The 207,369-nt window shown below is 40.7% G+C and overlaps 3 protein-coding genes and 1 long non-coding RNA gene across 18 annotated transcripts; all 4 read right to left on the bottom strand.

Moving 5' to 3' along the window:
- Positions 1-2,162: 2,162 nt before the first annotated feature.
- On the bottom strand, positions 2,163-7,262 carry LOC109143954. 2 transcript variants are annotated; one of them, XR_002044413.3, is made up of 3 exons: positions 7,248-7,262; positions 6,470-6,602; positions 2,163-3,964 (listed from the first exon to the last, which is right to left on the bottom strand). It is a non-coding gene; the product is annotated as an uncharacterized LOC109143954 (long non-coding RNA). The 2 variants fall into 2 exon arrangements; XR_005601512.1 differs by lacking the exon at positions 7,248-7,262 and having other exon boundaries at positions 6,470-6,617.
- Positions 7,263-8,741: 1,479 nt separating this feature from the next.
- On the bottom strand, positions 8,742-29,175 carry LOC104686115 (coagulation factor X). Its single transcript, XM_039555695.1, has 15 exons — positions 28,925-29,175; positions 26,559-26,719; positions 25,127-25,151; positions 22,810-22,923; positions 22,101-22,241; positions 21,239-21,489; positions 20,367-20,484; positions 19,038-19,575; positions 16,811-16,832; positions 15,940-16,072; positions 14,327-14,440; positions 13,619-13,759; positions 11,747-11,997; positions 10,874-10,991; positions 8,742-10,082 (listed from the first exon to the last, which is right to left on the bottom strand). Exons 1-15 carry the CDS (start codon positions 28,992-28,994, stop codon positions 9,541-9,543), a joined length of 2,739 nt encoding a protein of 912 aa, XP_039411629.1. The 5' UTR covers positions 28,995-29,175; the 3' UTR covers positions 8,742-9,540.
- A 1,964-nt stretch (positions 29,176-31,139) lies between these two features.
- On the bottom strand, positions 31,140-39,873 carry LOC104686114 (coagulation factor VII). The gene is made up of 8 exons (XM_010394317.4): positions 39,723-39,873; positions 37,375-37,535; positions 36,785-36,809; positions 36,580-36,693; positions 35,526-35,666; positions 32,664-32,770; positions 32,038-32,158; positions 31,140-31,847 (listed from the first exon to the last, which is right to left on the bottom strand). Exons 1-8 carry the CDS (start codon positions 39,790-39,792, stop codon positions 31,309-31,311), a joined length of 1,278 nt encoding a protein of 425 aa, XP_010392619.1. The 5' UTR covers positions 39,793-39,873; the 3' UTR covers positions 31,140-31,308.
- A 7,346-nt stretch (positions 39,874-47,219) lies between these two features.
- MCF2L (MCF.2 cell line derived transforming sequence like) lies at positions 47,220-203,996 on the bottom strand. 14 transcript variants are annotated; one of them, XM_039549736.1, is made up of 34 exons: positions 203,890-203,996; positions 193,258-193,456; positions 114,102-114,185; positions 104,959-105,073; positions 85,223-85,313; positions 75,027-75,146; positions 74,103-74,219; positions 73,445-73,594; positions 72,639-72,763; positions 70,808-70,922; positions 69,730-69,849; positions 68,721-68,912; positions 68,335-68,526; positions 67,518-67,677; positions 67,304-67,374; positions 66,192-66,268; positions 65,070-65,136; positions 63,766-63,881; positions 62,728-62,797; positions 61,440-61,532; positions 61,199-61,291; positions 59,655-59,780; positions 58,727-58,948; positions 58,124-58,216; positions 57,570-57,648; positions 57,358-57,430; positions 56,042-56,157; positions 55,299-55,385; positions 54,372-54,431; positions 53,948-54,022; positions 50,548-50,675; positions 49,830-49,942; positions 49,597-49,700; positions 47,220-49,475 (listed from the first exon to the last, which is right to left on the bottom strand). In XM_039549736.1, exons 2-34 carry the CDS (start codon positions 193,433-193,435, stop codon positions 49,381-49,383), a joined length of 3,717 nt encoding a protein of 1,238 aa, XP_039405670.1. In that variant the 5' UTR covers positions 193,436-193,456; positions 203,890-203,996; the 3' UTR covers positions 47,220-49,380. The 14 variants fall into 14 exon arrangements, 13 of the variants coding, with proteins under 13 accessions (XP_039405670.1, XP_019138436.1, XP_019138439.1 ...); XM_019282891.3 differs by lacking the exon at positions 203,890-203,996 and adding an exon at positions 194,279-194,386; XM_019282894.3 differs by lacking the exons at positions 54,372-54,431; positions 203,890-203,996 and adding an exon at positions 194,279-194,386.
- Positions 203,997-207,369: the final 3,373 nt, after the last annotated feature.

Here is a 207,369-nt window from a genome sequence, read left to right on the forward strand (position 1 = left end):
CCAGTCACTTCTTTTGCAACAGATGCAGCAGGAAGGAAGTCCTAACCTGATCTGAAGCACTGGTGCAAAGACTGCACCTGACATCTTCCACCCACAGTCCAGACATATGTAACTGGGAGGTGGAACTGGCTCCTGCCATAAACCTGACTTCCAAGCCATGGGAGACATGGATTCTGTGGACTTGTGCAACTGTCACACTGCTGGACTGCTTTTGGAGATTGACTTCTGCATTTATGACAGGAAAAAAAACTCCATCCATATTGAAATAGGATGGCAAAAAAGCTTATTCAAGTTTCAAAGTACATCCTCCAGGATGACTTGAGTTAAAACTCTATTCTGTCTGTGCAGACCCAAAGAGCGTTTGGGCAGAGCACTGATGATATGTGCCTGGGTATATGTTTTGAGTGAGGATTGCAATTCTCTGTGCAATGAAGCAGCTATGGTAAGTGTCCCTGCAGACAGAATTTGTTCTTATCTAGTACTGAGCATCTGAGGATGTCGATGATGGTGTTTCATGCCTGGCAGTGCAAACTAGGAGGTGAAGGAGGAGAAGCTCAGATGACTGATTCCTCTGAATGCTTGTTGATCTAAAGACAGCAATCAAAGCCCATCAGAGGTGTCTGTGCCCTCTGTAACTGGTTATGAATAAACCGGGAGTGCTGCAGAACTGCGGCAAGCGGTCATGGAGAGCTGGGTGGGAGGAGAGATGGATGGCAATGAGGGAATGAGTCAGCAAGTGCAAGTCCTGTGTTATGGCCTCCCTATAGTCCCTGGGACACATCCAAGCATGGCCCACAGCTCCATATATCAGGTTTGCCCTCCCTATAGTTTAGAGGTGAACTATAATTAGAGGCTTCAACAGAGGTCCTATGGGAATTCACACAGGGGTATATCCTTTGAAGCAGTGATGTCAGGAAGGGATATATGCAGCCATCAGGGGTTGAACTTCTATCCATGGCTTGAACACCATGACATACAATGCACTGTCACTCCTGAATTGAGTTCATTTAGCAGTCTGAAGTTCAGGGTGTTTCAGAGGACAATGGCAGAGAAATAATACAAATGGGACAGACAGAGTGGGTTTTCTGAGTTTTTTATAGGGAAACCAGACAGTAACCATCGCAGAACAAAGTTAACTGCTCTATTCCTTTCAAACTGATCAACAAATTCAATTATAAAAATCATCCCAAACTGGTGACTTTCACAGTTGAAAACTGGATATGGTGAAGTATTACAGGTGGTGATGGGGTCCGAGGCTGTGACCCAGGAAGAGATGACCAGTCCGGGGAGATGGTCCCAAAAGGAATCGCCTTCCTGAGGCCCGGTGTCTTCCTCTCAGCTGCTGGCAGAGGAGCCCTTGCAGAGACTGTCAGCTCTTTAGTGATATCAGCTCGTGATTCCAGCTCAGCTCTGCAGGGCAGCCTACAGGCCAAGCCAGACCAGAGAGAGAGATGAGAAGGCTCGTGTGGCTGGTTCCGCACGAAGGGAGCTTTATTGTGGGTCCCCTCCAGCGAAGGGGAGAGCTGGGGACGAGCTCTCTCTGAGCCACAGGGACCCATTGATCTTGCTTTTATAGGTATACAGGGGATCAGCAAGGGGACCAATGGATTACAGAGGGTCTGGGATAGACCAATGGGTTACAGAACGATCTGCATAGTGTCTCCCAAAGGATTGTGGGTCTACCTTTCCTCGCCATGACCCAAAGTAGTTGCCTTTCCAGGGAGTCCAGCTGAGAGATTGCTCAATCTCCTTATCTCAGCAGACATCCCTCCAGGGCAGTGGCTGGGCACACCCCACAGTGAAGCTAGGGAATGAGAAAAAATTGCACATTTTATGTCACAATCCAATTTCTAACATCTTCTTCCTGTCTTCCAAAACATGTACTGATGCACTTTTTGAAGTACAAGACAGAGTACTTTTTCTGTAGAGGCTCAAATATCTCAATATCTGCTTCACAATTTTTACATACCACTGAACTGGCTGCAAAACAAATAATTTTTTTCTCTGGATTGAAATAAGGCAGAGGATGTCAGGTTCAGCTGGTAAGAGAGTTAAGCTTTTATTAGTCTTGAAGTATTAGTTCCCCTTCTAGAGTTAAAATATTTTCAGTTGTGAATTATTTAAATAATACTTCATATAAATAATAACATATAACAATATTGTAGTTTTTAGGGTATGCAATGCATTCACTTTATTATAGCCAAAATCATTCTATCAATAACACTGGTGAAGAAGGTATCTCAGAAAGAAAGCAAGAAGATATCAGAAGAGCAGTGATTTTGGAGACGATAACCAAGCCTTTCCAATTCAATGAACTTCATCTAACAGCTCATTTCACTCAGTGACATGCACAGTTAATTAGACTCTTGTGGATACATGACTGTGGGGAATCACAAAAGGTGGAAAGGATTTTAGGTGTGAGAAATAGAAGCAGACCTCAGGAAATAAAGTAAGGGATTTAGAATTCAGCTTTGCCTGGGAAAATTAGAAGAAGATACAGTTATAAGCAGCAAGGACATTAAAAGACAATGGTTAGTTCTTAGGCTTGGCCTAGATGGATGCTGAGGTTGCAAAAAGTATATTTTGTTAGAGAGGTAAGTTTAAGCTTAATAATGGGATGTTGTATGTTATTATATAAGGCATAACAAGTGACTGTTGTGTACAATGGAGGTACATGCGCTATTATAGATAGGTTAAGACAGATGTCTGTTACTTTTAGAAGCACACTATTGGCCAAAAAGGCTTTTAAGAATGCTTTGCAGCCAGGAAATCAGGGGATGTCTCTGTGACAGCGTGAGCTCTGTACCAACTTTGTCTCAACTCTGTATGTGAGACTGATAAAAGCTCCTGGAACACTTGTCCGGGCCCCCCGTCCCGTTTGCCGGAGATCGCCGGCACATGAGTGGTTTTCACATTTTCTAGGTTTTTTCCTGTATACATGCTTATAGATCTAGAAAATCAGGTAGCCTTTTCAGAGGCTTTTAAAGCGCTGTCCAACTCTGATACTGTCTTGCTTTGATATTATTCTAGTCCAGCTTGTTTCTGTAAAGAATGTACTGCCACAGAAACATTGAAGTAGTTACAACTTTCATGGCAATGGTCAATTTGAATGAAGGCAAAGTGTAACTTGTTATTAATGTATTTAGGTTGCCACGTGTTAACTGCAGAAAACCTGCAGTTGTTAGAAGAAAAGAGAAAGGCAGATTGTATTTCTTTCAAATTGAACAGGTGATATTTGACGAGAAACAAGTGAGTTATAACTCAGTCATATTATGTTACTACCACTGAGATGATGATGAATCCTTGTGAACTGTGTACTGTAAAGGGAGAAGTTTCTCGGATTTCCACTTATTTGGATCTGTAGGTGTTCAGCATGTCCCAAAGACCTTGAAAATAGACACCAGCTTTTATCAATCAAAAATCTAACCTGTTACTTTCTAATAAAATCCTCCATAGCATGAAAGGCCTGTTTCAGTCTTTGGGAGAAGAGGAACCTGAGCCCTGTTGTAATCACCAGTTTCTGATATGGCTTTACCCCTGCTGGGACATGGGTTTTATAGTCCCCTGAGAGAACACACTCAATTGCACAGAATACTTTCTTGAGCTATTTTTGCTGCCACACATCCCTCACAGCTGCATAATTTGATGTTACTTAGAGTTACGTCCTTTAGCTAAGGTCTTACTAAATTTATTATCAACAGCTTAAGTAAGCCATGTGAGAGGCCTGCACAATTAACATTATTCTTTATGCTACAGTGGCACTGCAACACATCAGCATTTCCCAAACGTGGTACAGACGTGATGTGTCCCATAGAATGAACTATAAATGTGGCTTTGTACCTACAGAAACACAGGTTTTGTCATTGCCCAGGGCATAGCCAGCAGCACAAGAATATAAGACTCCAGCTTCAGTTTTGCAGATGTGCTCACAGTTCCCAAGTTGACCTTGCATCACCTGGTATGACTACAAAGGAGACAAAGGCAGGTTACAGATCCATGGTGACTTCATAAAAGTATAAGCAGCTTGTAAAAGCTGGCTCGCAAACATCAGTCAAACACCCCACTACTTCAGGAAATACAGTACAATTCCTGCAAGAGGCCTTAATAATAACAACAGATGTATTATTATTTTAAAAATGGTAAGGTGTCAACATTAGGTAGACCACTATTATTCTACATCTAATGCTGTGTTTCCCAGCTGTAACTAACAGCCCTTAGAGGGCAGTTCAAGGAGCAATCTGTACTTGCCACAGCAGCCGTCGTACTAAGGCAAAGATGAATGTGGGTGTGGGTAAGAGGCAAATATTAGCAACAACTAAAGCATCAATAATAAATGAGGTATTGGACTCTTAGTAGATCCTTGCAATATTCCTTTGTCATCTGTATATGGCTCATGCTACCTCAGCTCAGTCCTGGTATTGCAAGCACAGAGTGAGAGAGCACTTCCTGGCTCCAACGGTACAAGAGCAAGTAAACTGGTCCTAACAGATGTTGTCTAACCTGTTCCTACAGATTCATAATGAGATTCCACTGCTCGCCCACACTCCTTAATTAGCCTTACAATGTCTAAAAAGTGTTTCCTAACATCTAATCTCAGTTGCCCTTATAGTGATGGGATCCCATTACTTCTTGCCCTAGCTGTTCATCCTCATGAAAATGAAGAAGTCTGGCTTTTATTATACATTTTACAAATTTCTGTGGTTCTGTGTTGTGGGACCAAAGGTGAAATTTTGGTTCTGTGTTTACATAATTGCCTTCTATCTATGCTGGACCACTGTTTCTGTTTCCCAAGACTGCCTCAATGCTCATCTCCACTTATGGTAGTCCTTCCAGTCTGAAACGAGGTAAAGAAGCAGTGAGTAAACACTCTCTTCTGTCTTGCATGTTACTGTGGAAAACACCAGTGTCAGAGGCCTTCAGGCTTGCCTGTATGGAGCTTTGCACTCCGTATGATCTTTCAACCAAGTGGCACCGTTTCTTGACCAGATTTGCACCAAACTTACAAATGTTTCTCTTTCTGTTGCGATAAGTGTCAGATAAAATGATGTTAGAAGCCTCCCTTAAAGAAGAGACCTGAGGTTTACTCCATCTTTTGCAGCCACCCAGCCTGTTATCCTGTCTTTGGAGAAAATTGATGTGATTTTTCTCTTGGAGAAATTTGATGTGATTTTTTCCTGACTAGTGGAATTCGGCAGTTTCTTTCTTCCTTCTTGAGTGCAAGTTATTTGGTACCTTAAGGAAGAAAGACTTCCTTCTCCATCGGGCACAGACTAACATTCTTCGGCTTTCTTCCTTTATTCATATACTTAGATCAGCTCTTGATTTTCACATCATGTTTATCTTATTATATTTACTCCTCGACTTTTCTGGTTTTATGTCAGGATGTTTACAATTCTTTTATACAAAGCTAGGCACTTTTATACTTCCTTTTGGAGGTCAGGTCACTGAAGATCTCAGAGTTTTAATCAATTGTCCTGTCCTTTCCTGATCTTGGGACAGTTTTGATATATGCCTTAAACACTTTGGGGTTTTGAGGGGATTTTAAAAAGAGACTCTCTTTTAAAAATATATTAATTATATTCTCTTGTTCTTTTTCTTTACTTCATTAATGAGCTCTGTCATTTTAACAGTTACCTTTATGGAAGTCACCTTCCATCTTTGTTTTGTCAGCAACTTCTAGTCTATATGTATTAACAGTAAATGCACATGAGTGCACTCAAAATTGCTTTCTACATGTTTATATGAGAAGATTTTCCCTGAAACAATCTGAAGACTGTCAGGGCACCCTGTATCCCACTAAGTACCTCTCCCATCTCATCTTTGGGATGTCAAAATCTACCTCTAACTCATAGCTCTTATAATGGAGATGACTCAGGTGTTTGTTCAGTTGTCTCCAACCAGAGACAACAGCAAAAATAAAACATAAGGCATGCAACATATCTGCAATATGATTGATAAACTTGGTCTGTAGAGAAGATCTCAGGGTCCAACCTGAAAGAGAGGTGGGATGATTTATCAAGTGGAGATGTGAAAATTTTGTGGAGATTTACAAAAATACAGTGGGTAATGGGGTAGGGTTCTTGTTCCCCTCTGCACAGTTAAATATGGTGGGTATCATTTTGTCCCTCAGCAGCTTACAAATGGAAAGTAAGGATTATTTAGTGATCACATTTCTTGAGAATATGAAAAATAGCCCATTACTTGTGCTGTGCTTTTGAAAACACTACATGTTGACATACTGACCCCATAATTTACACTGACATAATTGTCAGTCCAAAATGGTATTCCCCATGTGCCTGAGCCCTGGATCTCATTCCACTGCAGCTGGCAAAAAGAACCAAGGTGGGTGAGACAGCAAAGCTACTGGCTGTTCACTCATGCCCCCTGCCTTGCAAAGCAAAAATATTGACAACTACCTGTGTGGTTTAGGCAAAGCAGCACAAAGCCAAGTTAAAGCAAACGTCTCTACCTGTCTGCATCATCTGAAGGAAAAGGAGGACAACGGGAAGAAGCCACATTGTCCCGCGATGACCTGCCATGCCCATCCTCCGAGCTCTCTGCGCATCACCCACCGCTTTCTCGGCAGGGCTCTGGGGCAGCTGCTAAATGAGAAACACCACGGTGCAAAGGTCATTCACTCATGAGAAAACAAAACCTCTAGGAGCAAAGTCTGTACTCAACGTCACCATGGCACAGTGTTAAGACACAAAAAAAAAGTGAGTGTGCTGCAGCAGTGCCACCCTGATAGCTTTGTGCTGGCAGAGCACCTCTAGGAGGCTTTCCTCTGGAAATTTTGACAAAGCATCCCTAAGGCAGCTGGACTATTTGGGCAGCAAGGAGCTAGAGTAAGTGATGTGGCTCTTGCCCTTGTCCCAGGGAAGGCAAAACAACCAGAAACAGAGCTTTGTGCCTCCTGCAAGCTGGGCCAAAGCAGGAAGGCACCCAAGAAGAGAGGAGCAGATCAGGGCACAAAGTTTGCAGGCCTTGGCAAGCACATTGCACAGATGTTACCCACCAGCTCCATCACAAGCACCCGGACAGAGCACACTTCCCCAGATTCATCAATTTCCATCTTATTATGAATGTTGGGGGGTGGTGGGTTTTATGTGCTGTTTTCTCTTGGTCAAACCACTCCAAGGGAACAGCTCTTGACAGGGCACTGTGCTCTGGGAATCAGCCTATGGAAGACAATCCTGCAGGGTGAGTCACCTGTGCCAGGGAGCAGTACACAGGAAGCTTGTTCTTACCATGCTAGTGCAGGTCACAAAGCCATGATCCTAACAGTGACACTTTGCTTGCGTTGCTCACCTGGAAACACAGAAAACAGGGGCTGCAGAGACCTCCAGGGGCACCCAGTCCAGCCTACTGAGACAACAGGGGGTCAAGTTGACCTCTATTATAGTTTGGCATGTTTGCCAAGGCTCCAGGGAAGGAGCTATCTGGGAAGCTGCTTCCCGTTGGACACTGAGCCTGCTGCAGTGTGTTTTTTCTCCCATACTGTAGGATACCCCAACAAAAGGCAGCTTGCCCACATTTGCTCCTTAGGGCAGCCCCCATCGTGCTGCACACCTGACAGCTACTTACATCTCCCACTCTGGAAGACACCTGGCATCAGAGACTTCACTGCCCTCCTGGGAAAATCTACTGCAGGGCTTCTCTAGTCACAGGGCTTACTTACCATCCTTCTTTTCTTCCCTGAAGTCTCAGAACTGGCTTTTCCTTGAAGGCAGAAGAAGCATGAGCACTAGAGGGTAGCTTAGAACCTCTCTGCCTGCCGGCCTTGGTACAGGCATGGAGTACACGTCAGCTTTTGCCTAAGCCAGCTGTGGCTACTCGTCAGGAAGAATTCTGGTATCTTAAAATCCACCAGTGTACTCAGCAGCTGTGTGCTGTACCCCTTTCCTGGATTTTGCAATCTGTTCAAATTTTGCTATGTGAAATTACTCCCAAATCATTTGTCTACATTAAAAAAAAGTGTGCTTGAATTCCACCTTTTCTTGCAGGCCCTAGGGTTGGTTATGACCTTTGACAGGAGGCCCAGAGGCAAGCAGAGGTTTCACTCATGTCCTCTCAGCATGGCAGAGATGCTGGCACACAAAAAGCAATGGCCATCAAGTGATGCCTTTGGCTGCCTCAGCACCATTGCAGCCCAGTCTGTGTTTTGCTTCAGTCCTTAAGCTCCACTGAAGTAGAAGAAAGCCCTCAGCAAGAGTATGTAAACGGGATTTGGGTAGGACCCAGACCTCAGGTTTTCCATTGAAGAGGGATCTTTCACCCTGATTGAGCACAAGGCAGAATACGAGAGGGACAAAGGATTTGAACAGGAATCCAGGGCACAGAAGAACTCAGGGAACAAACATTGCTGAATAAACACTGAAGCAAGCCCACTGAGGAGTTATAGAGGTCAAGACCATCACGCTGGGGTAACTGACCTGCCCACTCACCTTCCTGCCCACAGTTAGTGCTGACTGCAGCAATACTTGCTGTTTGCAGAGTTGTATTTTGAGTTTGTCAGCCTGCTTTGCTCACAGCACCTGCTACATGAAATGAACCAGTACCAGCTCAAACCCTGAGAAAGAAGTAGCAGGTATCTAATGAAGTTCCTCAGAGAAGAGGGGAGCATTAGAGATTGCAGGAGCCTTGGAAAACCCACCAGGATGGTTTGTTATGGGGAGAGCACACAATGGATAGAGGCTGATGGGGCTGGGCTTGTTAGGACAAAAAACCCAAAAAACAAGAACAAAAAAGGAAGAATGTTTTATTTCAAATGCTGGTATACATCAGTATCACACCTAACAGAAACACCTAGAACAATACCTGTGCAAGGAGCTTTCCAAATGTCAGCCATACAAAATCCAGAACAAGATACAGAAAACGGCGACCATACACATATATTTTTTCTGATGAGCAGAGTGTTCAAATTAAACTGAAGTGAAGCACAATCCTTATAAAGCAAAACCCCTTTATAATGAGCTGATTGTGATCTGAGCAGGCCATTTTGTGGCACATGTGGTTATTTAGCATCACACTTTGAAAAATTAGTTGTGTCTCAGCTTTTGCCACGCAAGATCCCCGCTCCCTTATTCTTCTGAACACATCTGAAGGTAGAAGCTAAACAACTCCAGCAAGGACGAACTCCCTGCTGAGCCAGGTGGCTGCAGTATGAGGATTAACTGAGTCCTGTCCTTCCTGCTTTCATCACAACTAGTGAATGTTCATAACATGTTTAGGAGCCTCTGGCAGGAGCACTCGTGTCAACAGACAGGCACCAAAATGGCCATTGAAAAATAATTAAAAGAAGCCAAAGACCCCGCTGAGCAGCCATTTGGTTTGGGGGAATTCCCTCATTCAACCAGCTCCAAACACCACCACAGTCCACAGAGATGTGCTTTAAAGCCAGCAATAACACAAATGGAAGCAGCACCATAACTTCACGGAATCGGATCTCAAAATGGGCTTAGCAGATGCGGGACAAAAAAAGGTTCCATTTCCCATCCTGCACCTTGGCAGCTAACACAAGGATCAAGGGACACACCACCTCTACATATTCATGACCGTTTTTACCCAACGCAAGAACCGGGACAGCTTGGTATAGACACCATATTTGCCTTTCCTTGCACATCCTTCGCCCCAGCTAACAATCCCAGTAACAAAATAAGTATCCTTATACCTGGTCACATGGGGGCCACCACTGTCTCCTTGGCAAGCATCTTTTTGCTCTGTGTCATAACCAGCACAGAACATGTTCTCAGTTATCACAAAGTTAGTGGATTGCTTGCAGGTGCTCCTATTAACATAGGGGACTTCAAGCACCTTCAGTTTTTTTGGGAGTTGTCCGCCATCAAATTCACGCCCAAAGCCGCTAACTCTCCCAGATCTTTGGGTCATCAGAACTTCATTAGCAAAGTCTGCTTTGGGGAGACACGCTGCCACGACGTACTCCGAAAACATGACAGGTTCCTTCAGCTTTAATAAGGCGATGTCATTATCATAAGTCTCAGCAACAAATTTAGAGTGAACAAATATTTTGTCCACAGTATGCATTGTTTCAGACTGTTCTTTCTTCTCTCTGTCCACTTCACCTGTACAAGAGTATTAAAAGGGTCAATAATGTGCAGAAAGTGTAAGAATTTAAGAACAACCTTGACAGAGGCAAAGAGTAGCATATTCATTCTGAGCACTTGGCCCAAGGCCTCAGACCACACATAGAAACTGTAAACAGGTATGGCAATATTTCTTAGTGGCAACTGGATTGGCTTTGGTCCTGAGATTTGGCCTATGGAGATTTTTGTACCAGTTCACATAAAAGCACAAGCTGATTCAGCTAGACTAATGCAACTTTGTGTGGAAGCACTTGCAGGAGCTTGAGCCTGGCTTAGAGAAGAGCCCGTGGTCTGGGTCAAGACTACAACAGTGACAAGATAAGGCTGGGTTGATCCTGTGTCCTGGCTCAAAAGTGAAGCAATGATAAATCTGAGTTTGTTCTTTTGTGCTCTATTCAATGGGCCATAGCTTTCCTGAGTGTTCCTGCAGGAACAAATGTGGATGCTTCAGAAGCACCAGGATTGATAAGCTTCCTGCAGAAGCACTGCTCTGCTGAACACATTGATAGCCAACATTTCTAGAACATTTGACCTTAATCACTTCCACCTAGCTGGCAGAGAAGAACAACAGGCACCACTATCACCTTCCACATCAGCTGCCCCTGTTCTTACAAAGCAGGATGCTCACAATAACAAGACAATCTAAAAAGCAGCAAAAAGGTAACAAACCTTAATGAATCACGAGTGCATCTCATGGGAGGTTTAGAGCACAGAAGGTTAGGCACAACAGATACTCCCACCTCACAGGAGTAAATTAAATAATCGCTTACCAACAACAACTTTGATTTCTTTGGATTGGTTTATGCAATGAGCTGCAGTAAGTACAAAATTTTCATTCAGAATAGTTCCACCACAAAACTCTTCTCCTTCCTCGTTTAACAGAACAGCCTGTGAAGCAAAAAGGGTAAGGGCAGAAGGAAGAAGTGCAGTTGAATGGCGATCAGCTACACACAGGTAACTGATTTCTCTGTGCACCACAGAGATGCTTCTTACTGCAACATGTACGTGGCCCTCCAGGTCTCCCCTAATATTGCATTCACAGGTGCAGGGGCCACAGATTGACGCCTACTGCTACAGAGTCTCAACTGTCTTCTTGTGAAGTTAACATTTGGCTTCCATGTTACCTCACTCCCAATGCTGAGTAATGTCCCTTAGGGCCCTGACTGACTGAGCAGGCGGAGTGCAGACTCTGGATCACCTCACGCCTTGGACTTACCTCCCCAAAGAATGTCCCAAATACAGGAATTCATTTTGGCTGGTCCAAACTCAAGAGTAAAACTGAGGCTGAGGGTGTTATTTGTCAAGCAAAATGCCTGCTTTATCTGCTTTATCACCCCGCTCTCGGGGGTGCTGCCTGAGTGGACGGTCTCAGACAGAACCAAAATGTAACCTGCAAAAATGGCCTGGGAGGCCAGCATGACCCCAAAATCCTCTCTGGTCTAAAATGGCACAAAGTCTTTTGTTTTGATACTGTGAGGCTGCAGTTTGCAGAACCGCACATCCAATTGCCCAGGGTCACACAGTTCAGCTACGCCTCGCTGCCACTGGCACGTGACATGGCCAACCAGCTGGAAGGAGCCACTGCTCCCCTTCCCTCAGAGACACGCTCTGACCACATGCAGGGCAAAACTCCCACCATTTACCTGCCACGGGCATTGGCCAGGAAGACACTCATCCCCACCTACTATCCTGGTATCGACATTTGGATTCCTGCTGTTTGTTCTGTTGTCAGGCTGAGGGGTTGGGCTTTCTGTGGTAATTACAAAGTCCTCCTCTGTGCTTGTTTCATTTGTGGGGAGGCCTTCTTGATCACTCGTTCCATTGCTATAGTCAGCGGGTAAAAGAACAGACCTTTTTTTCCTTGTCACAAAAACTTTTCCACAGGGGTATTTTACTGTAAAGAGAAGAACATTAAAATTGGAGATGGAGGGAACACCAGCACAAGAAGAAACTTCTTGGAAATACCATCTCACAACATATAGTGCAGCTTCCTTGTTTTCCAAACAATAGCAAAGTCTTGGCACATGCAACAAAGGAAAAAGATTATATGGTTTGAAAAATGAATGCTATTTTCTCATCATGAAACTTCTCCTTCACCTTCCATCTCATGACAATGTTATGAAAGTACTTAATACATCATCTTCAATTATTTACATTGATATATTCATGTAGTTCCTCTTAATAAAATGTTCTTAATTTGGAAACTGAGTGAAGTGCTTTATTTTAGGAATAGTATGGCTAATGACAGCAATTTACTATTAGCTATAAAGGATATAAAACCTGACATGATGTCTAAATGGTTGACTTACTCCTCCCCTGTGGTATTTTGAAATAAAACAAAACTGTCCATATGTACATAGCGCTAATCATAATTACCCAATCTCTTCAGTTACTAGTTGATAAGCTTAACTGCAATCTAAAGTATGATTATTTTGCGAGCTGCTCTTTTGTATGGCCTGTAAGTGTTTATGTAAAGGAGATCGTACTGTGATCACTTTTCTCAGTGTGTCCTCACCTTGAGTGCCATGTACAGGTTTTGGTGTCTAAATATATGAAAGATATAAAGCTCTTAGAGAGTGTCCAAAGGAGGGCAACAAAGATGGTGAAGGGCCTTGAGGGGAAGCTGTGTGAGGAGCGGCTGAGGTCACTTGGTCTGTTCAGCCTGGAGAAGAGGAGACTGAGAGGAGACCCCATTGCAGTTACAACTTCCTCCTGAGGGGAAGAGGAGGGACAGGCACTGATCTCTTCTCTGTGGTGACCAGGGAAAGGACACAGAATCACAGAATCCTTTTGGCTGAAAAAGACCTCCAAGATCATTGAGTCCAACATTTGACAGATCATTACCTTGTTACTCAGACTATAGCTCCAAGTGCCATATCCAGTTGTTTCTTGAAAATCTCCAGGGATGGTGACCCCACCACTTCCCTGGGCAGTCCATTCCATTTCTGGACAGCCCTTTCCATGAAGAAACCTGAGAAAATGGCAGGATGTTGTGTCAGGGGAGGTTTAGGTTGGATATTAGAAAAAGATTCTTCACCCGGAGGGTGGTTGTGCAGTTGAACAGGTTCCTCATGGAAATGGTCAAGGCCCCAAACCTGACAGACTTCAAGAAGTGTTTGGACAACACTTTCAGGCACATGGAGCTATTCTTGGGGCAGTCTAGTAAAAGACCAGGAGCTGGACTTTGATGATCATTGAGGATCCTTTTCAAAGCAGGGTATTTTGTGAGTCTAAGAATTTTTGATTCTCTTGATAACAGCGTAATTTACTCTGAGAGGCCTCACTGAGAGGCACCTTGCAAAGGGTCCAAATCACCTAGATTTTGATCCAATCCAGCACAGCACCTCACAGATGGAAGGCTTTGGAAATACAAATCACTTGGCCTCACTGCTGAGTCTGTGTCATGTAGGATACTGGTGGTTCAAAAGACATTCTTCAGCTGTGAATCGAGACATCCCTCAACACTGAAAGAAGCCTCACCACCATTGCTATTGGTTTATCTCATGGCTTCTTACCTTTTGAGACACAGTGTTTGCCATCCTCTGCTAGAACATACCCATCTGCACAGGAACACAATACATCCTTCGGCCCATCTCTTTTGACAGTGCAGAACTGCTCACAGTCTCCGTTGTTTATTCTGCAGAACTTTGGTATGACTATAAAAGAGATGGTGGGAGAAAAGGTGTACATAAACACTGACTTCACAGAAGGTCGGGGAGTTCCCCAAAACAAAACACACTCTTTAAAAGGGATCTTTATCTCCATCTGCCAAGCACCTGAAGCACCTTTCAGGAATAATGTGAGCGCTGAACATCAGCTTGTGCCTTACAAAGCAGCCACCTCCAGCACACAGAAAGTACTTGCCGAGTCCAAGTGGGCTCAGTGGCCATGGCATGGTGAGCTTAGAAAAGCAGAGACAAATTGTCAGGGGAAGAATGAACAAACCACTAACAGAGAACACAATCGTGTAAATCCTCACACGATTCTCCCTCCTGCCCTAAAAAACTCAACTCCTCATCACCCACCTTGGTCCTGGGACTGAACTTCAGTTCCACACTCCCACTCTTACTTCTGGGCTAATGATACCCCCTCCAGTGGCAATGTCATGGTGGTAGCTCTATGCCACACAAGCGAGACTCAGGAAGGATCTCCATGCAAAACATGCTTCCTTGTAAAGCTCCCTGGGAAGTTCACCGCCACAGTTCTCTAAAGCAGAAACTTACCAAATTCACAATTCTTGCCTTGATAACCATCCAAGCATGAGCAGGTGTAGGAACCAATTCCATCTTTACAGTGGCCACCATAGTGACAAGGATTTGAGCTGCACTGGTTCCCATCTACAAAAACAAACCAAAACCCAAATTGTTGTAGGTGTGCAAGCATTTTCAGTGAACACGGAAGGGCTGTTAGTTTTCTTAAGCCATCTTTCATCCTTCCTTTTAAAAGATAGGTCCTGTGAGCTGCCACATTCCAGATGGAACAAACAGTATAAATGCAATCATTCCTAACCTGCAAAGATTCATCTACATATCCTCAGTTTTGCAATCTCTTTTTGGTGGCCACTCTATGACGGTGTGTACACAAACATTTTTTTTGTGGGAAGGTAAAGTTATACATAGTGGTCAGAGTCTACATAATTTACAGTGAATTCTGTAAAACCAGACAGGACATTTCTACATTGCAACTACTGGCTAAAAACCATCAACTTTTGTTTCATTAAAGGTCATCTCAGGCCTTGTGCATGTCTTTTGTCTGCAGAGCTGTTCATTTAATGACACACATACCAGTATATTAAACAGAAGATAATAAAGCCCCCAAACTTTACAAAACCCTGCCAAATTCACACAAGGGGGCAAAACTTCTGTTTTGGACTGTTTAGAGCACCAAAATTTCTCCACTGTATCCACTGAGGTACGAGCTTGAGCTTCAAGTTATTACCTCTCACCTCACACTGCCCACATCTGTGCTGGCATCTCAAGTTCTGCAGCCTTTCTTCCTTTCCCGGCCACAGCTGGTTGACCTGACTCCAGGGCCCCAGCCACACATATCTCATAAACTCAGTTACATGGAGAACAGGGAGGTAACTCTGCATTTGGAGACACATTTCATGCAGCAGCCTTCCTCCCACCCCATCTCATTCCTTTTCTGATGCTCACTGACTGACATGGTCTTTCCCATTTCGTGCTCTCCTGCAAAAAAGGCGTTCCCCCCTCTCACTTGTTCTCTGGGATGCACTGTTTCATAAAAAGTAGGATATCCAGCAAAGTGACCCTTGTTTAATAATTCATTGCTATAGACAAGACAAATTTTAAATTTCTATATTTTACCACCTGTTCTACCTCTGTTTGGAGTAGGGTCAGAATAGCTGGGACAATTTATTTTATCAAGTACAGCTGTAATGTTTGTGTGGGAATTAAGAAAATCAGAGCGAATAATGGGTAGGGTTCTTGTTCCCCTCTGCACAGTTAAATATGGTGGGTATCATTTTGTCCCTCAGCAGCTTACAAATGGAAAGTAAGGATTATTTAGTGATCACATTTCTTGAGAATATGAAAAATAGCCCATTACTTGTGCTGTGCTTTTGAAAACACTACATGTTGACATACTGACCCCATAATTTACACTGACATAATTGTCAGTCCAAAATGGTATTCCCCATGTGCCTGAGCCCTGGATCTCATTCCACTGCAGCTGGCAAAAAGAACCAAGGTGGGTGAGACAGCAAAGCTACTGGCTGTTCACTCATGCCCCCTGCCTTGCAAAGCAAAAATATTGACAACTACCTGTGTGGTTTAGGCAAAGCAGCACAAAGCCAAGTTAAAGCAAACGTCTCTACCTGTCTGCATCATCTGAAGGAAAAGGAGGACAACGGGAAGAAGCCACATTGTCCCGCGATGACCTGCCATGCCCATCCTCCGAGCTCTCTGCGCATCACCCACCGCTTTCTCGGCAGGGCTCTGGGGCAGCTGCTAAATGAGAAACACCACGGTGCAAAGGTCATTCACTCATGAGAAAACAAAACCTCTAGGAGCAAAGTCTGTACTCAACGTCACCATGGCACAGTGTTAAGACACAAAAAAAAAGTGAGTGTGCTGCAGCAGTGCCACCCTGATAGCTTTGTGCTGGCAGAGCACCTCTAGGAGGCTTTCCTCTGGAAATTTTGACAAAGCATCCCTAAGGCAGCTGGACTATTTGGGCAGCAAGGAGCTAGAGTAAGTGATGTGGCTCTTGCCCTTGTCCCAGGGAAGGCAAAACAACCAGAAACAGAGCTTTGTGCCTCCTGCAAGCTGGGCCAAAGCAGGAAGGCACCCAAGAAGAGAGGAGCAGATCAGGGCACAAAGTTTGCAGGCCTTGGCAAGCACATTGCACAGATGTTACCCACCAGCTCCATCACAAGCACCCGGACAGAGCACACTTCCCCAGATTCATCAATTTCCATCTTATTATGAATGTTGGGGGGTGGTGGGTTTTATGTGCTGTTTTCTCTTGGCCAAACCACTCCAAGGGAACAGCTCTTGACAGGGCACTGTGCTCTGGGAATCAGCCTATGGAAGACAATCCTGCAGGGTGAGTCACCTGTGCCAGGGAGCAGTACACAGGAAGCTTGTTCTTACCATGCTAGTGCAGGTCACAAAGCCATGATCCTAACAGTGACACTTTGCTTGCGTTGCTCACCTGGAAACACAGAAAACAGGGGCTGCAGAGACCTCCAGGGGCACCCAGTCCAGCCTACTGAGACAACAGGGGGTCAAGTTGACCTCTATTATAGTTTGGCATGTTTGCCAAGGCTCCAGGGAAGGAGCTATCTGGGAAGCTGCTTCCCGTTGGACACTGAGCCTGCTGCAGTGTGTTTTTTCTCCCATACTGTAGGATACCCCAACAAAAGGCAGCTTGCCCACATTTGCTCCTTAGGGCAGCCCCCATCGTGCTGCACACCTGACAGCTACTTACATCTCCCACTCTGGAAGACACCTGGCATCAGAGACTTCACTGCCCTCCTGGGAAAATCTACTGCAGGGCTTCTCTAGTCACAGGGCTTACTTACCATCCTTCTTTTCTTCCCTGAAGTCTCAGAACTGGCTTTTCCTTGAAGGCAGAAGAAGCATGAGCACTAGAGGGTAGCTTAGAACCTCTCTGCCTGCCGGCCTTGGTACAGGCATGGAGTACACGTCAGCTTTTGCCTAAGCCAGCTGTGGCTGCTCGTCAGGAAGAATTCTGGTATCTTAAAATCCACCAGTGTACTCAGCAGCTGTGTGCTGTACCCCTTTCCTGGATTTTGCAATCTGTTCAAATTTTGCTATGTGAAATTACTCCCAAATCCTTTGTCTACATTAAAAAAAAGTGTGCTTGAATTCCACCTTTTCTTGCAGGCCCTAGGGTTGGTTATGACCTTTGACAGGAGGCCCAGAGGCAAGCAGAGGTTTCACTCATGTCCTCTCAGCATGGCAGAGATGCTGGCACACAAAAAGCAATGGCCATCAAGTGATGCCTTTGGCTGCCTCAGCACCATTGCAGCCCAGTCTGTGTTTTGCTTCAGTCCTTAAGCTCCACTGAAGTAGAAGAAAGCCCTCAGCAAGAGTATGTAAACGGGATTTGGGTAGGACCCAGACCTCAGGTTTTCCGTTGAAGAGGGATCTTTCACCCTGATTGAGCACAAGGCAGAATACGAGAGGGACAAAGGATTTGAACAGGAATCCAGGGCACAGAAGAACTCAGGGAACAAACATTGCTGAATAAACACTGAAGCAAGCCCACTGAGGAGTTATAGAGGTCAAGACCATCACGCTGGGGTAACTGACCTGCCCACTCACCTTCCTGCCCACAGTTAGTGCTGACTGCAGCAATACTTGCTGTTTGCAAAGTTGTATTTTGAGTTTGTCAGCCTGCTTTGCTCACAGCACCTGCTACATGAAATGAACCAGTACCAGCTCAAACCCTGAGAAAGAAGTAGCAGGTATCTAATGAAGTTCCTCAGAGAAGAGGGGAGCATTAGAGATTGCAGGAGCCTTGGAAAACCCACCAGGATGGTTTGTTATGGGGAGAGCACACAATGGATAGAGGCTGATGGGGCTGGGCTTGTTAGGACAAAAAACCCAAAAAACAAGGACAAAAAACCCAAAAAACAAGAACAAAAAAGGAAGAATGTTTTATTTCAAATGCTGGTATACATCAGTATCACACCTAACAGAAACACCTAGAACAATACCTGTGCAAGGAGCTTTCCAAATGTCAGCCATACAAAATCCAGAACAAGATACAGAAAACGGCGACCATACACATATATTTTTTCTGATGAGCAGAGTGTTCAAATTAAACTGAAGTGAAGCACAATCCTTATAAAGCAAAACCCCTTTATAATGAGCTGATTGTGATCTGAGCAGGCCATTTTGTGGCACATGTGGTTATTTAGCATCACACTTTGAAAAATTAGTTGTGTCTCAGCTTTTGCCACGCAAGATCCCCCGCTCCCTTATTCTTCTGAACACATCTGAAGGTAGAAGCTAAACAACTCCAGCAAGGACGAACTCCCTGCTGAGCCAGGTGGCTGCAGTATGAGGATTAACTGAGTCCTGTCCTTCCTGCTTTCATCACAACTAGTGAATGTTCATAACATGTTTAGGAGCCTCTGGCAGGAGCACTCGTGTCAACAGACAGGCACCAAAATGGCCATTGAAAAATAATTAAAAGAAGCCAAAGACCCCGCTGAGCAGCCATTTGGTTTGGGGGAATTCCCTCATTCAACCAGCTCCAAACACCACCACAGTCCACAGAGATGTGCTTTAAAGCCAGCAATAACACAAATGGAAGCAGCACCATAACTTCACGGAATCGGATCTCAAAATGGGCTTAGCAGATGCGGGACAAAAAAAGGTTCCATTTCCCATCCTGCACCTTGGCAGCTAACACAAGGATCAAGGGACACACCACCTCTACATATTCATGACCGTTTTTACCCAACGCAAGAACCGGGACAGCTTGGTATAGACACCATATTTGCCTTTCCTTGCACATCCTTCGCCCCAGCTAACAATCCCAGTAACAAAATAAGTATCCTTATACCTGGTCACATGGGGGCCACCACTGTCTCCTTGGCAAGCATCTTTTTGCTCTGTGTCATAACCAGCACAGAACATGTTCTCAGATATCACAAAGTTAGTGGATTGCTTGCAAGTGTTCCTATTAACATAGGGGACTTCAAGCACCTTCAGTTTTTTGGATTTTCGTCCGCCTTCAAATTCACGCCCAAAGCCGCTAACTCTCCCAGATCTTTGGGTCATCAGAACTTCATTAGCAAAGTCTGCTTTGGGGAGACACGCTGCCACGACGTACTCCGAAAACATGACAGGTTCCTTCAGCTTTAATAAGGCGATGTCATTATCATAAGTCTCAGCAACAAATTTAGAGTGAACAAATATTTTGTCCACAGTATGCATTGTTTCAGACTGTTCTTTCTTCTCTCTGTCCACTTCACCTGTACAAGAGTATTAAAAGGGTCAATAATGTGCAGAAAGTGTAAGAATTTAAGAACAACCTTGACAGAGGCAAAGAGTAGCATATTCATTCTGAGCACTTGGCCCAAGGCCTCAGACCACACATAGAAACTGTAAACAGGTATGGCAATATTTCTTAGTGGCAACTGGATTGGCTTTGGTCCTGAGATTTGGCCTATGGAGATTTTTGTACCAGTTCACATAAAAGCACAAGCTGATTCAGCTAGACTAATGCAACTTTGTGTGGAAGCACTTGCAGGAGCTTGAGCCTGGCTTAGAGAAGAGCCCGTGGTCTGGGTCAAGACTACAACAGTGACAAGATAAGGCTGGGTTGATCCTGTGTCCTGGCTCAAAAGTGAAGCAATGATAAATCTGAGTTTGTTCTTTTGTGCTCTATTCAATGGGCCATAGCTTTCCTGAGTGTTCCTGCAGGAACAAATGTGGATGCTTCAGAAGCACCAGGATTGATAAGCTTCCTGCAGAAGCACTGCTCTGCTGAACACATTGATAGCCAACATTTCTAGAACATTTGACCTTAATCACTTCCACCTAGCTGGCAGAGAAGAACAACAGGCACCACTATCACCTTCCACATCAGCTGCCCCTGTTCTTACAAAGCAGGATGCTCACAATAACAAGACAATCTAAAAAGCAGCAAAAAGGTAACAAACCTTAATGAATCACGAGTGCATCTCATGGGAGGTTTAGAGCACAGAAGGTTAGGCACAACAGATACTCCCACCTCACAGGAGTAAATTAAATAATCGCTTACCAACAACAACTTTGATTTCTTTGGATTGGTTTATGCAATGAGCTGCAGTAAGTATAAAATTTTCATTCAGAATAGTTCCACCACAAAACTCTTCTCCTTCCTCGTTTAACAGAACAGCCTGTGAAGCAAAAAGGGTAAGGGCAGAAGGAAGAAGTGCAGTTGAATGGCGATCAGCTACACACAGGTAACTGATTTCTCTGTGCACCACAGAGATGCTTCTTACTGCAACATGTACGTGGCCCTCCAGGTCTCCCCTAATATTGCATTCACAGGTGCAGGGGCCACAGATTGACGCCTACTGCTACAGAGTCTCAACTGTCTTCTTGTGAAGTTAACATTTGGCTTCCATGTTACCTCACTCCCAATGCTGAGTAATGTCCCTTAGGGCCCTGACTGACTGAGCAGGCGGAGTGCAGACTCTGGATCACCTCACGCCTTGGACTTACCTCCCCAAAGAATGTCCCAAATACAGGAATTCATTTTGGCTGGTCCAAACTCAAGAGTAAAACTGAGGCTGAGGGTGTATTTGTCAAGCAGAACGCCTGCTTTATCTGCTTTATCACCCCGCTCTCGGGGGTGCTGCCTGAGTGGACGGTCTCAGACAGAACCAAAATGTAACCTGCAAAAATGGCCTGGGAGGCCAGCATGACCCCAAAATCCTCTCTGGTCTAAAATGGCACAAAGTCTTTTGTTTTGACACTGTGAGGCTGCAGTTTGCAGAACCGCACATCCAATTGCCCAGGGTCACACAGTTCAGCTACGCCTCGCTGCCACTGGCACGTGACATGGCCAACCAGCTGGAAGGAGCCACTGCTCCCCTTCCCTCAGAGACACGCTCTGACCACATGCAGGGCAAAACTCCCACCATTTACCTGCCATGGGCATTGGCCAGGAAGACACTCATCCCCACCTACTATCCTGGTATCGACATTTGGATTCCTGCTGTTTGTTCTGTTGTCAGGCTGAGGGGTTGGGCTTTCTGTGGTAATTACAAAGTCCTCCTCTGTGCTTGTTTCATTTGTGGGGAGGCGTTCTTGATCACTCGTTCCATTGCTATAGTCAGCGGGTAAAAGAACAGACCTTTTTTTCCTTGTCACAAAAACTTTTCCACAAGGGTATTTTACTGTAAAGAAAAAAATGCTAAAATTGAAGATGGAGAGAAACACCACCATAAGTGAAAACTACTTGGAAACATCAAGGAAAAAGAGTGAAGTAACATGGCTCAAATGAGGAATTTGTTATTTTTATAAAGGATGTAAAGAACAACATCACGAGGCTATGTTTGACATCTCTGATCAGTTTTCTTGTAACTGGGCAAAAATGTGCAGGTGTAAGTAGCACTACATTTAACTATCTAATGTTGTCAGTTTCTATAATAAGAAAAATTTTGAAAAGAAATGTTCTGCAGGCTGCTATTTTATATGCATGTATGTATTTAAGAAAATGAGTTATTACTGCAATTAATTTTCTCTTGACAACAGCAGATTTACTCTGGTAATTTGCTTAGAGGCACCTTGCAAAGGGTCCAAATCACCTAGATTTTGATCCAATCCAGCACAGCACCTCACAAATGGAAGGCTTTGGAAATACAAATCACTTGTCCTCATTGCTGAGTCTGTGTCATGTAGGATACTGGTGGTTCAAAAGACATTCTTCAGCTGTGAATCGAGACATCCCTCAACACTGAAAGAAGCCTCACCACCATTGCTATTGGTTTATCTCGTGGCTTCTTACCTTTTGAGACACAGTGTTTGCCATCCTCTGCTAGAACATACCCATCTGCACAGGAACACAATACATCCTTCGGCCCATCTCTTTTGACAGTGCAGAACTGCTCACAGTCTCCGTTGTTTATTCTGCAGAACTTTGGTATGACTATAAAAGAGATGGTGGGAGAAAAGGTGTACATAAACACTGACTTCACAGAAGGTCGGGGAGTTCCCCAAAACAAAACACACTCTTTAAAAGGGATCTTTATCTCCATCTGCCAAGCACCTGAAGCACCTTTCAGGAATAATGTGAGCGCTGAACATCAGCTTGTGCCTTACAAAGCAGCCACCTCCAGCACACAGAAAGTACTTGCCGAGTCCAAGTGGGCTCAGTGGCCATGGCATGGTGAGCTTAGAAAAGCAGAGACAAATTGTCAGGGGAAGAATGAACAAACCACTAACAGAGAACACAATCGTGTAAATCCTCACACGATTCCTCCCTCCTGCCCTAAAAAACTCAACTCCTCATCACCCACCTTGGTCCTGGGACTGAACTTCAGTTCCACACTCCCACTCTTACTTCTGGGCTAATGATACCCCCTCCAGTGGCAATGTCATGGTGGTAGCTCTATGCCACACAAGCGAGACTCAGGAAGGATCTCCATGCAAAACATGCTTCCTTGTAAAGCTCCCTGGGAAGTTCACCGCCACAGTTCTCTAAAGCAGAAACTTACCAAATTCACAATTCTTGCCTTGATAACCATCCAAGCATGAGCAGGTGTAGGAACCAATTCCATCTTTACAGTGGCCACCATAGTGACAAGGATTTGAGCTGCACTGGTTCCCATCTACAAAAACAAACCAAAACCCAAATTGTTGTAGGTGTGCAAGCATTTTCAGTGAACACGGAAGGGCTGTTAGTTTTCTTAAGCCATCTTTCATCCTTCCTTTTAAAAGATAGGTCCTGTGAGCTGCCACATTCCAGATGGAACAAACAGTATAAATGCAATCATTCCTAACCTGCAAAGATTCATCTACATATCCTCAGTTTTGCAATCTCTTTTTGGTGGCCACTCTACGACGGTGTGTACACAAGCCTTTTTTTGTGGGAAGGTAAAGAGATTAGCTTAGTTGGTTAGAGCATGGTGCTAATATGGACAGGGTTGTGGATTTGATCCCTGTATGGGCCATTCATTTAAGGGTTGGACTCAATGATCTTCGTGGGTCCCTCCAAATCAGAATATTCTGTGATACTGTAATTGTGGTCAGCACATATATACAGTGAAGCCTGCAAGAGAAGAGGACATTTCTACATTGCAATTACTGCCTAAAGATATTGAACTTCTGGCCTCTTGCATTTCCTTATACTTTCTGCACTGTTTCATACAAAATGCAGGATATCCAGAAAAGTGATGCTCGATAATTTTCTGCTTTAGATAACATTATCTTATCCTCCTATTTCACCACCTGTTCTGCCCCTCTTCGGAGCCCCTGAAACAGCAATGCCCATAGTGGAAACAACATGCAAGAAACTACTCAACCTAAGGATACAGCATGCTCCCTCTGTGGTATTTCTGGACTGTGATCTCATCTGCTGCAGCTTTGTCTGCCACAGGGAACAATTACCAGGCTTTGTGTCCTGCACCCTTACATTAAGATTCCTTTTCTACCTGCATGTGGCCAAAACCAATAGCTCTCCAAATGCTCCAGCCATGGAGGCTCTGGAAACTGATGTCCCTTCCAGAGGGAAGGCAAGACCAACATTAACCAAAAAAAAGACAGACTCAAGGCCTCATCATAACTTCTGGTTTCTTCCTCCTCTGCAGTGCCATAGCATTCTATTCTGTAGTGATCTTACCTAAGCAGCATCCTAGTGTTAGAAAACACACTTATTTAGTCTTACCCTACACTGTAGCTGCAGCTGTGGTAATGAGTTTTATATCAATATTGCACAAATTGCATAATCCCCTACAAAAAAGGAAGCAAGAGCAAATTGTTCTAGTAACTTGGCTGAACGTAGCTGTGGTTTTCAATACTTCTGAACACCCATTAAGCATTTGAGGGCTGTGGTTTAAAAGGTATGAAAACTGACATTTTTGCTAAGAGCACTGGCACTGATATTCTGCTGCTTGTATTCTCATGAGAAAATGGTTTGAAATATTCCAATCCTGTTTACTGTAACACTGACACAGGGTTTGCTTGAAATTTCAGTCTGTAGGTTGCAGAGTTCATCCCCTGCTTAGAGGATTGTGAAAGTCTGTGTCTTCTTCATGGCAACTGTCTTGGTTTTTCTGCAGATTCCAAAACACAAAGCTGAGCTGTCTTTGGTCAACATTTTTGAGGTACTCCTCCTAGGGTGCAAACTGGACATATACTTTCTGGGGAACATGTTATCAAACACTAATACATTAAAAATCTGTTCCCACACAGTACTTACAAATACTAGAATCCTAAAAAATAAAACTCACATATTTAGATAAAAAAACAGAAAAGACTGTTAGGTAGTATTTGCTGATCTACTGGCATATTTTCCTTGAATACCAAACAGTTCTGTAAAAAACACATCCCACAAAATGCTCTATAACACTCTGGCATGGAAGGTGACAGGAAACCGGCAAGTGACTGTGCAATGCAATTTAACTTTGTGTTGGTTATAGCATTTAAGAGACATCCTTATCTGTGACTCTTTGCATCTTGAAAACACCCATCTGGGGATGCCCCTCTGAAAGAAAACTATCTGGCAGTCCCACACAGAGTTTCTGCTTCTCACTGTCCTTTGCATGCAAAGGACCACTGTTCTTTTTTTGAGAGGACAAAGGTCAGCCCAGCAACTGGAGACAGCTGAACCTTACCTTCAAATGAAGCGATTGGGTTCAAGTAACAGCAGGCAGTAAATCAGATTCCTTTTTCAGAGGAAACACAATGTGAGGGTGTCCCAGAGGGAAAAGAGAGGAAGCAAGGGAGCAGGAAGGGGTTACTTAAGACGTGCATCCTTTCAAACCTTGCAATAAAGAAGCTTAATCTTCTAAACAAACACAGATTGTTTCTTACCTACATAGATGTTCCAGAATTCCTCCTACAGGTAAGTGTGGGAAATGGGTAATAAAAGGAAATAGAGTTAGATAAAAATTACTGGAATCCTCAGAAAAATATTAGACTTTTCATACACAGGATATTTGCAGCTAACAATTATTAAAAGAAATATTTACAATATAGGTACATACAGTGCCTTGCAGCCCACCACTACCATTTAATAACTTAAAATCATATGATCCATATGGTGCCCAGCTTTACAGAAACAAGGCTCATGCATTTTTCAGAAATACCTGAACCTCCTTAGAGATTTCCCAGTGTGACTCACTCAGCATAAGCCACTTGATTTCTTGCATAACTATCTTTCCACCAGTTTTGACTGAATTCACTTATATTCCCATAATGTCAAATTCTCAGCCTCGATCTCCACCCCATACTCCCATCAATCAGGACCTCACAGATCCTGACATTTAAAATATTTTGTCTGATTTGTGTTCTCCTTTCTGTCTGCACTGAGGACTGCAGGATGCTGTATGTCCAAGACAGTGCTTTCCAGTGACATCTGGCCACCAGGCAGAACAGGCTGTGCCGGTTCTGTTATAGGTAAGTCAACATTCATGATCTGAAGTACACTGGCGATGCACCCGCGACTCCCCACCCAGGACACCTCAGGGCCACTCCAAGAATATTCTGGCCATCGAGTAATGCTAAAGAGAAGTGAATCTGGCCTTAGCTCCAGTTTCAGAGCAGTTCTAAACAGCCGCATAGCTACAGTCTATGTTTGCAATATCACCTTTTCTACTGACTCCAGGCCACACAGCTGCCCCATCTCTTTAACTTTCCCTTGAGCTTGGGAACAAATCACATTTCTGTCTAAAGTTAAGCAAGCCATTGGGGTAGGGCAGGTGACACAAGAGTCACACAAACTTCATTCCAATCAACATTGAGGCATTTAAGAACTGTTCACAGTACACATTCTCTCAATTCACATAAAGAGTGCTACAAAATTACAAGCAAAGCTGCTTGAAGTAAGTTCAGTTAAATTCCACCATGAAGTCCCATGTCAGCATTTGCCTTCTTAGACTTCCCATGGACTGCCTTGACCACAATCATGGCACTCAGCTATGTCACACAGATAGGCTGAACGTATTTCCAACACTGGGAGCAATAAAGCCATTGAAGGTCAAACAACTCTCAATGGCAATTAAACAGATCAGAACAGGTAAAAGAATGGAGGCTTTAACACGGGCTGGCCTTGCAAGAGCTAAATTAAGTCTGTTATGGGATGATAAATGCCTTAGCAATTCCACCCACAGTCAGTCACTATTTGTTCTTCATGTTAAGTGATTTGGAACAACTTGTGAGTTTTGATGACTAGCTCAAAGGACTTGAATAGTAATTTTAAAACAGGAAATATATAGACCTATGTTTAATATTAGTTCATCCTTACAGTTTTCTCCTGGTCTTCGAAAGCTTCTCTTGCTTCTTCTTTTGAGCAGCGCTCCTCATTGCACTCTCTTTCAATATTCCCTTTCTTCAATTCCTCGAAGAAAGAGTTAGCACGTTTTGCTCTTTCCAAGAACTTGTCAGCATTTTCTTTCTTGATGAATACTAGATAGCAGAGAAAAATGATACAGGCGGGTAACATTTGGTGGTGCAAAAGAGTCATGACAAATAAGTGAAGTAGAAACAAAGTCAAAACAGACCACAGCATCTGTACACAACATTACCTGTGAGGTTAGTCCTCACACAGGCTGATACATCCCAGGATCTCTCAGAGCAGTCTCTCTCTGAGAATCAGTAGCCTCAGAACAAAATGTAGGCCCCCAAAGTTCTCTCCTACTCTTTTGAATCTTGAAAATAAGAACATGCAGGTTGTCAATGAGGGCTTATATTACTGTTGCTCCTACTCAAGACTCAGTTTTGAATAGAATGACTTTCACTGAATGCTGGGGAGATTACATTCCTTGATTTGTTTTTAAAGCTGACCGCCAGGCAACACCACGTTGTATGTGTCTGCTCCATGGGCTTGTGTTGCAGAAACTAAATGCCACTCAAGAGGCAGCAATGAGTCTTCTAACAGATGGAAAAAGGCCATGTATGAGTTCTATGGCTCTTCACCACTCCAAATCCCACTGCACTGCCCTGGGATCTTCGTACCCTCTTGACAGGACCTCCCAATTGCCTGTAAAAATGTACCTGCCTTCCTGATATATGTGCATGGAGAGCTAAGGCAGCTACCTTATAAGATTTTACAAAGAGCAGAAGTATATGAATATCAGCTTTAGCAAGAAAGTACAGCCTTAAGTCAGTTTGCTGAGTTGTTTTATTTCTGAAAAGCTTGGTGTCACATCAGCCTGAAATCTGCTACCTTCAAGATTCAGGTAGCTGTTGATTTAAACTGGAGGATCAGAGACATTAAACTCATCTCAGGCACTTGCCTGTGTGAACAACAGCATTACTCTCCAGTGACTTGTGAACAACTTACCAGGCAGGAAGAATAAAAACAGCACTGGAGTCAATAAGTTGCCAACTACCCTGTAGAAAGTATATGTTGTAGGAAAGTGTGAAGAGTTTGGAATCTGGCATTTAATCAAATTCTGCCACCTGGAATTTACATTGAAAAAATACTTTCCAATCACAGGCTGGAGTGTGGAAGAGTGTCCTACAGATGAGACTTCAAGGACAATGGCTTATGATCATTGGGAGGCTTGCACATACCTTCTGGAGCATTCTCCATACAGTTTAATTCAATGATAAATAAACTTGCTAATAGTAATTATATACCCTAATATCCTCCAAGTGAGCACAGAGGAGACTTATTCTGCTTTCACTGAAATTGGTGGATCATCCACAGGGAGACAAATTCTATTTGTGTTATTTACATTAAGCAATCCCATGCCTAATTTGAAGCCCCACTTACTTTGAAAAGGCTCAAGGAAAGCTTACAGAAAGTGCTTTTAACTTGCAGCTCAGCAACTCTTAGTTCATTCACCCACTATCTTATTTGCCCTTAAATCCCTCTCTTCAGTGACAGGAAAGTGACAGGACACAGCCGGTGGGGTTATCACCTCCATATTCCTTTGCTTTCATGCCACCCACGTAAGCGGATGTTTTTGAAAACTTGACCTAGACCATTAGTCTTCTGAGGCTGCTCGTTCCTTTTCCCAAGCTCTCTGTCATGCTTCCTTCTTTAGAGACATCAAGGAGCAGCAGGCATTTGTCAGCTGAAGCAGGATTCCAGAAACATGCCAAAGACCTTGTTTTAAACCCCAAGCAGTCTGACTCATTGAAGGAAGAGTTAACAGCTTTGGAAAAGTCGCTTGCTGATGCTGCCTTGGACTTAGGCGTTGACCCTGGTGGCACAGAGGGCAGCGGGACCTGCTCCCCCCTGTGCCCTAGCCCCTCCACGGCCAAATGCATCCAACCAAGGCTTGGCCAGATTTCCCCTGACATACGAGAGCATCTCAGGCTGCGAGGGCAGCTGTCCTCCCGATGCGAACGACAGGCAATCCCATTTCCCTACCCCATCCCCGAGATGCCCGAGCAGCGCCCTGCCCCCGGTGTGCGGGGTCGGCACAGGTGCTGATAAGCCTTCAGCCGTGTGGAAACCGAACCCGCCGGGGAAGACGAGCCGTGGGGTGCCCCGCTCCCTTTCCCCGCCGCCGCGGCTCCTGCGACTCTCCCGGTGCGCGCCCCCGGCCCGCAGCATTGACCCGCCACCGGCGTTCACCCGGCAGCCCCTTGCCTCCCCCCGAAGACTGCCGGGAATGGGGAATCCCCCCTCCCGAAAACATGGGAAAGGAGCCGCCTTACCGCCTCCCTGAGCGCGGAGCTGGGCGGGCAGCGCGGCGCAGAGCAGGAGGAGCAGCAGGCGCCCGGCCATGGCAGCGCGGCGCGCCCGCGGATGCCACTCCCGGCACGGACGGACGGGACGGACGGGACGGACGGGAGCCGAAGTCTTCAACCCCTCGGGCGGGGTGAGACTGAAGCAGCGTTGCTTCACCCTGCCCAGAAATAGCGGAAGCGCCGGGACAGGGTGACAGCCTCGGCGGGATTTCTCAGTCGGGAGGGATGAGGCTTCTCTTCTTTTTGTTCTTTATTTTTTTAAAGCCCAAGGCAGCGTGGGGTTTGTTTTGCTTAGTTTTGAATGGCACCTTTTATTTTGGAGGAAGGGAAGTGAATCGTCCCCTGCACGAGCTGGCGTGGCCCCGGCCCGGCGCTGGGCGAAGCCAGGCTCCCAGCCCACAGCAGCCGCCATCCCTGCTGCTCCCAGCCGTGTCCCACGTCCAGCACCGTAACCCCTGGGCTCCGCGCTTTGGACCAGTGACCTCGGCCGGGCGCTCGCCGGCAGCTGGCCTCAATCTCCCCTTTCTTGCAGGGAGTTCACAGTGCGCTGCGGAGGCCACGACTTCGGTGCTTCCAGAGTCAGCCATCAGGTCTCCTTTATCTTCTCGGCTTGCTTAAGCAAGCTGTTATATGAAAAATATATCTAAAACCCAGATTTGTTTTGAAACGTCGCTTTGTACAGCCATTATTAGTACTGATTTCTTTCAGCGTTTTACCCTTTTTCTACAAGATGATTTGTTCATAAATGTCAGTATTTTCACTGGAATGTTACAGAGGAGAAAGCATCTTGTGAATCATGAAATACACAAACTATTCTACCTTGAGGGGTCGTCAGGGATGGATTTACAGTGCCGAGCACTTAATCTAAGTGCAAATGAGGCTTTATTTGCTGGTCACTACTTAAAGCTTTGTCCTTGACAGTTGACTCTCTTTAGGACTAAGGAGAACCTCTAGTGCGGGTTTGAATACTGTAACGTCTCTTGTTTTTCAGGTCTCTGAAATTTGCTGCCTTTCCCAGTTCATTTCACTACTTCAATGAACAGTATAACTTTCTTCTCCGCCAGTAAAGTGGGTATAGGATGTTCAGTATTGCATGGTATATGTGCCATACAATGACACTGTTTTCCCCTAATAATAGAGTATGATCAATTGTGTTCTATTTGCTGATAAGCTTTTGTGATTGAGTTGATATTCTGCATTATTTGAACAATCTAGAACATAGAATCTGCATGAGATAGTTAAACTGTTTTCCAATCTTCTAGTTCAGTTTTATCTTCCTCACCTTATCAGTGTTTTCATGCTAAGGTTAGAAAGTACATTTTTTAACTGTATATGTTTTCAGAGAGCTTCAGGTTCTATCATTTATGCCTTAAGACTTTACTGAATGGTATTTAGTCAGTGTTTCACAGAGAGTTAGACAATTACCCTGTTCTGGATTTAGATCTCAGGATAGAGAGTACAATTGAGATTATACTGGACAACTGATAAAAAAACCCCATTCCCTTTCATTTGTGCTCTTTGTATTTACAAGCATAATACCAAGGCAAACATAAGATTAAATCAGTGGTATTCTTCACCACTTATAAATATAGGGTTAAATATTGAACTTACTAGCCTTACAGCAATAATGCTTGGTGCAACAAGATTTAAATCAAGTTTTCTTAGCAGACCTGTAAATATGGAATCAACCTTTTCCCAGATTTCTTGTCCTGGAGAGTGTCTGCAGTTCCTCCCCCTCAAATCTCCCTGTTGCCACTGCAACTGCAGGAGAAAGCTGTTTTAACATAAGCTAAAAGAAACACATTTTCAATTTTTTTTTCTGCTATTTCATCATTATATTACAGGATACATAGCATAGGAAGTTATGAAAGCCAGAAGCATAAATGTGTTCAAAGGAGATTGCATACAATTACGGACAACACGTTCATTCATGACTGTTCAGTCTAATGCAACTTCTGGCTCAGGAAGTCTGTACTTCACTGATTACCAGAAGTTGAGAGAGTAGCTGGAGGAAGGCTTATGGTCTGCATGACGTGTTGCTGACAGTCTTTCTCTCAGCATCTAGCTCTGTTCTTTAGCAGAAATGGATGCAGAACAGGAGGAACATTGTGCCTGATTTGTTATGGTCATTCTGTGCCTGCTAGACAAGATATAAAGTTTACAAACAACACTGAGAGGGAAATTATTTTATGTATTCAAGTAGGCCTTAGGCTTACTTCAAATTTTTAATAGTGTTGTGGGTATGACATATATCACATATCTAAGATAATGTAGAAATCCTTCAATAGGAAAATGGTACAGAGGGATTGGGGGGCAATAACACAACCTGGAAATGTTCTGGCTCAACACCATCAGTCCATGTGCTTCTTCAACCAATCAATGTATTTGGATACCCTTGTGTAAACCCCATAGCTGCCTTCAACAGCACAGCCCTTTCCCCAGCTGACAATCCCAGTCAGAAACCAAGTGTTCTTGTACTGTGTAGCATGAGGACCACCGCTGTCTCCTTTGCAGGAGTCCTTAGCCCCAGACAGGTCTCCTGCACAGAACATATTCTCTGTAATATTTAAATTGGTCTCCTTTTCACATTCTTGTGTCTTCACACGTGGCAGATCAACTCTCATCAGAACAGAAGAGGTGGCACCTCCATCTATTAGGCGTCCCCATCCGCTTACTGTGGAGAACTTGATGGTGGACAGTTCATACACAGCAAACCTTTTCTCAGGCAAACATATTGGTACCACATAGTCAGTGAGGTTCACTGGTGTTTCCAGGTTCAGGAGGGCAATATCATTATTGACTTGTCCATTTGTGTATCCTTCATGAATGATCATCCTGGCGACTCCACTTTCTTGCTCGGTTTTCTCATCGACATTTATTTTGTGTTCACCTGGAAAAGTTATTAATTGCAAGTCACGTCAGGTAGCTCCTTGATTCCTGAGAAGTTTGAGGATATAGAGTGTTTCTTGTTTGACACCTCTAAGGACAAGTACCTTGTACTACCAAAGCCTTCAAATCTGGTTTTATCAGGACGAGAATCTGCCACCACCTTGATAAGATGAGGAGGGGAAGATACATACCCAGTCTCACCCGAAGCTGTTTAGGGTGCATATACTCCAAACAGTGAGCTGCAGTGACCACCCACTCTGGGGAAAGCAGGGTACCACCACACTTTTCTCTCTGATCCTGTATTATAAGGGCCTGCCAACATAAAGCAAATTTGTCTCATATCAAATGTGCTTGACATAAATCTCAGTAGAGATGGGTTTCATATTGCTTCTTTCTGTCCCTTTATGCAACTGTGTTTGACAATACCATGCTGACTGCATGGAGAACTTAGCAGGGGAAATCTTCCCATTGACATTTTCTTCATCTTGCAGTATGGACCCTACCTATTATGGCCCAGAGTGTATCCCTGGAAGCTGCAACTAAAATTCTTGCTGGCTGTAAAGGACTAAAGAGTCAGGAGATAGAGACAACTGTGCTACCACTCTACTCCTATGCAACCAGGTACTCCAGAACAAGGCTAAAGTGCCTAAGTGAAATAGGTGGATCTGCTGCCTATGGATGAAGAAGGAATTTGGTTATCAAGACATGGCACTTTTTATGAATTTTTACATGATAGATTTAAAGCCATGAATTTAAGATAGTGATTCCGAAAGGAAATTAAAAAAATAAAAGCAATTAAAGATTTTTGAAAACTCACTTGCCATGGACATTCACCTGGAGGACAGATTAAACCACCTACTATTCTCCCTTTTGCAGTTGAATTTTTTTTTGCCAGCACTGGTATTTTTCCACATGGGTATTTCACTGGAAAAAAAAACCAAACAAAAACAACAAAAACAAACAAACAAACAAAACCAAAAACCCCCGAACCAAAACAACAAAAGGCAGCAAGTGGGACTGTACTGAACTCAATTCACAGCAAAATGCGTAAGGTCTTCAATAAAGCTACATTAGCTGAAAAACTGAGTTCTAGTCTAGGAGCATGGATTCTCAAAAATAATGTAAAGCAGCTCAGCAGGTGAGTAGACTTTTCGTTTGGAAACAGCCAGAAATGCTCTTACAATTAGAGTTCAGGCCCTTACAGCATTATTGGCATGTATTCACCTTCCATAGGTCTTTGCAAACAATTAACTTGCTTAAGATACATGTCAACACAATGAGGTAGGCTGCAGGCTGGAGCGCAGAAGTGACCCTGACAAGCTCTGTAGTCCACACATTTTCATTGTCCCTGCTGACTTTAAGTCAGTTGTATCAAGTGCACAGCATCTATGGCAGAGTGAGACAGAAGCTTAATCATGGGGTGTACATCTTGCAATCGTTTCTTTGGGCAGAGCCAAAGATGTCCTAAGAGCAGACACTGTCTTCTGGTATGCCTCTCCCAGAATACCTTGTTTTCTTGTGTCCAGAACATGCTGGATTCTTCCAGACTGCACGTCTCTGTGTTCTGCCTGAGCCAGCATGTGAAGACTGGCACTAAAGGGAACCAAATCCTGACTGAACTTGCAATAAGCTGTAGTGCAGAGGAAGTCTTGGTGTTTTCAGTACATCCTTCACCCAACCAAGTTTTCCTGTAAAGGGGAAGGTGTACCCTTGGGGGTGCCTGTGTGCCATGTGTCTGTGCTGTAACTGACCACACCATCCCTTCTGTCTGGCAGTCACTCTGTGATAATGCTGGGAGTGCCCTTTTTCTACCTCTTTGGGAGCCAGGGTCCTATAGTCTCTGCTGAGCTGCATGCAACATCTCCATGGATCTGTAAGTACTTCAGCTGACATGAAGACAGCATCAGGGTTTTACAGGTCCACATGAGGTATGGAGAAACGGGACTAGCTTTTTGGTGGTGGCTGGTGGAAGATTAGAACAGACACAACACATAACACCCACAGTTTCTAATGCTGTGTGTAAGCCAACACAAATCTGGATCACTGTGGGAGATGACACAGGGGCAGTGAGGGGACTGTCAGCCTGGCATTTACACAGTTTTCTCTATTTGCAACACATGGTCAGTTCTAAGGCTATTTTGGTTCCCAAGAAGCAAGCAGCAACAAATACATCTTCCTTGCAGGGAAAGATGCACTGAAAAGCCTGTGAGGAATTTTGAATTCTTTGTTCTCAACTTTTAACAAAAGCAGCTTTCCCATCATGTGGTATTGCAGAATCTGTTAATAAGGGATAAGCACATTAGTAGACATTTTTTTCTAATGAAATTTCTGCTGTTGAGAGCTAGGTTGTCATTACCAGCTCTCTGCATGAGTGCTCCATTGAGGTGTGTGTAGGGGGTCATCACCCCTCAGAATTACTTTGCATGCTCCCTGCAGCTCTGTCCATTATGTTGTTATATTCATATCCCCAGGGGTCTCCTTTTCCCTCTAATAAAGTACTTCAAATAAGCGTTTGCAGTAGAGTCAGGTGCCAGCTTATGTATTGGCAAAATTATTAACTTGCACTACCCTAGTCCCAGTTGAAATTTACCTTGCTAGATGAGTGAAAGAAATACCTAGCCACAGTGTCTATAGGGGTACCAAAAGTGTATTATTCCTAGCAATTAGGAAAAGAAGAGGAAGAAGAGGAAGAAGAGAAAGAGAGAGAAAGAGAAAGAGAAAGAAAGAAATACAGAAAAAGAAAGAAAGAAAGAAAGAAAGAGAGAAAGAGAGAAAGAAAGAAAGAAAGAAAGAAAGAAAGAAAGAAAGAAAAAAGAAAAAGAAAAAGGAAAAAGGAAAAGAAAAAGAAAAAGAAAAAAAAGAAAAAGAAAAAGAAAAAGAAAAAGAAAAAGGAAAAGAAAAAAGAAAAAAGAAAAAAGAAAAAAGAAAAAAAGAAAAAGAAAAAAGAAAAAGAAAAAAGAAAAAGAAAAAGAAAAAAAGAAAAAGAAAGAAAAGAAAAAGAAAGAAAAGAAAAAGAAAAGAAAGAAAGAAAATAATGTAACTGTTTTTCTTTGGTTTTAATAGACCTCTTCCTCTCTTGACTCCTGTACTGAAATAAATATAGTAATAAAATCTAGTCACAATTTCAGATTGGAGAGACAACACTAAAACAATTCTGCTCCCAAAATATTTTTCTACTGTGGGTGTAGACTAATACAAAGAAAGGACTTGTGAGCCCCAAAGCCCCTCCACTCACTAGAAACCACTCAACCTGACCCCAAATCCCTGACCACCTGCTGCCCTGCCTTATTTAGATCACCTGGTGAGGAGTTTGTCTCCACTGCTCAGTTCTTTTCTGCTTGACTAGTGGTGAGTGTGCTCCCAAAGGAAGAGATGGGTTCAGCTTCCTCCTAGCTCTGAGCAGGTGGGATGGTCCAATTTCCCACATTCCAGAGGAGTGAACCTCTGGGGCCAGGAAGAAGTCCAGAAGGATCTCTGCTTGGTGGGCATGCTGACAACTGCTCTTCTGGGGTGGCTAACTTGCACCAGAAGCCAAATGTACAATCTGGGACTCTGCCCACGGAGAAGAGGTGAGGAGCTGGTATCTGAGGGTTATGCATTGCACCTCCTGACACGTACACATTGAAAACTTTTCTTCCAGAGCTGGCTTAGACTTGGCATCAGGTTGGTAGTGTCTTACCTTGAGGGATGCAGGACACGCCATCACTCGCTAAAGTGTAATCATCATCACAGAAGCACAGTCGTCTTTTGGAGTCCCTGTCAGTACAGTACTGTGTGCAGCCACCGTTGTCTAAAATGCACTTCAGTTTGTCATCCACAGCTGAAGTCAGAGAAAGAGCATTTAGGTTTCAAGACCTGGATTTTTGTGCTTAACATTGATAACTTGCAGTTGGAATGTTGTCAGGAAAGCAAGGCAGGAAAAAAAGATTTCTGTGATTTATGCAGAGCAACTTCATCAAAAGTGCCTTCCATCAAAAGCTAGGCAGGCCTGGATCTCCAGGGATTAGGGAAGAATAGGCTTTGCTTAAGAAATATATACCTAAAATTAAATCAGTCAGCATTTGTACAGTACCTGAGCTGTCTCAAGAATGGAGATATTGTAATAGTGTGGTAACCATCGTAATATATGACTGATAAATTATAATTCTTTGGTATTTTGCCATTTAGTAGGAGGATGCTCTGGGATGACTGTTGAGACTGCTTTCCTAGACTTGATGAGTGCCTAGCCCTTGTCCAGACTCTGCGTGTTTTGAGGATGTAACACTCAATGTGCAGTGTCCTCTGAAATCAGTGGAAAGATGTGTATTCATAAAACACTGGATCCTTCCCTTTGGGCTTTGTACCATGCATATGCTGTGCAGTTCTCACATACTGCATCGAGCTTCTAAATCAAAGTAACTTCAGCACTTGAGTAAGAAATAATTCCTCCTTTCCTCTCAGATGGTACACAAAAGGCAGTTTTAATTTTTTTTTCCACAAAAAGTACCTTGCTGCCTTGCAGTGCCTGACTGCTATCTGGATAGATGCATCTTGCAACACCAAAAGCAGTATGAACAGTAGCTGTCACAGCTAGAATGATACAGAATCACAGAATCATAGAATATCCCAAGTTGGAAGGGACCAATGAGGATCAGCAAGTCCAAATCCAGAATTCTAATGATTGCTACTCTTTATCTCAATGCCTTGCATTTGAATTAATAATAGCATTTTTATTTTGTTATGTCACAGCTGACCTTTTTCACAGTTTTTGCCCTCGTATTCGACAGGACAGCGGCAAACATAATCCTGAAACTGGTCATCACAAATCCCGCCATTCTGACAGGGGTTGGAGGCACACTGGTTAGGGTCTGCAAAACATTCAGTGTCAGTCCAGCTCACACAAAGAGCTGCAGCAGTGGGAGTGTTCCACAGCTGTTAGAACATCCTGCATGATCGTACCAGAATAGGAGCGCCAGAACTCTTCCTGGAAGAAAAAGATGCGAGATTTAATTAAAGAAAAATCAACTCAAGTCTTACAGCCCTTGTTGCACAGGATGGGTTACCAACAGTCAGAGTGATGCTGCTTCTGCCTTTATAGTCTGTGACAGTTAATATCCATAAAATATTCTATTTTCTGGATTGTACATTATTTTCATATACTAATAGAGAAGGGCCTTGTTTAACACACATGAATGGGTCATCCATAAATAGGCTCTGTATAGTTGAGGTGGGATTGACTGAAAAAGATGTTGCACAATACAATAATTTAAAGTATTGTCAGGGCAGACATTAGTGGGGGTTTGGGGAGATGACTTAGAGACCATCCATTTTGCCACCATCCCCTAGATGGGTACTGCCTGGGATTGCCCATGCAGTGTGCTCTCCTGCAGTTCACTGCTGCTGTGCACCCCTGTAAATATAAAAGAAAAATGCAAACAGCAGGACACAAAGTGCTTTTTTAACTCTGGTGGCTTAAAGTGTCAAAGCACACCCTTGAGTAGGGAGAGTCCTTATGACAATGAGTGCTCACCCAGCCCTGTGTTACTTACTGTCCTTTCAACATCATGGTAAATCTCTCTTGCTTCCTCATGGGAACACTTTTCTTCTATGCATTCTCGCTCTAGTGACCCCAACTTTATCTCTTCAAAGATGCTGTTGGCTCGTCTTTGCCTTTGCAAAACGTTGCTTGCCTCTTCCTGCTTTAGAAAGACTGAAAAACAGCAGCACGTTCAGTTTGTCATACAACTGTGCTTGCCAGACAGAGAGGATGGGGGGGACGATTCCCCCTGACAGCTTTTCTACTTCCCAAGATTTTTCTGAAACACTTTAGAAAAGAAATGGGCAAATGTGAAAGAGTCTCCTTCCTCTGGCCTGCCTCACAGGTAAAGTGACAACACAGGAATTTTGGAGATCCTGGAGCTTAGGAGAAGATGGCGTGTTACAACAGCGGTGTGTGTGTGTGTATGTTGTATGTCAGTGACTCCTAAGGTACTGTTGCATGTCATGTGCATCTTAACATGCGCAGCAGTTTCTTACAGCTGTAGCAGCTGCAAAGCCTGTGTCACTTTATCTAGCACTGGTGTACGTGGCAAAATCTGATTTTTCTGTACTTGATACAGTCAGTCACAGTGACAGGTGGACTACAGTCGTGCCCTCACCGACAGTCACATGTTATTTCACACCCCTCCACTTACTGGACGTGAAGAAGGGATTTATCCCACCACTAGTAGACCACAATTTAAGAACCACTGCTTTAATATATTGTCTTTGGTTTTCTTCTGTGGATGAGGTACATAGGAAGACTAGACAATGCTGATTGTATTTCCTAGTGGAGCCTGTGAAGGCTGCTAGCTCCTGCCATCACCACAGACTACAGCCATGAAAGGGTCTTCTTGTGTGTCTCTACCCATGCTTTGGAAAGACATTGGGTACATAGGTCTGATAGCAGGCATCAGTAGAGCTCATTTCTTAGAACTGCACCAACTTGCAACTGGCAGAAGTGTGCACTGGAAACACTAATGTCATTGTCACCATGCTGACCTGCTCCTCAGCCTCAGGATGTAAGCACATCACACAGCTATGCTCTCGAAGTCCGAGTGCTGGCACGTACTTTTGCTCCATGCACTACACAGAAAGTGTCTTGAAATTATTCTTTTTTCTTTTTTTTTCCCTCCTATATGTCAGTAGGGGAGCTTCTGGAGCTTCATGCCAACAGCTTACATTTCAGCACTTTAACTATTTCACCTCTGCTTGTGGGTAGATTTGGGGATTGAGGCTGATCTCCTGCCTTTCCCCAGGACATTCTCTCTGAAAGAGTGGAAGTTATCTTCTACCTGCTGAAAGGGCCCTGAGAGATGCTGAAGGACAGATTCATGTGTGTCCCCACCAATATACATCCAAACACAGATGCTGAGAGGATTTATTCCAGTCTGAAGTGATGCAAGGTGTCTGCATAAACATTTGTGTCTAATTCAGGATATTTGCATAATCACATGCAGAATAATGGTAATTTCCCCCTGTATTTCAAAGTTACTTAGAGAAATAAAGTATTGTGTGGCATGTACTGAGTTTATCCCTGGGTGCTTCATAAACCTTTGGTCATTATAGGAATGTCAGCTGGGTCTTTCTTGATTTCAGTCAGGCTCTATGCATTTGATATGGCTTTCCTTAAAGGATTTTAATTAACCTTATACTGCAGACACATGGCACATGTATCAGTGCTTGGGCACAGACTCTGACAGAAGAGCAGACCTGAGCACATGGCTGGGGATGAGCACATGGCTGGAGATGTCCAGCCACTCTTATTTTGGCATATCCACTTATTTGTATTGGATCACTTCTGACTTTACTACCTATTTTTTCACCTTTTGTCACTGCAACACAGAAGACCCAGTCAATGGCTAACTGGGAATCTGAGAGCACTGGATCTGCTTTACTAATATGGGAGCTGGTTTTTGGACACATACTGAGCAACTGAAGGGCTACCTCCTCTCTGCCTTCTACTGCTGCTGAAACAGGGTGGATCCTCCCCTCTTTAGTTACTCATCAGCTGAATGACAGGCTATTGATGCTTTGCTTTGAAAAATGTCCCAGTTCTATATGAAATAACAGTAAATCCTAGTTCCTTTCTTCATGTAGACAGCTGGTGGTTTGTCTGCTGTCTGTGCAGCAAGATAATAAATTAATTTAGCAGTCTAGAGGTGCTTTTCCTTAGTTGGCAGAACAAGTGCATGGAGCCATTGCTGAGAATAAATAGAGCTTTAGAATAACACACAGGCACAGCAGAAGACGGGATAAACATGCAACAGTGCTCAAAACTTGAAGTGGAAATCATCTCAGTAACAGGAAAGAGGTCCATTGCCAGTAAAGATAATTACAGCCATATCCTACAACATACCTGCATCCAGAGAATGATGAATCAGTAGCAGAAAGCAGAGAAACAAAGCCACACACTGCCTGGAAATCATGATGAACCCTGTGAGCCAGTGTCTCGGTAGTGTATTGACATTTCAGCAAGGACTGTTTGGCCAAAGGGCTCAGCTTCAAATGCTTGGAGCCAGAGGAGGGGCTGGCGAGTCATGGAAGCAGCAAAAGATCCATGACAGCCCGGCGAGCTGAGCAGAGGGGGGCACATGCAAATCCTGCAGTGTGCCCTTTTCACACAAGCAGGGAGCTTGGTTTTGAAGTGTGCTCTCCTGACCTGTGCAAAGGCTATGCTGATTACACAGGCTACTACCCCCGGCCCTGCATTTTCCATTTAATACACCTTTTCCATGAGAAACACGAACGCTGGGACCCTGAATCCATAGGACAGGCATTAACTTGGCCACATAGCACCACATGCAGGGAGCAGTGTTGTGATACTTATCTTGCATCAAGATACAGCCTTTCAATGCTTTTGAGTGTGATTGTACCACTGGCATCTGTCTATTCCCATTTTTCTATCACCAGTTGAAACTCTGCACTTCTGCCTGAATTTGCTTGGAGACACTAATTAACCAGCAAGAGACACCCTACACTGGTTCTCTCCATCTTTGCTGCCAGACCCATGTGACCTGCACAGGTTGTACCAGCTGGAAGTGGCATGGAGCTGATCCACGTTGTACTTGGACATTAGTAACTACAGGGGCTTGAGGGGACACTCTACAGACAGTGTTTTATCTAGAGCATAAGCAGTCCCCTGATTTAATGGAAATCAATTAATGGCATCAGACTGGAGAGCTGACAACATTCTTGGGGAAATATTTACTTAAGATAGCAGCAAGGTAAAGAGCATGTTTGTCTGTGAGAAGTGAAGCATTGCCTGAAGGCTGGAGTGTTTTCCTGGCTGTTCTCCCTGTCCTGCATGGAAAGGAAGGAGGGCGAGCCCTGCACCTGAATGCTACAGCAAAGGAAATCAACAGCAGGATTTTTACTTTGCTGCCAATGCTCAACATAACTCCTTGCAGAAATTGTGATTGCTTAGGAAAGTCAGGCTCCTGGCTGTTGTTTCCATGCAGTCCTGTTGTCTAGGGGCAGTACACACAGCTGGATATTCTCCTTTGAAATCACTTTCCCAAGAGGCGGTATCCAGGCACTCCTCTGGATCACAGCCTGGCTAATTCCCAGCAGCCCAGTTCCTGGGACAGCTGGGAACAGATGGCATGTCCTGTCCCAGACAGAGGAAGGAGGCCAGTTACTGGCATGTAAAAGAAGATACAGCAGCCCTATGCTGCTTTTTGGGAACCCTCTCCATACCTCACAGCCTGCCAACACAACACTTACTCCTTCTTTACTTGCCTGTCACAGTGCGTTGAAAATAGCAAGTGTGCGTTCAGATTAGCAAGACCAAACCTAAGCTTGAAAATTTCTTTTTAGCTCATCTTCTTGGAAAAGATCTAGCCCCATCTAGCTGCATGAGTCACACAGATCAGAGAATGAAGTTCTGCCTTCTCTGCCTAAGGCCAGCCTGAGTCTGCACCTATGCCCCCCACTCCCTTTGTTTCCTTGCTGGGTGGGCGTCTCCCTGCCAGGGAGGGGGGGGTGGCTGCCACTCCACAGTGGCATTGCAGCAGCTCTGCAACCTCTGCCTTCTTTGTAATGTGCAGATCCTGTAGGAGTCTGATGCAGTATTTTCCTTTTGCCTTCCTTCCTCTGCTGGCATCCCTTAAACTGGAAAGGTTTTGCTTTTATTTCTTGGGAATACAGCCAAACAGTTATTTTTAGAGCCCAGGAAGAAGCCCAAGGGCTGGGAACAAGAGTCAGTTCATATGGGGACCATCCTTCTTCCAAGAAAATTAATGAAATTAGGCTCCATCAGGATAAACCTGAGAAGGGTCACTGAGGATTCAGCACTCCCAGGACCATATTACAGCTCTTTAAGAATTTCATACTGACAGATCTCATCACAAAGGTGTTTCTTACTAACTTCAGCTGGGTTGAAGTAGTTTCCTACTTTGTTGCTTAAAGAGCTGTGTTTTTAAAGAAGAGCTCCCCTTCCTTACAGTCTTAGACCCCAAATGTCCTTGGTTTCAGCTGGTATACAGTTAATTTTCTTCTCAGTAGCTTGTACAGTGCTGTGGTTTGGATTCAGTGTGAGGATAATGATAACACACCTATGTTTCAGCTGTTGCTGAACAGTGCTTCTCCTGTCAGGGTCTTTTCAGTGTCTCATCCTCTGCCAGTGTGGAGCTACACAAAAAGCAGTGAGAGAGCATGGCCAGGACAAGTGACCCAAACTGACGAAAGGGATTTTCCATAAAATAGAATGTCATGCTCAGTACATAAACTGGGGGTACTTGGCTGGGAAGGGAAGATCACTGCTTGGAAATCAGGTGGGCATTGGTCAGTCAGTGGTGAGCAATTGTATTGTGCATCACTTTTTCTCTTGGGTTTTTTCTTTCTCTCTGTGTCTCTGCTTTTTATTCTACTAATACTATCACATTAGTATTATTAATATTATTATATTTTACTTTGCTTCAATTATTACGATGTTCTTATTTCAACCTGTTTTTCCTGATTCTCCTCCTCATCTCCCAGGGAGGTTGGCATTGAGGGAGCAGCTGCCTGGTACTTAGTTGGTGTCTGGGATTAAACCATGACAGTCCCCTTGGTGCTCAATGTAGGGCCTGGAAAGTTGAGATGATGTCTGATCTGACCATAGAGTATTAAGTTTGTTATAAGCCTTCATTGCATTGGTTTAATAGTCACTGGTCACAGTGCTGATTTATTTGCCACCAGAGTGGTTGTGCTTGTTCTCAGGGTTGTGTTTTGCAATACTTGCAGCATTTGTTTGCTGTGTTGGTGCTTGTCGCCTTCGGGGCCTGGGTTGTGTTGTACTTCCTAGTATCGGCTTTTTGATCTGATAGAATCTCTGGCTGCGAAACGAACCCAGTGTGTGTTCTCAGCATCGCTGTCCCCTTTGTATTTGGGGAGCCATCTACTGGGAACTATTAATAATTACACCTAGCCCCAAACCCCATGACAAGCACTGCTACGCGAAGGAAGAGGAAAGGGATTCAATTTCCAGCAACAGGCTCTAAGTTACACCAATTCTGTTAACGAGCATTGGCGCTACTCACACTCCAGCTGATTTCACTCGGGGGGTTGTCCAGCACACCCGAAATTGACTGCCCCAGGGGTGGAAGCACAGCCCCACCATCCACCATGGACAGACCAGCAGGCACCAGAACAGGGTGAAGCTTCAAAACACCTGCAGTATGTTGGTGATATCATCGTGTGGGGTGATACAGCAGAAGTTTTGGATAAAGGGAAGAAAATAGTCTAAATCATTCTGAAAGACGGTTTTGCCATAAAACAAAGTAAAGGTCAAGGGACCTGCACAGGAGATTCAGCTTTAGGGAATACAACAGTGAGATGGGTGTTGCCACATCCCAATGGATGTGATCATAAAATAACAGCAATGTCTCCACCAACTAACAGGATATACAAGGTTTCTTAGGCACTCCAGGTTTCTGGAAAATCCACATTCCAAACTGCAGTCTGATTGTCAGCCCTCTCTATCAAGTGACTGGAAGAATAATTTCAACTGGGGCCCTGAGCAACAAGCCTTTGGACAAGTCAAGCAAATGGTAGTTCTTGATGTAGCCCTTGAGCCAGTTGGAACAGGGCAAGATGTAAAGAATGTGCTTTACACCACGGACAGGGAAGACAGTCCTGCCTGGAGCCTCTGGCAGAAAGTACCGGGGAGACTCAAGATTGATCCATATGCTTTTGGAGCCACATTGACTCCAGAGGATTGAAAGCTACTGTACTGTAACTGATAAAGAGCTCCTGGCAGCTTATGAAGGCATTCAAGTGGCTTTGGAGGTGACTGGTACTGAAGCACATCTCCCCCTGACACCCTGGTTACTGGTGCTGCATTGGATGTTTGAAGGAAAGGTCCCCTCTTCACACCATGCAACTGATGGTTGTGCAGTGATGATGGAATCAGAACTGTTTTCAGCATGCAACAATCAAACACCACGTGCCGTATTTCCTGCCCTGAAAAATTATTATGAAAGATGAGGACCAGGGTCATGGATTGAATGAATACAGTGGACTTCTATAAGGATGGCCTATAGACCAAGAGAATGGTATCTGTGTAGATCTATCAAAAGATGGAAAAGGTGATGGGGTATTTGGAAGTGTGGGACCTGGAATGACACAAGTGGTATGGAATAAGGGTTGGGTACTGTTCTGGTTTCAGCTGGGACAGAATTCATCTTCTTCTTCAATGCAATGCTGGGCTTTTAGGATTCAGTATGAGAATAATGATAACACACTGATGTTTTTGCTGTTGCTCAGTAGTGCTTACCCTAAGTGAGGGACTTATTTTTGAGTTTCATGCTCTGCCAGTAAGCAGCTGCACCAGAAACCATGAGTGAGTATGGCCAGGACAGATGACCCAAACTGGCCAAAGGGATATTCCCTTCTTAGAAGTCAGGCCCAATATATAAACTGGAAGAGTTAAGTGGAAGGGGATGATTGCTGCTCAGGGCTGGGCTGGTCACTGGTCACTGGTGCTGAGCAATTGTATAGTCATCACTTGTCCTTTCTTGGGTTTTTTATCTCTCTCCCTCTTACTACTAGGGGTATAATTAGTTTATTATCATTATTATTATTATATTTTACTTCGTTTCATTTATTAAAGTGTTCTTGCCTCAACCCACAAGTTTTACTTTTCTGTTCCTGATTCTCCTCCCTAGTCCACTGGGTGGTGGGAGTGAGCAGCTGCATGACGGTCATCTCCTGTTTGGGGTTAAACCATGTCACCAGCCAGAGGAGGAAACGGTTTGCTTTTCTTCCCCAGAAGATCCCTATGTGTTACTTTTTTTCCTTCTTGTGTGGTCTTGCTCTAGTTCATGAGATCAGTCCTGTAGTTCTGCTCTATAAATCTCCTTTCCAGTGTGGGCTTCAGCTTTGGCTTATGTTTTCTGAGCAATTCCAAGAAAAATGAACTGCAGTTCAATTGAAAATTAATATATATTAATGCAGACATGTACCCCTAATGCTCATGGGTGCTACTAGAATCAGTCTGGGAACAGCTCTTTAGAAAATACGATTTAAGATATTTTTTGATGTGCCGAAGTTTTTTATTTTAAAAAAATAAGAAAGTTAAAAAATTAAACATGAAAAATGTTAACAATATGGAGTAAAATCTAAAGTAGAAACATGAGCCTGAAGACATGATGTTGTCTCAGAAGGTGTCCTTCTTTATATTTGCTTTGTTTCCTGCTGACATTTTTAAAAGAAGCACTCTTACAACTTTGTTATTTTTAGTTTCATGTTTTAGGTTGAAAAGGAGGTATGTATGGAAGCTATTGGGAACTGGGCAGTTTGATCTGATCCAACAAGTCACTGGTCATTTCAACATGAGTTTTGTCGTCAATACTCAGAACAACTTAAAAAAATAAATCAATATTAATTCCATTTTGAAGAGGCAATCAGAGGTCATTTGAGTAAACTGACAAAGCTGTGTCTAGGTAAGAAAGCTTTAGGAACAATCTGCTTCTTGAATTTGCAATAGCAGCTTGCCATCAATCATTTATCAGACTGACTAAAAGCAAAGACTTTGAGCAAGTTAATAATTTCTCATTTCTGTTAGACTAATCTATAAATAGATGAGTTCTATGCTGATAAGCTTTAAAGCAAATTATTTGAGATTTAGACCTCAAAATAGAACCACTTTCCAGGAGAAAATTATCTGCCTGTTTGACAGAGTTCTGTATCCCCATATAGCAATTATTCTCAAAAAGAGGAAAGAGAAGATGGGAAGACAATTTTTTTGTGTGACAATATCTGAATACAAGTGCTTAACATTGTATTTTTAAATTCTGATGTGGGCTATTTCTTTCTCTCTTCCTTCACTGCTTGAGAAGGATATCTGAAAATAGAGAGAACAAAGGAAGAAAAAGATAATAAAGGCAGTGTGCCCCAAAGTTTGTCTGTTTAATGCCACATATCTCAGTTGGTAATGAGAGATATTAACTCTAGTACAAACCTTTTCTTGACTGTCCTGAGGCCATCACAGCTACAAAAGCACCACTAGCAAATCCATAGTCTTTTAAATGTAGGTGAGGACCTCCCTGCCCTGTCAACGGATGGGGAGTGAATAAAAATTTCTCTCCTTTCAAATGAAAGCCCAGAGAAGGTACTTCAGTATCTAAATATCTTATTTTGGTAATACAATCTCTAAACACAGTTTACACAAAGTCTTATGGAACAACGGAATTTATCTCTTCTATTCCTGCATCCTTAATTAAGGGATTTTATTATTTTTACCTGAATTTACCTGAATACCCCTGAATTTGGGTTGCTTCATTATACCAGGCAGATCTGGTTCTGGCCAAATACATCAAAGGAGGTTTCTAATTCTGGAAACTTGTGTGGACACTCCAAACTTCACAGTGGAGTTCACAGTAACATCTAACATATCACTGAGAAAGGGAATGGGAGTTCCAGTCATTTACAGTTAAGTGATGGTCCAACTTCCTCATTTTTGCTGAATGACAACATCTGTGCAGGATGGAGAAAATGTTTTATATTCCAACTAGCAAACTGCTTCTGTATCTATGAAACACTGTGCCCCAACTTGGAGACAGTGACCTAAGAAACCAATCATTATTAGGTTTTTATATAGAAAACCCTTTACTTTTACTCTTTACTAAGGTACATTTGGGCTGGAATTCTTTCATTCTTTTGCTCTAACAAGTATGATGTGGGTCCTCTCAAAAAGGTTGGACCTCCTTTTGCTCAGAAAAGTAGGACTGCCTATTACAGAGGGAGCTGTCATGATAACAAGATCAAGAGTAAACAAAAAGCAGTCAAGTTTCAGTAACACCGTAACTGGTTCATGTAATGCACATGGCCAACAGCTCAGCCCAAATCACTCCAGTCAGTGTTAAATTCACCTCCTACCATGGCATGATGGTCCTTAAAGCCATCAATCAGTGAATGTACAAGTAAGTTCCTCTTCAGATGCAGCAAGGGTGAACATGGTGTCTGGTTTCTCACCCAGCCGTGGCCAGATGCAGACCTCCAACTTGCTCTGCTAATACCACAGGATCCATGGATACACAGCCTTCTTCGGGAAAACCCAACAGTGATGTGCTTTCTTTCAGAAAAGGGTGAGTGGGAAAAAGGGAATAAATCCAATTACCTGGCAATGGCTTTCATTTTTTATCCTCAGCCTGCAGACAGCCTTTAATTCCCTAGTGCCAGGCAAGTGATTCTAAGTGAGATGTGATCACGAAGGTGAAATGGTGTTTTGCTGAGATGGTCCCAGAATGAGCAGGCTGAGGATTTGAATACACAGATCTGGTTTTCTGTTCCAAATCCTAGAACCTCTCTCTGTTTTAATATGATACCCACAAAAAGGTTTCAAGATTGTGAATAAAATAAACCCCAGAGCATGTCTATATAAAGGCATTCAGCAAGAAGCGCTGAAATTTATTCAAATTAATTACAGTAGAGACCTCTGACTTTGAACTTCTAATTCACAACAGCAGTAAAAAAGGAAATGGTGAAATGGGTTGTATTAAAGTGCAATGATGTGGAAAAAACCATTGAAATAACACAAATGGGGCTGCAGTGAGAAATGAAATGACAGTCTCATCCAAGCAATGACAGCAATATATAAGTAAATTATGTTACAGATAATTTACAAAATAACTTACATAGATGAAGATAAGATGAATCTCATGTTGCTATTCCATTGTTAAATATCAGACTAAATATTCCTGGTCAGCACAGTATTATATGGAATAAGAAAAAAAAGATCAGAGGATTTCTGTTTTGAAAAAGATGCCTGAAGTAAAACCCTGATCAGCATTTATATTGAAGTATTGCAAGAAACCTAAGTATTTATGAATTGTAAAGTGACACATTCAGCAGCATGAAGACTATAAATACATCTTTTACATTGATACATTATATCTACACACATATACATATCTACACGTACATGTATTATACACACAAGCACATACATGCACATATATATGTGCATAAATATGTGTGTGTGCATATACATGCTTTAATTTGTGCTGACCATGGTCAGCTGCATTTTGATTGCGTCTGGGGTAGAGTTGCTTCTGCATCATTCTTAGGAGTGTTTGTCATTTAAGTTTTCTACTCTGCAGCCTCTAAAACATAAAATTCTGGCATAAAGATAGAATTCAGGGCTCAGCCATCAGAGAATCTGATGATTAACACAGTTCCCATTGACATAATCTGCTGTGCTTAGTGCTTCTGAAAAGTTATGCTCTTTATGTCCCCATTATTTTTAAATAATATGGTGCATGAATCAGTTAAACCTGTTTTCATATAAGCAAAAATATTTGAGAGATGGAAAGGAATGAATACAGTATTCTATACCTGCACTTAGTTTTGTACTGTAAGGTGTGCAAAGAACATCTGACAAAGAGAAAACTTGCAACACTGGCTTACATCATACCCTGAAAACGGACAAGTTTAGCATAACCCTTCCTTTAAAAAAATTTAAAATACTTATCTGTAGCATAAATCTGACTCTTCTCTAAGGTTTTTTCCTCCTGTGCTCCCCTTTTGTAGAAAAGTTATGTCATTGGGGTTTCTTCTCTTTCAATTAATCTGGAACACTATGGACTAAAAATGCATTGGATTTCCAGCCCTCATAGGTTTGTTTGAAGGAAGGCTCTTGACCCCCAGTGCAGTTACAATGCCTTCCTCTGGCTGTAGCTGCACATTAATTGTGAGAGCTGAAAGTAACCATGCAATTACTGTTTATTAAAAAATAATTTAGTGAATAAGAACATTTGTGTTTCATTGTCCACCTGAATAAGGAAAAAGATACTACTAAATTGCCAAGGCTGTGTAAACACAGTGATCTTGGTAAAGAATTTGGTTGTGAGGCCAAAATACCTCAGAAAAAGCTATTCCATTGCACAAGTCACTAAAATGTTGGAAAGGATAAAGTAATAGTTTCTTTTGATGTTGTTGTGGTCAGTGAATTGGTCATGTCTGCATCCCTGCCTCTAGGGAGCAGGAGAATATCCTGAAAACCCAAGAGGAAAGGGTGGACCAAACTTCCTTCCTTATTGCCGTAGGAGTCCCATTCGCTGCATTGACCGAGGTATGTCCTTGGAGAAAGGGTTTCTTGGGGAGAAGAAATTGTAAACGTAGATTTATTTTCCTCATACCTATCCTGTACAGTGATTGCTATGCTATTAGTTTACAATGAGCATTTAGCATTGAACACATTTTGTCTGCTCACATTCAGATTCTGGCTGTTACAAAAAGTTCTACAGAAACCTGATTGTGTGTCAAAGAGAAAACGCGCTTTATGCTAGCAGCTCTTCAGAGCAGAAACCTCTACAAAATCCTATTTCAAATCATTTTACTTTTATTTACAACTTCACATTCCATGCACTTTTCATTGGGATCTTCTGGGAGAACCTGTGGAAGTCACCACTAAAAATACTCAGAGCTGGCAACACAGAACTTGTGGTTCTTCAATGAAGTCCAAAGTCCAGAACTCTGCAGCAAATGACAATCTCCAGATTTACCTTCCAGGGAGGTGGGATGAACATTTCACATTAGCCCTTAATGTCAGAGAAGCTGGTGCTACTGACATTGCAGCTATCACTGCAACTTGATGATGTGCTCAAAGTGCTGGAGGCAGTGCCTGATTCTGGGAAAGGGAGGAAAAAAACCCCACAAGAAAATATTATATAGTGGTTGTTTTTCATTACTTTCTTTGATAAAAGGAATCTTCAAAGAGACAATAATCTCAGTTAAAATAAATAGCCTACCAGAGCTGCTTAAAGATTGAGCTGATTTTGAGTTGCCTATGAGCATCAGCAGGTTGCTTGCTGGAATCCAACCTTCTCTACCACTGCTCAGGTTCTTTACAAACCTAAAAAAAATAGATAAAAATATTAGAAGTCAGATTGCTTCATTTGATGCCTTTGAAAGTTTTGCCCTAAACATCTGCCTTCTAAACACAGTTCTGCGTATAAAAATTTCCAAACACAGATCTGCGTACCAAAGTCCATCCTCCCCTTCACGAATCAGTTGAACTAGATCTCCACTTTTCACTGTAAATTCTTCAGAAACTCCTTTGTCATAATCAGTCACAACTGTATATTTACCAGGAGTCTAAATGCACACAGAGGAAAGAAAACAAATTATTTCTGTTGAGTACTTTAAGGTATGTTGCAGCTTTTGTTATGTAATTATAGTACTTTTCCCTTCTTTCTCATGTACCTACATGCTGAAGATGGTGTAAATACTGGGGCAGTAAAATTCTGCTGATTGATTGCATGCAAATTCAATACATTAATTCTCATACCCTGAAAAACATTCAGTGAAATGTTCCCATTACAACAATTAATTCATGTGTCTACAGAAAATAAAACCAGAAGAAAAAGAAAACCTGGCAAACCCATGCCATGGTGTCTGTGTGGAAGTCTATTGGCATGGTAGCTGAACTTCTCATCACTTGATTGCTGTACCATGGCACAAGCAGCCACGACTCACTGGGCTGCAGGTGTGCAAAGCCACAGAAGGACCTCCCCAAGGTACAAAAATGGGGCTGATTTAAGAGAAGGGGTTCTTCTCCATTGCCCTGGGAATTTTGCCCAGCTGAGCATTTCAAGGCAGACATTTCCCCTCCTGCCAGCTGCAAAAGCATTTCTGTATCCTGGCACACACGCTGTACTGGTACCCCTTGCTTAGCTCCATAGGAAAGCATTTCTGGTTACCAGCTTCATCTCGCCTCCCCCTCCTCCTCCTTCTTCCTCCGCATCCGATGAATTCAGCGGTTCTTCAGCACTAGACCAGCCATCATTTTCTTCAGATGCATCAAGAGAATGGGATGGTTTGGCCCAACCTTGGGGAAGGAACAGCCAACAGTTAACTTCGCAGCAGTGAGCCACTGACTGGGAGAAACATTCTCCCCACTGAAAAGCTCGTAAGTGATCAGCATAAACAGGAGGAAAACTGTACACAGGGAGGTTATTACAGTCACTGGGTGAAATTCACTGCTGGCAAAAGTTGGCCTGCTTCCATCTGAGTAAGTGGAGTTGTGGCTATGCATGGAAGTGAATTTAGCCCTTTGGATTTATATGAAGGGAAATGAATGGAGAGAATGCAAATTTCCAACTGAAAGGCAAATACATATAAATATTTGTATAATAAATATATATTATACAAAGATGAACGAGATATAGATACTATTTTTCCTTGGGAGGAAGCAGAAGACAGGAACATACACTTTCTGGGAAGAGGTTGAACACCCAAAGCCACCTAACTGGCTTGCTGGAATAAGGGATAGATGAGCCTTGCCTCCTTCACACTGTTAACAACTGTCAAAAAATTCCACACAAGCTACAAGCACTCTATACTTCACCTGACAAGGTAGCCCATTATTTATGAAGGTTCAGGCTGACACAAGAATACTTAATTACTCTGACTTATCTTGGTGTTACATCACTGCAACAAACAACACAACAATCTCCTGCCTGACTCCTACTGCTTTTTCTCTCTCAGGGTGAAGCATTTAATTTATTCATAAAGCTGAATCATATCCAGAGTGCACAAAATTCTCTTTCAAATAAAATTAAATTAATTTTTATTAGTGGGATGCTTTACACCAAGTTCAGCGGCTACTAATAAATGTGTTGAGCTCATAATGAAAAAAAGTCAAAAGAGACAAGTATTTGTAAGCAAGCTTTCGTTTCAAGCAAAATAGTAACAACAGTGAAACTCAATGAAAAGAATGAAAAGAAGAACAAACTTCCCATTTTATGTAACTATTAGTTAAATTAAGAAAGCACCAGCATTTTTGCTTATCACTGCTCCTGAGGCATTTGTCGCCCAGCTGGTCATGTCAGTGCATTAGGAAAAACCTGAGCAGTGCAGAGTAAAGCCAAAGAAATCATAGAAAGGAATCACACCCAGAGCACACCAACAGAGTGGGGTTTTTACCTTGCCTATGCTGGTGAGTGACCTGCACAAGATTAGAAGTACTGACCCATTTGGCCCTGTCCAGGGTTAAGAATGAACTTCCATCTGTGAAGAAACTGAGTAATAAATTTCTGCTGTATTCCATGAAAATTTCCTTGGAAGCTTACATCTTGTAGTTATCTTGTTGGACACAGCTGAAACCATTTCTGTTATTTCCAAGTTAAGAACAATGCAACAAAAGAAAACTTGGTTTCTCCTAACGCTCTAAGTGCCTGTAACCTCATACTCACTGGCCTGCTCTTCTGGTACATTTTGGGTAACAGCTCTTGTTCTCAGCCTCTTTCTTTTCTTATATTGTGCTGATGCGCTAAGAGCAGACTGGCCTGATCCTGCCATACCAACAATAGTACTCCTCCTCATACAAGCTGGCACTCCACAATTAACAAGTCTATATAAAAGCCCATCTCCTCCTGGGAAGGGAAGTTGTCACCATGGTAGTATTCACATTAGCAAGCTATGGGCACCGAAATTATGCGTGAACATTCAATCTGTGTGTGTGTATTCTGCAGGGTGGGACTAACATCAGAGCTCCCTATAAAGGCAGGAAAGGTAGGAAAAGGGCAGGCAGTCTTGAGAAAAGACAAGGTTATTCAGAAATGAGTTTAGATATAATGATGCCAGGAAAACCAAGAATTCATTAACTGCTTCTCTTCAGAAATAATCAAACAGGTTTCTTCAAAGAGCTATGATCTACCTACAATATGTAATTCTAATTCATATTGCTTGAGCTCACTTCAGCATAAATCACAGCAACACAGCAGTGAAAGGAAATGAATGGGGGCCATGCACCCTGCACTGGGCACTGTGACCATCACCTGCCCCAGTTTCATCCTGAGACGCCTGGGTCAGCTCCCTGCTTATCCCTCTTTGAGTTGGGGAAGGAGAAGAGATAAAGTGTCAGAAAAGAGATTGGAAGATGCAAGACAGAAGGAGAAGTTAATAAATGTTTTAAATTAATTTACTTGGTTTAGCACTTTCATAAAGTAAGGTGCTTCTGGGACAGAACAGCAAATCAGGTAAGCCTGTTACAAGGACACAATAATTTTACTGTAAATAAGCAGTGATCAAGTGATTCTCTTCCTTGGAAAATTCCAGCACCTGAGGAAAAGGCCACAGAACACCCTTTTCTTTCAGACATTTTTGGGCCCTCCGAATTTCCATGGTACCTGGAGATCTCAGAGTTCTGCCTGCTACCTGCAGAAAAATAACCTTGTAACTCTCATATGCACCCTTGTGGAGTTTCTGCACCTGTCTAGCCCAGGATTACATTGCCTGCTGCTCAGCAAGGTGAACAGTGTTGCAGTTTTGCCAGCACAGCAGCTGAGCTTGCACCATTTCCACAGACAAGACAAAGACTTCAGAAACCTGGAGAGGAGGCTGATGGTAGGGTTTGAAACAGCTCACCTTTAGACTAATATTTTCTAAAGGACATAGTGGTGGAAAGAGTCAGAAGAGGGGAATTGCTTTCCTTGTACTCTCTACTACTCTAGTTAATCAGCCTAGGGATTTGCACTCAAACCTTCACCAATAGCCCTGCTGGTTAGAAATGGGTTAACTGAAATGCTTTTCTAAGCTCTGCTTAGCTGTGAGTTGGGAGGATGGGAGGCAAACTGCTGCAAGGGGTTCAGTTAAGTAATCTGGGGTTCACAGGGTGGTAAAAGTTGCCTACTATCACCCAAAGAAAGATGCAACAGGGTTGTGACTGCAGTGATAAATGCAGATCTAAAATGGAAATTCCACATGACAGTGATCTGACTTTTGGAATTTTTTTTCTTTTTTAAAAGATAAATCCTCTCCACAAGGGGTACAGTGACAGAAGGATTCTAACACATGGAAAACCATGGTTGCAGAGCAGCTGGACAATCCTGTAATTCCATTAAACACCCAGTTTCTGGCTATTTCTTCAGCAACAAATCTCTTTCCCACTGTCTTCTAAAAACTAGTTACCCATATGCTGCTTTATTTAAAACCAAGGTAAAACTTCAACCAGTTGTGCTATCAAAAACAGTATATACAGATCCAGTCAACAGTGCTGCACACAACAGCATCACACAGGTATTCCCAGCACTCTGATGTAACATATTACATGAGGGATGTGTGAGTACTTGTGGAGTACAAGATGTGGCATCACTGTACCTCTTAAACCAAAAGGAGTTGGGTCACTCACTACTTCGTGCCGTTTGGCTTTTTTGTCAGGACTGGTAGGAGAAGCTGCAGGAGTATGAATAGGTAAAAAACACAGAAGAGAGATATTGAAGAACTGGAAAAAAGAGAATAGGTGGATTGCATGCTAAATACCTTTGAGTTTACACTGGAAAACAAGTGGATTTCTGTAATCTAATTTTAGCTGTCACTGGTGCATGGCAGCAGAAGGAATTAATTATTTACAAGTAGTTATATGAAGATACATTGACAAATTTATTTTACCATAATAGATGAAAATATATGTAAACTTTTCTAAATTAAGTAGACATCAACTGAATACAATTTACTTCAATTTCAGACAAACATTACCAAATTAAGCAATCATTTTTATGTAAATCTAGTGCTACAGCAATACCTGGTCCTGTAAGAAGGATCATTGGCAATGTCTGGCTTTTAGCAGAAGGAGATGGAGTTTCTGTCAAGGCAAGCATGGGACATTAGTGCTCACCTCATTAGCATTAGATACACAACCCTAGAGTCTCTCCAGAAAGAACTCAAAGGTAATTGGGTTTTAAACAGGCATTCTGGAAAGATGCTTGGGGGAAAAAAATTACCATGCTGTTGAGAAAGTGGCATCATCTTAATGCAATTCAGACTGTTCAAAGACAGCTCTTCAAAGCAAGAAGTGACTGTACCAGTGTGCTTACTTGGCAGGAGGAAGCAAGAAAGGTCTCAAACTCTTATTGCCTGTTTTAGAAAAAATGAGGCAAAGACCATTTCTGGAAGAATAGGGAAATTCTTACTTATTTTTCTACCCAGCAAAACAACAATGTCAGACACATTCTGCTGTAGTTATTTGTGCTTTGAGAGTTTTGTTAGCAAGGATGCCCATAAAAAAATCCTCTATAAATCCTTCACAGAATCACCTTGATTCCTTTTTGCCAAGTAGAAATGCACTTGGGGCAGATCCACTGAAGCTAGAAGCAGGCCAGGTGTCCGGTCAGAAGACAACTTCCTTCCTCTAGTTTTTCTACAGGAATGGGGCACGATAAACTCCGCCCTTGGCCTTGACAGTGAGATTGGAGGCACTGGAAACCGTGCTCCTTCCCTTGCATCTCCACAGCCCCACTTTTCCTAGCTGCATCTCCCCCTCCCACTCTGGAGCTTGTTTCCCTTGAAATCTCCCTGTCAGAGGCACCGACTAAGGAACCTAGCTTGACCTTGGAAGAACAAGCTAGTGTGTACACTGAAAACCTATCACACTACACACACATACACAGTGATGCTTCAGTTACAGCTTTACACAGAAAACGGTCTAGCCTTTTTTTTTTTTTTAAATTACCTTTCTGACTTTTGAGGTTAGTAAAGCCCTGCAGTGTAAAGCACTTTTTTGACAGTACAGAGCATTCTGAGGTAGAGCTAGTGTTGTCTACAAAGGAAGAGAGAGACACAGAAAGAAAAGGGAGAAGGCCATGAAAAGATCAAGACAAAAAGTCATTTGCAGCTGTGCCAGGGACCCTGCATGTTAGGATGAGAAAGGACAATTGAAAATCCAGGTACAACACAAGTGTCCGGTTGTTCTTGCTGTGCATGGGCTTGTACTGCCACTGGTTCAATAAATAATTTCCATGATGGGAAAAAAATTAAAGAGAAAAAACAAAACAAAACAACCTTTCTTTAGACCAGATAATACCAAGAAATTTTTTTTCAGACAAAGAGAACCCCGAGAAGCTGGGCAGCTCTAAGAGAAGACCTACTGCAGACTTTGGCCTTGTAACAAATAGTTCTCACGTGCTTTTGCCTACCATCCATTCAAGATGGCTTTGGGCCTGTCCACACCACACATTGGAATGCAGAAATCAATCCCAAGCTAAGGGCAGATGGGACCAGCACACTGGTGCAACGTGGGCAGCACTTTGTGGGTGGGCTGCCTTAGGGCTGTAAACAACAAAGCCCTGCTTGTTCAGGAGTCCTGCTGCCTCCCCTGCACTACCGTGGCTACTCTGCTGGTGGATCTGCCTGTGCATCTGCAGTGCAGGCATGCTCCTTGCAATTAAAGACCACAGCATGTATGGGCAAACTCACCTTTGCCTTTCTCAGGGTACTTTGGTGCTACTGTAGTGCCACAACCTTCTAGACTTGTGATATCAGCTTTCTTCTCCTCCATTTTTTTGGTATTTCTGGTGTGGTTTCGTGAAGGACTGTTTATTAGAAGAAAATGAAGACAATCAATCCAATCACAGGCTTCTACATAGAGATATATAGGCTGAAAACCATTTATTTGTTAGATTCCCAGACTGTAGCTTCCAGGATTGAAAAAGTCATTGGTGATTGTACATGTAAAGACCTTGAGAACATAGAAGTGAGAAACACCTCTCCTAACTAACTGCAATCCCATGTAGTATGGCAGTGAGAGCTACTGGACAGATGGCTCAGGACAACTTCCACTCACTTGCAGCTAACAGGTTCCTCCTGGATGTACTAGGAAAAAAAGAAGAAAGATAAAGGAATAAACTCTGCCTTTCAGAAGCTCTTAATACAGGAACAAATGAGGGACCTTGCAGTGCATTCCCGTCACAACTCCATCTGAGAATGGCATAGAGAAAGACACTCCGTAAATATGATGTATCTGGGGAATTCTCCCTGAGCAATAAGTAGATGCATAAAAGATTCAGGGCAGAGAGCTACCAGTACATATTTGAGCACACACCATATGGATATGAGCACATGGGCTTATGGATAGACATATACACATATGAAAAACCAGAGAGAGTAGCAGAGAATTGAAGAGAGGTGTCAGGCAAGGGCAGAACAACAGATGGGAACAGAAGAATATATAGGTTGGTATGGTGAAGGATGGAAAGAAAGAAAAACTTCACCCAGAAATTGGGGCACTGGAGGAATTTACACATTACTTAGGCTAAAAATAAAGCAAATAAGAGTAAAAGAACAAGGGACAGAGAAAAGATACTGCTGTGGAAAAGACAGAAGGGAAGGTAACATGACACTGGAAAAGGAAGAAAAAGTTAATCCAGGTAGAGGAAAAGAACAGTGAAGGAAGAAAAAGGCTGCTGCATAAAACTCTCTTATCTGGAGTGTAATGTATACAATCAGCCGTTCAACAAGCAGACACATAACACCACCAGAATTTTGGCTGGTGAAGAAAATTACATTTCTGTGGTATTCTCTATTGATTGGCAAAGCCCACGCCATTGCTGCTCAGTTTAACAGTTCTGGGTATGTTTAAACTCCCAGCTTTACAGCTTTATAGTAGAAAGAGACCTAAACCAAAACCTTAAAACACAAGGATGAGTATTAAGGGGTAGGAGCAATGAAGAGCTGCAAACCAGATGTATGAGCATATTCACAAGACAGCCAGGCTGATGTTACAACATACTTACCTTGCACAAGATGATGCTGGTAGTGGTAGAGGTAAACTCTGTGTTTGTTCTAGTGTCCTGTGCTGACTAGCTTCTGTAATGGAGGAAGGAAAAAGAACTATTAATATTGATTTGTGTCCTACACAGGGAAGATCTACAGGGCAGGATTTGAAGATCAGAGAGAAAACACATTAAAAAAAATTTGGAAAAAAAAAATCTCCGAAGTATTTTACCTCTGCATGCCTGCAGTTGACTTGTCAGCACTTTTCTTATTTCACTCACCCAAGTAGCTTTAACTTCAGGGGTTGGTGCCTATCCAAAAGTAAATACAATCAGCCATCAAGCACAGAATACTTACTACACAAACAGCTGCATGCCAAAGCATAGCCTCAGAGGAATCCTTCAAGAGGGACAGACAAAGCTCCCTCTCCAGTCCTTCCATGAACAGAAACTGGTTGTAGCCACTGGAACAGGCTGAGGCAGAGGTTATGCATGTGCTACAGTCCAACCTCATCTCCCAAGCCATCCACTACTCCAGTGATAGCTGTAGTAATGGTGTATACAATATCCTCTATGGGCATTGTAAGACATGATTATTTTTTTCCCCCAGAAGACTCTTCCATTGAGATATGATTTAGGTTTTCTTTTTCTTCCTACATTTCCTCATCACACTATTAGTGATATAACAGAGGAAAAAAACCTCCAGATCTTCTTAAGGTTAGATTCCTTCTCCTCTTTTTCTCTCCCTTTTTTTTTTTTTTTTTAAATGTAGTGCCATGTTATTTACCTGTATAATGTAAACTTCTTCCCTTGCATTATACCAGATTTCAAATTTTTTTGCATCACCTTTGACATTTTCTGTTATTCCAACTGCAGCCATCTGGAAGCAAAGAGAACAGAAGCTGACCTACTGCATTGCAATTATGTTAAAAACAGAAGCAGGCAGCTATTGGTATTCTTTGGCACCTTATTTCTGAAAAGGAAAACCCTATCTGGCTTCTTGCACAAGGAAAAGAATAGCTAACAATATTTGATCTGCATAAGAGATTTAGTGCTTTGTACCAGCCTGGCTACCTTGGAGGGAAGAAGAGTTTAGGCACATTACATTGAGACTGACATGTAAAATGTCGCTTTTAAAATCCAGACCACCAAATCCTACATGTTTTTTACACTACCTTGCTCTACATTTTCTGTGTGATTAATGCAACTGCCATTCAGCTGGACAGACAGCAACACAAAATAACCTGCAGCACCAGCCAGGTTTGTCTGAAAGGGTGAAGTTCCCACTACAATGCTGCAACACAGGTCTGCAGAGATAAAACTAGAATGATGTATTACTACAGGCTAAGCCCTCAGTACCCTTGACCTTCAGGACTGATCAGTGTCTTACATTTAAGGAGTGTTTGTAGCTGTAAGAAGGTGCTTTCTCATATCCCTCTCCGTTTTCTTCTCGCTTTTTACAGAACAGGACGGCTTTCTCGTGGAGGAAGAGGTGTCGCTGCATTGGCTTGAAGCGTGCCAAATCTTTCACCTTTGTGTGACCCTTTTTATGATCAGTCCAGACACTGAAGGATCCTTGCATTAAAAGCTTGCCCAGCTCATTAAGGTTTCCCTGGAACAAAAAACCAGTGATATTTGTAACTACAGAGATAACATCAGATTAAAATATATACTTTGAACAGGTCTTTACAAGTCTGTTGTTCCCAATAATCTCTCATACCAGTGTTTATGTTGGATTTGGAAATGCAATAAAAATATAGTCAGTGTTGGATTTTTACATATAATTTTCACTGGCTGACACTGTTCCGGCAGGATTTTACAGTTGAGAGTACCTCTAGCAGAGACACAAGAACTTACCACAGAGAGAGGGAACCACAATACACATCTTTGGTTGGTTGTTTTTTTCCCCCAAACTCTGCTCCAAATCTGCTTATGTATTGTTTTGAGTTTTGTTATTTTTTTGGGAACTGAAAGTTTTGGGTGTAATTTTACATATAGATATAAAAACTTAGTAGCCACACCCATTCAGCTGTACTAACCCAGGCTCTTCATGAGAGTTTTCAGTTTCTCACTCACTGTCCAGAAGACCAAAGAAAAAAAACTTAGGTAGACAGAGGAAAATATTAATCATAGCAGGAAAACTTCAAAAGAGTATAAAGAGATCCCTTTTCCATTATTTTCATTACACAATTAAGTTTAAAGGCATGTTTTGTAGAACACTCTTCTCATTATTAGTACACAGTATAGGGAATGCTGTACATATATCTAAAAAACCAAAAGAAAAAAAGTTAAAAGTAAGCAAAAATACTGCTACTCACATCATAGCCAGTAATGGCTATCTGGTGCATAGAATCATTAACTGCTTTAAGAATGCCCAGTATAGAAGTTAGTGCTTCCTGAAGATCTTCAGCACCTTCACAGTTCTTACTGTACTTTAGCATTTCCTGAGTGCAAGGGAATGAGAACACACTTAGCTTTTGAAACAGTAGCAACCAGGAACGTTCAAATTTTAACACTGAATTTTAGGTGGGGGGTTGGAATGAGATGATCTGTAAGGTCCCTTCCAACCCAAACCATTCTGTGACTGTGATTTTAAAGTTAGCAAAGTACAGCTTTATACCATATAATCTAGTTAGTTCAATACTGACTGGAACTCAATAGATCCTAAAGATTTACTTCTCATTTCTCCTGCTCATTAGCCAAATATATTTTGTTCATCTAGAGTTTTTGTAAGCTGTATGTAAGAATTTTACAAGACTAACTTTGCAAACATTTTTCATCACAATTGCAAAAAGACCCCAAAACCAAACCAAACCAAACCAAACCAAACCAACAATCGTCAAACAAAGGGATAGGTTTTTCTTTCATTTGTTACTTTTAGAAGTGAACAAATTTAAAAACATAGTCAAATTTAATTTACTCTTTTAATTATGGCAAGGCCTGGCATGCTAATAACAGATTTAAACTTACTGCATTGAGTATTATCTACACATTTAAAAAATAATCCCTTCTCTAAAGGGATTATTGGTGAAGCAGCATCTTCCAATTTGATATAGAAAAAACACAGTTGCAAGTTCATATGGGATTCCTCTGACTTCACAGTATGAAAATAAGGATTTACTCATAGACTGTAGAAAGTGAAGATATTTTAAGTCAAAAACCTTTATAATTCTCCTCTCTTTACAGAAGCCTAACGTAATTAATTCTTTAAAGGCTGTTAACAGCTCAGTTGTAACTCAAGAGTAAATCTGGTTCAAGGTAAATTTTTAAGCTCCTGTTAAATACAATTATTATAACATGTCTTTGTGATGAATATTTCTTAGTTCAAACATGGCAAAATGTTATATATTAATTTAAATAAATTTATTATAGTACATTGCTCTTACTTTGCTCTTTCAGTATAGCATATTTAAGTGAATCGCAACAGCATCCTTCACACGAACACCATACAGTGCTCTCTGTCAAGTGCATTTCTTTAAGCCCAGCAAGGCACGTTCCTGCAATATGGGTGGGGTGACTATTACTGAAGAGTAACAAGTACTTCAGATATTCTATCTTCTTTGTTTTAAAGTTTTCTTGGACCTTCTGATTTTCCCTCATTAACTTTTCACCTTCTTTTCAGCAGAAATCTAAGGGCAAAAGCAGTTACAAAAGATGTCCCTGCGTAACATTTGGTTATTGTAAGTTTTTTGACTGAAAGAAAAAAGAACTGAGCTGAAAACTGATGGACTGGAATGTGTGTGTTTCTGTTTACACATCTGTTCACTAACTTTTAGGTTTCTTTCCAGCAGGCTGAGAGAAGCAGCATTTAAAAAAACAAATGCACAGAATGTGCTTAGCATTGTAGTTTAGAAATACATACCTTTAGCAATAATTGGTATTTGGTTATTCTTTGAACGGGTTTCAGCAAGTATGAGTCCAAACTGAGCTTGTGGTCGAGTTTTCTTTGACATTCCTGTAATCAGTGTTGGATTTCATCAGGACACTAATCAGTATTTGTGCTATTTGTTCTTGAGAAAATTCAGTAAAAATAAACCAAACAAAAAACCCAGACCCCAACAAAACCAAACCTACCATTATTTTAGGCATTCAAGCAAGCATACCTGGAAGAATACGGAGTCTGAAAACTGCCTCCACAAACTTTCAGATCGAGGTTTATTTTGACAGTATTTTTCATAAATCTGGAAGTCTTCCATCTGGAATTGTGGAGACAAGCAAAAAGTTCATAAATTCCTATGACTTTAATAGACAAAGCTCATAATATTTTTTTTCATTTGCAATAATGCTATGAAAAAAACAACCACCAACAAAAATTGAATCATTGTTTTTTGCTTGGGATGCCTCAAGGAATTGCAAAATCACTGATTTTGTAACGGCAACTAATTTGGGACTTTCAAAATAAAATATTCCTGTTAATTTTTGCTTCAGTTGAATGCTAAACACCTTATGAAGAAGTACATGTTATATTTACAAATATATTTCTACTACAATATGAAAAATATCTCTGACTGCCCAGCCATGAGACCCACTGTGCAGCTTTTAAAAAAGACTTTGTCCTTTTTCTTTATTTTCCTTTCACAAATGTGTTTTTCACTGGGAGTCACACTGAGGTTAACCAAGCAGTTTGCTCTCCCTTATTACTTCAGACATTAAATAGCATTACTTCAGCACTTGTTGAAAGCAAAAAGAAATAAAGAGTGTTGAAAATGTCATAGTAATCACAGATACAAAGGAAAGACCAGGTAGGAAATCAGCAGGCACAGAAGTACCTCCATCCCTCAGTTTTAGGAAACAGCATCTCCATGGATGTAGCCAGTAAACAGAAGGGGGAGGGACGGCTCCTCCCAGGAGCTTTAGAGCATCAACAGGCAGCAACAACAGGAGACTGATTTCCATACACACATTCTTATTTAGCCTTTAGTATACTACAGCTGAGTCTCATTGTTTAGTACATCCCCAATTAAAAAAGTTTAATTTTGTCATAGCTTTCTATTTTCAGAATAAAAATATTTTGGACTTACTCTGTTGAGGTCCTCTTTAAAGAAAACAGAAAAGAACAACAACAACAACAATCCAATAAAGAAATCAAACCAAGTAAACCAACCATTTATAGTGATGAGAAAAAATGCAGTGCATGATTCCTCTTCATGCTTTCCTAACTGCCACTTTAAAAAAGCAGTTTTCTTTTAACGAGGTAGTAGATTTTCCTAATAAAATTAATTGTGCTGCACAGGGGAAAATAACCCTCAAATAACATCTACATTCTCAGCCTATTACATGCTCAGGACAAACAAAGGGGATGTGGTGGCAATTGCTACATGAGAAGCACTCTCATGTGTTGCAGTCCTAAAGAGGTTTGTGAATGAAGTGCCAGCAAAAGGCAACACATACCTGATCCAGAAAGCACCGTCCTACTAGTTCTGGGTATTCCACATAGGTTTCTAGTTCTCTCAAGAATATTCTATGAGGAAGAGAATTTTCTTAGAGCACACATTAAAGAAAGTTGTCATAATGTTCACAGTCTCGCAATGAGTTCTCTCAACTTTTGGAAACAGAGTTGTAATGCTACAAAACATAATTCTTCTAGATCATGCACTTTAAAAGGGTTAGCAAATTAAAACAAATATTCTGACCAATTTCTTTTAGCTTACTGTTGCTGCAACTGAAATCAAATATAGAGTTGGGGAAAGAAGGGGGATTTAATTTCCCTTCCTTATGTATTCAGCAGCAGGATTTGTACAGTTTAAAGTGTTTGGGTTTTGCTTCCAAGTACTACCAACCACCACAAACCAAACAACCCAAAAATCACCTTCCCAAAACTAAAAGGAAACTCACCCAAAAAACAAATTAAAAAAATCAGTGGCAAAACTTTCATTCAGTTTTACCTGAATAAGAAACAACTACTTAATAGGCTTAACTCCTCTTGAAAATGAATTTCTCTTTCCTATGAATTTAAATATTATCATATGAAGAAATACACCTCTAGCAGCAAGGATTCAGACTCCAGAGAGGTCACTCAAAATATATTTTAATATATATAAATACATATGTTTTTTATATATTCATTTTATATATTATTTAAATATAAATGTAAGATGTAAGAGTTTGTGGTTTAGAACCATAATTCACTTTCCATAGCAAAAGTAATAAAAAAAAGAAACCCAAATAAAGCCCACTTTAATTATCTTGTAACCAGATCCAAATATCTTGCTTCAGAAAGACGACCACAATGCAAAATTCTACCTACTGCAAATATGCAGTTTCACACAGCTTTGGTCATCTTTTATAGATATTTTGCTTTTCCTCTTCTGTGCAATACAATGTTGACATGCCAGATAGATAAGTGGAACTCAGTAAGGAGTTAAATTAAAATTCAAAGTAAAGAATCTCATCCAAATGCTGTTCTTAGAAGAAAATGCAAATCTTCACCTGTTGTGAAAGTGATAAATTTCTTCCATATTTCCAAACAAGATATCCTTCTTATTTTGCAGTTCTGGTGAAATTAGATGAGCCATTAAGGGGTTGTCCATCTCTGCAGCATAACCCTACAACACAGGAGAGAGGCACAATGACTATCTCCCTTTACTTGCAGTACTTCTCTCTCTAACAAGGCAGTCTGCCTTCAGGCTGACAGACAAGAAAGAGCTCAGTATTAATCATGAAAGAAGCATACAAATTCTGTTTTTCCATCACCCCACTCAGACACACACAGAGTCTTTAAAAAGACACTTGAGTAATTCCTGCAATTCTAGATAAGTGAGGATGAAACGTTTGCAATAATCTTCACCCAGTAAAGGCTCTGCATTCCCATACTGCTTACAAATTACAGCTCATACTCTTTTTGTTAAGGCTTTACACATCTGAATTTAGAGCCCAAATTCCAGTACACACACAAGCCTTCATGCCTGTCTTAGCCATTATTATGAAGGAATAAGCTGACTGTATTTACTTGTGCAGGTAACAGAAACAATTAAGCTAAAAATTCTGTTTAAGGCACTTCCATTTGAATTGGAATCAAATGGAGTAGCTTTAGATTCCCACATCTTCCACTTGTCATGTAAGCACACATTCTCTCGTCTGTTTATCTGGCACAGATAAGGACACAGGTGGCTTTAGCCCAGCACTGTTCTCCTCTGGTCCTGAGGTCACTAATCTGCATTCTCTCAAAACACTGAAAACACTAAACAAACAAAACACTCCCAACAAATCAACCAGAAAAACTGCAGGTTTTTTATAAGCAGATTATTACAATGCCTGTAATGAAAAAGAAACCTGTTCCCACAGTTGTACCCAACACATGTGGAAGATCACTTAAAGATATGCAAAGAAAGATGTAAGAAACAAATTTTCTCCTCTGACACAGGAGTCTCTTGATGCAGATTCACATTCCTGTGTGACACACGACCTTCCTGGAACTGACCCAAGACTCTGGAAAGAACTTTTGCAGGAATTAATGATCATTACAAATCTCACTATGATTCCACCTAAATACTACGGCATATCTTATTTTCTGCTCAATTTGTGCTTTCTAATACAAAATCCTAGTTGTATGACTATTTCTAGAAAAAAAGTCACATACTGCTGTCTCTGTGAAAATATGATGAGAAAGGAAAAATATAATGATCACACTGCTTGACAGAACAAACAGAGGCTTTACAGTGGTAAGGAAAACATAAGAGCATCCATGAAATGCAAGAGATTCACTAATATCCACAGTGAAATTTAGTCTTTACCTCAAGAACACAGAGAAGTTCTTCCACATATGCTCGTTCAGTCTCAATAAGTTCATTCATTACATGCCTGTGGACAAAGAATGATAATTAAGGAGGGCCTATTTACTTATGCAAAGTAATGAGGCAACATTAATTTTGTCTGTGTTTCTTCTATACGTTAGATAATAAAAGAACAATTTCCAGGTAATGGAAAACATGATGTTCCATGGATATTCCTTTCGGCAGTTCATATATCCTTGCTGAGAGATATGTATTTTTAAAACATTTTGAAATTTTTGAAAATGTGTTTGAACAGGAAAAAGTCAAATCTAGCAGCTTAAGCACTGTAGTAACTGAATTGAAGCAGTGGAGTGTTTTATCATTGTATGTACAAAGCCTGGTTATGCTGTGTTTGCAGCTATTATGGGAGCTGGAGTTGGAGCTGCATAGGATTGTCAAATACAGACTTAAAGCTACACTGGTCATTTTAAATTAGAGGCATTTAGGGAACACTTTAAATATCTCGATGATGCTTTAAGTTTCATTTCCCTAATGATCAAGCATTGAATCATACTTCCCCCCAAACTCCTTCCCTTGTGATTTTGTGTGATGTAACAGAAGGTTATAACAGTAAAAAGACCATTTAAGTAGCCAGCTTAGGGGTAAAAATGCAAGGTCTGCTATATGCATTGCAGGTGGTACTAAGTAATTTCTGTAACGTAAATGATGCTGTTCAGTTTTTATACAAGTGATTTTCTGATAACCTTTATGAAAACAGGAACTAAAAAGAGTCCAATAAAAAGACAAAGTCTCAAAGCATGGAGACCAAAACCTTCAACAGATTTACAGGAGGCTTATTACTCAAAACTGTATCATCTCTGAAATGAAAATACGTAGTTGTCCTGCCACAGCATCACCTCACTGCAGCAAAGGTAGAGTCTGTTACTACTCAAACTCTAAATAATGCTCCAGGCAGCGTAAAATATCTTCCTCTGTGCACAGAGCATAGCCAATGCATTTCAAAAAGCACTGAGGGTTATTTCAAAGAAGTATACTGGTTTTATCAAATCCTTAGCCAAACTCAGGCTTTGCTGGAACCAGATCAGAGAAAACACACACTTTTGCTTATCAAAATATACTTACTGCCGTAACACAGCTAGGTTTTCTTCATCATCCATTGTAGATCCTCCTCTGCTTTGATGGAGTTCAGTCATTTCACTCTAAAGAAGGAAACAAATAAACAATGAAAAAAATAATCATGGCATCACAGATGTGGGAAGAACACTTTAAGATACAGAGCTTTGTGCTCAGCACTTTCCACTGGAAAGACTGTACTCCACTAAAAATGAGGGCAGTTTGCAAGAATGCTGTGAAAAAAATTCAAGTCAGTCTGAAGGTTTTGAAGCACACAACATTGGACGTGGGAAGTTCTCCATCAGAGGCCAGTTTAGAAAAGGTGGTGGTTCAAAGCCCCTTTTCAAGAAGACATCAGAGCACCAGCATAATCTTGTAGGCAACACTGGCCTTAGTCTGTTTTCCAAGCTAAAAGTAAGGTACTGTGCTAACTTTCCGGTTACTTCTTAACCTGATACAGAAATTCACTCTTAAAACATTTACTGAATGGCTAAACCTAACTATGGCTTGCTGAAAAAAGAGAGGGGTTCTGCTTTCAACCCCTCCTTGAACCACCCCTTTTCTCCAAATGTTGTCCATCCTGGTCATGTGGTTCTGCCTTCCTCCTTGCATTGTCTTTTGCTGAACCTTTGCTGAATTGATTCAACTCTCCAAACCGGTGAGGAACTACTTGTTTCTGTTGCTGCTGTTAGGATACTTCCCTTGCTGGATGCAGGGCAGGAATACCATCCCCACTTGGGAATGGCAATCCACTAGGTCAGGTGAAGCTGTCTTGGAGCCATTGACAACTACCTCTCCATGGTCAATGGTTTTAAGAGTAGCCACTTACTACAGGCAAATAAAAAAAATGTTTCCTCTTCATAGACTTAATATGTTGCTGCCCCTAACATTTTTCCTAATATTGGCAGCTATATACTTTACCTTCCCTCATAACCAGCCCAGCAACAAAGCAGCCCCTATTTAAACCACATAACTGTTTCACCAGCGTTACTTCAACTGGTAGAATGCCATCACTTTTTCAGTGGAATGCCTTCTTTCTTATTGAGAGTTCCTGAATATTCTGTTGCACTACGACTTTTTCAAGTAGTGCATGCGTGAAAAATGCAAAGTAAAAAAAATACCTTTCCTTTTCTGTAGTTTACCCTCCGAAGCGCGCTGCTTTCTGAGTTGGACGTATTTTCTCTTTGAAGACCTAAACATGTAAACCACAATCATACAGAAGTTAGAACTGGATCAGATCTGACACAGATACTCATGCAACCACAAATTATGGCTGGAAGTTTCTTTAAGTTTCTCAGCATAGCACAAAAATTAAAGGCTAATACTGATACTTACCTGGAGAGGTACAAGGGGATTTTACAAATGCTTCAGGTCTTGGAGCAACTGGCTGAACAGGACGTGTCTGCTTAGCTGCCAGTTTCTTAAGACTTACTTGCCGCTTTTGAAACATTTCTTCCATACTTTCTTGCTTCTGGAAAACCTTTTGCACATGCTCCTACCATTGCCATGGAAATAAAAACCAACTTAAATTAAAAAAATAATTTAAACAATTGATTATAATTTTTAAATTCCTGTCAGAGACCTAGCAACAAGCTACCTTGACATCTACAGCATATAGATTTAAAATTGCAATTACTTTTATACCACATACAGAAATATTACACTAACTCTTCACTCTTAACAAGGTGTAATTTACTGTGATTTAGTACACTTAAAAATTGGAACATCACTTCAAAAATATTTTGTGTGCTTACTATAGAGAAATCTGAGATTCAAGTTTCAATTAAAAAAATTTTTTTTTGAGTGTCTAAAGGTTCTGTTACGTGAAGAGATCAACCAAGAAGAAAACGAAAATATTAAAAAAAAAAATTGCACATTTCTGCTACATAAAAAAATGATAAATATTCACGCAGGAGAATTTTTTTTTAAAAGCAATTTTACTGTCTGAAAAATTGAAGTAGTTATGAAAAGTCTCTGAAGCCCTTGATGCTTATCCAAAGATATGATGAGACTCAGGCACGGAAATGTGTTGGCTTTCCAGTTCACAGGTATAACTCCTAGTACTGATTATGTAGCTTTATCAATGCCAGTACAAGAGAGCAATTCTAAAATGAACAAATGGACACACAGATACATAAACATCATCTGGTACCTTTAGGTCTTCATTGAGGATGTGTGCATACTCTCTGTAAATTTTATTCAACTCCTTGATTTTATTGCCAGCACCAGTATCTAGGAATTTCTCGATCTCCTGTAATGCTGATTCTGCACCATCCTGAGACTGACACTTATCTACCGGCTGGGAAGCCAGCAGGTAAATTCCTTCATCACACCACTTCATAGACTAGAAACAGAAAAGAACAGGCTCAGAATGCACCAATATCAGCATCATACACTAAGAATCTAAAACACCTCAACCTTGTCATGTATTCAGCTATTTAAAGAGAAAACTTCCACCACACGGAGATAACATTACCTACCATTATGACAATTGTTTGACTGAGGTTTCGGGAAACAACTGTTGCATACTAAATTTACCTTCTCTAGTAAGTCATGCAGTTCCAGAGATTTGTTAAGAAGATTTCTTCTGTGTTCTATCTCAGTGGTGAAGGCATCACAAAGATGATGAAGTTCACTGCATTTTGGAATAATGGAGTCCACAGCATAATGATTGCTTTGAATAAAAGCATCACGCTCTGAGGCTAACATTCTGGCTTTTACTATGGTTTCCTAAAAAACAAGCACTGATTTAAGTACATCTTTCCTTGGATCAAGATCAATGAAAAAATTTTAAAATTGTTTTTACGCAGTGAAATACACATATTGATAAAGAATACATCTTTGGTTAATAGCTGTCCTGCTTAATAAATCAAAGTGATTTCCTGTCGTTCCAGATGCCCAAGAACTTTCATGTACCAGAATACTTCAGAAACAATAGTGAATTTAATCACAGGCCTTCTTGTGAAGGAACCATTGCTGTCTTTCTATGCCTTATTCAGCAGTGTCTATGTGTGTATGTATGCAACTTGGGCTACAGCAACAATCTGAACTCAAATTAAAAAATACCTATCTCACCCTTAAGAGCAATGACCTCAGGTAAAGAGCAACTTGTTTCACTGTGAAGCACAGATCAGAAAAAGGTTCCCTTTCTACACTGTTCAGTGTATGTTTCTGTTTGCCATCTTTATTGTACATTCAATATGCAGCTTTCTTATTTCTACGATTTATTGAAAAATGTGGCTTTAATAGGAATAGAAGTGGCCCCTTGATCAGTAAATGCAAAACTTGGCTATGTAAACACTTCATGGAATTCCTACATGAAGCAATCAACTTTGTGACTGGTCACTCTGCTCTTTATTGAGGAATGTCCAAGAATTACTCTGCTCCAATGGCTAAAGGCTTTATTCCAGGTTCCTTCTGTACATTACCTGGGACACTGATTCTGCTTTGCTGTCAGCTTAAGCTGACGCACTCAACAACCAAATCCCATTCCCCTCTGCATATGCATTGTCATAGTAGCAATTAAGGAGGCTTGCAGAGTTCTTACATATGATTTTTCTTCAAAGTTGGCAAGATCTTTCAAAATATGCTCCACATGTGAACTGCTGTTTCCCACATCTGTGAAAGCAGACAGTCTCTCAGACACAATATCCAAAGCTGCTTTGACCTGAAATGAGACAGAGCTATGTATGAACAAAGAGAGCGCCACCTCCCTGGAGACCAGAGTTAAATAGCTGATAGCCACTATTTGCAGTCAGGTGACTTGCATTATGTGGTTACTGGGGCACAGGGATAAAACACCTCTTTTTGTTAGCCTACCTTTCCCCCCAATTCGAAATGAAAACAAATACAAAGAAAAGGCAGTGAAGTAATCTTGTTTCCTGGTACTGAAAAAGATGCAGGAAAACTAATGCTAAGGAAACATTTATGATCTTGCTTTTACCAGAAGACAATGACACAAAGCAACACTAATGTTAACAGCAAACCATGAGAGAGAGGTCCCCACCCTAGCAATTGGTTTAGAGACAGACAAATGCTTGCAAGAGGGTTTCTGAGTGTTGCTCTTGTGGAGACACAGGAGCTGTGCTCCAATATTGGCTACACCAGGATAAAGGGTCTGTAGGTGCCACCAAGCACATGAGTTAAACAACATGAGATCAGAAACTGGCAGTAAAAATTGTAGTTCAGCCTCCACCCAGCTTCTGACACTGTGGTTGCAACTTCCCACCCACAGTGCTGGAGACAGTTTTCATAAAATTTCAGCCAGAAGGTTTAGTTGAGACTTGGTTCCATAAAAGGACCTATTGGAAAGATGAAAATGTTGCAGCAGCATTTTTTGTTTCTATGGTACAGAACAGGTTTCAAATGAGATTTTGAATGCTTATACACTGCTGAGTGCATGGAAACAAAATATCCTAAGACTGTAGAAGAAAAAGGTGTTATGTCTCCATAGGCAAGAATTCAAACTAGTAAAGATAGCAGTATGTCAAGTAAGGACAGGTACAAGAAAAAGGTTGGAAAAAGCTTTCAAATACACACAAGAGCTGTAAAACAAGAGCAGGAAGTATTTTCTTCTGAATCATTTCTACATTACCAAATATTGACTGCCACCAAGACGTTCTCACCTCTCTGAAATTCTGTTCAAAATTCCGAAGGCGCAGACACTGCTCTAGTTTTTGCTGGTGCTTAATCCAAAACTCATCAAAGGCGGTCTCTGTTTCATGTAATTGAGCCAGTAGCCTTAAAAAATCGAAACAAAACACATTAAAAAAATACTCTAAGAATGATGGGTGCAACCTTCCAGGGACAATGCAATCTTCCACAGTAAACAAAAAGCCTCCCCAAAGCAGTATTTTCCAGAACAAATAAACTGGGTACAGGAAACGTTTTTTGTATTGCACAGTATCATTTCCTACAATAACACTGATGTAAAAAACTAAAACCCAACACAAACATTAAGTTCTGAAAAACGGGCAAATGATTATTTTAAGCACCTTCTCAGCTTTGGCCTGGGGACATGGGATCTGGGGTTAACGTACATAAATAAAATACATAAATGTGTCTCAGTTAAGACTCAGAGGAACCCAAGCATTAGGATATAAGGAAAAATTAAGGTAAAAATTTGTACTGCTGTGACCAGCCAGCTGCCCTTACATTTCATTCTTTGGAGCAAAGCTCACTATAAACCTGAAGGCCATTGTTCCTTCTCTCCCAAGGAGAGTTATTAATTAAATATCACAGGCCAGTGTACAGCTGTACTGTGATAAAAAAAACCTTCTTTGATTATAATGCTGGCAAATGACTTAAACCTTTCACTTCTTAACTTACCTTCTATGATTGCATTTGACAGTATGATATCCCATGGACTTTATACAGTGCACTTTGCTGTGCTTAGGCTACATCCAGGGAAGGCTACACATCAGAATTTTAATGCACTTTTGTCTCCAACAGTATAGAAATGAACTCGGAATTTACAAGTTAAAACCAACTAGAGAAAAGGCAGTGACACACACACATAGAGTTTGTTCCAACTTCCGTCAGATATTGTATCGAATAGGAATGTTATGGATAAATTAGCAACCCCCACCCTGATCGTCCTTGGATAGATGATAGCAACAGTGACCAAAAAAAAGTGACTTCTGCCAAGCTTTGTGGATTGGAAAGGACAGTTATTTGGAAAGAAAAGTCGGCCTGAGTGTAGCAGAAACACAGAATGACAGACAAAAAAAGAATGCAGAATACTGCCTGGGGGAAATGAGCTATGCTTTCATAGCTTTGTGAAAATTTACATCTGTGCTACAGTGATATAATGTCTTCAAACCTGGCAGTAATTTGAGGGAGGCGTGTGTGTGGCAGGCAGGGAGCAAAGGAAAACAACACCTATTACTTATATGCCCAAAGAAAGCATATAGGAAATTGGTGCATAGATACTTCAAGAGTGGTGTACTCCCTAGCAGCCCTTTAAAGGCTTCTAACAACATTGATAAGGTTTAAAAGAAAAAAACCCCTCCCACTTCTCAGAGACCTAATGGAAATGGACAAATCTACTGAAATAAAGGGAGAGTTCACTTCAGTCTTCCCCTCCTGCCTTCTGTACAGCAGCAAAATTCCCTTGGATTGCACTTCAGTTTCTAAACAAAGCACTGATATTCTTTAAATAAGGAAAAGATGCTCAAGTATATAGTCCAAATGTGACAAAAATGAAAAGAACAGTGTTGTGTGAGATCAGAATTCCAACCCCATTTCCCTATAGCCAGGTGACCCCACAGTGGGCATTAGGCAGATACTTTGTTCAGGACAGATCTGACAACAGAGGAGTTGTGAATGAAATGTTTTATAATGTTCACATTGCAGCATTTGCTTATTTGCAAAGCATAAATATGGAATTAGATAACGGAGCTGGGGAGGGGTTGAAAAAGCAGAAAAGCAGCGTGTTTAGTATTTCACACCTCTCACCTTTCTACTGTTGTTTGATTGTCTAGCTGATCTTGATTCAGTTTGTATTCAGGATTCTCAGTAACTGGTTTTGTAATACTTCCAAGGATATCGTCTCCCTGTTCTACTGCTACCCTGATATCCTCCTACAAAACAAAACAAAAACAAAACAAAATCCCCACATGCTGTAGTTGTGTGTTGCTGTTTTTTTAAGCAGAATTCACAAGGCACTGAATTAGAAGAAGGATTTCAATAGCATTCAAGCAAGCACAGTTTGATTAAAAGCAGTGGCTGACAACAGAGAGTAAATGATAAATGTCAGCTTTTTCCATGTTTACCATCTTAAGATCCCAGTGTAACTGAGTTGAATTTTCATGGTAGACAGCCTTCTAGTGTTGCTTTAGGCTACAAATATCTCAAAAATTTTAGATGCACAGTTCTGAAACCGCCAAATAGCTTTCATTTAAGCCTTTTTGAAAGAACATTTGTTCATGCTTCCAAAGGCCATATATTTTAATTTGCATGCAAATACAATCAAATTTCCTGTTGCAAACAAAACTAGAAATTAAACACACCACTACTTACAAAGAAATTACTGTTTCGCATACAATTCATTATGCATCTGTACATACATAAACTGAGTTTCAAGAAAAGTAATTTTTCAATGCAAAAAGGCTTTTTAACATCAAAAAAAATAGAGTTCAATAAGATATTGATGGTTCACATTATTGCTGTCTATTAGCATTGTCCATATTTTCCATTTATATTGGTAGCTATAAATTAAAACAGTTTAACTAGAAGACAGCATCTTCACAGAAATTACATACCTTCATTTTGTCCTTCTTTTCTGTGTGTGTTGCAAGAAGGGAGCTGGTTGATTGCACATCATTTGGTAGTTCTGTTTCAGCCAGCTCAGTCCCAAAGGACTGAAGAATCTGAGCTGTTTGCTTAACCTTTTGGGCGAAACCTTCTATAGCCTTTTGGAATAAAAAGCATTAAAGATGTTTTGTGTTCATCAGACACATATGTACAAACAAGCACGTGCACACAAAATATAACTCTCAAAACAAACCCAAACAGATGAATTATAAGATTAAAAAATGGCCAAAGTATAATTTTGCAAGCAACAGATACCGTCACCATTAATTCCTTAATTGTATATTTTTCTTAGGCTTGTATCAGGTGTATCTTCTTCATATTTTTATAATCTGGAGTTATTTTACAACTTGAGCTTTTTCATTCTTGTAGCAAAACCAATAAACCTCCACACAATAACACACTGTAGCTCCTTTGCTCCAAGTGTTCAGAAAACCACTCCCAAGTTATTACTCATATTATTTCTCTAAGATGACTAAGTACCATTGGGAACATCTTCTCACACTGAGCAAGTCAACTTGCATCACTTGGAATCTGTTTTATAAATGACAGGGTATAAAACAGAAGGGTCCACTAGGCTGAAAAGTTAAAACAAAACCTAAGACTTACAGTGCGACGGGACAGCCATCTGCTATGGCAGTAATCCAGGGTGCCACCAAGATCTTCTGTTAATTGTGTCTTATCAATGTAACCCTGCAGTTCTGATACTGAGCCCAGCATTATGATCTGCGGCAGGACAGAAAAAAGTGAACGTGATCACTGGTGACAAGTCCCTTCTTAAGGATTCTAAGCCCCATCCTTCAGACACTGACAAAGAAGATGCATTTTAATATAAAAGTGAGAGATGGAACTGTTTCCTGTGGGTATAGAAAACAAACTTAACAGTTCTTTCAGTTGAAGACGATGTAAATGTAAATGACTGAATATGAGCATGGGCACCAGGCACATTAAAAAAAAGCTTATGGATTATACAGCATAACACTGCCAGATTTTTTTATCTTGATAAACCATACTTGACTATTTTCTAAAAGCAACATCCATTTCTTGTTCATTTTCCCTTGTTATCCTGGGTCTGCAAGAGAGAACGACAGTGTCTACATGGATTTGTCAAGTTCCCCAAAATAAGTGAAAGATGGGGGGAAATTTTCTTAAAGACCATCTTTCACCCTTGAAATTTACATCTGATAAGCACAACTTTTATATCATCAGCTCATATAGTTTCAAATTTTATTTTAAAATAGAAATGCTGTACACTTGCAAACAAAAGGACAATCTGTGGGTTTACTGGCAATTTAACAACAGGCATCCATTGCGTGTTTGCTCAAATGACAGAAACCATAGCGTTTGTCCATGGGAAATGCATCCACTTCAAAATTCACATACTCTTTCAAGAATAAACCACCACGAATTAGCTAAAATTGCTAGAACTGCCTCTAAGCATGGCTTTTTGTTGGGGTTTCTTTGGTCCTCACTGGCTACCTTAAGTACTTTTACAAATTCCTGGTCGTAAAGTGAAAACAGAGCATTACTTACAGGTACTTTCATTTTAAGCTCATCTTTGTTGAATCTGAAAGCAATGTCTGAGAGAGCTCGATGAAAAAATCCCGTTGGGCGCAGCACGAGGACTAATTGCAGATTTCCTGGGAAAGATGCCTGCAAAGCAAGTTTAGCCTGTTATTTTCTGTGTCTCAGCTCCAGAAAATATTTTTGAACAACGATAAGCCCCTGATAAACCACAAACTAACTGTATCAAAGGCCTCCCATAATGGGGTGACCAATCATATTCTTGCATGGCTAGTACAAGGAGCTTCATTCAAAAGACATTTACTTGTCTTTGGGAACAGGGAATCAATTCTCTTGGAATAAATTTTTTTCAGGGCTGGCTTGTACTGCTCTTCAGCTAAGATTACAACCTACCCAAGGAGGCTAATGAACAAACAGCAGTGGCTTAATACTTTTTTTAACAGCAAGACTTTCATGGTTACTTCATCTTCTCTTTAACAGAAGGTGCCAAGAGAAACCTCCATTATTGTATGAAAACCTAACAACAAATTTCTAATTTGTGCATATACTAACTTGCCAGTTGCCTACACAACTCTTTGCCACAGAGGATGAATTTCTCAGGCAGTAACTTAGAAATAAGCTTTAATTTGGCTGACAAAAATAAAAATCAAGCATAAAAATTCTCAGTTCTGTTTTTCTCATCAACTTCCAACTAGCAATCTCATGGATCTTTCCCAGCCCTACAACAGATAGAGGGAAAACAGAAGAAAGGAGAAACAAACAAAAAAAAGCATTAAATTATCAAAAATCAACCTCTACTGTGGCAGAGATTTGCATATTTGGCATTTAGCCACTGCTGGAAACATTCTCCTCTATTCAGTATTTCCACTGTAGGGAGGCAGTGAAATTCACTAAAGAAATGATCATTATAATGATTAAGTATGCAATTTTCTTCATTATAGTGTTGGAAATTATTTCACTTTTCTAGCAAACTGATTTACTGGAGGGAAGAAAGCAAGCCAACAAAAAAAGCCCCACTGACTGAAGGAGCTGTTATGCTATGCTCTGTTCCAAGCCTAGTGGAACTGTTAGTATCTGGAAGATTGAAGAGTAATTTAATAATAATGTTGAGGTTTCCAAGGGTTCCAGGTACTTAGCATTAGAAATGAAGAACTCTTAAAGTGAAAAGTAGTTTAACACTTTTCTGGAAAACTTCACAGATTCATTGTGGTTTCCCAGATATTCAGTGTACAACCAAGGCTTCAATTTGACTGAGGAACCTTAAAGGTTTGAGATTCTCAATCTACCTCCACTTCAGTGATGTCCAAATTTTCTAGAAAGTACAGTGTTTCAGTCCCAAAGGAGTCTGAGGGCTGGGAACAGAATCCCGGTAATTCTGAGTGGCCTCACTATCTCCTCAGCCTTGCTGTAAAGTTCACTAAAAAAGTACACTGTTCATTAAAACTAGTATAGATTGTGAAGTTACTAACCCTTAGGTATCAGAGGAAAAACTTTTCATAGAAAATTTCTGACTGTATTAAAAAGAAAAAGAAAATATTATACTTTTCTTACTGTTTTTTATGAATTACCATACAAAGCAAACCCACTAATTTATTTAAGAGACATTGCAACAGCAGACAAAAAATTTCTTTAATTAAATCTCCTCGATAAGCCTTTTAGAATGTCAGCCACATTTACTTCTCTGATTCAACAGACATGTCAATTTATTTTGTGCCTGTGTAACAGCACTGTTCAGTCTGACAGCTGTTACTTTTTACCTTTAACTTCCAAAATGTGACGTTTATCCAGTGGCAATGCAAATATTTCAGAATAAAAATGATAAAAGAAATATCTTTTAGACAAGACATTTTGAAAAAAACAAGGTGCCTCCTTGTGAGATATCCACCCCACCACATGTTGTCCTGACATACTGTCTGTGGTCGTGAATATTTGCAACCCACTTAGCCTTACCTGGAGTGCTGGGAAATGCACTGGACAGGGTGCTAGGTAATTTTGAGGCTGCCTTTCCCCACGGAAAGTTGGGTCAGATGGTCTTTCAAGGTCCCTCCCAACCCAACCAGTGATTTTGTGACATTTAGGCTATTTCGGAAGTAAACAGCCATACCCAAACGCAATCTAATAGTAAATTTTTCTGGACTGTGTATTAGCTCTTATGAAATAGAGTTTCATTGCATGATGAAATTAAGTATGGTGTTCAATTCAATGAAAACAGAGAATATGCGTTACAATTATTTTCCATCTCAAGTGTGTCAACCCAAAATGATGCTGTTGAAGTCAATACAGTCTTGTATCACTTGAATTTCCATTCAAGGCCTGACAGAAATTTTCCTTCTCTCTGAATAAAAGCTCAAATTCTAAATTACTTTGACTTTGTCTACAGTATAAACTTGTCTGTGGTGATCTGTTTACTCACTGCTTTTCTTATCCCATATTGTTCCCCCCCCCACTTTCCCCTGCCCCTAGCCCTGGCCCCTCCCTCAGGCTCTCCCTATTGGTTCCTGTACCCCAACTCCGCCCATGTACCGCCCCTGAGCCCCTGATAAAATCCCCCCTGCACCGGGATCACGAGGTCTCTCTGTTTCTGGGGATTGCAGGGATGAGGTGTAACCATTAAAGGTCCTCTGAAACCCTTATGGAGGGACCCTTCTCGCCTCCTTTGATGTCACTGTGTTGTAGAGCTGAGAGCTGCTGGAGCAAGAGTGCGGAGCCGTCCGAAGTGGACTACGAGAGGGCAAAATGGTCACACTGCCCTAAACACTCCACTGAGCTCCCAGGGAAAGCTGCAGCTTGCTAAACTAAACCTAGCACCACAACACTTGTCTCCACTAGTCTGTCTTCATTTGGTTTTGGTTTTTTTCTTCAAAAAAACCTCATGTCTTAAAAAACGATGTCTCCTTCCCTTGTTGTGGCTAGGAGTCAAATCTGCAAATTGATTTTTGTGAAACAAGAATGGGAAGCAGTACTACAGTAAACAATGTTGGACTTGTGCCAGCTATTACAGTTTATCAAAGGTTGTATCTGCACTGCCAAAATACTACGATTTTTCCTAACTTTTTTTGCTAAAGCCCTGGTGACTTGCAGAGACAATACTATGATGTAAGAGATACTCTGTAGATGCCTGTGAACTTCATTGACCAGTCAACTTCACCCTGAACACTGGAACAAAACAAAAATTCTCTGTTCCAGTCCAGCAGCATATTTGTTTGAAGCCATTGTATGCTAACCAGACAACAAACAATGACTTCTCAATAATGCTTTGCTAAATGTTAAACACCAAAAAATATTCATGTTATGTTTAGCAGTGCTATCAAATAAAGTGCCTTCAAGGACTGTTTCACTGAAGTCAATGAACCTTACTGAGACTTGTTGAAGGGTTTGTAAGCTCAAAAACTGTTTTTTTTTTTTTTCTCCAAGTGTCTTTCCTTACTAGATTAATTAATATTAACAGATCCCCCAACATCTTGTCTCAAATATTGAATTTATCAGATTTAATGTCAATGCAAAAGAGACTAGAGGTTATGTTTTTCACATCTCTACAAAAATTAGGAGACCCCAACCCCAGCCCATATATACATTAATCCTTGGTTTGATATTTCATGACAGGCATGGGATTAATCTTCTATCTGTTCATCTCTTTCACTTTCTCATCCAGTCAGGTCAGTGTCAAAGACACAGAAAAAGATGTAGATGTGCACATTGTTATCAGCTTTGAATGAAATCTGACCAAAGCAGCAATTTGCATACAGCACAGCTCCAGAATCAAAGCTTTCCAATACACCGAGATCTTTGTTGCCCTACAAGTACCTTGAACCTAGAACATGGGGAGGAATCTTTTCTGGCTGGAAAAAATAAGGAACAACCTTAAATTCTCCAGAAAACCAGTTTCTCAGGAGCAGGTTGACCTGCCTGCTTTCAGGCCTCTGTTTCTCAGGGATGGGGAGCCTTCCACTGCATGCCCCAGGTTTCTGGAAAGGGGAAAATGTAGAGAGCCTGAACCCAGTTGAGTTCTGGGCAAAATGTAAAATCAAATTATTATAGAATCACAGAACGGATTGGATTGGAAAGGATCTGAAATATCATCTGTTTCCAAACCCCCCACCAGGGGCAGGAACACATTCGACCAGACCAGGTTGCTCAGGTCCTCATCCAACCTTGCCTTGAACACTTCCAGGATTGAGGCATCCACAACTTCTCTGGGCAACCTGTTCCAGTGCCTCGCTACCCTTACAGTAAAGAATTTCTCCCTAAAATGTAATGTAAGTCTCTCCTTGTTCAGTTTAAAACAACTCCCCCTTGTCCTATCACTATCTGACTGTGTAAAGTCACTGTCCCTCTATTTTATAAGCCCCCTTTAAGTACCAAAAGGCTGCGGTGAGGTCTGGCCCAGAGCCTTCTCTTCTGAACAATCTCACTTCTCTCAGCCTGTTCTCACAGGAGAGATGCTCCATACCTCTGATCACCTTCATGGCCTCCTCTGCACCATATATTAGTTGCATATAACCCTAAGTATCGCTGTTCTTCACAGAGTATTACTGACAGAGAGGCTGTGTGTACCACCACTACTGACCCTGAAGTTAAACCAGCTTGCAGAAATATTGTAACCACGTGAGCTGTCAAAGAGCTGACACTTGACTCAGCTTAGTAGTTCTGTCTTAAAATATTTGGAACAACACTAATTTTCATTTTATGAACAGCTTCAAAATACCCACGTTACCGAACTCTGTGGCAGTGTCTTCCGTTCTGCACTTACTAGTATGCCATAAGCCACAGAGCACTTCTTTCTAAAATACTTCTGTATATAAAGGAGCTAGTAAATACTTGCTTACCTATTTTTCTTCGAGACTGTTTATTTGCAGCTAGAATGAAGAAGTGCCTTACACAGAATTTTTGTCACGAAAGAGTCTTGAATTAAATCAATTCCTAAAAAGAGCAGCTTGAAATCTAGTTTTAAAAACATAGAGCTGTTTTGCATTAGAGCTGTGTTTAATGCTTGTGACATTATGATTCTGCTCTCTGAGCTTAAGTGACTCACTTCTCTATTTTTACATATTAAAAAAATCTGTAATATAAAGGAAAATGGCTAACTACACAAGGATAACTGCAAAAGTGCCTGCATATGTAGTAGTCTCAAAACATCCAAAGAAATCAGACAAAACCATACTGATCTCAAAATAAACTTACTCATCTATCATTTACTGTACTCATTCATAAAAACAGCCACAAAATTAATACAAATACTGTTCCAGCTTCATCATACTGCTAAGTTCTTGTCTTGAACCCAAGCAAAATGAGAATCATGACCAGGGCTGAAAGAAGAGCAGTATTTTCAAACTTAAGCCATACAAAGTGTTAAGTGTCATAGTTTTCAGGACATGATGCAAAGAACTAACTAGAAACTGGGCTGATGGGAAATACCTATTCCATATAAATATGAAATAGTGCCTTTCATGGGGTACCACTTATGAAACGTATCTTTTCTACACCAAGAACTCACTAAGAAATTTAACATCTCTACAAACAAGGCCAAGGAACTCAAAGTTGGATTATTGCAATTCAGTGTTTCTCACCTTGGATGCCAAACCAATAACATTCCAGATGGCACAAAAATGGGACTGCCTGACTCCTGCAAGGTTTAGGCTGGTATTACACAATCAAAGAATCAATTAGGTTGGAAAAGACCTCCAAGATCATTGAGTCCAACATAAGCACTCTGGTGTCTCCATCGGCTTCTGGTTTCTTCCTGCCAGCCAGCAGTCTTGGCCCTAACCTTCAAAGTAATTAATGGGCTCTGGACAATGCAGTCCGAAACAGAAGGCATGAAATCTGCATGCAATGCATCTTTAGTTAGCGGTGGCAAATCACAAAGCAAACTTCTTCTCTAGGAGGCTGAATAAAACCCATCTCTTGTCTCATTTAGAAAGGGCTGCAAAGTTTTGTAACTGGATAAAAATTCCTCACTACCACCCCCAAGCAACCTCCATCCCAACTGCTGACTCAAGAGCAGTGGCTCACAGTTAAGTTATTCCCTATGCACCAAGGAAGTTTATTTCCTCTGGACCTTCAATATGAGGTTGATGGATGGCTATGGTGAAACGTTTAATGATGTTGAGTGCAGTTTTTTGTTTGTCTAAAAGAGTGAGTTCACACTACAACCTTTCCCTCAAGATGGAGGAAGACAATGATGACAGGACAAGAGACTAATACAATGGAATGACATAGACTTCATTTTTTTTAAGAAAATATACTGGAACTATGAAGAGAGCAGTGTGAAATCGCAGAACACACTGATCAGTAAAAAGCCTTGCCCCTACAACTGTGGGTTGAATATTGCTTGATTGGGTATAACATTAGGAGAGAAAAGAAAAAAAAAGAGGGAAAAAAAGAGAGTAATTTTTGACTACATGGAAAGGACAAGAGAATCAATTTTTCTGGCATTTGTCATTCACCCAACTTCAGCTGGGACAATACAGAGCTGCTTTACCATGACTGCTCCTCCTTGCACACTTATCCATGAGACTACCCAACTGCCCAGCCCCAGGAACTAAAAGGTTCAGCAAAGTCTTGTATGTCTCTGTATACTCTGAATACTGTGTTTAACTGAAAACAGGACATTCTAATACAAATTTAGAAGAATCACTGCAGCTGACAGGGCAAAAAGTTGAAAAAATTTTGTATTCTCAAACAACAAGGTAATACGAGTGAAGAATTTGCAACTACTAACTTCAGTATTTTTCTTGTAAGAACTTTCAAATTCCACTATCTCTCTAACAACATGGCAATTTGCTATCAAGACTTCACACTTAACATGAAACTTGGCTCTTGGAGTCTCTACCAGAACTTCACCTCTCAGCCTGACTATCCCAGTAGGCCAGATTCTTCCTAGGCTAATAACTTCACTTCAGCTAAATCAGGTGAAAAATAAAAAGAATAATGTTGCTTGCAGCATCTCTTAAGCCAAAGAGTCTGCAAGTCTTGTGCTGGCTAAGGACAACCTCCTGGGCCAACCACCTGTCCATTGCAACTTCATCAAGTAGAATAAAGCAATAGCAAAGTCTGTGTGCCTGGGCATGTTCTTGCCACAATCTCTGTCGCATCCCAGGAAAAGTAGGGCCATCTTTCAGCCCAGGCCTCTGGCTTTGCTCTTAGTCCCACTGCACTGCATGTGCTGCAGCAGCAGTCTTCTAGGCCAGGCACTGCAGCCACTGACCTTCCACTATGTCTGCAAAAATAGGTTAACCTCATCTCCAGAGTCTTGACTACAGCAACCTTTAAGTATCAGCATGAAATACAGATTCAGCTCATCATTGCTCACTTTCTGCCCCAGGAAAAGAAAAGTATCCCCAACAAAGAAGGAAAAATGAAACTTAGAAATTTTTCGTAATATAGAAATATTTTCCACAATAATTTCAGCCTGAAACAAAAATTTTTTTGTTAGTTTTGTTTCAAAACATACTTCCAACATCCACTAGTACCAACCAAACATTGTGCGTGAAAAGTCTTGAAAATAACAAGAAATAATAACAAAAAATACATGCTAGTATGAATTTCTGTTTAACAGCTGCTCAGTGCTTACAAATACACTTCCTGCAGTTGCCAGGGTATTAGTGATGGGCACAGCACCCTATGATGGCATTTCTGATTTCACAAGTCAAGAGGGTCAACTCCCTCAGGACGATTAGAGAAAAATCAGGAAAGATGGCAGAAAGGACACTGCAGAAATGACAACAAATAAACCGACAGCCAAAACTCTCCTCTCAAGTAACACGAGACTCCTATCCTCACACACAGTAATGAGCTTTAGCAATTGAAAAAAAAAACCACTGAACAGGGGCTTTTTACAAGGGCAGGGAGTGACAGGACAAGGGGGAATGGCTTCAAATTGAAAGGAGGTAGGTTTAGATGGGACATTAGGAAGAAATTCTTTACTGTGGGGGTGGCGAGGCCCTAGGACATGTTACTCAGAGACGCTGGGAATTTCCTATCCCTGGAAGTGTTCGAGGCCAGGCTTGGACGGGGTTTGAGCCACCTCGTCTAGTGAAAGGTGTCCCTGCCCATGGCAGGGGAGTTGGAACTAGATGCTCTTTAAGGTCCCTTCCAATCCAAACCATTCTGTGATTCTATGACCAAAACGGCCAGAGCTATCAGGCTTTCAGAGATCAATAGCCCAAGAAACACTCAGATGCTTCATAACCACCAAAAGAAAACTCTGACTGTTGGAAAACCAAATAAGTTGAAGTTTCCAGTTACCCCTGTGCCATTTGAAAGAAATCTTTGTCCATCAATAGGAACTCTCTAACTTGGTGCAATATATGTATCTTGTATATTTTGCTTTATTTTTTTGCTAAACAACAGACAGCTGAAATGCATTAGATTTCATTTACATCAAATACTATAGCAAAGATATTAAGGACAACAGAAACAATTTTTCACTACATCTTCTTTTGGAACAGGAACACAAAATTATCAAGTGTTCAGGGCTGATGTGACTTGCTGAAGCCCAACAGGAAGACTGCTATAAATATACATGGGTACAATTCAAAGCCTATACTGTTGCTGTTCAACAAGAAAAGCAAATATAAAAAATCATGCCTTTAACAGATTAGACTTCAGCTAAGAAGCATGATTTCTTTTTTAAAAAAAGCTCACAGAAGAATGCAAAAAGATGAAAAAAGCAAAATAACCCATCACGAGCAGTACTGCAACTGTGCAGTGCTCCTGCACTTAATACCCTTCTCTGGGCAAATCCCTTAGGCACCAACACCATCATGACAGTAGCAGATCCCTTATAATGGGGAATAGTTGCTCAGTTCTGTTCACTGTGCTTCAAAGCAAAATAACACACACTGATGGAACATTACCATAAATGTTATCATCATGGCTATAAGCAACTTGTCTGTAGTTGCTCCCTAACCCTTACAACCCCAATTATGCAAATAAAAGGACCATCATCTGTGCAACACTTATCTGTCCTTGAACAGAAACTACAGCACTGACTTTTGAAAGAGATTCACAACCTCCATAGATAGAGTCCTTTTTCTTCAATCATCCTAAATTACGCTGCTCTCAGTTTTCACTACTGGAATCTGCTCAATGTTGCATCTCAAAATTTCAAGATGAGCTGCAAAAGCAAATTTTGCTGATACTTCAATCTATTTTCAATGTTTTAACATTCCTAACATAACTATTGTGTAAAAAGTTGTATTGTGAGAATATTATATCATTTTATATTCATTCACAAAACATCATCTAGTGGGAGTAATGTATGACCTTTAAAGAAATACATTTTAACTTATAATAAACAAAAACTTCTTTGGCCATAATCAGGCTACATAAAAATGACATTTACTGTTTTTATTTGACTTTTATCTTACAGAGTCAAAAATTTTCAGCCATTAAAAAATAAAAGATACTTACAGCTGTGTTTTTCAGACCTTACAGTAAAGACTATTGACACTAACAATTCAAGCAAGGATAGCGAGGAAGAAAAAAAAGGCAACCAACCAACAAAAAACTAAAAACAAGTAAACCAACAGTAGAATAAGCACATGATAAACATGAATCTGTCTTTCCCTACTTCTGCAAAAAAAAAAAAAAAAGGCAAGCCTCTAAGCTTCTTTTTCCGATATTAGAAATATTAATTGAAAGGGAGACTGGGAGACTGAAAGCTAAGAGCACGTACTGTTGATTGACCACAGAAGGCACGTAAGATTTTCTTGTTTACAAGTAACCTTTGTTTTAAATCAAACATCACAAGAACAGTTTTTCCATGTGTATTCCTTTCACAAGTGCTAGACTCAACCAGGACTCTCACCCTCATCTCTTTGTAAAACAGAAGCTCACTTCAATAGTCAAAAGTGGACCCAAACTCTATGGGATGCATGGGGTGACCGTGCAAATATTAGTCCCCACCTGGGAGAGCTGCGTGCTCAGACATTCACATTCACACACACACACACTCTCTCCAAGTGCATACTTGGGAAGATGTCTTGAGCTGCAGACTGCATTAAAAGCACATCATAGACACATGATGCTCTGTCAGCTGGGATACAAAAGACAGCTGGGACACAGAAGACCTACTGGATACCTTCTGTGTCATTTAGTAGCTGAGATATTGTTGAAGAAAAAAAAAATGTTTTTTGCACTTGTAAGAGGAAGATTCAACACAGAAAAATATTTCTAAGGAGTTAATTTAAAACAGTACTCACTGCTATCCGCAGTATGGAAGCTTTCACAGAGGTCCATTTGTCCTGTCTGCGATCTATGACAAGAATAAATCCAATTCCAGCATCTCGTAAACTAAGTTTGGAGGAGGAAGGAAGAAAACAGGCAAGTTTAGTTAAAAATACAAATGTAACTTCTGGTTCCCTCACACAAAAAAGCAGTTACAAAATAGCTAAAAAAACCCAAAACAACAAAGTAGCTTGACCTTTTTGTGCAGAATCCTCTTCATATAAATATCTTAAATAAAGATACACTACACACCATTGCAAAGATGCAGCAGTCCCATATGCATTTCACAGAGTTTCAAAATGTGTTCAAATAAAGAATTCTTCTTTTTCACAAAAGATGGTATTTACATTTCTTGCACAGGGATTATTTCAGAAGAAAATAATACCAACTGATTCTCCACTGTTTGGTGCTGATACAATCCCTTCCTCATGGTGCTGTCAGTATAATTTCAGTATCAAAATAAAGTTGTTTTTCTTTTGCGTCTGCTTTTAACCTTCTGTTTGAATTGTCTTCCTCCTCACTGATATTTAAAACTCCTTAAAAACACAGATCCTTCTGATATTTAAAACTCCTTAAAAGCACAGATCCTTCTGATCATTCCATGATATTGCTCCACGCATCTGAAATTCTCACATGCCTCCAGGTTGTAAACTTCTTCCTAGGTGCATTTTCACATTCACTGAAACAAATAAACCTTACAGCATTTAAACTCTTCTGATCACAGATGAGAACAACGAGCTCAGATGCGCTTCTCTGGAATGGAAACATCTGTGAGAGAGATTCCGCTCCAATCCTGGCGTACGGGTGACCTTTCTCTCTTGCCTGTGCTCAGCTGCATGTGCTACCGAGCCCTGACCAAGGGATATGCTCCTGTTTTGTAATTCCCCATCTACGCCAATTGTGCAATGCCAGCAGCAGCCCTTGCCAGCCAATCGCAATCAAAATGGAAACAGCAGGCAAATACAAGGCAGACAGGCTCAGATTTATTGTTTTCTCATCTATTTGGTCCTTTTTCAGTATATGTGCTGTATTTTTAATCCTGATAATTTATTGCAAGGCCTGCTGTGGCACTGTGTGACATTTAGAAATATTGTGCATCAATTTGTTATGGTAATATCTTAAAAAATAAAAATCAACACAACAGAATGTCAGGATTCTTTATTCAAGATTGCTGAATCATGGAAACACCAGCTTTGCTTTATAAGATTATGTCAGTAGCACAACGATAAGAGGATGTTTAAGAAGATGAAGAACACAGGTACCCAGATGTGTCATCTTAAGCTACTCTTCAAAATTACAAATTTAAACATGACTCACAGTTTATTCCCTCTCTTTTACAAAATGCAGTATCTCTCAAATTTACAGACATACTATTTAGTGGGAAATAAGAATAATCATTAAAAAGGCAAAGGAACCCTTGCTTTCTTTCAGAAGAAGTTAAGCAGTCCTTTTAGCACAGCAGAATATTAGAAACGATCCTCACTGCCCACATTCAGTGCACATTACTTAACTCTTGCCTCTGGGTTAGGACAACACTGATAAACAACATCTGAGCACTTGCCTTGTAAGCCTGAAAACCCCTGCAGACAAACAGGGCTTTATATTAGCAATATGCTTCCCACTACAGTAAATTTCCATGATTTACTAACATTTCCCATCTTCTTTTTCTTTATTTAAAGGGCAAGAGGAGGAGAGAAATCCAGACTGATTTTAGCCTCTTCCTGTTCCCCATTTAAGGTTCTCACAATTTTAACCTTTAGTGACTGAGCAAAATAAAATTATAATAGCAACCATGTGCCACAATAATCAGATAGCAAAACAAACTCCTTGGGTACACAGCCTTAATGTGGATGCATGGAGTCAAAAGGGTGCTACAGCTGCTCCCACAGGAGTCAGTGTGGATTTTGGAGCGTATTAAGGCTTGCAAAGAGCTATTTTCCATGCTCAGTAGAAGTTGCCAGGAGCCCCGAAATTTCTCCATACAGAGGAAGCATAATCTCAGAGTACCTAAATGCAACATCTGTATATATTTCAAGAAACTACTGATGTTTCAGTGCAATATGAATAAAATTAAAGCCTCTGAAAGAGCATTAGTAGGATTTCTCTCTAGGAGCACAGGAAAATACAGGCTCAGCTGGGATTCCAGAAATGATCTACATAGCAGCTCCACACAGTTAATCACCTGCTTCAACACCTGACAATGAGCAGAGCTTAATATCATTATCCTGGAAAAATAAAAAGACAAGGCTTACTTAAGTGGAAGAATTAACAAAGAAAAGCACATAAGATAGCCCAAAAGGTGTCTTCAGCCAACCTTCTTTTTCCACTGGATCAAATAGAAGGATCAAATATGTTGTCTGCTTGCATGAATCAGCAAGCTCAGACATAAAAGCCAGGATTCCCCACTGCTGCCTAGAAGAGACCTGGTGGCAAAGTCTGGAGCATCTGGCTTAAACTGTTAACACTCCATTAATATAGACTGCTGGGAAAAAAAAACTAAATGCCCTGTTCCAAATCAATCAGGGTGGGAAAATTATTTGTTATCTTGACGACAGTGCCTTGTTGCAAAGGCCTGGCTCTGGAGTCTGGGATCCAGCTCCAGCAAGTCATAGGCAGGAAGCAACAAACCAAACTAAGACATTGTGTACAACAAAGTTGAGAACATTACAAAGACAACAAAGTCATGTACTCAAGAAAAGTAAATATTGAAAACAGGCCTGTTTGCCAATGTACCCCTGCTCTACTGAACTCTCTTTGCTGCCAGACACGCACCTGCATATGGAGTTGCAAGACACCTTGCAATACCCTCCTCTCTTCTAGGGCACAGGATGAATGGTGCTTGGCAACAAGCACATACTCACTTTCCCTTTGGCTCCTGATTTAACTGTGAGTGCCAGCTGTCCCTGTCTCTCTCAGCCACATTTATAACATTTTATCCTGCCACTGATTTTCCCCTACCCCACCACGTGCTTGAGAAAAATGAATTTTGGCTTGTGCTCTGTGTCTCAGCAGAGGCATGCTCTGATGGGCACAGCCTGTCCTGCTCATCAAGCCTTTTCCCCTGCCTTGGTCCAGCGGCATTGTACTCATCAGCTGAGCTCACATCTTCTCATGCCTCTGTATCACTCTCCAATAAACTTGTCTCCACCACCGACATTTGTCTCTCTCATTCATCACTCCTTGTCCCCAGAACAGTTCAAAAAGTCTTTTTTTTTTTCTTTTTAATTTTAAACTGTCAGGACAAATGACATTGTTTCTCACTCCTTTCTGACTATCACAGTCCCTTCATATTCCACCTGAGTTTCCCTGTACCCTATGTCCCACTCAAACTCCCAATATCTTCCCTTGGGTGGACACTTTCCTCAGCTGTGGTCCTGCCTGTGGAGTCCGGCAGCTTGTCTGCACTGCCTGCTGGTCAACAGGTGACACTCACATCCCACACCACAGCCTTCCTGCTCTCAACCCTGGTAGCACACCTGACTCTAGAGCAGCTCATCCTGCAACCACAGAGGAACCCCTGCTCAGCCCCAGGATGAAGCAGAACATTCTTGACAGAAGGGTTGAGTAGTTACTGAGCATCTGTGGCCTGGGATTTAGGCAGATTTTTCTCAAGGTCCTTTCTTGACACAAAAACCATCATTCTTCTAAGTGTCAAGTCTGAGTCCTTGCACAAAGGAAGTAGACACTTGAGCTTCTCAAAAAAAAATTCTTTCAATGTTTGAAAAGCATGGTGAATTTTTTCCCTGGCATCTTAGGAACCACTCAGATGTTTTGGCTGAACTTTACACCATAAAATCAGCTGGCACCTCACAAATAGAAAAAAAATATGGCGGAGTTTTATATGACTAGAAACCAACCCTTACAGTGAGAAACATTGGAAAACGTTAGCAGAAGCACCTGTCTATTCAGGCTTCTTAACATTTCCCTCATGACTTTTGTTGTCTTTAATGTATTAACTTGTATCCGGTGTACTTTCTGAAACATAATTTATATATGCTTTTAATTCAAATTTAGTATTTCCTTCCTTTGTTTCCCTCCTAATACACGCACAATAAAACCCCCCAAACCAAAACAAAAAACCCAAAACATCATGGGATAAGCACTGTTCTTCTGTTTATTGACCAGAACAAAGAACAGAACATTTTTAGAAAGGCAGAGAAACTATCCCTGCTCTGCAGGAAATGTGTCCAGCAAACTCACTGAGGCCAGGTTAGAAAGGTAGAAAGTGGAGGAAGAGGAGCAGGGCCACAGAGGACAGGAGTAAATGCAGCAGAGGGTAGACTTCCTGCTCAGTCCTCTCCCTCTGTCTTAGGGAGCCAGTGTAAAACCATTTGGAGGAGGTGACAGAGAGGTTGAACTACCTGCCTAACAAGCAGCCAGTTTTCCATATAGACTGTAAAGCAGGAACTGAATTTTCCTCTTAGTGACTCCTCAGCTTTAGATTATGGGGACATTCCCTCTTTGTCTTGTTTGCAAGATTTATTAGCTCATGCACTTGGGGAAAGGGTGGGAAAGCTAATAGTACATAGGACTGTGGAAAGAAACTTCCCTCTGGGGTATGTGGAAGCAATTACACAAATGTCCTCTGAAAGATCCTTGGTTTCTCCAAGGTATGGGTGGTGACAACTGCTACACAAACAATTTCCTATTGCTTCTACACTGCTGTATGAAAGTGGTAAGTATACATTGATCTCTGCTACAAATGAAACAAAGCAAATCTTTGCGTTCATCCCAGAGACTTGAAAATATCAAACCTTTTCACATTTGAAATTCTGTACAGCATTTTAGCTTACGTAAGTCCAGTTATTTAAAACTGAATTTCAGTCTTATAGCTTTATTATTAAACAGTTGGCCTACATTACACTCAGGATTGTTCCCTACCTCAACTGCCTCGGCATACAAATGGACTAGAAATTCTTGCTCTCAAGGGCTGAACAGCTATTTCCATAGTAGGACTTCAATAACATTCCATGAAGAATTACTGCATTGAGCAAAGCACCAAGGCAATGTCTGCAGCAATCTGTATTATAAGTAGAACTCTGGTACCACCCTATCTTAAAGCTTTGTCACCCACAGCAGCTTGTCACTGACCATTGATGTGCATCAGTGACACCCACACACTGCTCCAAAAGATGTGAGGTCTGGGGCACCTCATAAATCCTGATCTTTTTTGGCATGCAACTGTAAACCTATGTAGGAAGGACCTAGAATTGGCTCACCCACTCATCACTGGTCACTTAGCTTAGGAACAGGCCATTGGAAATCAGACACTTAACGAGCAAGGTTACTGTTTCCCCAGAGAAACTTTGCATTCTCCATTTTCAGAGACACTTCAACTGACTGAACCTGAACCACCTCAAAGACTACTTCTCCATCTCTCCTGTTTCTGCTAGGAATGATTTCTTGGGGAGTGAAGGGGAGACAAGAATTCTTTCTTAATCATCAGTGTTTCGCGCATTAAAAAAATTAAACCAAGAATGCCCCAGCAATTAATGGAAGCAGAGAAGAGTCACCTCCTTAGTGGCCTTTATAAGCTCTAAGACAAATAATATAGTGAAGAGTGTGATATTAATGGCATTAACAAATCAAGATAAAAATCTCCAGTTCAGCAACTAAAAAAGAAAAAAAATTCAGCTAAGCCCTGTGGTGACATTTCACATTACCAGTTTTATGCTGGTTTCCCAGCAAGAAAAATGGCAGGAACAATTCACCTGGCATAGCCTTGCTGCACATCTCCTCCCCTTCTGTCCCTTATGTAGGGTAACCCAGACTACTTCAGTGTGATCATTAGCTACATCCTAGAGAATGCAGTTTTTCCTAGAGCAGAAGAATTTAATGGGTTATGAATTTGACCAAAAAAAAAAAAAAAAGGGGGAAAAAAAAAAAAGAAGGAAAACTCAGCTGTAGCATTGTACCCAGCCACTAAACAGTATTTATATCTAGAGCAGTTTCATTTTCTTACAATTCTTGATTACTCGTTATTGTAAAGCCTACTTTGTTTCAGAACTGGCCAATTTATCCACTTCATTCCAAAAGAAATCCACCAGCTGGGTATTTTAAAAAAAGCACCAAAAAAAAACCAAAAACTTGGCATGTACCCCTAATTTTAAAATGTTTAAAAGCTGCTTAATAATTTTTAAATGTCTTGTACTCAACTAGTCTTTAAATATTTTGATCTTATGACAGCTTCTTTCTCACAATCGAAAGTAAAACTAAAATTAAGGATTTAACATTTTAAGCCACCATCTCTATCGAGAAGAAAGCAGACTTGTGCTTTCTTGAGCAAATGATGAAAATAGGATGATATATCACACTCCACAAAGCTACAGTTTGAAAGCTTCAGATATTGCAGGCTTTTATAGCCCGAAGAACCCAGCCTCACTGTAGAAGGTTTCTGATTAAGACAATTTAGAGACAGCAGGAACTGAAAAAGAACAATAAACCAGACATATGAGTTCTTACATTGAACTTCCTAGCTTCAATTATAAAGTGAGCCTGTAGGTTTTAACACTGTATCTAAGCTGAATACTGCTTTGTAATGCTGCTATTTCAGACCTTACTTAATGAATTTTCTAAAAACCTACACTTAAATTAGTACTTAAAAGCATTTAACTTTTGAAGAATATTCTTTCTTGAAGAATAGCCTGGCAAATGAAAATGTTATAATCCTTTGTAACAGGTTACAAATGTAACATTTTATAAAGTTACATAATGTTACAAATAATATTCTGAACTTGCAGTTTATCACATTTGATACTAATGAAGTTATATAATACATAATCATAAAGCGATTACACCCCTAAGACAAGCTGGAAGTGTTCTGAAAGCTGGACAGTAATACCTTCCCATTAACTACACTTGCTCTAAACTAGCAAACTTTAAAATGATATTTTCTATTTTTACAACAGAAAATTTGGGGTTTGCATTGTAATTGAGATGTCAGTGGCAAAGAAACCATCTCCCAAGAAAATAAATAGAATGAAAACGTATTTCCAAAAGATTGCTGTATATACAACTGCATGTTGCTGTCATGGCATTCAATCACTTAGACAGAAAATAGCACTTTGGTGCCAAGTTCTGCCACAGATGTAGACATATAACTAACTGAGGGCAAAAATACTGAACAAATCTGAGGACAGAATTGTCCCTAACAAAGGTAGCATTCATGAACACCTAGACGAAGGTCTTTGGCTACCTAGCAGACCTCCTGAGCCCCTAAAGCAAACTGGCACAATATTTTGGCTCCCACTCAAACAATGGGCCTGACATCTTATGGTGATACTCATTTGTGACATCTCAGTTCAGAGTCCTACAAGAATCACTTTCAGCTGAGGTGTGTAATCAGTCTATCAGTAATCATTCTGTAATCATTCTGTAATCAGTTCTTATTCCAGCAATAGTTATGAGAAAAATCAGAAATTACAGGTGCACTCTATTTATGGTACATGGCACTGCATATAGGGCAGAAAAGGGAATGCAATGATTAACAACTTCATACATTAATTCTATCATTTCAGGTGGAATTGTTTTGGCTTTAGTTTGTGTAATGTATATCTCTTCAGTTGAAAACACTGAAGAAGTCAGCTAGTGCAGAAGTGCAGGAAGGACATCTCCATCACTTCTATCTCCCTGAAAAATCATCCAGAGCAGACCCAAGGAACAGGCTCACCTCAAACTTCCTGAGGTGCTGAATTTAAAGCTGGTGCCTGGTGGTGTGGAAGTTGCTACACTGCACCTAACTCTCCATACCCTAATCTCTGGAGTCAGGGAAAAATCTTGCCATCTACTCACTGTGTTTAACTCGAGAGCAACCTGTACTGTGCTTCAACATGAAAGAAGGCTACTGATGTAGAAGAATTTGTTCTATTTGATTATTGGGCCCTGTCATAGTCAGCTCAATGAAATGTAGCTGCAGAAGGCAAAACCAACCCAGCTCAAACTAAGGCTGGCCACTGTTCATGAAGAAATATAGGAAAGAGAAGGAATTCCAGCAGAAGAAATTTAAAATAAGACAGCCAGAAGTGCTGTTATACAAGTGCAGCCTCTAGTGGTCTGTCTAAAATCACTGAAAGGCAAGTAAAAATTATCTTTTAAGCTCTTGGCACTAACAGCTGCATTTCACTCAACACACTTCATAGCAGCAGCACAGCCTGTAAACAAGGAGGCACCTTTCTTATTGATGCTTACACTTCGAATCTGATTTTGAAAATAAAAACTTCTTCCCCTCTCCTCCACTCCCCAAAAAACAACATACATACTATTCTACAATCTAATTAATTCTATACTGAAATTCTGTGAATAGATAGATTTTTAAATGCACATTAAAAAACCCAAAGCATTGAGACCTTCTCTTTATTTTGGTTTTGATAGTTACTGCCTTCCCTTCACAGAAACGGATGGAGCTGCACAGGAAATTAAGAAAATCTGTGCTTCTGTGTTGGAGCTGAACCTGTTAAAGCTTCATCATTAGACAAGGTTCAGATAAGAAATTTGATGCATTTCCCTGCCTCAGCTATGCACCTTTTTTTTCATATTTCTCCACATTCCAGTTAACTCTCCCAAAATCTTATCCAGTGCACCACTGATGAAAACCTTCTCTCTTTCCTTTCCTATTATGCTTACTTTTGGTCTCAGCTGTTATTAGTTCATGCCCCAGACATGTCTAAAACCACACTGTATTGCAATTTTCTCAGGACTGGGGAACCATCAGATAACCAAAATTGCATTTTAGGATCTCTCAGCAAGCAGGCAAAGAAGAATTTAGATGAATGTTGGGTTGTGAGGTGGCATAAATAAAAACCCTCACAGGCAAGTGGTTATAATTTGCTCATAAAGCAGAAAAGATGAGCAGAATTATGCAGACTGGCAGAGTGACACCATGAAAACAAATGCCTTTTGCCACTTTATAAGCATAGGCAAGAATAATTACACATAATGTTGTGTCGGTGACAGGAGATCTTGAAAGCCAGATAAATAGGAGAAAAAATAATGAGAGCAACTTCAAAGAGCTTTGTCTAAGGGGTTACTAACAATTCAAAATTCCATCCAAACTTCTCATCCAAACTTCACAATGATTGTAGGCCAGACAGCCACAAGTGGTTTTGTGTAGTGCCTGATATGAAAATTCCTCAGTCACCAGGACTGTGACAACAGCAGCTCACAGGACCATGGTAACAACAGCTCAGTGCATCTGCCAGCAGACCAAGAACCCACAAGCAAGATGGGCCACTATCAGAGATGTTCTATCAATGAGGCAAATGCCAACTCACTGACAAACAGGAGAGTTGCCATCCAGTCTTGGTCCCAAAAGCAACCAGAGGTCTTTATCCTGCACAGAAGGAGGTCTGTTGGAATTGTGAGATACAAATCCAAACATATTTACTTATAATTCTGTCTCAAGCACTGCTTGTGTTCCTCAGCCAAATGGAGAGCATTGGTACACACCTTATTTATTTTAAAATATTTATGCCAATTTATATAACATACAAGCCATATTTCTCTTTTATTTCCCCACTCAGATTCAAAGATATGGGCATCAGTATCTTCCTTGATTGGTCCCTGTATCTCCTCTTTACTCGTGTGCTCCTTTAGGTCCTCAAATCAGCCCCTCTTTCACTTTCACCAATTCCTCCTTAGACATGATGGATTGGAAGACAGTAATGCTGGCTATATTCCATCATATATGCTGACCTTCTTTCTGCTCCAAAAAGCTTATGCTGTTGGGGGAGAGAAGCTGAGGGAATGCAGCCATAGTTAAAAATAACAGTTAAAGTGTCCAGGCATCATCTGCCTGGGCCTGGACATCTGCTTGTACCACATGCACTTACTGCCTTTCCATGTTACCCATCAGCCTTTTTTCCTGGTAACTTCATAGAGTCATAGAATGACTTGGGTTGAAAGGGACCTTAAAGATCATCTAGTTCTGACTGCCCAGAACTTCACACATTTTATCCCATCAATGAACTAAAATCAGAGTGACCTTAATGCATTTTTGCAGGTAAAAGAAAAATTAATTTAACAAGTCGTTGCTTAACAGATCCTCTTTTAGTGTGTGAAATTAGGTAAAATAAGTGTTTTTAAGGAAGAGTTGTAATTTTCTAAATGGAAAACGCAGTGTGATTTCTTCAGGTCATGCAGAGCTGCTTTTAGAAGGACTGTCTGAAGAAAGACAACAACTTTGAGGACTGATTTAGACTTAACTACAGATGGCTGAAGTAGGTCACGTTATCCTGGAGGGACAATTAAAGATAAATAGGTCAATAAAGGCAAAAGGGCTCCATGTTGGTTTAAGCTTAAGTAAATTGAGCAACAGAAAGCCCATGCAACCCTCATTTTAGAACTATTAAGTCAAACTCCATAAAGGCATTGTTACACCTATTCAGAACTGCGATATTGGAATTACACTTATCTCCAGGACACTGCAATAGCCATTAATGCTACTGCACAAAGTACTGGAACAACCTTACAGGGAATGCTGCATAATTTATTTTAGAACTGTGCCATTACACTTAAATAGGGTGTTGAATTTTCTGAATTTAATACTGGGCTGATGTGTGATGGTCTAGAATTTTAGTAATTAACTTTCACAATTTTACAGTGCTTAATTTACTTTGTCTTATTAGCAGACTAAATTTACCACCGGATGGTGCATGTCATACATACTACATAAATCCTCTAAACCCTAAAGGTGTAAGTGGGATTTAAAGACTGGAAAGGCTTTACCTGTACCAGCCTGAGCTTTAAAACAAGTTTAACGCAGTTATAAGGTGGACATCGAAACAAGTGTAAATTGTTCTAAACCCAGTAATAATTCAGACTCTAAGTAACGATTTAGGCTTTGATCTTAATCTTGTGAGGGTATGTATCTGACACAAAAGCTTTGGACTACCAGTTAAATTTAAGATAAAATGCTCTTACTTCAAACCTAAGACCTTATATTTCCTGTCTGCTTACAGCAACATATGGTATTTACAACTGTTTGGCAGCTGTGCTCTGAGAAAGGAAGGGTACACACAGCATGACAGATTTTGCTGGAAGTCCTGGGATATTCTCACTGACAAATTTGAGGGGCTGCCAAAGTAACAGCAGGGTATAGGTTCCATATCTTCAGCCTGGATTGTAATCCAACAAAGACGAGAACAGGGAAATTAAGCACAGCTGACAGAAATAAACTCTGAAGCTGCAAAGCTGTTGCTCACATGTCAGTATGAACTATCAGGGCATCTGTTTTTTAGCACTTCCTTTCCATTATGTGGTGATGTTCAACCCTGGCACTCTATAAAATGAAAGTGGTTAACTCTTAGTGGTGGGCTGCCCATTCAGTTTGCAGATAAATGAGGAAACACAGGCAGTTACCCTCTGACACTGGCTCTTCACAATGTCTGCTGGACCCTGATGGACTTACAGGCTCAAAACACAGCATTACCCCAACACTGCTGCCTCTGCTTTCAGAGCACAGTGGTGGATCTATGCCAAGGAGACTGGCCAGGCCCAAGCTGTGGGAGCCCTGTGCTCTCCTGTGTCCCTTGCACTGAGGTTTGCTAGCTCCAGCAACATCCATGCCATGCTGCTGCATGTCCTTCTGGTCCCTACCTAAATCTAGCTCATCATGCTTTGCTGTGCCCACACAGATGTGAACCCACTGAAAGGCTTAGCACACACCTTTCTCTTTCAGTTTTCCAGTGTTATCCCAAACAATGGGGAACTGGTATAGCAAACAAGGAGGGGTCTACCAGAAGCTTAGCAAACCCTAACAAGTGAGCTTTTGAACTGTCGGACGCCAACACTTCCAGAGGTCATCTCGTTCTGTTCCATTACTTGGACAGGATGGCTCCCTAGTTTCCTACACCACAGACTACCAAAAACAACAGGATTTTTTAGAAGGCCACGTGATGTTCAAGCATTTGTAAATCTTCAGGAATCTCAAAGAAGGGGACACTCTCCCAGCCAGGAAACTGACGGACACCTTTCAAAACAGGAAACTGCTGAACATGCCAAGTTAACCTGAGTTATGCTCAAGATCATGCAGTAGAACAGAAGGGCGTTACAAAGAGAAGCTGTACAAGGCTCTGGCAGAATACAAGTAAAAAGGTCCATGTATCATGTTTAATCAGCAATATGGGACTCAAACAGGCCATCAAAAACTGTTCTGAATTTTCTAATCTACGCTACTTCTTATTTCTCCTGAAAGGGATTTTGTGTTTAAGACTCACTTTTACACTTTTAAAATATTAGCTTTCCAATCTCTTGTGACCACAAGAATTTTAGCTTGCTTTCTTTGTTCAAAGATGAGCCTATATGAGCAGCAAAGAAAAGCATTACAACTATACTCTTTTGTTCTCAGAAACAGCATATTGTTTTCTAATTGCAGTAGAAACAGCTGATTAGCCAGAAGGAAAAACATATGTTGAAAAACACTGTCTAGTTAGGTTTTTTTAACCACTGCAACTATCTATTAATTTCTTTCAGAGCAAGTTTTCATGCTACTACCCATAATTGGTAAATTCATATTTCAACAATGTATACACAAGCTAATAAAATACATTTCAAGAAACAGATATGATGGAGAGAAATTAAATATGAGTAACACCTGCTTTCAAGGTACACTGCAAATCTTAGAAGTCTATTTACTAGGATCAATAGAAAAATAAAAAAAATACTTTCAAAACAAAGAACACTGAATGCCCTGAAATGCAATATTAAGTGTAAAGCTGGCAGCTATTTCAGAAGCCTTTTGCAAACCTGAATGCAATATTCTTCCTTCAGCCTCAGTAAATGTGTGATGTAAAAGGTACATTGCACAGGTGCCTCTCCCACTGTACAGTAAGAATTATGGTGTTTGGAGGTTGTCGGTTTTTTACTCAGCAAGAGAGGACAACCTTGATCTGCATGGCCTTTTTTTCCTACCGAGCTCAGCAGTCCTCCCCAAAGGACTCACAGAGTGAAGTAATAGGAGACGTTCTCTGCAGAAAGAGAATCAGACCAGCTACATGGACATTACAAAATCTCAAAATATCCCAAAAGAATGCAAGACATGGCTGACTGTCCTCTACTGAAACCCAGTTGAATTTAAAGTTGTCACCTCTTACAGACACTTTATCTAGAGACATTACCGTAATCAGCAACTCCCTCGATAAGAACTATTAATTCATGCAGATCAATATTTACATGTTAACCATTTGTACCAATTCAGCACTTCAGTTAAACTACTCTTCCTAGAAAGTATTGCTTTACGTACTGCCATGGATTCTCCTACTTGGGTAGCCTATGTATCTTTCTAAGACAATTCTCACCTTTTTAATACAACTTTATCTTGTATTTCAAGAACAATAAAAAAAAAATATTACCTGCTTATAGGAAAAACCTGCTTCAGAAGCATTACACACGTACCATTACAACACGTATTTCACTACCAAAACAGAAGTTATAAAAGCATTAGCTTTTACAGTAATCTTTTTTACAGTAATCTTCCACTGACTATTGTACTCATCCTTAATCCATTGTTTTTTCCTGACAAAGCAGCGACCTTTCAGCACACATAGCACATGACTGTTGTCACACATTATGTCAAGAATTTGTATGGAGTATTTTGAGATTACTACAAATCATATGTTAGACATCGTATTTTATCTCGCCATCTATAGAACACGAATTTACCTTGCAACATTAACAACACCCACCTGAAGAATATGGTTCAGCTCTCTGCTTAATGATATACAGTTGCACCAAGGTTAACTGAGTATCTTTAAACTGAGATGAGGTATTCCCTTTCCACTGTGTCCTTTCTTAACATCCTCATGTATCAGGCATGCTAATAACTTTACTATTTACACTATTCTACTCCATGATCATCTAAGTTGATAGCATGCAACTTTTAATAGTTCTATTCCTAAATGCAAGGTGCCCCACAAGACATTTATTGTTTCATGATTAAAGTTTACTGTGAAAAAGACAAGAGAAAGTTCACATAGAAAAAACCTGCGAAACCCAGTGTTTACATAATACAGAATAAGGACACCATAAGAGGTGACAAGGTCATGTTTATCTATAAAATTAGAAGGAATGAAAAGGTAGGTTGAGAGGTTTCAGTTTTTCCTCTTTCAATGAAGTCCTAAGCTAGCCTTCTTTCACTTGGGAAGAGATCTTGAAAACCTGAACTCACTGTTAAGATTTATTATACCAGTAAATATATTATTAGGTGAACTCTACTGCAGAGCACAGAAAGGTCCTTTCTTATGAGGCTCTTAGTAGCTCCTTACTGTCATCCCCATGAAATATAATTTCCCTTAACATGCAACTCCAGACAGTCAGACAATGAGGTTTGAGTTACTGCTGCCAACCCCTTGCTGTGATCTTGTACAGGGCCAAGTAGCACAAGTAGTTTTCTGAGGAACTGGGAAGGCTCCAGATGTGTCAGTGCTCTACAGTCTGTGCTCTTAGCAAAGTCCATTTCCCCTTAGTCTGTCAGAACAGCCAAAATACAGAGTTACATATCTGATAAACTAAATTGCAATAACTTGGGAGAGCAGTCCACGCATAAAAGCTGTGGGCTACATTTCCATCCTTTCTGTTATTCTGTACTCCTTACACGTCTTTAACCAATTTACAAGCTAAAAAACCAACTGCCTCCACTTCCCTCAAAAGCAGCTTCCAAAGCACCTAAAACAGTATTTGAATACTAAGATAGCAGGAAAAAACTACAACATCTTTAACAGCACTAGAAGTATCCCAATTCAAGAACAACTGCAGCACTGCCCCTCTTAGGGTAATACACATATCAATATATATAACATATCAACAGCAAAACATCCTTCATAAGGGGATGTATGCTAGCATCTGGCTAGTGTCATTTCTGTAGTTTTTCATTTCTATAAACCTGCACAAGGGCTCACAAACACAATTTTACACAGTAAGCTTCTAATATTGCTAGTGAAGATAATCAGATAAGCCCTTTGAGATTCTATTGATTCTCAGACACAAAAAGGTTGCACGTTTATCAGGATCTTAACAACAGCATTATTTTTACAAGATTTGAAATTGAATTGTCGTCACTTTAAACCTAGAGAACTGTTACATTCACAATAGTGAATATCTTAACATCTAGACAGCTGGGCTATCTCCTTTGTTTACAAAGAACAGTCATCTCTCTCTAAATACTTTTGAATTAAAGAAACAAGAAAATCCTTGAAGAACAGCTAGACTTAAGGAATGACCACTTCTAGCTCAATACTCACAGAATAATTGTTGTCAGGTAGGAGCAATTGACAGAAAAACCTCCAGAAAATCTGCTCCTGTCAATGTGGTGTGCTGGGATGCCTCTCAGTGCTCACCCACTATACCAGACACTGTTTGTTCTGATCAGAATTTCTCACAGGACCCCCACTCTGTGCCAAAGTTCAATGGGCCACCATGAAGTGCACCACCAAGGACTTTCAAAAGGAGGAGCAGATGTGAATTTAGTATATAATTATTTGCAGAAAGAGTACCCAAGATAAGATCAAGGGATGCTTAGCACCATGCAGTTTAACCACCATGAGGATAAACAAAGAAAATGCAAAAGCTGGCTTTTAGCTTTAGAGTTTCATTCCCTGATAAACTAGGGATTAAGAAGTACAACCAGGAGGGGCTGGTTACATCAAGTACAATTTGATGAGGGTGCACTGTTGGGGCCCTCCCCCTGCCATGTAGTCCTGGGAGAGAGGCCCTGGGGAGACACGGGGTTTCCCTGCCCCTGCTCAGCCTCGTTCCCCATTGGTTGTTTTGTGTTCCCCTGCGCAGGCAAGGACCCTCAGGTCCCGTGATTGCCTCAGTTCCTCGGCAGAGCCCCGGCCATGCGGCTGGAGAAATAAACATCTCTCTGAAATATCTACCAAGAATCGGTCCATAGATATTTCTTTTCCACGGGCCTTGTTGTTTGATATGCGTGTTGCAGTATCTGCACTGTAACAAATGGTAGAGAAATGCTGGCAAGACACCGATCCCTAAGGACAGAAAATTTGTGAGTAAAAACCACTCTAGATCTCTTTTCTCGCCTTGGTTTGGATATTCTCTCTAAATTATGGAGGAACCGTGGAAAGACTCTTGGCTCTCAGAGCCGCATATGGACATTTATCTTAAACTTGAAAAGATTCTTGAACAACAATTTGTAAATTTTAGCTTAATTCAAGCTCAAAAGGAACTGAAACATTTCCTTTCATGGTTGTTTAAGAACTTTTTCTACGTTTCTTGGGATTTAATTCTTACCAAAGACTTGGAATACCGTTTGGACACAGTTAATTTCTGAGTCAAAATATATGCCGATGGAAGACTATTTTCGTGAATATTATTTAATTACCGAGACTGTTGAGCAATGTCAGCTGTGTCCTGGCGAAGGGAAGCCTGGCTCAGGGACCATGTGGCCTTGGCCACGTGGACTGAGCGCTCTGTGAGCAGCAGCGAGGCAGTTCCCGCACGTGGGCAGAGCGGCGTGAGCTGCAGTGTCGGCAGCGGAGCAAGGTGCAGCAGGAGCGGGGCGAACCGGTGGTGCCTGCCCGGCCCCCCGCAGCGCGTGGTGGAGTGAGCCCCGTGAACGCCCGACCGAGAGGGGCGGCGGCTGGCGGCAGTGAGCGGAGCCGTGCCTAGCTGAGATGCACACTGGAGCAGGGCGCGGGGGGGGTCGTCGCTCGGGGGCCTGGCCGAGACGTGGGTGCGGCGCCTGGCAGCGGCAGCGAAGCTGAGAGCAGAGGCAGCAGTGCGCAGGCCCGGCCCACGCGGCCCCAAATGCAACCCCCAGAAGAGCGTGCAGGCATGAGCAGACCCGACGGCTCCAACGCGGGAGTGAGCGAAAATGAAAGTGATACCAGGAATGCAGTGAGACAGAAAACAGCAGCCACTCGGAAAAAGGAAAAGATCACCGTAGCTAAGGTTTTAGGAATAGTAAAATTGTATAATGTTAAACAAAATTACGGTTTTATAATGAGATGTGACAACCAAGAAGACATATTCATTCATGGAAATGCTATTAAAAAGAGTAACCCTGAAAAATGCATCCCAAGCTTGGGAGATAGAGAGCTGGTGGAGTTCAAAATTGAGCAAGGTAGAAAAGGATTACAAGCAGCAAATGTTACTGGGCCTGGAGGCATTCCAGTCAAAGGCAGCCGTTATGCAAAAAATCCCAGCAGCTTCCCTACCCACAGCCTACTTTCCCCTTTTACCCTATACCCAATACCCTCTCCTAAATTTACCCCATCCCTGGTTTATTCCTAATCCGTTTTTCACCCCATGGCTTCCCTGTACAATTCCCTTTCCCTACAACTCCTCTCCGATGCCGAGGGGGGGGATGAAAAGGGGGAGGGAAGAAGTTAAACCCTCTCCTGCCTCAGTTTCCCCACAAAGCATGCCCGGAGAGTCCTGTCTCCCTTCTGTCAGCCTTAAGATGTTCCAGAGAATCTGTTAGGACATTTAAAGACTCAGGAGGGTGGCTTGTTTTGTTTTGAAACTGTCCTTGTTATCTCATGTTTACCCAGTTGTTTTCAATGTTAAGTTTTAAATCTCTTTTTGTTAAAAATAAATGGGTGAAATGTTGGGGCCCTCCCCCTGCCATGTGGTCCTGGGAGAGGGGCCCTGGGGCAGAGACATGGGGTTTCCCTGCCCCTGGTCAGCCTCGTTCCCCATTGGTTGGTTTGTGTTCCCCTGCGCGGGCAAAGGACCCTTGGTCCGGTGACTGGAACAGTTCCTCGGCAGAGCCCCGGCCATGCGGCTGGAGAAATAAACATCTCTCTGAAATATCTACCAAGAATCGGTCCATAGATATTTCTTTCCACGGGCCTCGTTGATTGATATGCGTGTTGCAGTATCTGCACTGTAACAGTGCACTTCATCTCCTGCTCCAGATCCTTGCCAAGGACATCAGACAGCACATATGTGTACAGCTCCCTGAGGAAGTCTATCTCCAGATAAAACATCAGGCATTATTCACCTATCTTTGAGCAAAATAATCCAAGCACTTTCTTCCCCACCCAGCAGCCCACCTGCCAAATGTAACAACTCAAAGTGGATAGAAGAATTCTTGGCGGGACTAAGTTGAAAGTCTTGCTTAGGGTGAGGCAAAAGACCTGCACAGCTTTATCTTGTTGATGCATCCAGTATCGTCATCACGGAAATAGGCTGGTCAAGCATAATTACTGTTATTTAATTCATGCTGGCTACTCCCCATCACCTTCCTCTTTTATGTGCCCAAAAGTGTGTTTTAAGAGGACTCCATAATTTTCTCACAGATCAAAGTGAGGTTGACCAACCTGTAGCGCTTCAGATCACTATTCTTATCCTTTCTGAACATGAATGCAGTATTTACCTTACTTTGGTCATCATGGTTTCTCTAATCTCAAAAAGCTTTCAAAGATTATAGAGAGCAACCTTACTACGACACTGGTCAGTGTCCTCACCACTCTCAAAGCAGCTCATCTTATCCCAAACACTAGATTTGGGTCAAGATTTCTCAAGAGATGCCTTATTTTGTCCTCAGCCATTGCTTGTCATTCTTGTCCTCTCTCTGAACACATAGGCTGGGGAGACACTCTCAGAGAAGACTTAAGTGAAGAACTCAAGTGGCTCAGCCTCATCTGTGTTGGCTGCTACTAACTTGCCCAGTCCATTCAGCACAGGTCCACATTTTCCTTGTTTATTCCTGTACTGCTAAAGCACTGGAAGTTTTTTCGAGTGATCCTTGATGTCCCTTTTTTCTTGTCCCTCAGCTCCAGGTGCTCTTTGACTTTTTTGACGCCATGCCTACATGTTTGGACAATGTATCTACATTCTTCCTTTGTAGCCTGTCCCTGCTTTCACCTCCTGTATGCTGCCTTTGTAGTTCAGCTCAGTCATAAGTTTGCTTTCTGACAGTGGGGTCAGTCTCCTGTTACGTCTATTCACATTCCAGGACGTACCATTCTTGTACTCGGAGATTGCTGTCCTTCAAAACTTGGCAGCCTTCTGCAGCAGATTTACGCTTCAGAACTGCCTTCCTTTGTATCCCACCTACCAGTTCCCTGAATAAGCCCAAAATCTGCTCTCTTGAGGTCTAGGGTATGTACTTTATTCTGCTACTTGCCTTCCTCACCCCCATCAGGATTTTGAGCCCACTCTTGTTTCTTAACAGACTGTCAACAAAAATCATGATGTTTATTGAGCAGCCCACTGATAACACTACTGTGCCCTCTAAGCGAGTCAGAATTAATCCCTGAGCCTGCTTTTCACCCTCAGGCAAAGCTCTGGAAGTCTGCAGAGACTACACATTCAGCTAAGCCAGGGAAACAGCTCAAGTGCTGAGGACAAACCTCTGTATGTAGCTACAGAGTGTTCCCTCACCGAGTAATATCCTGAGCAGAATCCAGGAATTAGCATATTCTGCCAAAATTATACATGCGTTCAACTGAAACACTGAATATTGCATTCTAAGACACACTGAAGACCAAGAGGACAATGTCCATGATGGAACCTATATCCATACATACCAGGAAGTAATTTTCTGATGAAATATAAATAGCAGTACATAATTCATCTAACAACTACCCTAGAGAGCTGTCACTAACCAACACTTACTGACACTACACCATAAGCTTAATTTTCATTTTCTTTAATTAAATACTAAGCCTGACTTTTACACCACATGTAAGGGATCGAATGTGAAAAGTCCCTTAGCAGATAAAAGGTTATTTTCTTCTAGACGGGTGCTCACCTCGGAATGCTTGTCAGGTAGGTAAGGACATTCTGAAACTCTTTTTCAGGGATCTCGCTGAAAGCTGGATAGTCTGGAAAGGTGATAACAGGGCAGCCATCTCCCCCTCTTCCACCTACAAAAGAAGCAGCAAACGTGTTTACATGGAAGTCTCTTTACCTAGACTGAAACTTCCCAGTAATGAAACAACTGTATTTTTTCTCCTTTTTTTTTTTTTTTTTTTTTTCTGCAGGGCTCATGTGTGGACAGTTTATTCTGGACAGTGTCTCTCTTCTTCAGTGCTTAGGAAGTTTTATAGAAGGAAATTTGTTACACCACATTAGATTTTTTCTGGACAAATGCCTTGGCACCTGTGAACAGTTCTGACACCAGATGGCAGTGCAACTTTCTGCTGGTAAATGTCAATTGCATGTAAGTACAACCAATTGGGAGAAAGAAATCAACTAATTTAAAACCAAAAAAGTTAATTCAGAATTAAGTAGGCAAATCCCCATCTTGAACTGAACTCAACCTTCTTACCATGCAACATGCCCCTACTCTGCTCAGCTGGCTGTTTTGCTTCCAGGTTGGTGAAACAGAAGGGGAAGAACATTAAAAGAAATGGGCGCAGGTGTTTCAAATGAGATTTCCCATTCCTAGATTATGTACAGAAGGTAAGGCAGAGCTGAACAGCTACACTGCAGTAGAGCTGCTGCTGAACTAGATACCATTATATGTATCTTTCCTGGCATTTGCACCACTGGGTAGAATTCACAGACACAATGCTTCTTCATGGACTTCACACACATTCTTACATGCAAAATGTAATTAGTTCTTTTTAAAGGCATTATTAATGTTTCATGTCTTTAGCAAGTATATATTCATAAAGACAGGTAGGACAAGGGGCTTGCTGAGCCCTTGCAACTGCAGGAAGTTAATTGTTCAGGGGTGGCAGGAACACACTGCTGGGAAGTTATATTTGCTTCACAGTTCAAGAAGAGAAGAAAAACAAAGAAAAATAACAAGGATATTTTTTCCAGCCTGGAGATCTGATAACTGTGCAGAAATCAGCATTAAACTGTATTAACAACACCAATTATGAGAGCAATGGTGATTTGTGAAGATTATTACCCACTTTCAGTGCCTTTGCATCTAACCTCCCCAGAAAAAGAAAGAGAAATATTTGACCTCAGATACATTTGATAAAAGAAATCACAACTTCCCTCCAAACCACATGTAATTAGAAGAGCTCAAATAGTATCTTTATGTTAATTTGTGGTGAATCTGATTTTCATTTACCAGCTTACAGATGGCATGGTGCTCTCACTGTGAAGCTCTTGGAATCAAAATACATGAAAAAATAATGTGCTCTGGATGTATTTAAACAACAATAAAATGCAGCTATTATGCAAATATCACAAGTTTGCAAACATGACCTTTATGACCCATCCAAATATGGCAACACTGAGTCAAGGGAGCTAATTTTAGCTATACAAATATTCACAACACAAATATAAGTTAAGGCCAAATTTGATTTTATTGGTTTTTGTTCTACACAGGCTCTTATGACTGAAGCATTTTCCTCTCTTGTTAAAAGCATGATAATGATTATTTCTGTTGCTTATGAGGTGTTCTGCTCTCTCTAGAGTATCTATTTTTAGGTACAATCATACATTATTTGTGGTATCTTCATTGGTTACTTGCTTTGTTCTACTTAATTTTTATAAATAGGACATAAGAAACAAAAGAACAACAACAATAGACTTGCAGGACATGTCCTAAAAGCAGAAGCCTGGACTATGACCTTCAGGAAGTTCCCAGACCACCACCGACTGTCAAGGGCAAATAGAGCCATCCTGCCTGGACACTGCCCACCAATTTTCAGTTTCTAGTATAGTCATCTGTGTTTATCTTGGGTGGAGATGACTCTGCCCTGACCTGAGCTGTTACAAGGTTGTTCTTCACTGACTATCTTTTCCTTCAGTGTTTCCCTGCTGGGACACTTGAGCACAGATATACCTTCAAATGCTCCTTAACTGCTTTTGCCTATCAGACCCTGCTGCTCAAAAGAGTTTAGGGCAGAGTAACCTGAAATGCTACACATAATAAATTCTGTAAATTTCAGCTTTAACAATACTGACTTACAGAAGCTGCTCTCTATATTGTAACTTTAAATAGATGGCCATCAAGGGAAGACAAGTCACTCTAGCAAAAGCAGTCACTGCTTTAAAGGAAGCATTTATGAGAAAAGGGCATGGGAAATAAAACAAAGTAAAAATCCTACATATTAACTGTGTTTGTATTAAATAATAGAAAAAGCAGAAAGTGAGTTTACTTTTTAAAGTGTCCTTTATTTCTTAATTTATCTGATGCAGCAAGAAATTATTTTTTTTCCTTTATTCAGAATCATTGTTTTCTTCTTCATTTTTCTTCACCTCTGCAGAAGCAGCATTATTAAATGTTGCACTGTTTATTATGTTTAATAAACACAGTTTATTAAATTAGCTGTGTAAAATGTGATTTTCTTCTTTTCATCCAGAAGTAAATCAAGCCACAGAACTTAGGATGAGGAGATAAAAAAGAATTTTAGGAAGCTAAGAGGGGTTTTATTGTCATTGATTTTTGTTTTAGTGGTAGGGAAAGCATTCAAGTGACAGAACCCAAACAATTTCACTTCTCTTACCCTTTTTGAAACACAAGTTTAAGGCAAAAAAATTCAAAAATCTTATTAAAACCAATTCCTATAATAATCTTCCAGCACCTCAGGATTATATACACCTGATTACAAAGAAAAAAAAAAAGACACAGACTTAGATGAATCTTTGAGTGCTAAAACTCATGAAAATAATTCAAGGTGTGCAGAGTAATTTTCAAAATGAGTTACTGGAATTTTAATCACTATACAAAAAATTAGTAATTTAACAGCAATATTTTAATAAATTCAGGTCAGTTGGTACAGTGACCACATCTAGCTACCCCAGTCCTAATCATTGGAAAATCACCTCTTTCACATTCCCCTCTAGCTCAGAGTCCTGAAATTCCAGCTACAGCTGTTGAACAGCCTTAACTGATTTGCTGGACAAGTTCTGTCCACAGAGGCACACACAAGCCTGCTCTCCTATTTCTAATCTTATACAGGGATGCACTACCAACCGGAATTTAATAGTTTTATGTGTTTTTAAGACAGTCAAGTACCTGAGAGCATTAAGAGCATTTTCTTAGTCTAATCTTAGCCTTTTATTTTTTTAAACATAAATTTCTGAAAGTATAACAAATCCCCTTATTTTTGTTTAAAAAATTATGAACACTGTTCTGGCTCCATGAATGTCAGATTGAATGGATCTAGTGAAAGATGCCTTTATCCATAGCAGGGTAGGGATAGCCTAGATGATCTTTAAGGGTTCCTGCCAACCCAATCCATTCTGTGATTCTATGAAAATGCTGAAATACATTCAGCATAATTTCTCTATGAAATATTAAACAAATGCCACTTGAGTGCCAGCTTTAGATTTTGTTTATTGCAAAGAGCAGAAGACAGTGGACAGCATCAGTCCTTAAGTGGGTGCAATCAGTCTGCAGACATTTTACCTGAAACAATTCCCAAGAATTTCTTGATGCTTGTCTCATAACATGCAGCTGTAAGAAACATTGTGCAAGTGAGAGGATTATTGCTTTCCAGGCTATAAATGGAAACACCATAGAAGTACAGAGGACTGAAGCTCATTTCAGCAATTAAATAAAATAAAAACACCATAGCACTTTAAACTAAGCAGATCTGCTTCCACCCTACTTCCATGAGATTCATTAACAGAAAACTTTGCTATCAACTCAGTTATACATGACTTCAGCAGCCTATTTACATGAAACTTCTTTAACAGATTTAGTATCAAGCAAAACACAAATTGCCTCCATAAAATGGAAATTTTTCAGGGGATAAACCTCTACAATTCTAGCAAAGCCCTGCTAGGTAGAGCTCTTCTAAACAGATCTACAAGTCCAAGGTCAGTTTTTACAACAGCGTTTTGGAGAAACACGCATTTTAAAAACATTGAATTGCACTAGATCCACAGGTTAGGCAGCAAAATTACTTAACTGTGCTTAGAAAATAGCACTTCATGTTCCTAACTTCTGAACACAATTAACATCAGCAATAGCATCAGGTACTAAAATTATGTGTACCCAGACCACCATGGTCTTGTGGATGAAAAGAGTAGAAAAAATATCCATGGAAAACTATCTGTGCTATCAGCTGGTAAATGATGAGACTGGTAAAGTTTCCTTTAAGTTCAGGCGATTTAACATTTATCCTTTATATTCTGCTACATCTAACTTTTCCCGTCACAGTTGCTATCTCTTCTGCATCTTTTTTTTTTTTTTTTAATTAAGCAGGTTGGGTGATAGAGAAGTGCTAACCCAAGGAAATTGCACAGTATTTTAGAGAAATTCTAATCTAGAGGCACGTTAATGACTTGGTATCTAAGAACAATCTCAAATCAGACATAATTAATATTGTTTTTAATTTTAAAAAGCATTGTCAGGAAAAATTGCAGAACTTGTGAATTGTACAGTTGCTAAAAACCACACACACAAGTGCACAGGCACACACAAACACAAAGAAAAGGGTAATTCTCCACAACCCTGTGAAAGACTTGCTAGCTGTTTGGGGTTTTGTATGGACAGCAAAATTTGGTGGCAGCAAAAAAAATTGCCCAGACTTACTTTCAGGAAGGATGAGTAGGAGATTTTGTAATGTTTCCCTAACTAGTCTGCTCCCGTTTGCATAAAAAAGGTATTCCCAGAAGTACTCTGACCACCCCCACCAAAAGGAAGTAAGTAGTTGGATATAATTAGATGACAGAGCAAAGAGTCTTCTGGCCTGATTCTATAATGCAAATGAAATAGTATTTGGACTATGAGAAAAAATATCATCTCTATGTTGATCAGTGTGCACACACAAGATCCAAGAGCATTATCCTTGTTGAATGGCTCAGACCTACAACTTTAGTTCAAAAGACCCTGCTTAAAAGTAATCTTGTTTGCAGTCCTGTCAAAAGTGAAGTCCTCACATGATTTTGAGAAGGGATTACTTCAGATTTTTTTTACTATTTTAGTGGTTCAGCTATTATGCTTGTACATTTCTGATAAGGAATTTCTCCTTTCTGCTTGCATAAGATATTTAACTGGATAACTCAGTATTTGAAATTACATGTAGACTTCAATTAGGGAGTGAATAAAAGCTTCACTGCATATCCTCTGCAAAGAAAAACAGATTCAGGAGGAATTTATTAAAATGTTCTTTTCTTGAGATGAGAGTGAAGTTTTACTTGTTTAACTTCACAAGCTGCATCTTGTCCAGGCTGATCAGCAGCAAATATACTGGCTTAAAAACTGGATTGCAATAACTAAATTTGCATCTGAACATACTTGAACTGGAAATCTCTTAGCCAAGGATTCATTTTTTCCCTTTCTCTTTTTCTTTACTACATTTTTGGTTTGATTTTTAAAAAATCTCTACAGACAGTAGGTTTAGCACAGTGAATAAAAACAATAGTTAAGCTTACACCTGTGCAAGGCAAAGACTGATAAGCAATACCTCTCCCAATGTCCATACACAACAAAGATACTGTCTATATTATATCAGCAACAAAATAGCACTTCTTGTGCTATTTTGTTGGATATTTTGTTGCTATCAGTTGGATATTTTTAACCAACTGTTCCAGTGGATGTGGTACAGGATCCACACAGAAATGCTCAAACATAATTTTACAGACTCAGCAGCCAGAGCTACTTCAATGGGAACAGTTTGACCAGTGAGGTGTTGTCAAGTCATTTCCACAGAAGAAAGCAAGAGCACATCCAAGAAAATAAAGTTAGACAAACCGAAAAGCTTACTACCTACAATGATAGAGGTATAAGCCTATATGTTTAAATTTATAAATCAAAGGTACAAGCATTTTGAAAGCTAGTATCAATGTTAAATTTTTCAATGGCAGGAAAAACAATGAGGAATCAATAGACAAAAATGCAAATAGCATGAACTCATACTTGTATTTCATTTAATGGAGACACTTTGAAGTTGTTCAACGCATAAATAGGCATTCAAAGGAAAGGGAGTTAAATACCTGGTTCAGTACTCATGGTGCCCAAGAGTCTCATTTGCACATCACATAGCTTGAATGATTTAGGATGCATATCAACATACACAGGTGTCTGTATGCTCTTCCCCACCTACATTTACTTTAACACACCTGCACACTACGATGGCAGATAGACACAAGGCTGGGTGGGTATGAAAGTCACACAGCAATCATGGAGAGAGAACATACTTATGAAAGAAAATATAAAATATGAATAAAAGACTGTGAGGAGTACATAAGGATACATAATACATTTTCCAGAGACTTTTAAATAGACCTTACACTGTCCTTCATGGGATAAAACCCAAAAACAAACAAGGAAAAAAACAGGCAGAAGACCCTTTTCAATGCGGAAGAAAAAGTGGTTGCACGAATACTAACTAAAGAAAGCAAAGGTAAAAGAATTGAGACACTGAACCGTGTAGACACAACACTTAGTATAGCCTAGCAACAACGAAAGAGTAACAATTTTAGCAAAGATAAGGACCTTGTTCCACAGAAAGAAAAAACTCCAAGGCAAAAAGTAAACAACTGTGCCTGAGGTAAAATATTAACTTCAGGGTTTATAAACTTTCTGTGTGAATGACTAATTACAAACCTCATCCACAGCTTGCCCCAACATCAGATTTAAGCTGAACACAGCTGCATACTTGCTGCTGGGCAAGAGCGAGTCTGTAGAAGTAGTGAGCACCTTGATTTCATTGCACCTTGTTATATTTACTGACAAACCGAAGCATTAGTGGAAGTTTTTGCTTTATTTTGTTTCATTTCAAGGCTAATTTGGATGTTCCTGTAGCATTTCCATTCCAATCCAGCACAATGAGGGACACGAGTAAGAAGTGACCCCGATTTAGACCAAAACACAGAAAGCAGCTTGGGAAGGGCTACAGCCTTTAGCCACAGAAGCAGACTAGGTTTCATTCACTATTCAAGCAAGTGTCCCATGAGACCTAGACACATCCTATTAGAGAAACTAAAGCAATTCTCAAGTACACATTGACTTGCTGTTGAAAAGCCAACAACTAAAATCAGAAATGCATCTAAGACATTCAGCAATACCTACAAATATGCTATTTTACCTAAAGCATTAGTAATCTATGGACTTCCACTTTAAAGAGTTTTATGCCATGTCCTTAGATTCTATTTCCAAGGCAACTTAGTAATAAGCAAAAAAGTCCCATTCACACACGCTAGGAATGTCTTAAGTGGCCTTAGAGCAAAACCCCTCTTAAGAGCAAAACCCCTCTTAAGCTCAACTGTAACAACAAACAAATCATACATAAATCAAGTATCAAAACATTGGCTCTGTTCCTTCATTCACAGAACCTGTAACACCACTATTTGGTACTGCGCAGAGAATTAAGCATCAGTGTCCTGCAGGAGAACATTAGAATAAAAAAAACTGAACCAAAATTTTGAAATGAAAATGCCTCATGCTCAAATTTCCCAAGAGTAATAAAATACAACAGAGAATCTAGTCACAGTAATGCAGCTGACCTACGACTTGAGGCAAATAAAACAAAATTCTAATTGACATGAGGCTGAATAAATAGAAGAAAATAGAACAAGGCTGCTCTTACTAAGCTCTACTGCCAGGTGGATTTATTGAATGCTGAAGATGCTTGTGGATTTGTGAACTCAACAACTCTTCTACCACAGTCATCAGTTTTCAGTTTTCCCCCTCACTTCAGAGGGGCAAAATAGAAACCCTACTTAGAGTTTCATAGATAGGCTGATTCTTGCATAACACTCTTATGAGACATTTTCTGCCCATGGATAAGAATGAGCTTGGAAAGTCAAAAAAATTAACTTCCAGAGAAGAATTGTAGCTTAAACACTATAATCTCAAATGAAGCATGAACAGCCAACTTCATAAAAGAATATCTTATTTTCCAGCTGCTACCATCACCCCACAGAAAACACAGTCACTACTGCAGACCCACAGTTTAGCTTGTGTGGCAGAAATAAATCATAATTAATAGTTAATTATGAGTACAAAAAGATTCAGTGAAATCTTGCCAAGTAAAGCAGTACATTGTTTCACTCCCGTGTGTCTCTGGATCCGATGTAGAATGGGATTCAGAGGAAGAGGAAAAGTCATAGAGTCCAGCTGCAGCTCAGAGAGGTAAATTTCCTTTATGCTGAAGGATGCAGGGCAGCTCTGCAAAGCCACTGATGCTCTCCCTGTGTATTGGAGGGAGGGCAGAACAGGGCCATAACTCCAGCAAGTTCACTGCTGCATACCTGCAAGAGCTTTTACAGGCAGAAGACAGGAGAACAAACTCAGAGGCTTATCAGACACCTTCTTCCACACAGCCTGATCAGTGAGCAAAGGCACCATCTCCCTTTGCCCATTATCGGCCAGCCGTGGGCTCAGCGTGGAAGTGGACCAAGCTCAGCAGCCAACACTTGCATGGCACAAACACCAGCCCCCATCACCTGCCTGGCACAGGTGACCCAGGGGCAAAGACCCTGTGCTGTGTGGAAGTGGCTGTGCTGCTTTTGGAGACAGCCTTATACCCAAAACCAGGTTCCTCTGCAGTCAGTGATACCAATCCAAAAATCCTGTCCAGAACTCAATGCTACACTTGTCTGACCCCAGCATGGAGGCTGTGGGGAACATGGTACCACGCTGCTTGCTCCACCACTTTGGTCAAGACCAAGGTGTCAGCTTGGGCTTCAGTGTCAAACATGACAGCAGAGCCTGTGGCAGCTGGGGCTGGGAGCTGAGGACTGCAAGACCAAAGCAACCACCACAGCATCCATGCTGAGGACTGCAAGACCAAAGCAACCACCACAGCATCCATGCTGCAATCTCCAGTTAACTGGAAAATTAACTATAATTTTAAAATTTCTGTTATACTTTAAAAAAATCTTTTAATAAATCCTTAAATAACAAGTCTTGATAGCCTGAATTTTGAGTTACTCATTGATTTCTCATGTAAGAGACCTCAGAGACTTTTAAAGGACAGCAGGCTGAACCATGCATCTAAGCAATATGTATAGGAGGGAACACCATAGTCTTACCTGACAGATATGCAAATTGTTTCATTAATTGGTCCTGAATATCTGCAGCATAGAGGGGAATGATATCCTGATGCATGATTTCATCTGTGGAGAGAAAAAAAAAATTGCATTGCAAAGTCATTTTATGTAAAATTTCACAGCAGACATCAAAAAAAAAAAAAACATTCCTAGAACACAAACACTCAGAAAACTGTCTAACTTTTGAAAAATACGTGAAAATCTTTGGAGTCTTTCAAGTGTTTGCCAAGGGCAAACTTTTCTTTGAATAGCACACTAATAAAAGAGGAATTTACATTTACTGACATTTAGAAGCAGTACAGAACTGTCACTGAACACTGTAGAACTAACATTCCTCAGGAATGATGGTAAACAGTGGGACTTTTTACATATTAAATTCAATTTTTATTAAAATTGTCTCAATTCAAACAAAACCAAGAAACTTATCATTTCTCGAGTCTGTTGTCTAGATTCCCCAAGATAACAGCATTAAATAAGATAGATAGAACCGGCTTGAAAGTACATCCTCTCCTTGAACACACACACACACACACACACACACACACACGCTTTCTACCTCAATACTGAAAAGCAATGCTTAAGCTTTTTTCTCAGCCCTTCCAGTTCAGTTTAGTGACAACCATTCTGCTTTCCCAACCCTTGGTTTTCTGTCCCAGTTTTTCAGCAGAGGCGTTTCCCAGAGCGTGTTTCCAGAGGTCAAGCAGAAACCTGAGTTTCGCTGATTGTGACAAAGACTGCATGACAGAGTTGCCTCATTCATAAACTATGATTGCATTTTTTACAAGGAAACAAGAAGTTTTACTCTTTTGCAGTTCCTAAAAAATTATTATTCCACATATTAGCCTCATTGAAAAGTAGAGAAGAGACAACACAGCTTTTCCTTTATTTGGTTATGAACATTTCTTTTAATCTGACATTGTACTGACATGGAAGTTTTGGGTTTTAATGTACATTGAAATGTCATTAACATAGGTTTTGACACTCAGAGCTGTGAATGTGCACAGGAAAAATAAGTAAAAGCCTAAAACTTATGTAAGGATAAGTGTCACCTGCACTGAAGTACAAGCTAAAGTAGCGCTCTGGTCCTCAAGGACTTGCTGCCACTGAGGTCTCTCAAATGCTAGATTGTGAGCAGACAGACACCCACTTCTATGAGCAATTCTCACATATGTAAAATTCTGAGAACTGCAATTATTTCAGAATGGAAAAAAAGCCACTTTCAGTTACTTCTTCCATATAAGAAAGAACTTATACTGTGAAACAGAACTTCTCTGTTCTCTGTCATCCTGTTGGGCAGGGGAAGACCCATGACCACTTTCAAGGTCACACACTGATCAGAGCTATTTTCCTGTATCCGGCAAACTGCTGCCTGATCAGAAGACTTCTGCATACCATGCTGTCAAATCCATAAGTGGATACTTTTAACTGTCAAGTCATATTTCACCCAGACCTTCAGTTATGTCACCATTTCGATGTTCTCAACAGAACACTGAACACAGATCTTTCAAACCTCCAATCTCAGATGGCCAAGTAACTTCCAGAAGAGGAATACCCCACTTCCCCAAAGAAAAAAGGATTTTAGAGTTTATTTTTGCTGTCTGTGCCTTATAATACAAGTAGCCCTCCTGCAGCAGTGTTTAAAACACTAAACAGCCCTGATTCTGCAAACCAATACCTGCAGGTGGACCCATTAACCTGAATATAAACTCTTATAGGATCGATGCCTATTTTTTGGTGGGAGATGGAAAAAGTGAAAATAACATCATCGGTCTATAAAATGCCATCCTGCCTAAAGTCACAGGCAGACATAATTTTCATTATTGCATAGCATTGCACCTTAAGCATGTAGTAAAATAGTTGAATGTTGCATATGTAAGTGAACACATGACACACAACACTGAAGGATGCAGGACATTCCCAAGGAAGAGAAACTCTTTATGTACCATTACCTAAGGATCACTGTTTCCCCATGCATCCCTGTGATCAATCCAGCTGCAATTCGGACATGTATCATGTGAATACCCAAGTCTAGATTTGATTGCTCCAGTGTTCCCTCTGGTAGGAGCAGCAGCTTTTGCCACCCACACAGGTCAGTCCCACAACACTGGTCAAATACTGCTTCACTGAAAAGACAGTCTCTTCCTCCCCCTGGTTTTAAACTCAGTTTTAACTTAAATTTAAGAGCCCAACTGTTTGCAACTGGAGGAGCAGCACAACGTGTCCATTGAGACACGAAAGTGCCCTTGCTGCTGCACTCCTCTGCACCAAAGCACATCTCATCTTGCTCTTGCTGATTCGGTTTCAAGACATACTTCTAAAAGCCAAGTATGCACTAAGATCGGAGCTGATTTTCAATAATTTGAAACAACCAAGATTAAAAAAAGCAGCACCAAAAAAGCGCAGGGAAATGTTACTCTTGGAATTGCCAAACAAGTCACATCCAGCCGCTTGACAGGATACACTTGAACCCAGGATCACCACCCATAGATTTAGCCAGAAATCCCTCTTCAATATCTTGTTTTCCTTCAGAGAAGATGCAATTGTAAAAACTCATTGCTCTGCACCATTTCCTTGACATTTAGCATCCCTCTGTTAAAGAGAGTTCATCACAGTTTGTTTGGGGTTCAATCTGATTTCACTTTAATGTTGTCCATCATTACTTGCATATGCTATTTCTTTAAAAGGATAAGGCAACAAAAGGCACACATGCTGAATAGACTATGAGAGCACACACTCCTTACTCTCATGGCCTTTGGGGAAAGTATTTTCTTGGAAATATTCTTTAAATAGAGAACCTGCCACCTGCTACATTCTTTAGGGACCATTTCAATTTTTGTAAAGCTAATTAAGTGCACATTAAAATACAGAATTACTGAAAATCTGTGCACTGTTTTCTAAGGATTTTTTATAGAATCAAATTCCACTTCTACTTGAATAGTTTAAGATTCACACAGCCCATTATTTTCCCTGCTCTAGCTTTTCTGCTTTACACAGTGTTTTCAATGCAGAGACCTAAGAGCCTGTCTGTTTTGCCATATCCCAAACTCATTGCTGAAAATAGTTGCTCACATCAAAACATGCTTGAATATCCTGTCTTTCTTGAGGAGCTTAAGAAGCTTACAAGAAAGTCCCTGGGAATTATAGTGCATGTGGTATTGTAGGTGATAATGAACAGTAAAGCAAGGTTCTCTAAAGTTAGTACTGCTTTTTTATTACTATTTTTTTAAACCCCAACACATAAAATAGCTGAGAATGTGCAAAGATTTTTTCTAAGCTGACAACTGGAGGTCCTTTAAAAAAATCCCCACATTATCTAGTATTCAAATTATGAGTGTAAGAGAGGGCAGAAGTGTCATCTTACTAACATAAAGGAATCAGTTAAATATATGGTTCTTACATAAAAAAAGACTTTCTCACTGAAAATGTGAACCACAGTCTTACAGATATATCATCTGCTAATTCAATTTAAATCTTGCTTTGATAGTCCTGTCTCAAGGATAAAGGATGATGGCTTAGAGGGACCTGACCCCATCCCATCAGAGGCACCTGACTGCATTTCAGATGAAGCAGGATGACAGATTTAAGCATGAGGGCACAAAGATAACTCGTGCTCGAATTACCTGGTGCCAGCAAGCCCCGAAGAACCTGGGATCTGAGAAAACAATCAATGTCACTGCAGTCAAGAATTTCCATTATTGATAAAAAGCTCCTCTTTCTTTTCCAATCAAACTAAAACTCATCATCATTTGGGGTTTGCCTGACATGCTGAAGCAAACCCATTTTCACCGAAGACAATACTGGAGTGGACTCTAAACTGACTGTACCCACAATACACACAAGGAAGTCTCCTGACATGATTTGTGAGCTTCCTGTAATGGGTTTAATAAACTCCCAGCAAGCCAGCTGGAATTACACCACCCTTTGAGTAATTCTCCAGGAAATTCTATGGCCATTACTTTATACCAACTTGAAAGCCAACCTATTTGTACACATCCGCACACAAGTTAAGCCTTTCAGCACAGATCCCAATAGCACATCAGAAATCAAATGACAAGTAATTTTATTTCCTCCTCTTTCTTGCTGAGTCTGCAAGATTTTAATGAAAACTTGTCTATGGTTTCTCTATAAAATCCATGTCTTAAACTGAAGAAATAATGTATTTTTCTTACACAGTTTTGTTTTGCTTCTGTTCTGGAATAGCTTACCCACTCAGAGAGTTGAATGCATTTTATGAAGGGGGTCTTCATTTGAAAAATCTCTTCATTAAACCACCCTCCCATCTGGTAATTATAAATGCAAGACAATGACTTTCAGAGAAGTCCCTTCATCTCTCTCAGCCCTAAGGCAAATCTTTCATTTCCTCATTCTTCCCTCTTCATCTTCACCCCCAGACCACCACTACTAACAGTCAGCTCCTTTGTGAAGCCCCCCAAGCAGGAAGGGCCAGAGCAGCAGAGCTGGTGCAGAGAAGCCTTCTTCTGCTCTAAGCCACCTAAAACTAATGAGCTGCTTAAGATGCAAAGTAAGCTTTCCAGCTCTAAAACTGAATTTTAAAAATCACTGCTGATTAGTGACAATGCCTGCAAGTTCAGTGCTTGGTGCTTGGTATGCTCAGGCACAACAGCTGCAGACAAGGCTCTTCAGGTCCTCATGTTATTTGTAGCCACGCTGGGCTGATGACAGGAATTTATGCAAGTGTTCATAAACTAAGATTTAAAACCTCACCAGTTCAAAATATACCTTTAGGAAGAGTTAATTCCAATTTCATTTGACTACACCATCATTAAAATGATGGACCAGGAAAAGCAAATTATTAAATTCAGATATTTTCATGCAAAATATGGTTCTCTGTTAAAGTGTAGTTGGGAAGGAAATTATCACCCGAGCAAAACAGTGCTTTTGCAACTTGTTTGTTTCTGGTGAGCTAAAACATCCTAAGCAAGAAGAAATTCAAGTTCTTTGCCTCTACCAGCATCCCAGTTGCTGGCACAAAGAGATATAAAACAACCTAGTGCTCCAAACAGCTTTATATGGCATTGAGTGTCCAAAAACCATTTTAAATTATATAGTTTCATGAGAATTTTACTTGTAAAAGCTTCACAGACTACAGCTAAGCTCTATCTCCCATTTCCTCTCCTAGTCAGAAAAGACTATTTCCTCTCAAAATTCCTGGTGCATAAAGCAGACTTCAAGTTGAGATATCTTTTCTTTTAAGAGAACGATGCTTTATACAAGCTCCACTTCTGCAGCATTCCTACCCTCAGTAAATTTTCTAAGACTGTCTGGCCTATTGTCACAATATGCAGAGAACAGCACTACTATGTACCCAGTGGTCCAACAGGCTAGGATGCATCTTCAGTGTTAAGTAAGGATCTAGTCGAGTCAAGACTTGGAAGTGCTACTGCCAAAGAAACTTTAAAATCTTAGGAACAATATTCCCTGTATTATAAGCCCAGGCACAGTGGACACAGGCACTTATTATTTGGGTGGTGTTTTAAATGTCTAGTGCATCAGAAAACCTGACAGATGCTTCACAAAGTCCAGAAATTATATTTATGCAGCACTGCTCATATTTCCTAAATTTTGGTAATATTTAAATCAGTTCACTGAAATGAAATTTGATAATTCTGCTTCGTTGATCATACCCGAAGAACACCATAACTACTAAGAAGACACATGAATTAGTCCCCAAAGGGTACAATTCCAGAACTTAAATGTAAGAGGCAGGAACTTGTCATGGGTTAAAGAACAAAAAACAAAACCCAACATCTTTGTATGATACAGAAACCTACTGAACCCCCTACTTTACTCGGGAATTTTCTACTTTCTGCAGTCACAATTAAAGAAAAAAATATCCACCTCTTTCTTCTTTGAGATCACAGAGTTGGAGATTTGGCACAAGACTACCTACAAAACTATGAGGATGATGGTTTGGTTTCAGGTAGGGAGATTAAACACTGATCCTTCCTTTAAAAAAAGAACTTTCAAGGTATACAGCAAATGCAACGCCGTTGGCTTGGCACAAAATGACCAAGAGGTATAACAGTTCCAATTTTCTTGAGTCAAATTATCAAATATCTGCTCAAAAGCATACTTTGAGAGCCAACCAAGATTTTGGTTTCTTTCAAACTCTTCTCTAAAATTACTGGATTTGACCGCTTATTATACATGTCAAAGTAGTGCCTGCTTTTCTCTTTCTTCTTCCACCTCCCCTTTTGTAAAAGGCAACAAAATTAATTGTCTTATTTTGCAAAAATAACATCACCTCAAAGCACAAACATGTGAGGAAATACAATCCCCTCCCTTTCATGTATAATAGATGCATTCACAGGATATGATGAGTGCTAAATACTACAGCTTCTTCCTCCTCTGCTTCATCAGTCACACTTACTTGACACAGTATTCCGTAGTCCACAGCTTGTCAGGGATCACCTTTAAGTCTGGATATGGCTTACAAGAGAGACTAAACACTAGCTAATCTGTAACCAGAAGAAAATGATGTAATAATTAGAAAGTCAGTCTAGGGATCAAACCCAAAATCTAGTATTTCTTTGTTTGTGAAGAAAATCTAAAGTAAGACAAAAGGTGAGGGGGGTGTGCGTTGCAATTTTGCAAGAAATATCAAAGTGTTACCAGTTATAGAATGTAATCTGTGTTGCCATGCTTTTGCTTCATACATGCTTAAGTGCACCTAGAGTGTTTTGGTGAGAAAGACACATTCTTCGTGCTATTTCAAGTCATATTAATTACTCCCTTTCCAAAGTGAGAAGTAAGGGGAACTTAGAATCATGCCACACAGCCATATTATAGCCTAAATTTGTATTAAGCACAAAAAGGCCTTAGAGATAAAGCAGCAACAGTAGGTGTACCTACTACCCAAATGTATACATGAACCTCATGCATATGGCACACCCTTACTATTGCAACAACAATATTGCGCTCTTCTTTCCAGGATGTCCTGAAGGAAGCCAAGCCTGCTGGTAAACCCTTTTCTGTTCTTGCAGGATAGTTTCAGACTCCTAGGAACCACATTTAAATATTGCCAAAACTGCAGCATTGTTAACTCCCTAATACTGCAAATAATGCTGAGTGTACAGAATAAAAATACTTCTAAAGTATTAGATGTACTTAGTCACCTACAAGCAGCAGATTTTGCAAAAGGCAAATTTTTTTGGTTTTTTTTTGTTTTGTTTTGTTTTTTTTATAATAAAGAAATAGTAGATAAAGACTGAGCAGCAGAGAATGCTGCCCTAGCAAGGGCTCAAGTGATAAGAAGGGAAGTGACCCAGATGTGTCTCACTTAGCACTTTAGCAAGCAAGCCTCTATGGAGTAGCAAAAACATTAGATTTTGCTAACCGCATTTTAGTAAGATTTAATGCTCTGAGAAAATTATTACAGGAATTTTGCTTTCTAAATAGTAAAGCTTTGCAAAGAAGGGGAAGTCTTCCAAATACAGAAAATTGAAAGATCAGCTCTGAGTAGAAGAGCCACATGCAAGCTAAAGGACTCATCTTCAGTGAGCTCTAAAAATTAACAATGCAATCACTCAATTTAAACACATAAGCTGAAGTGGACATATTTCAGAAAATGAAAGCAAAGATTTGTCTCCACCAAAACCATCTGCTTTCACCTCTTCAGAAAAATATGTATCTCAAAGCAGGCCCCAAAGCTTTAACTGAAAAGTCAACACACCCAGGACCAGCTGTATGAATATGAATACCTGGTGTATCAGTTTGGCATGGCCTGGTTTTAGGTAGCAGGGGGGCCACAGAGGTGGCTTCTGTGAGGAAGCTTCTGGAAGCTTCCCACCATGTCCGGCAGAGCCAATGGCTGATGGCTCTGAAGATGGACATGCTGCTGGCCAAAACTGGGCCAATGAGAGAGGTTGGTAATGCCTCTGTGATGACATACTAAGAAGAAAATCGAAACAAAGTCACAAGGTTTTGGCTTCTAGTCAGAGAAGAGGAGGAGGTGAGAACATGTGAGGGAAAACAACATGGCGACACCAAGGTCAGTGAAGAAGGAGGGGCAGGAGGTGCTCCAGGCGCTGGAGCCAAGATTCCTCTGCAGGCCGTGGTGCAGACCATGGTGAAGCAGGTTGTCCCCCTGCAGCCCATGGGTCTATGGGGGATGCAGAGATCCACCCACAGCCTGTGGGGAAGGTGCTCACACCGGAGCGGGTGGATGCCTGGAGGAGGCTGTGATCCAGTGGAAGACCCAGTGAAGAGAGAGGGCCTCTGCTTCCAGGCTGGAGCAGCCTGTCCTTGGAGGACTGCACCCCGTGGAAAGAGAGCCACGGTGCAGCAGTTTTGGGAGGACTGTGTGCCCATGGGAGGGACTCATGTTGCAGCAGGTGCGGTGTGGCTGCTGCTTGTGAGAGCAGACTCATGTTGGAGAGGTTTGCAGAGAACTGTCTCCCGTGGGAGGGAGCCCACAGCCTCACAGGGGAAGGACTCCTCACCCAGAGCAGTAGAAGAAAATTGTGGTGATGGACTGACCAAACCCCCATGCCCTGTCTCCCTGTGCTGTCGGTGAGAAGGAGGGAGGGGCTGGGGGGGAAGGTGTTCGAAGGGCTTATTTTACTTCTCATTATCCTCCTCTGATTCTGTGAGTAATAAATTCACTTTGTAACTTTAAGTTGAGCCTGTTTCAACCTTGAAGTGTTTCTCCCAGTCCTTATCTCACTTATGAAGCCTTCGTTAACTTTTTTTTGTTTTCCCTCCTCTGCCCAACTGTGGCAGGGGAGGGTGAGCGAGCAGCTCTCATGGGTGCCTGGCATTGGGCCAGTGTCAAACCACAACACCTGGCAATTCTACTACACTGAATTCAATTCTTCTGTGTTATTTTGGAAGCAAGGTAAGATTTTAAACAATGAGTGATTTTACTCTTTTCAAAAAACAAAACCCCAACACTTTTCTAAAGCAGCAAAGTGGTAAAATCTAATTGCTTATTGTATGAATCTGTTCTGGAAATAAATGATAGCAGTGCTAACAATTGTGAAGTTGCACAGAATGGGTTGGATCATCTGGTTCCAACCACACTGTTGTAGGCAGGGACACCTTCTACTGGACCAGGTTGCTCAAGGCCCTATCCAACCTGGCCTTGAACACTTCCAGGGTGGGGCATCCACAACTTCTCTGGGCAATCTGTTCCAGTGTCTCATCATCCTCATTGTAAAAAAAAAATTATTCTGTATACCAAATCCAAGCCTAGCCTCTTTCAATTTAAAACTGGTGCTCCTTGTCCTGTCACTGCAGGCCCTGGTAGTAAGGTTTTCTTGACTTTTATCATTTCAACAATATGGAAGATGGTGAGAATAATTTCTAACAGACAATACATTATTTTATGGTACTCTTACACAAGTACAGTTTTTCATGTAACTATACATCTATAAACTAATGTTTTGAAAGGGAATGTGTGTGAGTGTGAGAGAGAAAGAAAGGCTAAGTGTTCACTAAGAGGCTTATTTAGAGCTGTGTACTAGTTTTCAGCTAAAACATTTACTTGCAGTTGCTAGTAAACTTCCCAGTATTTGGGACTCCGATTACAGGTTACTTATAAAGAAGAGGTTGCTGAATTCATAACCCAGCTGGCTGCCCCACCTTACCACACAGATGACAGAGTTGTTGATGAAGAGCTCTTGAAGCACTGTGGCTTACTGTCTAATGCTATGTAAAAGATGAAACCCACCATGCCTCTCTAAAGCACTGCGAATATGAACTACTTCAGGTAGTTCTGAGGCAGGACATGGACAAAGTTTAGTCTCTCCCATAGGCAGCTACAGAATCATTTAGTGCAATACAGTCAGCCTTGCTGAGACATTTCCTTCACTCACATTTTCTCGTCTCTGCTGACTGTAGGTACAATAAATATTCCATACAAAGCTCAGGAGGAAGAGGAAAGAACAGTGCCAGGGAAAGGGACAACCTTTCTGCCCACTTTGAGCAGAATGTTCCAACAGCTCTCCAGAAAGGAGCGATCTCTGGCACACTGATCACACCCACAAGAAGTGGTGGGAGTAAACAGATGAGAATCAAGCCTTGGCAGTTGCTAACAAAAGCCCTGCTCACTTATTTCAGGGTAATCAAATACAAATGAAAACACCCTATTTTAAACTTGGCAGTCTACACAAGTAGTCCTGGCATGGTTACATATACACCACCATGATTTGACACAAAACACTCCCTGGTTCTACATTCACTGTCTCCTACAATAATCAGTTGTTTCCTAAATCCACCCCTCCCCTCTCAGGGATGCAGATGAGGATGCGAATAAAGAACAAAAGTTACTCAGGCTGATTAACCCCTCCACCCTTTCCATCTGGTTATCCTCACCTTTCTTAAACCTTTCATTCATTCCTCCTAACCAGCATGCCTTTTAGTATTATCCCCGTAGCATCAAGCACTACTTGAGAAGCAGAGCACTCAGACTCACTGTTGATAATTAGTAATACTAATTAAAGATTAGTAAGAAGATCCACCCTTTAGTTAGAAGATCCACCCTTTACATACCTGTTTTATTTAAATCTGACATTTCAAAAGCTACAGTATTGGAAGATTACACACCAGTCCATGGGCTCGGTGCTCTCTGTTTCCTCTGCAATAGTCACGCATACCAAAAGCAGAAAACAGAACTGGGAATGTAGATTCAGGCACCAGAATAAGGACGCAATTTTTGCTTGTTCCTGTTCCACAAAACATGCTTTCATTTTTCAATGGACTGTAGCTGCACTATTAACAGCAAATAATATCTCTACTATTTCATTATATCTTAACAGAAACAACATTTCTATAGAAAGCTCTGACTGAAGGAATTAAAGAAATAATTCATTTTAGATTAATCCCCCTATACTAACAACTAGGGGATGCCAAATTGTGTCCTGTGAAAGAAACATTGCTTTTTCTCTACCTCCATTAGGGATCAGGAGAAATTATGTATCTGATATTCAAAATGCAATGAATTGAAATTAAAACGCACTGTAAACCAGAAACAGCAGGACAGCTCTCTGCAACAGCAAATTCTCCTTGTAAGCTTTAGCAGCTGTTCTGATCACCGTAATCACGGCATGAATGAATCCTGAGCAAAGTACCTTCCATGTAAAATACAGGAATAGATTTTCTGGATACATCTGGTGTACTGAGAGATACATCTGCAAATAAAATGATACACTGCAAATTTACACAAGGACAGAACACACATACCCCCACCAATAAATTGTATTTATACATGAACGCACACAACCAGAATACAACTTTTGCCTTTGTACTAAAACGCATCCCGTTTTCCTCAGTAGGATAACATTATCTGGCAAAGTTCCTACCTGACCTGCAATCAAAAAACTAAGAAAATTTGAAATACTAGACACACCTGTGCAATTCTTCAGAAGCAGCCACAATTCGGCAATATCTTTGTAGAGCAAGGAGATCAGGCTTAAGGTCATGTTGCTTCTAATTGATTTAGAGCAAAATAGTTCCGCGGACAGTGACCTATTTATCTGTGAGCTCGTCCTCAGTGCAAAATGAGAGCGCAAAACTCCATCTTTCACTCAAAGCCAAGCCACTGGGGACATAATGCCTTTCTTTAAATTACAGGCAGAGTAAGTGTGCCTGTCAGCAGGCTCAGAGGTCCTCCGAAGGGCTTGCTGGCTGCTGGCTACCACTTCTTGTCTTCCTGCATAAACCGCTGGCACGCATTAGATGCAAGCTGTTTACTTTAAATATGAACGCATGCACTGTTCAAACATTATCAGAGTAAGAATGCATTAAAAAATTAATCCTAAGTGTGCCTTGTCAAAAAACCCTCCCTTTAAAAGCTCTAGTTTTAACAAACAATGGTACAGTAAATCTAGCATTATCATCTTTTTCTACCACCCACCCCTACTCCACACAGGGAAATTAACTGCCCAAGGGGCAAATGCCCTTTTTCAATGAACCTCTGGCTAGAAAGCTCCCCAGAAATAAAGTCAGCTTTTCCTACTTGTCAGGAAATTCTCACCCCCATGTCTTTGGTGGAACCGAACTGGGGTGTTTTCCTTGGTAGCAAATCCATCAAACACCTGTTCTCTATGAAGGAGCCCACCCAAAGCAGCAAGAGGTGACAAAAAGACATTCTACTGATGTGACTTTGCAAGTGGAAATACATTGAAATCTTAGGAATAAGACAACAGAAAATAAGGCAACAAATGACCAAAAAAACTAGAAGAGAAGTATTCCATATGATCTTTCAGACATGAATGCTGAGCTCTCTTGCTTTACCTGATCCTTTAAAGTAATTGCCCAGTGACAGACTACCTGTTAATTAATACACTTGAGATTAGTTATCGGCCATTCAGACTCACTAATACAAAGAGTGAGCCAAGGAGCACGAGTGACAGCAACAGCCATACGAAAACAAATGGATTGTTTTTCTTCACTTCACAGTGTTATAAGAGTCCTCTCCCAACAAGAGAGGTCAAGGAAAGAGGACAGCAAGGATAAAAAGCTTGAATTGATGGTTACATCTGTTCACAAAATCCCATTTGCAGATGGGAAAAAGCTCCATTTCTGCTTCAGCACTCCCAGCCATCAACCAATCCCATAAAAACAAACCAAAACAAACCCAGGTCACTCACAGACCACACTAGAGGTTATTTTCTGAAGCACTCCACATCTGTGTTCTCACCATTCATCTACCATGGGGCAGGAACTGTTGATAATCCCATACAGTCAGATGTATTCTAATAAATCTACCACCTATATAAGCAGCTCTATTCAGTGCATGACATTAATATGTGACCTGAAGAATATAATCACAGTAATTTATTTTCAATTCTGCTATTTCATTTTGGGGGTCATTACATTTTGTAGTTTGTCAAAACACAAGAGTTTTCTAAGCAATATCAGATGTTTTTAAATAAAGGTAGATTTAAAAGAATTTACACTCCTTAGAAGTATTTTACTTAACTGTTCAGTATTTTGTGAGTCATTAGTATATTGGATTGTGCAGAGAGTTAAAAATTAGTGAATGAGTCTTCACAGCACTCCCACAAGTCATGTAAATACTCTCACATGGGAAAGCTGAGATGGAGCAGGTGACCTCTCTTAGATCAGGTAACAGCATTTGTTGCACTGTCAGACACAGGATCTACATCTTGGCTCTAAGCCCAAACTCCCTCCTTTCTAGGACTGCCACCTAACCCGCGGGGTGGAGAGCGCTCCTAGATCAGTATCATGACTTGTACTCCTCAGACAAAGATCACAATTCACAGCACTTTTATTTCTGGCTCTTGCACTACAGCACAGCTCCAGGAAGAAGAGTCTCAGATACCTTATGCAAGTATGCACACTGATATTAGCTTCTTATTTAACAGCACCAAGCTGGTATCAAACAGTGGGCAGAGAGAATCCTCTGCAATATGCTTGGCTGACAAGATACTTCTGTTAGTAGTGGCATGGGCTTGGTGTCACCTGCAGCACAGCATGCAGGAAATGTAACCCTTATTATCTGGTTGATAACAAATGATGATAAAGCAGACATAGGAACACCTTCCAAACATCCATAGAGAGGGAGAGGAAGTTTTATAGCCTTTCTTCAGATATTAAAACCAAGCAAAAGAGGAGCTACACCCTTCTCCAGATAGGTATTACTCCCACTTAGATCCACACAATAAGATCCAGGAACCTGATACTTTGGCAAGCTGGCTACTTCCTTAAGAAGAAAGAAAAACAAAACCAAAAAACCCCTCCATTAATGTAAAAGAGGAAAAAGAATGACCTATAACATGTTGGCTGTGTTTTTTCTCATTGTCAAGACAGAGAGGAACTACAAATCTTTGTATTAATCAATACTAACAGCTCCAGAGCCCCTTCATGTTGTATGTAATGTGGATGACCACATTTTAACAGGCTTCTGCCTTCAGATTTCACAGCAGAGAACACAGTGAAACCATTCATTCAGGTGAAAACCTAGTACTGGTTTAAAAACAATTTAATTTCTTGGATTAGCACAATAGATACATGAACAGTCATCCTCCAGGCTCCCATCTAGATTACTCCTTCCTAGCCTTAAATCTCCAAACCCCACAGTTACATATATTTTAGAATCATGAAACAGCCTGGGTTGGAAGGGACCTAAAAGATCAATCCCTCTGCTGTGGGACACATTTCAACTAGGTCATTCAGAGCTCCATCCAACCTGGTCCTGAACACTTCCAGGGATGAGATTTTTTCCAGATCAATCAAGATGTAATGTCTGTGGCCAAGAGCACCAAAATAAAGCACTGTATGTTTCAACCCTGTTATCCTTCAATCTTGACCAGCCAGGCACATCTTCACCTCCCACTTTTAGGGACCAGTGTCTTTAGACTTAGCAACACACATGAAGAAATAGTACATACAGAGAGCTCAGTGTTTGCTATGGAGGAGCCTTGGAACCTGCCCCCCACTCTGCTGGAGGGACAGAAGCCCACAGAGTGTCTCTATGGAACTTGGTCTCAGATGCCTGGTTAAAAGGTGTTCAGGCAAAGATGATTTTTTCCCTAGAAGTTCCATTCTGCACAGAAAGCTGGGCTGATGATAATACAGGCTCCTATAAAGCACTCTTCTGTGTTAAAAGATTGTTCCAGCCAGTAACCAAATGGCTTTTTGTGTTGGCACTCTATTTTGGACTGTGTGCGTGGGGAAAATGTTTGCTCCATGGTTATAATACCTGAATTCCTTGCTGTGCATTTCAGAGAAGAGCAGAAAGAAAGAGCAAAAGCACTGAAGCACAAAACCTTTCCCTGGCCTTCATGATCCAGCTTAAAATAGAACCATAGAGGAAAACTGTGCTATGTGGGCATGCATGTTAGCTAGACTTTAGGGCAAATTTAAGCTCTATTAAAACACGAAGAAGCAAGAGCCCTCCTGAGAAAATCTTGGTGAGCACAAGTGTATGTATTTATAAACGCAAAGAAATTAATTTCAGCTCAACTCAAGCTCTGCACTCAGGTTAAGTTCTCCCTCCCACCTCAGCATGGGACGTGAGTGACAGGTGCCAGCCTGCAGAACGGAGGAAAACATTGTGGGAAAAGCTGTTAAAGGATGGATGCAAAGTCGATTGAGGTTAAAGACTGGGTTATCTTAGTTTTATGAAACCCAGAGAAGGAAGCTATGACTATGGCTTAAATACACAAGATACTGTACCTGCTTTATAAAGCATGTGCAAGTGTGAAGTATGAGGGTGGTAATGTTTGTGGCAAAAGATATTAAAGTCTGGCAAGTTCAACACTAAAATATAATTATTGAGCATATTTTTCCTTCAGGGTTGCTGTACTTAACAAAAAGCACACCAATAAAGTGATGTGGCACTTTGTGGCATTCAGTACAAGCACAAAAGCTATCTTCATAGGATCATTGTTACTATAATGCAAATGAATACTCTCTCTCAAAAAAAAGCCCCTGGCAAAATATGCCTAACTCACACCTGTAACTGCAGAATTTATAAATTTGTGGAGTTTTGAAGACATGGAGCAATTTGATGCATAATCTGTTGGCTTCTAGTTTAGCATACTAGACTATTTAAAAGCTCCATCCATTTTCTTCTTCTAATCTTTCTTGTTGTTTTCTTTAAATAATAAATGCAAAAGAGGTTTCATTCTTTTTGAAGTCATCAAGCATTCAAAATTTACAATTCTGTCTGGTTTACATCAAAAGATCCCAAGGATTAAAATTAGTTTACACACCTGTTATACACACACACAAACATATATGTTTGCATAAATCCATTATACTAAGCAGCTTGTTAAATCTTCGCACAGCAACAAAACTAACCCATTTTGAAACTGCTTAGGCAATTTTCAGCTTGGATGTGAAGTTATCAAAAAAAAGTCCCTACATGATATCCAAACTTAAATTTAAGCAAGTATAACCAATCAAAAATCATGGCCAGAAAACAATAACAAAAAAACCCAATTAAGGCTTCCATCCATGAAGAAATATACTCTTTCCATTGAAAATGAGCATGCTGGTAAATACAAATAGGTGCTGGAGCACTTAAAAGAAAAGGATGCTGTTCAATTAAAAGGCTGAACCCTGTACTATCTTTCAAAAATATGATGTCTGGAAAAAACATAAGGAAAGCTGCTGAGAAATTACATCTTAAAAGAACACTTTGCACTGTAAGACAATAATAAACTTCAAAGGTTTGAAGATTACACATCCCTCACACCAGGTATCAAAGAAGTAAGACAAAAGGCAAAAGAACATGTCAGTAATTTTTTAAGGCAGACTAACACCCTATCAAGGATGGTACTTCTCTGGCCTCATGACTACTCTTAGGGGCTTTCCCCAAAACCATGACAGAAGCCTGGTCACTGAATGCAGTTATCACACATCTGTTTCAATTTCTAATCTGAAAATTACATCTTTCTGGTGTTCTGTGAACTGTATTTTAATCAGTTTATACTTTTTTATTTACATGTCCTTTCTTCACAAGCTCCCCCACAAGTCTTTAATCATAGGTCTCTCCTTGGCTGTGCTGCAGGGCTTACCAAGGTTTCTTATTTCAGAGAGACACAAAAACTGGACTTTTTTTCAGGATTAGTTTAATCACACAGGAGTCAGTAGTAAGACACTTTATCCTGCAGTATTTAGTGACAGTTCCCTCTGTCCACAGCTGGAAAGCCAGCAAAGAAATGGATGTGACCATTTTAACTTCACAAACAGCAGCAGTACTCAGAACAGCAGTGCCTGCACAGAGATACTGCTATTCAGACTGCACTGTTGTGAGGAAAGAGGACTTCTGGCTTGGGGCTCAAGGTTTCTGCAGTGCTGTTCAAAATTCAGAGGTAGGGGATTGCAGTCTGATGACAACTGAAAACTGTAATTAAAGGTGGAAACCAAATCATTACTGAGCTTGGGTAGAAGGTAGGACTAAAATTTGGAAAAATCAAGACAATGAGATCCATTTTTATACCAGCAGTGGGATTAAAAGAACAAGGGAAGGAGGGAAAAAAATGGATGTGGAGTTTAGTGGCAGCAGAAAGGAGAACTCAACAGTGAGTAGTAACAACAGAACACATGATGAAAGCAGCACAGGAATTGAAATCAGGAAAGGAAAAACAGGTTATTACGTATTTTGAAACATATATGTTAGTAAGAATATTAATTCAGCAAGCAAGGAAAACCAACAGAGACCACTACAACCAATGAAGTGTTGTGCCACAATTGCAACTGTATTTATAGCCCAAGTATAAAATAAAACTTTGTCAGCAATAGGAAACCCTTTTTATGACTCCTAAAGTACACAGAATCTTTTTTTTTCCCTAGATGAACAAGATACTCAAGAAGCAGAAAACTTTCAGGTCAAAAGCTGTGGGAGAACTGGTTCCAAAAAAAATATCATATGCTCCTGTAATACTGACAAACACAGATAAAGGCTACAAAACTATTTATTGAAAAGGAAGGAGAGTAAAAGAAAATTTGCAGAAATCATCATTCCCAAAAATCCATGAAGAGCAAAGAGGACAGGGAGAAGAGAGATGTGCTTTTGATCTGAGGCAAAATTACCAGCTAAAAAAATATTCATTCCATCACATCTCTAAAATAATCAGTTGGGGTGGGTTTGGACAAGTTAGTTATGATATTTCAGTACTGAAGGATTACTCATAGCTTCAAATGGAATTTAAAAAATCTGATTATGAGATCATATCATTACTTGTCATCTTAGATTGGCAAATTTAAGGAAAATTCTTCAGAACTGGCCATCAGCCTGAAGTCCTTCTCACACTGTATAAATCTGACTCACTTTGTTGTGAGATCACACTTGAAAATGGTAAAACCTACATAACCGATAGGATAAAAATGCCACTGTCTTCTTACTTATCAAGTTTTGATTTTGACTCATGATTTGGAATTTTTGTGGCCTAGGCATGCATACTGCAGCAAGCTGTCTGTGGCTGTGCAACCCACTAAGTCCCCACACATGGGAAAAGTGTGAAAAAAATGCAAGCAAACGCACTGAGCAATCCTCAAAGGTCACCATTCCCCCCACTTAAATGTTTCCAAAATAGTATCTCAATTTCTCCCTTTGCCAATTCTTTCACCCTCCTGGGCTTCAACAGGCTCCACAGTTTCCTCAAGACAAGAAGGTACTTAATACCAGCAAAAGACAAGATCATTTTCCACTGATCAAAAAGGAAAGAAGTAGAAAACAGATTGGCTACTTCTGGAGAGCCAGCCAGGAGAATTGCTTTAGGTTCTCAAGAGAAATTCACTTCCTTTAAAGAAAATAAGTCTCACTACAATGAGAGAACAAAATACCTTACCCCTTGTGCTTAGCAGCATGATATTCTTGATTAAATTTAGTCAGTGGAAAAGAGATAAAGCTCACGAGTCGCTTTCTGTGGAAAGACGTGGCATAAAATCACACCTGACCTTTTTATTTTGTATACGCAGGATTTAAAAGAAAATATTAATATGTCATTTTAAAAGGCAGTGATAGCTTTAATGAGCCACTTCTACAAAACAGGTTAAGAAAATCTAACCCTGCAAAGAGCTGTTGTAACATCCATAAACAACTGCAGCACAGCAGCTGTAACTGTGTCCTGTTTCCAGTCTCCGGGAGCCAAACAGGAAGCCCATGCCCTTACCTGATTGAAAAAGCAGCCAGTCCCTGCGATTTTAATCAACCTAAGGCAACAGATTTTTTCCTTCTTTTCCAGTTTCCTGGGATGCTTCCTGGCCCATTCAGGAAAGCAGTATGGAGAACAAGCTTTTTAACAGCAGCATTACCTTCATTTTCCACATTACAGACTGCTGCTTGCCCTGTTACTGTATTTACTTTAGGCACACTTGTTGCAGGTGTGACAGCACAGGCCAGCTTGTGGCGTGGAACAACAAAACCCCACCTCTGCCAAGGGTGGTTTATGAGTCTCAGCCTCTCATCAGGCTGGATTTTTCAGCACACCTCAAAAACCTTCACACTGTTCTGAGATGAGCAATAACAGAAAGAGATGCACCAGCCATGTAAGAGATGTAATTATGCAAACTTATAGAAAATAACTATATAAACTTGGCAGCCCACCACATCAACCTCCTAACCCCCACCAATTAGGATGTTGCAATTAACAGAAAACAATGCTTCTGGGGTCCCCGCCATCTGCAGTTCTGGGAAGATGCCGCAACCCCAAAAGGCTTTTGAAACAGTTTTGTGTTTCCTCTCCTTTCCATAAGGAGAATGAAGATGTAAAGAAAGATGAAACAAAGGCCAAAGAGCAAATTCCACCTGTTCTGACACATGCAGCAGCTGAACTAATGCCCACGAATCTCACAAGAGACAACAGAGGCACAAGTCCCAGCCATTCTTTCTGCTCTTCCTCTTGTTGCCTCTGCAAAAAAATGCATTTATTTTCCACCAACTCCTGCCTTACCAAGTGCGTACCTGATTAGTTCAACATAATTTGAACTGAGCTCTTACCCCTGTATTTGCACTAAGCGAAAAAGCACAAGGCAAGTGGATCAAAGGTGAGGGCACTCTTTGTAGTTCCCTGCATTATGGTAGCAGCAAATGAGGCCTCTTCAGTTCAGGTCTCATCCTACAGCCCACCTTTGAAGTATTTAAGAGCGTCTTTTTAACATGACAGATTTTACGTCTGTTGCCAAAAGCCTCCCTCTCCCTATACTCAAACACAGCACATCCTGTAACTGCTGCTGTTTTCATCCCCACACTACAGCAGCTCAGCCAATGCTGAACACTCACAAACACCTTTCTAGCACACCAAATGCGCAGTACCAAGGATAACAAATGCAGACACCCACCCAATTAGAAAGATCAGCAAAGAACCAAATATACTCCTCAGACAAACAGAACAACAGCAAAGTAATATTAAAGAGTATTAAGAGTACCCTCACTTCCCAACAAGGATTTATTTGCTGAACCACACTTTTGAGGGAAGTTTCAGGGAAAGAAATTGAAATTTTCTGTAAGAAATATCTTGTACACACTTCAGAGCATTTAGGTGTAAGGGGCCCTCAAATATTCCATTTTTTTCCCCATTCTGAGACTCTGGAAATGTCCATCAGTGCTCAGGATTTTTTCTTCAATGGAATTCCTTCTCCTGTGCTATGAACAAATTTGAAACAGCTTACATATAACACATATTCTAGTCCCTGCTGTTACTTGTATGTGGTTCCTTAAGGAGAAAAAAATGGTGCACATCTTATTTTTAATAACCCTATTTTATTAACTGGAGAAGGAAACAACAGCTCAGCTACAAACAGGTAACAGCACATAAGTATATTAGTCTCCACAAACCAACAACAAAAAGCCCTGACTTCATTGAGCTTATTTCATGTTTTCTTCTTCAGGCAAGCAGAAAGAAGCTCTCATTGTACCTGAGTGAAAGGAAAAGACTCACAACTCTATGATGAGCTTGCCCAAAACCACACATATCTGCCTGGCACCTCCTGGCAGCTGAGTGGTATTTAGCTTCAGCCAGCCCTGCTGGGCTGAATTCACAGGTATTAAAGGTTCACAGGTGCAGCCACCAGCAGTTGGCTGATAAAGAGCTTGTGCAAATACTCCTCTTGCAAGGAGGTCTTTAGATCAAGCACCGTGCTATAAACCAGCCACCAAAGTTTCTCCTGAAGCCTAAGTACTGAGAAATAGACCTATTGCAAGCCTGTTCTCATCTGTGGCAGCACTTCCACTGAGGTTACTGCCTCCCATGCAACAGCAGAGATTGGCAGCTAATCAGTATATTTCTGGTGTACTCCACAATTTGGGAAACTGCAACCCAAAGTCTACTTTGTCACATTTTCTCTGGGCTTATATTATTGTTTTATACCATATTGCCTCCCCTCACTTGCTTAACTGTTGGTATTGTGCTCTAAAACATGTCTTCTCTCCCTGAAGCACCAATGCCTTTTGCAGGTTACAAGAGCAACCTCTGTTTTTTCCTTTCTAAAATAAACATGGTCACATAGAGGAAATTGTTTTAAAAAATTTAAACTATTCAAGAGTGAACAAGCCCATTGTTTGCAGAGGAGACTTCAGGGCAGCAGCACGCTACCATGACTATGCTATAGAGCATCCACAAAAATCCTGTGGACCACAAGGGTTCGAGGTTGGCATGTGCTGGGACAGGGAGAAGGGACAGAGCATTCTCATTGTTTAAATGTAAACAGTAATAATAATAGGGTTTTGTAACCGAGAGAAGGAAGCAAACTAATGTGGAAAACAGTTGTTATTACTCTGTTTATGACTCCTTGTTCCCAAAAAATATGCTGGGTTATTTTGTAGTGCTGAAGGGGATAAACTGAGATGACCTGAAACTGGGCAAATGGCTGAAACCCCATCTGATAAGATGAGCTTGGGAATACCTTTTCTCTTTTTTCACTGGAAGCATGCCAAAGTGGAAAACACTGGGTGGAGGATCCATAACTCTTGTGACTGTAAGATCTTTATCCTCAAACCCCCAGAAAAATTCCAGCTGTTTAGGGATTAAACACTGCCAAATAGTGGTTTAGCCATCTTCAGGGAGAAAGCTGTTACCTGAGTCCAAGCACATGATCCCCAAAACAACCTCCTGACACCTCAAAACCTGAAGGTTCATTTCAAATTTTTCCAACACAACTCAAGTTCTCTGCATCCAGTCTAATCTGTTTTTAGACAACTGAATATGGAAAGAAATTTCAAAGGTCAAGGGCTGGGCCAAACCTCCAAGTCCTTCTTTTGGCAAAGGCAAAGAAACAGGCTTTATTGGGAGCCACTAAGACAGTTCTTATGTTTTTAGGCTTTAATATTAAAGGTAGATACCAGCAAACCTCCTTTAATGCTTTCAGTGAATGTGGCAACAGAGATTGGTTTTGTGCTGAACTGGAGGTGCATGTTACTCATACTTGGGAGCATGCTAACCAGCCTAAAACACCCCAAAAAACTAGGAACCTTGAAATTTTTTTCCAAAGAATTGAGCCCTAAAATAACTCTCTGAAGGCAAGTGACAACATCTGAAAAAATTATTATTACAACTTACCTTGCAGACAAAGAACATCATTTTCAATAGCTGGAAGTCAGAAAAAAATCAGAGGAGGAACCAAGGTCAAATGCTATCAACCAAAAGGGGAAAAGTTTACACTGAAAGTAGTAGGCACCACCTGTACTTGCACCTGAAGTCCTTAAACAGTCTTTGATAGCCATCATGGTAGATGACACAAATCATTACCTGTGCCCCACATGCACAGTCAAGTTTAAATATCTGAAGACACTACTGGAGATTTAGATGGTAGAAGCTATAGAGTTTGAAGGGAGAAAAGAAGGAGAGCTGTGTTCTCTCCAGAAGGATATGTTATGAGTTTCTGTTTCAAAAATGCAGCTATAACAAACAGTATTAGAAAAGTAAGGTTTCTCTAATGTAAGAGGATAGAGGCAACAACTTGAATTCTTCATTTCACATACTACCTCTCTTTAAAAACAACTGATGTGTTGATCCCTATCTGCTTTCTCATATACACCTTTGGAATCCACCAACGATGGATTATGTGTTTGGCTAAAGCAGAGAAAATGTTTATTTTTTAATCATTATGTCTTAGGAATTACAGAGTATTCTGCTCCACAGACTCACTGCATGAAACAAATTACTCATGTTTCATGAAAAGTAATCTTTCACCTAGAAGACGAAAATGAAGGCAATATATATTGCATCTTTCCTTTAAATGAAAGCCTGAAAAGCAGGTAGCTCCTTCCCCGAAAGCCAAAAGACACAGATAAATGAGTTCTTCCATTAGCTCTCTGACACAGAGTCATATAAACTGTATGTCACATACTGTAGAGACTTCTAAAGTGATTTGTCAGAGAGATAAATCAAAAGAGGGAATCATTCAGAGAACTCCTCATCACTAACACAACTAAGCAACTATGTTAAGCTTGTGCATCTGAAACTCCAAGTGGTTCTCAGAATATAGCCCTGTCCAGATTTAGACTACTGTGAGTAATTCACACATCACAAGAACTGTTGTAATCCAGGACAACTCTAAGATAAATTGTCATGAGAATTGTACTGGACACGATTTTTAAAAGCGTACTAACCACTCACACCTGAAATTACAGCTTCACTCTCTCCCAGCTGCCCCACCAACTGCTATGTTTTGGTAAGTAGACAAATCTCCTTACTAAAAGACAACTGCAAGCCATTCGCACTGAGCCCTTCAGGATCTTCTTCTGACTTGGTCCCTGGACTCACTTTTTTGTGACCTCTATTTAAAAAGTTCCAGAGTTGACTAGAAACTTTGAAATTACAAAGAAGGGTAAGACTGATTAAAATAATTAGACAAGGCTGAGATTCACTGCATGCTGTCGACAGTGCAGGTGGAAAAATCTCCCATTTTTTCCACCTGGGGGTAAGAAGGGAGAAGCAGCCCCTACAGAAGACTCCCAGGTCCTTCAGTTAGTTCTTTGGCCTCACTCCAAAAGGAAAGAATGAACTTACTCAACAGCCTGGTCCCTCACCTAGAATTGTGTGCAAGTTGACAAACTCACAGTCAATGACACCGAAGACACTGACAGATACTAATGAAGAGTAAGTATATGTGAAAACTAGAGCTGTCAGCAGCCCTTGGCCATTACTTTCAGAAAAAAGCAAAAACCAATAAGACTGCAGAAGGTTTTATGCCATACTTGAGTCCAAGTGCAAGAAACAAACTGTGTGTGATGTTGGATTAACGCTGACTAAAATAGGGTGGTTTTTTGGGGTGTTTTTTAGATCACTGAGCAAGAAATGAAACACATAAAAGTTGCACTGAACTCTGCTTCCTGCTTTGGAAGAAGACGTGGTAGCTCCAAAGTAAGATAAATAAGTAAATACAACCGCTAGCTTCAGTCAGGAAGTTCTGGAAATCTTACAATAAACTTTGATCCTCTTGGCTTAGGTTGCATGAGGCCATGTGTGTTCGACCTTTTCAGGTAGGCTTAACCTCTGAGGTTAATTTGAAGATCATGTGGGATTTCGTTAAACACTGTAAGCATACACAGTAAGAGGAAGTAGTGCAAACCGCCCTATTAAGCAAGACTTCAGTAGAACTAAAGAGATTGCAACAGCACATGACATTGGCAACTTCTTGGAAGAACAATGAAGAAGATAAAGGGAGTAAATAAAGCTACATCCTGGCTCCAGGACTGGTTCTGCCCAGAGAGTAAATATCTACTTGTTGACAATTCTCCACATGGAAAAGCAAAAGTGTAAGAAAAGTGAGTCATTTTACTCTAAATTATTGAAGCAAAGTCTCTCAGATTATTGATCAGGGTGACTCCTAAGTTCTTTTTTTCACTATTTTCTTTTTTTTCATATGTTCTTCAGTGGCCATGAAAGCAGAAAAAAATATAAATTCTTACTTGCTCACTGCCTATTATGGTATAATGTCGTATATAGCTACTGCCTCTAATTAAATGGGTTTTTCAAATAGCACTAATGGTCAGGAAGACATTTTTTCCCCATTTCAAGAGTCAAAGGCACAGTCAGATTTTGTTTTCTGAGGATTCATTTTACATGTATTGAAGTAACAGAACTATTTTGCACATTTTTTTTCCTCCATTCACATCCACAACCCTTTATATCACACAACAACAACCTTTAGAAAAGGTCTGTTCCCTGTAAGAAAACCCAAAGACAGCTTAAATCTTAGCAAACAGGGAAAAAGAGAGGCTGAAGAGGTCCAAGGGACAAGTGAACAGGCTCATGGAGTTCAGTCAGTGTGGATCTATGGAAGAGGAGTCTAGAGGCATGGTCTGGTATTGCCCCTAATTTTGTGTATGTGTCTCTCGCTCATTAGAGACACTCTTGAAAGTCTTTGTTTTCTTGGAAGAATCATGATCCATCCAGGAACATAAAAGTGGTGGTCTGTATAGCAGTATCCAAGAACGTATTCCTTTCTTATTATGCACACAGCTGGAGAAGTAACATTCTTTCCTCTGAATTAAGCCACTAAAAATTTGAAAATAGTAACTTTTACAACAGTGTAATTCAGAATGTTCTAATTTTATTCAAATCACTTTCTAAACACAAAAAAATAGGACATAATAAGCAATTTCAGGAATCTTGAGTAGGACCAATCTCACAAATCTGCTGAAAATGTCATCCTTTTTAGATATTTCTACTTTCTATCACAGCATACATCTTAATGTGATTGTAAGATACACTTCTCAAATCATGCATTTCCTTCACTTTTACTTTTTAACACAAAGAATAGAGATTTTAAAATTAAAAAAAAAAAGGCAGAAAGAAGTGCTTGAAAAAAAGAAGCTAAGTTCCCTTAGATTTATAGGACAGGTCAATACAGACATTTAAATGAAGGAAGAAAAACATTTGCCAGTGTTGCTGAATTGGTATCTGAATAGTAATAACCTCTTTATCAGAAAACATATACTGAACACATCCCTATTAAATTGTATGATGATGCTCTGAAAATGATTTCAGGGAAGAAACAGTTCACTTTTGATAGACATACTGCTTTGGACCTTTTCTGTCTTCAGAAGGATGTCAGCTGTCACTGGTTTTGCTGATGCGCTCACTTTTCACAAAGTAACTTTCCTGAGCCAAATAAATCACTTCAGTACATCACAGATATTAAATGGTAATAAGTTTGGGGAATGCTATCTGAAAAAAAAAAGTCTATAAAAAACTTATATGAAAATTTAAATCTTAAAATACCTAATGTTTTACTTCCTTTGGAAAAAGGGTTTTAAAATAAAAGCCAAATACTACCATTTACCACTCAGACTCTCCAATGATGTGTTTTCTATGAACAGTGTGCATTTTCAAGAATCAATGGGCTAGCAAAATTTATATTAAGACTCTTGAAATACATGGGGTTTTTGGCACATATAAACCATGTTTAAAATGCTCCCAGGAGCACAGCTGCAAGCCACACACCTTACACACCCCTGACTTAGCAGACTACATAGGTCTGTTTACATTTACAAGATCTAGGAGTTAATGTAAGTTAAGCCAACTTACCCTGTGCTACAAAGTCCAGCCATGAACACCATTCTGAGAAAAAATAATAACTCTTCATTTCTGCTACTGAAATTCCTCTCTGATTCATCATCAGAGAAGAAAGAGGTCCACTTTTCCCTTCCTCTGCTCAGAACAAACTGCCCTGAGAAGGCAAGAGCTTTTGTATTACCTGAACTTTGTTCCATAAATACAACAGGTGGCACAAGACGACTTTACAAATATATTTTCCTCCACTAATGTAATTGTTCTTGTAATTATCTCTTTAATTATAGTGTTCTCCCCTCATGACCCCACCCTGAATATTTACAGACTGCTGATATACCCAGTGCCTGATACAGTATATATAAGCATAAGCCCTCAGCATATTTTTGTTCATGTTAGGCTTTAACAAGGCAAAGCAAAACTGTTTTTCAGGCAGATATTCACAATGCTATCCGGAACCAGTCATATTGAACTGCTCACTCACAAGTACAGTTTATCACCTCTGCTATGGATTCACACCTAACTCTCTTCTCCATCTTTCTGATCAAAAAAGTGCAAGAGTATTTCAAGCAGGACAGGTCAATCAAAGTTGCAATCACAGAAGCCTAAAATCTCAAATGAATCCCTTTTCAACACCTTTATACAGCCAGCAAACTAATGTGTGAATGCAGCAAACAGTGAACACAGCATTACACACCTCGACCTATCTAGTGTGGGGACTAATAGTAATAAAGTTGTTGTGGCAGACTTTAACACTGACCAGAAATGTCAGTGTTTGCACAGGCTCCAGGCAGGCTTTGGCTACGCTGAAGCCTTCAGGTACATAAATATTTCTGCTATTGTTTGTTGTGTGTTCAGTCTGACATTTCCTATATCCACACATTTTGCTAGCCTGCCCATAAGCTAACTCCCTCTCCCCTTACGAGAATGCCCAATATCCAACAGAAACACTGATACAGCTTCAGGAAAAGATGTACCACATCTGCATCCCCTTGGCTGACACAGGTGATGCAAAAGTGCTCTTCCTCTAGACTCTTCTTCACTCTTTGTGGTGGATTATTCAGGTTATGGATTAACCAAGCTCTGTCTGACTCACTACAAAAATCTATTAGTATGAGACACCCACATTACAGTGCTGCTCACTGTACCTTTTCACAGAATTTCTTTGGATTGGAAGGACCCTGTGACACAGTCAGTCTCCACTCTCCTCAGCCACCCATTCATCACATGCCTAGAACTACACACAAAAGCACACTGGCCTAGAGCTTCAGTCATCTTTGTCAGAAAACCAACCTGAATCCAGAGTGAAAAGATGCAGACTACAGGATGCCTCCAAAGATGCTGCCCATCCATACCACGCACAGCACAGACTGAAGACAGATGTCTCTGGCGTCTCCACTTGCCAGACTTGTTCTACAGCTCTCAGTTCAAGCTGACCTACTGTTCCCATTTGTTTAGAGAAAGTGAGAAGAGGGAGGATCTCAAAGCCTGGTCTGTGAGCGCTACACTGGGATGCCCATCACAAAGGGCCACAGCACGTCAGCACCTTGGAAAACTTCCCCTGCTGATGGGAGATGGGTGTCCCCAGAGAAGACTGCTCAGAGCCACAGTTTTCCAGGGCTGAAACCCTGCACAAACCCACAACTGCTGTCCCACCTGCTTGCAGCCAGAGATGAAGAAGCACACCGAAGATACACAGTCAGTGATGGATTCAGAAAATGTGATGCTCTCACAGCACTCACTGCACCAGCCTGGGCCCTGCCTATCCAGGCAGGAGGGGCCACATGGCACCTGGTCCCAAACATCTGCATTCCAAAGAGCAAGTGTCACCAGAGCCAGGGCTCAACCAGGGTGAGTGGATAAAGGCAACACAGCCTGCCCTGAGTAAAAGACACCTGCAGAGAACAGCACAATGAGAGTTAGGCCAAGGAGGACAGATCCAACTGTCGACAAGCTGTAAGTAAATAAAGTCCGCTTTGTTAAAATGAAAATAAAACAGAGATGGATTTGATGAAGTATGATGACTCTGGAAGCCAGCCCAGCTTCCCTTATTAAGGCAAATAAGGTAATGCAAGATCAATATATGAAGTAGGAAATTTATTGTTTAGTTAAAGGTTTCTATATCCTATAATAAATATTTTAACATGAAGGGAAAGGATGAAGTGACAGCAAAGCAAACATGCTCTCAGCAATTTCCAGAGATGCTAACGAAGAGAGAACAAAGCTTTGTGAGACTTGGGACAACAGGACAGAGTGGCTCAATTTTGTCACAAGAAGAGAGGTGCATACATCATGGGATTCATAGAATCACAAGCACATTTACTTTGGAAATACGTTCTGCCAAAATTGTGATTTCACCCAGTGTAGCTACAGGACAGAAATGTTCCCAGGCTGAAATACCTCTCCCTTTCCACAATCTAAAACTTTGCTCCACCTTCTGTGTAACATTTGGTCTGCAAGTACCACTGAAAGCCGAGCCTTGCTACCATGAAAGTGGGAAAAGTCATATCAGTCCAAAAGGCCATAAACCAGCTTTGAGCAAAACAACAGAGTTATTCTTACTGGATATATAAGGTTAACATTAAAAGCCTATAATTGCTTTCCTACTGTCAACACAAAATGGATAACAGGAAGGAAAGGAAACAGAATTTTTGCATACTTGAAGACTTCAAACATAAAAGGCTGCCACATGATCAAAGAGAGTTTTGGAATAATAATAAAGATGGGTGGGAGACAGGACAGCTTCCTACAGAAACATACTATTTTCTGACTATACACACACCTCTAAATAGTGAAAGGAAGATGTAAGTAAGACATGATTACATAGCATGACAAGATTTATATTAAGGACCTTGGTCTAAAGGAAATTAGGCAAAAACTAGGAATATTATCTGTTAGAATGTGTTCAATATATTACATTTGTGTTTTTCTCCTATGTAGTCAATGCTTTGTCTATACTTTGGACTAGCTCCAATCCATTAATGAATGGCCAGTAGGTGCCTGAAACTCATAAAAACATAAATATCATAAAATATTTGGTGAAAGTAGTGGCTTTCATGGCTACACTATGGACTTGACTGCATTGTGAGTGCTGCCAAGGGATAGGTGAATCCTACATGAAAGTAAGACTGACATTGGAGGAGATCTTGTTTTATTTTGCTTTACAAGATGGCATCCCATATGGTTAAAATACTACTAAATTTTCCTGATTTTTCTTTACTGCTATTAACAGCAATTTACTTCAAAAGTTTTCTAGTCTCAGCTGAATAGAACTGATTGTTAGATTTTGATAATTTACTAGTAAGCAGTCCTAAAACTACTAAATCTTGGCCTCACAAATGCCCAGAACTGCTAAGTCAGGAAAGGTGAAATCCTTACATTCCAGAAGTTATAAAATAAAAAAAATTATTTTAAAAACCCCTTATAATTTTAATTCCAAACACAATAGATGACAAAAGACTCAGCAAGCACAGTACAAATGAAGGTGTAAGAAAATCAAATCACCAGAGAGGCATTTTTCTTTTAGTATTTTTTTTGTTTCTAAGAGTAAATGTCAATATCAAAGAAAGGAATACTGAAAATTAACAAAGGTAACTTCGTTTATGTTGATGTAGATTTCCAAATTAATTTTAAAAGAAACAAAAGAAGTGCTCTTTATTTTTTTTTTTTTTTTTAAAGTTCATAATAGGTCACTGTGCATAAAAAAGAACAAGAAAGTTTTAATTAATTACTGGAAAATCTACTTCAGCTTATCTTAGCCAGTCAGGGTTAACTTATTTCAGAGAAAAAACCCAACCAAAATGTAGCTTTACTAAACACAAAGCTTATATAATTATCAGTCACACTAACACATCCTAGATGAAACAGATTTTTAGACTGAATAAGTGGTGGCAAGCCCTAAATTTAGGACATTACAGATGTAATCAGAGGCTTCTTGATTTTTTAGTCTAGTTATAAATATTTTCTTTTGCATAAATAGGTATACTTTTTAGGAGAGGAACACTCAGCAATGTTCTTCTAGAACATAAAAGGAGGGCTGATGTAAAGCATTCAAATCTATGTTAGGTACTGTCATACACCTGGAATTGCAAGAAAAAACACGGTAAAAAGTTTTTCTCCAGTAGGTACTGGTGACAACAATTACTATCATAAGTAATACCTAATATATTGATAAAGATTTGTATTTTTTCACTGTAACAATTGCTGGATCCCTACATGAGTATACTTGCAGAAAAAACCTCACTTGTTCCTGCAAGAATCATCAGTTGAAAAAAATCAGTAACACAAATTCTAGGCTGCTTACTGCTCATATTCAACTCAAAACTTAGTTGAAACATTCTGTGTACACACACATCACACTACAGGATCATGTATACATTCACCTCACCAGAGGATATTTGATGTGGGTTATTTCTTGAGTGCCGTCTGCCATGAGGGATTTGGAAGAATCTTTGTAGGATCCTAAAAGGACTTTCATGTCCTTCCCTTAAAAGGCGGCGTTGAGACATGGGTGTATCTTCACCAAACTATTCGGCAAAGGAAATAATAGATCTCCTCTTTAGCAGTACTCTCTTCTAACACAATGAAAGATACTCTGATTTTGTTTTTAAATGTCAACAGAGTGTGAACTTGCTTTGTCAAATTCAGATGACACCAAAAATTATAAAAAAGGCTGCAGTTTTAAAGTCCTGGAAGAGGGCGCAGTGCAGTTATTTGTATTGTATATGCTTTTCTTCAGAAACCAATACCTAGTTCCACTAGAAAGGAAATGAAAGATTGGTTGCACTTAATGGACTGGAAACACCAAGACGCTCTTCTGCATGAAGCTGAAACAATCTCTCAGTTCCTAGCATGCTGCACCCAGCAGCAGGACATCTTGCCACAGCTTCAGTCTACTTTCAGTGTGAGCAGTATGAATAAAGAAGTCACAGCCTCTCATACAAGCACATCAGACTAGCAAGACATTTTAAGAAAATAAAAAAAGGTGCAAAACTGTCTCTGTTTTAGTGTTTCATCCAAAATAACTATATCCAAACTAACAGCCCTGTGCTGTTTAGGATGAAGAAAAGCTGCCACAAAACATCCAGGTTGTTAATGCACTCCAGCCGCACAGGGAGATCCAATGCCAGTGCTCATCCAAAGTAGCTGGCACAATCACCTCCTTCTTCACATCCTTCTCCTTAACGTGAGGGATGTTCAGCTGTTGCAAAGAAACTTGTGAGGTTTCTCCTGAAGGCAAGTTGAACGTCTTTCTTTTAATTTTACCGTCTTGCTTGTAAGTCCACAGCTCAGCACTCCGAGGACAGAAATCTCACATTGACACTTGCTGTGTTTCCTACTTCATCTCAAGCAACTGGTATCCTTCAGGGACAAGCACTGTGCTCATGCCAGAAAATTAAAAGAAAATACCATTGTGAATACAATGCTGTCAATTAGAAACTCCTCTTCAGCTCATTTGCCCAAAGTTAGACTCCCATCATCAATACAACTCCTCTTCCTCCCCCTGTATTTGCACAGAGAACTGAGCCCTTCAAAGACAGAGCCTGTTTCCAGAATATGTGAGTAGAGAGGTCTTACGAGAAAAACCTGGGTCTTCCTGGGAGTTAACAAACAGCTAATAGGAAGGAAGGGAGGGGAAATGAATCCCAGGCTTTCTTAAAACATATCAGGAAACCCTACACTGTCTGTTCCCCCGTCTCTTTCAGTGCAGGAGAGAGGAAATTGATAATGCTGCTTTACTTGGCAGTCAAGATTTTCCTCTCAATTCTGTTTAACTATGTCCTGTATGGCCACAGAGCTGCCATAACCCAAATATACACCATTATGCGCATCACCCTGAAGAAGTGTTTTAAAATATGATGTATCATCTATTACTCTGAAAGCATATTCAAAGACACAAACTTTAATTAAGTCACATTGAAGTAAATATTAAGTACCTTATTACAAAATATTAGTTTGCATACACTGTGTTAACAGAGGAGAATTGTTACAGTCCTAGCTGGAAGAGGTTCAACTTTTGACATGAAATCATGGACAAATGTGACAATCTTGAAATGTGACAACCAAAAAAAAAATCAAAAAAATAATTAAGAACAGATGAGTTTCATGCAAATAACTTGTTTTCCCAATTCATTATATCAAGCAGATGGACCACGGCATATTGCAGCTGTGCTACATGTCCTGGATCAAAGGCTTTCCAAGCTTATTTAAGTAAAAATTCACAGGAAGGAAGGACAGGAACAGCCTAGTAGTGGGAGGACACCACATGATACACACTGCCACTGTACTATATACTCGGGGTTCAAACAAAAGACGAACTGAGGTGACACGGCAAATTAGGCAAAATTCTGCATTTTCTTGCACTGCTTGTCACTGGGGGAACAAAGCAGTGGTTCTGGCCAGATAAAGGGTGACATCAACATCCAGAGAGACAACGCTGCAACGTGTTCCTTGCTGAGTTTCCCAGTGGAGGCACCGAATGTGACCATGGGGTGCCTGTGGCAGTTTGTCAGCCATCAGAGCTTCCCTCCTACCTGGCAGGATAACTACTTGTTTGGGGCTTTTGGAGCACGCCAGCCTCATGACCTAAGGACCAGTTCTGACAATCAAGTGGTATGATGATGAAACTACACATCTTCTTTCAGACATCTTCTGCCTCGTTAGAAAATGAGGCAGATAGGTTAAGAGAAAATGGCCTCAGGCTGCACCAGGGAGGTTTAGATTGAATACTAGAAAATATTTCTTCACAAAAACATATGACAGGCACTGGATCAGGCTGCCCAGGGAAGTGGTTTAGTCACCATCTCTGGAAGCATTTAAAAAGACATATATATATGTGTGTCACTTAGGGATATGGTTTAGTTGTGGACTTGCTAGTGTTGGGTTAATAGTTGGACTCGATGATCTTAACAGTCTTTTCCAACCTAAATGATTCTATGATTTTATGAAAAGTGGCTCTTTGTCCCAGCAGTGTTTTGAGCATGTGATGACACTAGTGGCACATGGTGAAAACCTCACCAACAATTTGTGTAGAGGATTATTACAAGGAAAAAGCACATTCTCCTTTCTTTCTTCACATATCAAATGCATGCAGAAGATTGATGACTTAAACTGTAAAGTTGGTAAGTACACACAATCCTACTGAAATCTAGCCATTAGCTACATCCCTGTCCACAAACAAGCTTTTAATCTTCTTTCAAGCACTCAAATTTGTGCCTAGAAGCAAAGAAATTAATCACAACAATGGCTATGGTAGTGCACAATCAGAAGGAAACAGATGGTGTAATGCACTGTTTTCCAAACAGCAGCAGCTTCTATCTCCAGGAAAATAATCTGAATATTTTCCCTTGCTGTTGGCATTACTACAACAAAAGCTCTTATTTCAAGGACATCTTCTCTGCACTGTACAGCATCAGAAAATTACGCTAGAGTTTACAGACAGCAATATTCTTTGAGTATTGGCAGAACCAACTAGACTGCACCTACCTCTCCTTTCACATCACATAAACAGTAACATTCAGTGGGTAACACCCCTGCAATTATCTTTAAATGACTGCAGACAGCCTGATGGAATCAACAAAATTGTGGCAATGAAATAGGGCTTATTTTTCTCATGCTTCATTTCCAGGTCTGTTTCTGACTGCAGGCAGAGTGTTTCACATTGACAACAAGCAGCCACACTGACTTACAGCTGTACACTCGCTCTGATTCCTCCTTTCCCAGGGACTCTCAAAATACTTTAGAACAGTAACTTCAAGTTTTCTTGGGAATCTTTAAATTAAGATGTCATCACTTTCTTCACCACTAAATGTTCCTACTGCTCCTTTTGATCTTTTTGTTTGTGCAGGGGCCTTATCTTTACAGGACATCTTGAATGCCCTACTGAGACTTTTCCTCCAAATCCTAACAATTATTTACAGGCTCTTCTTTACATCCTCACATTTGATGTGATGCAGAAAAGAGTCACATTAAGGACCATGTATCCCTCCTACCTGTACAGAGAAGGAGGCTCTGGCAGCAGAATCATCACTGTTCTAGTGTTTCTTCTAAATTTATTCAATTTCTCCACACTCCTTCATATCTTCTGATAAGCCACTGCCACTGGTGTTGCCATTTCTCCTATCATAGACCTTGTTTTTCAGGGAAATGAGTACATCTCACAGACAATAAACATGGCAGATCTCATGCACTTCAAGATCTCACCATGCACACAGGGCACAAGAGTCCACCTGTGCGACCCCTGTCTTCTGCTCACCCACTCTTTTTCCATGGAGTTCTGGCAGGCAGGAGAAACTCCACTATCAAAAGTGCCTTCACATCCCCAGTAGCAACCCAGAGGGCTGCAGGGCAGATCTCACATGAAGAATATAAAAGACTCTGAAAATTATATGGGGAATTCCATCTAACATACACATATGCAGAGCTCAGAAATTACTGTTTCTTGGATCAGTTTTTAAGAGCATATACAATATGCTCTTAGAAATATAAGGGCACATACAAGCTAAATCTTGCTATGTGGATCTTCCAGCATCAGCACACTCACTGTAACAGTGGAAATGAAATGAGGGGGAAGAAAAGTGAAATGTTTATATTCTTCTCTTTAAATCATGTTTCATCAATTATGTCCTGCATACATATTTATTTTGTTGAGAACAGTCATACAAATAGAAAGACAGACTGGACTCATGATACATTATTGTGCAAACTGATTGTTTAGCACACATTAAAATATAATATACAAGTTACTTCTAAGCTGAAGTGTAAGTTGTTTTAAAGAATTGAACACCCACACACAATAATGAGTTAGCACTGATTGTTGTTATGCTTAGTCCTGAGCTTTTTTATAACCCTATATAAGTGTTGAATTATGGTAAGTTGCTTGTGTTGATTTTTAAAATCGGAAACAAGTTGTCAAAGATTAATCCATGCCAGAGGCCAGTCACTAGGCTAAAACAATAAAGAGTCAACTAGAGGCTGATTTTAAAAGAAAAAGAAAGTGTAGCTGAGATGTTAAAGACACAAAACTTGATATTTTTACATCCACAAATCCCACAGGGCTCTTGTAGAGTGAAAATGCTGAGAAAACCTGTCTGAAAATCCAAGAAATAAATCATTATTCCATGGATATTCTAGATTCTTGAAATACAAGAAAAGACTGAATCTTCCTTTTTCAGTGTGAGCAAGTTTAATATAAAGTTTGGGTACAGTCTTTTGCCTTTATTATTTTTATGCTTGTTAGAATTGGATAGGCGTGCTTATATTTCACTTTCAGGCTACTCTAGCAGAGCATTCTACCAAAAAAAGGTCAAAAAGGGGTTTCATCAAGTATTTTAGAGAATCTATCATCTGAAACTGTATTTAATGACATACCAACAGAAGATGGAGTGGGAAGAAATCTCGGAAATAGGTATGAATGAAGATATATCTGGGCAAACCTAAAAGCCTCTGCAAACAAACTCAGTATCTCATAAAAACATAGACAGTGATAAATATTCTTAATATTTTGATGTTGATTTATTAAGGGCTGGGAGTTTAAAGAATTATTTGGTATCACAAGAAATCTAGACAGAAACTCTGAATTACATTACAAGAGTGAGTTACAAGAGTGAATTAGGTTAGTTGTCCAAGCTTAATCCTAACTGGATGTATCTGCTCAGAGGCAAACCACGATTGTAATAAGCATCAGATGAATATAAGTAGATCAGGACGGAGATAAATGGACAGCTTGCATTCTATTTATACTTCCACATTATGCTGCTGAGCCACTTCTGCCAGTCTTTCTTCACAGAAGAAAGATCTCTCAAAAAATATTAAATAAATCCTAAACCTAATACCGAGTATTTCATAATTTAAATGTACAATAACAAACAAAAAATTGCAGTATGTAAGATTAGGGTTTCAATATTCTGGAAGCATTAACATTTAACTGTCAAGATAACAAAAAGCTCTTAAAGCCTAACATCTGTCCCTCTAATTTAGGTAATCTTACACTGCATGTCTGAATTTCCTGTGGGTTAGCAATAAATGTGACCCATCTCCAAAAGAACAAGTTCCTTCACCATTAGCAATAGAAAATACTCTGAAAATCACAGTGGATCAGAGAAATAACTAGAGGAGGATGTCTCTTTATGACCAGCCACGTGAAGTGAGGGTTAACATCTAACAAGACAGCACTTCCACTTTGTCCTTTAATTCAAGTCCTTTCACTTTTGAAGGCAACTAGCAATCAATTTCAAAACCTCAGAGATGTTCTAGGAAAGAGTAAGGAAACTGCATACACACTGACAAAGACCAGGAGGTCAGAACATGGGGAAAGCCTGATTAGCATCCACTGCCAATGCAAAGCAGCAGGTAAATCCATTGTGATATTGGAGCTAATTATGCAACTGCCACCACCAGTTCACTCATTTACTTAAATTCTACCGAGAAAAATGACCTGGAAGGTGACAATACAGGTTGTGATTGAACAGATTTGTCAGAGATATGAGGTCTACCTTTTTGGTCAGAAGTGAGAGCATATGAAGAGGAATCTGTTCACATTAGGAATTCTTTCAGTCCTATGCCTGATGTGGATCCCTACTTTCACCCAACCACAGTGTCCCAGCTCTGTGTTCAGCACCCAACTGCTGCTGCTCTGTGAGCCCAATGCAAGAGAGGGAGGAGACCGCAGCAGGTGGGGGCCTGTAGAGAATGGATTTTCACAGCAAGAGAAGGAGAAAGAAAGTGATGGGAGACCTTTGGTGCCTGCACACTATGGAGTCACTGCAAGAGAAAGCTGCTGCTGAAAATCAGATAAAACAATTGGCAGTAAAAAGAAGTGGCTTAAGATGGTTTATCAAATACAGTTTTACTGACAATGTCCTATAAAGATACTATAATTTCAGGCTTTTCAGCCATTCCCTGCACCTACACCCTGAGGCACCGTGGTCGTTCCCATCATGTACCAGCTCATAATCAAACTAAGGGACTCAGGAAAAGTAGCTGACTTTATATATTGAGTTATGCTAGTGAAAACTCTGTTCAAAAATCACCTGCATGTAATAGGTGTATATATATGCCTATGCAACCACATATGAATGTACAGAAATGAAAAAAATATGCAGTCAACAACACTGACTGACCTTCCAGCAAACAACTCTGCAGAATCAGCTGGGGAAGAGACAACCAAAATTTGATGTTGGAAAAACTTTTGCTGGCATTTAGGAATATTTGATTTTGCTCAAAATAGAATTCTAGTTGGAAAGTTGTATCTTTTAACAACTACAGCAAGTACACAGTACTTTCCCATCAGGTTGAGTTCTGGTAGAAGCAGACAGAGAAGGGGTTTGTATGCATTTACACTCTAGACAGACACTGCTGCTCTCTCCAACTGGATCTGCCACATCTGAGATTAGCAAACAGCTCACTAATGAAACCTGCACTTCCGTAGTTTCTCTACGGGAGATAGAGCACCTGGGAACACATTTCCTAATTGTTCAAGAGGGGCTGACTTTGCTGAGGGCCAGGAAAATGCAAACCCCATGATTTGATGGGTGATTTTTAGAAGGTCATTTCCTGTAGATGATACCTTTGACAACTATGAAATGCAAAACATTGTATAGACCACTGCTGAATCAATGCATCCAGACAGCTCCCAGAAGGGGTGGGACCTGGCTACAGCTTCAGGTGTTGTCAATAATCTAACGTGTACAGAGGGAAATCACTGCTGAGCACCTACATAAACAGAGGACGCTGTCTTGCTGTGCTGCCACAGGCCAGGAGCACCCTTTCAGCCTTCAGTCTCTGCTACCCTAAAATTCCTTCCTCTGAAAAATTTTCTCTGTTGCCATGTACTTTGGACCCAAGGGACCCAGTGCTCAGTTCTCACATCTTCTCTTATCAGACTTCAATTCTTCTCCACTTTTCACAATCCTCTCTTAGTCTCTTCATGAATGGGCTATTAATAAAAAGAGAGAGTTTTCAGTTGAGTGGCTGCTTTGAAATTCTTCTGCATGCACTGTTACACCAATTACAAATGTATGTGGCAGTAATCCACTCAGCACAGAAGAAGTAGTGCTATTAATACTTTACAAAGCTTGTACGCAGCTGTAAGTAATATCTTTTAGGGACCTTTCAAAAATGCTGCAAAAATCCCTAGGCTGTAAGAACTTCATACAATTTTTCTCAGGTTACTGTTAGGATCCAGCACAGCAGGTTGTGCAGTGTAGTCTTCTGAAATGGTTATAGAAATAAATCACATAAACATTTGGAGAAGGAATGAGATTTTCATATTAATAAACATTGATTAACTGCTGATTTCAATGATGCTCATGTCGGCCTCTAGCAAAATAGGATTTTTCCTATGTACAGATAAGCATGCTTAACTGAAGTGGGATGAAGGGATTTCTGGTGGATGTTCAACAGTTTCCTAGACAGTCAAACTTTTTAGTTTGTTCATAGTTAGTATGCCTCATTCTGCTTATCAGCTACTCAGTTTAAATAGACATACTTAAATTACACAGTCATAATTAAAGACATGCAAGCAAATATATCTAAACACAGTGAGAGAGAGACCAAGGGTCTTTATGCCATCTGGAACTGCAACAAGTCCATGCTTCAGCTGAGTAGCAAAAAGCTCTTTGAGAACTAAGAATCAACAATTTCCTTCTGAAAACTTAAAATAAATGCTATGTATGATACGCAGTTATTATCATTGTAACCTTTAAAAAGACTGAGAAACTCATTCCATCTAGAGCACCTTACCAACCAGTACCAACACAAAATACATCCACAATCACACAGGCACTTTTTTTTACCTGACTCCATACTGCTGGCAAAAGCAGGATTCCTGCTCCCAGTGGCTTCTTGCTTCCTTTGTGTGGGCATTTGCATTTGTGCAGCCTAACAGTGAATTATGCATGGATACATTCCAGGTAGGACAAGCAGAGCAGAGACACGCGATGCGGCTCGGCTTGAAGAAGCCAATAATGATGGTATACAAAGGGGCATGTGGAAAGCTGCTGAAATTATATCTATTGCTTTCCAGGTTGGGTGTATTATTTAATGAATATTTCCTAAAATAGTACTGCAAAACGTGCTTGCGTTTGGATACTTCAGCTGAGATGTTCACATGATTTAATAAAATAGCACTACTAATGACTATTTATGGCTGTACATTTAGAACCCAAATAAAGGCACAATGGGTAAATACATCATTGGAGTTACAACTGCCAAACAAATTATTACATCAAAATGTGTTGAAAGACACTGAGGATTTTGTGAATTAAACATATGAAGTAGAAATAGGCAGTGATGAAATCATGGCTCCTCTTGACATAGTCATACAGCACGGAAAAACTGGGGGAAATAAAATTGTTAGTATGTAAGCTACTGAGAAAGAAAAAGTCAAGACATTACCAAAAAATCATAGGTTATTCCTCAGCCTGCGTATTCTCTGATGTGACTAAAGCCTGCAAAGGGCACAAAATGTGGGTCCCCATAGCTGTAGAGCCATACAACCAAAGGTCAATCCCAGCTAACAGTCACCTTCTCCCTCCCAAATTTTGATCTCACTTGTTGCATTTGGATTCACAGATTAATTTTTCCAGACATTCTAAATGCTGTCAGTGAAGACAGCACTGTGACAGCAGTTTTTATACGTTCCTCTTTTGTACAGAAGAAGTGTTAACAGGCATGCTCTGCTGTCCATTAAAGATGTGTTTCTGAAAAGTCTGATCACTAAAAACATTACCCCATTGCTTCACTCTTCATCACCAAACTGCCTTCATCAATCCCAGTTCATTTGAGGAAGATCATATGACACTGAAGACAGAACTATCCAGGAAGAGGGGCACAAGTGCTCCCACTAAAAGACTGATATTGAGGACTTGGTCTCAGGAGTGCAGCAGCTGAGATCTTTAAGGAGGGTGATCTGCTCCAGAAAGTTGGCATCTCCTCCAGGTGACAAATACTCCATCCACCATGCCATATATACTGTCCCTGTGCACTTAAACTGTGTGTATTTTGGTCTCTGCACACATTCCATCCTCCATACAGAAAAAGTGATTTGCTTTCCAAACAACCTCCAGCATTTCCCCTAGATGACTGAAAACAGTTAGCAGAGCAGGTTGTTCAGGAATCAGTAGTGGAATGCCAAACCCAAGGATTGGATGATCTAGGGGGCTGGTCCTCTCCTTGTGCAATACAACACAAATCAGGGACTTGATCACAGGAGCAATCATTGCTCAGATTTGTGATGTTTAGGCCACCAGCACCAGGCACCTCTATTAGTTATGTACAGGTCTGCATGGGTTTTTTTTTTTTTTTGTATCCTTAAATACAAGCAGGGTGTCTGGAAAGCATTATGCAAACTGACTTCCCCCTTCAGAAGAACTTATGAGATTCCCAGATATATCCCAGGAGTGAGAAGCAGGTAAGAAAAAAAACCAAAAAAAGCACAGATACTAAAGTTCATGTTAAATATATACAATACTTGAATATTTCAAAACTCCCCAGCTGCTCTCAAAGCAAAATAAATTCAGATCAAAACCAAAGTAGTATCAGAGAAAAGGCTGTTACTGAGTGCAGAAATTTTGCAGAACACAGGTTTAACTTTAGTTTATATAGCTCTTTATTAAACCACAAATTATACTATGCTCTGCTTTGCAGCTACATGCCTGGACTTTGCTGCTGTTCTGGATACTAATAATATCTCACCACATTTCCCTATGTACAATCATTTAATTCTCTTTAAACATTTAAAACAATCTGTGACAACTACTACAATGTATACTATATGTATATATAAAACACAGTAAATAACTGAAAGAAACAACTGTCTACTATGAAAATTGATACAAATTACTTCAAGTAGCAAGACCTAGAAGCCTTCATATAGTCACCATGCTTTGATCTATTAAAGATCCATTTACAGTGAGCTGCAAAATTTTCTGCTCTGCTACAATGGCACTGGAGCACCTGTACACCTTGCTGCAAAGGTTTTAATCTGCAGGAAAACTTTTAACACTGCAGACTACCACCAAAATCCACCAGACAGCCAGGCAACGGGTCTGATGTGCCCTGTCTATGTACCCATGGATACAGGAGACTCTGGAATGCCTCCATCCTGGATCATCTCCACTGTTGGAGGCATTCAAGACTCAACCAAGCTTGTCTCTAATAAGTAGATTGGCTTTGAGCAGGTGGTTGGACTAGATGATACCCACAGAAGCCCTTTCCAATCTAAATTATTCTATAATCATCTGATCCATTTAGCTCCCTCACTGTTACCCAGTAGTGTTCACTGCTTTGATCCCCACAGAGGAAAAGGGAACCATTTCCAGTGCTTGATTTATGTTGGTTGTTTCAATTTCCCAGTGAATCAATAATTTAGCAGACTTTTATCTTCCTTATTTTACAGTTGTGTGAAGAGGCCAAGTGGAAAAGTAAAACATTAAATTATTTACAAGTTGTACACACATGCAGGCAGATAAATGATGCATCATATATTTAACAGTTTTTACAAAGTACAGAAACAATAAGTGTGATGGCCAAAGTCCTTTGTCTAAGGAGAGAAAAGTAATCTTCAAGACTGTGTTAATATTTTTAGGCATAAAAAAGGGCTAAAGCAAATGTATTTAAGGTAGATTCAAAGTCTGTAGAAACTTCAGAACTACCAGAGTCGGCAGTTTCTGTCTGCAAATGAAGGAATGAGGCTCCATTCCACTGCTGGCAAAATTCTTCACAAAAGGCAATTAAAACCCTGTTCCATGTTTTAGGAGGACGGAATTGATTAAATCACAAGTATGCAGAACTGTCAAGGGTTGGCAGGTGATTATCACAGACTGGGAGAATAAATTACAAATTCATTTGTAATGGGTGGACAGTGCTATAAAACAACAAAGAGATCCTAAATCCTCAAGTCTCCAATTACCAACCCTATTTAGTTTGCTTGAATAAAGGATTACGTCTTTTTATTTTGGTGCTTGAGAAATAAATAACTAATATTAAACTGCTCAATTTTTATACAACTCCAAATAACCTCAACACACGACGAAGACTAGGACAGCAAACAGAATTCCCCATAATTCAACCTTTCTAAATGTACTTACTGCCTTATACACACAGCTGAACAAATTCCTTCCAATAAAACTTAACCAGAAATAGGTTTGAAAAATGGAAACAGTTTTGAAGTACAATGCTCTGAGTATTTTCTGCAAAGGAACCGCAAAATAGAACAAATACCGCTACACTTTTTTCCCCCCTGTAACTTCACGTTCTTCTTGAAAACTGATTTAAAATATATTTCTTTCTTAATGTGCATATATTTTACACAAAGACCTTCTGTTAAAATTCATCTGGCTATCTGAACCCCCCCTTCCCCCAAATGCACACAGAAAGACACAGTCATTAAAGGATTGGCAGAACAAGATCGCCTTTCTTTTCTGAAGGGGGCCCTACCAACAAAGAACCTTCAAAAGTCGTCTTTATTGTTAGGTGCTGGGTGATGCAATCTTCTACGGCAGTGAAGATCAAGGATCTACTTCCTCCATGTTCGAACAAGCAGACACATCTCTTATCCACACCATATTAGCGTTCTTCTACCCTCTGTTTCTGACAAACTGTTCTGGTATGTCACCCCTTTGAGCACCCACAAGCGAAGCAAGAACCCCTTCGAGCACCACAGACAGAGGGTAGTTTTCTCTCCATAAGGTGCACATAAGCTCTGTGCACCAGAGCACATAAGCTCTGGTGTGATGACAGCACACCAGAAGTGAAGGGGTTAAAGCACCTGCGGCCTTGGGGCTTGCCATGGCACCCCAGAAACACTCACTCTGGCCTGGAGCTCACTCCTTTCCCTGATTCAAGCCCCTGCCTCCTCTCACTGGTAGAAAAACCACCAGGTGTGGGAGGTAGAAGGATCCCCAGCAGAGAATACGTGGCTGCTGGCGCAGGGTGGACACCAGCCCAGCCCACAGCTTGGGGAAGGCTGGTCAGTGAGACTGCAGCAAAATGCGAAAAGAGGCCAGACAGAGTCAACTCCTAGTGAAAGTAGACTCTACAAGGAGGCCTGTGGAAGGGAAGGAACTTGGTACTGGGGAGGGACAGCTGGGGACTGAAAAGGAATGAGGGCACAGGAGATACAGGCGCTGGGAGGTGTGGTGTGAGGTTGGGTACAGCAGAGGGACCTCAGGCAGGAGACCTGAGGAGGGACCTGCTTAGGACAGCAGTAGCAGGAGCAGAGGCCAGGATGAGAGTTAACCTCTCAGGACTCTGAGGAGAGGAGAGAGCAGCTCTACCATGCAAAGGAAACTGCTTCTGGCTTTGCCAGAATGGCCCTGTGCTTCCTGCTCAGCGCTGGGGACTGATCCTCCAGCTACTCGGAGTAGCTGCTTTGCTGTAGCATCCCAGAGAAAACAGGCGAGGAAGACTTGGGATCATCCTGTCTATATTGTATCGATACAGAAATGGTCCCTCCCGTGCAGGCAGGGATAGAGGGGGAGAGACAGGGTTGTACATGTGCAAACAAGACATCATAATAATAAATAACATATTACAGTTTATTTTTACAAGTTTTGATGGTTATGGAGTGCAATTTTTAATAAAGTATAAAACGCAATGCCTTGGGTGAGAGACCTACTCTTTCATGATCTTATAGATCAGCAGACAGAGAAAAAACCACAAGGCCTCAAAGGAGCAAACACTGGGCACTCATTCAAACCTAGATGTACCGTTTCCTTTTCAGAATAAATCTCATGCCTCAATTCCATGATTTAAGGCACTCTTCCAGCTGAAGGAAGAAATTAAAGAGCTTGAATATATTCTCATCAAACGGCAACACAAGAATTGATAGCAGACACAAAGTTAAAAAAATGTCTCTCATATTAACTTTGCAAGTATGATAAATTATTAATAAAAGTTAATAACCAGTAAATGACCAAAATGTTCTCAGATAACATTTAAGATTAATAATTTAGCACTGAAAAATAAGTTTATTATGAAAATAGACTTCTAAATGAAAAGACAAACATCTAATAAGTATGTTTCATATCGAGGCTAGCAAAACAGCACATAGCTGCTACAAAATTATTTTTTTCTTGGACAGAACAGGACAAATGGCAAATCTTAACAATACTTATAGCTCTCAACAGATAGCTTGGAAAAAATCAAAAAAGGTGTCTCATTAAAAAAAATACTTCTAGCTCTTCTTATCATTGCAGTTGATTGCTTACACATACCTGGAAGTTGTTACTAATATAATGTACACTTTGTCTCTAGTTTAAGCAATGCTGCTTTTCAAACTTTTTTCTCTGATTCTGGACTCAGCTAAGGCAAAACTGTAAATTGATAAACTCAACCAGAAAACAAAAGGTAAATGAAAGTCACAACAAAATGTCACTTCTCAGACTCAATATGTACACTCAGCATTCAGCATCGTGCCTTCCCAGATCACCATCCCATCACATTTGTTTCTTTAGACATAGTACAAGGTCAAGATGCAAAGGGAAACACAGAGTCTAAGTCAATCACTGGTTGCACCTCCATCCTATTTACTCACAAGGTGAGTTAAAAATGTGGCACTTGAAGAAATTCTGGTTTATACATACTAGAATCTGAATTTCCCTGTAATTTCTAACTATACAGTTCTGATCTTCAAAGTAAAATATTGCTTAGTACATCATGTATTTGTTTAATAGGGTGAAAAAACTAAGAGTTTGGAAAAGTGGTACCATATAAAATGTAACTATTTCTAACTTTCACAGCAATCAAAATCTTGTGCGAAAACAAACTGTGTGCAGATATTACCCCTTGAAGTACAGCAGTCCTCAGTTACTGGCAGGGGAGAGAATGAACAGAAATATCACATTTCTATTTCATGCAACATGGAAGACTAGAAGCCCAATACTACACCTACTGAAATGAACTCCAAGATAACCGGTGAGCTCAAAATTCAATTAAATCTTGACAGAAGCATGTAAAAGTCACCAAAATGTAAGTGTAAAGACTCAGTCAAGAAACTGGGCTTAATGGGCAGTGGATCCATGCACATCTTCGTAGAAATCAAGTACCCGCAGTATGGTAACAAACAGATCAAGCAGCTTCTCTCTGCTTTGCCAGTCGACAAACTAACAGCTATAATGTTCTACCAAAAACCACCCATTTCAGATTTGAAGTTAACCAAGACAGTAAACTCCTAAAGAGATGATTGTACTTGATTCAGTTATCCAGGAAACAAAAATTGCGGGAGACCGTCACAGGAGTTTCACCATTTCTCCTCTTAATTAACTACAGACTGCTAGTGAAGGAACAGTCATACCCCATCCCTGTTCCTCCAATGCCATGGCCATGTGTTCTCACTGTTGCCCTGGTGTCAGCTCAAATGCCCTCAGGAAAAGAGAACAGCAAATTTCTGTTCAATCAACAACCAGTTTAATGGTTCGAACAACTGCAAGGCACCCACCTGATACAAGAGAAACCATGGGAAGCTAAAGGCAAGGGAAAAAGAAAAAGCAGATGTGCTTGGAAAATGGTTTGGGACCAACTGTTTCCAAAAAGCTTAAAAAATTAAAAACTTTATTAGAAATGGTTGCTGTTGGGTTTTGCTTTTGTTTGTTTGGATTTTTTAAACTGGTCTCATTTATTAGGTAGCAGCAACATGGTTTATTAATAGCAGTCAAACTGCTGCTTGACATTAGAAACTTTTGCGTGTAGAAACTCCAGTTCTGTTGACTGGCCATGTAACGGCTGTCAGAACCTAATAAGCTCACCAAATGTTGACTCTACACCATACAAACCCACAACTCTCCATCAAGCACGGTGAAACATGATATTTTACGCCATTTTTCAAACAATTTCTCAAAAACTAGGAAAAAAAGCTGCAAAGATGGAAACTAAAACATTGGAGCACAAATGCTATTTCATGTCTTAACTGTTCATAACCTAACTTTGGTTGCTTGCTGACAGAAACAGCTGAGGTGAAGAGTAAGACCAGGTAGCAGCCCCGGATATCCAGGTTTACACAGAGTCATCACTGACCAGACGCCTCCCAGGCTGCCTCCAGATGGGACGGGTGTTGCTGTTTCCCTAAGCTCCCACCCTTGCCGTGCCCTCACTTTATCAGGGGAGGAGACACTCAAGTGCCAAGCTCTGCCTCGCCCTGCTCCCTCCCATCCCACCTCATCTCTAGGAGAGGAAACCCAGGTGACTGAGCTGGGCAGGAGCCACAACAGGACTCTCACTTCTGCAAGCAGAGGACCAGACCTGCTGAGAGATACCATGGGGCACACACCCCTTATTCTCCCAAACAAGAAAAACTGCTTGAAGCCCGCTGGCAGTTCTGTGCAGTGATGCGCCTGACCTTATTTCTGCTGGGAATGTTTCTCCCTCCCTCCCTCACCAATTCCACCACGCTTGTCTGATGTTTCCTCTTCTGCTGTGTCAAATACAGATAACAAGTTACTTGAGGCAGGGATCTGTCGAGAGCAGTATAGCTCATCTGCAAAGGATTTGGCAGGCTGTACAAAAAATGGAGCAGAGCAGATGACCAGCCTTTAAAACAAACACAATTTCATTTATTCATAGTTTAATGACTTACTAATTCATTGCCTAATGTATTATTAGCAACACACTTTAAAAATCAGGCTTTGACCCTCAAAATTCCTTTCTAAAGGCATAAATAGTTAAACTAAGTTCTTCCTTCTGCAATTACCAGTCCATTGTAATTTTCAAAGTCAGAGGTCTCCAGCATTAATGGTGCTATAAAATTAAACCTGACACTTTTAATAACTTTTTCCTGAGTACTTTTCAACTCCAGTAAATCGTAGCCAGTGCAGCTGCCTGAGAAGCATTCTGATCTCAGTGGGATGAAGCATCCTTGACAGACAGGGCGGCCCTTACAGTCCCGGACAGGCTGTAGGGCAGGGTCTGTGGAGAGGCAAGATCTGCAAACCCCCAGCACAGCCCTGCTCCCTGCACAGGAGAGCAACACACAGTGGCAAGGCTTGTGAGAACCCCACAGAACCTAATGAACAAAAATACCCCCCTGTAAGGCTAACACACAGCTGATCTGCTGCCAGGAGCAGGAAGCAGAGAAAAGGGTTAGGAAAGAGAGCAGAGTGGATGTACACATCTTGCTTCCTTTTCTTCCACGTGTATCTCTAAAATTGAATATGATAAATTCCATTTGTTGCTATTTAATGACACAGGTCGAGCTCTCTGTACCAGCCATGCATCACATGTCTCATATGTCAGGAAGACTTGCAGACTGGTTGTCGAGCCAGCAAGACTGCTGGTCCAGGGTGGTGGTGATACCGAGTGAGTTGGGAGGCTCCTCTGCCTCGTAGCTCTGCCTGCTCCTGCCTTCCTTCTCAGGCAGGATGCACACCAAAGAGCCACCAGCCACACTGCAGCTCAGGCAATGTCCACGTGCAGAACGTCAGGAGCTACTTGATGGGAAAGGATGGGAGAGGAACTCCTGAGGGAATGTGGGGGAACAGGAGGGGCTTCTCCACTATCCAAGTGCCAAATGGTAACACCCACGTCCCTTCCTGCCTTGGCAGTCGCACATCAGGACTGTCTCAAATACCTGTATTTCCCTTCAAACTATTCTTGTATTTCTCTACACTCTCACCCTCCTTTGGGGATAAAATTTAAATCCTGCCTCTTCCCACCAGCTCCAACAAGAGTTCCCTGCAGCATCATATGAATGTCAGGCAGAGTCTTTACTGAATTCAGACCTAGACCATTATCCTAAAAGAATCATTGTGGGATTAAAGGTGTTTAAAAAGAGTATCAAATAAAGCCCAAAGTAATTGTTCTGTTTCCATGTTTTAAAAGGCATGTGGTAGGATGCAGCAAAGTTTCTTCCTGATTTTCTGAAGGCTGGATGGGAACTGCTAGTACTACTTTAACCTGGATAATTGCTAAGCACACCTAGCAAAATTAGCAGTGTAGTATTTAATTTGTACCTTTGCTCTCCTTATGCAAAATTATGCCAGCTCTCTATGCCACCCAGACCTTTTTAATTCCCTGTTGGATCTTCAAAAATGCAAACAGTTGCTTTGAAAAACACCTCCACCTGCCACACTGAAATAATTCATCTTCTGTCTTCATACAACAACAGAGAGAAGCTGTTTCTATTAATATCCCTCTCCTGCTCCAGGCTTTGTGGTCTCAAAGAAATTCAGGTATACCATTTTCAAAGGAATTGACTTTGAAACAATGATGGCACTGAAGTCAGATGCAGATTGCAATGTCCTTGAAAGGCAAGTAAAGCATGAGCTGGGAGTAAGAAACACTGAAGAGACTCAGCGGAAGGAAATTAAGAAAGTATGGAATTAGAAAGCTAAAAGAGCTATGTATTGGTTTGTATTTTTTTCTTACCTTTACTTCACAAGTGATTTATCTGACTTGGAGAGGTCCTTTATTTTTTTTCCCTCTGTCAGCTGTTGGTAGCATTTTGAAAACCATCAACAACTTTGGAATTTTGGTGACTTCCTTTTGATCCCTCCAGCGCACTCAGATGCTCTTTGCCTCTCTTTACCTTCAAATCTCTAGTATCAGAACTCCAATGTACATCCCACAGGCCACTTGCAGCCTCAGCAGCTGCTGCACAAAACCCAGAAATGGAATTTTTGACTGTTGCTGTCCTCAACAAAACCACCTGTGCCAGGATCACAGTAAACATCTGGGTCCTGAGCAGACTGGAGCTATCTCATAATTAGAGCCTGGCATGTACTCAAGCATGAATTAAGTAATGATGATGAATTTTCATCACTCTTGTGATTCTGTGAATGTAGGACATATTCCATCATAACTATTGAACATAAAGCTATTGTTTTTCAGACAGTGTATTATAGGGACCCAGCTTCATGTCCTAATAAACGACCATCTATGAGCAAAGCATCCAGAGAATCTTTTTATACCACCTTGTTTCTGCCAGCTTTCTATTCTCATCCAAGCTGCATAACCAAACACGCATGTTTTGCTTCTTTAGCCTATCCTTCTCCTTCTTCCATTGCCAACAGTCCTCAAAGAAAGCTGGAAAAATTCCTTCCTCAAAACAAACATGCTTTTTAATCTACTTTGTTTCACTGAATGTTTGTGTGGGAGCTTTAATTTTGTTTTTAAGTATTATAACACGAATAGAGAATTTTATATAAATGTACTTTGCCATTACAAATATACTGAAAGGCTGAGTAAAGTGTCTCAAAAAAGCGAAATGCTAAGTAAGAAAGCATCAAGCTTCCTTTTATAAATCTATTTGGTAATAACAACCAAGTTCCAGACTCAGCTAGAAACTGAAAACAAAAGCCAGGAGAAGAATTACCTGGTGTTTGGAGAGACAAATTCACGTATGTATCAGCAAAAGGATACAAGATGGGTAAACTTTGCCCTCCCACACAGCAGAAACCTGCCTGAGAGTTCGGGCACTTCTCAGAGGCAGACAGGGAATCAGAAAAACCCACTCAGCTTTCAGCTCCCCATATGAATTACCAAATGAGTCTTTTCACTGCAGTAAATCTGAAAATTGCAAATGCTGAGATAATGGAAATAGAGATAAACCAATTCAATTACAAATCTTCCACAGCAGCAGGATACAGAGCCATAAGAAACATTTCAGTTTGGTGGGGCTTTTCCACAGCAGTTGCTTCAGTAGGCACCATGCCTGTAGTAACACACGCTAGGTAAATGCAGAAAGAGGAAACAAGTCAGTCACACAATGCACTGGTTCATTTGGTTCATGGGCCAAAAGCTGATACAAGACTGGTTTTACAAAGCTCTTGTTCAAACACTGGCATGTGATGTGAGGTAACCTAAAATGACTGGCTAAGTAACACAGGGTTACTTGGAGACAAAACCAGCAGCCCAGGACAAAATAGTGACCAAAGGAAAGGACTTTGTCCATCCCAGAAGCCAGACACAAGACTGTTTACAGAAAGGCTGCAATTTATCATTTGATATTTTTAACAATGAGTGTTGTAGTCTGAAGAGTAATTTTTAAAATCAGCTATGTGTATTCTCATCATTTTCTGTTTGGATAAATTATCTTGATGTTTCATATGCAAAGCCACCCTCCCTTTAAATTCATCAGATGATAGGCAGGAATTGAAAGAAAAGGAAGATACATTTCTGGCTCAACAAGAATTGAGACTATAAAAGAACTAGGACAGTCACTTCTTGGTGCAAATTTTCTGCCTGCCACATGAAGTGCTGCAGGCAGAAAGAGTTCTAGTAAAACTGTCACTTAGCAAATGCCTCAAGCATAGGAAGGGTGACAGCCCTGAAATAACAGCACAGGTGAAAAACAAGAGCTTACTTTTAGCACAGCGGTGTGGTTCTCAACTTGCCAAATACCTGTTTGCCCAGATTATCAATTTTAAAAAGGCAGACTGCTGCCAAGCAGCATTACACACCTAAATCTTCAAAACCTGGTGGTACCATGCTGCACTGTGCTTTATCAGCTCACCACAATTTGAGTGCCACATTCTACGAGGAAACTGCCTTACCCTGTGTCCTGAAAGGGATTTAACTGCCTAAGGCACCATCACACCAGCTCCTACCAAGCTCAAACCCCACCAACCTTCACACAAAGGCAGATGTGTTTGGGGATGGCTATCACAAGGCTTCTCCGTTTCAGCTTTCTCCCATGCTGAAACTCACAGCCAGTTACACCTTTTGTGTGACCAAATTTAACATTTAGTCATTGCAGCATGGTTTCATTGTGCCCAAATCCCTGCTGCTCCAGGGAACCGTATGGGAAGCCCAACAGCCAGCTCCATGGCCCTGGTACACCACAACTCAATTAGCACTTCCCGTCAGTCATCAAGAAATGTAAAGCATTATCACAAAATCTCAAAAGCCACAGAAAGACCAGCAGAGACAGACTGAGGATATAACTAACATCCAAGACTGCTTTAAGTAAGGGGATCTATTGTCTGAAACTGCCTACACTGTGCAGGAAGTCAACTTCCAAGATGATGATTCCATCTCTACCTGCACCCAAGACTGTGTGCTTTGGGTGACTGTTCCACAAGGCATGAGGAAGCTGCACCCATGGTGCTGTTAAAGGCAATGTTAAAGGCTGGACTTCCAGACAGTTTGCATCACCACAAAGCTGCATTCCTATGTGTGGCAAGCCAAGTGGCTCATGCTTGAGCTATGCAGTTGTGGGGATAAGTAACTAGAGAGGTCAAAATAGCCAACACAGTATTGCAGGGCTAACTCAAGAGACCTACAAGCAATTAATCCATATAAAAGCATTCAAGATTCTGTTCTTTCTGTCGGAAATGAGAGCTGCTATTTAATGGGACAAAAGAAACAATGGAACTAAGCCGGATACTGTAAAACAGTAGACTCAAAGTTCCAGATGAAATGCAGTGTTTCAGATACTGAAAACCTTAAGAAGTTGTTGGAGCTGACACACAAACAACAAAATCCCAAGTAGCTGGCTTGATCTTCTTCATTAAATGAAAAAGTGAGTGACCCAAATGCCTCCTGCTCCCAGGCATTGGCCAACACATCAGCTTAGAGCAAACACCTTGAAGACAACACAGCCAGCGTTACATGCAGACACCCCGTCCCTGCTCTGTGCTGTTCTTTTTCTGCAGAAGTTCCCTGTTATTTGATATGCACAAGGTAATCTTGCAGTTTGGCTCTCTTTGGTTGGAAGCATGGCAGACAGCTGTGCCAGGCACTCTTGCCAAGAAAGTATTCTGAGACACCATGATAATAAAACCACATTAAAGTAACAGGCTTTTTTCTTCTTTCATATCACTAAGTATTTAAATCCAGGCAGGGCTTTCCCAGCTCTGCAAGCTTTAAGTATATCTACCCAAAGTCCATAAACTGAAGAGGAGACTGACAAGTATGCAGCCCATAATCCTATGAAAAGTCATTCTAAATGTGCCATCATTTACTATTTAATACCTATTTTGCCCTGAATCTGTTGAAAGATATCTGCCCAGATCGCAGTTTTCCTACTGTAGTTCAGTAACTGCCACTAAAATCAATGAAAGACTGGGGTAGGTGACATAAGAGAGGTTGCTGACAGTACCAGAAATTGCACATGGATATGGATATGAAGTCAAGTGGTTCTTGGTTTTTTGCTGTTTTGTTTGTTTTTTTTTTTGGGGGGGGTAGGGGCCAGGGGGAGGAGTTGTATGTAAAAAAAAAAGAAACCCTCTTGTTATGAACTGTTTTGGGACACAATCTTTAAGCAAAAATAGCTTGGCTAAAAATAAGATGCAATCAACCTTGATGTTGAACAAAATACTAAAATATTTTTCCTCAGATTCCCAAAAAGGCAGCTAGCTCCTTTTCATGAGGAAGATACTGTTGCCATCTCTGAACTTTACTCCCACTAGTTTCACTAGATTCAGCTGTTTCAGTAGTAAAATAAAGATTTTGTTTTAGGCCAGAATATGCTAAGAAATGGATGTCATGCAGGGGCTCCCAGGAGCTGTGACAGTACATCCCCATAGCAAATATGAGCAATCCACTCCTAACTGCTTAATTGTGTCTGTTCAACTGCAGCTCCCATCTTTATTTTTAAAATTTTAAACCTCATGTCAGGAAGGACATGCCTACTTTTTCTACTTTCAGCAGAAAAGCTGAAACTAAAGGCCAGCAAGTTAATACCAGGCAGAGGCATGCCCCATTACCAGTAAAGGCCACCTGGGTGCCGTGGATGTGCCAACAACCTGCAGATTTCAGACCTCTCACATGGCTCTCTCCAACTCTATCAGCTACATAGAAAGTTGCCAAGTAGTAAATCAATGCATTCATGCTCAGACCTGCCTACCTGCCAAATTAACAGAGGCAAACAGAGCACTCTGCCACATGGAGAAAGACTTTTTGGGTTCCCAAACCTGAAAATCAAGTGAACCAAGGACAGAAGCTACAAAGGTAAGAAAGTGCAGGCAAGCTCACAAGAGTGTAGGAATGGGGAGGACACACAGAACAGGTCCTTCCAGCTGCCCACAACTTTAAAATGTCCCTTCAGAATGCCTCAGGATGTTCCTGTTTGTTCTTGCAATAATCTAACTCACCCCAGTGATGCTTGGAGATGGTGTGCGAGTTCCTTTCTCCTACATCTGTGCCTAATTTGTCACTACAGGTGAGCCAGCTTTCAAAACTTCAAAAGCCTGCCTGTCAAGAACAGAAAGTCAGGGAAATGTAATGTAAAGTTTGGGCCCAAATTGTGAATAAGACTGAAAATCTGGAGCTATTGAAAAGTGACTGAGGCTGAAATGGCTACAGGATGCTACCTGTACTTAAAATACCAGCACTGCATACGTATTTACTGCGGAACCACATGTTTTCCTTCTTTGGTTTGCAGATGTTTCTTCTTTCTGAAGAGCATTAAAATTGCATTTGAGGAGAGGAAACAGATGGTAGCTGTAATAGTGGCGCTTTTCCAAGGTGGAAAGAAACTGTTATAGCGGGGCTTCCACAAGCTTAGGGCTGAGAATGTCAGACTTGTATTGCCTGTTTGCATGAATTAGACAACACGTCACTGCAAGGCTTCCAAATGATGCAAATGTAGGGTAGTGACTGACATCAGGAGCTGGTGCCTTAACACTGTTTCTGTGTCAGTCAGAGCAAAGGGAGTCCTCAGCAGAACCCCCATGGCAATGATATGGACAATGCATGAGGTCCCAGGTCAGAACTATTCATCATCTCAGGCTTCAACCTCTGAGCTACTGTTCCATGGGGAGGGGAAGCTCTGTCCATAAACAGAAATTTGTGGAAGAGAGTTGAATTTAACACAGCAACAACTGAAAAAGAAGAAGGAAAGTAAAAACTATGTCCAAATGAACAGAAATTATGCCATTATCCATCAAAACAATAAACATGGACAAAACCAGGATTTTTTTTTAGTATCAATAATAATGTCACAGTTTTTTTCTGAAATAACCTCACAATTCTAATAGAAAATAAATTTTAAAAAAAACCAAACAAAACCAAAAAACCACACCCAGAGAATTTCTTTAAATAATTTCTGCCTTATTTTATGGATTTATATGAGAACAGCAAAAGCAATTAGTCTGGTCATCCAAGTCCAGGTGGCCATTTGATAGAAGGAAAGTGGCTGGGAAGACTGAGGAGTGGATCTGCAAAAAAATTAAAGAAAATGCCATGGGAACACCCTTTATAGCTGTTGGAAAAGGGTAGGGTGCAATGTTATTTTGAACTGTGGAACAGGAGTCAGAGCATGAATATGAAGCAGATGATAATATTAAACTAGGGAGCCTGATTTTGGTAGCTAAGTGTGTTCAGAAGTAGAAGACACGTGTTGGAGGATAAGGTGAAGGTGAGGAAGATGAGAAATAATCAACCAAAGCTTTGCCAGAGAAAGCTGTCTGGATTTGTGAAATGTGGCAGAGGAAGGCACTCGAGGGATCCAGTGAGAGGATCACACACTCATAAGAGAGTAAGGAGAGGTCAGTAACGTACCATGGGGGCTGGGAATGTGAGTAAATCAGAATTTGGTCAGAGAAGAGGGAGCAGAACCGCTAAGGCAAGTGCTGCTGTGGCAGTGAGGGATGAGTAGCCCAGAAAGGTTGTGTGAGTGCCAGACTGACACAGGGGACTTGCCAGCAGGAAAGCAGCCAGAGGCATAAAGGCTGTTGTGGTAGAACAGTGAAAGATTACGGACACACCCAGACCTACTATTCCTAACCTCAGGCATTGGGAGATGCTAGGTTAGGAGCTGAGCTACTCCAGGCTTCCTGGCCCCCTGACCCAGTCACAGGAAAGACCAGTGCACCTCAGAAGGTAGAAGGACTTTCCTTCTTAACATCTTAACATGCCCCCTTCTCTCTGTTCAGTGCACAAGGATTTTAGGAGAATCCCTCTTCTGACGCAAAAGCTTAAAACTACCTGGGATAAATCTCAGCCTGCCTACAGTATAATTCAGAAAAAAAAAATACAAGCTAAGGAAAAACAGTTTTCTGGGGTTTTTTTAACCTAGAATCCTACAAAGGAGAAAATTCCTTGATGCCTGAAGGTGGACAGCTGCACCAGGAGGAAGCCAGGGTAACCTCTGCATTTCAATTACTCCTGAGTAGGGAGCTATTGAAAAAGTCTGAACATGATCTTGGGCTGTTAAGGAAATCTTTGTTTACAAAAGGTTTCTGAATCAACAGAACTGCTGTGAAGCCAGACAGGATAATTTGACCCAAGGACAGTGTACAGCCCAAGCATGGGAGACAGCGACAGAGAAACAGTCTAAGCAACCTGAAAGCAGCAAGGGAGGGAGGGGGGTGAAGGAAAAGGAAACCTGAAACAGTCACCTGTAAATACAACCACTGGCTGTAGAAAAGTGCTGGCTTTGGCCTGAGAATACCCACACAAGGATTATAATGGAGAGGAAGAAAGAGAAGGGGGAGGAGAGGGACCAGCTAAACCACATGAACATGAAACTGGCTGTAAAGTAAAGGCTGCCTTTTCTCTCTCTCTTTTTTTTTTTTTCCCCCCTTTAAATATGCAAGTTTAACAAGCTAAATACCAGCACATGGTCAGAGCTGCCAGCAAGTATGAAAACAGCGTTCGGAGCTGCTGGTGGCTACATGAAGGTCACAGTGTACCTGCAGCTGCACAGCTGAGAGACAGGCAGTGTCACAGGCAAACCTCCCACTCTGGAGGCTCCCTCTCCTTCAGTTCAGGAAGAAAAGGCTCTCACATTCCTAATCAAATCCACCATACATTCGTAAAATTTATCTTGCCTCAAAAAAGCTAGATCAACATTTTCATGGGAGTGGAAAAAGTAATGTACAAATTATTAAAATAAACTGCAAAAGACAGTATGCCCTAGAAAATATCAGACTGGCTTTCTTATTAAGAAAATCAAAACAGGAAACTAAACAAATATTCAGACATTTAATAAAGACATGTTTTGAAAATAGGAATATAATCAATAGGAATAAAAAGAAAGGAGAAAATAGTGTGCATGTGACTTTTACTTGTAATTTAATGCTTGTTCTTGTCAGATCCAATCTTGTTTCCCCCCCAGAAAAATGTTATTGAGAAGGTAAAATACCTTTTTTCCCTATCCAAGAAAACAGATGCAGCTGATCTGTTCATTCCATATTTGTCATTTAATCTATGTGTTCATCAGACTACAGCATCAGCCATCTTGCTAATTATCTCCTTCCACCCCACGGAAATTGCAAAAGATGAGAAAGTCACCCTTAAGAAATAGAGGACTAGGAAAACAGGAAGATAAATTCCAAATTTTGATACTGCAATGAATAATACCTTATATATTCTGTATTTTCAAATCACTGTTTTGCCTCACATGACAAGAAGATGCAAGACTTCTGTAATCTGTCAACCAAGAATAAAGGGCAAACCAAACAGTTTCAAAGGATGCAAAAACCACCTCTCTTGTCTCTCCAGGCAACTTTTTATTCTGAAATATGTTCACATTCTGCATAAGCAATAGCCAGGAAAACATTCCTAGATCTAATCAAAGATCACATTATCATGCACTGCTTCTTACTTCTAGTTTTGAACACACAAGCATTTACATTTTCAACAAATAAAAGAATCTCAGAAATTGTCATAATCTTTCTACAGCGCTAAAACTGTTTTAGCAGATCTGCTCTAGTTTTTAATCCATACAGGTGTAAAACTAACCACGATTAATTCATGCAACTCTTCATTCTCATGAAAGTGCAATTTATATCCACCCAAAATACTGGCTTGCAGTGCTTACAGTTAGCTGAGCTTTTCATTGCTTCATATTAGACCCATTTCACTAGACAAATCTGTAATTCCCCCAATTAAGGTACAGCCGAGTCAGATAAAAAGGGAATCAAGACCCATTTAGAGTATATGACTGGGCTAACAGCTACCCAAAACTACTCAAGATGATGTTCTAAAGCATGCTTCAGGAATATCTAAGCACTAAAAAATTTTAATTAGTGTTAATATCAACAAAAGTTTAACCTGCTGACAAAAGCTCATAATGTTTTCTTTCCTATTAATGAGAGCATGCATAAAGAAAGCTAGTCAGATTGCCAGGATTTTCTGTAAATCCTACAAAATCCCTAACAGCATCCACACAACACGTTATTTAAGACCAGCAGCTCCTCCTACCAGCGCACTGGGAAACCGCATTTAATCTTTGCATCAATTCTTCTAGGGCCATTTCTTCAATTTTCAGCCAGCATCTCATTCTCAGATAAAACAAAAAGAATCCACAGCAAACATGCCTCCCCCCCCTGCTCAAGGATTAAAGGAGGCAGGGGGAAAAAAAAAAACCCCAAGCCAGCCCACTACAGCAGTGCTTCGCAGCCCTGCATTTTAATCGCTCGGCACGGTTCCCCTCGGCACAAAGAGAGGCAGGAGCCCACGTTCCCTGCTGGCAGCGCCTGGGTGAGGCGGGCGCTGCTGGCAGCCAGAGCCGGGAATGTTAATGACAGCAGGACCGCTCAGAACTTCTCTCCCCTCTGCCGCGTGTGGGCTTGCCCGCAGTGGAGTCCTCACACGCCAGGATTGATGCGAAGCGCTGAGGAGCCGACGTATAGCCAGCGCTGGGAAGGGCTGCGCTGCATCCCGCGGGAGCAGCCGGAGCTCGCAGAACGCCCCATCCCCACTCACGTGAGCCGGGGCTCCCCCACCTTCCTGCCAGTTTGCTGTCAGGGTGAGCAGCTTGGAAGGCAAATGCCTTCCCAGTGACAGTGGCAAGGAGATCCCGCTCTCACCAGCCCGCAGGATGGCCTCACGTTCAGTTTGGAATGGTCATTTTTGAATTTCCTTTAAACGCTGTCGAATTTCCTTTAAACACAGCTGTCTTCTGGACTCTTAGGAGGAGTTTGCTTTAATGTTGTGCCACAGCAGTCTTACAACTCTGCGAAATTGGTATTTCCACAGCAACTGTATCCCCACCTAAGGCAAAGGGGTTTTAGAGCCGGGCTCCGTGGACCCCACAAGGTGTATGGAGTATACACAACAGAACTGCTGCAGAAGGCAGCCAGGAAAACCAAACCTCATAACCAGTAAACTTCCATTTACTAAAGAGGGTACAGTACCACTGGAAAACTTTTAGGGACACAGGAAAACCTTCAAGACTGAAAGCAGTACAATGCTTCTCTATACAACTCCTCATAACTGGTTTTCAGTACTTTTATACAGACTGTTTTACAAGTTTGAAACTATGATGCTTTTAACACTTCTTTTTTAAGATCATCTTGATGCCTACGAAATCTCACTGTTGTCACATTTTTGCTAATGGTCAGTTGAATTCTCCCACTCTTCTAATCCTCCTATTGGTTTTATCTATTTCCTCTTATTTTTTAACCACAAAAATAAGCAAATTATCCATGGCTAAAAGAAAAAAGGGATGTTTTTCTTTATGTTTAAGAAGACTGTGCTATGTTATTTAAGATGAAGATTCTTTTCTACAGATTGCATACAGCAGGTAAAAACAGCAGCCCTTCCTAGGAAAATAAGTGGATACCTATGATGATTTGTTCATAACTCTCAACAATACCATTAGAGAAGACATGAACTAAAACAAAAAGTTTTTAAGAGGACCCATCAAACTATCTGGGCTTCCTCTGCCAATGAAATTAATTTAGATAATTCATTTACTACATTAATTTACATTATTTCCACTCAAAATATGGCCTACAGCAGTTCCATGTATTATATATGACTAGAGCCTTATATGTTTCCATTTCAATCTTAACAGAAAAGACAGAATGAAGTCTTCAGTCAAGCTTTTCCATAACAAATTATAACCACTGAAAAACAGGATTTGTAGGAACTTTGTATGCAAAAAGTATTTTGTTTATGTGACTGTCATTTGAGACTGCATTTAGGAAAGGAACAAGTGATGGGCAGCAAAGCCATTATTACCAGGCCAGGCTTGGCCATTCTGGGGGTGAACCAGGAGGAACAAATGAATGAGAAAAAGTGTGCAAGTCTGCAGGTGCACTTGGATAGATGAGGCTCATTTTGAACCAAAGGCTGTGTGACCGTATTGCATCCACAGTCAGCCCAGGGAGAACTCCAGATGTCAGACAGTCCATGGGATTTGTTATGGAGCAAGTTAAAGGCCTGAGGCATTTTTGCATATGCAGAACAGCGAATTTCACTTGTAAGATTTCACGATTTCCTGGTGCAGTAAGAAGTGCAGCAAATATATTCATTTGTAAGCACCTACTGCAAGGGAAGATGCTAGTTCAATCCCAGCTTTCCCTGAGTATCCTGCCTCAATTCAACAGTAATTTCATATTTTCCTTGGAGAATCAGCAGACTGCTTAAGCTTCCTGTATATCAAAGGTCCATCTTTCCGTGGAGTTTCTCAGTGAAATAACCAATGAAAAGGAAGATAAAAATGTAGTGAAGAATTTTACCACATCAACCAGTCAAGTTTCAGAATCACAAGCACATAATAATTTATACTTGTGCAAAATGAATGGAGAACCCAAATATGTTAGTTAAACCTCAGTTACACCAACACTGCCACTTTATATAGACTTTCTACACCTTCAAACAAATTCCAAGCATGCAAGGCATGAGCAAAGCATCCACGTGAAAGGTTCAGTTAGATGGGTTGAAAGTTAGTTTACTTAGAATTGGGTTATTTGTAATCAGGTACTTGTTTGATCATGTTCATTCATGGAAATCAGGCAGCCTTGTCTTCCTGAGTAAGAAGCTTTGGCACAGCTTCTCTACTGAATGGAACAGAGAGTATTTTCAAGATACTTAACCAAATGTGGGATTATGATCTCTGCTGGTTTGAAACAGGATCATCCATGGTTTCACGAACAACCTTGAGTCAGACTAAAGAAACAGACCTTAAACTAATTAAAATCAACTCTTAACAGAAAGACCCAACTGAGCTTCCTTGCAACATGAATCAGTCCAGTATGTGACTGTGAGCTACCTAAGGAATCAAAACAGTCCTGAAAATACAACATCACTATAATTCAGGGAAGAGCTACTGCAGTTTTCACTCTTTTGAAGTTTTTACTTGATCCCCACACCCCTGCAGATCATCATGTCAAACATGTTATGGAATTAAACATGCCATTTCAGTCCCACACATCTTACGCTTAATTAAAATATGATAGTAAAAGGACAGATGCTCAGTTCTAACAGTGAGAGTCAGTAAATACAATAGGAAATGTTGTCATTTTTCAGGTACAATATGATTATTTTGAATTATTTTTTTAATTAAAAATTCAAGCTGCTTCTAGAATTCTGATTTTTACCTTCTACTAATGTATTACCTTTAGCAAAATATCTTCACTAGTCCCAGGCAAGCCCCTGCTGCAACAAAGGAATTCATACAGAAATTTGAGGAGTACACAGCATTTCAGTCCTGTCTTACATGTTTAAAATGCACTGGAAACTTCTTTTTGTCAAATGGTCTGTACTCCTGTTTCTTTCAGTGAAACTGCAAAGATAATAAGCAAGGAGCAAATATATTACAGAATTTAATCAATCGATTTCCATGGCTGCACGGGTGTAATATTTGGCCTGATTTGTATTGACTTTTTCCTGAACTTCTACTGGATTTGAGAGCCTCAACAACATTATCTTTTCCTTCAGTCCTCCACTTTGCTCTGGTTTTGGCTGTAGTCTTCAGCAAATCCTGTTCAAACACAGCAACATCACACATCTTTTATTTCGAAACAGTTTCACCCAAATAGGATTACCTAGTTTTTCAAGAAATTGTGGCTATTTTGAAAGTGTTCCAGAAGTAACACACAGCTGTCCACTCATGTGGGGGAACCAAACCGGTAACCAAAAGTCATTAACACATAATCATGTAATGAGTTTTTCTAGAGCAAAAGATACTTTCAACAATATACCTAAAGATTTCTCTGCTAACTTTACACTGATCTCCATAACATCAGCCATCAGTGAGTTCCAAAATTTAATTACGTGCTGTGTGAAAAACTGTTTTTGTTTAAACTACCTTCCTGAAAGTTTTCTGAGTGCCCCAGTTTCTCTTTTGTGAAGCAGTGGAAAAAAAAAAAAAACCAACCAAAAAAAAAGAAAACAGCAGGAAATAAACACTCTCTTTTCACATCCCCAAGCCATTCATGACTATACAGACTGCCACTGTAGGTGATATTATGTCTCCTCCAATTGCCTGATTTCCAGACAGAAAATTTCCTACACTAATTAGTTCCTATTTGTATAAAAGCAACCCCATACCTCCAACTGCCTTCACCTCTTCCACGTACACTAATTCTACTCTAACAAAGGGAACAAAACTGGACATGGTACTCCAGAAGTAGGCACAGCTGAGATTACTCAGTGACATAAGGATTTTGTGTGACATAAGGATTTTGTTGTTCTCAGTTTCACTCTCAGCAGTTTGTAATGTTTTGTTTGCCTTTCGGACCAACACTGAATGCCAACGGAGCTGCTGCTGTTTTCAGGGAGCTACCCACAGCCAGTCAAGGTCTCTCAGTGAGGGCAACAGCTTAGCTTACAGAATAGCATTTTCTTTTCTCATCTCATGCTTGTACAAACAATTAACCTCACCTTCTCTACTGATCACTTGCTTAGCACCACCAATTTATCCTCCAACAGTGTGCACTCAGCACTGAATTTTACTATTTGGAATAAATATTTTCACACATTTGCAAATTTTCTGTGCTTTCTTTCTATTTACAGTTCATTTAGAATTATGTTGAATAGCTGGAACCCCTGCAGAAATCCCTGAGTTTTCTCCACCAGTAACTCCCCCTCCATCCAGAGAAAAGAAATAGTTCCTTTAGGTGGTCAGTTATTTTTCAATCAATTACTAATCCACAAGAGGGCTTCCAGTTTAACCCATAGGAGCTTAGTTTCTCTACAAGCCAAAGAGCAGCTGCAGCAGAAGAAAAATTATGTACTGATTTAAAGCAGGACTACAAGGAATGGAAACACACAGAGGCTGCCAGGCCGCTTTGCACGGCTGCACTGGATGCCCTACTGCATCGCTTGCAGCAAAGGGAACAGGCAGAGCATATGGATGGTTGTGCCTGTGCAGCTGAATCCCCTGCCAAACATCCCATACCGCTTTCTAGTGATACCACATGGTCAACATCAGGCAGCCAACTCCACACGCTCTTTTCTGGATGGCCCCAACACCACAAAACTCTATATGTAGACTGTGTGAGCAGTGAAGCTACAGCATCCATGTCACCACTGCTCTCTAAAGACACTGCAAACATAGCCAGGGTGACTTACCTAAGCTGGGCTCCTGCAGAGAGGGAAGAAACCCATTGAATGTGGTTTTCACAAAGTTAAGTCCTCTCAGGTCCTACAAAAAACTGCCACATACACCCACTGCACAAGAGCGATACTGATCCCCAGCCTTAAATAAAAGGGAAAGAAAAGGGAAACAGGACAGTTGATATGAAAGATCCAAACAGAAAATGCATTTTTAACATTTCAACCTCCTCTTGGCATGAGCTCTTCCTTCATGAAGAAAAGGGATTTTTCCCTTTTATTTCCCTGAATGACTGAGTTCTCTTGGTAATCAGCCCAGTTAGGCTTTATTATGTAAAGCATCTGGGATTTGAAACTGGGATTCATAAGCAGAGATGGCAGTATTCTGGTTTTGGCAACACCTCACTCTTTCACAAGGAGAAAATTGTTCCTACATTCACAATCTTAAGGAATACAGAGAACTTAGGAAATACATAGAGGAAGAAGGGGAAACAAAAAATCAAAAGTTTTTCTTCTTACAAACTTGACACTCATATGAAGCCAGAGTATGGGCAAGGTTCATTCATACAGGAACACAGACTAAAGAAGCTTTCAGATGTGCAAGGACAGTTAACAGAACAATTCCATCAACATTAGGCCTTATTTAATTTATATATTATTTTACCAAATCTTCCTCAAGTCCTCAGTGCCTTCTCAACCTCAATAAATTTTCTTTTGAGAAAGTAAGTGCCATACAGAAGATGTCCTAGCAGCTGCTCTCCAGGTTCCCTATCTGGGATGTGTGATACTCCCAGAGGCTGAGGTGACACCCAGATCAAGTACTTAGCAGTAGGGGAAAAGCTTCACGCTCCCCTTCCTTTTCCATTATTGCTCAGGCCCATGGCTGAGTAGTAGTAAAAGATAGATGAAATGCAACATACTCATCTCTGTTGGATTGCCTCTTCTTCAATATAGCCCAATCTTGCTACAATCCAGCTCCCCATACTTCCCCAAACAGCTTGCTTCCTCCCCCAGCAATTGCAATCTAGCCTCTCCTTAAAAAAAAAAAAAAAAAAAAACACAAAAAACCAAACACAAAGAAACAAATACATCAAGATTAGTTCTTAAAGCTTAATTTAGTTACTGACTTTCCATATTTAGTTTCTTCTACAACCTGTGTCGAGGCTTCATGCTAGAGCAGCATTCTTCATCCTTCTGTGAAGTTTTGTAGTTAGGCTCCTCAGCCTGAATTAGCTTAAAATGATTGACCAGATCACAGGTTTCAATACTTCCTAGCATAACAGGCAGGGCCTTCTTTTTCCCCAGCCTCCCTTGCTTGGATGAAATATCATTTGAATCTCATCTACTGGTTTGCCATGTTTCTAAAGAGTACCAAGTTTCTTTGTAAGTGCTTCATTCAGATTTCTTCTTTGTCCCTTTTTGCCACGTGGGATTAAGTAATCACTGCAGAGCCAACAGCCTTGAAAGAGTTTATTTAATTTAACACCTCCAGTTGCTCCTGCTCCAGCTGAGGGGTGTTCCAGTCTTTCATTCTTCTTCAGTCTGAGGAGCTAAACTATCCAGATGTGCCCACAGCTGCACTCCTCTAAAAGCAGGCATGGCAATAAATGAATGAATGAATGTTGTCTTTTGCCAATGCAGTGCCAAATAAGACCCTTCCTTTCTAAGTTTACTGAGGTATCTTTATAGATGAAGGAAATACTTTGTGCAGGAAGTTAGGAAGACCAAGAATAGGAAGCTTAAAGGTGAGCAGGGAATGGACTTGCTGCAAAAAGGAGTAATATGGAAAGAAATTAAGCATCACTGTTATTTCCTTCATTGGGGCACTTCCACATGTATGTATAGTCAAAGGAAAGGCTCACTGGGGAAAATACTCCAACCCCTAAAGCACTGAAACCACAGTACTTAAAATGTAGAAAAATAAAATAGTGGATGTCAGGGAGCTCTGGTTTTAGAAGATCAGCTACTGGTACCATGATAATTAAACAGATGGTAGAGTATAGATGCAGAGATGCCCCAGTAATATTCTTTCACAGACTTAGTATTATGTGTGTAACTGCTGAAATTAAATGGATCCAGAAAACACACCTTTTGTCTTCTGTTGGCAGGGTGATTTTCTTTTCAAAGGAAATGCTGGATAAGGGGTCATAAAATCAATTTATTCCAAATAAGAGTGTGTCCAACATTTTTTTAGAGCTCAAATCTTTGAGGTCTCCTAAAAAGTATTAGGCTTTAAATCAAATTATATGTGTGTGTTCAGATTTGGAGTATTAAAAATAAATTTTAAGACATGCCCTACTTTGTAAAAATCCCTATTTCAAAAGAACAAGCTGCACACATAAAAGTTCAGCAGGTCTACCATTCAAGTCAGGATTGATTTAAAACACTCAGGAAATTTCTCTGTAACAAAAAGTGATATTTAACTGCCACATACAATTGTTAATTTTACATACAATCAATGAAATAAAAAGTATTCAGAATAAAAAAGTAGGGTATTTCCAGGACCATTCAATTTGATTACACAGAATAAAACTGAAGTGCTTACCCCTGAGGAACAGGCTGACAAATTTTATCACAGATAAAGGACACAGTAGAAGGATGTCAACTTTAATTTGGAACTTTTTTAAAATCACAGAACCATTAGGTTGGAAAAGACCTTTAAGATCATTGAGTCCGACCATTAACGCAGCACTGCCAAGTCCACTGCTAAACCGTGTCCCTAAGTGCCACATCTACACAGATTTTAAATACATCCCGTTCCATCCCTGGAGGTATCTTAAAAATTTCACTGCCCTTTTCCACTTGTACATCTTAAAAAGTAGCATTCAGTGGAGCTTAAGGTGACAGAAAGCTTTCCCCTTTTTATAAAAGGAAGTAGTGCAATGCTCAGGGGATGCACTGAGGACATGGGAAGATTCAGTCTGTGGCTGGTCTGGCTGAGCTGCCCACCTCTGGCAGATGTGCTGCCCCAAGGCTGCTTACCATTCCACACTGGGTGCTGGTCTCCCTCCTGGAATGCACCTCAAGCACTCTTAAAGGACTTGGCTTTCTCTTAATGCAAACCAGGAAAATTTAAGAAGTCTCAAAAAACATCTAGAAATAGGAAAATAATTTCCAACAACCACAAGGATATTTCACCTGCAGCCAAAGAGGCCACACCCCAAACAAGATCTCAGTTTTGCTGCAGAATGCTCACACTCATCACAGGTCCTGCAATGGTGCTGTTGTGTCCTTCACAACAGAGCTTGAAAACTTCTCTCACTGTTTCCTTAACAGACCGACTGCCCTACCTATTTTAATGCAAACAATCCTCAGTAAATAGAGTAACATTATTTTCTTTTTGTTTGTTGGTGGATACTTAATACAGCAGATACCATCAAAAGTGGCAGAAGATTGCAGGTAAGGAAAAAAAAAGTCTCTAAAAAATGTTTTGCAAACAATTACAACTTTTTCATTTTTTGACAAGCAAAAATCACCATATCCAATTTACAATAATTTGTTGTGCTGTGTTTTTTTGATTAGGATATAAAACAGTGAATACTTTCAGATCCCCTTTATTTTCCATTTAATGTTCTTCATGGAATATGGTACTTCTCGAACAAGCCAAATTAAATTGATCTTTCCTGGGAGATGGTCTGCACAAAACCCTCAGTAGGTGAGGGGAAATGACTGCTCTTCAGTTTATAGTTACTCTGCTGCATTATGGTAAAACTGTCAGAAAGAAAAATGTCATATAGATTTCTTTATATTGTGAGCCATATCCAAACCACCATTTTATGCTTTCTTGAAACAGAAAGACTGAATTTTTAATTCAATAGGCTTATGGAGGTACTACCATTAGTTTTCGTGAATGACCACAGTCAGGGGTTTTTTCACTTACTTAAAAATGCAGTAAAATTAAGTGCTTTTTGATAAACTATCTATTACGCGTAAGAGGTTTCATGGGATTCACTTTCAAATAATTTAAGCTTTAAAATTACTAGATACTTAAAAAAATATCACAACCATGATCAAGAGTTGGCCCATAAATCCACAAAGATTAACGCACAGGGACACGCTCACAGAGAGACTCATCCCCAGAGTACAGTACACCATTTCCTATTCCAGCTCAGGAGACGTTTTTTTTTCTAACCCTGCCCAGGTGCTGTCAGGTCAGCTGCAGAAAGTCATTGGTAATTAATCTCCAGGATGCATCAAGAAGTGCAATCAAAATATCTTCAACAGTTGCTTTGTAATCATGCTGCTCTTTCACTGTGTCTGTTTTCATTGAGCCATGTCACACTTTATAAGATCTAAAAGTCTGAAGTGAGATTTCCACAAAATTTCAGGTTTTGTATTCTTGCCATTTCTCAAATGCTTCAAGTGTTTTTCTGCAAAATTTTGCCTTCAGCGTTCTTTTTACAAGATCAGTTTCAACAGGCTGTAAAAGTTACTCCTTCAGCTGCCAGCTCCCTCCCAGCGCCTCAAAACGTCAGTGCCATGGCAAAGTCTGAATCCCTGAAGAAGAACTCTTTGATCCTCTTTACCATTCCTACTTGTGTAGTACCCAAGACGAAGAACATTTTCAGGGTTGAACACTGTCACTGCATCAGCAGAGCACAGACAAGCAGCAGGAAGAACAGGGAGGTTAGCATAATGAAATGTAATTAAAAGCAGAATTCCAAAGGGCAGCATAAAGAAGAGGCTTAAGGACACCAGATACCATGGAAGGCCTGACGTGAAACTTTAGCTCTATCAAGACCAACACAAATGAAAGGAAGAGTCTGTTCAGCTCCTAGAGACTGATCTGCATTAGCAACCCCTAAGACCCATTTACTTCCTTCAAGATCTCAACCGACCCTTTAGAGAAAAGACAAGACAGGCATTAAGGAAATAATCACTTTTGCATCCGTAGTTCTTAGCATGGTTGGATCTGTCATTGCTAGCATCCCCTGTTACAAAAGCAAAAACCATTAAGTAACTTAATCTGGAAGGCCCTATTTTGTAAAACCAAAGAAATGCATAACCATAGACAACGTAACAAATAATGTTTGAAATGATGTCATTATATACAGAACTCAGAGATTCTTTTAAGTATCCAAAAGCTTTCCATAGCACAAAGTTACATGTATAAACTGTTATTCTATTCCATCTAAGTATCAGATTTCTCTTCACTGTCACATGTATGTGCACATGGGATATCTTGTAATTACCAGTGCTGCAGTGGGTTGCAAGCAAAGAGCTCTCAAAACCAGAGTAGTTTTAGACGGTTTGCCTTTTATTGCTTTCATGGAATGAGGCAGCATGCTGTTCAAGAAACTAAACTGTTTGCTCTACAATAGAAAAAAATTTTTGCTGTCTACATTTTTCAAAGTGTAAAGGCAGCAAGAAGGGGTATGATGGGATTCAGAAGACAGAACATGAATAACTGCAACATACAAATAGTTATTTTACTCTCCTTTTGTCCCTTTTCTTCTCCCCTGACATTTGCAAGGGAGTATTTAAAACTAAAGACTAGTTTCTCATGTAAAAGACAGTATCTGCCTGCTCTCCCCACCTCCTCAATCCCCCAATAGACTCAGTTTGTACACACAGTGCACAAGTCTAATGCAATATTAATAACTTAGAGCACCCAAAGCAAATAGTAATAAAAGAAAGCCCATGAAAACTTCAAGTCTTTTCTAGAGAGAGCTCTTTAAAAAGATATACCTCATTAATGACATTCCATATTATCTGTGGGGGAAACACAGTAAGGTCTCAGATTCAAAGGTTGTTTAATACTCATGAATAAGACCCCAAATGCAAAGGGTCTAGTGGCTAAACTCATACATAATTTCATGTGAATGTAATTTCATGCTGCCTCCTTTTAGAAAAGAAAAGCAGCTTATGAAATGTTTTAAAGTCTATTTTAGAAAGCAATCCCACCATAGAGTCACTGCCAGATGTCTATACTATTTGACAAGCTACAGACAAGGTTTTGTCACCATGTGTTGTGGTTTTTTATACTGCCTAGTCTTAGTACTATATGCTATTTTCCCAATATATACAGGAAACCCCTTTACAAACAGAAAGGCAGTCGCAAATATGACTTCATGTACTTGTGATCCAGGTACACACATGAAGCTATGCTAAACATATTTGCTGAAAAACAATTCAACTCTTTAACAATACTTGCTTAACAGAGTTTCTCTTTCTTAAAGTACAACAATACAAGTTGTAAATTAATTCTTTCTGATATAATTACACAGCCACACTGTTCCATAGATTTTTTTGGCTCAAACAGTTGAAGCTAATCATAAGCATCACTAAAATCTTCTCACACAATATATGAAATCATACTCCTTCCAGTCAGAGCAAAAATACTCATCTGTTAGAACCTATACATGTATCCCATATTGAATTACTTAGACAAATAAAACCAGTGTCCTGCCAAAATTCTATTATATGGCATATGTACTAGCAATTCATTTCAGCAGCTCTTTGATCTCCAGCTCCAAAAACCAGTTAAGACTGCAACAATATGCAAGCAATAGCACTGAGCTTTAAAAGGCAAGACTTTAAAAGTGTTCAGAAAACAAGATGCTGTAAGGAAATATTAACACACACGTACACAGCCCATGTTTAGACTTGTAAATACCAACCTTTTTTGTAGTTTTGTCCAAAATCCAAAGCATGTCGCACATCTCCGTTAATCAGGTATTTTATGTGAGAACAGCATAAATGACATAGCATTTGAGAAACTCATGTATCAAAAGGTCCAAGTGTGCATGTTAAACTCTCCTCAAATGCAGTACAATTGACAGGCTTAGTGCAGTGCATTTAGCTTTTGCAGTGAACTTGTTACCACGGAAACCAGCAGCTGCAGGTGTTTTCCCATACACCAGGGTATGAAAATTCAGCAGTGAGCCTGTCTACTCAGTATGTTATTCACACAATTTTTTGGCCTCAATAACAAACTACTTCTCAAACTCTGTTAGAAGACCAGACTGCATTAAAAAATAAATTTAAAAAGCTTCCCCTACACATGACCTTACCGAACAGTAAAGGGCACCTTTAAATGTTTTCTTCTTTATCTCCTCCATTCTCCTCTCCAAAAGTGACCTACCTCCCTTGCTTTGTCTCCTTCAACAAAAGTGTGCAAAACCCACCCCGAGCAATGGGTTTTCACCCCAAAAATTGCTCTAACAACTTGGCAAGGCTCCAGCTTCCATGAAACAATGCTGACTTGGGAGAGGCTACAGGAATGCCTATTCTGATCATACAGCATAGCTTTGCAAAATTGTACCATGCTACAGAGATATCACCATGACTGGTATGATTCATGCTTCTTAGGATGATAATATAAACACAAATACATAGTAAAACCATAATGGAGATGAAAGGTAGAAAACCCACTTTCAATGCAGATTTTCCACGGGACATTAAACCAGTAACTGAGTTATACACACAATACTTACTTCTCATTTATGCTACAGATTGGAAGGCCAATATATACAAACTAAAATATGGGCACTGCATTTTTTTTTTTTTTAAGCCCCTTTCCTCTGAATAAGATACTGGAATATTTACAAAATCTTCTGAGCTCACAAACCATTCCTCTACTTGTCCTCTTTCAGTGTTACTGAATCAACAGCAACATCTACTGGGCACAGAAGGGCAAGATACAATTTCTTAAAAGAGATTAAAGGGCCAGGCACAATAGGTTATAATACTTACAGTATCTATTTCTGGATACTTTAGCATCACTTTGGCAGTCACTGTGAAACCAAAAATGAACAAAACTTTTAAATATACATTTGCTCTCTCTTCACCTCTCCAAAAGGAAAACAAACCCAACAGAAAGATGGAGAGAAGGATAGCACTGACTCCTGGTTGCCCTTTGGAAATGACAGATTACATAATGACGCATACATACGATAAATAACATGTTACAGTTAGGAATACTAGATACATTGGGCTAACAGAACCAGTTGACAAGAATTCTGCCAGTAAAAGTATTCAGATATTCTTCAAGTTCATGCAATGGAGAGTTTTATTATGAACCTTTTTGATCTTTAAATCTGTTTTTCCTCTTTGTTTAACAATTACACAGACTCACAAAATAAATACATAAAGCTAACCCCACCAAACTGATACCAACCAAACGGCAATGACTAAAAACCAACCAGACCAGACCAAGCAGAAGTTCTTCAAAACGTCACAAAGAACAAGATGGATACATGTGAATCTAATAAATGCTCAGAACAAGGTTTCCAAAGAACTTTGGCCTAATAACACCCAGTATTTGCCTTTCACAATAGAACCTAGTGGGGTCTAAATTCCCTAACTACAACACTATAACTGGAGCCTTGTGAAAGGAGCACAGGACAATCCATATTTCTGACATGCTCATCTAAGCAATCAAAAGGAAATTACAGTAGGGCAAGCTCAGCTTCATCCTTGTTAGTGTCCTTCTGCAGGGACTGGTGTTCCACCTGCCTGATGAAAGGCACACACTGTGGTCAGGGTTCACAATCACCTGGATTTTGACATCTACACAATTCCCTCTTTTAAAATGCAATCAGATGAGAACAGGAACTCTGCTCTAAGCACTCACCGTGCATCACAAATCAAGTGATTATTTATTAGAAGTATAAATGCTACTGGAAACTGAGAAAAACTCAAGACTCTCCTTTTACAAGTTGGGGCCCCAGTCAGCAGTAAACCAAGTTTCCCCTTGCTACCATCCCCTCTGGTCTAGTGATGCTTCAATTCTTCAATACAGTGTGTTCACCCAAGAAGAATTCAGCAGCCAGACTGAGCATCCACCCAGATCTTCAGGCTGAGGAACAAACTGGAAAGCACTCTTTTTCTGGTGCTCCACTCACTTTGCCAGGACATATGTTTGGAACTCCAATGCCTTTGTACCCCTTCTGCATGAAGCTGATTACCCTGCCACTTGAGAAGCCAAACAAGGCGTGTGCAGGGCACACGAAGCAGCTCAAGAGCACCACACACACCAAACTGCAGGCAGCTTTCTCAAGAATGACAGCAGCTCTGGACAAATGCAAGAGAATCCATGTGAGGTAGCTTGACCCTCATCAGAAAAACTACTGAAGGAATTACGCCCTCTCAGACTTAAAACATCTAAATGCTACCAACATTGGTACTGTTCTTCCACATGCTGCTGGGGAGCCTCTTCCTTGCAGTGCAGTGAACAAAAGTCCAGCAGCGCTGCTGGAGCCCCACCAGTCGGTAAACCAGGAAAACAACTCAACTGCTCCGCTTGGGACTGGTGCCAGCTGCACACACGGATGTCATTTTGATACCTTCTATCATCTTATTGACAGCCTTCTTATGTAAACATGTTTTGCAACAGTAAAATGGGCAGGCACAGGCCCTTTTTTGTGCAATGAAGTATGCCCAGGTACACAATACACCACATCAGACCATTGCTCTGCACTGGAACAACACAGAGGTACAGTACAGCACACAAAGAGAGCAAATTTCAATCCACAGTATGGTTCCAGAACATACAGTCTATGTTCTAAAATGAGCTGTTTCTCAAAAGAAGCAATAGTAGGGCGGGGTAAAAAGTACAAAAGCAGACGTGTAATGTGGCATTTTTCCATATTTTTCTCCCTACTCCTCTGACTGCAAGCCCTGTCTATGTGGAAAAAGAGACTGCTAGTATCTTGCCTAGAAAAAAAATCTGTCCTCAACACAAAGAATGCTAACAAAGAGGACTTCAGGACTTAAGAGAGCTGACTCTGCTTCTAGGCCCACCAGCCTTGTTTCAACTGGGTTTTTTAGCAATTCCTGACGGCATTACAGAGGTCCCTAATACGTTCTCTGCACACACCTGGCCTCATGCATGTATCTGCACACCTTACTGGAAACAAGCTGCTGGCAAGACTGCCTGGTTTTCAAGGACTTGCTGCCTACCTCAAAGAAACCTCAGCAGAAGCACCACTAATGTGTTTTCCCCAAAACCTTCACCCTTTGGCCATGTTTCCTTGGCAGCAGTTAATCCCAGGGGGCTTATTTTCCACTGAATCCATCATTTTCAGTGTAGCTGTTTTTTCCCAAGATGATTTTTGGATGGAAGTGACACATCTCACAGGGATACCAAAAGGCCTTCCCCTCCTTCCTCCACACACTTAGTAAAATGTGTATTTCCCCGGGTAAGTCTTTACAAAACAGGTTGCACAAATTTGACAGCAGAGAACTTTAACTGACAGACTCCAGATACTTCTGTCTTCTCTATACAGAGTCGTTCAGCAATGTCAATGGAAAATATATTAGTCTGTTCAGTAATTAGTTTAGATGACATTTGAAGACTACAATAATCGAATTATGTGCAACAAATAACTTTGAAGAATCACAATTTTTCTAATGCCCCCTATGACCAACAAATAGGCTTAAGCAGGTATGATAAGCTGAGCTGAGAAAATAAAGCTTCTCACTAAACAACTTAAATTGCTTCCAGCTACAGCAGAAAGCAAAACTGGAGTTGAAAAGAAACTTCAATATTTTATTTCATTATTCTCAACTCCTTCTGTTACCAAAGTTCCCCCCGCCTATGTAAGGAGGGTTTGACTTCCTAAACACTAAAAGAGAGTGCATTGATTAGCCCCAGAAAATCTGTGCATTTGCATGAAACAGCCCTGAGTAATTCCTTATCGCCAGAGGCAACAACTGAACCCAACACCTAATCTGGGTATTGGCTAGAACTGAGGCAAAGCAATTCATTTCCATAACAAATGGTCCAGCACAAACAGTCCAGCTGGAAGCCAGTGAGTCTATGTAACCCCACATTTTACCCTACAGATATGTAGATGATGCTGAAATGATATTAAGCATGTGAGACCTTGTCAGTCAGATGGTTTCTACTGCACCTATCCAGGACCTAACATTTACATTCACAACTTCCCCATCTTCCCGGCCTGAGGAGCAAGTGCCAAATCCAGCAAGCAGCCTGCCCTTGCAGAAGAATAAGCCAGTTTCTAATATAGAGTTTGGGTTTTTTCTGTTTAGTTATTATAATCAAGCAGATTTACAAAGATATCCACTGCCTACAGATGCAGGAAAATGGGATTTACAGAATGCCTAAGCAGGTTAGACATGTAACCCCTCCTGAATTTCAATTATACTGCTGCTTAGGCACTTTTCCAATTTCTTTGGGGCCACCTGAGGCACCAGAAGCACAAAGGTACTCATGTCAGGGACTAAACAGAAGTGACAAAGCTTTCCTGCTTTAGTTTCAGCAAGCATCTATTGCTTCATCCTGCACTGAGAATATCTGAAAAGCAAAGCATGGTTTAAATAAAAAGAGAAAGATTCACTACATTCAGAAGCATGACAAAAGCTAGGAATTTTCATAATAAACTAAATGTTACTGCTTTCCATTCTGATTTCCATCTGGCTATACATTTCAAATAGGTTATAAACCAAAGAACACCTATAACTACATAATATTAAAATATATAAAGCCAAGAAAGTTGTATTAACTTTCACTGGTTTAATGTCGGTAGAGAATAATTTCACACCTCCCTATGTCCCATAAAAATGCCACTACTTGAGGAAATTCCAGATTTCAGTTTGCATTCATCACATCTTACCGTGGAAGTGTTTTGAGCACCACACAGAACAAAGCAGGTATAGTTTCCCTCAACTTTATCTTAAAAAGTCCTTGCTGCTTGTACAGATGATTGGTGTCTGCCTCTCCCTTGGCAAGAAGCTCCCCAAGCACAGAGAGATGAAGGCAGTCAGGCTGACAGATCTCCAGCTATACCTCCCAAGTTCATGCAATATCCAGCTAACAAGGAACTCCAGCAAAACTCTGAAAAGTAAATCACTCTCTAGGAAATGGGAGAATAGAAAGGAAAGAATAGCAAATGCTGTGTCCAGGCTGCTCATTATAACAGAAAACAGGGGAAGAAATAGAAGTGTAACAATGCAGCAAAGATATTTCCAATACACCATTAAAAGTTGTGATGTATATGCCACTGTGGTACATGGTGCTTGCGACATCTCTCTGAAATATTTGTCAACAGAGTTCAAAAAACTTTGAAGAAAAAATTAAAAATGCTTTTATGCCTTTGATAAAGGCTAAGAGCAATTTCAGGCAGGACCATTTCCTGAAAATGTTCTTTTCAGCAAGCAGCAGCTGAACTGAAAATCCATCAAGTGTGGCACTTAATTACAAAGATAGATAGATAGATAGATAGACGCACACACATATATACACACACTGAATTTTAGTCCTGACATTACCAAACTACCTCTGTGTAGCTCATTTTATACCTTTTTACACTAGTGAAGCTTTCCCACTCTGACTTCTTGAACTGAACAAGAAGTTATTTTTATATATTCCATATCTGCTGTAATTCCCAGGAAATAAGGAATTAGAGTAAGATGTTTAATATCAATTTCATTTAAGAGGGTGGTTAACTTGTATAGCTTAGAAGTTTTAAGACGAAAATCCTGACAAGACTCCTACTGATTTTAATCAGACTGGATTTCACTGCTCTATTACTCAAAGCAGCAACACAACACGGAGAGGTTTACCATGCAAAGGTTTTTTTTTTTTTTCCATGTTGTTAGACAGATTATTCCAATTAGCTTTAAACATGTCTCGTTTTGAGGAATAAAGCTCATAAGAATTTGCCACATTCCCTCAGCTGAAACTCAGTTTTAATAAAAAGCTGCTCCTTTAGCTAACACATAAAAACACTAGCTCACACACACATGCTGAAACTGGTACCAGTCCTACAGCCAGTAAGGGAACAGGCTTGTAAACACATTTATAAGAAAATAGCCACCAACAATGGGAAATGCTAACACTGTACACATAATATCTGCTGTATCTTACTTGGACATGCACTTCACATCAATCAAAACACTAGTACCAAACAGAAAGCTCTACATGGATTTTCTTAAAAGCTCCACAGCAAAACAGAACCAGTCTTTAAAGGACAACCCACTGACACCAAGCAGACGAAGAAAAGTGCACAGCAAAACAAATACCCTTTTCTGCCAAAAAATTATGTTGAGCCCAGATCAATGTTCATAAAAAAAGAAAACAAATCCCAGGTTCCCCCTCCTTGAGCATTGTGGCATATGCCACCAGGGATAACAATAGCTCCCAGCTACGTGCTGGACCGTGTATCACTAAGTGGCTTGTGTATTATAGCTTAGAGACTGCTGCCCTAGTTGGCTTGTATTTAAAGGTAGAAAAGGTCATGGGCTATTTAGCACCTGCACGACAGACTGAGAAGTCTGTAATGCCATCTTCCTTCCACGGAAGACATACCAGCGTTAATCAGATGACAGTACACTGGAGTCACGCCCATGAAACGAAGCGGTCTTGTAGCTGCACTTGGAATTTTAACAAAGAGGAAATCTCCAATTGCCTCACAAATTTTGGTCTTGACATTTTAGTTGGGATTTTTGTGTACACAAACAACCTCATAAAAATACTTAGTGTGATATTCATAGCCTCATTTTTCACATATACCTTCTAGCTATATTCATCTAGTTTATAAGTTATCCCCTGAAAAGAAACATTTCATCAAGTTGTTACTGGAAGCATGCTGTAATGTACAACTTTGCCAATTAAAATCAAAATTCTATTAAGACATTGAACCTGATAAAGCTTCTTGGAGAATATAAAACAGCTCCAAGAACAAAGGAACTTTCTAAATATATTGCATAAATGAAAGCTTTCTCCCCAAAAAATGCAGTGGCACTCTTCTAGCTACCAATAAAAGCAGCTTCTAAGAGATACTTTTGAGTTCTTAGTTTGTAATTAAGATTTTTAAAGATTGTCTTTGTACACTATCAAGGAACAGAAAGGACTCAATCCAAACAGAATTAACTATTGTTTTTCTGAAAAGTCACCTAATTTGAAACAGTATAATTATTGTAACAATGAATAGCTACAATGTTTCCATTGTACATTACTTTTGAAATCTTGTATTCATACAGTTCTGACTAGCGGAAGTAAAGGGCTAATACATGTAGCTGAAGTTATACTGTGGGCTCTGAGTATAACTGAAGTTACCAGAGGTACAAGTGTTTAAGAGAAATGTTGGTTTTTCCCCCTTCTGATGCAGGTGATGAGTCATCAGTGGCCTTGATAATGTACCCTGTGCATCCTGTTGCAGTGATGTTGCAGCTGTATATAATTCAGTTAAAACTGTCACCTTCAGTAACGCCATTGTGCAGTACCTAAAATGGTGTTTATGTATGGAAAACAATGCAATTTAACACTTTGAGATGGTACCATGCACATTTCTTTCAAAGAGCATGAGTGTAACACGAGCATTTCAAGTGCCTGTGAGTGCAACAGCTGATATTGTGTTTTGCAGCACTATTACAAGTGTTAGAATTGGCACATCACAGTCACTTTGCTGTCTTTTCAGCTGCCTTGTAATTTCAGATGCAAGAATGCCAAAAATCGGGTAAATTGAGGCAAGAGTACACACAAGTTGGGCTGATGTTATTAAGCTTCCATCTCACTTGTGCTCTGCCTCAAGCTGAATTTTGCATGCTTTCAAGCTCAACCCTTAAAGCTTTCAAGATGCAGTATCTTCTCTCTGTGTGCAAACTTAGAGACACAATGAAGACCTGATCTTAATTGTAACTTCTAGGAAGACACTGCAGTAAAATATTGCTGTTAATATGGTATCAATAGCACAGCAGATGAGTTCCTGGGGAGGGAGAGGGAATTAAAACTTCAGCAACAGCAACATATGGTTTAAATAAGAGCAGAAAGATGCTCTCCATCATACAGTATTATTAGTCTGCATGGGAGACTAACACCCCTCACATTTGCTTTCAGAAGTCAAAAATAGACAAGGGAGAGGACTCCAACATTATCTTCCATGGCAGGATCTCTCTTTCTGCCTTTTCCCACTACAAGACTAAAAGGATTAGTTTCACAGAGCAAGGCACTATGGATCCCTTTACCAACAGAAAAAATTAATTATGGCACAGAAAAGCTTTCATACTTCATTTAGCTGTAAAATTTATGAACTTTAGCAGAAATTAGCTGCCACCAAGTTTCTCATATAGTCTCTGCCTAGTTCTGGGAAAGCTCCTTTCCCAGTCTACACACCGTTGTCTTCAAGTCAAAAGAAAACAAACAGACCTTTTTTTGAAAACTACATCCCACTTTTTCCAGGGATAGAGAGTATCATCAGGTACTTTGCAGTTTCAACTAATGGCTTGTAATTCAGCTGTCATGATATAACCAAGAACTTCTTTCACTAAAGCTCATGTCCCTTCCACATACACTACAGTGACAGAAGGGGAGCAGCTACAGCTAAAAGATGAAATTAGCACAGTGAAGTGTGTGCAGGCTATTCTAGGCAGTCTCATGCCTATGAAGTACATCTCTGCACTCTGCTCCTGGTCTGCCTCCACTGCTTTCATTTCAATCCCTGCAGTTTACTAAGCTTCCTTTGTAGACAAACCAGTCAACCACTGACTTGCTGGCATTTCAGCAGAGAATACACACAACTTTGAACTCAACACAGCTCTCCCCTGAAATTCTGGGGAGGGTAAGTAGCACTTTCCCATTTGAAACCCTCCAGATGACACAAAACAGAACTATCTTTCCTCTGACTTAATCTTCCAAGGCCTGCCTTCCCAGGACCTGTTTCTTTCTTCTTCTTCCACCACAGAAGCACAGTGCTCTTAGCCTAGCTTAAAGCCCTGAGATGGAACCAAGTATACCCTGCTCACCTCTAGCAGTGGTTTGTTTCCCTAGAGATTTCATTAAGAACAAGCTAGAGACTGCACAAACTTTTTAAGTAGTCTGTTCAACAATTGCCCCAATTCAGTCTAAATTTTCTCTACAGCAATCAAGTTCACATTTTCTTGCTCTTATTCTAACAGTTATGGACAACAAGAAAATTGAAACAAGCAGATATTCACCTTCTTCCTTAACTAGCACAGATCTCCACTGGAAGGTCAGAATATGTGTGATTTCCCTTCAGTTTTCTTTTGTAGTCTAGATACACATGCCTGATTTCCACAGAAATCATATCTGATCAACCCTGACATCGTCCTCTGGAATTACTGTTGGGTTTTTTTGCATCTTTCCTTGTTGCCTTCAAAAGAAATTTCATTCTGGCTGAGACGTCACTGGTACAAAAGCAGAACGATTAGAGTAATCACTACTTCCTGTTAAGTCAGAGCAGAATATGAATCATTCCGTAGTAGCAACATCATTAGTTCATTCCAGCTGAAAGAATGAGCTGTTTTTCTTTTAGGACAAAGGAGTCATATCCTGTTTTATAATTGTATATTAAATGCAAAACTGTATTTTAGTGAATTCCACCTTTCCAGTTTTGGAACATCTTTCCAACTTTGAGTGGTTTGCATAAATATGTTTAGGTATTTTCTAATGAGGCTTTATAAAAACATTTTTCAAAATGAAATGAAGATTTGTTAATAAAAAACAAATGCCATCAGATGCAACTGCTAATCAAATTATAAAATTACAGACCATCTGCACTAGGCAAAGGTTCCATTCATATATGAACTATGTGACAACCTCCTGGATGGGTAAATATAAGATCAGATGGTACAGTAAGAAAAAAAGTAATCTTAGTCCCAGTAACTATAAGCTAGCACTCACTACAGTTTTCTGCCTATGGTCCACAGCAACAAAAGCAACGTCATATGGTGCAGAGGTATTTTTTTACTTGCTTCTCAGCAGTTTCTCAAAACTATGATTTTAAAACTGTAGGAAGGTAGGTCAGGTTTCTCTGGGATGGCTATTTTTTGCTAAACGATTAATTTATGGAATTATTTTAATTTCTTATAACAAGCATCAGTCCTCCCGAGTACAGGTTTTCACTGGCTGCTATTAAACATCTGTTTTCATGGTGACATCAGCCCCCTCCGAGTGAACACTCAGCTATTCCAGTAGGGCTCCCTACCCTACTCTCATTGTTAGAGACGAGATACAATTGCTAAAATTCTTGAAGCCATCAGTCCTCTTCTTAACAGTCTGGCAGCCAGCAGGACAGTTTCAAAATATGCTATATTTTTCTCACCTGCCATGATTTCTGTCACCTCCTGCTTATCTTGCACAAGCTGCATGGTATCTGGCACCACAACCTGATGGTTTGTATCTTCTTCTTTCTCTTCATTAGGCTGGTTGGCTGTCGCAAAACAGTTGCAGCTTCCAGTTTCTTTGCACAGGATCAGAGTCCGATACCAGTAGTCAGACATGAAAACTCTGTGAGCTGATTTCTGAAATAGAACAACAAACAGAAAGTCATTTGCTGCAAAACATAAAGAAAAAACCTAGCTACTTGAAAGAAGAGGCTGAGATGTTAAGGATGACAATTATATACACATTATCATATCTTTGATTTTATTTGAAGAAAAAATACGCAGTTTACAATAGCCATCCATGGTATAATACCCAAAGTAAAATGTTCAAGTTCCGTTTCTCAAAATGCTTATATCATAGGTCAGGAAGCCAATATAAAAAACAAAGGAAAGAAAAAAAAAACATATACAAGTATCAAATCACATGTGAGCTGCATAAAGGCAAAAAAAAAATCAATATCACTCTGTAATTTCAGCAGAATGAATCAATATTTATCTTACAAGCACCTTCTAAAACCAAGTTTAACTAGGTGAAAGAACACATGAGAACACAGGTTGTCAAAAAAGTGAAAGAATAAAATGATGATAAAAAAGGACAAGATACTATGATTGCCATTATATGGGGGGCTGAAATTACAGTACAAAGTTTTCAAAAACAAATTAACTGAATGAAACCTTAAGACTTGAAATCTGGCAGGAAGAGGAGATGCTTTTTCTGACACAGCACCCAGGTCCTTCACTGCTACCCTCTTCCTGAGCAGAAGGGGCAACAGTTCCCTTAGCCTAGCAGGAGCTAGAAATTACCAGAGGCTTATTATGTGTGTTTCCCGGTAAGAGAGCAAGCACATCCCTAAACACCTGCAGGTTTCTCAGTTTATGCCAGAGAACTACAGGGGCGCTTGTTTTTTAATATAAACAAAAATCACCCCCTCCTTGAAATAACAGCTAAAACAGCATTACCTGTGAAAGATTTCATCCACATGAGGAAACATCTTGATCTTTCCAGACACGTAGTAGTTGTTAAAAGGTAGTTGGGAACTTCGAAAAGTTGAATCATTGAATACTTCAGGTTCAAAGGGACTTCTAAAAGTCACCAAGTCCGATCCTCCTGCAATGATTAACTCAATCAGGTTGTTCAGAACCCTGTCCAACCTGATCTTGAATGTTTCCAGGGATGGGACATCTACCACTTCTCTGGGCAACCTGTTCCAGTGTCTCACTGCCCCATAGTAAAAAAAAAACGAAAACCAACAAAACAAAAAGCCCAACCTTTCTTACATCTCATCTAAAATCAATCCTTCTTCAATTAAAAATATTACCCCTTGTTCTATCTCAACATGCCCTTGTAGAAAGTCCCTCTCCAGATTTCCCACAGGCTCCCTTAGGTACTGGAAGGTGCTGTAAGGTCTCCCTGGAGCCTTCTCTACTCCAGGCTGAACAACCCCAACCATCTCAGCCTGTCTTCACAGGAGATGTGCTCCAGCCCTTCAGACGAACTTCATGGCCCTCCTCTGGACTCACTTCAACATGTCCACATCTTCCTTATGTTAGGAATCCCAGAGCTGGATGCAGCTCTCCAGGTGAGGTCTCACCAGAGAAAAGGGCAGAATCCCCTCCCTCAACCTGTTGCCCACACTGCTTTTGATGTGGCACAGGATTCAACTGGCTTTCTGGGCTGCATGTGCACATGGCTGGATTGTGTCCAGCAGCACCTGGACACTGTCTCATCCACCAGCACCTCCAAGTCCTTCTCAGCATGGCTGCTCTTGAGGTGTTCATTCCCCAGCCCAGATCGATACCAGTGGTTGCCCTCACCCAGGTGCAGCAGTTTGCCTTTGGCCTTGTTAAACCACATGAGATTCCCAGGGTCCCATTCCTCAAGCTTGTCCAGGTCCCTCTGGATGGCATCTAGTCCTTCCAATGTGCCAACAGCACCACTCAGCTTGGTGTCATCTGCAAACTTGCAGGGGGTGCACTTGATCCCTTTGTCACTAGTGAAGATATTAAATAACATTGATCCCAATACAGACTCCTGAGGGACATTACTTGTCACTGATGTCCATCACAACTCTGAGCCTTTGACACCACCCTCTGTATATGACCATTCAACCAATTCCTCATCCACTGAACAGTCCCCCATCAATCCATCTCTCTCCAGTTTAGAGAGAAGGATGTTGTGGGGCACCATGTCAGAGGCTTTACAGAAGTCCAGATAAATGACATCTGTAACCATTCCCTTGTCACTTGTTGTGGCCACTCCATCATAGATGGCCACTAGGTTGGTCAGGCAGGACTTGCCCTTGGTGAAGTCATATTGGCTGTCCCTAAACACCTCCCTGTCCTCCATGTGCCTCAGCACAGCTTCCAGGAGGATCTGTTCCATGATGGGGAAGGGTGAGGGGAGGATAACAGGTCAGTAGTTCCCAGGGTGCTCCTTTCTACACTTTTTGAAGATGGATACAATGTCTTCCCTTTTCCAGTCACCTGGGTCTTCACCCGACTGCCATGACTTTTCAAATCATGCAGCATGGCTTGGCAACATCAGCCAGTTCCCTCAGGACTCTGGGATGCATCTCATCAGGTCCCATACATTTGAATTCCTCCGGTGGGCACAAACCTGATCTTATCCTACAGTGTGAGGGACTTTGCTGCCCTGGTTCGCATCCTGCAGTTCATCTACTCGAGAGGCGTGGGAATAGAGGCTGCCAGTGAAGCCTGAGCACCTCAGCCTTCTCCTCATCCACTGTTACCAGTTTGCCAGGCCTGCTTATCAGCAGGGGTACACTTTCTTTGACTTCTCTTTTTTTGGCTGACATACCAGTAGAAGCCCTTCTTGCTGCTCTTTGCATCCCTTGCCAAGTTCAGCTCCAGTTTTACCTTGGCCTTCCTCAACACAACCCTACAACTGGACTGCATCCCTATATTCTTCCCAGGATACCTGTCCTTGCTTCCCCTGTTCTCTTCAGGAAATTACACCAATCCAGAGATGGGTTTGTTCCAACTCTCCACCAGAAGGCATATAAGCAAGAAAAATAACAGTCCAAATCTCCAAGCACAAGGGACCTGACAGGCTTTTCCAAGTCTATCTGGAAAACACTAGGCCCAAGTAGGGGTGATATGTATCTCCCTGGGCAAATTTAATGCTTTTAAGGTAAGATGCACGGTCAATCTTCATTTGTCCTGCAAGCATCAAAATCCAAGTGTTTCTAGTGTATCTGTTTCTAGCTGCTGAATAAATTGAGTAAAAGCATCACTCCAGACAATGGATATTAACAATGACATAAGTCTGCATTCTCTATATTACATTTGAAGGTGTCAGTTTTATAGACTTGAACAAAATAAAGTCTTTTATATTAAGAAGGCTTTTTAAATGGAGTTATCTGTTTAAAAAGAGGCAAAAAAAGACACATTATTTAGCTCCAGATCCCTCAGGAATCACCCATGAAGAATCAAGTACTCTCTCTGGCACTTACTACAATACTTTAACAGAAGAGAAGATTTCCAGATAAAACATTCTTCAAGTATTACAGCAAGGTGCAACTTCTCCCCAGTTTAAAGAGAGCAATTTTGTTTTATTTTAGCCAACATATTGCCATTTCCTCAGTTCTCCCTTTGCCTATTTCCAGACTTTGAAGCCTTGCAGTGTTTGTCAGACAATGGGTAATGGAGTTAAAAGCAAATTGCTCATCTCTTTCTATAGCTGCTGAACTGGACAGGTTCACTGCACACATCATTCCTGTCACACAGAAAGTGGCAAACACTCCAGCTGTACTAATGCACATTCTGCTAGTAAGCAATGTATGTAGCAAGTAGGACATAGTTTTAAGCTGCTTCTGCCTCTACAACTGTCTGGCATGCCATGTGCAACAACTGGCACAAGTGTCCACATGCAGGTACCTAAGCAGCACAGAGGGTTTCATAAAAAAAGCACTTCATAGCAATTCAATTTTTTTTTTTAATTCTGTGGGAGCAGGGGGAATTCTTTCAATTACCCTTACATCTGAGACATTAAATAGATTTTGCTTCTTAAAGCCACTTAGCAAAGTTAAAGTTATCCAGTCCAGAACTTTTTACCCCAAGAACTGGGGCAGAGATGGGGAAGTCTTCTCTGCAGGAAACAAGAATCCCAGAAACTTCCAGCAGTTTTTCTCCTGGCTCCTGTGCAAGGTGAACCGAAAAGCAGCTGGATCTGTGCTTCAGGAGTGAGCAAATTACTCAAGGAATAACTTTTTAATTTACTGCCTTTCCTTAAGGAATGGAAACTCCTGAAGATTAGCAGAAATAATTATATACAAACATGCAGTTAAAGACATGCACTTAATTTATGACCTTAATCCTTAATTATTTTCTGATCCACTGATCATCTTTATTTTAAGAGCAGTAATGTAAACTTAGCTCTCAAGCCAACACAGCAGGAACTCTGGGGGCAAAGAAGTTGGAGAAATACATACAAGAGAGATAGTCACTGTATATGTTTGTCACACTTCCATGGAGAGAGGCAGCTTGCACATTCATAAAACTACTTGACCAAGATTGCCTACAAAAAGGAAAACATAAAAAGGAGAGGAAAAAAGAAACCCCAAACCATCTTTTTCTTTTGGTTTATGAGCTAATACAAGATGTTCCAAATAGTCAAAGCATCCCTCATGGATATATCTCCACTTGGATCACTGCAGTGACACTGCATCATTTTCTTACTATTTCAAAACATCCAAAGATAAACTCATACCCCCAGCCAGCATAAAACTAGGCTGATACGCCAAGAAAAAAGCCCAAGACTAAAATCTCCTTTTGACATTTACAGATCTGAGCAAGTGCTCCTGAACCTCAGTTTCATGCGCTAGAACCAATACTGCTTTTGAGTTTTTCTGTTTGCTTTAAACTAGATTGCTGATGTCAAAGTTGGTGAAATACCCAGGCAAAAGCAGGGGCAGAATTTGGATTAATTTGTCAGGACACAAAGGCACTGGTAGATTTCACCGCAGCCAGGACCTCTCTACCTGTGGGCCCAAAAGCTGTATTTAAGTAATAATATTCTTAATACCCTTAATTCTTAACTCCACATTACTCCTTAATTAAGGTTCAAGTGCTTCCTGAAACATTGCTTATGAAATTCAGACAAAAGAACAGTTTTTGAAATCAAGAGTGCTATTTCAATCACTTTGCACACACACGTCACTGAATTTACTTCAGTTGCCCATTCAAAATCCCCCTTTAATTTAAGAATAACATTGCAAAGGCAGCAGTTAATTATTATCTTCAAATGTAGCCAGATTACATAAGGCACACAGTTATCTCAGAAACTGAAATCCATGTTCTGCAGCCACTCCTCCAAGGCAGTTAAACCCACCTCCCAGGGTTCCATCACCCTGAATCCATGCACTGTTACTAGATCACTGTTGCTGCCAAATGATGCAACTTCTTCAGCCATTTCCCTGGTGAAGTGCATTATTTCTAGTCAGGTGTAACACAAACATTTAAATATAGCTCACTTCTAAGACCATTTGCCTGATATTTTCAGATTGTCCTGTGAATCACCTCCCTCAGCATTTAATCATTGCAGCATTTTACTGTGCTTTCATCATTGTTCCATTTAAGTCACTGAGAAATAAAATGTATTTGTGTGGGGAAAACTGCTCCTAATTTAGCATCTACTAAGATTTTGCACACTTATTTTCCATATACATGATGACACTTTATGCCAATGCCTTTAAAGAAAAACTGTTTCATATCTGGCCTGGATAGCAGGCTTAAACTTAGTAATTCACCAAGCTCAGTACGCCCACATCAAAAGAGGTAGCGGAGTCCAGATGATGACGTAAGAGCTCATCCATGTATCCTGCAGGTCTCTGCAGGAGAATTGGACTGAACTGAATACCAACATCTGTATAGTAGTATTTCTTTATTTTAGAATGGATTAAAATACACTGAATGGCATTTAAACCTGTCAATATTGCTCTGATGAGAACCTTATTTCAGGTACGTGTATCTGGTCTGCAGCATTCTTTCCAATTTTTATTCTTTGCAATGCTGGCCAGCCATTCTTCCCATTGCCCCCTGCAAGGGGAAAGTGCAAAATACATCAGGCACACATTATAGCCCAGGTTCCTCCCATCCAAGATCAGACATGAAACTGAGATGTCTAAGTTAAGAACCTACTTGACCCACATGATTTCAGCATTCCCTGGAGTAAGATATGTGCATCCTCTGAGGCTCATCAGCCCCTTACTTCAACTCCAGAGCGTCCAAGGCAACTGCAGACGAACCCAAGTTTGTATAATGAAAAGTCCCACTTTTGTATACATTACCAACAGAGTGCCACAAAGGATGAGTCACATAAAATCAATAAAACACTTTAGGATTTCAGTAAAGTCCAATAAATGACTCAAGTTCTGCCTGTGGAGACACTGTATTTCTACTCTTGCCCTTCTCCCAGTCCTTTCATATTTTGTTCAGAAAGATGAAGAGGAAAAATCAGCAACAAAGCCCCTTTCTCATCTCTCTCTAGGGCATGCAGAATACCCTCACATGTTTTAAGTCAAAATCAATTTAAAGACTAAATTTTTTCTCATTTGGAGCTGTACTGTGATCAACTTTTAACTTGAATACTAAGTAGTCCTTCAAGATAAAGGGTCTCATTTTTTATTTAAAAGCCTTTCACAAAGCATTAAAAGTCATCAACAAGCTTATGTAGAAAAGACTAATTCCAAAGAAAATGCAAGACTATTTAGTGAGAGCTAACCTGAGGCCTCTAAAAAGGAAAAAAAAATCAAATGTGTTTCATAAGAGAAATGCTTTCTTATTTATTCAACTTCTCATCCTATAGGTAGCCACTTCTTCTTTGAGGAATGCTTACAAGCTTAAATGAAGTCACTCGCCTGTCTTCCTTCCTCCTTTTGGGGCAGACAGACATAAGAAGTTTATCTTTTGTTAGTCCACTCAGAACTGTGCATTATATTTTAAGACCTCTAACAAAAAGAATAAAAAGATAAACCTAAGATGACAGAGGGTAGCCGAGTTCCCAAGACTTGAGCAACCTTCCCTACTGCCTGACAACAACCACTGCACACGGGTGCAGGAAGAGCTTCAAGTACTCAGCCAAATTCTCTTCTTTTTCAGAGCTACAGGGCCAGTGCACACCAAGCCATCCATGGACCATCAGAGCAGAGCAGGAGGACAAGGAAACAACAGCTCCATGCAGGAATGAAATGAGGTATGGACAAAGCCAGAAGCTCCTCCGTCTCCTCCACTGGCTGTAAGCATCCTCACCTGAGCTACATCTCATGTCCCTCAGAAACCTGCACCTTATACATGCCTAATTTCCCCTTTGCACCCACCGCAGGAAAAAAAAAGGGGGCCTCAACTTTTATACAGCATAGAATTTGAAAAGTGGCTTGTCATTCATTCTGTACAAACTTGATGTCCAATGAGTGCAAGACTTCTGTATTTTCAGTGAATATAACCAAAGACAAGTCAGAGTTTGAGGAGTGTTAATGTAAATGTGAAAAATCTCCATATTACAGAATTCCAGTTGCCTAGGGATCATTATTACCAAAAGCATAATTTTCTTGGTCTTTAAAACTCCCACCAAACCACCTACATTCCTGAAAACTGAGCTCTTGGAATTAGACATCTCAACTTCTCCTTCTGCCTCCTCATACTGCTCCCACACACCAGCTTTCTTTCCCACTCATTTCTCTTTCCATCCATGAGATGTCAAATAAAATACTGGCCTTAACATGGTGTCCTCTGAAGCAGCATGGAGAGTGGCTTATACTGCTCTAGAACAGTTCACTGTATCTATTCAGATCACATTTCACATCCAGAGAATGACAAGCCAGGTTTCATTTTTAGATTAAGCCTGAAACACAATAGAAGCTGATAGTGCTATGCAGTACTCTGTGGAGAATGAGGTGATTTTGTACTTGACCCCTTATTTCAAGGGGCTGATAAATCTCCCCTTGTTCGAGTTGTTGTCATGATAAACCCAATCTCCCATCTCACCAATGCATGTTTTCGTGCACAAAGCCCTGACAAACACAAGATGCTGCCCGCCAGCATGAGGACACTACACAAATCCCATTTGTTTAACTCGGAGGTACCTGTGGCCAAGCATGCAAATCCCAACTCCTAGACTAATTCAGTTGAAAGAAAAATATACACTTCTTTCTGAAGGTCACTGAGTACATGGCATGTTCTGTTTTTTAATTTATCAGGGGAACAAGCATCGTAATATTAGCAGTTTCTCTTGAAATCAAACCTGGAACATCTAAGACGTTTCTCTGAAGAAAGCTCCAAGGAGAGTGCCTTTGTTCAGTGACCGTAAAACCGGAGTACGTGCTTTGCTCAGCTCAGACGACACAGGTCTCTGAGAGATCACTTGGGTCACTTCATACCACCGACTTGCTGACAAACATATAATAGGTGTCCAGTTTCAAAGGGCTCACAGAACATCTACTCCACATGTCCCTTCTCTTCCTCCTCCCCCCCCCCCCAACCCCAGCTCATGGCAGATCAAAAGCATTTTGCAATAACCCACCAAGAAAATCCTCAAGACTCATAGCTTCAGCATTCAGTCTTTTACCATCGCACACACAGAGGGGAAAAAAGACATAGCTGAGGTTTCCTAAGGCTCAAGAAACCTTCCCTAACTGCCTGTCTACAGAGATGGAGAGCACTGCCAATGTCCTGTGCCTGCAGAATTTCTTGAAGCTAAGTGCAAAGTAAAGGTAATGCTTCAGGAAAGAAGAGGCCAGTTCTCTTCTGATCTACTTGGATTTAATTTCCTGTTAAGTAACCATGATGAATACTTCCTAATGAAGTTGTTATAGATTTACCCAACAGTGTAATTTTGTTTGAAACAGCAACTGACAACTTTAATTGTGAAAGGAACAGAGCATTCGAAGTTTCAAGTAGATGTATGTTTTAAGACGATTAAACCTGGTGGCTATTTTGAAGCTCCTGCAAAGCCTCAACAGTGTACACAGGTGGCTGCCTTGAAGACTGATTTTACAGACCTCCATCATTAAAAAAAAGAAAGACCTTTCCATGCAACTTCCATAATTATTTTTGTATAGTCCAGTCCCAAATCAGTGAAGCATATAATATCTGGAAGCCATCTGAAGCACAAGAATTGCAAAGTTCAACAGGAAAAAAAAAAAAAAAAAAAAAATCACGTGCATGTGACCCAGACCTCCCTACAGAAAAGATAAGAATGGATAAGAGGGTTATGTGGTAGCAGCCAGGCCCAAAACACGAGAAAGGACATGCAACATCAAGTACAAAAACAATGCTCAAGTCTCTACCCTACCACTGTGCCTTTATTAGACACAGGTGGTGCTTTAGCACCTTCTTGAATTAGGATCCACATCAAATCTTTTTCCTCTCCACTCCTACTAAAATGATGTTTTACTTTTTTTCAGAATAGTATTATTTCTCTTTTATAATGCTAAACAAACTTGCACAGGGTAAGTACCTTTAATAAACACAGACCCTGCTACTGAACATTAATTTGACTGTTCCACTCCCCAAGCCAAAAAAGCTCTGTATGTACTAATAAACTCCAAAAAACACTTATAATTATCACAAAAAGGCAACCTACAGAAAATATTTTAGAAAACAATTTTGGCTTCTATTTATTTGCTTTCTGAGATTTTCTATTTCTCTGCTATTCACATTCTCAGTCATTCTGAAATCACTAAATCAAACTGACTGTATAAAGGAAATAAAGGGCTTACAAGAGCAAATAGGCAGTAACCATTGTCAAGTCTATCCAGATAAAGTTTTTAATTCCTTTTCAAGGTTTTTGGCTAAAAATATCTTCAAATAAACCTTTATTTCTTGTTTTTAGATTACAAACACTTAAGTCTTCTTCCTTTTGTAGGTACAAGAAACAGAAGTAAAAAAAAAAAAAAATAATAATCCCAAAACAACAAAACCACTACCAAACCTACAAACGCAGCTGGCAAATTTATTTTAATAGTTCACCCCCAGTGAAATACAAAAGGTAAATAAACACCACAAGCGGCAGAAACATCCTCTTTTATAGTCCCTGCGATTAACCATTGCAGGTAACACTAGTCAACAACACCCCGCATCTAAACACCTTCTTCATACCAAAAGACCGCTTTGTTTCTCCACTCCGGAGATGCAATTTGGGGAAGCAACCCCAAGAGCACAAGCACTGCTCGCACCACCACAGCGCAAGGCAGGGGCAGCCCCGGCCTCCCCCACGCCCCCTGGGAGGAGAGGGCATCCCGTGGCGAGCGCTCCGGTTTTCATTTGTCCGCTCGTTTTCAGGCAGGTTACCGTGTTTGCCTTTGTTTGGCTTCCTCCCCCAGCCCGGACCTATCCCCGCGGAAACCGAGGGGGGCAAAGCAGAGAGGAGGGCAGAGGCACGCCGCCCGGCAGAGCGCCGGGGAGCGCGGAGCGGCCGCGCCGCCCCGACACGCGTGGCCGTGACCCGGCTGGCGCGGCCCGGCCGCCGCCGCTCCCCCCGGGCTCCCGCGGGCCGGGGCGCTCCCGGGGCCGGCCGGAGCTGCCGCGGGCCATGAGGCGCCCGCCTCACTCACCTCGGCGCCCTGCCAGGAGAACCAGGTGGCCGCTGCCGCCGGCGTTCAGCGGCTCGCCCGAGCGAGTGGGGCAGCGCCTCCAGCCGGGGCCCGCGGCATGGGAAGGAGGGAGGGAGGCAGCGGGATGGGATGGAGCGCGGGGGAGGCGGTGCCGGGCCCCGCCCGCGGGCGGGGAGGCGGCGGAGAGGGGCTGCCTTTTGTCCGGGCTCCGATCCTCACCCCGGCACCGGCATCCCCCGCCCCGTGCGCGCTCCGCGGGAGGCGGCCGGCGGCTCTTTGTGTGGCGGGGCGAGGGAAGGGAGCGGAGCGCTCGTCCCCGCCCCGGGCGCGCCGGCCGCGCTCACCTCGGGCACCTGTAAGGGCTGGGGAAGCACCGCCGCCTCCTCGCCGCGGGCTACAAAGGGCAGGTGCTCCCCGGGTAGGGAAGGGTTGTTGGCATGAGGGGCTTTGCGTGCCCTCTTCAGTGAAAAGGGGTTATTTCCAGAAAAGCTTTTGCTACCTGCAGGCATATCGCCTCATATTTTGGGGAACTGTGCTACTTAAGGACATGGTTTAGTAGCAGTGCTGGATCAGCGGTTGGATTTGATGATCTTGGAGGTCTTTTCCAACCTAAGCAATTCCATGGTTCTGTAATAGCAGAGTGTGCCACGTGAAGTTTAGCAGTCTCAGTTCTGACGTTTCCTGGTGTTTCAGTGTTTGGCTCCCAGCGTTTTGGTTTGCTTTTATTGGAATGTGTATATGAATGTACACATGAAGCACTTTCTGTGCTTACATCTTGATCAGACAACTCAACAGCTGGAAGTGGATTTGTTTTCCCATTATAAGAAGAAAACAAAAGCAACAAGCCAAGCAACAACAGGTATTTGCTTTTTCATTCAGGGATCCCCAGACGTTATAACATTTGCTTTTAAGCAAAACAATGCACAGCGTGTGCTTTTGTGTGCTGCATGTATAAACATGTGAGAAATGGGAGCTGTAGAGATGTGTGTTTCATGGGAAGCACCCGAGGTGTGTCCCTAACCGACCACAGGCTTTCCCAATCCCTCTCCTCTCAGATGGTCAGCAGTCTTCAGTGCTACTCTACATCCCTGCTGCAACAGTGGTGCTTTATGTTCATGATAACGCAACTGCAAGGTTCAGACACTAAATTTTTCAGGAAAAATATTCCAGAACTGAGGACAAAGTGAGGGCCACCACATATTTCATGTACTTCTTATTTCTTGAGAGAAAGGTTTCTGATGACAGATATGCTGTGTACACTTGTCTCCTTAATAACCTGAAATGCTCTTTCTTAAAGCCCAGTGACCCAGGGTAGTGTCAGGAAATGGCTTACAGAAACAAGGTTTTGGTATTTGGCAGCTTCTTAGGGCAGCTTAACCCAAAATGTGGATCAAACAGAACCTGAGATGCAAGTAGGTAACCAAGTCACCTTAGCAGCAACCATGTTCTGTTCTCCATGAGATGTCCCATGCTCCCGTATGTCATGGGAAATAGTGACCCTGTGAAACACTTCACTGCGAAACGGGACTGCTGAGAGGAAGTGCAAATTCAGATAGATCACTCTTTTTCCTTTTTTTTTTTTTTTTTTTTTTTTTTCAGTACCTCACAAGAACATTTTCAGTGTTGGTTGAAAAGATTTGGTTGGTTGTCCAGGGAAAGGGCCAATTAATGAAACACATAAAAGAGCAGAGAGGACGCCTTAATTTGGAGATACTGTGAAAAACAGCTTTGAAAGAGGTCTCTGAAGCACAAGGGAGGCAGCAATCAAACACAGAATTTAGATTTCAGTTCTGTTTTGTGTTGCAGGCATTTTTTGATCTCTATCCCTATAGCTACCCCTAGAGCAGTAAACTAAATGGGGCTAGGGTTCAGGATTAAAGCACAGCGCTGGCCATCCTCTGTACTGTCCCTGGGTGGTGGTGTCCCCAGTGTGGTTCTGTCCTAGCAAACAGCAGTCCCTGAGGCACAGCTGAGGGTCGGTGTGTGCCAGGGCCATTCCCAGCAGACTGTCTGCATGCAACTGACCTATTTCAGGAGATAAGAGTTTAGTTGTGCATATGAAAGCCATGTTGTGCCAGCTGGTTCCTGTGCCAAAGGACAGTTCCTGACCTGCTTTTTTTGCTAGTAGAAACGTGAGGGTTTTGACTTTCGTGATCCCTGCTGTGTTCTGTGTCAAACCTTAGGCACTGGCCACAGTCAAGCAGTGAGAAGTCAGACTGAAGATCTGAGCATTTTATTGATTGAGCAGGATTTCTGCAGAACTCTTTGCTCAAAGGAAGATACAGTTGCATTGGCTACTAGCATCAGAGTTTATGGAATAAATGGATCGTATTATGAATAGACTTTTATTATGAATAGACTCAGAAGTGTTATTTCTTCTACATTAAGTAAAATACATTCATTAATACAACATTGGCTTTTATAAGAATGCTACACTCTGTGGAAAATACTTTTTTTTTGACTAGTGCTAAAACGCTGGGGCGAATTTCAGCAGGAAGCAGTTAAGTTTCAAGCAAATGTCAAGAACAGATGGCATTTAGGAGGTCTGAAGAAATTAATAAAGAAAGAAAGTAAGTCACTAGAGCAAATGTGTGCTTTCACATTACAACAGCTGAAGGTAAAAGTGGGCTGGAAAGAGGTTGAATTATCTTAAAATATCTGTCCTAAATATGAGGAGTAGGGTGGGATTCCTAGGAATTGTAAACCAATGAAGTATTATGGCTCTAGCAAAAATTGTACCATGGAGCACCTCCTTCACATACATGTACATGGTATTTCTGGTGCTGTCAGTGTGAAAGTGCTATAAATTAATTAATAGCATGAAATTTTCTTAGTATCAGCTGTATTTGTTTCTGCCATTTATGAAGTCTGGGGGGGGTTACAAAATGACAACAGGTTGGCTTTCAGGAACAGATTACATGAATAGGGTCTATTAAAAATCTGAGACTTTTATTGAGCAACTGGTCTAAATCACAACTTGTACAAAACCAGAAACTGCCTGTGAAATCATAGTAATGGACTGAGAAAAAATACACAGAAAATTAAGACTCAAAGCTGTTATTTGGAGAAGTTCTCCAGGGTAAGTTAGGGAGATTTTTGAAACATAACAAGAATAAAATAGTAATGACTGTATACGGGCAAGAGGAAATTAAATTTGGGGTTTTTTTACATAGATTGACAATGAGTCTTTTCTTTATAACTATAGCAATAATTAGTGAATGATGTGAACCAATTCTGATTAAAATTAAGGCAGTCCAAAAAACCCAAACTGAGCAATAGAGATATGAGTAAAAAAACACAGGGCTGAAAATTTTATTAGTGGCAAATGTAGTGGAAATGTGAATAAACTGGGAAGAGTCAAAACTTTGGAAGATTCCCATTGGTAAGCTGCACAAATCCATGTTTTTACAAGATGTGAGCAAAATATATTACTAGAAAATCTAGCCTCTCTTCTTATTACACCATGAACATTAACAAACA

The sequence above is a fragment of the Corvus cornix genome, chromosome 1 (genome assembly GCF_000738735.6).
Source record: "Corvus cornix cornix isolate S_Up_H32 chromosome 1, ASM73873v5, whole genome shotgun sequence".
NCBI classification, from domain to species: Eukaryota; Metazoa; Chordata; class Aves; order Passeriformes; family Corvidae; genus Corvus; species Corvus cornix.

Bases quoted from the DNA above. Each gene is read 5' to 3' on its own strand.
- LOC104686115 (XM_039555695.1), bottom strand. From the start codon at position 28,994: ATGGCCGGGCGCCTGCTGCTCCTCCTGCTCTGCGCCGCGCTGCCCGCC. The intron at 26,720-28,924 runs GTAAGGCGGCTC...TCTGCTATCTAG, and splicing joins GCTCCGCGCTCAGGGAGGCG to TATTCATCAAGAAAGAAAAT. The intron at 16,073-16,810 runs GTCTCTGCAGCC...TTTCTCATTTAG, and splicing joins TGGACTGGGTGCCCCTGGAG to CAGCTGCCCCAGAGCCCTGC.
- LOC104686114 (XM_010394317.4), bottom strand. From the start codon at position 39,792: ATGATTTCCAGGCAGTGTGTGGCTTTGTTTCTCTGCTTTCTGCTACTG. The intron at 36,694-36,784 runs GTACGATCATGC...AATGTTTTGCAG, and splicing joins GTTCTGGCGCTCCTATTCTG to ACCCTAACCAGTGTGCCTCC. The intron at 32,771-35,525 runs GTAAGACACTAC...TTTTTTTTCCAG, and splicing joins CGTGTCCTGCATCCCTCAAG to TGAAATACCCATGTGGAAAA.
- MCF2L (XM_039549736.1), bottom strand. From the start codon at position 193,435: ATGTCTGACTACTGGTATCGGACTCTGATCCTGTGCAAAGAAACTGGA. The intron at 57,431-57,569 runs GTAAAATACTTC...CCTCCATTACAG, and splicing joins TCAACTGCAGGCATGCAGAG to AAGCTAGTCAGCACAGGACA. The intron at 50,676-53,947 runs GTACAGTGATGC...TCCTTCCCCAAG, and splicing joins AACTCCTTTTGGTTTAAGAG to GTTGGGCCAAACCATCCCAT.